Genomic DNA, 288,358 nt, shown 5'->3' with positions numbered 1-288,358 from the left:
CTGTCCGTCGGCTAGTCTGGGTAGGGGTTCGAAGTTTACTGCCTATATTTTCTTTGGCTGGTGCCATAGTTTGAGGAGGACCCCAGGGCCCAGACCTGCCTGTAGTTTTCCAGGACCCTCTGGATCCTTCTATTTCCTCATTCTCCCAGGCTTCTCACACCTAAAGTCTCAATAGGATGTCCTCCCCTCTGACCCACTTTCCTGGTAGGTAAAGTTTTTAATGGGGATGTACTCCTTGGACTAGTGTTTCGATATCAGTTAGTATATACCATTTAACTCTTTTTGTTTCTGGGTGAACTCACTCATTATGATAATTTCTAGTTCAATCCATTTGTCCACAAATTTTGGAAATTCCTTGTTTTTAATAGCTGAGTAGTATTCCATAGTGTAAATGTACCACAGTTTCTTTATCCATTCTTCTACTGAGGGACACGTAGGCTGTTTCCGATGCTCTTGATTCTTGAGTGAGGCTTCTGTGGCAGACCCATGCTAATTACAATTTAATTTGATAATCAAGGTGAGATGTACATATTTTTTATCATCTCAATTTTATAATGAAAAGTTGAAGACTTTGATAAATGGAGTGACTTGATAGGTAGGATTTGAGCTAAGTTCTGTTTGATTATGATCCCTATTCACTTGACCACAAAGTGATTGCCAAGGGAAAACAGCTTCTAAGTAAAGATGCTTCAATGGACGATAGGAAACTAGCCAACCATTTTACCATTACCTTTAAAAAGTCTGCACTAATAGGTTCTACTACACATGACTACAGGAAAGCATTTAAGCTGATATAAGAGGGATTATTTACTTAAATAATTCTGTAGATACTTTTATGTTAAACAATTTTTCTCTTCATATTTAGGATCTAAAGACTTTATAGAAAAATATGAATAATGGCAACAAAAACTACTTATTAAGCAACAAAAAGATGTTCAGTTGAAACAGTAAAATATGACTCTGTCTATGATATTTGGTTCTGTATGCCCCGCTCTACATCCTGGGACCATGAAAATATTTTCCAAAGTTGATGGAGAATATAAGAGAGACCTAGATAAACCACAGCAGAAGGCCATGCCCTCCACTGTACTTCTTCATGGACGGCCACACAGGGAGCGCCTGCTTCCGGTAAGCAGGTGTCAGATCCTGAAGCTGGCATGATTTTTTTTCCTGATGTAGATATTCTCACAGTGGTATCACACTGACTTAGACAGAAAGGAGTAAAGGACAAAGAAGAGAAGACAAGGCCATCTTCTCTGTATGTTCATAGAAATTCAGAGCACGTTCCTAAAAATATGCTTGAGTATGGAATGTGGCTCCTTGATGAGAAAAGTGTAGCATGGATAGCTGCTGATGATTGGATAAAACAATCAGGCCCCTGAACACATGAGTACCAGGGGAAGTAGCATCCTGCCACTTGGGATGCACTCAAGGGAAAGAAAAGCAAACACAGGATTCCCAGATTTTGTGACATCGTCTACAAGTGTCCTGAATGAAGAGAAATTAATGGGCTGTTAGAAATATTTCATGGAGCCAGATTACTCTATTGAAAACACTGATAAATAAAACATCATGACACCCCACTTCTACTACACTGTTTGGTTGAAACAATATGAAACGAAAGGTCAATTAGGTAGCTTTTATTTCTCTCCCTCAGTGACTTTTTTTCATTTTTTTATTTAAGTAATTTATTCAGATTACTTTGAGCAACCCCCACCCCGCCCCGGGTCCAGATCAGCCAGCCTTATTGGTCTTCTTGTAGGTTTCTAGGACGCTCTGGATCCTTCTATTTCCATATTCTCTCTTGCCTCTCTCACCTGGAGTCCCAATAGGAAACCCCAATATCTATCCCAATCTCCTTCTAAATGAAAGCAAAGATTGACACAAGTAGACTTCTGAGTTTTTAAAAGTTTATTGTCTCTAATATGACATACAAGGCGCAGAATTTAAGTAAAAAAAAGAAGAAGAAGAAGAAGAAGAAGAAGAAGAAGAAGAAGAAGAAGAAGAAGAAGAAGAAGAAGAAGAAGAAGAAGAAGAAGAAGAAGAAGAAGAAGGCTGTCTAGAGCAGGGCCTCTCAGGGAGTGAGCAGGGCCTGGGTAGGAGCTGTAGGCTAATGTGTGCTGGGGGGGAGGGGTTGATGCTTCGGGCTCCTGGGGGAGGGCGGATGCTGGAGAAGATGCTCAGCAAGGAGGTGTGCCCAGTTATACTGAAGGTGCTTACATTGCTTATAAAAGTTTTTAAACTTTTATGCACCGACAGAATGGTGTACTCATGACTTTATAGAAGTCAAAGCTAGCAAGGAGACCCAGCTGAACTCCCATAAGGCATCTTTTGACAGTGAAGGATTAAAACTAGCTGGCTTCTTGTAAGGCTCCTCATGTCCTTAGGCCCTCTTCTTATTGCCACAGACAGCTGTTCTCCTGAGCAGAGAGAAGCTGATGATGGCCAAGTAGATCCCACTCTTGAGGACCAGGAGGAGGTAGATGTAGCAGGCGGTGGTGCTAGCGAACTGAAGCTGCAGAGCATCTAAGAGAATTCTTTAGTTAGTTCCATCGGCTTTTTCCCCTCTTTTATGGTATAGCTCATGTTACTGAGGAGGGAGTAACAGGAATTAATTTCTGATGACTTACGTTGAGGAACGGCTCTCCTCACACAAACCTGAAAGGCAGTGCTCACCATTCACAAAAGAGCCACGCATAGGGAGATTGAATTGGGAGGCAGCCTGGCTAAATCCTTCAGTGTCAGTAATTAGTGAGTAGCTAGATGGTTTTTAAAACAGTCTTAATGTGTATCATACTTCTTCGGTGGCTAGAAGTCATAGGCATAGGAGGAAATGAGGACATCACTGTATCCCACCTAACAGGTCACCATGTTGCTGTGATGGCTGTGTAGAGCAATATACTAGTTGTAAATATCACTGTCTATACTGTAACACCCAGACGTTCAGATGTTTTAAAATTAATTCAAGGCAGTTCAAACATTGCTATATTCAAAAGGAAAAGTGCTGTAAAGTGGCACAAAGGCAAGCATGTGCTAAAACCTACCATTTTTATCTTCCCAGCAAGTTGTAGGCTTGGAACCCATGGCAACTACAACAAATGACAACAAGAATTTGTTAATTAATATGTACATTATTTGACTTTGACTTTCCTCTGTGTGTTTGTGAATATACATATGTCTAAAAGTAAATAAATACATAGATGTCCTCACATGGACAGAAGTGTATTAAAACACGAGCTCCATAATTATATATATGCATAATTATAAAACTAGCATCATTACATGTAGCACCGTACATGTCATTCATGTCTTATGTTTCTGCATGCAGAGAAGTACAGAGTAAAAGCAATATTGTTTCCTTTTTTTACCCTAAAAAAATAGTAGACTGTCTAAAACAATCTTCAAAGAAAAGCAGCCACATCTTTCCAAATCAAGTGCCTTTCCAAAGCAACTGTCCAAAGTTCATTGACCATTGTAGAGACTTGAGGTCCCAGAGGAGAAACCCAGACAATGAGCAGCAAATGACTCACAGGTTTTGTATCTACTCATTCCTCATAGTTTCAGGAGGTCCCTGGAGCCTGGAACAATTATTCAATACCACCAGCAGTGACATTTAATGACCTACAAGATCATGAGGACCTCTGCACATTCAGCCCTCTGCCTGGATGCGCAGCCATGCACCTCACTGAATCAAGGGGATCCTTTGAGATCTTGCATCTGAATTGTTCTGAGTAATTTGGAAAGAGTGGGCATTCTTCACTGCATGTCCCCCTCCATGTTGGGACACTGATCCTGGTCTACCCACACACGCTCAGGCCTATATGTGCTAGCACAGAAAGAGCATTCTGAAATGCATTGAGACAACAAAAGGTCCATTAATTATGAAGACAGCAAAACACTTGCAGTCAAGTTCTTCACTCAGTCTTTAACTATGACATTCTATTTGACAGTGGTACATACAACAACAATAAAATCTGAAATTGTCAAGGCTGCTAAGCCTACTCCTTTTTTTGAAACAGGCTTTGTGACTCTTTCATTTGAAGATGTTGTTAACTAAAGCACCAGTTTCTAAGGCACCAGATTTTGGAGACTGAACTTTGTACACAATAAGATTAAATCAAACAACTTTACTTGTTTGGTAGAATATTGCTAATTATATCATCAAATGTGGAACCTTGATTTTAGCATTTATTATGTACTGAGTTGCTTGTTGCTTTAATGTGTCATTTCTTTTAATTCAATTAACAATTCCACATATATACATACATACATACATACATACATACATACATACATACATACATACATACATCTAAATATGATGGATAATGATGCTAAGGCTATAAAGCTTAAGAAAAAAATACAAGGTAAAATAAAAGCAATGGTCCCATTAAAGGTCATCTTAACATTTTATTGTTACACTGTAGAAAAATGTTGGGTATTTTCAAGCACATTATCTAGAAAGCTATATTTCAAAGGATATACACACGTACCTTTCTTTATTGGAGGAAAGAAAATCTCTTGATCAGCTCCTCTTTTGTTGTTCTCATGTTTGACAATACATCTGTGCTCTCTGTGCATTGACTTTTCACTCACGGTAAGCCAGCTAAATTTCATGTATGTGTCATCAACCTTCATTGTTTCTCCTTCCTGGGAGTCTAGAATCTTATCATCATCCTTTTCCTTCCAGTATACCCTTATAACGTCAGGGAAGAATTTCTCAAGGAGACAGAGGTATGTCCCAGCCTTGTGGAGATTCGTCTCAGCAACAGAAGGAAGAAAGATGGTGGGCTTCGGGGAACTGCCTGAATAAGAGCGTTTGTCTGTAGGAGAAAACGAAAACTAATAAAGATGATAATAATGATAGTAATTAGTCTTGCTATGTACCTGTGGATAGCCTGAGCTTCTCATCCTCCTGCTTCTGCCTCCCAAGTGCTAGGATTATGGATGTGCACCAGCAAATCCATTCACTCAAAACAATTATTACAATAACACAAATATTGAATGGTTATGGACAATTTATTTTTTTAACATACCTTTGTTTTCTCATGTTAAAGCATACTGGATGGATGAGGAGACTACATTGCTTTTACTGTCAATGGACAGATGAACTCTTTTTTTAAAAAAAAAAAATCATTTCTAGCATGCTACCCAGCCCAACCCTTTGTTACTTTGTTCTCTGGCTATGCAATTCAGTGCAACCACTGTTCATTTAACTGACTCTACAATGAGCCTTGAGTTTCTTATATCTCAGTAGAGGTCAGGAAGCAGCTTTCAAATTTTCCTTGTAACTATATACAGTCATTTACATAATGATACATCTTTCCATGTGTCTTCTATGATTTGGAGCATGTGCCACATGCTTTATTCACATCATCACCTTAGGTTCTCACCTGAGCTTGTGAGACCTATTCTCAGGCACACATTTGTCTTACCTATTAGGATCTGAACATGAATTAGTCCATGTTCTCCAGGAATAAGTGGAGAAGCCAGAGTTCTGTGTCTGAGTTCAAAGCCCAGACTTGTTAGTAGCACACTTAACTGGGAGAAAAGGGAAGGTGCCAGACTATTGAGTCCCTTACATTCTTGACTGTAATAATAAACCCATGCCAGTGGCAAATGCGTCAATAATAGCCTTCCATACATTACATATGAAAGTTTAAAGGAAGCCCAGTTGCTGCACGCTTTGCTAGGCTGCTTCACTCTGGCCATACTTTGCCTTCCCTCAATTACTTTGAAAATATATTCCCTCAAAATCCACCTATGACATCCCTTTTCATTCCTCTACCAAAGTTGGAGGAACACTACCCCTATTCAAGCCTTATTGAGACTACTATATTAGTTTAGTGTCCTTGATTCTTCAGAGTCCAGGGACAACATGACGGTCTGGACTTAACTGATTTGTAGCAAGTTCTGAGACCAAGCAAACCAAACAACTTCTACGTTTTAGCTGTTTCATTTTCCATAAAGCATATCTGTTATTGGAAATCAATCCAGCCTCAGCACATTAATGAAACAAGATGAGAAAACTGTTTTAAAAGAGTAAAAATGCAAAGCTTATAACAGTTATCAACATGGTGGCTAGGACCAGCAACTTATTTTCCATAACTTGTGCTTGAATGAGACATTATCATTCCATGGGTAAACACTTTGCTATTAACCATAGAAATGGAGGGCTTGGTTTCCAATAAATCTAGGTCAAATATGAAAAGGAATGGTTATTCTCTACCCACCATCTATGGCCTACTTTGCCAAATCCACCACCACAAGAGACTTGCTGCACTAGGATAGCAAAGGGAGATGTGGCTAAGCCTAGAATGTGTGTCAGTGGATGGAACACTTTGTTTCTGCTGTCCAAAACAGTGGCTATGCTCCCAGCCAGCAGCAAAACACATGGGAATTGGATCTTTTACTGAAAGTTCGGTTACAATATGATCTTCATCAGCTCATGCCAAACTCTCCTCTGCTGTTGCTGGCTTGGCTTGTTCATGAAAATTGACTGAAGAAATAGCAGGAGGCTGGTCCTCAAAGACATCTTCGGGCACTGATATCTGCCTGACTTCATAGGCTGTGTGTGTGTGTGTGTGTGTGTGTGTGTGTGTGTGTGTGTGTGTGTGACATCAAATGTTATGATTTAGTACAGTATCAGTGGGTTGTTTAATGGTCACTTTGTGTGTGTGTGGGGGGGGGGAGAATGCGTACATTTCTCAAAATGCATGTTGGAGACAATTTCCAATCAATATCCGCTTTCCTTCTGAAGAAAATGTGCTTTGAAATCTTTTCCCCAATGCTATGTGTGTGTGGAAGCTCAAAGTTCCTGCCTGTAAGTTCAGGCACACACTTGCAACATGCCCACGTGGCACTCAGAGGACAGCCTTACTTCAGTCCTCACCTTCCACGTGGTTTTAGCAAAGATTTTCTTGAGATTTACTATTGCAAAGAACAGTGTAGCAGGCCCGGGACATTCTGGAGTTTTCCCTGTCCCACTGTCCCATTTTACCGTAGGAACACATGAGTGTACTGCTCTGCAGGACTTGAGACTGACTGAGGATTCAAACTCAAGCCCTCACACTTGTGTCTCAAGTACTTTATCCACTAAACCATCTCCCCGGACTACTTCTCCAATTTTACAGTGGAAAAGTTATCACGGTTGGAAATTGGTCTGCTTCGTTATCAATCAATAAAATGTGCTGAACTACATTTTATTTTAACTTCTGGATGTAAATTGTGTGCTTTTCTCTCTGAAGGATCTTTAATTACTCTACACACCTTGCTCATGTGTACCATGCCAGAACAGAAAGAGCACAGCCTCATAGACAAGCAGCCTGAGCTCCCTGGACATCATGGTCAAATCAGGAACAATTTCAAGGATGCTGAGACTGGAGCACCAGCATCCTGGCCATCTCCTTGCTTTATTCTGTACAATATAAAGAAAATGTTCTTGAAGGCATAAGCTTTATGCCTAGGTCAAATACGTGGATGAATTTACATGTAATAGCCAACATCTGAAATTTATCTTGTGAACACATAGAATCCCTGACAATATTTTGTTACTACTTGTGTGAATATATAAAATTTGATCTGTTGGTATTAAGCGGAGATAAAACTAAAACAAAGTAACATCACATCTAACCGTGATAAGGGATCTAAGGATGAGGATCTAAGAATTGAGCCGTGTTTCACATAGGTGAAAATTCTTATTCTTATCTTTTCAGGATTTTCCAGAAGTTTCTGTATTTCTTCCCTTAAAGAGTTGTCATTTGTAGATACGTTTTAATCCTAGAATGCAATTTAGAGTTGAGATTTCCCTAATTTTCAGAGAGATATAAAAACAGTAGTCATGTATTTAGGCATAACTACTAATAATTAGACAATAAAGGTACTCTTACAAAAAGTCAGGTTGCAGAAATTGAGGGTAATAATGATAAAAAGAAGGTGTAATTCCATAAGGAGTCTTTTTCATGGACACTGCACAGAAGTGGTTTGCACAAACTACAAGTTCTAACTGAGAAATCTCCAGGTAATATTTCAAGAGTCAGAATGACATGAGTTGTGATGAGTCACAGCCTGCCCTACAAATAGTCAGACGAGAAGGAAGGGGATTCGTTCATGTTCTACAATAATTTACTACGAATTATAGTCAAAACTATCAATGATTATTTTCCAGTTTGACTGGAGAATGTAGTACTAAGTTGTATTTCAAAATACAGAGAAGAGACACCAATATCCTATTCACACGACCCTCAAAATAACTCCCTCTTATCCTTTGTATATGTGAATATTCTAAACACAGCATTTTAATGTGTTCTCGAGGGAAAGAAGAAACCATTTATAAAGTAGATTTTGTTGTCATATCCAGTCATCTGTCCTGAAAAGATGACTCTGGCTTAGAACATTGTAGTCAGATATAGTAGCTCATAGTAGGTATTTATGTTTTCTACAACCATATATGTGCTTCTCATCAGCGGAATAAAGCAGAAAAAAAGTCACTTACCAGAGGGAATTACTATGAGCTTAGTTCCTTCTGCAAATACCTTGCTCCAGCCAGTGCTATCACAGTGCTCTCAGCTTCTACAAAAATTGGAACCTCCTCCAAACATTCATGACATAATAAACAGGGTAAAAATTTGTTCTGATAAACTGACCTTCTGGGTCCCTTAGAAAGCCATTGAATATAAGTAGTGTGGCATCTGATAACTTGTAAGTTTCTTCACAAACTAGCTTCATACATTGTCACTGAAGGTAGCGATAATTGATATTCACCAACAGAAAATAAAAGGTGTACGATTGGAAAAGAGGAAAGTTGGGCTAACTGGTCCACCAACTATTTTTTTTCAAGTAACTAGAAAAAATGTTCCAAGAATTGTTTTGTTTTTAGTTTCCATGAGTTCAGTTGTGTTGAAACTGTTCAGTGTTTGCATCAAAGGAATGCATCTTCTGTTCCCACGAGCACCAAAGTTTCTTCTTAGGAAGAGGGAAAATATTTCTGAGAAGAGGAAGCTTTTTAGTAATGCGAAACTAAAACATGCCAACATATTTGAAAAATGTAACCCAAATTCTGTTTTAAAAGTTGCCATTATTACTTGGAATCAAGAATAATTATTGTAGCCATGTCCATGAAAAATGTAACCTGCCACACCTTACTGGAATAGAGAAGATTACATAAAAATTATATCTGTAAATTGCTATAACATTTTATGATTGCTTTAGTGGCTGATTGATTGCACTTTTCTCTTACTCAGACCTGTTGCTTCCCCTTTGTACTTTATGCAGGCATGGCATGACTTCAGGCCCTGTTCTCTACTATTGGAACACCTATTCACATACCATTGAAAAATACATGTTTTAAAAGTGATACACAAGGGTCTGGAGAGATGGCTCAGTGGTTAAGAGCGCCACCTGCTCTTCCAGAGGTCCTGAGTTCAATTCCCAGCAACCACATGGTAGCTCACAACCATCTATAATAGAATCTGGTGCCATCTTCTGCAGATAAAGTGGTCAAATAAAATAAATAAATCTAAAAAAAAGTGATACACAAATTTAATTAAATGTCCACCGAAATTCCAGCGACAGTCTTCATAGAAGTAGATAGACTAATCATTAAATGTATATGGAAACACAAGAGGCTTTGAATACCAAAGTAAGCCTAACTAAGCAAGAATGGCAGTGTTGGAAGCATTATAATTCTTAGTTTTATTATTTATTTATTTATTCACTTGACATGCCAATCATAGCCCCTCCTTTCCCCCAGAACCCATTTCCCTTCCATCTTCCTCCTCCCTCCTCCCCCTATCCTCAGAGAAGAGGAGCCTTCACCTACCCACCCACCACAGCTCATCAAGTAGTATCAGGACTGAGTAGTTACTTTTCCCCTGTGGTATATAGCAAGGCAGCCCTGCCGGGGTTAGGTTATTCTGTAGGGGGGGGAGGAGATCAAAAAGCAGGGGACCTACATGAAGCATGAGCTGCCCATCTGTTACATATGTGTAGGGGCCTAGGTCCAGTCTATGCATGGTCCTTGGTTGGTGCTTGAGTCTCTACAAGCCCCTTTGGACTCTGGTTAGTTGGCTCTGTTGGTTTTATTGTGGAGCTCCCATGGATCCCAGGTCCTTTTCTGTGACTTCTATGGTTCTTTTCCAATGTCACAGGAAGCATGTCTGTGACAAGCTGGAGACATAGGACTGGGTAGGCTTCTAGGAGGATATAAGGGTGACTCTAGCTGAGACTCATAGGAGCAGGGGTCATAGATACTGAAGAGGACACCCTTTATCTAGACAGGACTCCTATTGGAAGGAGAAGAACACCAACCCACCCACAAAAATGTTGACCCAAAATTTATTCTGCCTACATAATGTGCAAGGATAAAGATAGAGCAGAGATTAAGGGAATGTTCAACCAATTCCTGGCCCAACCGGAGACCCACTCTATGGGAGAGAGCCAACTTCTGACACCATTAACAATTCTCACTCACAGGACCCTAGCATAACTGTTCTCTGAGAGGGTATACTTAGAAGTACATCCGAAGAACTGCAGAAACTCATAGCCAAGCACTGGGCAAAGCATAGGGAATCTTGTAGAAAAGTGGAGGGATGGATAATACTTAATTTTAAACAGATTCCAGACCAATAGAGGGGGAAACAACCTAGTGTGATTCCAGCACATAGATTAGACATGTGCAGCAGTGGAATAGAATAGAGGATCAGAAATAAGCCGATTCAGCACAACTGCCATTTTCAATGAAGGCGAATAGACAATTTCCTTAATAAGTAGTGCTGGGAAAGTGGGTCCTCCATGTAGGAGCCTGAAACTAGATCCTTACATATCAGTTTCTACAAAATAATCACTCTAAAATGGGTTGAAGAAGACCTTAATGGAAGGTGCTGAAACTTGGAATCAATAAAAGAAAACAGGGGAAACACTGTTAGAAATAACACCTGATGGTTCATTTTCAAAGTACCTGAGACAGCTTAGTTCCAGCTACAATAGCACACAAAACACTAGACCCCTCTTACCATCTGCTAATTTAGTTCTTCCTCTCCCATACCCAAAATAGAAGTTCAGAGAAGTATTGTGCAAGGTCCTATTTATTTAATCTCTTTACAGCCTGACCCCAGTCCTTTTCCTCCTCTCCCCACAGTCCCACCCTCATGCTCCCCTCCCCCACCCCCTCTCACCTCAGAGGATGGGAGGCCCCCCCAAGGGGTACACAAACCACCCTGGCACCTCAGGGTGGAGAGGACTAAGTGTATGCTCTTGCACTAGGGCCTGACAAAGCAGCCCGGCTAGGGGAAAGGGATCTAGAGGCAGGCAACAGAGTCAGAGACAGCTCCTACTCGCATTGTTAGGGGACCCACATGATGACCAATCTGCACACCTTCTACATATGTGTAGAGAATCTAGGTCCAGCCCATGCAAGCTCTTTGGTTGGCGGTCAGTCTCTTTGAGTCCCCATGGGCTCAGGTTAGTTTATTCTGTAGGTCTTTTTGGGTCTTTGACCCCTCCAGCTCACTCAATCCTTCCTCTTACTCTTCCTCAAAATTCCCAAGCTTGCCCTATTTGGCTGTGGGTCTCTGCATCTATTTCCATCAGCTTCTTGATGAAGTCTTTCTGAGACAGTTATGCTAGGCTCTTGTCTGCAAACATAGCAGAGTGTCATTCAGTGTCAGAGGTTGATTCTCTCCAATGGGGTAGGTCTCAAGTTGGGCTAGTCATTGGTTTGCCATTCCCTCAATCTCTGCTCCATCTTTATCCCTGCATTTTTTTGTAGGCAGGACAAATTTTGAGTTGAAGGTTTTATGGGTGGGTTGCTGTCCTCCTTCCTCCACTGGAAGTCATACCTGAAGGTGGCAAATTCAGGCTCTGTATCCCGCCATCCCCATTAGGAATTTCAGCTAGGGTCACCCCCAGAGACTTCCCCCAGGGACTCCCCTGTCCAAGAGATCTTCCTCTTATTTCTGTTCTCTCTCCAGGTCCTCCTACCCCTCCCCCATGCTCTCCCCACACCTGATCTCCATCCCTGTTACCCTCACCCTTTCCCACACAGCTCCTTCCCTTCAACTACTTCAGATGTCTATTTTATTTTCTCTTTTGAGCGAGATTCATGCATTCTCCCTTTGGCTTTTTTGGGGCTGTGGCCTGTAGCATGGTTATCATGTACATTATAGCTAATGTCCACTTATAAGTGAGTACATGCCATGCGTGTCTTTCTGGGTCTGGGTTACCTTACTCTGAATGATCTTTTCTAGTTACTTTTGTCTCCAAATTGCATGATGCCATTGTTTTAAATAGCTAAGCAGTACTCTATTCTGTAAATGTACATTTTTAAAAATCTATTTTTTTGGTTGAGAGACATTTAGATTGTTTCCAGTTTCTGGAGTTTCTGAATAAAGCTGCTATGAAAACAGTTAAACAAGCGTCCTTGCGGTATGATGGAACATCTTTTGAGTATAGTCCCAGGAGTGGTATAGCTGGGTCTTGAGGTAGATCTATTCCCAATTTCCTAAGAAACTTCCAGATTTCCAAAGTGGCTGCAGCAGTTCGCACTCCCACCAGCAATGCTGGAGTGTTCTCCTTGCTCCATATCCTTGCCAGCATGTGCTGTCATTTGATTTTTTTGATCTTAGCTGTTCCATTGGGTGTAAGATGGAATCCCAGAGTCATTTAGATTTGCATTTCTCTGATGACTAAGGACATTATGCATTTCTTTAAGTGCTTCTCAGTCATTTGATATTCCTCTGCTCAGAACTCTTGGTTTAACTCTCTACCCCATTTTTAATTGGGTTATTTGGTTTGTTGGTGTTTAATTTCTTGAGTTCTTTATATATTTTGGATATTATCTCTCTGTGAGATGTAGGGTTGCTGAGGACCTCTTCCTATTCTGTTGTTTTGTCCTATTGAGAGTGTCCTTTGTAATGAAGCTTCTCAGTTTCATGAGGTTCCATTTACTAATTGTCAGTCTTAGTGCCCGAGCTGTTGCTGTTCTGCTTGGGAAGTTGTCTTTTGTGCCAATGAGTTTTATTAATTCTCTGGACTACTGCAGACGGAGCCAATAGACAGCCCATATGTACAGTGCATGTCCACCTAGTCCAATAGACAGCCCACATGTAGAGTGCATGCCCACCTAGTCCAATAGACAGCACACATGGACAGTGCATGCCCACCTAGTCCAATAGACAGCACACATGGACAGTGCATGCCCACCTAGTCCAATAGACAGCCCACATGGACAGTGCATGTCCACCTAGTCCAATAGACAGCCCACATGGACAGTGCATGTCCACCTAGTCCAATAGACAGCCCACATGGACAGTGCATGCCCACCTAGTCCAATAGACAGCCCACATGGACAGTGCATGTCCACCTAGTCCAATAGACAGCCCACATGGACAGTGCATGCCCACCTAGTCCAATAGACAGCACACATGTACAGTATGTGTCCACCTATTCCAGCCAAGAGGTCTTCATGCTCTACCTGTATGCTATCTACCTAGTTTAACTGGTCACTGACTCCTCTTCCTACCTCCAACTTTGCATGCGTTTCAAGACCTGCTAGCTATACTAATCTCCCTTTCTTCCCATAGCTTCCAAGAAGCAGCGGAAGGCAGACATTTTCTTAAATGATGAGGTCTAAATGACCAATAAGTAGTTTAAGATGTGTTCAAAAATCTTCAATCACCAGTGAATCACAGATGAAAATTGCATCCTCTCCTAGTGAGAATCCCTTCTATCAACAGAGTCAAAAATATCACAAATGATTGCCGAGGTGGCTGTAAGGAGTCATTATGGAATAGTCCAGTCACTTTGAAAGTCAAAAAATAAAGAAGATCACCAATATGATCCAACCATTTCATTTATGTATAAATAACCCCCAATAGTCAAAATCAGATTAGTATAGTGATTATCGGCACATTTGCATCCATTGCAAGACTACTCAAAATGGTCAATTTATAAGCTCAAAATAAATGAATGGTAAAGAAAAAAACTGGTGATAAATTATGTTATTTGCAGGAAAGAGATGGGAAAGGAGACAATCACTTTAAGTGAAATAAGACAGTCTCATGAAGACAAATATAGCATGTTTTTATTCTCTTTTTCATTGGTGGATGTGAGAAGGAAAGGAAAATCGGCTTGAATACAAAAGTGAAAATAGTGAAAATGCAGAAAGGAAGAGAAATTGAGGTTAGAGGAGGAGTGGGGAAAAAGAATAATAGAAGCCAGGGTCAATGGCTCAAGCATATGATCCTGGCAGGCAGGAAGTAGAGGCAGGAGCATCAGGAGTTCAAAGTTAACCTCAGCTCCATAGAGAGTTCAAAGCCATCCTGAGCTATGGGAAATCCTGCCCCGGCAAAGAGGAGCTGAATGTAATCAAAGTACATTATATTCCTGTACAGAAGTGTCAAGGTAAAATTCCTTTCTAGAGTTAATATACAATGAAGGGCATTAATACAGCATTTCAAAGTTGATGTGAAATTATTGACTATTTCTACCATCAGCCAAAAATTATCCATTAGAAACACTTAAAAAGAACTAACTTCTATGTAAGATAGGTTCAAAATTAAGTTGAAATCAACAATGCTTAGAGTATATTAGGGAGACTATATTGAAACAACACATTGTATTTCCTAGATTGAAGAATAGAAGAACCACCATGTAATGTGTTATTTAAGAAATGCAGTGTGGGATATTATAATTTACAGTATTTTCAAATGAATGTTTCTAAGAGAATCAGGACTTACTGGTGGCTCTATGAAGAATGTGGCACGGCCACATCAGAATATAAATGCATGAGTACAGAGGATACCCCTTGAAGGTGATGGAGACGAGTCAGTAGAAGACATTGCTTCTGACAGTGACATAGCACGTGGCTGATGTGATTAATGCTGAGAGGCTTAACAGAGTTTCAAGGAGGTCATCGTGTAAGGAGTCAGCTGACTGCCTCAGGACATTGAAATTGACGGGCAAGAAGCTTTAGTTCCAAAGAGGAGCATCAGCTACAATGCTTCTACTCTTGGTGATATGGCCTTGATGTGTTTAGGTCTCAATTCTCGGTGTTTTTCATCCAAGTGGATGAGATGCTCATCACAGGACTTTGTAAGGTTTCACTGAAATGTTTCTAGAATAGACACTCCAACATAGTAGGTGCTCATAAATGGTTTCTCTTACCAGTGATGTGAAACTTCAGGTACAGACCATTTTAATATTTATATATATATTTGTGTGTGTGTGTGTGGTGTGTGTTCACACACATGTGCACACTCATGGTGAGTTCAGAGAACAACTTTTGCTAGTCAGTTTTCTCCTTCCATTATGTGGGTCTTAAAGATTGAACTCAGGTCAAAAGCTTGGTATCAAGCTCCTTTATCTCCTAGACATCTTGTCTGTCTGATTTACATTTTAATAAAGTACAAAATTATCTTAGACTTGCGTGTAAATAGCAGTAATTTTTCCTCCTCATTCTGTTTTATTTCTCCCTCCCTCCCTCCCTCCATCCCTCTCACACACACCCTGCCCCCATCTCCTTTTCTCTCTCTCTCTTGCTCTCCTTTTCTCTCTCTCTCTCTCTTTCTCATGCCTCCACACATGCATTCACTTAAGTCTTAAGCTGGCTAGTGAAGACAATTTAAATTCTAATTCAAGAAAATATTGGATAAATAAATATGTAAATTATGAGTTAATGAAGCATCATAAAGCTCAGTTTATGTGGTTTGTAAAGTTTAATTTCACTTCTTTAAAGTTTGAAATGACAACTTTTATAATTGAGAAAATTCAGACGAATTTGTTTTGTGATTAAAATAATACCATATTTCAAGTTTTGGTTGCCTTCTTAAAACACAACAGTCACTTTTCTTTTGCATTGGTTCATTTTCTTAAAATTATCAGTTTTAATAAAATTTGTGTCTGAGTAATTTACAGAGATTTCCAATAAGAAAACAAATGAGTATAACATTGTCTTTTTAAAAAGTCATAGCAGTTGACATGTTCAAGAGATAAGTACTTTTTCACATTCGTAGTGTCTATCATTGCAACCCCACTTACCATGTCACACATGTAATGGCAAGCATGTTCCTGTGCAGAAGAGCAGGTCATAGGAAGGTTCTGGGTCTGTCTCTTTATACTCAAGGGCACTTTTTGGAAAAGGACAGGCCATAGCACCCTGGCAGGGGCTTCCTCTTAGTGATTTTACTACTGTTTTTCTTTTTGCATTTTTATTATCTAGTCTATGAATGAAGGCTTTGTTCATACCGAACATGTAACGTGCCACTATATGTGATATGGAAACTTCTTGATACATGGAGTGCTCACAAGCAAACACCCTGGATGTAACCCATGGCTTTTGGAAAATATATGTTCGGTCTGTACCAAATAAGGATTTATGACATGAATTTCCATCAGCTGTAAAATTTCCTATATCCATGTCTGAGGATAACAGGTCCAGATTCTAGGCTCTTGGCAGTGAACAAGAAGAAAATTCACAGAGACTCTTCCATGAACCACCATCCATACATTTACCTTTCAGGTGCATTTGTAAATTTTTATGACCAATAGAAACCAGGTGGGCCACTGAAGCAAGGTTTGAGTTCAAGACTAAAGACTGCAGACTCTGTTCACTCAATTCCTTAACACTACACTGCTCACTACACTGGTGCAGTGGGAGGGTTGGTGTGCCTGGAGCCAGCTCCGGTCTCTGCCTGGCCAGTGTCTACCAGAGGATCTGCATCTGAAATGAACCAGTATTGTAATACTGGGTGCTGACTCGTGTGGACCACATGGATTACCACAGTAAATAAGAAATAGAGGGCTGGCTCTTCCATAAGTTATAAAAGTAGTACATGTTAGTGTGACTCAAGCAAAGATTAGGGGGCCATGGGTAATGACAGCGTGTATATATTTTTTATTTATTTAATTAATTTATTCATATTACATCTAAATTGTTATCCCATCCCTTGTATCCTCCTATTCCTCCCTCCCTCCCGCTTTCATCCTATTCTCCTCCCCTATGTCTGAGACCAAGGGGGATCTCCTCCCCAACTATATGGTCATAGGCTATCAAGCCTCATCTTGGTAGCCTGCTAATTCTTCCTCTGAGTGCCACCAGGCCTCCACATCACAGGGAAGTGGTCAAATATGGGGAACCAGAGTTCATGTCCAAGTCAGTCCCTGCTCTCCACTCAACTGCAGAGAATGTGTTGTCCATTGGGTAGATCTAAGAAGGGGTTTGATGTTTACTGCAAGTATTTTCCTTGGTTGGTGCAGTAGTTTGCCAACAATGTATATTTTAAAAAATGAGAAGAGGTTTGAGTGTTTCACCCTGGAGAAATAATGAAGGGTTGAAGAAATGTATATGTTTGTCCTGATTTGAGTCTTATACACTGTATGAATAATTTTAAATAACCACACACTGCTACCTGGATATTTACAGATTTGGGTTGCATATATCAGTTAAAGAATACACTTACGTGAAAAATATTAAGAAAGATTTCTGGAAACTTTAAAATTTGTGAATGTCAGCACTTAATGTGAATGACATTCCATGTGTTTCTTTTAAGAATTACTTTATGATTTCTTTCATTTCTAGTTACATGTCTGCTAGATGTCTGTAGAATTGAAAACTTATATAATGAGCAAAATTATATGGCATATTCTTAGGATGGTGGACAGGGTGCCATGTGATTCTTACTATTCAGGGATTTAAGTCTCCTGGTGCTTACATTATAGGTAGAAATAAAGTGAAGCGTGGATAAACAGGGTAAATATCCAAGGAGAGAATCCATGAGAACTGGATATAGATTAACATGAGTGTCCACACAAATGTTACTTGATTTCTTTTTTTCTTTTTTCAGTTATACAAAGAGACTGCAGCATCTGTGGGTACATTTGCTTTTTACTGATGTGAATCAGCTTTATGTGGTTATTGCTGTCATGGCTGCCTGTTATCAGGTCACGTAGTCATAAAAGGCCAATGTTAGAAAGGACTTGCAGTTGTCTCACTGGACCCACAGAGTTTTGGGTCATGATCCTATCTTAAGTGCCACCACACATTTGGGAGTGTCAGATTTTCGTCTAGCTGTGGTTGTTGACTTTCAAACAGGTGAAGCCACAGATCCCAGGGTGCTGTCACCTTCCACGTCCCACATCATAGAAAGCTCAGAGGAGTGGGTCAGAGCTGGAGAGGTGCCTCAGTGGTTAGGAGCCCTTACTGATCTTGCAGAGAATCTGAGTTTTGTTCCCAGTACCCAGTCAGGTTGCTCACACCTATCTGTAACTCTAGGGACTTTGACAATCCCTCTGGCCCCCAGAGGCCTCACAGGCACACATACATGTACACAACACCCCAAGCATACATACAGACAGACACAAACACATAAATAGAAATGAAAGAAATATTTTAAAAAGCAGAGTTGAATTTCATTTGTCTGTTATTTTCAGTAAGGGAGACAAGGCATGTATAAGCTAAAAAATGAAGAAACAAAACAAAACAAAACAAAACAAAACAAAACAAAAAGCCATACTGTCCTCTTCCCAGTACATCTGCATCTTTGCCATGGAGGGCATTGGGAGCAAGGGTTTGAGAAGAGAAACCAATGTCGGAGTCAGACTGAAATCGGAATCACTTTACTTGGCTGTTACTGAGACATCTGAGGAAAAGCACTTGCCTAAAATACAGTTGCACAGGTTTTGCTGCTGCTGTTCTTGTTCTCTAGGTAAGGCTCACAGATATTGGACACACACAGTCTGTATCTATTTAACATATCAGGCCAGACCACCAAATTTGAGGAAAACCCGTGGCCTCAGTTATAAGAAATCCATGGTTTTACAGAGTAGACTAGGAAACGTAGGCCTTATACCAAGGATCCTTCCAGAACCAGCAAAAACTTATATAAATATACCTGTGAAGAAGTTATTCTCTGTGTCCCTCATGCCCTATTTATGCCACAGAAGCTCTTCCAAGTGTTGGGGCTTCAGAACGAAGAGAAGGCTGTAGGAATGAAGATGCACAGGTAGGCGAGGATGAGGAGTGCGGAATGCATCTGCCGTCTCTGTCCATCTCCTTTCCAGCTGTGTGGCACTGTCATATTTGGATTACATCAGCCACCCAGCCTGGGGGGCATCTAATGGCATAAGGAAGCCAAGCAATCTCCTGCCACAGGGTCCTTTTGAATGATAAAGGTTTATCCTAGTAGTGACCATAAGAAAATCAAAGAAGGACTGGATGGAGATGGAAACAGGGTTGTAGTTACCTCTCTGGGTCACTAGCTTGGGACAATTGCCTTTTCTGGGTTCCAGCTTCCCCATTTGCAGTGACGTCTTTGAACAAAAGGAGTCCCAAGGACCCGCCCAGTCCCACCACCTGCGAACCATGAACGAGCGCACTAAGGGCCCTTGGTGGCTGAGGGACTGTGAGTGCAGCCAAGAGGCTAGGAAGGTTTTCTTACAGGTTCCTTCAGACGCTGAGCCACTGTGAGATCCCAGCAGGCACAGTAGTACGTGGCTTCATCTGATGTGATAACATTGTTGATTATCAGGTAAAAGGTACCGTCATTCTTCTCATCTGTTTCCAGGCGGGAGTGAGGTTTGTCTTGCTTGTAAGTTTTGGATGAGCCATAGAAGATTCGTTTCAGGGGCTCCCCTTCTTTCAGTTGGTACCAGTGCACAATGGTGTTCTGAAGGGGGACTCCAGAGAGCTTGCAACTTATGTGCACCGTCTTGTTTGGCCTCCTGGTAAAGGACAGCTGATCCTGAGAGATCCAGGAGTCTCCATCTGAAAAGCGAGGGAGAGAAATCGGAGATGTTCAAATCATTTTTATTCCCAGTTTACTTGGTACACGGAAATGAGGAAAGAGGAAAAGGAGCGAAGTTAACTTACAAACCCAAGGCAAAGAAAGAAGGAAAACCCAAGGGGCTGCCATTCCCAATGGCAGCTGCACTGCGCACCAGAGCCTGTGGGTAGGACCAAGCTACAGTGGATTAAGCTGCAGCCCCAGCTCTGTGGAGAAGGAACAGGGGAGGAAGGCAAGACTCGTTTCTGAGCGGTTTAAGGTCCTGCCCCCTGAGCTGTGTCTCAGGGTCATTTTATCATGTTCCTGGTGCAAAGGAACTATTAGATATCAGATTTCATCAAAGCACCCAGTACAGCAGCAGTGTTACCTTTCCCGTTGGGAGCTGTGCCCCCATCCCTCTACCCCTGTTTTCCTTAAGTATTATTTCAGTGACACCTCTCCTTGACATCTTTCTCACTCCCTAAGTTTTAAACTATTTTCCTTTGTTTTCCCATAAATACAGTAGGTAAGTATGAATCGTCTCATGGGCACAGAAGAAAAGTAGCTCTACTCTGCATAGTGGATGAGATTCCTCACTGTCCTGTGTGTAGGCACACATGACACACTAGTCTGTTTCAACTTGATAACTTTATGATAACAAGCAGGGTAATGAAAGACACCAAGTTGTGATTTTTCTGAATGAAGTTCTATTGAAGAAAAATGTCCTTTATTTGACCGGCTCACTATACCCTTCAAGAATGAAAGCTCTGCTTTCATTTTATTGGGAGAATGAGGATAACAGAGTTTCCCGAGTTCGGGAATGTTTTTGCTGGCTCTGAGATCTCACTGAAGAATTGTGTTGTAATGTGAAAGACTGAGCTTGATTGATCATGATGCTGAAAACCATCAAATGAGACTTTTCAGGAAGTCCCCAGCATCCTGTGCACTTGCCATCACTATGGCTCTGAGCTGAGAAGTTCTGGAATCCAGCTCTGTCTTTTTCAAAATGTTTTGGACCTTCCACCACTTACTCACTTGCTCATTCCCGAAGTCCACGAGCCTCCTTAGGCACTGTGCTTTGGCTGCTTTCCCAGGAAACTTTCCCTAGGCAGGGAAGCAGGGACACTGGTGGGAGTTGCCCCAGGGATGGAAGGAGAAGAGGCTATGAGCTCCCGGTGAAGGAGACACTCCACTGGGCCCTTGGGATTCTGGTGAGATCAAGCTCAGAGCAAAAACACAGGATACGACTTGTCAGTGATCTTGATCTCTCTCTAGGAAGCGGGAAGAGGGGGTGAGTATGTGCGGATAATCAAGTGGATGAGCCGGGATGGCTTCTGATGAGAGTCAGTGGTCTAGTGCTCATGGGAGGAGTAAAGGGGAAGCATGCGTCTGGGTGCAGGTGAGCCTCCATGGGGTTTTTGTTTGCCAACAGTGCAGCATCTTGATAGAGTGTATCCCAGTATGCACAGTGGTACGTTCCTGTGTCCTCTTCTGTCACATGGTGTATTCTGAGGATTGAGGACAAGCCACTTTGCCATTTCTTTGCCTCATATCTTTCTGCACTAAAACCTTTCTCATAGACAATATTTTCTCTTGAAGAAATACAAAGCATTCTTCTTAGAGGCTGGCCTGGTTTCTGTCGGTACCAGTGTATATATGAATTACGCTTCAAAACACTTGCTTTTATTTGGCATTCAAGAAATGCTGTATTTCCCTTTTTCTTGGTGACATATGGTGCCTGATGTGAAGTGGGAATGCTTCCTCCTGTATCTGAAAGATAAGAAAAGCTAAAACTTTTGAAAACTGCCAAACCTGTGAATTTTTAATTTCATTAAGACACTACACATTTGGCATCCAATTCAAATCCGCGTCCAGGTTTTGTAGCCTTCCCCTCCCCCAACATGTGCATTGAAGGAGGATTTGGAATCGTGGTATGATTTGTTGGCTCAATTTGAACAGCTGTATAATTATCCGCTCAGTGATTGTGCTGTGACCTGACTGTCCCAGTTTTTTGGATTCTCCATTCCCATGAGCGAAGTACATCTACTCACAAATCCTGAGAGAGACCAGCATGAAGATTTGCAGCAGGAGCCACATTCTACAGCCTTTGTCCGGAAGAGGCACTGAACACTAAGTCTACACAGGACCAGAATAAATTGGAGACTGTGCAGGAAGAGGAAATGGCATTCTGCAGACTGAGGGGGAGGGGGCATGGTGTTTCACCAAGGTTTTCTGTGGAAACTGGTTTACCAAACACAATTATTAACAGATGTCACTATTGTCTCTATGAAAGATGTTTGTTTATAAGACTGCCAACTTAAATGAACAATTTCTTGACCTGTGAGCATGCCTCCAATGGAGTGTGGAAATATTACACACGCACAGTGCTCACTCTCCACTCTTCTCAAGCCCTGTGAATCACAATTTCAGTTTCAGGTTGACATTTTTTTTTTTTACCTTGCACTTATGAGAGAGAACGTTTGATTCTTTACTGGCCAGAAATGATTGTCTGATTGAAATATTGACATTCTTTATTAGATTACTCCTAAAATACAGACAGAGTTAATGACGAGTGAGGAGAGAGACAGATGAAGAAAGAGGAAAGGAAGAAAGAAAGTCAGAAACAGAGAGAAGAGGGAGGAGAGGAGAGGGAAGGAGAGGGGAGGGGGGAGGGGAGGGGAGGGGAGAGAACTGAAAAGTCTTCCTCCACGTTGCATCATGGGAGCTTTTCATTCATCATTATCACCCTGAGCCTGACAGTTTTGAGCACAGGTCTCAGGGATCCCTTGAGTAGGTGTGGTTTACTTTGTCCTGTAGGTAATCTAGACAAAGAAATGCCTTTCTAGCTGTGCTTTTGAATGCTGCCATTAAATCGCATGTTCGAGGGGCTCTCTCAGGCCCATCACTCCTTCTTACAAATGAGAACATATCTGATAGTGATCGTTACAAAGCATACAAGGAGAGGATAACACACTCGCTTTTGCGCCATGAGCGGTGGTGCTGGGCATCATGCTAACACGATCGGTCCTCAGGCACAAGCCCAGGAGCCGGAGCTGGATAGAGAGACCTCATCCATGTAAGATTACCTAATCCCAGTACTCCTTGGAAAAAATATGAAACCTGAGCAAGCGATGTGAGCTGGCTGTAGCACAGTCTCTCTCTGGAAATGTTAAGAATCTGCCTCGTCAGGGAGTGCAGCTGTGGGTCCAGAGCCTGCTTGGGATATGTGGAGGTAGACACGTGAAAATGATGTTGTTTCCACAACCCTTTGCCTGATCTCTGTTGCTTTCTCATTAGCACTATGAAGCTGCTGATAAGAGGACAAGCATTTTGTGTGCAAAGCAAAAATTAATCTTCCTGTGGATTAGCTGTAGGTAAAAAAAACTCAAGTTAGTGAAGAAAACCTGTTTCTGGGAAATAAGGTAGTGACTGAAAATTTGCACTGATTTTCGAAATGAATTTTATAAAGAAAGTACAAAATACATATACATGGATAGCAAACCACGTGTGCATGCATTGGTTAGAAAGTGCATTTGTCTACAGAGAAATCAAATAGCAATTCACTATTTCTATCAAGGGATCAAAGAAGACACCAGACCAGCTGCTCCATGCAAATGGAATGAGCTTCTTGTCGCGGGCTGTGGGCTCATCCCTGGGACAGTCTGGCACCTAAACTCTGCGGCTCAGATTGTAAGTATCTCAAAGGGACCTGTGTCCTTGGGAAATGAGATTTAGGCTCAGTAACCCTAGACTGAGATTTGATTTTTTTTTCTTTTTTGCACGTCTAACTGCTGGTGCCGTGGATATAAATCAAAATAATCACAAGTACATTTTCTGATCTGCCATAGACCAACAAGACTAGCTCCAGTTACTGAACATCAGACACACCCATGGTTTACGTCCTTGTTAAGAGGTTGTATATTTTTTGAGATGGTCCTTGCAATAATTCAAGTTGATTTCTTGCTATTATTCATGTGTAAGTTAAGAGAATGGGTCACAGATAGGTGAAGTAATTTAATCAAAGATGAACAACTAATATGGGGAGTTTGGAAGTATAACAAAAGTCCACTAAGAGAATGATGACAAACATAGAAACACAAATTAAAGTAACCATCATAAGTGTCATTCATCAGCTAACACTAGCTGGTAGCAATGGACAAGTCTCCTGTATTTCTTTTTTTATTTTATTTTAATTTTTTGTTACTTTATTCATATTACATCTCAACTGTTATCCCATCCCTTGTATCCCCCCATTCCTCCCTCCCTCCTGCTTCCCCCCTACTCCTCTCCCCTGTGTATGCTCATAGGGCATCAAGTCTCTTCTCGGTGACCTGTTATTCTTCCTCTGAGTGCCACCAGGCCTCCCTATCAAGGGGACGTGGTCAGAAATGGGGCCCCAGAGTTTGTATGAAAGTCCGATATCACTCACCACTCAGTGGTGGAGAATGTCCTGTCCATCGGCTATGTCTGGGTAGGGGTTCGAAGTTTACTGCAAGTATTGTTCCTTCCTGGTGCCATAGTTTGAGCAGGAAGGACCCCAGGACCCAGATCCGCCCATCATAATGTTCTTCTTGTAGGTTTCCCGGACCCTCTGGATCCTTCTATTTCCCCATTCTCCCATGCTTCTCTCACCTAAAGTCCCAATAGGATGTCCTTCCCTCTGTCCCACTTTCCTGGTAAGTAAAGTCTTCTTTACTTATGACAGGCTTGATGCATTCCAAGTGCTGGGACTGTAGGTACAGAAGCCATTATGCCTAATTTATGTGATACTGAGGAGCAGAATCCAAGACCCTGCACTGGGCAAGCTACTAACTGAGCTACAGACTCAGCTGTGACAAATATGTTTTTAAGAGAGCCAAGTAATAACTACCTCACGCCCTGTGAGCATCTCTTACAACTACTCACCTAGGCTGCTCACTGAGACTTCATCTTCAGGTAGCCTACAAGTGATTGGAAGCTATATCTGGACCAACCTTTATTTAAAGGCCAGGGCTATGGGCTCAGACACAGTGTATGGCTCTTCTGCTGTTCTGTGACTGTCATTATAATGACATGTCACTTCATCCTGCCTTGGTTTTGTCCATGGAGTAGTAGCACGGATGAGTGTGAAAACATAAATAATAGGACACCTCCAAGCGTATCATGCATATGATTATGTTAGTAAAAATAATTTCATCATTAAACACATATATAAACATGTTAAATTTACTATACATACCTAACATTTTATGTAACAGAAGCTTCTGTAGGCATGTGTAAAATCTATGACAGCACCAGAAATGTTTTTAAGTCGCCTATTGTTTTCACAATCATTTCCTAAACTTGGAAATTTTTCTTTCTATTTAATCACTTTTTTGCCAATAAATATGTTCCTTATATCAAAACTTAAAAAATAAATAACCTCTGTAGCCAACACAGTTTCAGCAAATATGCTGTAGCGGGCTTTTTAATTCAAGACATAAGACTATAAGGCTGCTTCCCTTAGTAAGCACGTGGAGGCCTTCAGACTAAGGCTACAGAACCCCCAGTGTCCTGAGCTTGAGAGTTTTACGAATTTTTAGCTTCTTTATCTCCTATCTGTGGCAGTATACATTTGGATTCAGTGTTTTGAATTACTAGGTAGTGGTGGTTAGAATGAAAGGGAGGCAGAAAGAAAGGAGCTGCAGGAGAGACAGGATCAGCCTGCACTTTCAGATGAGACCAGCCAGCATGTACATATCCATGGGCATTGACCAATCCAGGCAGTTGTTACCTGGTTTTCCTTGTCTTGGCGCTCGTAAGGCTCCTTTCTTCTACTGCTCCAAGGTAGTGAATGTTTTCTGTTATACCAACACTTCTTCAAAGAGTGTATTTAATGATTACATGTTATTTTGCCACCTCAGAGCTGCAGACAAGGTATCCCTTTCTCTTTTCTGCATCTCTTCAGCATCCATCAAGTTTACATCCCAGGAGTCTATTCGAAAGCTGAGACTCTGGGACTTTCCGCTGCTCTTTTGAGTATCAAGTGAAGTCCTCTGCACCAAGCACTTAGATCAGAGAGTATAAGAAGCTTAACGCCACCCTTTTGTCCACTTCTTTCCGTCCTTTCCATAGTCTTCTTACAATCGTATCTATGCACACAGTAGGCAAGAGGCAGTATGGGGCCTGTGCTTGGTCCCACTGTGGACCGCCATGTTCAGAAGCCATCATGTACAGTATGGGGCACCAGGGTGCTGAGTCTGCCCCTTGGGGAGATGTCTAGAGCATCTACCTGTTCTCATTCCACAGTGACATCTCTGCTTAACAGCCCAACCTGATCCTTAGAGGAAAGAAATGAATCAAGAACATATTGTAGATATTTCAGAGACTGTAGCTAAACTGCACGAATGGCTAGTGCACCGTGAGATACTGTATTATTAAATTAATTTAATTTAGGCATTTAATGTTTGGAATTTTAAAATGTTCCCAGTCTTCCAAAAAGAAGTGGAAAAATAAACATGTAATAGTTGTCCATAATTAATTTTTACTTTTCCAATTCATGAAGGATGATTATTTTCTCTGTTGGTGCAAGGAGCAGGTACTATTATTCTTTTGGAGTCAGTGCAGTTCATATGTTGGGTTTTTATTATTTGTTTCTTATAGACATCTGAAGTACTGAGCTAAAGTGCTTTCTTAGAGCAGATCTTTCTTCATCTCAGCCTTGGTCCTGAGTTGCATTGAGCTGCATCCCACATGCAGGATTCTGTTTTGTTGTCGTATTTGGAAAAAGATGATTGTCTCTTGTTGCCATAAGGATCATCATTTTTTTTCCAGAAAGACCTTAAGATAGTGATAACAGGCACCCAATTATGACATTCGCCAGATTTTTCACCTCTGAAAGCCTCTGATGCTCATGAATAAAATCGGAAGATAACCGTAGCTTTCAGCATCTCTGAAATAGCTACACCCCTCTTTTGACACATAAGTCTATCTTGCCTTCTTTATTAACGTAGTTATGAGAAACTTTGGTACAATTGAAAAGGAGCCAAATCGTGTAGTGAGCCTCCCATCCTGTACTGAACTGTTCTCAGATATTTTTTGCTTAGTAGGAAACAGTCTCCACCCAGCCTTCGATTGCAATATCATCTCTGAGGCTTCACCTGGATAGCAGAACACACGCTGTTGCGTGGAGAAGGCAAAGCTCAGGTGGTGCCCCCATCTGAAGGGCAGGGGGCGCTCATGTTGAGAAGGATGTGGGTTGGAACACAGGCTTGGGGGCGGGGGGGGGGGTTCTTGTGTAGGCTGCTCTGGAAGCTCAAACGCTGTGCTTTAGCCATAGGAGCAGAAGTAAACGGCTTCATCTTCTTTCTCCAAGGAGTATATTGTCAATGTCGACGTGGAAGCACTAGAATTTTTGCTTGCCTCCATTTTCTTGTACTTCTCATCTATGAGAATATGGGTAGGGGTTGCGAGGACATACAACAGAAACTCTAAGCCTTTCTTTGGTTTCTGCCGGTACCAGTGTATGGTTACACTTTTAAAGTTGTTGATGGAAACCTTACAGGATATTTGGGCACTCTCGTCTGTTGCTCTGGAAAGAGACACTTGAGGTTGCTGCAACTTCTCATGTCCACCTGCAAGCAAAGGAGGAAAATCCCCATGAAACACCGGCAGGGGCAGAAACATAAATCTGGACTGACTTCATTCTCTGATGCACAGGGACATGACAGTGGCAACTCACAAGTCACTAGGCACGAGAGAATGACTGCTTTCAGGAGCCAAGTTCCGTCTGCAGGGCCAGCTTCCCAGGGAAGACGTTGAGGAAGGAGGACTTTCCAGACAGGCTTCTTCATGGTCTACCGTAGTTATGGGTGGTTCTGGGTTTCCTGGCCCACACAAGCTGCTCAGATTAGCACGTAAGTTGTGGCTGTTCTTCTAGGGGTGGGGCAGCATGAGTGCAACCTCCTCATCCTTCCCCTCTTCAATTGCTTACCGCAGAAAAGCTGTTCCGGAGCTATGAAGACTTATTTGCTATGCTTGCTCTCTTTCCATGTCTCCCTTTCCATGATTTGGTGTACATTCAGGCCTGGAGACAAAACAAACAAACAAAGAAACAAAAAAACTGACCTTAATAGTCCAACAATGACACACTGGCCTTTGAAATGTTTTGCTGACTTTACTTAACATGCCAAATGCATAAGCTCTGACCGGATACTTTTACGTCCTCTTTAATCAATGGGGAATCACTAAGCAAATTGTGAGCCAGAGAAACCGTTTCATTTGTAACCCTAGTCCCTTTAAGAATGCATCAAACCACGGTTACTGGGCATGTGAGAGAGGCTAGCTGTGAAAATGAGTTTTTCCCCCTCTAAGTAATGGATTCCCCCCCCCCCACCCCCATGAGCAGATTTCAGAGGCAGTGGTATTTGTAAATCAGTGTTAACTTCAATATGTAATGAGAACTTTAAGATTAATTTACTATCTTATAATATTTAGTTGAACTTTTTGATAGCCTTTCAGAATAGGTGTTATGAGCATTTTATTTGACAAATAATATCATTAAAATAGTTTGCATTTTTTTGTACTTACTTTGCATTCATTAGTAGAAAAAGGCTCCTTGGTGTCATTTATATTTGTGTATGTAGCACATAACTCTAAGTGGGATGTGCACAACTGACCTTAAATTTCCTTCCATTTATTTTCCAATTATTTACCTTTATATCTATATGAACATCATTTTTGGGAACCAATGGCAGTTAAGTGCATTCCTATAGTCACAACCTTGTGGAGAACTAGCTGAGGTTATTGTGACTCCTGTGCCTTCATTTCTACTTGAGTACCTTGCCTCTAGGCATTTTTTTTTTTTAGGTTAGGAGATTTATAATGCTGTGTTATGTAAAGTAAGTAAATTAAACGTTCGGGTATGTATGTCTTATGCATCCTAAGTCTTCAATGCTGTCATTAACCATTACCAAACAACAGAGAATAACAGCACTGATCATTTTTACAAAGCCATAATATCATCTCATTTAAGAACAAGTAAAGTTATGAAATGTATGTAGAAGAAATTAAAAAAACATATTTCTTTGCAAGTAATTACTATTTAAAAGTCAGGAAAATGTATTTCCTTTTCTAAAATGTCATGATTTTTGTATTATTCAGAGATTAATTATTACATGAAAATTTCATTATATTCCATTGTATCTTTTAATCTTACTAATAAACACACAGCACATTGATAGCAAAGGCTGTATGATAGTCATTGTATGTAGATCTAGATGGGAATAAAAAAGACATGATCATAAATAGAGACAGGGGAACTGGATGAAGCATATGTCTACATTTATGTCAAATGTGTATGAAACATACCGCTTATGTTTGCCTACCTTGTAAATTCTTCTCTCCCAAATGTGCCTCAAATAAACCAACAAATTGCATCACGGACACAGGGAACAGCAAGAGTGAACATGTTGATACAATTTTGAAGATTAATTAAGTTGAAAAGTAGGTACAGCAAAGAGAGACATGTTATTTCCTGAAGACTACTACTGTTGAAAATAAGAAAGACAAGGAATCTGAATTTTGTTTTTCAAGACAGGGTTTCTCTGTGTAGCCTTAGCTGTCCCAGGCTCGCCTTGTAGACCAGGCTGGCTGAATTGTTTTACATGAAAAAATTAAGTTGGAATTTCTTAGCATACTACTTAGTACACAGACCACAGAATTATTCAGATCCTGGACATCGCTTCAACATCCAGTAATAATTAGCACCGATTAACATTACGCTATGGCACATCTCGTCTGTGGAGTGGAAATAATCAAGTGATTGTTTTATGTCCCCAGAAATGAAACCCTTTATAGTAATGAACCATGTTAGCTGTGTTTCTACCCTGCTCTATCATGAACCTTGCCTGAATAAACGCCTGGACCATTTACTGTTTCGGTTAGTTTCTGAGTCTGATATGTTTGACAAGAAAAGCACAGATATTTTAGGTGGCGCGGATTTAAGGAACTGATACACCAGTGGAGAGCTTACGCACAGGATTAGCTTCTGTCTCAGCAGTTCTCTCTTGCCTTGCTGCAAGCACGCCATGCTGGGGCTCACCTAATGGCTGAAACGGCCCCAGTTGTTTCTCATGGCAGCATCCTGAAAGATTTCCCAACTCCTAGTGCCAATGAAGGGTTCTTCTTCCATCCTAATGTGCTGCAGATATTCTAGTATCCATTTACAGAATTGCAATCTTTACATTTCTTAGTGTGGCCTTGTGGTCTAGTTCAGACAACTGGGCTTCTTATCTTTGCTTGTTCATTAGACTTATTTATACTTGGCCAAGCTTTAGTTTCTTCAGTGCTACAAAAGGTCAAAGGTTGTTATGCTCCTGTGGGTTGTCTGACTATATAGATCTGTTGATTGAGTTAGATTCTAAGCAAATAGAATATGCACTGAATAATGTGAGAGCTGATGAAAGCTGAGAATATATATGCATTGCCCTATGTTTCCTCTCAGCACCTCCACCGGAGCCAACACTATTGAAAAACCATGGGAACTGAAAGAGGGGAATCTTGCTTTCTCACTGAGGTAGTCAGACAATGTTTAATGCACTTCATGTCTAAAGCAAGTCAACAGGAAATTCTGCCGACCCATAAAGTTGGGGCCACAGTTCCTGGCATCTGTGGGGTACAGCTGATAGCCATCAGACTCCCTTTCTGGTTTCCCCTGATAAAAGCACTGCAGGTGGGGCGGGAGGCTAGGAGGCTGAGGAGGCTCAGGGCTGGACTGGGTTGCTCTTTGGTAGGAAGGAAGTGGTTGCAGACATGCAGAGGGTGTATGTGCTCGTTACTGTGATGCTAATCATGGTACCTTTCCAGAGCCAGCATGTTACCACGTCCTGTCTTTCCATGAAATTTGTATTACTTATCAAAGAAGGGAGAGAGAATTTTGTGTGCCTCGCATTTGTTGCTCTTTGCCTGTAAATGACCTTGGAGAGTTTTTTTCTTCTTCCTGAAGTAAATATTAGCTCCTCAAAAGGCTCATTTGGAGATTTTCATACTTAAGTATGTATTAAAAGCTGTATGTGGAGAGCCTGCAGAGAAAATATGGGCGTCATTTTTGCAGTGTAATGTGTTCGCTCAGCTTACTCGTTAATTTCTACTTCAAACCAATGAATAGTGTTATGAGGAATATATAAATTACAGGAGCACCAAACATCGTTTAAAAGTATCCTTCTCGCAGTCTTAGGAATAGAGGAACAAACCCCAAGATTGAAAAGCAAACAAAGCTGGGCGTGGTGGCACATGCCTTTAATCCCAGCACTCAGGAGGCAGAGGCAGGCAGATCGCTGAGTTCGAGGCCAGCCTGGTCTACAAAGTAAGTCCAGGACAGCCAATGCTACACAGAGAAACCCTGTCTCAAAAAACAAAAAACAAACAAACAAAGAAGAAAAGAAAAGCAAACAAATATCTGTAGCTATAACATCCCACTAGCATGGGCTCTGTGTCTAAGGAGAGGATTGCGGAGTTAGCGTAAATGCCGCAGAAAGTGTCAAGCCAAAATGAAGGAATGTATCTTATAGTGTTTAGAAAGAAAACAGACACACCCAGATCCGCCAGTCCCAAGAAAGCTAATGGGTCAGGGTCGCCCAGTTCTGTATAACACCTTGCGTTGATTGAGACAAATGTTACAAAAGTTGTTACCTTCTCAGGTCTTAGAAAGTTTGAGGATGGATCCTTCATCAACATTATTATTTTACTGGTTTCAATGATTACTAAGCCTTTGGGACATATGCATAGTGCAGAGTTTCTTGGGCTGGTTCTGTGAACACCTTTGGTTGTGGTTGTTGGTCCTGTGGTATGAGTAGAGAGCTGTGCTAAGAGCTATGGCATGTTTAGCTGAGTCATGGTAATTACCCAGCGGAAGACAGTTTGACTTCACCCTTCTGTGATAACTTAAAGTGTCTGTAAACGCTGACAGCGTCTCCCGGAGGAGATGATTTACAGGTGACAACCACTCTCTTAGACACATGTTTAGGAAGAGGTACATTTTAGCGTAATTGTCCTGAAGCTGAGATGGGGACAAAGCGAGACTCCGGATGAACAACAAGCATGTAAAATTTCCCTCTTACCATCAGCATCTTTACACCTCATTCTCTGGGAGGAGTATGCACAACAATTCCATCACTTAGTGTGTAGCGCTGACATTTATGGTGCTCACGTTTGTGTATAACACATCTTCACCCCATGTTCCGCTGTATTGGGCCATGCTAGAGACAGGCAAATCCTTCTGTGGTGTCGAGCAGATCGCCTTCTTTCTGCAGAGTTCTTCCCAGTGATTGTGAGTCGTGGATAATTTTTTTTAATAGATCCCATAAAACCACAATTACTTATTTGATTATTTAAGTTTTCCCAAACATTTTCTATATGTTGATTCATTTCATCTGAGTGACAATGTTTTCAAGCAGAAGGATCATGCCAGAAGGAATGAGCCAGGGAATGGGGGAGGGGGGTGCTGAAACTCAGACCTGTTTCCTTAGCACCAAGTCACGTGGTGTACAGAAGGGAGCATGAAGTGCCTGTGTCCTGCTTCTCAGACCCTCCCTGACCCTCAACTATGAAAACTAAATAAAAATGTCTATCTCTCAGCCTCTGTTTGACAAAGGGGACTAGCAGGGCACACAGGGACTCATCGCTCTGTGGCCTCGCATCATTCACTTCCCCCTTTCTCCTATGCTTCCTGTCAGAGAGATGCAGCTCAGAGCTAATGTGATGCTCTTCTGTTGGTAAAAACAAATAAATAAGCAAACAAACACTGCTCTTGCTGTGTCTTTCATTCCTTTGGGAAAGGGCCCTTAAACACCAGTTTTAAGAATGTGAATGCATAATAAATCTTTCAATCGATCATTTTTAAGTAGGCACTGAATTCAAGTTCATTTGTATGGCGTCATTTCACTCTGGAGAGTACAGCCTAAGGTGGCAGGTAATGAAACAAACCATACAACGGGTAAACACATCATTTATTTCACCCTGGCCTGTTTACAGGAGAAAGGCTTGGAGGTTAGTGTATTTATTCTCTTTTGCTCAATACTGCAAACAAAGCAGCAAAATTTTCAGTTTAAACTAAGCTCAACTATCACTTCCCAAGTGGCCTAAAGATCTTAAATTGTTAACTCCAAAACATCTATAAAACTGAAACAATATGAACAACATTTGACATCTTCTATTTTATTTTATTGGGTTTTTTAAAAACAGGGTTTTTCTGTGTATCTCTGGCTGTCGTGGACTCTGTAGACCAGGCTGACCTTAAACCCACAGAAATCTGCCTCCTGTGTGCTGGGATCAGAGCTGTGGGCCACCATGCCTGGCTATATCTTTTATTTTTAATAATATTTTAATTAGAATTAAAAGACAGAGTGCTTACAGTCATGGCTAACACTCAGTATGAGAGACAATAATTATTATCATTACATTCTTAGGCGAATGTTTGTTGCATTCTTTCCTTACTTACAGAACTGATTTTCTTAAAGGAACACTGTTCATTTATTTTTGTGTGCATTAATTAATTTTTGGGTTGCCTTTAAGTCTTTCTATTTTTTATTTTTTTTTTATTTTTTGGTTAAGTAATGTAAATAAGAATAAAGTCAACCTACAAAATTCGAATTTTGATGCATCTCTTTTCAGAGTGTGGGTACAGATTTTCGGCAACTGTAACTTTCATATGTTAAAAAATGAATTCAATGGCACTTCAGTAGTGTAGTGATGATCAGTATGCAAACAGAATAGTGAAAGGCTAAGTCAAAAACATTCAGAAGGTGCATGAAATCTACAGGAGGGATGTCAGCTAAGGCAACAGATGAATGCAGCAAATCCTCTACTCACAGGGAAAAGCTGGGGGAATCACTCTACTAAACACTGCTGTAAGGAACATCAAGGGTTGGGGCACAGCTCTGTGGTAGAGCACCTGTTTGTCATGCATGAGGTCTTGGATTTGTTCCCCCAAAATGTACCCCAAAAAGAAGGAAATCAAGAATGAAGCTTTGAGCTACCATAATATTCTTTCATGAAGCATTATAAATATTTATTTAAACTTACATATCTTTTAAAGCTTATGGAGCTTGAAAATTGTTCAGGAGTAAACGAACTTGCTGCTGAGCCTATAGTGTTTGATCTTCAGAATCTACATAGGGGAAGGAAAGAGCTGACTCCTCCAAGCTGTACTCCAGCCTCCACACACACAATATGCCAGGTACCCCACGCTACCCCACAAAACACATCATCCCTAGGCTGGTGGTCCTGAGTGGTGGAAGAAAGAAGACTGAGCAAACTATGGAGAACAAACCAGTAGGCAGCACCCCTCCATGGCCTTTGCATCATCTGCTGCTCCAGGTTCCTTCTTCCCTCTCTGAGGTCTTTCCCTGACTTCCTTTGATGATGGACTGTGACCCGAGGGATGCATGCTAGAATAAACTCTTTCCTTCCCAAGTTGCTTTTGGCCATAGTGTTTTATCACTGCAACAGAAACCCTAAAATAACCATATGAGGAATACAATTATAATTCCTAAGTGCAACGGGCAAGGGCATTGGGTAGAGTACATATGCACTTATATGGCTGGCAATTTTTTATGCCCATAGTGGATGAAATTTAAGATTATGAAACTAAAAGTCTACAATCCCATTTTCCTTCATAATTCTGAAGTCATATGCAGATTCTCAACAAATCTCATAATGTCGTTAATTACATATTAATCTTAAATTCTTATATATGACCGAGTTTGGCATCTGTTCTTCCTTTCCTGTGTGCTTTCATCTCAAATGTGCACTATGCATTATGTGATCATTCAACGTGTTCCTTAGTTTTATTTATTGGGGGAAAAATCAGCACTGGGATTGCTACTCCAGGCAGTACTGGTTTGGTTTGTCAATATGCAGGTGGCTTTGGAACCTTATATTTATTTATGTAAAGCAAAGCAGATCTGTCTCTGGGATGTATTTCAGTTTGTGTGTCAAAAGAATTTATGGGAGGCCATTGGTAGAGAGCAAGTTCTGGTTCCATGGGACAAACATGCTAAACTGAAATGTAGTTCTCTGTTGAAGGCTCCATGTCTCCAAACCAAACCCACACTGTTTACTTCTCCAGCAACAGAGGAGAGAAAAAGTAGCCAAAGAAATAAGCCAGTGTGCCAACAATTCCTAAAGATAATAACAACATCAAGGAGATTCACCAGAGGACTAATGTACCGGTGGTGGCACCCTAACCGAGCCCCTCTATGTTAGCCTACACATCAACAGTAGCCACATGTTGACATCTTCTCTGTGAACCACGCTGTTTTCTGTTAGGCTCAAGCTGCTAAGCAAATGCCAGCAGAGCTCCTGTCTGTTTTGTAGATTGAAAACCTTTGTTCCTGAGCCCCTAAAGGAATCCAATTATATCTTTGAAACTCAGTGTGTTGAATTTGTATTCTTTAAGTAGACACAATAGTTGGCATATTTGCAAGTATTTTCCTTTATTCCCATTCCAACAAGCAATGTTATGAGTGTTACGATGATGGAAAAATCAGTTTGTTAAAAAAAAAATGAGTGTACGTTAGCATGAAGTCTTCAGGAAGACAATTTCTCACAATCTAAGTAATAAAAAATAATTGGTTGTGCTATTTTCTCTGTGTCACGATTACATACATGGCCCCACTTAACTAATTTTTCCAAAGTTCTCCCTTAAATAAACATCTTGTGACAATATCAATCCTAAGCAAACGTGTACATTCTAGACTGCCAGCTGGTTGGGCCTCCAGCAGACTCTGGGAGAGCTGAAAGGGTTATATATTCAACCAGGCTTCTTGGTCAAGGCTTAGAGGTGGTAGTTTGTTCTGTGGAAATGTCCAGTGGTACTGTTAGGGGTTGGGGTAGAGCTAGAAAGAAAGAAATGGAATAGGTATAAGATAAATATAAGGCATTTTCTTTTCAGAGTACAGGATGTCAGAGGTAAGAAGTGAGGTGGCAGCTGGTCTGTTTTGTGCAGTAGGAACAGCTGCAAGTTAATTATTTTGGTATAGATGAAAGCAGGGCTGAATCATTGTGCCATCCCAGCCTGCACAGTAATACAGAGCAGAATCAGATTCTTGTACATTCCGAAGGGCAAGTTTGTGACTCTTGTCTGTGCCTTCATAAACATGGTATTTCTCTGAATTGAGTCCAGAATCCACCACAGTTGTTGACCTGATGGAGTCATAGTACAGAACACGTTGTGGGGCCCTCCCTTTCTGGAATCGGTACCAGTGGATGTAATTGTTTGCTGTGAGAATGTGGATATCACAAGTGAAGACAGCAGTGGATCCCGTTTGCTTGGTGATTGACTTTATTCTTTCTTCCAAGTTGGAGGATGCTTGTTTGCCTGCAGAGGTAACAGCAACAGAGTGAGAATAGTAGAATCAGAGTTCATCAGCCTGGCTTCCCACTGAAGAATTAAAGCTCACGGGCATCTACGCCATATACTCACCAGCAGGCAAGAAAGCTAGAAGTAGGCCTAGAGTCCCCAGCATGCCTTCTGCTCTGTGGACTTGGTTAAGGCTAAGCTCAGCAAAACCAAACCAAACCAAACCGAACCAAACCAAACCAATCTGAACCGAGCAACCTTCTTAGACAGGAATTCCTAAAATTGCGATTCAATGCTGGTCTTGCTGGCTGAGTGACTTAAGCTAAAGCAGCTCTTAGAGTCAAGCAGCTGTCCAATGGGAAGGGTTGGGGGGAGCAGTCACGCCCCTCTGTTTCTCTGTGTGTATTTGGCACCCTCTTGAGTTGACTGTGAAGAGACTTTACTCAGAGATGTAAGTGGAGGGAACCTGGAGCAGGCTCAGCACAGACACATTTGGAAACAGAGCACTGGATGAAATTGTCTGCCTCACTGTGAAAAATTCCTGCAACTCAGATGATGGCTACATCTGCCCCCCTCCTAAAGGAATGTGTGTGTGTTTGTGTGTGTGTGTGTGTGTGTGTGTGTGTGTGTGAGAGAGAGAGAGAGAGAGAGAGAGAGAGAGAGAGAGAGACAGACAGACAGACAGACAGACAGACAGACAGACAGACAGAGACAGAGAGAGGGAGAGAGGGAGGGAGACAGACACATGCAGACAGCATGTGTGCATAAATCAATTTGTTAAACCCCTTCCTGCCGGGCTTGCTGGGTGTGACTATAATCCTACTTCCAAGAAGGCTGATACAGGTGTCTTGCTAGGGAGAGACCGGCTTGGGCTACATAGCAAATTCAAGGTCAGTCTAGGCAACCTAGCAAGATATTGCCTCAAAATAAAATGTGGTCAGTAGAAATATCCAGTGGTAGAATATGGGGCCAGAATACAGCTGGCCAAAGGAAATGGGATGGGTACAAGGTAAAGAAAAGTCAAGAATTTCCTTTTCAGAGTAGAGGGAATCAGAACTAAAAAGTGAGATGGAGGCTCGTCTGTGTTGTACAGCAGGAACAGCTGCAAGCTGACTTTTCAGAACAGATGAAGGACTGCTAGGGACATATTTCAGTGGTACAGCACATTCCTAATATATACAAAGCCAGTACTGATAAAAAAAAAAATAAAACATCAAAAGTAAAAGACTTGTGGAGCTGGAGAAATGGGTCTGTGGTTAAGAGTACTTCCTACTCTTGCAGAGGAAGCAGCTTTGGTTCTCAGCAGTCACGTGCCAGCTCACAAGTATCGGTTACCCCGGTTACAGAGAATGCAATGCAGGCTCTTGCATACATACATGTTACACATGTATGCACTCGGGGACACACGCCCATGCTACACATGCATGCAGGAGCACACACACATGTGCTCACACACGCATACACAGAGGGGAGAGACAGAGACAGACAGACAGAGAGAGACACACACAAACACACACCACAGAGAGAGGGGGGAAGAAGGGAGGGAGAGAGGGAGAGAGAGAGAGAGAAGAGAGAGAGAGAGAGAGAGAGAGAGAGAGAGAGAGAGAGAGAGAGAGAGAGAGAGAGAGAGAATAAATATTTGTGAAGGCTTGTGATTAAATGCAAGGCAGTGGCTATGTCTATCCCAGGCACTTTCTGGCCTCTATTTGGTAACTAACTTTCTGATAGAACAGAAGCTGGACTATCAGAAAGCTTGTGTCCAGTTGTTTTGTTTCTGTCTCATGGTCCAAAGTGCCGGAATATGAAGCTGCCCTAGAAGCAGTTCTGAAATCAGACGCCTTGGTTGTGGGTGGGAGTGCCACCTAGGATAATGTTTCAGGGTCTCACAAGTTCTACTGTCTTGGAGCCTGGAAGGCTTTTGCTAAGATAGGAGGCTCAGAGTTAAAACTAAGTAAGGGGAAATTCCCATCAACCAGAGTGAAAAGAATATTGTTATAAAAATGTCATGTAGTGTCACGTGGCCCAGGCAGGGAGAGCAAGCCTGGGATGACCTCTGCCCAGCCTCAAGCAGCCTGGGTGGTTAGAGCAAGCCTGAGATAACCCCTGCCCAGTGCCATGCAGGCCCAGGTGGGCAGACTACTGCTGAGACCATCCCTCCCTGGTGCCACAAGGGAGTCATATAGCGCTCTTGAGCTGATCCCAGACACCCAGAAGCCCCGCTGGCCACTAAGATGAGCAGGTAAGTGGTGGAGAAAAGGAAGAGAAAGAGAAGCAGGGGGGTGTGTGCACAGTGAAGAGAGGTGGGGCTGGAGACTCAAGGGTGGTTAGGAGCAGTCTGATCTGAGGAGCCAGTGATGCCACCCAAGGTCCTGGTCCTGGCCTACAATGCTACAGAGGGTCATGTCTGGGTCCATAGCCCTGTAGCAGCAGGCGTCTGCTTTCACTAAAAGCCAGGCAGACATCTGAGCTGCCATCTGGGACCATGTTGATGCCTGAGAGTTGTGCAGAACTGGCCCTACCGCTCCCCTGAGCATCATAGCAGAGCTGGCCCTGAAGGTGTGACATCAGCGGAGCTGGCCCCTTTTTTGTGGGGGTTTAGATGAGCCAGCCCTCAGGCTGTAAGAGCAGGAGGGCTATCCAGTCCCCCTTGAGGTGGTATGGGCACAGGAGAGATACCCCTTCTCCCTTCCCACCTGCTGCTGGTGGGAGAGCTGGCTCAGGCCCTCGTCTGCTGCAGCACAAGAGAGTGGGCCCTGCACCTCCACTGGGCAACACAATAGAGCTTGCCTTGATGGCATGGGCATGAGTGGAGCCTAGTGGGCAGATTAGCTCAGCTACCACCCAGGCTCAGATCCAGGGCCATGGGTTGGTCCATCTGTGAACTTCTGGAGTGCGTGAAGGGGCTGGTCCTGCAGACCCAGAGCTGCAGGATCTTCATGACACAGTGCCTTTTCCTTTCACAAGTTAGAAGCTTATCTGGGTGGGGTCTTGCTGAGAGAGCACTCTTCTCTATTCCAGTACAGATCAGATCTTTCCTTAATGGCCCTGAACTCCTTAGCATTTGCAGTCTCTCTTCTAACGTGAACCTTAGATGTGACACTAACCTTGTCCCTACAAACTGTATTCTTTATATTTTTTCTTGAAATCTCTCTGTCAAGGAATTTGTCTATTGCTTTTAAACTTAGACTACATGAGAGGCAGCTGAGCTGGTCAGCTTGCCAGTTCTTCAGTTCCTTCACCATCAGGTGAGCTCTCCAGCACTTCCCCGGCTAGCCCATTCAGTGCTGCAGCTGGCAAGGGGCAGGGCTAGTTCACCCATGGCCAGGCCATCTAGGCCAGCTCTACTGTGGCCAGGTGTGAGGCCCACTCTCCTGCTCTCATGACCTCAGGGTCAGCTCTCTTGCATGTGCAAGTGGTAAGAGGCAAGGTGGAGGATGACATCTCTCACTGTACCATACCACCACAGATGAAGGGCAGGGCTAGCATTTCTTCGCTCATGCCTTCAGGGCTAGCTCACAGGTGCCCCTTCCACCAGGGTAAGCTCTACTGTGCTGCCCAGGCAACATGCAGGGCCTGTCCTCCTTAGTGCTGCAGGTGACAAGGGTGGACTGGTGGGTGGGGAAAGGACATCTCTCCTTCAGACATGCCAGCTGTCCTGGTAAGGGCCAGATCTAGCTCTCCTGAGTGTGGTGGCCAGTGAGGAGTGGAAACAGCTCTCCTGCTCCAGGTGATGGGTGGAGTTAGCTCAGCATAACGCTTAGACATCAACATGGCTTCAGGTGGCAGTCCAGACCAGAGCCATCTGCATAGACTTCAGTGGTAACATGGACCTCAGATATCAACACAGACCTTGGCTGCAGAAGGACCACAGACCCAGACATGGCCCCCAGCAGCAGCAGGGGCTCATATAGCACCATGCCCTCAGGTGGCAGCATCAGCCACTCAGATCTACAAGTCATCCCATGACAGCCATGACAGAACAGCCCTCAGATATCCACATGGTCTCAGGTGACAGCCCAGACTACCGCCATGCACATGGCTTTTGGTGGTAACTTGGGACATGATCTGCACCTGGGCCATGGACCCAGACATAGCCCTCATCAGCAGCTGGGTCCAGGACATTACCATGGCCTCAGGTGGCAGCACAGGCCACTCAGATCACTTTGGCCCTAGTGTCAACATGACCCCTGACATAATCATTGTCTCAGGAAGTGCCCCAGACTACAGATGTCTAGATGGCCTTTGGTGGCAACATAGGCCACAAATATCAGCATAGACCCAGGTAGTCTGGGCTAGGCACCATGTCCAGGATGCTGGGTGTGTCTTGGAAACTTCATTCAAAGCTCCACCTCCTGGTCACTATGTCCATATATGCATGAGGATATCAGGAGGCCATGAGTTCTGATCCAGCCCTGCCTCAGGCCACATGTCTGTCACACTACACAGTCAGGCTGTGGGGCTCATCTGGGAAGGGCGGCCGTTAGTGTGATCCACACACAATGCACTGGGGACAAGGACTTCCCAGGATGACGCTTCTGGAAGGACACTTGAGAGGGCTTGACTGAGAACTTATGACTCTGTGATCAGTCAAGTCCAAGTGCTGCCACTTAGAGGAGTGTGCTCCTTGGAAACTCAGCATCCCAGGCAAGAATAACTCTTTCCCTGTATGACCCGACCATGAAGTGCTAGGAACTGCATCAATATACTGGTGCTAAAATAGATAGGTTAGTTTTAAGGACAAATTAATATTTGGCAACCTTTGAATCCTTATAATAATTTTTCAAGGGAGATAAAAACTGCATCTGACAGGAGAGAGAAATGGAGTTTAAGAAGCTTCACCTGCTCAAGGCCATTTAAGACACAGGAGGCTTGGACTAAATATAAGCCCAGTGGGTTCCCAAGCGGAAACCACAGTCACTTAACATAGAAAGAACTCGGTGTAGACAGAACTTCTATCCTAACCTAGACAATGTAAGGGAATGATGCGAAGAAGATCTCAGAAACTAAAGAAAAAAAAAAAAGAGCACAGGGTACTCTCAGATCATTTGGTAACTTATGGGGGCTGAAAAAAGTGGTAGACTGTTGTCCCAGCACTTTGATAGTTAATGGCACTTTTTGAAAAATGAATTCTTCATCCATTAAATGATAACAAACAGCCTTTAGGGCATATTTAGCTTTTTCCTAGGAAGAGTAGAGTAGGTGTTATGTGTTCCAGTTTCTCTAGTGGAGTTCCAGCCTAGAGATCAAGAAGTCGTTGGTGTCATGTAACTCTCCAGAGGACACTCAGAGTTTGGAAAGGGGGCTGCAGAGATGAGTCGGTGCTAAGTCACGTGCCACACCTGTGTGGGGATCTGAGCGTGAATCCCTAGCACACCAGGACGCTAGCTGTTGCAGGGATCGTATCCACAACTCCAGTGCCAACACAGGTGAGAGGCAGAGGCAGAGGATCCAGAAGCTCCGAGGCCAGTTAGTCTGACATACATGGAGCGAACAGCAAGGGGACTTTGTGTCAAACAAGGTGGAAGGATCAACACTCAAGGTTGTCCACTGACTTCCCACAGTGTGGCAAGCATGTGTCTATGCTCACACACACAAGCATGTACACACGTACACACTCATAACATACCTCCCTCCCTCCTTCCCTCCCTCTTTCTGTGTGTGTGTCTGTCTGTCTCTGTGTCTGTCTGTCTATCTGTCTGTCTGTCTGTCTGTCTGTCTGTCTGTCTGTCTCTCTCTCTCTCTCTCCCTCTCTCTCTCTCTCTCTCTCTCTCTCTCTCTCTCTCTCTCTCTCTCTCTCTCTCTCTCTCTCTCACACACACACACACACACACACACACACACACCTCAAATCAAATCAAAACATTAAAAATAAATAAAAAGAATTTGAAGGAGCCATGCAGTCTACTGAGCCTGTGCCCTGAGTAAATTACTTGCATGTGTATGATTCAGATTTAACTATCTTTGCTAGAATGCCACATTTCAAACAAGAAAACATGATGGTGATCTACTTTCTCTAAGTTTTCAACTGTGTACTTCTGCTTAAAAGATAGGTTTTTGATTTTTGGTTTTGGATTTTTTTTTTTTTTCCATTGCTTTATTTTGTACACTAATTTTTGGCACCCTCTTCTGGCCATAGTAGGTATAGCAATACATTGTGTTGCCATATTGAGCCTCTAGAATAGCAAGTTTGAAGAGCAGGTATCCTGAGTATGGACTGGAAAAGGCCAAAAATCAAGGCAGGCCCCAATGCTCCCCTAGTGCATACCATGGGCTAAATTAGTGTCTACTTTCCAACCTTCAAACGCGAGAGCAGTGGCTGATGGGTTTGCTTTCTTCCAGATTTAGTCTTCTGTGACCCCAGTTCGAATGGATGGCTCATATACTGAAGTAACAGGTATAAGATAAAAAGGGGAAGCATGGTCATTTTAATTTTGACTCTGAAATAATGTATATTGCTTTTATCCTCTTTACTAGACACTGAGTAGAATTGTTAAGAAAGCCACAAGGGATACGGAATGTCTGAATATATGGTGGTTTAGTTACCTAGCCAAGCCACTGCCTAAGGTGTGTGACTTCAGCGGACTTGGTTTAGACTAATAGGATGGATGGTAATGCTCAAAATCCCCCCAAGAAGTGTGAGCTTTGCAGAGGTAACTCACGTGCCTGTGGACACACACTTGGACCCATGCTTGCACACAAACATACACAACTGAAGCACCCAGGAGAAACTGAGTCATGCTGAATCTTACTGGTCTTAGAAATTGAAAAAGAAGAGCCCTCAATTAAAAAAAAAAAACAGTGGACTGACCTGGAATATTAAGGATGAGTCATCTGCTGGTTTTTTTCTCAGTAGGATTCAGCCTGTTTTATTTAACATTTCAAATGTTTCAATAATCCAGTTGTAAGAACCAGCAAGACCTTCAGCTGAGACTCTGTAACATTCTGTAACTGAAGGACATGACACCTATGATTTGGGTAACATCTTACTAAGAGCAAGCTCTTATCATTTCTCTAATGTTCATATGGCTGAGCTATGAGAACCCTGAATCCAGTGTCCTTTACTGCCCTCATTCCAGGTGTGACTAATCCCCAAGATGAGTGACCAGTGGTCAGAGCCACCTAAATGGCCTTTGGAAGCTACCGGATACAGATTTTCCCTGGGAAAGGAAGAGACCATGGTTTTATTGTTTTGTTGTTGTTGTTGTTTTGTTTTTTGTTTTTTACAACCACCAAAGAAAGAGAACAATTCTTTCTACCCTGGCCTCAGGCTGAAACCACGCTCTGTGGCTGAGGATTATGGGTTGTCTAAGTCTCAAGGCTTAACGACCAGGCATGGTGGGGCACACGTGTAGGTCCCGCTATTTGGAGGCTAAGGCGTGAGGACGTCAGGTCTAACGGCTGCCTCACTTAGACACCGTGTTTAAGTTGATCACGGGCAACTTAAGATACTCTCAAAATAAAAATAATAAAGGGGCTGGGATGTTCCCCAGTGGTAGAGTGCTTGGGTAACATGTCTACATTCAATTCCCACTACTGCAAAAGAATGAAAGCAATTTAAATATGAGGTTTTGGGTGGGCTATGCAGAAATTGGTAATTGATATCTTGTGGAGTTGCCTATGCTGTTTCAGATTATAGGTCTCCTGTATTTCCATTCTATTTCTGAAGGGTGGCATGCTGTCGTTACTAACCCATGCCAGTAATGTGGCATGATTTCACGTGTCCATCAGCTGTCTTTTCCTGTGCACCTGACCTAACACATTTGATGCAGGTCCCTAGAGCCTCTGTGATCTGTGAGAATGGCGTAACACTTCGTGAAGCACGAATTTTACCTATAGAAGCAACACACACTCTCCCCACTGGAGGTGACTGGATCCGCTGAGTTCTATTCATGTAACTTCCCAGGGTTAGGGCCTTTGCTGTCACTACCCATGTGTGATGTAGCCTTCATGGGCCTCCTGACAGAAGGTCAGTTCTTCCTGGGAACTCAGTCTTAGGGTTGCTGGTCAGGGAGAAAACACACACACACACACACACACACACACACACGCACACGCACACGCACACACACGCACACGTTAAGCAGGATCTCCTTCCCCAACTTCTGGGTATTTAATGTCCCTTATATATAGTAAAAAGGAAGTGGCATCACAGAGAGTTAGTGAAGGAGGCAGTCCTCCACGGTGACACACAGCCTGGTACTGCTGTTTGCTACTACCCTATGACATTGCTCAGATTTTTCTGTTTGCGATGAGTGAGATTAATGATCACATCGTAGTTTTGCAAAGATCAAGTTGTTTCAGACACAAAACTTTTAGAGAACCTGGCAAAACCCAAACTTTATGTTCACTATTGATGTCAATTAATCAAAAATATATGCATGAATATAAGGAGCCACTGGAATGAATTTTGTAAGGATAATTTTTTAAATGTCTTCTTGGATGCACGTTTTGTGTGTTACCTGTCAATCCTTTGTGAGTTTTAGACGTAACAGATGCTCTGCAGTCTCTATGACTTCATTAAATGAAGCTTGTTGTTTTTGGCTGTACACTTGGTATGCTTTGGAGTTTTATTTAAAATGACCTTTTCCAGTGTGACAGAATCACTTTGTATTTCTTTTATATATTTAATTTCAGATATCCTGGAATGCTGTTATAGGGCAGTTTCTGTACTATGTCTCTAGCTTACCCACTTAGGACATATATATATTTTGACACCAGAGTGATGGAGAATATGGAGTTGGGGTAGACAGAGTATCTGTTAATCTAGGGAACAAAAGACTGAGGGCCTCATGCCTGCCTTTCATTCAGAAGGCAGTCTGAGTGGGTGAGGCCACAGGCTGGAACTGATGGAGAGCCCTTTACTTCAGAGTGAGACGTAAGCTGCACTCTGGGGTGGCAGGGGAAGAGTGCAGGCAAACAGAAGAGAGGTCACTCTAGAAAGGACTGCAGCAGGGTGAGCAAAGATGTAGCGTGTACAGGGAGGGACAGTAAGGAGACTCAAATGAGAAGAAGTGCCTGTGAAGATGGAGATCCTTGAGTGCCAAGCAGCGGGAGATCCTTGAGTGCCAAGCAGTGACGCTGTAGTTCCAATGACATACAGTATCCATCAACGTCACATGGGTATGAGAAGTAAAGGTAATGAGCAGGTGTTAATCATAGGCTGGCACTAGTGTTTTGCATATAAAATGAATTGAGGAGAGGGGCAAATTGGGAAGGCAGGAAGTGCAAAATCACCTCTGGCTATGGGGACATGCCTACAGGACTTGGTAGTAGAAACTAAAATGCAGGATGGCACGACATTTTGGAGGGTACAGACAACGGTGGGTGTGCATTCTTGAGAAAACAAAGCACAAAGGAAGCTCCAAATACAGATGTGTAGGATTCAGCCATGTGCTGGGTACAAGGCGGAGTCTTGTAGAATAGCTTTATGAAAGTTGTAGCAATTCAGACGGAGAGACTGCTTGACAACTGTTTAATGAACACGCAAATATGTGGATCTGGAAGCAACAGCAGGACCCTCTCAAGGGAACAGTCCCTAGACAGCAGAAATAAGTCTCTGTTTAGCCCCCCACTCCCAGCACCCGCAGAAAGAGAAAAAAATGAGCACAGACAGGAAGAATGGGAAAAAAACCAGAGAGGTAGGACAAGCGGTATTTGTATCCTGGAATCTTAAGGAGAGTGTGGAAATGTTTAATGGTGTCACGGCATGCCATAGAAGTCGCATGGTGGTCACTGGTGGGGGAGATATGGCAATGTGAAAGTTCTATAATATTTATTGAGTGGGGAGAGGACATAAGGGTATCATTCCTGCGGTGAAATGCTTACAGACAAGGTGTTCTCACAGGGGGTTGAGCTTACACAGCATTATGATATACAAGGATGCATTTCTCAAGAGCTAAATACTGTCACACCCGCAGGTGCTGGAGGGAGGCAAAAGTAAGCTTGCAGATCCACTTGACCTTCAAGAATCACACAACCTGAGTGTTTGACCTGAGATCGTAAGGGTCTGGGGACTATTTGTATTGTAGGAAACTAATACAAAGAAAAAGTTTTAGGGCCTTTCTCTCAGTTTGCATAGATTTAAGTAAGAGTTGTGTCACAATTATCTTGTAAACTGTAAAAGTCATTAAGCAATCTTGAAAAAAGTATTACTAACAATTCACAAAATATTTGGGGAGACTGTTCAGTTTTTTCATGCATTTGAATGTTTGGTGCTTTTGAACTTGCTCAGCCACTTGCTGTGTGCTAGGATACAGAGAGTTGGTCTCAGCCTAATGTTGTAGAAAAACTCAATTAAAGACTGAGTCAGGAAAAAGAGTGTCTCCAGGCTGAACAGTTGTCTAACTTTGCCAAGAGACAGTCATTGTCTTCTCAAAGAAGCTACTAAATGTCTATTTGCTGGAGGCCCAAGAAGAGGTAACCCTGTGGGAAGGCAGTAGCTACTACCATGCAGGAACAGTGTGAGGCACCCTGCACCAAGGTCTGGCCCATAGTGTTTATAAGGATTTTCTCTCAGCTCTAGGTATAAATCAGAAGGCAGATATTAAGTTGAGATTTTCAAAAAAGACTAGTAGAGTCCTAGGATGGCCACTCTGTTGACTTGTGTGTTTGTAGAGCTTCAAAGTGCTCAATCCTGCAATTTGCGTGGAACAAAGTCCTGGGCCTTAGTCATCACCAAATTCTCCATTTCTTGTGTGTTTGGAGTTCCCCCACGGTGTTTTCTTTAGCGGGACATCTGAATGGGTTGTGGAGTCTCTATGAGGTTTTCCTAACCACCCAAGCCAAAGCTTCTATATGCTTTAAAAGAGCATCTAAGGAGTCTTCGCACTCCACCCAGCAGATGCCGTCAGCACGGCTTGCTTGTGGACTTCCCGAGCTTTGACTGACATAAAGAGTCTTGTTCATAGTGGCACAGCTGCACAGTGCATGGAGCTTTTCCTTTTCAAGGGAACAGTGTACCCTGAGTCATTGAATTTTTAAAACAGCAAAGGATGTTGTAGCTATCCACACCGCACACGCTGAGGGAGTAAAGTTCTAGCAGGGGCCAGTGGCTGTCCTGTCCACTTCATGGGCACCACAGGCTTTCTCTATCTGAGTCTTAAAGATGTGAAAACCTACATGCCATTGGTTTCCAAAGAGGGGAAAAAAAATCAAGTGGCTCCACAGGTTTTTGGATTCAGGCCACATGGAATGACATACAGTTACAAACTGAGCAGTACGTGATTGAATGACGTGCGCACGGTGGGTTCCCCACAGCCATAGCCATGCTAGTTCCCGAAGCCACTGCCAACTCACTCGAAAGCCCACTAGAAAAAAAAAATGTCCACTGCATGTAGGAGAAGTTTCCGTAGCACAGGACTAGGGCACTGCCTTCCGCTCATTCTTTATCAGGGCGTTGGGAATACTTGGGTCTTTCCAGTTCCTAAAACAATCTGATTACTTGTAGTTATTGTTTCACAAGCAAAAAGTATCTCAAAAGCAGGATTAAGTGATGAAAGCACGTTGGCTTGGATGGACTTAGTAGGTCTACCTAGGTACATTCATCTAGGAAGTTAAGAGCAAAATTTATCTGAACCATATCCTGTCTGTCATGTTCCGCCCTGTGTCAGCCACTGAGGGGAGGGTCCCAGTGGAAATGCAGAGTAACTGCTCCTGGAGATGTGACAATTAGCTTTGCACAGCTTACATATATGTTATTACCAAAACCATTTGGGGTGCTGGGGAAGCAGATATATTGCCTAGCATTTGCAAGGGTCAGAGTTTAATACCAAACACTGCAAACAACAACAGAACCGAAGCTGAGAATTCAACCCCCTGATTTGTTCGGTCACTTTTCAGCAGCCCGTACGCTCTCATGTCAGGAGTGATTTCCTTTATATGATTCACCTTGCTACACTTGGCTTGCATTTTAATTTCTTGCGTTAGACTTCCATGCAAAGCGACCAAGCCTCCCTGTAAAATTAGCTCATGGGAAAATGGTGGGTCAGTAATAGGCATTTCCCTTCTAACACATAAAAAACATAAAACCCAGTAAGCCTTAGGGAAATCTGAAACACAAATAAGAAACACATTCCTGATCAGCATACACTGTATGTATGTAGAGCTGTGTTAGCAGAAATTCCTCAGGATGAAACATGCTTGCACGATACGTTCTCTTCTAGCTGCCATGGCTCCATGAACTGACCTTTCTATCCCATCAGATCTAATCATTTATGCACTTACAAACATAAAAATGCCAGAAAGAGAAGCGACCAAAAATGAAGCTGTTGTGATGCCGACTGATTATGCGTCACACGGTTGGTTGCCAGTGATTCACAGACTTGAGTGTCCACAGCCAGCAATGGAAGGGGGTCTCCCCACAGCTGTTATTTGTGCTCTAGTAATTGCTGGTTCCCAGGAAGCCCCAGTGGCCAGCAATGACTGGAATGGAGGGATGGGTAAGTGAGGCAGGGTCACAGAGCACAACCCGGTGGTGGGGCAAGCATACATCTGCACAAATAACAACTCCGCTGTAAATTGCTCCAAGTGGCATGTCCAAGTGGAACAAGGTTTCAAAAAGAAAAAAAAAAAAAAAAAAAAAAAAAAAGCACTCGTGAAAAGGAATCGATGTGACTTGGAGATTACCAAAGGTTTATTCGGAATGACGCAGCACTGAGAACATTACTGTTACAGATGGTTTGTGGTACAGCATATATCACTTCGCTCATTTTAGAATGATCTGTGAAGATGAGTTGCTTAAATATAACGTGGAGGAATAGAGGAGCTTTTGTAAATAGGTTCTTTCGCCCCCCTCACCTAGTCAATCACATAAAGGCAGAAGTGAGGACTGCATAGCTGCTGGTCCAGATCTTGTGTTTATCTGAACTTAGTAGCTGGGCAGCTGCACAGCCAGGGCTCTCTTCAAAGGGGCAGCAGCATGGACGTGCTATCTGTTGTATCACTCTGAAAACTGCACACAACACACACAGACACTGTCAACTGTTTTGGCAATGGGATGAGTGGTTTTGCACTGAGGCAAAACTGCAGCTGGAATGCCAGACGGAGTAAGAGCAATGCGTGTATCAATGACACTTAGAGGCAAATAGCTACAGTGGAGAGGGGAAGAATCAGCTATGTATATGTAGTCATCTGCATACACATAGGTCCAGCAGGCATGGGAACAGCGTGTGGGACTGTGTGTCCATACATATGTGTATAGAGGTGATGGGAAAAGACTGTTAAAGAATGTTTGCAGCTGTTTAGTTTTAAACACGGTAAACTTGAAAGGGAATGAGAGCACGTGCTCACATCGGGCAAGGGAGTAAGATGATGCCTTACTACAGGGAAATTCATCACATCTGCAGGGCAGCCACTCGACACCACACACTTGATGCAAAGAAGTCAATGTCCGGTCTGGAGGAAGGTACTTTAGACTTGGTGGGAGGGGACTCAAGTACCAGTGTCCACAGTTAGACAAAGCACAAACAAGCCTCTGTTGAACACGGGGAACAAAATAAGGGCTCTCTCCTCAATTTGCCATTTCCCCTCCTCTTACAGTTTTTGCGTATATGCTCTATTGATTGGTCTTGCCAAGTCTTATCCAGCACTAGTCTGTCAATCATTAAAAGTGTAGTAGCAAAAGTGAACTCTTCCGTATTTCGTGGGGGGGTTAAAAGCCCAGTCACGTGACTCTTTTGCACCATCTGCCGCCCTACTCCAGGCGCCGGGTGAAGTTCTCTGGAAAGAGGCCTTTGTAAGTGGCCAGGTCTCGGTACTGAAGCCAGTCTGACTCCTTCACCCCCACCAGCCATCCTGCATCCTGCAACACAAGAACAGTGTTTCAGAGTCGGACCAACTACTGGGCATGTCCAACAGCTCCCAGAACTTACATGAAACCCATTCAGCCAGTGCTGTGGCCTCAGGATGTCATGCTACTAGAAAACACTGTAAAGTTTGTTAGTTGAAAAACATATAAAGGAACAAATAATTTGAGGTATGTATTATGGTACACAATGAATTGAAATTGAGCATTCTAATTTTGTGAAGGCATATTCAGTTAACATTAACCGAATTGTAAGTTGTTAAGAAAAAGGGATCTCACAGAAAAATATGGTAGTCAATGAACACAGCCAACTGTCTTTGTGATTCACAGTAGCCCAAGGATCCAGGAAACAATCCTTAGTGCCAAGGAGGGTCAAACATAAAGCTGTTAAATTAGAATATAGTGCTGCCATGGCCACCAAATGTCTGCTGTGCATCCTGAGCTATGTTCTTACAGGAAAGAAATGCCCCACAACTCACACCACACAGCCCTAAGAAAGAACCTTATACAGGGTTCACCACTACTGAGTGTTGGATGGGTGCCGCCTGCTGCTGCTGCTGCTGCTGCTGCTGCTGCTGCTGCCTGCTGCCTGCTGTTTCGCGTTTGTGTGGATTGCAGAGAAACTTGATGCTGTGGTATTCTTGCTGGAGACATGTTCTCTCTAAATGAGCTTTGTTTCTCTCATAAGTGCCATCAGGCAAATAAAGACATTTAGCCATAGAAAGGTTAAAGGAGTTATGCTGGGATGGCCACCTACAGATTGGGAGACAGCTGCAGCAACTGCGAATTGCAGGTTCTCCTCTGCCCTTGACCTGAGGAACATGGAAGGAGACATACTTTGAGGACAGCAGTGGGAAACGATCGTCTTTGTTATGTTAACCAAAGCAGGAAAGAGAGCCCACTTACAAAGAGGGACAGCTAGGTTTAATCTGAACCGCTCCTCTGAAGCTCAAGTACATCTGATAAAAGAGGTCTCAAAAATTAAATAATGTGCTGGATATATTCCCCTTGATATCATCTAAGACTATAAATTGATGCTTCTACCCAGACAAGAAATATAAGCACATAGACAGGCCAATTTTTGAAGAGAGCGGCAAACAACCACTCCTCAAAAATAACGGAGGAAAAACAATTACCCCAAATGAACTGACTGATAACACTCTGGCTGATGAGGGAAGGTGCCCTCCTTCAAATTATGAGGTCGCACATGTAAAGGACAGAGTGATAGCTAACGTACGAGATGATAAGTAAACATTCCCCAAGCCTCTACTATGCATATGAAAGGTCAGTCTCCCTCCCACATATCTACAGTGGATTTTATTTACAGGGAGTCACAGTCCAATGCGGTCAAATAGAGCGAGGCATTTTTAAACTGTTTCAGTAGAGAACAAAAAGATAAGGGGCGCCGTCCACAAGCCCGTAATGAAGACATATTCTAACACATTCCTCTTAAATACAACCTTAACTGTACAGTGAAGGACATCACGCAATGTAAATCTTTCGTTGAGGAAAATTAAAATTTTAACTGCCTAAAATATGTATGTGGTGGAGGAGAATTTTCAGTTTTGATTATGGAAGAACAGCTTGTATTGGATAAATGCTTATGCACAGAGTAAGGACTCCAGATAACCTTGCATATGTGTCTACATAGATGAATCTGTACATAGCTGATTCTTTTCTTTGAAATATAATTATAAAATATAAGATATTTATGCATAGTAGAAGTGGGTATAAATCATGTGCAGAGCCAGCTAAAGGCAAGAGTGACAAAACAAACAAACAAACAAAAACAAACAAACAAAAAAAAAACAAGCAAAGAATAGAAAATATTTAACCTTTAAACTTAGGGAATCAGTATGGGTGAGAGCAGGTTAGTACAGCTGTTCCCCACGGATGATGCTCATTTCCTGTGCTAACGGGTTACAGAACACGAGGTCACAAGAGCAGCATGCACTGATGGGCACAGAGGTCCTGGGAGGAGGGAAGTCCCCAAGTACTCAGAGACACTTTCATTAAATCCTGGCCTGCATCTATGAAGGAGATTTCAAGAGCTTGGGGAAAATAGTAGCAGAATAGCTGAGAATTGAAAAAAGAGTTTCAGCCTTGCCAGTAACAGGGGAGTTTGGCGTTTAAAGCCTGAGTGGGGTTGGAGTGGGACTCGGTGGTTAACAGTGTGCGCTCTTGCAAGCACTAGAGTGCTATTCCAATTGCCAGAGTTTGGTTCTTAGCACCCACATCAGACAGCTCACAGCACCCACAACTCCAGGCCAGAACATTTGATACCCTGCCTACCTAGGCACCTGCCTCAGGTGCACAAATCCACATATACAGTCACATATGCACACATAACGTTTAAAATAAAATAAATCTTAAAAATAACGCATACTGAATTAGGAGAATTGGTAAAACACTACACTAGAGGCTTTCTATAGACATCTCCCTGAACATACCTTAGGTTTTAGAGGTAGAAATACTGTCCTAGGGCTAAGAATTTGTAAAAAGTCTATAGGATAACATTATAAGAAAATAAAAACCAAACTATCTTCCACAAATTTAGGATAATAAGTAAGTAATCTAAGTTCCTGCTTGGAACAAAAGTAAACGGCCTTCAGATATAGAAAACAGAATCCAGCTCGCTACAGTGTCCAATGTTAATAAAAATATTACCAGACCCAAGGACGAAAATCAGTAAATATGCCTCACAGACAAAGGCAATGGATAGAAATATGCCCTCATGTTGTACAGATTTTGAATTATCATTTGAGAATATTAAATCAATTATTATGAATTTCTTCAAGTATCTAAGTTGGAAGGTAGTGATTATGAGACAATATATGGGAAATTGTAACCAGGAAATGGAAACTGCATAAAAAGACCAGAAAGAAATGGTAGAATGGTACAGTGTGATCCTAGAACTGAGATAGCTACTGCATAAACATAACAACCACAGAGCAGCAAAAGAGAGTCTTATAAATTCCCCAACCTGATTACCATAGTGCAACATATATTGATTAAAAAAGAACAGGCTGGCAGGCATTATCTTTGAATACAATATAAATGGAAATTCTGAAACAGAGAACACACACACACACACACACATGCACACACGCATGCACGTACGCATGCATGCACGCACGCACACACACATGCATGCACGCACGCACACACACGCATGCACACGCGCATGCACACACACACACCACTCTACCATATTATAGTCCAACTTATCAGTTAAATTGTTTATGGGTAATTTATATTAACCAAACAACAGCTGAGTTCTAATTATAAACAATGGGGACCAAAAAACAACATATTGAAGTGTTGAGAGGAAAAAAAAAGTTAGCCTAGAGTCTTTTTCTAAGTGAGAAGTCTTTTGACGTGAATACAAATGAAGAAAGGCTCAGAGGATTAGCTGTTAGCACACCAGCATTCAAGGAAGAAAAATTAATCAGAAAGAAATGCCCTCATATATATTACATATATATATTTATAGAGTATACTGGTAACTATAAAAGACTTGCTCTTTTGTCTTACTTTAAAAAACACATTACAGTTAGTGAAAATACATACATTTACATAATTGGTATGATGGATAATTTCAATTGTCACCTTGATGGGATTTATGCCTAGGGTATCATATGGCACACCATTGGTTGTGCCTAGGAGAACTGTTTTTTTTTTTTTTCCAAAAGAGATTTGACAGAAGAGAGAGTCATGCCCACATAGGATGTGAGTGACACAATCCCATGGGCCGTGATCCTAGAGTAAATAAAAAGGAAAAAGGGCAGCAAACTCGATGAATACTGGGATCCTCTTTATTCTGCTTCCTATTCTTATGAGATACGAGGAAGTCAGAAAGCACATCCCCGTATCCTCACCAAAGCAGAGCAACCTGCTACTGTGCTTCCTGTCACAATGGACTGTATCCCCTCAAACCATGATCCCAAATAAGCCTTTTCTCCCTGAAGTTGCTTGTTGTCTGATACTTGGTCACAGAGATGAGGATGGTAACTAACATGGGATGTTAGTGCCATGGGGCAGGCTTGTGACTGTGACTACCTGCCTATGTGGCTTGTAGGCATTTGGAACTGTTTTGTGGCGAACAGTGGAAGAGGTTGGATCTCTGGGTGAGAAAAGACCTTGGATGTGGTACACACATCCTAACGGGATAGTCTGATGGGATTTTGGACATCAGGATGCTGACAGAGTGCTGGAGGTGAAGACTGGCTGTGCTCATGAAGCTGATGTGAGGGACAAGGACTCTAATGGGCCACTCACGGTTTATTCTGCCAAGGAACCAGACTGAGTTTTGCCTGTGTCCTGAAAGTACAAGTGATATTGAACTAAAAATTAAAAACCAATGGGCTAAGCTGTTTGGCAGAGGACAGCATAATATTCAGACTGGGGTATGTTAGTAACCCAGGGTTAGCGCATTGGCTTATATTTATAGTGTAAAGGAACAGAAAGATTAGAAAATGTGTCGTTTAGGGCAATGAACTTGAGCCAGTTATGGTTATAAACATAACTGATGAGGGCGAAGCAGATATGGCTGTGAAGAAGATCTGCACAATCGACGTAAAGCCCGGAGCTTTGTACTGGGAAGGTTGGGATCATTAGACTCCAGCTTGTAAACATGCAAATGTCTTTTAATTTATTCATTTGAAATGTAATAATTTGATGAAGACTGGTCCTAGGGCATCCAGACTGAGTAATGGCCACTTAGTGAAGTGGTTTCCTAGGCTCAGCGTTGAAACAAAAAGAACTACTGTGATCGTGGTCTAAGGAAGCCAGGCTACATCTTGAACCGACAGTAGGTTTGCCTTTTCCACAGGTTATAAAATTTTTCAAACACGCAATATACAAAGTTTACAGAGTCCTGAAGAATTGCATCAAGGCTCCAAGAAGCCAGAGCCTAGCAATGAGTAGCAAAGTCAGATCTTCTGCATAGAGCTCTAAGAGGGAAATACCCAAAGAAGTGAAGGTGAAGCCAAGTTAAAATATCTCATGAAGTATTGGAAAGGCAAAGGATGTCTGCCCAGAAAAGCTTCATGCAGTTGGTGACGCTCACCCAGGAGAGAGGACACAGTGCTGAAGGTAGCAGTGCTGGAGGAGGTGAGGACAGGGAAGCCCACTGGAGCACAGAACATAACTCCACAAGCTGAGATGCTACACATAGGACTGCAGGATTTGGTGCTGAGTCTGCTGGGATTCTGCCTGGCTTTGGTCCGGTGTTTTTTGTTCTTCTCCTATTCCTTCTTTCTGGGGATGTATACTGGAAGTATGCAATAGGGTTGTCCTTCCTTCCTTCCTTCTTTTCTTTCTTTCTTTCTTTCTTTCTTTCTTTCTTTCTTTCTTTCTTTCTTTCTTCCTGGCCTTATAGTTAAGAGGTTGTCAAGTGTCAGTTGAGACTAACTTAGATTTTTGAGCAATGTTAGAATTGTTAAGATCTTGGGGATGTTGGAGATGGACTGAGTGCATTGGCACTGTGAGGTAAAGGGTTCGAGGGTGAGGCGCATTTGCTTATTAAGCTGACAAGGGATATACTTGCCATGTTTACTTTCCGTTGTCAACCTGATTAGATTGATAAGCACCTAGAGCGTTTCATGAGAGGTGCCTTAGGACTTTCCCATGAGTGCTTTGCCAGTGGGGGCGAACCGAGGGGAGAAAACCTGTTCCAAATATGCACAGCACTGTCCCATGGGTTGTGACCTAAACTGAGCAAAAGGAAATCTGAGGGACCCAGCTAAGTTCTGACATGCCCCTTTCTCTGCTCCCCATCCAGCAAGATTTGAGGAGGCCTGGATGTACATTCCTACTGCCATAGAGCCACCTGCTGTCAGACTGATTGGTGAGCGGCAGTTCTCAGTGATGGATGGACTATATGCCCTACTATGAGCCCAAATAAGCCCCTCCTTGCTTGAGCTGCTTCTCTTCAAGTCAACCACAGCATAAGACGAGTAACTAATTAAATGGGATTTTAATGCTTTAAAATGCACAGAGATGCTTTGCTTCTGCCTATATTGTTAATCTCTGCTTCATCAATTTTCTCCACAAATAGCATAATAATTAAATAATAATCTTACTAATCCTTTCAAAGAATTAACTTAGGGCTTGTTAACTATTATTAATTGTTAAGAATTTGGCTTTTTTGTACTTTTCTGTTTTCTGAGTTAGTGTGTGTGTGTGTGTGCGCGCGCGCGCGTGCATGCGTGTGCGTTGAGAATGCATTTTCAATATGTTGTCTCATAATCATCTCTATCTGTTAAGCCTCCCTGTCAGTATTTGCCTCCTGAGTGCTGGAATACAGACATGGCCATCATTTCTGGATTTTGGGTGCTATTGGTTGCGTTCATTTGTAAATTTATTTTTATCATTTCCTTTTCACTATATTTATTTATTTATTTAACTCAATAAATCATAAATCATTTATTTTAAACAACTCTTTGGTTGTACTTGCTTAATTTTACACACAGAAGTAAACGCTAGCAGATTTTTTAATTGGAGTCTTAGAACATTGACAGTGATTTTCAGAGTTGGTTTTGATTTTATAATTGTCACTTTTCACTATATATAATTATGTATAATTTTATTTATTAATTATGTGTATGGGTGGTTAGCCTGCTTGCATGCCCATGTGTACAATGCCCGCAGGCCAGAAGAGGGTGTTAGAGTCTCTGAGACTGAAGATACAGACAGTTATGAACCACCATAGGTATTCTAGGAATCAAATCTGAGTTCTATGGAAGAGCAGCCATCCCTCCAGGCCCAGTATGAATTATTTTTTTCAGTTAAAATATTATTTATTTGATAAATTTATTATTTATAAATATGGTTTTAATTTTGAAATATTTGGTGATTTAGAGTATATTTTTTATTAAATTCTAACTCTTTCAGAGGCATAGAATCTGGGTGTTTGGATATCACTTGATTTATATTGCTAAATCTATTACCAAAGGAAAGAACAAAATGTTGGTTTATAAATACTAACTTTAAAGGTGTGGCTTTAAACTTTATTTTTAGGGAAAAGACATATAAATACATTTCTATAAAACTAGTATAGGAGTTACAGCTCTTCTCTGTAAAATACTCACTCATAGGCTTGTTTACACATGCATACCATTTCAGGAATTCCTAAATTGTGAATAGGAATTATCTAGAAGTTCTTAGCACCTTATTATTCAATCATTCTGTTAAGAGAGGCATTTCCCAGTTGAGGTATAACTTAAATACTGTGCTCTATAATGGTAGAGTCATTAGCTGTAAAGTTCAATAAGGTTTAACAAAGTCTACCTGTGTGTGGCCTCACCAAGACTCAAAACATTTCAACCTCCTTAAAACATTTTCCCCGGTCCTTTCCATGGGTTACCATAGATTAGAGGCAGCTACTTCTGAAAGGGATGCTTAGTTCGTGCCCAGTGTCAGCATTTGCTGAGTCCTGATGTTACAGATGCAGCATCCCTGGCAAGAAATCTTGAGACAAGAAAAGGCCATCACATCTAATTGTACAGAAAGTTACAGCCAGAGGCATCCGACATGGGTACCCTGGAGCATCCCGCTGATGGAGTGCTGAGCATGCAGGTCCATAGGGCCTTTTCAGAGTTGGCTTGCAGCATCTTAGAAAACAGAAATGCTTCAGGAAGTCCCTTCTCCAACAGATCCCAAAAAACCCATGTGGCCTGATGCACTTTCCAGCCTCATACGTTACCTGGTCAGCTTCTGAGTCTGAGGGGACCACGAGCACCACATCACCCCTTTGCAGGTTAAGTTCATCGGAATTTGCTGCCTCGAAATCGTGCAGGGTTTCCACCTGCAACACATTTAAAAGGAACTGATTAATTTTTAGAAATGAGGCTGAGTGTGGTGGCTCTACCTGTAACCCAGCACCGGGGAGTCGGTCAAAGGAAGGAACAGAGCAGTGACTTCAAAGTCAGCTTGGACTGCCTCTTGTGCTCTACACAAGCAAGGGCTGTGGGCTACACAGTGAGCACCTGCTTCACAATAGGAAGGAAGGAAGGAAGGAAGGAAGGAAGGAAGGAAGGAAGAAAGGAAGGAAGGAAGGAAAGAAGGCATAATGTCATATTTCCTAATAGATTATGCAGACACTGTTAGAAGCTTTCTCCGAGTAAATAAGGGATGCAGATCCATGTTACAATCCTGCTATAGGTGGGATGCGGCCTGCTGCACAGGCTCATTTGTAGGTGTGAGAAGCTTGGTCCACAGAGGGGTGGAGAGAGGCATGGAAAACAGTAAGACAAGGAGTGTAGGAGGAGGCCCGGGGAGTGATGCCCTGAAAGGAACTAGCAGGCTTCTCATAGGACTCTGGCTATTCTGCAAGAGGATTATAAGAGAGTGGGATTTCTCCATGGCCCAGCTTCCTCTGTCATCATGTGACCTTTCCTTCTTAAATGACAGCATCTGCTTATAGCCAGAGCAGGGCCACTGCCACTTGTTCTCTGAACTTCCCATTGTGAGCTAAATAAACTACTTGTCTGTCTAAAGATGTGGAATCCAGCATCCTGATATGGTAATATAAATCACGCTAATTCAAATGCCAAGGGGAGAAGAAAACTTCAAAATACTATTGGGAACACTGCTTTCTAGTTACTTAATACCCTTTGCTTCTTGCTGACTTGTATGAGGCCATTCGTGTCTATATTTATTAATTCAATGCAATACACAATAGCTGAAATATTAGCTTTTAAATTTTTACTAGATAGTTTATTGTCACTGATGACTATTTAAGTTTAGCTAAATATGCCAAAGTAAAAAGCTGTTTTGTAAAATAATGAAAAAAAAAAAAAAAACAGGCAAACTTGCATGTTATATAAGAATTACTATTTAATTAAACAAATGCCTTTTTAAAAATTAACATTCACCCTTTTCTATCATACCACTTTATGCCGTGGCAGCCTGTTTTTTCTTTTCACTTTAAAAAAAAAAATAAAGTTTACATTATGGAAAAGACAGAATACCCATTACTCAGCTTGAGGATAGCCCTGACCCGTATTATTTTTCCCATATTGGTTCCATGAAAACACCTGCACACTCAAGATGAAACAGCCTGTCTGTGAAATATACATCTCATCTGTAGAATAAAAATTATCAGAGCTAAAACTGCCCATTATCGAAACATCAATGTATGCAGTGGGAACAGCGGTCCAGAGAAGGGCAGAGCACTGTGCCTCGTGTCACACCACAGTCATCGGCAGGCTAAGGATGGGTCCCTCATACCCCAGTCTTACCTGGCACAAAACTTTGCTATACTGCTTAAACAAATAACCACGGTTCTAGTCCTAACTTTAACCCATATGTTCCAATTATTTTGGCACACGTTAATCCCTTCATAAATTTATTATGCCGGCACCCACTTCCAATGACAAAGTTTCCTTCCAAAAGAGGGACAGAGAAAATGGGTAGAGCTATTCAATCTCATACTTATGAACATGAGTGTGTGTGTGTGTGTGTGTGTGTGTGTGTGTGTGTGTATGGTGGCTTGTGCCTATCACTCACCTCTCTGGGAGGCTACAGCAGGGGAATCACGAGGCGAAAGCCTGCCTATGAAACTTAGCAGGACCTTGTCTCAAAATGAAAAAGAGCAAAGGCATGTCACGGAGCAGCAGAGGGTTGCCTGGCATGTGCAAAGCTCTTGAGTTTGCTCTCAGTGCCACAAAACAAAGAACCACCCAAACCAAATAAGGACTGCATTTTGAAATACAGTATCAAATTATAAAACGTTTACAATCTCTAATCAGATTCTTCGGGGACCTTATCTGCCGCCAACAGTGGGCTGTAAGTGGTTTTTCTAGGTAATTACTGTTGTTGTTTTGTTGACTGGTAAGGAGGCTTTCGTCCCTGCCCAGAAAAACTTTCATCCCAGGAAGGCTCGTTTCTTTCTTCCTTTTCACAGAAGGCCCATAAAGCCTTTGGATACTTGTTTTTTAGACTATTTGTAGGCCCCTCAATCTGTACCCAGTGGCTCTGTTTGCTGCCTCTTTGACCACTCCTTATGGGACAGACTATGGAGTACAATTCACTAGGCAGGGAAGCCAGACTCAGCTCTGAAGCAGGCGGCCTGGAAGGCACTGTGCCCGCTCACTACCCAAGGGCAGTGCGTATGCACTGTGCCCGCTCACTACCCAGGGCCAGTGAGTATGCAATGTGCCCGCTCACTACCCTGGGGCAGTGCAATGTGCCCGCTCACTGCCCAGGGCCAGTGCGTATGCGATCTAGTTATTCTATTTGGAAATATAAAGGGTATCACTGTAGCTCTTGCTTGCCCAGAGCACGGACCGTGGGGCCATTCACCCAGGGGAGGTCAAGTAAAGGGAAGCCGATTTAAGAATACACAATGGAAAACAAAACCAAACCAAAACAAAAAATGAGCAAACAAAATACCCCAAACCACTTGAAAACCAGAAAATGGAGCAAAAGACACCCGAAGAAACGATAAATGACCCTGAAGTGACGATACAAAGACCTTGTAGAGAAAGCCAGGAGGCAGCTCCTGAGCGGCATCGCCTGCAGACAGCGATGAGTCCACAGCATCTGCTGGCACAGCTGGAGCAGCCTGAGAATCCAGCGGTGTGGGCTCTGTAGGCAGTTCCTGCTTCTCAGCCCCTGGACCCTGAGAAGCTGCGTCCTCGGTGGCCTCCCTCGTTTCAGTACCCATAGCGGCTTCGTGGTGTTCTCCTTCGCCTTCGTGGTTGGAGGCTGGCTCGATGACAACGGAAGGGATGACCTTCTCCTGGTGGGTGGAGAAGTGGAAAGTGTCACGGCCTGGGAAACAGCATGTGTGTTTGCTTCTGGGTCAGTACCAGCCACCCACACTTTATCCCACTAGCCCGCAGTTCCAAGCCCACTGAGTTTGTAGACTGTGCGCCCATGAGCTGCATTTGGCCTGACTTTCTCACCGTCTCTCCTGAGCGCTAAACCATTAGTGGGAACCCTATCCAGACCCTTGAGCTGTCACACTGCTTGGAAAATGGGAGGGGTCTACGAGCAATCCAGGGTGGTCAGAAGCTAAAAAGGGAGAGGGGTCTGCCTGAGGCGGCAGGAGACTATCCTGAAAAGAAAATAGAAAGGACACTTCATGCTGCTGTCACACTTTGCAATGGGTGTTCTTAAGTGCCAAGCCATGGGGGCCTGGGATGTGCTGTCTTCGATAACTGTGGTGTGTGTGTGTGTGTGTGTGTGTGTGTGTGTGTGTGTGTGTGTGTGTGTAAAAAGCCTTGTGAAGAGTCTGAGATACTCTACAAGTGACATACACGAAATAGTGATACAAGTAACTGCACCTCACTACTCATGCTGAGTTCCCCCGAGGGCTGGCACAGAGCTAAGCTTTGGGGGGCATTTCTCACCCCACCAGTTCTATCATTTTATCACGTGCTTTGTTCCTCTCACTACTATGGGCTTTCTCACTGTGGTGGTTTGAATAAAAATGTCTTCCCCCAGACTCATAGGGAGTGGCGTTATGTGGTTTTGTTGGAGGAAGTGTGTCACTTGGGCGTGGGCTTTGAGGTTTCATAAATTCAAACCAAGCCCAGTGGCTCACACTATCTCTTCCTGCTGCCTGTGGATCCAGATGTAGAACTCTCAGCTCCTTCTCCAGCATTGTACCTGTATTCCATCACGTTTCCTTCCATGACAGGGATGAACTAAACCTATGAATTGTAACAGCCCCAATTAAATGTTTTCCTTTGTAAGAGGAGCCATGGTCATGATGTCCCTTCACAGCAACAGAAACCCCAAGACACTCAACATCTGTACTTTATTCCTTCCACCTACTATGGTTGTAGTTTCCTTTGTCCTTTTCCGTGCATCAGCCACAGGCATAGGAAATCTATTCCACACAGATGGCTACCACCCAGGCTAGTGGACAAAGGCCCACGCAACAGCCATCGCCTTAGACATGCCTCAAGACCCCTTTACCTGAGGAGCAGCGCCTTCAGGCTCTGCTGGTTGCAGGCTCTCGCTGCTCGCACCCTCAGTGCATTCAGCATCTGTTTTGGCTCCCTCTGGACTTTCTCCTTCTCCAGCAGGGAGGGCTGCTTTCTCCACCTCTGTTTTCTCCACTGGAACCCCCTCACTTGGCACTGTAGCTCCCACAGCCTCCTCGGCATCAGTTTCTGGAGGGATCTGTAAGGAAGAAGGCAGTCACTATGTCTGTGCATTCAGAGTCTCCACAAGGTCTCAGCCCCACTCCATCGTTTGTCCCCAATTGCTAAAAGCTCAGCACCAAGTGGCTTTCCCATGGACCAAATCCCAGGAGTCAGGGGCAACAGGATCTTCTCTCTGTGATCAGAGTTCACTCTTCCCCAGAGCACCCAATGATATGGATTTTGCATCCCTTGGCTTTCCCTTCAGCCAGGTATTGTGGATGGCATAGACCAGGTGGCATATACCATTCTTTGGGCTCTAAAATTTAGAGGCTATTGGTAAGCAGTGGGTGGATCTCTGTCCACGGGCTATTTTTGTTGTTGTTGTTGCATAAAAGCAGATAACAGTGGCATAAGCCTTCGGGATCAAACAAGTTAAAACACTGAATGGACCTGGGTCCATGTGAGGTGTGCCTCATGGAGGAAGAGCACAGTGGGTCAGCGTCCCACCAGGCAGCCACAATCAGGATGCCTGCACTAGTGATGCTCTCCACATCCGAATCCTTCGGGGAAATTGGAATGATGGTGGGGTTCCCCCAAAAGATCATTAGTGGATGAGGGGAACTAGCTCTAAATTTTAATATGCATCAGCAATATACAAATATGCATGGAGTCAGCTGCTGGCTAGGAAAATGTCACAATCAGACTTGGAGTCTTTACTAAGGGAAGCAAAATCAAAAAAGCTTTCAGTAGTATTTAAAACATGTGATGATGAAATAAGGAAAGCACCGAGTCTAACCCTTTAATAGGGTTCTAATGATCCCAGCATGGCAGGCCTGATTTGAGAAGGTAGAATAAAAGAGACCATTGAGAAAGAATGTTAAGACTGATTTTACATAGTGTACCCAGGATACACATTCCAAAAATTAGCATTGCTTTATGATGGGTGTAGCAAGGGCTAATGCTTTCCTTTATGGAGTCAGCTCTGTGCTGTTCACTGTGCTAAGTCAGGAAAGCTGTACTCTTACAAGCATTGGCTCTCCAACCCTGACTTCTGACATGGGCGATGGAGAGCAGTGCTCACTGGACACCACAAACGGGTCACATGGGAATGTGACCTCACACAGCTCTCAACATGGTTTCCTCCAAGAACTCTCCCCTCTGCCTCAATGTCACAACTGCTATGTTACTTAAAGTAATCTTCTATGAAGCACTTTTTATAACTACCATAAAAGCCATATCCTCTGACACACTATCAAATGTCAGTCGTATTCATAGAAATTTCCGTGTCTCATGTGAGAAGCTCCTATTATGAGAAAAATGGGCAATGGTGCAAATGTAGCCACTTGTTTTTATTTCTTTTATTCTTACTATGTTATTAAAAATACATGGACTCAAAAAAGTGATCTTCTTGTGTGATTTGTAGCTGGTGCTTAATTGAAATGAATTTTACATGCTGGTAAATGCTGAAATTAGTTAAAAGTTACATGGAGATTTGAGTTTTTGTGAATGACTGGACATTTCAACAATAAAAATAAATGAAAAACTTAAGAGAATCACACCCCTCGTTTAAGTAAACAGTGGTCTTTTTTTTTTCAAATGTCCTTGTCACTGTTGTCAAGAGATGCATACTTATCGACAATTTAGGAAGGCACCTTAATCCCTAGAATAATAATGGGTTATTGTTGGTGAAATCAACAGTTTTCAGCTGAGATGCAGCTCAGTGCTACAGTGCTTGTATTGAGGCTCCAATTCTAATGCCAGGTATTAAACAACAGGAAGGGAAGAAGAGAGGGAGGGGAGGGAGAAGGAGGGGAGGGAGAGGGAGGGAAAGAGGCTTTCACCTGGATACTCAAGACCAAGCAAGTTTTCCTCCACACTAGGAACTATTCATACAAATGATATGAAGGAAGGAGTTCACAGGCTCAAGTGCGGAAGACAAACTGTTTGATCATAATTCTGTCATTTTTGCTTTTCATCTGTCTTAAGAAAAGTCACTCCTATGAGCAACACAATGATTTCAATGGCTTTGAACAAGATGGACTCTAAATGCATGCAGATAGAATGGCAAACCAGCCTACACACACACACACACACACACACACACACACACACACACACACACACACTGCTATAGATGAAAGTTTCATAATATGTGCCTCCCATACATAAATTCTTCCATGCATAATGTATGTTTTGGACAGCACATATCACTATCACTGTGTTAAGTGAATTAATGTTACTTTTTTTGAAGGAAACATTAATTTTCTATGGCATATTGATGGCATTACCAAGGGTAATTTTGTGTTGTTGTTGTTTTTTTTTTAAATTAAAAAAATTATTAAGTGTTTGCTTTACATCCTGGTCATAGGCCCCTCCCATTTTTCCCTCCTCTTGCCCCACCCTGCTTCCCTGTTTCCCCATTCCCTCCTCCTTTACTCCCCAGGGAAGGAGAACATACCCTCCCCCCAACCTCCAGCCCTGCCCCCCATATCAAGTCACATCAGGACTGAGGGCATACCCCTTCCCCTGTGGCCCAGCAAGGAAGCCTCATCAGGGGAAAGCAACAAAAAAGCAGGCAGCAGAGTCCTTGCCAGAGCCAGAGCTGACCCCCACTTCCCTCACTAGGGTCATGATGACTGAGCTGACCATAGGCTACATCTGTGCAGGGGGCCCAGGTCCAGTTCATGCAGGGTCTCTGGCTGGAAACCCGGTGTTGTTCTAATTAATTAAATTTTTAAAAGATTTATTTTATTTTACTTATGTATATGTGCGATTGTGTCTTTATGTGCACATGCATGCAGGCTTCTGTGGAGGTGAGAAAAGGACATCAGATCTCCTGCAGCTGCAGTTACAGGTGGATATGAGGTATCCACATGGGTGCTAGAAACTGAACTGGGGTCTGCTGGAAAAACAGCAAGCACTCTTAACCCCCTAGCCATCTCTCCAAAACACCAAAGATAATTTTAAAACTCATTTGATGCAAACAGAATCATTAGCCTATGCATGATTATTTTCTGTCTGTCTGTGTTTGGACTGTATCCAGACATGCATATCATAGCTCTTCTTCGGCTATGTAATCTGAACAGGCTTTGTTGGCTGAATCTGCTTGTTCTGACGCCAGCACTGCTATGACATCAGCTACCAGCAGGTGGAGACCAGGGACTCGGTCCTCACCAGGCAGGTACTTCAGCCTCAGGGTCGCAGCAATTCACAGGATCTCTGTCACATGGAAGGGACCAAAGTGCAGCAAAGGGCTAATAAAAGTGGTGGCAAATAAACCTCGCCCAAACACTGAAATGAACAATGCCAGAAAAAGATGCTAAGAAAAGTAGTGTTTTCACAGCCGAGGAAAACGACATTCAGAATGACCTACTGAGAAAATGAAAGTGAAAAAGACTGCTTCCCACACCTTTGCATCCTCTAGCAATGGATTTCTAATCCGCTGGCCATGTTCAATTAACATTTTTGATTTTACAGCTTAAAATACTACATTCAGCGGCCTATTACACTTCCTCATACATGGTTTCTGTGTCTGACCTGGATTTTAGCATTGCCTCAACCCTCCTCTTACTTCTGCAATGTCTTTCAAATTTCTACTCTTACCAAAATTTTCCTATGAATATTTACTGACTAACAGAATAATACAAAACCACAACAGAACTTAGGAACCTACCAAAGTAGGTGTTAGTACTAGATTAAATCAGAGAAGGACTGGAAAGGTTTTTAGTCCTAATATTTTTCCTCTTTTACTGTTTTTATTCATCCCAATAAGTTAGCTTTCTGTCAATAAGAAAAGACAACCCATTTCTATGCTTTGCTTGCTGCAGTGGGTACCATAGCTCATTGCGCAAACCGTTGCTTTTTAAAAGCATTATTCAGGAAGACGAAACACAGCTGCTGAAGGAGCTGTGTGGTGTTCAGATGAACAACAGCATCACACTTTGCCAGGGCTACACTACCCATTGCCTAAGGTTTATTTCCTGGTGGGCAATGTCCTTCTCCCCTGACGCCAGGCATCTGCTCTTTTCTATAATGACGAGGCCCACAAGCCACAACACACAGGACCACTGCTAGCCAGCAGGGGCATTCCACAGAAACCGTGTGGAAACCTTCCGGAGCTGGAGCGCTGCCCCCACCCCACCACACAGACACACTGCTTTTTCATCTGCTCTGATCTTATGTTCTGTGTTGGAGGGAAAGTTATGACATTTCTGTCAGACTCATTTAAACACCAGTAACTACATTAGCAAAACCTGGGAGTGGAATTACAGGAATGTAATGTAACAATCACAGAGTGATCAAGTCTTGAAAGGGAAAACACAGCGAAGTGGCAGAAGCAGGGTTGCAGTGGCTGAGATCCCCCAGCAGGGATGGCAGCAGGAGAATTTGTAATCAGCGAAGCTGTACTGTTCATTCTTTTGATTAATTACTCCTTTGCTTGATAACATTAACTACAAACAATACATGAAAAGCAGCTTGCCAATTATTTACCAGCTGTAGATGTGGACAGCTGAAGATAATTTGACTCTTCTTCAATTCAGTATAGGTCCCATGTATGTGTGTGCGCACACACACGCGTGCACGTATGTACAAAGAGATAATATGTGCATTTTCTGATTGAATATTTCGATACATACATGCATTTTCTGATTTAAAGAGGATACCATGATCTAAAACATAATGAAAGTATGTCAAAGTATAATTTTGATATGTTTATTTTTCTTAATTTTATAATAATCCAGGGGCTGGCTTTGTTTATTAAGTAAAAGGTGGCTCATCTTCATTTTAAAAATTCTATCAGTGGCATACAATGCTTTTATTGCTTTTGTATTCAGCTATTTATTTAACAGTTCTCATAATATTGGCCACTTGTTGGTTTCTAGTTCTTACTGCTGTACACTGTGAGAAAGAGCCTTTAGGCTTGTGAACACCTACAAACACCATGCATTTAAATATTAAACTGTTCTATTTATTTGTTTCTGCTGATATTGGGGAGAGAGGCTTTATACGCTATTGCATTATGAAAATTTTCAAATAGAAAACTGAACCATATAGTAATCTTCTACTCATCTACCTGGCAACTAACAAGTCACTTGTTCACTTATCCATGTTTATATGATCCACATGAGAGTCAGTGGAAATATATTCCCACAAATTGTTTCATGGTTCTTCTGGAGATATCATTTTGCCATGCTTTGATAGTGTCTTTTGTTCTCTTCAGAACAGTCAATTCCTGGGTTGGAGCAGATTCTACAATGCCCATGGAAGCTCGGTGCTGGTCTAACAACCTCTGGCCTTGTTTTGAGAGGGCTAAGTCTGAAGCAAGCCTCTCTGTTATTTGCTTGAATAAATTTCTAAGTTTTGAGTTCAAAGTTTAACAATATATTTAGATGTTAATTTTCATCAGTTTTGCTGTTGCGTGATTTTTGTTAGCATGTATTCACTTTACGTAGTGATGGGCTTCATAGACGTTTCTGTGGGTATATTGCTGGACCATACTTCTGTGTCTGCCTTCCTGTTCTCCCATCCACCTTACTCCCCCTCCTTTCTCTAAATGGTCTCACTTCCTCATTGTCACAGCTACCGATGACGATGACTATATTTATTGCATAAATGAATTTACGCACATCCACTTGAGAAAAATGTCTCTTGCTGATTGTAATTTCTTATAATCTACCCTCACAGACTCTTTCAATAGAAAACCTCAATTCGTCATGTCATGCCTCGTTTTGAGTCTGTAGAGATCTGCCCAGCCCCTTCTGGAGGATCAGCAGTGGTCCAGCAGTTGAACCCTTCTCTTGCCCTTCCGCTCTGTAACCTTTGCTCTGCTTTCCCCCCTCGGTGCTGGGAGATCCTCTGTCTGCGATGCCAGGAGATCCTCCGTGCTTGCTCCTATGCCTAAATTCTACATAGTTGTCCCTGGTCTTTACCGCTTGGTCCTCTAACATTCCACTTTATTCCCTTAAAGTCCATTGTTAGATCCTTTCCACATGACTCTCAATGACTCTTTTCCTCTCATCAATGTTATCTTGGGTTTCAGGGTGAGGCGATAGTTTCAAGCCTTTCTCCCCAGATTTTGCATAATACTCTTGTAATCTGTTCTCTAAAATGAAACTTTATCTCATAAGCAATTCTTTCCTTATTTTGTGTTGCTTTATTTGCTCTCTGCTGCTTTCCCACTGTTTCCATTTTGTTTAGTTACTTCAAATTTGGTGACAACTCAGCAGTTCCTGTAAATTAGAAACATTTTTGTTTGTTTGTTTCTTTTTGCATCCCACCTGGGGACACTCAGATGCCCCTTTCAGGTCAACAGCTGGACAGCATTATCTCAATTAGATTTTTTTTTCCAATTGTCAGAAGCCAGAATTATCTGGAAAGAGGAAACTTCAATCGAAAAAAACTGTTTCTATCAGATTGGTCTACAGGCAAGCCTGAGAGATATTTTCTTGATTAATGACTGATGTAGAAGTGCCCCGCCTACTCTGGCTGATGGTTCTAGGTTATTTAAGAAGTCAGGCAGAGCAAGTCATAGGAAGCAAGCCAGTAACCAGCCTTGCTCTGCAGCCTTGGCTTTCGTTCCTGCCTCCAGGCTGTCCTGACTGAGTTCCTTCTATGGCTTCCCTCGGTGATGGACTGTGATTGGGATGTGAGGGCCAAATAACCCCTTCTTCCTCAGGTTGCTTTTGGTTATGGTGTTTATCTCAGCCATAGAAAGATACCAAAGCAGGGGTTTATCGGTTGTTACATATACTCACCTACTTTGAATATCTCAAATGTGTGTCAGAGGTGTGTAAGTATGCTCCCATCAGCACACTGCCAAAGTGTGTGTAAGGTGTGTGTGCTGAGACAAGCACCTTCATACTCAGTCCTCATGCGCCTTGTAGGCTTGGCTGTGACTTCATACTCAGTCCTCACGTGCCTTGTAGGCTTGGCTCTGACTTCAGTTGCCTCTATGCTTTCAGTTATGGAACAGTCTCCTGGTCATAGCTGAAATTTTTAGAATATAGCACTGTAGAAACTTTGATGTTCTTTGTCAAAATTCTCTTTTACTGTCAATTCTGAGGATTACAATAGAAAAACTAATAAAAGTTAGCTTTATTTATTTATGGCCTTTTAGTGTTTTCAATTTTTTCATCCCATCTTCACTTATGCAGTTTTTTTATTTACCCTATTTCTGTCATAAATGACACAAATGGTAAGTGAAGACTACAGTAAGTATATAGTTTACAGATTTTAGATAAATAATACACTTTGATAATTGCTGAACAGTTTATATTGGAGTCAGAACATGGCAATATTCCTGATGTTTATTTTATGTAGACAACTGATTGAAAGATCACAAAGCTCTAGGCTTTCTAGTTTATTCAATGCTGAAGAATAATAATTCTGATGCACAAACCATCTACTGATGTCATTTTTTTATATGCCCATGCTGTAGAAACCAGCCTTTACTATAAATGCAACATTCTCCTGGTTCTATCACAGAAGTTTTGCGTTTGTTTCATATTATTCTCTTAACATCTCTATTATAGCTTATTCCCAGTTTCTAGAAGTTAACTAAGACGACAAGAGCTAAAGTAACCTGCTCAACCAGTAAACAGATTTGGAATGGTCTGTTCAAATTCTGTGGTTTTGTCACACCAATCTGTACCCAAGAAGATAAACATCTAAATTAGGGAGGTTTCTAGCAATCCTTAGAACTTGAGTACTACCTACAGACACCCTGGTGCTAACTCTCAAGCCAGCCATGTTTGAAGAGAACTCTAAATATCCCTTTAAACAGCTAACGTGTGTCTTTTTGCTCTTCGAATGCCACTCTTTAAGTAACTTCTATTTTACGTACTATTTGGGAGCTCGCAAAGACATATCACAAGGTCTCATAATCAACAGCAAATTTTGCAACAAATTCAGAAATCAAGAAGAGGTTAGTTGGAGTTCTAGTTTAGTTTTAATTGTCAACTTGACACAGCTTAGAGGGAAGCCATGATTAAAGAATTGCCTAGATCAGATTGGCCTGCTGACATGTCTGTGGAGGCACTGTCTTGACTGTTAACTGATGAAGGAGACATGGTGTGGGTAGCACCTTTCCCTAATCAGGTGGTTCTAGACTGTCCAAGAAAGGTAGCTAAACATAAGGTTAAACAAGTAAGCCAGCAGGCAGTATTTCTCCATAATTTCTGCCTTTAATTCCTGTTCTGACTTTCCTCACAGATAAACTATGATATGGAAATTTAAGTCGAATAAGTCCTTTCCTTCCTCAAGTTGCTTCGGTCATGGTGTTTATCCCAGTAACAGAATGAAACTACAACAGTTGAGTAGAACTTTCCTACATTACTTTTGCAATTATCTCCTAGATTTTGCTGTTTAGAAAGTTAGAGAATGAAGAAGTATAAAAGGCCCGCTGATGTTTGCCTGGATTTATTCATTGCAGTACAAACAAAAACGCTTCCCAGTTATGTTCGCTAGCTAAGGATGAATGTCATCCCAAACGTGCAAGCCCCTGTAGCTCTGTGTTCTCATCGTCCCAGTGAAGAAATGAAGTGGGGTGAAAGGACTGCCGGAGATAGGGCTGGAGGGGGACTGTCAATTCTCTTCGGAGCTGGCTGTATAGCATTACAGAGGAAACTAGTAAAGGGACAGAGGCAGTGAGGGTTCCCACCATCGGCCATTGCTGCCTTTTCCTCACTGTCCTTAAGGCTCCAGTTGGAGCTCTTGATATGCTGAAAATCCTGGCATTTTATAAGCTTTTAAATTTAAATTTAAAAGTATTAAAAATAAGGATGAAATATTTTCTTCAAGGTCTATTTTAAAGACAAAGTCAAGAGGTAGCTCAGGTCTGCAAGAGACCATTATAATCCCATAGAGAGGATTCTGGTACTTTGACTTAGAATGGCAGTTGGTATACCTCTTCCTATTAATGATATTTAAAACACTGCCCACCACAGCCTCCCTCCAGCAAGACCAAAGGGAGAGTGCTGTCCAATGGGCATTGTTTGAAGTGGTACCTGGTATTGCTAATCTGGCTGTCACATTCATGCATTTCCTTCCAAAGAGAATTAATTACAGGAGTTTTCCCTCCCTCATCTGCATCTCACTCAGCTTTCAATTTGCTATCTTCGTCTTTCCTGCAGTCTCATCGGAAACCATAAGCAGCTGGATTCTGGTCCAACTCAACCAATTGCTGCACTGTTGCCGTGGCAACGGCTGTCAAAATTAGCTCCACATCTTCCTTGAAAAAATCATCTTCTGTAGAGATGCCAAAGTTAATCAATTTTTGTTGTTGTTAATTTGGCTTTAAGCACAGAGCACAGTATACATTAATAATATATTGTGGCATTAAAATTTTGATCAGTGATTTATCTGCAAAGTGACTACAAGTAGGTGTAGCTTTTGAAGAAAAGGTATTGTATACTGTGCTTACTCAGAAATGGGGGCACAAGTGAGTAGTAGACTGGAAAGCAATAATAATAGGTGTCTCAAGTTTGTAAGATATTTTTTTACTTAACTCTATTTAACAGTGTTTAGTGTTGAACCCTGAGCTTCAGTCATGAAAAGCAAGCACAGTAATACTGAGTCATAACTCCCACGCTGAGATTGTTTTAAAAAGATGTCTTTGCCTCTGTAGCTCCCATCCCGATCCCTAGGCTCAGTGCTGCTGGTCAGACACAGTGCATGTTTGGATGTCCTCTGAGAGTTTTCATTCAGTGGGGCATCGGGACAGAAGCTGGGTCTTGCTATTGGTCTCCAGGTGAAATTGGTATGGAAGAATGGGGTTATAGAAGGACCCAGAGGGTCCAGGAGCACCACAAAAAGACTACCAAGGCTGGAAGATCTGGACCCAGGGGGCCTTCAGAAACTGCTGTACCAACCAAGGACAATGAATGCAGTAAACCTCGACCCTATATTCAGATCTAGCCAATGGACAGCGCATTCTCCATGGTTGTGGGGAGATCAGGGACTGCCTCCGACATGAACTCTGGTGCCCACTAGTTGACCACTTCCCCTTGGTGGGGAGGCCTGGTAGCACTCAGAAGAAGGGGAAGCAGGCTACCAGGATGAGACCTGATAGGCTGTGAACATATGGTGAGGGAGGAGGTCCCCTTCTGTCACAGGTCTGGGGGGGGGGGATAGGGTGAAAAAGGGAAGGAGGGGAACAGGAAGGTACAAGCAAGGGGATAACAATTGGGATGTAATCTGAATAAGTTATAAGAAAAAAAAGACATCTTTGCAAGTCAGGAATTGTGGCATGTGCCTGAAACCCCAGCATCTAGAGGGTTGAGATAAGAGGACAGCTTGGGCTACATAAGTAAGTGACAAGCCAACCTACACAGTAAGACTCTGACTCTAAACACTGACAACAAAACAAGAGCAGCAGGACACCTCCTAAGTGGGCCTTTGATGAGGATGACAAAACTGAAGGAAATGTGCCAGACACAGCCTGAGACTAGATAAAGGAAGACCGGGTAGAAAATCACTTGAATATTCTCATGTTCATGGGTACATTTTCCAACTCTGACTGTGTCAAGGATCATGTACACGTCACGGAGTAGCCCAGGCCTTGACAGATGGCAGTGCGTGGCCCAAAGCTTGAGGAGAGAGCAGCTGAGCGCCACACTGAGAACGCAGATGGGCAGCCCCTTTCTTCATAGCTTTAAAACAGTTGTGGCATTACTGAGTAAACTGCTCCATGGTGATCTGTCATCCTAGTCTCCTAGCAAATACAGGCTGGAAACAGCCATAAATGAGTGTTTCACCATACCACAGGGATTTGAAAGTCTTTACATTTTAAAGCATTTGGTTGTAGATTTCTTTTTTTAAGAGCAGAGGAAAAGTTTATCAGGTGCAACTCCTTTAAGGGAGAGATGAGAAACAGGCATAGAAGGTAAATATTTCCCCAACACAGCTTCCTACAGCCAAGGAGCTGTCCTCTGGCAGGTTTTCCTCATGCCTGTGTACATCAGGGTAAGCACAAGTATCTGAGTCATAGGGTGGGTCTCGAACCCAGCACAAAAAGCATCCTTAAGGGCCCCCATAGCTTTAAAGCCTGAGAAATATTTGTAAAGAATCAATCTTTTTAGATTCTTGGTTCTAAAATATATATCATTGGTTCAATATTGGACCATCACCAACTTAGGAAAGTAAAACAGCAAGGAATCAATACATATATGGCAGGCAATCATAGGAGACAAGTTAGTGACCATAGACATCATTTCATTTTGACTTATTCAACTCCCCCGCTCCCACTTATAACAATGCACTTGGCAGCCTAGTTCTGTCACCTGCACGTACCGTGTAAGCACTCCTTTCCAGCAATGCACCGAAGACTTCAGAACCTCCTTAAACTCCTATATGTATCAGGCTACATGTGTTTCCATTTCTGAACAACGATACACATTTCCCCACCCTGGTAACAGCTACTATTCAAGTGAACCCCAAACATATCTGGGTGTGAAGAGTAGAAGGGCCAATCCGGCTGGAACTAGTTTCTGTTGCATATGTAGTAAGGCAAAACTGTGTCATCTTTTAGGGATCATCTCATGCCTATGCATAATTGGCCATGCATGTTATGATTAAAATTAGATGCATTATGGGAAAGGACATGTATAGCAGAGAAATGATGACATAACAGACTGAGAAACACTCAAACTACACCCCTTAGTGGCCAGCCCATTCCCCCTTGAGATCTATAGCACTACTTCAAGACACTACTCCTGGGCATATACCCGAAAGATGCTCCACCATCCAACAAGGATATTTGCTCAACTTTGTTCATAGCCATATTATCCATAATAGCCAGAAACTGGAAACCACCCAGATGTTCCTCAAGAGAAGAATGGATAAAGAAACTGTGGTGCATTTATACAATGGTAAACTATTCAGCTATTAAAAACAAATGGGTACTGCATGTATTGTCCTTGGCTGGTTCCATAGTTTGAGCAAAACCCCTGGGCCCAAATCTGCCCATCATAATGTTTTTCTTGTAGTTTTCTAGGAAACTCTAGGTCCATCTATTTCCCCGTTCTCCCATACTTCTCTCACCGAGAGGCTCAATAGGATGTCCTCCCCTCTATCCCACTTTCATGATAAGTGAAGACTTTCACGGGACATGTCCTTTGGGCTAATGTGCAGATATAAGTGAGTATATACCATTTGAGTCTTTCTGCTTCTGGGTTAACTCACTCATTATGATCATTTCTAGTTCAATCCATTTGTCCACAAATTACAGGAATTTCTTGTTTTTAATAGCTGAATAGTATTCCATCGTGTAAATGTACCACAGTTTCTTTATCCATTCTTCTACTGAGGGACACTTAGGCTGTTTCCATGTTCTGGCTATTATGAATAAGGCCGCTAAACTTCGAACCCTAAACCAGATCTAACCAATGGACAGGACAGTCTCCACAGCTGAATGGAGAGTGGAGAGTGGAGAGTGGGGACTGACTTTCATATGAACTGTATTTGACCACGCCCCCTTGATGGGGAGACCTGGTGGCACTCAGAGGAAGAATAGCAGGCTACCAAGAAGAGACTTGATACCCTATGAGCATATACAGGGGGAGGAGTCACAGTCATAGGGGAGGGGGAAGTAGGGGGAAAATGGGAGGGAGGGAGGAATGGGAGGATACAAGGGATAGGATAACAATTGAGATGTAATATGAATGAATTAATAAAAAAAGATATTAAAAAAAACAAATGGATAGATCCAGAAAAGATCATCCTGAGGGAGTAACACAAACCCAGAAGGACATGTATGGTATATACTCACTTATAAGCTGATATTAGCCACATAATACAAGATAGTAAATCCACAGGCATAAAGAAGCTAAGTAACAAGGAAGACCCTAGGGAGAATGCTTAATTCTCATTCAGAAGGACAAATAGGATAGACACCGGAAGCAGCTGAAAGAGGGAACAGGATGGGAGCCTACGATAGATGTACTCTCAAAGACTTCACCCAGTAGGGCATTTAAGCAGATGCTGAGAGTCACAGACAAACTTTAGGTAGAGCCCAGGGAGTCTTTTTGAAGAGGTGGGTGGGTAGAAGGACCAGGAGAGGAAAGGAGCTTCAGAAGGACACCAACAAAGTTAACAAATCTGGGCCCAGGGGGGCTTGCAGAGTGATGCACCAACCAAGGATCATACGTGGAGGAGACTGAACCACCAACCAAAGAACATGCACGGGCTCGGCCTAGACCTTCTACATATATGTAGCAAATGTGCATCATGGGAGTAGAGGCTGTCTCTGACTCTGTTGCCTGCCTTTGGATCCCCTTTCCCTAGGCCCCCAGCTCAGATGTATGCGATAGGTAGCTTAGTCTCCATGTGGGTGGGTTTCCTCATATGGGGAACAGGGCCCATCCCTAACACGGGTTCTGGTGCCCACTTGTTGCTCACTTCCCCCTGGCAGGGTGGCCTTCCTGGGCCCCAGAGGAAGAGGATGCAGGCAGGCCTGATGAGACTTGATAGGTTGAGGTCAGATGGTAGGGGAGGAGGGACACTCCTCTCCAAGGACTAGGGAAGGGGGATGGGGGAAGAGGGAGGGAGGGTGGGGCTGAGAGGACACGAGGGAGGGGGATAGAATCGGGATGTAAAGTGAATGAATTTTTTTGTGTGTGTGGTTTTTCGAGACAGCGTCTCTCTGTGTTAGCCTTGGTTATCCTGGACTTGCTTTGTAGACTAAGCTGGCCTTGAACTCACAGCTATCTACCTGCCTCTGCCTCCCGAGTGCTGGGATTAAAGGCGTGTGCCACCACGCTCAACAAGTGAATGGATTTTTAAATAATTAATTAAAAAAGAAGAAGCATAACTGGGAGCTGTCAGTATATTCCCTCATGTGCTCTGCTGTCGATCTTCTCCATGTGTCTCTCATTCACCCTTTCACTTTGCTCCAAATAAATTTATCTTGGTTCTTTGCACGTCCTTATGAGACCTCATTTTCTATTGTTTTGGATAAGAGGCTAAGAACCTGGAAACACACTGTCCTGACCCAACTGCTAGCAACAGAGATACAACCAACAAAGTTATCCTTACATTTATCTCTGGCGATTTGATCCCTAATTACAGGACGCTTCCAGCTGTCTCAGACCGGACACAGAAATAGGCTAATTTTCTCACATTCTGCAGCTTCTCTACTGACAAAAGGAGTGCATCAGAAAGAATCCAGGCACAGTGTTTGCAGAGCTGCTCCTATGGCTACATGGGCGGGTCCCTAATCCATAAGTTCAGTTCTTTGGTATAGTCTCAAAAAACAAAACAAAACAGCAACTACAAAAACAAAACAAAAAAAACAACCCTAAAAACAAACAAACAAACAAAGAAAACTAACAAAAGCCAAAGCAAAAAACCAAAATGCCCAATAATGTCAGGGAATTGTGTTTTACTATAAAAATATAGAAGGCTTTTTGATTCTGGGAACCATGGGAAATGGAGAGATCCTTTAGGCCAGAGGGGGTCTGGGCAGAAAATGATACAGAGGATCATGGGAAAAGCTTGAAGGAGGAAGCGGGGTGGATGGAAGGGGCAGGGAGTGGTACTCACCACTGCCTCCTCCTTTGGCTCCTCCATCTCTAGTCCGAGGTCCAGCCCGGCAGCAGGCACAGCAGCGGTGGCAGGTGCCTCCTCTGCTTTGGGCTCTCTGGATAGAGCCTGCTCAGCTTCAGCCTTGAGTTATTTGGGGGTAAGAAGAAAGGAAGATTCAAAATGTGAACAGGTGACACTGCGGAATGCTAGACAACCCAGAATCTCATCATCAATCGGAGCAGGTGGCCAGTCTCACTCAATCCAGTCTAGGAAAAATAAGAATCGAGGAGTGGAATTGTGTTAAGCTTCTTCTGAACAGGCTCCAGAACTGTTTCCTTCAGAGTCAGGCAAAGACCTACCATCGTATTCACCTGTAACAGTTTGTCTGCACGTTGCTATGGCCTGTATAAGAGAACTTGAAATGATTCTTCTGTTGTGTGGAGAAAGAGAGAGACAGAGACAGAGACAGACACAGAGACAGACACAGAGACAGAGACAGAGACAGAGACAGACACAGACACAGACACAGAGACAGACACAGAGACAGACACAGACACAGACACAGAGACAGACACAGACACAGAGACAGACACAGAGACAGACACAGACACAGACACAGACACAGACACAGACACAGAGACAGACAGAGACAGAGACAGAGAAGACAGACACAGAGAGATACACACAAAGAGAAAGACAAAGAGAGACACACACACAAAGAGAAAGACAAAGAGAGACAGAGAAACTATCTCTAGAAGGTCCAACATTTGCCAGGTGGAAGGAGTTGGGAAGAATTTATAGGGCACATAGTTCTACGAACTTTCCATGTGTAAATGTAAATTACCCTAAACACGGAGGGACCATCAACTTACCAAGCCACCTACCATATTCTGATCTGTTTGCACTGTGAATAATGAAGTGTCCTGGGGCTGAAAAGAAGAAGAAAATGAGGCATTTAAACGGCTGTCTAAACTAATAACCATCAATAAACACATTTTAAATATTTTTATAAGTCACATTTTAAATCACTAAAAGAATATCGATTAAGTGTTGCCATGAGTTATTCTAAACATAGATCTGTGCTAGCAGGACGCATCCAGGAATCACTGCTCTCTTAGAGCCAGGGTGTGGCTTCTGGTCTTCAGGTGGCTCTTTTCTGGAGACTCCCTGAGAGTCTGGCTATATGCGGTGTAGCTCGCTGTGACATTTTAGAAAGCACTCTTAAAAAACATCATCCCGAAGATCCAGCACCTTAGTCAAAATAACTTTATCTCCTCTTTTCCAGGAGTTGAGTCTAGAGGATTTTTCAGATTGGGATCACTTCTAAGGATTGGTAAAAAGATTGACATAGCGTTATGGAGCATTTAATGTGCTGGGCCGCTGGGCTACGTGCACAGCTCACGTCATCACAACGATGTCACACACAGTGCCATCTCCTCGGGTTGTTACATCGTGAGGTCAAATTTTGTACTGATCCTCTTCATCATTTTGCTGGGTTCATGACACAAAATCCACACAGAAAAAAACGACAACATTCCCAGATGGTGGCTCTGGTAAGAAAACAGATTCTTCTTACCTGGGGGAAGCCATTAAACGAATCTCCAGAAGCCTAAAGGAAATGGAAAATGGGGTAATTTTTTTCCCCGATGCTTTCACAGGATGAGCAAATATCCATTAGACTAGCTGGAATGTAACAACTACCACACACAAATTTAAAAATAATACAACAGGTTGCTTTCCTTGAGAGTGTTTACGAACTAGAAAAGCCATGCTGTATTATTAAAAACAGGCTGACAAAAAAATAAAAGATGAGCTTTACAATTGTCCCTGGCACTGGTTCAGTGTTCGCCAACACTAACCTTCTCAATCATGAGAAGACAAGTCTAGGCATGAACCACAGGGTTAATATCTCTATTCAGTCATTGATAGGTATCCCTTTAATGAGCAAGCAATTGTTTTTTTTTTTTTTTTCTGGTTTAGTGATCCTAGGTAGAAATATTTCACACCTTTTTAATTGGTGTGGAGTCATATTAGAGACAGAAAGTCTCCATTGCTCATGGTTTTGCACATTTCACTATGTGAACAGAAAAAAAGGGCGTGGGTGAAGGAGGGAGGGGAGGAGAGGGAGGGAGGGGGAAGGGAGAGAGAGAAGAACAGAGAGACAATGACTCAGAAAGTAGGATGGTAAGAAAGACTCCACTAATTCTAAGTACAATCGTTATGTCGATTCTTTTTTTGTCAACCTGTTTGTGCTCGGTTTACATAGGTTTCAAGAGGTACATCTGTCAAGGAGATGAATGGTGGAGAGTGGAGCTGGTGAGAGACATAAGGAAAAACAGAACCTAAGGAAGTCTGGCTGGCGTATGCTACACTCTAGGGTAAGTACCTCATCTTTATCAGCCTCTATTTCTTGATACAACAATCCATATCTCTGGTTAGCAAGTTCATCTTCAGACAAATCTGAGTTGTTGGTGTCATTGCCTTGGGGACTATCCGCACAGTCCACGCTAGTGTTCTGGGAGGCTCCCTGAACCAAGGATCTAGCTGTCTCGTGGCTTTGATCCAAGCTGCTAGCACTGGCACGTTCCCTACACACATCTGCTGGTAAGTCCTCCTCCAGTCCTTTCTTACTTCCTACTAAATGTTCCCAGCATTTATGTAAACCTTCCATATCTCTGATAGGCCTGTGGCTATTAGGTTCCTGCCACTTGGCAAATCTGCTTTGCTGGCCATCTGGAATACCAGAGACCCCCACTATGTCCACATCACTTATTCCCGAATTCAAGTCTGGCTGCCAGATTTGAGCTGGATCTGTTCCCCAAGAATCTGTCTTTTTAGATCTTGGCAATTTAATGTCCTGACTAGGGTTTGCAGGCACTGTACTTGCAGAAGGGTTTGATGATGACTCTCCTCTCTTATATGAACACTGCCCTTTTCTGTTTGCAAGCATTTCCAGAGAACAGTTAGGGCCAGTCTGAGACTCCACTACCACTGCACATTTGATGGACAAAGCATCAGTCTGACTCTTACGCCCATAAGCTCCATGAGCATTGACTGCAATGCCACAGCGAATTTCTTCTGTACCTGCACCTCTCTGTGCTGGATGAAGCCCTGTAGAATGGTTGTGAGCGCCTATTGAATGTTTCCCTATCTCTTTTCTGGTTAAATCCCATACCTCAGTGCTTGGATTTTTAATAATAGTCACAGGGTCAGTCTGGATAAGCAGATTACAGCTTTCTGTGTCATTGGCAGGTGTAGCCCCAGAGCCTTCTACATTTCTATGATGACTGATTATTACTTGAATCGCATCAGATAACTCTTGGATTCTGTCACCAAATTTATCTGCCACATAGACTCTTTCCCTGTCTTTTTCTAATAGATCAGCTTCCTCGGAATAATTTTTATAGGTTTTTAATCTTTCCTTACAACTCACCCTTAGATCATTTCTACTTCCCGTGTCATTTCTTTTGAAGGTCTCCTGGCCTTGCTCTGATGGTTTTTTGAGATGATTTAGTGTTCTATTTCCTAAACTGTCACATATGTCCTCCTCAGACCCCTTAGTACACTCTACCTTGATATCAATAGCTGCAATGTCTACCCTTTGACATGTCTCCACATATCCCCACATAGGATCTTCTACCTTCTGTTTCTGTTTACTTTCTTCATCTGATATTTTAGCTTCTTCATGACCTTCTTTGAGCAGGTCAACTTTTCCCATGTCTGGCATCTCTGAGTCAAGTAATGCATATGGCTGGTCCATCTCCATGCATGCAGGAATAGAAACTCCAGCCCGGGGTTCAGGCTCTGTGGACAGCTGCTCACTTCTAGCTGGAGGGGCTGGCCCCAGGGCATCCTCTCCCTGGTCAGCTACAGTAGAATGGTCAGCGGAAGAAGCCAGCATCCCAGTGGATAATCTCATGTCTCGCTCTGCTTCAGAGAGACAGACAATGTCTTCTCGAGACCCACTTGGGGTCATCTCCTGGATGACACTGTCTGTCCTAGCATGGGGGCCCCAGATAAATGCACCTATGTCAGTTTCACATCTTTGAATCTCTTCAGCCAAACCAGTGTCAGGAGTTTCCTCTATGATCAGGTTACACATAGAAAGACTTTTTGAAGAGTCAGTCTTTACCGTATGTAGAAAAGCAAAGGGGGGAAAAAGATAAAATAGACCATGAGATATTTGATGAGAAACATACAGCTCTTCACCATTGTAGTACCAGTTAAATTGGCTTAAGGCCAAGTCTCGGACTAGCCACTCTACAGACAATACCATGTGTATAATGATATTAACTATCTTTTAAATCCAGAATCATATGAAAATCAACCTACCGGTTGTACCAAATCAGTGCTTGTCTGTAAAGTAGGGAGGAGAGAAAAGAATAAAGAATGAGAAGACATTTAACTGCGATGCTGAAGTCTCATGTTGTCCAGGGACAGCATTCTCCTAATGGCTGTGGCTTTTACTGTCCAGGAATTAAACTTTACAACTCATTTTGCTGTAGGAATGGTTTTGTTCTAAAGCTTATTTAAGACAATTGATAAAGAGGCACAAATGAAACACAAAGCACCGGTGTTATTTTCTAGTATCAATGAGGATGTTTCATGGCTAGTTCCCAATTTTTGCCTTAGGAAACCATAAAATGAAAATGCTTATCTAAGTGAACATGTAAGTCTGAGAACATCAAGATGCTAACAAGCATAGAAGTCAAGAAATCGCTCCATGTCATATGCTCTGTAAGAGCATCAGAACAAAATCTTCCCAAACTCATTCTTTATGAGGGTCTATCTTTGAGGTGTGTGCTGGTTGAAGAAGGAATTCATATCAGCCACACTGACTGCCTTGAGTGTTCTCTTATCAGTCTTCCCTCAACCTGGAAGCCATTTTTTTTTTTTGCCACAAGAAAAATATCCTGAAAAGTAGACTGGACCAAGAATCAGGGCAGTATGTCCAGAAAGCCACAATTTCATATATTTTTGTTATGACTACTATTCCTAGCAAGCCTGTCCTCTGAAGTAGTGAAAAGCTCCTTCTAGAAGATATCTTTTTCCTCACCCCTTTTAGAGAGGGAAGAAAAGGTGTTATAGTTTTGATTAAAGCAAACAAAATTCTGGGATTACCAAGATTAGTATTATTTCCACAATCAACAATAAAAGTAATGCAACATTGAGGTTAGAATTCTAGTGCCTTGAGTATCAACTCACTCTCCCCTTCAGTAAGTACACAAGCAAAACTAATTCAGTGTAAAAGGACTGACTTAGTCATGTGTACTTTCAACCCAAACTATTTGTAGGGCTCTTGGTCTCTTCCAAGGAGCCTAAAAAATGGAACATAAACTCTATAGAAGTAGTTAAAGGTTAAGATCCAGCCCTGAGGAATGCTAGGAGTCACATGGGTGTCTCAGTCTCCTAATTTTGCAATGCAGATGAACGCCATAGATCTCTGCTCATCTCTTTTTCTTGAATCTAAACCTGAAAACACTCAACCTTGCACATCAGGTTATCTTTCTAAAATAACACCGTCATCATAGGTACTTTTCATTGATACATACCACATACTGGGATAAATTCCAGGCACATATCTTATTAAATCCCTGAACAAGCCTCTGAAGTAGATGGCATTAACTTTACTGTATAGGCCAGAAAAGCTGAGGCTTAGAGAATTTTAGAAATTGATCAAATTGACACGATTATAAGCATTAGTGTTTGAACTCAAATCCATGGCTGCCCAGCTCAAAATTTCCAAATGTTTCAATGAAACTTAATTGAATATAATGATGAAAAATAACTCCCATTGCCTGCCATCTTCTCATCACACTCTGTTTTGATTCTATTTAAGAGTAGCACATGTGTGCATGCCTTCCCCCATGACAGCTCTTTTAGTCATCAGGCTCCACAGGAAGACACAAAGAACACAATAATTGTCTTTTAATGCTTTTGATCACTACTATTTCATCAATGTGGACCACAGTCACAGCTTTCTCTACTAGGTTTTTCAGATTTGAGAAAGGCTCAAACCTTCTTCTAGGGAAATACATTATCATATAAATGTATGGGTTTTCGTTTTTGTTTTTGTTTTTGTTTTCACAAATGAAAAAGCACATTGAAGTCTCCAAATTTTTATAGGTCAAAATATATAAAGTTAGTTCTTAGATGCCTTACCGTCCATAAGTCCCAAGGCAATGTCTAAAAACAAAGAAAAACATTATGAGTAAAAGTTCAGCCAAGGACAATACAGGCGGTAAACTTCAAACCCCTTCCCAGATCTAGCCAACGGTCAGAACATTCTCCACAGTTGAGTGGAGAGTGGGATATGACTTTCTCACGTACTCTGGTGCCTCACATTTGACCATGTCCCCTGGAGGGGGAGACCTGGTGGCACTCAGAGGAAGAACAGCAGGTTACCAAGAAGAGACTTGATACCCTATGAGCATATACAGGGGGAGGTAATCCCCCTCAGGAACAGTCATAGGGGTGGGGAATAATGGGAAAATGGGAGGGAGGGAAGAATGGGAGGATACAAGGGATGGGATAAACATTGAGATGTAACAAGAATAAAAAAGAAGTTCATATAGTTAGTGATGAATATTAAGAGGCTAGGGATAGTGGTGACATCATAAACACTGACAAGCATTTAGAGCTGCACTCTTCTATAAACCCACTTTTGGTAAAAGAAACATCTCACTCCTGTTACCTGTTTTGGTAGACACTGGTCACATGTGGCTATTGACAACTTTAAATGTGCTAGTCTAACTGAACCAAAATTTAAATTTTATATAATTTTACTTAATTTTAGTTTAACCACATACAGACACTGTGAGAACATCGGGGATCTAACTAATCTGTCGTTTGCTCTTCAGAGGAGCTTGCGCAGTACTGAGTGTGACATACAATGAGCCTGTCACTTCAATATGCACACACCATTAAAGGAAAAATGTTCTCCAACCCTAGGGTTATCATACCTGAGGAAATGCAGATTTTAATCCTTAACTAATTTGCTTGTCTCTCCCTACTACCTCAAGAATACATATTATGATCACTTTGATGGCAAACAGACCCTTAAAAGCCATTCTCCAATAGGCTGGGTTAGGGAACACACAGATTACTTGACAGTCGTGCACATTAGTAGGTACCCATTAGAACATATTAATGACATGCCTGACATGCACTCATGGCTGATATTTTAATCATAAGCTTGCTGACCTATGAAAGAATCCCAGTAGTTAGAGACACTTGCACTGAGGGTGAGGGCAATGGGAAAGACCTATCTTCCTGAGACTGAGAAGCGCTGCTAAAGCTGCATTGTTGTGTACTATACCTCTGTCACTCGGGCTGCATTCACCCACTTGTTTTGATTCACTAAAGGTAAACAGAAAGCTAAGAAGTCATTTATTTTAAATGAGGTTCTACAGGCTGCAGCTGCCTTCTACAGATTCTATACCATAGAAAGCCAGGTCCGCAGGATACAAAGGATGGGATAACAATTGAGATGTAATATGAAAAAATTGATAAAATATATTAAAATAAAGAAAGCCAGGTCCTTGGCACGGACTGATGTCCCTTCCCTACACAGACTGGCCTGCTAACTTCTTGTGTATGCAGCTTGGGTAGCCTTTTGGTTAACAGGAGGATAGGAGACAAAAGCTCCCTTGAAACCACACTTATTTGTATCTTCAGATGCCTCTGTATCTGATACTCATTTTCTGAATTTTTTGTCTATCCTGATGGTTTCTCTATAGCCCCTTGCTAGAAGCAGAAGATAATAAAAGTGATATGATACAAGTCTCGGTAGAGGGCAGACAGCAGCAGTGTTTTCTCCAAAGGAAGAAGCAATGGGAAAGATTGTGTTTATGGCTCCTCAGGAGCAGGAAAGGCTGTGCTAGCTCACGTGAGCACAGCAGAGATCATGAAACAGGCTGTCAGCTCGCAGCTAGACTATCAGCCGACAACAAGGCCTCAGTGGTAGGTAAAGGAGCTGGCTTTGAGTGAGGGGCAAAGGGCAGCTCAGGACTGAATGGACTCGAAGACTCACCCTCAACCTGACTTGCTCCTTTGAGAGGAAAGGCAAATATAGAGACTGCAGGGCCACTCCTTTAGGCCACCAGAAAAGTCAGAATCACTTCCTCCTTGGCAGGAAGGAAGATCACAGGGACACAGAGCCTGTCCTAATTGTGGTAATTTATGCACATTGTGAATCTCCTAGAAGAGTTTACAGACAGCCTCCTAACTAAGAGATCCTCTTTATTTGCAAAGCACCTGGAAGGCTGGTTGTAACTGATTATCAGATTATTATTTCTCCCATTTAAAACAAGTAGGCCTTCAGAAGTCACGTCAGGCTGACAAAGCATAAAATAGCAGGAAGACTGTCCACATGGAGCAGTTTCCATTCTCCTGGAGATAGCTATAATGGCTCAAGTCATCAAGACTAGAAATCAAGTCAGTGCTCAATTCCCAGATGAATTTTGTAATGATTTTAGTTTTTTTTTTTTTTTTTTTTTTTTTTTGTCTAAACACATTTTTATTGAAAAATAAAATAATTCATATTACATCTAATTTGAGTTTAGTTTTAATTTGCAGTATACTCTAAAATCTTGGACATTCTCAGAGACAAATGTGAGTGCCTGACCTGCCCCTAACACACACACTTACTCTCAATAGTGCTGACTTGTGTTTTGTCCTGAGACACTGTAACCCAGGCTGGCTGCTGACTTTCAATTCTCCCATCACGTCCTCTTGAGTAGTGAGTGGGATTACAGGTATGTACCACCACATTTCACTGTTGCATCAAATTTTGTGTAGCCTGCCTTCCATGAAAATGGACAATTATACACTGACTACTCCAAAAGCATCATCCTGACATCCACAGGTGTACACACCGGTGCAGGTATCCCACTCACAGAGACTCTTACCACAGTAACTGCCAGAAGAAGAGAGAGTGAGGGAGTGTGGAGCAGGAATGAGCCTAAGAAGCGAGGTACTCCATATCCATCCGTGCTCAGCAGCCAGGGCATGGTTCTGCAAGATGGCCTCCAGTGCAGCTTCAAGCTCAGAACCATCCAGACTACAAGTACGTTTCTGTGGGGGCATGGCCTGATAGTTACTGAAATACACCCTGACTTGCAAAATTTGAGGAAAGAAGTAGGGAAATGGGAAATGTAGACAGCTTTGTTTGAGGAGGCCATGAGGTGCATTATCAGAACCTATACTCCTTTGAGAGCAAGTGAGGCAGTGATAACTACCCAGTCATCAGTCGAAAGGCACAGCGATGACCAGATAACCAATTACACATAATTATTAAGGTTCATCACCTCTAAACACCCCCCACTCACTGTATACCTGAGACATGGGTGAGTGGGTCGCTGCAGCAGAACCTGCAGGGGTCACGTCAGGCTTGAAAGGGTCAAAGTCCAGATCCAGCAAAGTCTCCTCCTTCTTCACCTCCAAGACTTCATTCTGCTAAGACAGATGGATAGAAGTTTATGGAGCGGGTCAAGATGGAATGTCTCAGTGAGATGCCTGAGCTAGGTCTGCACTTCATCCAATACTGTGGTAAGATCCAGGCACACATAACCCATCTCCCTGGACCACACCCCAGGCTAGATTGCCCACGAAGGGGAGGTATTGGAATGCCACACCGCTAAAAGTAATCTCCCTTTCAGTTATCTCAAAGAGTGCACATCAGAAAATTACCCAGAACAAAAAAATTACACACGGCTGTAAAAAAATACAAAAATACACTGCAATTTGAACCCATTAGTAGACCCTACTGCAGTGGCGTACATCAATGCTGCTAACACTTAGGAAGTGATGCATAGTGCTGCCCATCTCACCTCCCTCATCCTCCCCATCTTCCCATGCTTCCCATGAGAGGAGTGAGCCTGAAATGTGTCCCGGATGCTCAAGAGTGTGAACACTTGGTCCCCACCTGCTGGATGGCAGTTTGGGGTAAGACTATGGGAGCTTCATGTGGACATGTGAGAATAAGGTTTGGACATTTTACAGCCTGCTCCCTTCCTATGCTCTCTCTTCTTCCTAACTGTGGACTCAGCGTGACGAGCCACCTCGTGTTCTTAGCTGCTGCTCCTCAGGAATTAATGCCTCGTTCCTTGATGTAGCTATCATATGATCCACCCTACCGTGTGTGTGTGTGTGTGTGTGTGTGTGTGTGTGTGTGTGTGTGTGTGTGTAAGAATGGTAGTTAAAAAGGCAGAGAGTGCTCTGCCAACTGCCATTTGCTGCAACATCGTGACCCCTCCACTCTGTAATAATTTTTAGCTGGAAAGCAGGTAAGCAACTAAGACACAGATTGAAAGTCTATTTCATACTATAAGACTGTGTTAGACATTGACATCTGTTCCCCTGTAGCAATGGGACACAGGAAAATGGCACGGATCAGAGTTCGTTTAACCTGGGCTCAAGCTACAAAGCAAAGGGCAGAGCCGAGACAAGGTCTCCAGAAGCTATATCACAGGGATGGGAATTGGGGGCAGCTCCACACAGGCAAATAACATGTTCCTGCTATTTGGTATGTTTCAATTTTGAACAGTTTTTGTGTGTGTCTGTAGAAATTGAAAGGGCACGTCAATGGGTAATATACTACATAAAGTTGAAGTGTTTGAAGAAAGGTTTTGAAGAACAGGAATTGTTTTCACTACTGATCAAAGAAACAAACGTCAGAATACAGAAATGGAAGAGCAGCTGCAAGGGTGTAATGGGTAAACCTTTAACACCCCACATTTGTTGAGTAGTAAAGCTGCTGTGCTCCAATCTGTGGGCCCCCTTTCTAATTGAATAATGCATTCCTATTACTACATTAAAACTTTATATATACTAAGTTATTTTTAATATTTAGGGATGGATTTTTGGTCATATTCTTTATAATATTTTTTAAAGTAAGGATATTTAATTAAGTCAAACTTAAAGTATATTTTTCAGTTCAGTGTCTCTTTTGTTATGGTTCTAAATGATGGATGTTCATTGTATGGGTGAAGGCTTCATAAATAGGTTCTAAATCAAGTATATTTTGACCATATTCACCCCAATACACCTTACTCTTTCTTCCATCCCCTTATAGTCCAATTTATTTTTCTAGACAGTTTGCACTGGTTCTTTTTGGGTCATATATATATGCATATATATATGTATATATACATACACATATACACACACATATATGTGTGTGTCATATATATGCTTTAATATTAGTCTTTAGCTTTCAATTTTTTCAGCATTATTCCTCATATGCTTTTAAAATTTCATAGACATTCTTCTCCCCAAATCACTTCTTTTGTTAATAATTTAAATCCTAAAACTGCTTACCATGTCCTCTGTAAAGAGGAGACATGTAGTTGGAAGTGGGGAGTGGTAGGAGGGGTCTGGGAGGAGTTCAAGAAGGAATGATGAAGATTGCTACCATTAAAATATATTATATACACATGTGAAAAAAAATAATATACACTTTATAAATCTGACCATGCCCAATACAGAATTTTGGAGAGTGTTTCCCTACAAAAGTATCATGTTTCTACCATAGCAAACAGGTCATTAGAAAAAAAAAGGTAGCAGAAATCAAGCTATTTCCCTGAACTGAACAGAAACTGGTTAATCAGACCTAGAAGCCTAGAGAATGGAAGAGTCGGGAACCTGTGTGACCACTAAGAACACCGGAAAAAATGTCTGTCCCTGTCTATCAAAGCCAGAGCTCTGTAGGAATGTGCTAAAGCAGCGCATGAAAGAGCAGCACCCCCTCCTTAACTCTTTGATCTCTTCCCTTTTCTCCTCATCCTCGTCATCCTCCACCACTTCATCTTCCTTCACCTTCTTCTTTATTCTCATTACCCTGTCTTTTTTCTCATCATCGATTACAGTGTTTTCCTGAATACATTTGCTATTCAAATCTTTATAGATTACAAAATAAAGGCTACTGGTTCTATTAAAGTTGTCAACAGTCCTAAACTGTTCATCCCTGTGAGCTACAAAAATGACAACAATCATCTGGGAAGAGATGCTTGATGATGTAATGGTAGCACTGTCTTGTGCTAGCCAACAGCTGTTTGGTTGTATTTAAGCCTAAGCACAGTAAACCTAGCTAAGAATTCACAGCCGGGGAGGTCATAAGCTCTACAGGAGGACCTACTGCTGCCAACTTGCTAAACTGATATAGTATCTAATTGCCTTCAAAATGCCAATCCTTATACGCATATAATAGTGCCGCTCTCACCTCTTACCAATGGCTCTCATTCTTTACAATGAAAAGGAGTTATTACAGAGAACCTCAACTGATCAAAGTGCAGAGAGTAAGTGACTGTCATTGCCCAATTCCAAATGTGACATCAGTAACACAACTCCTACAGCAAAAGCTCAGGGAACATTGTGGAAGTGGGGGACAGAGTGCAAGAGCCAAGGAACTGGGGAGAGTACTACAGAATAATGTTCTCTAGACATGGCAAGTATGTTCAACCCACGACCTCTCAATGGCTATGAATACCTACACAAGACCATACCAGGGCAGCATTCCACTGAGGATGAGAAAAGGGCTCACAGTGTTTCATCCCAGGATGTAAAGCTCAATAGTTGCTGAGGAGAATCAGTTTTCTGTGGGCAGGAGCTCCCTGGTGGATTGCCCTGCCAAAGTGCTAAGCCCTGTATCTATACACATAGACAGGACACTAGTTATACATATCACAGAAGAAGAAGAGAACATGAATTTGAGTGGTGAATGGGAGAATCTGGGCAAACTGGTGGGATACATATGATCAGTGTATAAAATTCTCAAAAACAAACAAACAAAACAATGAAGTGTACTAGGCAGATGATAGTCTAAGAAGTGGGCATGTTCCAACATTAAGTCATGTTAATATACTTCAATGCAGTCTGTGACAATGGTACTATTATGTCTTTTAAAATAGCTACTGTTCTCCAAGCTGCATTTTACCTGCATTGTTTAATATAATCCTTATTTTTAAAATGGAGAGACAATGGTGTTGTGTGCTCATTGGGAAGTAAAAGAATTGGTTGAACATTCTCATCCTCAACTAACGTTGACTGGTATGGTCTTGTTGTGGGCCCTGCAGATACACTGGGAAGCAGAGGCAGCACTGTAGACAAGTCCCTTTGACCCTAGGACCTTTCTAGACTACTGTTGTGACTCTGTATCATTCATGCATTTAAGACAGGGACCATAAAGGTTCCTTGGAAAATGGTTTGCCATACAAAAATGGGCCACAAAAACACAAACATTATTTTCCCCTTGAGCCTAATGAGTCATGTTAGGGCTGCGTGGATACAGAGAGATCAAAGATTAATTAATTCAGCTTCTTTGAACTTCATTCTTACTTTTCATAAAATGAATGCAATATGACCTAGTAGAATTCTCATGAATAATAAAGACAATAAGTGTGCTATATAATACATAAAAGTATGAATAACTGAAGCTGATATTATTGCTATTAATGACATATTATCTGTGGCTACATAAAAATCACTCTAACTATGTATTTCTAATAGTCATTTGACTGCCTGCAAGTGTGTGTCCTGTTTCTTTGGGCTCAAATCATATCAGTTTTACTTTTTTAATCCCAAGGGTCATTCCTGAGGGTGCTCACATCATACAAGATTTTGAACGAATTTAAAAACAACAAAACAGATTGCCACCAGAATGTTGCTCATATTTGCATATCAAGTAGTCAAATTTTTAGAGTACTTTTTAAAAAAACTATTACTTTATTGAATTCCTAAGGCCCCTTTGTTGTTTTTATTCAAAATTATAATGAAGATAGAAACCACTGAAATAAAACAAGAAAAAAAAAAGCCATGTTATCTAAGTTAGAAGGAAGGAAGGATGAAACTATGTTTATTCACAGAAAGCTATGGTACATAAAGAAGAGGCGATGGAATTCATAAAACACTGTAGGAATGAATAATTGGGTTTTCAGTTTTGTATGACACAGCATTCATACATAAAAATTAATTGTACTTACATATAATATTAACCACCACAAACTGAAAACTTAAAGTTTGATTTATGATAGCATTACAGTATGAAATATTTCAAAACACATCAAGCAAAGATTGTCTACAACTGTTCACTGCAAACCAATAAGGAAGGCGCAATGAAACCAGAAAATACTTTCACAGAGAAAGACAATGAACTTATAGGCTAGACAAATCAGAACTTAGATATATCGTTAGCCTGTACACTCAATGTCAACCAGCAACTACACTCCGGTTCAACAGCGCCATCCCAACACCTAAAATGTGTGTCTATCCAAAGCTTGAGAGTATCTCCCTCTTTGGCAGTAGTGTTAACAATCATACAATTATACTCGCCTTAAACTGCCTACTGGTGGTTTCTTAGGTGTATACACAGGTCAAACAGTACATTGTAAATGTGTGCACCTTACTGTATGTTAGTGCATAGTATACTGACTAATGAAAAGAACCAGCAGTAGGAAGTGTCACATCTGTCACGACACACCCTTACAGTGAACTCAGCCTGCTGTTTATAAGGGCGAGGTCAAGTCAAACCGAGATTGTCCTCCTCCTATAGTTGCAGCACAATATTCAACAGATTACGAAGACAATAGAAAATTATAAAATTTTCAAAAACCACATTGTTAACTATTTAAATAAAAATATAATATCATAATAGGATTACTAAAAATATTATTTCTGAGAATTTGAATTGTGCTTTCTAATTTTTATCTTGTGTTTTGTTTTATTTTTACAAACGTTTTGTGTTAGTTATATGTCCTTTTTTTAGCATAGAAAGCCTCCAAAATCGTGTGAGGCAATAGATACTGCAACGTACTTCCAAAAACTAGACTCCATAACTTCATGTGCACATATACGCATACATACAGTCACACAGTGTTAAATCGTGACGCAGGATTTTGATGAGCCAGACCAATGAGGGCACTGCTATTTCTTCTAGAGCTTGTTCCCACTTCCGATCTTTCAACACACTTGAAGAACACTTACTATATCCCCAGTATTTGCTTGTTTCGAAAACTTCGTAATGACGCCGGGGAGGTCAAACGGGAAGCTGAAGTCACAGAGGATAAAGCTTGTGGCAACAAGGCTGGTCGGGAGTCATTTTTAGTGACATATCAATAGCTTTCACTTAACAAAGAGTTGATAACTTCCACCAACGAGCAAAGTGGTAGCATTTCATCAATACACATGGGGGAGCATTAGCTGAGGAAACCTCACTGCCAGACTGGCGCTGGATGAGGAGAGTGCTGTAGACACAGCACAGTTAACCTGAACAGCGGCACACTGACAGGATTTAAACATTCACAATCTTAGAAGAAAGCAAACGTTACTCATTAAAAAAATAATACTATCAAGTGCTTTCACACAACCTAGAAAGATTTAAAAGAGTAATGTAACTCAGGTCCTTTTATCTACGAACTGACTCACCGTCATCCTCCTAGTGTCACACTTGCTTCACGTTCTTACACACACACACACACACACACACACACACACGTAGGAACCCGGCTGTGTCCTGGTAAGTTGGCACACAATGAACTCAGTGTCCTAGGGAACCAATTTCCTAGTTACTTTGTTTTTGTTTTCTCAGAAGCCAGCTGAAGGACTGCAAAGTCATCCTGGGCTCAGCACACCATGGCGTTCGTGGAATGCCTTCATCATGCTGTGACTCAGTGTGAAAGCCAACAGTGATGAAGAGGGCAAGAAAGATGGATGGCTGCTTTGATTAGAATGAGCTTCCATGATAACTAGTGGATTGACAGAGAGATAAATTGGCCATGTGAAGAGGTCCCAATATAAGAAAGTGGCTGCTGAGTAAATTGCTCCCTCTGACTAACATGACACTTAATGTTTGTATTCCCATGTGACTTGATAGCAGAATGTTACTGACATGGATATTTCAAGTAATTAAGAATTTTATATAGAAAAAAAATAAAAACAAAAACTTACTCTGAGCCAAGAATCCCTCAGGAAGGCTCTGGTGGCAGACAAGAATGGATTTGAAATCAAGTCCTTAAGGTAAACTAGAAAACATTTAAATCATTTTCTGAAGAAAAATCAGAGAAAGAGAGGGCTAGACTCCTACATAGGTGTGCCTAGATGTTGTGTGTATCTATGTGATTGCTTTATTTTGTTGTGAACTATTAAGCCCTTAATTATACCCATAGATTCATTTCCCAGAGATACATTACTTAAATATTTATTTCTTAAAATATTTTACCAAACCTATTTGTCAAGAACAAGGTCTGGGCCCATTAGTGAATGTAGTTTAAAGAAAAGTAAACTGGGGCTTTTGTTGAAGTGTGTCACAGAACCTTGAGGATTCTAGCATGAGGTATAACGAGGAGACACTGGCTGGAGATGCTCCTAGTCTCATATGACCCCAACCTGAGTCCCCCGTTTTACAGCATGTCATGAGATTGGTGCTCTTTAAGAACATGCATTGCTTTTCTATTTAAAATAGCCACAATACTAGTGCATTAGTGGCATGACACAAATATTATGGAAGTAACCAACCCTTTGTTTTTATTGGACTTAAGGCTCACTCCTAGAGAGAGAAACCATCTTAACACAGCTAAAGTAGCTAAGAACCTAAGACCAGGTAGTTGATAGGTCCTATGGGGAAAAGCTACTACCACTAATTTGCTAAAGGAACACAACAATTAAATGGCTCTTAATGGACCAATGACTCATGCACCCATCCTCATCAGAGATGATATTTCCTGCACTAGATGGTAGTTAACACAGAACCACAACTGGGCAATGAGCAGAGTGAGAGACTTTGGAGCACTTGATCATGAATAGGATATCTTTATTAAAACCCCCCTCAATGCTCAGGCATCTATCTACAAGAAAGAGGAGGTAGAAAGACTTTAAAAGCCAGAGGTGGCTATTCATGACTCCAAGGAAACAGTATCTTCTAGACACAACAGGACTTATAAACATGTGAACTCAGAGAGATGCACAGCATGCACAGGATGACTTAAACAAGATAAAGTCTCAGCACCAAGAAGAGGAAGTAGATGAAAAAAAATCACTACCCAAGAAGCTATTTGTAATAGGTGCCTACTAGAAAAGAGAAAATTAATTTTCAATAATGGAGTGCCACTGGCTATATCAGCAACTCTATTGGAGGACCCAATGCTCATGAGTAGTTGGGAAACACAAAGCAGACTTCATGTTCTGTGTTTGTGTGTAGGGATGAGCAGGGGACATTTCTTGCTTTCTTTCTTTTGTTCATTTGTTCTTTCTTTCTGTCTTTCTTCTTTTTTTTTTTTTTAGGTCTTATTGTTTTTTGTCTGTTTGTTTTTGTTGAGATGGTGCTATATGTTACCAGAGGTGAAACTTAATCACTAACCGACCCAGCTGTGAACCATAAAATCTATAATAACAACCTACATGTTAAGACATGTCCAAAGGTACAATAGTGGAATGAATACCATGGGAATGAACAATCACTTTATGATTGGATGTAAGGCCTATTCGACAAGTTAAAAACCTATTTCTGGTACCACTGTTGGTCCAGGAGCCTGAGGATAGACAGGTCAGAGAGTCTAGAGGGAAAACCTATTACTATTATTGCACTAAATGTACATAGATTAAACCAAATCCTAGTGAGTTACTGCTATATCCATAGACTAAGGCATCTCTCAGCTGTCATCAGAGAAACATGTTTTTGTGGTAGATAGCAATTAATACAGAGACTCGCAACGGGTCAGAACACAGAGAATTAGAAAGTAACTGCATAATACTCAATCCTAAATGGGGCATCTATGCCACACGCACCCCTTTTTCCAATGGGGATCATTGTGGAGGAGCTGAGCAGACAGATTACGAGAGGCAGAGTTGGTGGGTGACCACAAGGAAACTATTTTGTGGACACAACAGGGCAGTTTCACATATGAACTCACAGAGGTTGGGACAGCATGCATAAAACCTGTACAAGCTGAAGCCAGACAGAATTTCAGCACCGAAAGGGAGCTGTTCACAAAGTCCCACCCCTACTTGAGGAGCTACTAATAGCTGATAGCTTCGGCTTTGGGGTGAGGGCGAGCCAGATTTCTTTACTGATGGGTATTTCGTAGGGTGACCACATTTTAGTGGAAGGCCACGTACTTGACAGTATATGGGCAGCATAAGTTAGGCCTGATGAAGAAGGAGAGGGAGGAGGACAAGAGGGAAGACGGGGAGGAGAAGCTGAGTAAGGTGGGTAGGGAAGGGGGGCGGATCTTGGACAAATCAGGGAAAGGGTTAATGCTACCAAAATGTACAGTATGAAATTCTCAAAGTATTAATAAAAAAATTAAAACATAATAAAAGATATGTTCATAGGATTGTATTTCATTGTTTACATTCTTTTGTTTTTGTCATTGTTTTGTTGTTGTTGTTTGGTTTATTTTTTTGTTTTGTTTTGTTTTTGTTTTTTGTTTTTTGTTTTTGGAGACAGGGTTTCTCTGTCCTGCCTGTTCTGGGTTTACTTTGTAGACCATGTTAGTCTCGAACTTACAGAGATCTGTGTGCCTCTGCCTCCCTGAGTACTGAAATTACAGGCGTGGCTCACCACACCCAGCTACTGTTGACCTTCTGCTGAGGGAGTATTGGGAAAGAATGAGCTTGTCCTTTAGCAGTTTATTTTTGTGAACAGAAATTTAGGAAACCAGGCAAAGCATTTTGGTCTGACATTCCATGGTGTCCCTATGAGTAGAGAGAAAAAAAGGATTTGACAGAGAACATTCTGAGCTACAGTTGAGGTTTGGGCCATGAGAGGGCTCTGCAGGCTTGGTGGAAGGCTAGTCTCAGGCCCAAGGACACAGGTGGGAAAGGTGATTTCTCCACCAGACAGGATAGGATTTGCTTCTTACATTTGCAGCATCTGGCCAGGATTAACACAGGCATTTTTCTTTCCCATTAAGTGCATGATAAAAATAGCCATCTGCAGCCATAAACCATCTTCTAAATGTAGGATGACTCACTTAGAAAAAGAAAAAAGAGGCGACACTGAAAAGAATAATTTTGCATTAATGTAGGGAGAAATCTTTTCAGATAATCCTCTGCTTTCCAGTTTTCAATAATTGCAATTACTGTCCCATTTTCATCGTGAATGGCTATCTTCCCTCTACTAACCATTCATCTGTGCGCTGCCCAAAAGATTATTACCCAGATTTTATAATCCATTAGCTTATAGTGAATGCCCTGACACACAGTCTTCTCAATGCAACTAATATTATAAGGATATAGCACATAAGTGTTCAAAATCCTACATGAAACACTTGAAATAAGACTATTTTTATGTGAGACGGCTGTATATGGGCAGTGATTACACAGCCTTGGCTTGGCAGGACAGCTCCAGGAACAGAAGCTGTTAGTTCATGGCAGCAGCCAGCTCACCATCACTGATCTAGACCATGTAGACTCCCAACTGATCAAAACAGCAGCCCTTAGAGGGGTCTGAAGAGTAGGGACACACTGGGTACATGCTGAAGTGACACACATGCTGCTTACAGTCATAGAAGGACAAGCAACTAGAAAGTGTTTAAAACACTACAGAAAAGGAAGTTTCAGTCTATTTGAAATAAAACTAGATTTTCCCCTCACTCAAAAGCCCAAATTGACAAACCAAAATCTAAATCCCATTTCTCTTTTCTGGACACATTGGTGCAAAACCAGGGGCTACTTAGTGAACTGGTAGTGCTGTATTTCATACTCAGTGATCCAGGCCCTGGAGACAAGGTGCTTTTCAGGTAAAACACAAACAAACAAACAAACAAACAAACAAATGAACAAAACCAGAACCCCTCTTCTTTCTCTTAAACTAAAAGAAAACAGGTTAAATGACAAGGAATGCTCCCCACACCCCAATGAACTGCCATATGTCTCTCAGTGGGTAGTAATTTCAAATTCAGTTGACAGACTAACAAATGTGACACATCACCCATCAGTTACGTCTGGTTCCAGTAGAGAGGTTCCATGAGGTCCTAAGAAAGTGGTACAGAGAGCAGGTGAGCATCTCTAGCTGTAAGCTAGGAGGCTTCCATCCTGAAGAACTATTTCCCATCTCTTTCAGCAATACTAGCAAGAGTTAATGCTCCCAGAACACTGAAGGACTCTACTGGTGTCTGTAATTTTCAAAAGCACTTTGGATCTCTCTGTCCCCACCATGAGGGTCCTTGTATAAGGGCCAGAAAAAAAAAACTTCAAATAAAACACTTCCAAAGAAAGAACACTTCTGGACCTTATCTTGCTATCAGCACTACTCTGTGTCACCTGCTTACCAGGTAATAGCCTCATCCCCAAGACAGGGATCTCCTCAGCTAAGCACACAGGTTCCTAGAGGACTAACATTTCTACTTGTGATGGAACTGAGAGGATGCTGCCATGGGTGGACACTGGTTACTGAGCAAGGACAAGCCATCTTAAAATATGTTCAGTGTAAATGTTAATGTGGAAGAAACAGAAAATGACCCTGGCTAGTAGCAAAGATGGGAGCTGGTGCAGTCTGGAAATTAACATTTAGCTGAGAGTCAGGGGTTGGGACAACCAGCTTGTAGAATAGTTACGTTCAGGGCTTTTGTAAAGACAACACTGTGGCAGAAATATGACCAGTGAACTGAAGTTGCTATGTTAGGGCTGCATAACAGCACAACCTGAATTTTAAAGTGTGAATCCTCAAGGGGGACAGAAAGAAAAGAGGCCAGAGTGTGCTCAAGGTTACGCCACACTGGTAGGATGACAGTGAGTCTTCTTCACTTTACACTTTTCAATATACCCTGTAGTAAATATATTCTACTCAATAGGTATTAGAATATTCAAATGCCATACATCTTACATTTAATATTCTTTTGATTATACAAAGCAATGACACAAGCTCAAGTGACAAAGTTCTGTTAATGGCTCAAATATCTGCTACTTTCTCTACAGTCAGCTGGGGAGTCCCTCCCACCGTGGCACTTTCATGGTTATCCAGATGCCCTGAGCACTCACCTGGGAAGGTGTTGTCACATTGATTTCTGGAACAAAGTTGTCCTCAAAGAAATTGATGATGTTCTCCTGCTGCAGCTCCTTTGTTGGGGTGACTTTAGGCAGAGGTGGGACAGGAGGCCCTTTCCTTGTCTAGGAAGCAGGAAACACAAACATGGCAGCCAAAGACGTTGTCTGCAACAGCTTTGAGAAATGTCACAAGAACACAGCTATGTAAGACTGACTTCTGACTGAAAACTGAGCTGCACATAGGTGGAATATTACTTGATTCAAGTCAAGAATGCTGCCCACTTGCGAGGCTCTCTGAACACTGCAACCAGTGGTCCAATTGGAAGAAGTCGGGTCATGAGAAGAGAGTCTATGCATCTCAATTTGAGTACCGCTCAGAGCTGCAGGACCGATGAGGTCACACAGAGGCCATGCATTCTCTCAGCTCAACTACAAATGATTTCTCTCATCAGCAGAAAATTGGAATTTCAAAACAAAAATCAAGATAGTTTTTTCCCAGTTGAATCAACGAGGCCAACCAGAAATAGCTTCCACTTCATTTTCTACGCCAGGATTTTGAAATGGGAGCTTTAGAACCTGCTACACCTATCTTCCTGCCATGTTCCAGCTTCTACCATATTGATGAAAGCTTATAGTGGACCATGGACACTCCACATCCTTACAGAAATACTATCTTCACTCAATGTAGGGAAATCAAAAGTGCTAAATTTTTTTCTCCTTAGTTCCTACCCTCCACCCCCGCTCCCAGTCCTTACAGTTTCTTTTAACATGTTTTAGGCTTTTGTTGAGTGACCATTCATATGTAACACAATATGGGGGGGGGATACCTAAAATCCTTCAGTCCTGGAGTTCCTTGACCTCAATGTAGCACTGAAAAGGAGGTTTCGGAAGAATGCACAATTAATGGAACTCTAAAGATATGATTTTTGTTTTTCAAGGCTAGTAACTGTGCTCCGAGCATGGGGCAAGTCAGGCAAGTGCTCCATCACTGAATAGACCCCACCCCTGCCTCTGAAAGACAGGACTCTAAGAGCAAGAGAGAGTAAAGAGGAGTATAGTCCAGCCCAGGAAGGTAGGGATGGGACAAGAAGACCCAAATGGCTCAAACACTGAGTACAGGAGAAAAACCAAAATCAAGTAGAAGAGCAGACAGTCACAATAATTTGGTGTTTACTGTCTTTTACCTTAGCCTTGCCATAGAAACTTTTTGCAATGCTTGGTCACCACAGGAGGATCTCAGATCAAGTCCCCTCCCCGTGGATTCTCCCATGCCCCTGGCACACAGGTCCTACCTGTGAAGGTGATCTGGGTCGCACTGGGGCAGGAGATGCAGGCGCTAGTGTGTGGTTGGGACTGGCTGTTGGGCTGGGCAGGGGTGAAGGCTCCTCTGGGGGCGATGGTGTCTTTGCAATGCGAAGAGGACCCGAGTCACTGGATGGGCACAGAGGATTGAGCAAGAAGCCTTCTGAGAAACAGGGTTCCTAGCACCCACAATTCTTCATCCCAGAGAAATCCTGAAGCTCGTCTCACTGTTATTTTACTCCCTGCCACCATGTTAATTCTAGTTATTAGGAATAGTAATCAATGCTGATAGCTGGCGCATTTATTGTTCCCTGCGGCCCAGACTGCAGCCATGCGTGACCTCTTTTCTTTACAGCAGCCACACAATATTGTCTCTGCTTTAGATATGAAAATGGTAGAGCATAAGTAGTTTAAAAACAAAGAAAGAAAGACACTCAGTGTTTTACTACCTTTGCGTTTAAGCCTTAGTACAAATGTGTTCCCTCCACATGCCAAACAAGCTTCCAAGAATTCCCAACATAAGGTGTAATAATAAAACTATAACCTATAGAAAATCACCCAGAAAACTGACACTTTTATTTTCAAAGGCATCTTGAGAGAGAGAGAGAGAGAGAGAGAGAGAGAGAGAGAGAGAGAGAGAGAGAGAGAGAGAGAATAAATATTTTGTGGGATTACTTTTTGATTCACCAATTTCTTCTTTCTACACTTTATGAAACAGTGACTAACTCAGACACCTTGCAACGTGCCAGCAGGCCACGTGACAGGTGAGATTCCACAACTTCCTGAGAAGCCACCATGTCCTAGGCACCTTGCCAGATGCTTGGGAACAGCTTGGCAGGATGACTAAGACGTCCTACTCTCTAAGAACTTCTAAAGACAACAGCCAGAAGGAATGGAGTCTGTGATCTAAATAGGAGGACAGACGCAGCAGCACGGTCTACGCACGCAAGAGCCAAGCGAGCTGGGTTCTTTAGAGAAGAGACTCTACATGATGCAGGCTTGGGGCCAGCAATCATAACCTCTGGCTAGAAACATCCCCATCTATGCTCTAGTCTACACATTGCCCACAGAGCAAACTCACCACCTTGATCTGCAGAGGAATGTAAAAAATAAAAAAATAAAAAAGAATAAAAGACATTCATTAAGTGGCTGTGACCCTACTTCTTACTTTAGCTGATTATGACACTGATATTTGCAAATGCATCTGTTGCTTTCATTTCCATGTGCGGGAGCCTCTCTTAATTTCCTTTTACAATGTCCAAAAGGCAGTTTCATATTCTTCTTCTTCTTTTTCTTCTTCTCTTCTTCCTAGCTCAATAATATAAAAAACAATGCTGGAGCCTTGATTCTGTTTCTTTCCTGGATTCTTTTAGGCCACCTCCTTCCCTTGGAGGGAGAAGATGTGCCTGCTGCTACGGCAGCTGTAGCAGGGGCTGCAGTTACAGCCATGCTAAGGAGCAGTAAGTGATGAAAATAGCAATCTTCAGACGCTGACATATGGAGGAGTTGGCGTCTGCATATGTTTATGCGTGATCCTGTAAATTCATCCATGGGAGTGTTTACAACGAGTGGTATAGAAACCTCAGGCGTAGAATCTCAGAGCTGAACGTTGCTTTCTTCAAGAAACCGTTTCATGCCACAGCACCCCACTTTTTCATTAGATGTTTTCAAGTTTCTTTTTTTTTTTTTTTTTTTTAACTAAAAGGGTTATTGGTACTCCATAAGGAAAGCACAGAAAGTTAGCCACAGAGGCACTGAACTGAAACCCAGAACTTCTAACTCCCTGCTCAAGGCTTGCTGAGCCTAGGTGAAATGAAAGAGATTTAAAAATTATAGGAGAAAAAAAAATAAAAAATAAAAATTACAGGAGAAGGTGGGGATGCAGAGGTAGGGAGAGGGTGATAAAGTTTCCACTTCTTTCCTTTCTTCAATAGCTAAGAATCAGCACAAAACTGTGGGATTTTTGAATTTGTTCTATTCCAGAGAAAGTAACAAGTAGAAAGGACCATTCTCCCACACTGTTGCTCGCAGGCCCTATGCAAATCAGAGAGGCAGCTACTTACTTCTACTGTGACCAGTACCACCGTGAGGTAACTGAAGGCCAGAAGTAAATATAAGAGGCAAAAATCTAAGGCTGCGATCACTCTCCACATGGAAAGGAATCTTTTAGGCCTTACAAGGTGATTAAAACATTATAATGTGGGATGCAGACTCCAGAAAATTCAACCCACAGCTCATCACTTGCACACGGAGCAGAACTAGCCTTGAGGACCAGTGGCCTACCTGGGAGCTCCTTGAATGCTGAAGGCCTTGTCTGCGTGCTGATCACCCAGCTTCGTCATCACTTCATAGAGTTTGTGGCAAAGCTAAGGGGACAGAGACCTATTAACCACTGGCCATCCTAGTACCCATCCATGCTATTGTCCCCCTGCCCCCAAAGAAACTGTTTAACAACAAGATACAACTATTCTGAGAATCAGATTAGTCTCCAGGCACTTGAAATTCCATATACCAAATTAAAAATCTATAGCTAAGCTGAAATGAACCAAACACTAAATTAATCAAATATGTATTCACTAGAATATGAAGCAGAAAGGAAAATCTGATTGTTTGTTTTAGTTCTGTTAAAAATTGTCCAATGGCTGTCCTGATAAACTACAAAATCAGCAGATGACAACATGGCTAAATACTTTGGGACCAGTTTTTCACCACTTTAGAACATTACTTGAACTTACAACTCTTCAACCAACAGAGGAGAAAAACAGAACAGTGAGGCTGTGACAAAATCTTCAAAGAACATAGAAAACTACTGACAAAAAGCAGTGCAAATAGTGCAGCGAGAACTGACACGCCACTGCTACAAAAACCACGTAAAAGAGTGGATGAGCAGCCATGCCCTGTGCTTCTTTTCAGTCCCCGTTACTCACCACTGCGATTTCCTTGTGAAACTTGGCCTCAAGGCTGGAGACATTTTTGAAAGTATTGACATAAAAGCCAACTCGTCTACCAAGGAGAAACACAAATAAGGGAGAGACCAGTTAGCAAAAAAAAAAATGGATTTTAATGGCAATAAAACAAATTACGGCTAAGTTTCCTATGTGTAACTTGGGACAGCGTTGGATTAAATAGCATCCTAGAGTAAGGCTGACTTGTCTCAGCTGCTGAGCACACAAGCTGCCCATCGGCAACATCTCAAACACACTTGTAAAGGGAAGTGATGGAAAGGGTGCTGGGACATGAGGCAAATTCCATCCGTCATTATCTGAGTTCCCTTAGAGGAAGCACAAAAGCCAAACAGAGAAGTAGCCTGCTACCCTCAGGACAATTTTTTTCTCCAAATGAGAAAATTACTTTATTCTTTTTCATTCAGCTTTAATTTATTCATCTTATTGTTTCAATGACATTCTCAACAGAACAAAACCCTGTGAAGTGTCCTGATTGTGTAATTAGATTTGAATTCTCAAAACAAAACAAAACAAAACAAAACTGAGTAAGGGCTTGGACAACAGGAAACTTAATGATCTTCTCTTGCTTAAGCTGAGCTGTGCAGAGTGTAGGGTGTGATAAGAGACGGCGAGACTATCAGTGTGGATGGAACCAGGAGCCACCAAAGTCTTTTATTTGTTCCCGCATTTGATGTTCACAACACTCCCCTGGGGGCAGTGACCCTCATTGACTACAAAAAGTAAACGGGGGTCAACTGTCTAGTGTCAGGAGAAAACCATCATTTAAACCTCCAAAGAGGAAAATGTAATAGAAAATCACAGAACACGTCACAAGAAATATTTTTTAACCATGACTTTTGTTAAGTCAGTGTCAGCAAATTCTGCTTAAATTAGGTGTTTTTGAATTTTAACTAAAATAAAAACTCAGAGCCAAATTTAAGAATTCTGAAATGAAGTAAAAATTCAATAGTAAATCTGTCCCATCAATAAGGCATTGTTTTTCTGTGGCTTCTCTTGTACCTTGTGTCCCTGGCACATTACATTTATTTCCTCTGTCCTCAGTCACCATGTGACTCCAAGCTCACGTTTTTATTGTAACTGATTTCAAATCTTCTATTTTTACACACACACATACACACACACACACACACACACACACACACACGTGCACATGCACCCCCCCACACGTGCGCGTGCGCGCGCGCGCACACACACACACACACACACACACACACACACACACACAAGCATTCACATACATGCGCACATATGGTTCTTTGTATCCATGGATCTGTATATTGTGGTTGAACTATCAGTTGATCCAAACCATCCAAATACAAGAGGGCATCTTCACGGAACATAGATGGTATTCTTTCTCCATTTTATTTTCTGAACAATTTACAGCAAAACAACTATTTACATGATGTTGTCATGGTTTTAGGTCTTCTGAGTAATCTAGATGTGGATGAAAGTGCACGGGAGCATGGGATTGTGTAGGCTACACACAGACACTACGTCCTTTTATGTAAAGAGCTTCCATGGCCATTGAGTTTTGCTTCCCCTGGGGTTTCTGGGAACCAACTCTCCACAGATATAGGGACACATATTTGTATTTCCACGTGTCCATAGACTGAGACATACAGGAATGTAGTAGTAAAAACCCCAGAGTAGTGTGTTTGGGAACTCGTAAGGGAACTCAGGTGAGAGGCTGGGAGGAGAGAGGCGGATGGTTCTGAGGGGCAGAGGCTTACAAGGCTGTAAATCACACTGATTTGCAAGAAGGAGGAGCATGCAGATATGCTGGAGATATGGGAAGAAGCACACTTTGCACTTGATCTTGAGGAAACAAGGTCAGACACAGCTAGATGGAAAATAAGAGACAGTGGGGTCCCTGACAATGCTGCAAAGAGAAAAGCACTCACTGCAGCATTTTCAGAAAAATGTTTCTGGAGGGTCAAAGTGGAACATATAACAATTTTTCTTAGGCTTTAATCAATCTTTTCTTTGCCCAATTACTCAACAAAACATATTAAAATCTGACTACACTCATAGTGGTGGGCTCAAATGTACTTAGAAATTATAGTTCAATAGAAAAAAGTATTAGTAGGGGCTTAATTAATGAGCATGTGCTCCAATTATGCTTAAATGAAGTTATAAAAGCAAAGTATAAAACCACATGTGCATGGCAAGATGCCACAGTAGTTCATGCATGGTTAAATAGGAAAAATAAATGGATATGGGCACAAACATCTAAAACAATCCAGCTTGCAAGCATTTGTTTGAGAAGACACAAGTAGTCGGGGCAGGAAGATGGGTCAGATTTCACTTGAAGATTGGTACAGACGCCTCAGTTACTTGTCTTCTGCTTTGATAAAACACCATGACCAGGACAGGAATCAGTTTCCTTTGGCTTTCAATCCCAGAGTTATAGGACTCCATAGTGGTGGAGACAGCATGGCAGCAGTGCAAGGAACCTCAGAGACCGTGCCGTGAACAGCAAGTGTGAGGCAGGGAGACCGCTGTAGGGTGAGGCTTAAGCTCTCACAAGCCATCCTGGTAACGTATTGCCTCCGGGAAGTGCCAGCAGGCATGCAATTATTTCTCTTTTCGCTGTGCTGTGGGTGCAATGTGACTTGCTCCCTCAAGCTTCTGACACTGTGAGTTCATTGTCACAGTGGACTGTATCCTGGACCTGTGAGCCAAATAAAATGCTTTTCCCTTAAGTGCCTTTTGTCATGGTATTTTATTATAGTAACAGGAACCAAGACACAGCATTTTCATGTCTAATTTTCATTTCTCTGTCATATTATCTGTTACATCAGTTTTATAGAAAGAAATAATTGGTACAGTGCCAAAAAGAAAAACTGTATTTTAAATAACTAAACAAGCATGTATATTTTTGGAATAATTTGTTTCATTTTAAAATTTAGAAATTAAGTAGCACGTTTTAATTTAGAAAAAAAATGGCCATAGTGGTGATACAACTTATCATATAGAAGTTTTTTCCAATATAGGGAATCAGGGACTGTTTTCAAAAGGGGCCTTTGAGTTGCTCATAATTGTACCCTTGGCCCCAGATATGGCACCTGGGACACAGAAAGCACATAGTGAATATTATGTGAGTGAATGAGCAACAAAGTAGTAAACGAACAACTGAATAAATAAGTAAAAGAGCCATTGGAAGGGCACATCCTGATGTGCCTGGACTTATGAAATGCTAATGTGCATAGCAGTGAAACACATGTATAGAAAGTCCGAGCCTCTGGGTTCTGATAGTCCTTAGAAGGCTCACGTCACAAGTTCTTCATTAAGAAGGGAATTTTAAGGTGTTACCAATTCTTCCAAACAGGATCCTTATGATTAGCTGTCAAATTCTGTACCTTTTAAAATAAATAATTCAGCCATCTTGATGACATCGCTGTCACCACATTGACATCACTGATACATATTTTGTCCTCAGAAATGATGAAACCATTTGGAAGCTGACCAGATGGTGTATGCAAGCCCATATATTCACTGTACCCTCTGAGGTGCACAGGATGCACCAAAGGAGTTGTGCATGTAAGGCGGAGGGGGCCACACCTCACCTGCCACGGAGGTGGAGAACGAGGAGTGTTCTTCTATGTTTCCCTAGATGATGAATCCAATCACGCTCATGTTGCTAAATATTTAACCTCTTCACATCGGAACTGCCACCCTATTCCATCTACTCTGCATCAGGGCGGGTCTCACGGATTCACTCTCTCTTCCACTCAGTCCTCACAGGAGCACAACAGAGCTCTGCACTCATGCCGCTATCTACCTAGAGCGAGTGCCCGTATCGTAGCCCTAACACATTAGGATGCCTGCTCTTCCATATCTATGCCAGATCCTGCATCTTGGCATCACAGTCACGCCTCCATCCGTGAAGTGGAGCCACCCACTGTCTCACTCTAACCTGCCACAGGCAAGAATCCCTCATTGCTACATTTGCAAACACCTGTGGCCCTGCTTTTAAAACTTGCGTAAGATTACTCTTTTGGGTTTTGTCAGCTTTTTCATCCAATTTTTCATCCAATATATATTTATCACACTCCTCCTCCCCCAGTGCCTCTGAGATCCTCCTCACCACCCGCCTACCCAACTTTATGTTCTTTCTGTCTCTTTTTTTCTCTCTCTCTCTCTTTAAACAAACAAAAAGCAAAAGCAAAACACATGCATTTAAAACCCCCACAAAACAGAACTCAAAATAAATAAGAAAAGGACCAACAAAACAAACAAAATCTTCAAACAAAACAAAATGAGACAAAAAGTCTACAAAAATACCATTGACTTTGCTTTGTATTGCCCAACTACTCCTGGAACTGAGGCTTGCCCTTAAGGGCAATGTATACCCAATGGGAATTCATTGGAGAAAACTTTTTGTTTCTTTGCTTGCAGATATCAGTTGTAGATAGCTTCTTGGCACCATGTTCAGCTCCCCTTCTCAGTGCTGGGACTCCATCTGTCTTGAGCCTGTGCGGGTCCTGTTCATGCCACCGTAGTCTCTGTAGGTTCATATGTGCATCAGTCCTGTTGTTTCTGGAAGACACGTTTTTCTTGGAATCTTCCGTCCCCTTTGCCTTTAGCAATCTCTATGCTTCCTCTTCCACATTAATCCCTGAGCCTTTAGGGGAGGAGGATTTTGATGAAGGCATCCCACTCACGACAGAGTGCACCACGGTCTCTCACCCTGCACATTAGGTCACGAGTTCTTTATTCCAGGCCACAGAGACCGCTGGGGTCCAGTCCTCTTCAAGCCAGAAACAAGAGAATCAGCCCTCAGCCCTGTCTGATGAGTCTTATTCACATCCGCATACTGTTCCTACCCACCACTCACCCTGCACATGCTCAGGCTGAATGTCCACCCTCAGCCACTGGCACTGCCATCTTCTGAAGATGAAGAGTTGATTTTCAAAGGTTTCTCTTGTGCTATCAGCCCTCTGTGTCTGCTGGATGATTCCTCATGCCCGTCCTAAAATCAAGATTTTCAAACCAGAGGCATCCACTGTGCTGCTCCTTCATGTCTTATGAGGTCACCAGTGCTGCCACAGCGCCTCTGGTCCCTCCCCCGACTAAGCCTTCTCTCTTCCCGTAACACATGCATCATCGGTGTGTTCTCCCTTCTCAGCATCCTGAGGGTCTATTGTTTTCAGGGCTCTGACAGAGCTGTCATTTTCCCTCAGGCCTTCCTGACACTGTACAGTGCTTCATATTGCCACTCAGATATCTGGGCATGGACATCGCCCATCCTTAGTGTTTCCTATATATATATATATATATTTTTTTTTTTTTTTTTTTTTTTAGAGCTACAGACTTCATTATCTTTGTAAACTTCTTACTGTTCGTTTAAGCCCCGCACACATATGATGGAACTGAGTGCATTTCCAACCCTCCATTTTCGTTCCACACTAAGCCGTGGAGAGAAGGCTTCTCTCATCTCTGAATTTACACTGGTCACCCAGCCATGGCAGACTCCATTATGTTATTTTGTCTGACATTTTATTGTTTGTTTCTTTTTTGCCCTTCAACGCAGGCTGAAAGAAAATGAAACTTTCAGTATAAGGTCTGTAGCCCATCAAAGAAGCCAGACACACACACAGTGGGCGGCCAAATAATATTGGATAAATAAATTAATCTAACCCCTAGCCTCTGCCCTGCCTTCTGCACACAATCCCCTTCTTTGCATTCTCTTTCCGATCAGTCTCATGCTGCATTACATTAATTAAACTTCCACGAACTGGAGCTGGAGAAATGTCTCCGTGGTTAAGAGCACTAGCTTCTCTTCCAGAAGACCTGGGCTTGGTTCCCAGCACTTGTATGGCAGCTGACAACCATCCTTAACTGGCCCCGTTACAGAGTACCTAACACCCTATTCTAGCTCACATGTGATAGTCAGAAATACACATAGGCAAAATATTCATACACATAACATAAGACAAAAATTCAAAACTCAAAAAAGTTACAACACCCCTGCCTTTACTTGTGTACTCATCAGCTTGAAATATTTGTTCACCAAATACCAACTTCCATGGTTCAGCTTAGGCATTCCATATGGAGTCCTCCTTCTTTATAGTAACACTTTTTCACTGTGAATCACAAGTTTGGTCAAAGTATCGATATAGGTCAAGAGGCAGAGTACCTACCTGCACAAGGTATGTTCAATCTCCAGCAACTCTCCCAAAGGAGAAAACAAAATATATTTACAGTTGTCTGCAACCTATACCTTCTTCTCTGCAGTAGATTACTTCTTTCAGTGTGTGTGTGTGTGTGTGTGTGTGTGTGTGTGTGTGTGTGTGTGTGTGTGTGTGTGTGCGAGTGCCTGTGGAGACCAGAGGTAGACTTCTCACCTGACAAGCCTCTCACTGAACATGCAGCTCGCTGATTGGCTAGACAGGTGGCTGCTGAGCTCTAGCAATCCATCTGTCTCTGGCCCTCACGCTGGTTGCAAATGCATGCCACCATGTCTAGCTCTACTTGGCCCTGGAGATCTGACATCATCTCCTCATGCTTGCATGGCTAGCACTTCACCGTCTAAGTCATCTCCCCAGACCTTACTTCTCTTCTTTATGCATCCAAACTTTTGAAACGATTTTCTTTGCATGGAAGCGAGAAGTCATAGATGATAAAAGAACAAAAGAGGAAAAACAAAAAACAAGCAAGCATCAAGCTTAATACCACCCATCTTTCAGATGCAAAGATGCAAACAGAGTGAATAGAAAAGGATGTGCCATGTGAAGGATAAGCAGCAAAGACCTGGAGCAGGTATCAGACAGACTCTTATTAGGAAAGATGAAAGAGGATACTTTATAGCTCCATGTGGTATGCACATCTGTAATCCCAGAATTTGGGAGGTGAAGTCAAGAGGATCAGGAATTCAGGGTAATCCTTTGCTACAGAGTGAGTTAAAAGCCAGCGTGGGTACATGGGATCCTATCTCAAAGTAGGGAAACAAAAAGGTAGGACATTTTATAAGCATAATATCCTCATATTCACATCCAAAAAAATTCACATCTGAAAAAGGAGCAAAATATATTTTTGAACAGCTGACATAACTGAAGAGGAAAATGGGCCTGGAAATAGTTGAGGTCGATAGCTCAGCATCATTGATAAACAGACTAATTAGGCAGAAGACACAGAGGAGAGGGCTTGAGGAGCACCACAGCACAACAGGACACAATGAATAACTTCTGAATGTCTAATGTGAGTTTGAGGCAGGAATTCAAGCATTCGTCACTGAGTACGTGTTCCCTGCTGCATGTCCAATCCTGTGCACTTCCCCGCAGGAGACACTGAAGATTAAAAGTACCGACTTCAATTTCAGGGTTGAACAATGTAAATGGAAAAAGAACTATGTATTTGTGAAAAGTCACGACCGTGTGCAATTTCAGTTAAAGAGAGCTGTAGACAAAAGCAGCGGGAAATGAAGCCTGCTGATGTATTTAGTTTCTCTGGGACCACCAGCTATGTGGAAGGAAGGGGAGGAGACTGACTAAGAGTGATCCAGCATGACCAGCAAGGCTCTATCTGAGGGGCTGGTGGCATGGGACTGCTGATGAGAACCGAAGACAGATGGCACCACTGCTTCCAGCAACTCCATGGCTCTACCTCTGAGTCGTGAAAACAGGATAAGCCACATAAATCTCGCTGGACACCATGAGAATGAACAACAGCACTGAAATGGGAATACAGCTCAGGCTGAAAGTCCAAAGAGCAAGGTCAGAAGACGAGATGACGTCTTACAATACTTGAAATCCAACCAAGAGCTGAAGAGGTCTTGCTGTAAGACTAGGGGAAATTATCTCGTTACATGTTGTGTCTCCACTTGACCAACAGACCAAGGTCTAAACAGCTGCAAGACACGTATGGCTATCAAATTCAAATGAGATACAAGAAAATAAATATAAAATTCTGTTCCTCAGTCTCTCCAGCCATATCCCAAGTATTCAGCAGGTTTACGTGGTAAGTGGCTTCCACCCTGGAACGCATAGGCATGGCACTTCGGAACAGGCTAGAAGCACCACAGGCAAGGGAAGTGACACAGAAGAAAGCCTCTCCTCCTCAGCTGCTAACTGGGGTGGGCAAACTGGAGCAGAAGCATGTTTACCTTGACCACAATGATGGTAATTCTTCTTGTAAGTCAACATTGAACTCTTCAAACACTTTCTGTGCTTTCTGAAACTCCTCTTCTGCCTAAAAATGACATGCAATGCATTTACACACAAGGGGAGACATCTCTGTACATAAAAGCATCATTTCATATTAAACAGAACTAGCCTTATGGTAACATGAGAAGGTTATGAGGAGAGATATTTGTTAAAATCCACAACATTTTGTAATTAAATAGGAAATAGAAAGGACCTGACAGTTGGTAAGGGTAGACAAGTAAGTTATAACCAAACTGTGAAGATCTTATATGCCATGCTAGGGGCTTTAGATTTTTTTTTTTTTTTTACTAATGGGATCTATTAAGAGGTGAGCAGTAGGGAATCTGATGTAGAGATGCCTTATTGGAAGGGGATTTGGCAAAAAAAGACCAAGCCTGGAGTCCAAGGGAACAGTGAATAGCTGACACCATTTAACTAGCATCTGCAAATTGCTGGCAAACATGATTGTGGTGGACTGAATAAGATGACACATTCCACCCCCCCACCCCCAGTCTTGGGTATTTGACTACTTGCTGTCCAGTTAGTCATGATCTCTAGGGAGGCTTGGAAGGTGTAGCCTTGATGGGTGATGTCATTGGGGGCAAGTTTTGAGAGCTTAAAGTCTTGCACAGTTGTGGGTTTGATCTCTGCTTCCTGCTTGTGGTTTAAAGTATGAGCTCCCAGATTTCTGATCCATTTACCAGCCCTGCCTGCTGCCAGAGTTCCCCATTGTGATGCTCATGGACCAGAGCTACTGGAATGGTCCTTCTTCAAGAAAGGTAATGCTATGCACATGTCGCTGCTATCTTTATTTTTGATTGGGAGTTTCGTTGGAGAATTCCAAGGTTGGCCTCTCACCTGAATCTATATTTTATCAGTGTTCTTAGACCATATAGAAAGAATTGCATAAATGCTTCTTGGTTTCTTGGATCTTGCAACACTGCAAGAGGCTCAAAGTTATTCTGGTCACAATGTGTAACCAGTGTCAGTAAGTCTCACTCATGTGATCTCATTTATAATAACATGAAAAAAACTTATTTTAATTAACGTGGTTTGGAAAACTATAATTTAGTTTGAATTCTGTCCTGATTGCAGCCATCCTTTAGAAGGGAAACATCTCATTTTTAAAAAGAAGGTTGCTACATGCCTTAAGGTTCAGAGAGTGATGTCACTCACTGGATCCATCCGTACCTTAGAGATCCGACTCTCATCCTTCCGTTTGGAACTCTGCAGAGCCTCCAAGTGATGGCGAGCACTGTCATAATCCACGAGCTTCCTGCTGCGCTTAGCGATGCGATTCTGCCAACATGGAAGACACATGAACTGAAGGAGATGTGGTCACAGAGACCTTGACTCCCAAAAGTCAAAGGTCAAAATGCTTTCTGTGTTGAAAGCAGCTGAGGAGTTTAAAAGAATTACTGCATTTACATATGTGTGTATGTGTCTGTGTGAGGATAATTAAGGAACAATCTACATGAATCTGTTCTCTCTTTCTACCAGGAGAGTTTCTGAGGCTGAACTCAGGTGGGTTGTCAGGCTTGGTGACAAGCAACCCTACCTGCTGAGCCAGCTCAGTGGCATGGAAGGTGAGGTTTTTAACAAAAGATAGAGGTGAGCAGGGATATGAGTAAAGACAGTTAGAAATCAGAATAAAGCTTCTAGGCCTTTGCGCTTTAAACAGTGTCCGTTCTGATAAAAACAGCTAAACGCGTGTTTTCATCTAAGACCAGGGGCATCCTGGAGTTGCTTTGAGGGAGCTGGCAAACCTGGACTCTCTGTTAGCATCTACTTTCAATATGCTGCAGTCTGCAGTTAGAAGAAAGTCACACTGGGATTGGGTTTTTTTTTTTTTTTTTAAGATTTATTTATTCATTATTATGTATACAGTGCTCTGCCTGCATGTACACCTGCATGCCAGAAGAGGGCATCAGATCACATTATAGATGTTTGTGAGCCACCATGTGGTTGCTGGGAATTGAACTCAGGACCTCTGGAAGGGTAGGCGGCGCTCTTAACCACTGAGCCATCTGTCCAGCACAGCTGAGCTTGGCTTTATGAATATAGTAGCATACTAACCGCAGTTCCCTAAGAGATGTGCTGCCTGAGAAATCTGTCCTCAGTCCACCATTGTCAGCTATGTGTTAGAATCTCTGCAGGTGACATATCACTTTGGAAATGCTGGTGTCTAGTGCACATGGACACTACTGATGGACTAGCTCATTCCCGTGGCTACTTCATTAAGGAATTTTCACGACCCTGGTCCAGAAATGCCAAACCACTAGCTATGGAGTGATGTATCTTGACATCACAGAACTCCAGCCCCATAAGGAAGTTTTTGATCAGGACTGAGCTTTGATCAACCGGGACCACCTTTACTTGCATGACCCCTACTTGCATAGGGATTATATACCTAGAAATTATGTGCACAGTGACCCACCTTAAAGCTCCCAGAACTGTGTAGCAGCCAATGTGGGCTACTCTCCTTCATATGAACCAGTTACTTTCTAGGAAGCTGCCCCTAAAGAAACTCTCTGGCATGAAGACCTCCACAGGCCCCACAGCGCAGAGTCCTGCCAGCTCTTCCCAAAGTTGGTAAGTCTGAGTATGGCATATTAATGGTGCCTATGCATTAAATTTAAATTAACCTTACATTAGCTGAATGTCCTTTAACTTATCTGTGTCCCACCTAAGGATTCACTCAAGATTGAATGGAGGGAGACAGGCAGTAACCAGGATTCTAGGTTGAAGCTCTGGAAGGCAACTGATAGCCTACGACAGAGTCTTGTGCCCCTGCCCAGGAGAGGCCAAACTATTGAGACAATGGACCCAAAAGAATTAAAATTTGCCTTAAATCCCATGCAAGAGGAAAGACAGCAAAGGCCCTCGCACTCGCCCAAAGAGGAGCTGGCTTCGTGGGAAGAGATTTCACACAGTTCCTGAACTGTACTCTACCATTAAATGCTTATACATGCATCCTGGCTATTGTGTCTTACGTTCTCCAAGGTTGGAACACCACCTCAGGAAAGACTGAAGCCCATCTCCTACATACAGTGATGACCAAACTGTTCCTCAGTCCATTTTATTTTACCAATTCTTGCTCCCTTATTTCTTTTAAAGCACAGGGAAACTGGGCATCAAGTTTGTGAACCTAAGGGCTCAGGCACAAAAGTACAGGTTCAAGAAACTCAGAAACCTAGGAGGGAAAGATCCTGACTTATAGACACCTAGGCCTGTCATAGTCGGGCTATTTAAAATCAATAATAATTTGAGCAGGACCCTTGGGCCCAGATCTGCGCATCATAATGTTATTCTTGTAGGTTTCTAGGACTCTTTGGATCCTTCTATTTCCAAACTATGGCACCAGCCAAGGACAATACGTGCAGTAAACTTCGAACCCATACCTAGATCTAGCCAATGGACAGGACATTCTCCACAGTTGAGTGGAGAGTGGGGACTGACTTTCACACAAACTCTGGTGCCCCATTTTTGACCACATCCCCTGGATGGGGAGGCCTGGTGGCACTCAGAGGAAGGATAGCAGGCTACCAAGAAGAGACTTGATACTTTATGAGCATATACAGGGGGAGGAGGCCCCCTCAGGAACAGTCATAGGGGAGGGGAGTAAGGGGAAAATGGGAGGGAGGGAGGAATGGGAGGATACAAGGGATGGGATAACAATTGAGTTGTAATATGAATAAATTAATAAAATATATTTAAGAAAAATCAATAATAACGAAAAATGAAAGAGGGGAATGAAGTGAAGATGAACAAGAACAAAAATATGTTTGTAAGGAAATGAGAGAGTGAGACTCACTGGTTTGTACGCTAAGATAACAAGTAACCTAGAAACAGTGTCGGTACAGCACAGCCCTGAGAACCATGCAGGCCAGCCTTTAGTAACCCTTTAAGGAACAAAATCACAGGGGGCAAAAAACAATGGGCTATTTGTAAAGCACTTAAAATAAGTTATGTAGCAAAAAAAAAAAAAATCCCCCAAGTCAGCATATACCCAGTAAAAATAACTTCCAGAAATGAAGGAGAAAGAAAATCAATTTCAGTGAAAAAAAAAAAAAATAAGGAATCCATTGCTAGCAGAATGCTTTTAACATCGTAAGTGGAACTGCATGATACAGTAGGTAATCTAAAGGACAAAAGTCAAGGCTGATGTACACGACCGCCTTCCGTTACTTTTAACTGCAGGGAAACATTACTGGTCATTCAGAACAACAACAGCAAAACGAACAAACAAAATCCAGAGGCAACACGAGCAAAGGGAGACGTAGGTAAATCCGCACGAAGGGAAGGGGAGGGGACTAGAGTGTATCACGACATTGTATGCGGTGGGATAAATAGATGGAGTTAAATATGACAGTTGAAAATGTATATTTAAGGTGGAACCAATAAACAAAAAGGGTAAAATATGCTGAATTTTGAGATCCAGGTTTAGATTCTGACTTAATAAGCCTGGGAGAAGATTTGACAGCCATGCATTTTATGTCTCGGCAACTGTCTAGTTGTACCCAGCTGGTCTAATAATAAATACAATTCCATGAGATGACATGTGAAAACCTCTCAAATTGGATATAGTAACAAGAGGGAAAGCAATATTAATAATATATTTATATTTTTACATAGCACAGTAACCACTTAGCCTACAGTATGGATATAGTAAGGGTTATTCTCATTTTACTCATGGAGACTTGTAATTTGCCTACAACTATTCATCATGTCTGAACCTAGTGGGAATCAAATTGGAAATACACTGCACCCACTGGCACCAGGAGCGGAAGAGGCAAGGGAAATGGCACTCAAGAGGCAGCGGACCCTCAGGAGTGTGAGCGCAAGGTGTGTGCCTGCCAGACACTGCTTCCTGCCAATTTACACCTTCCGAGCTCTCTCCTACCTGACTTCCTGTCAAGCCTACCCTGCTCCTGGGACTCTGTTAATGCCCCTTCCAATGCCTCCCCAGACACTGCTAATTATTCCTGCCACACAACATAATCTCTTCACAGCCTCCGACACTGGTGACAGGTAGATTAGGAAGGTTATTCAAACTGAGCAGCTTCAGATCTTAATTACCATCTCAATGATATTTTTCTGTTTCTACCACTTCCACATGGCCAGGAACTGCTTCCAGACACAGCCAGGGTGGCTTTATGATGGCCACTAAGCTAGCCCAGGTGGGGAAGGCTGAATTCCCTCCCTAAGGCCAGCAGACTTCTTGTGACAGAAAGGTGAGATCGCTCGCTATTTTTAACAAGCACCTGACAGTCTTTTTCTAAGGGGCAGAAGCCTGTGCAGCGTTCAGTGCCCTCAGAGCTCTTTGGAACGTAAGTGCTTTGGCCGTAGGCACATCGTTAATATCTTCCAAATAGCAACTCATGAGCTTTTGAATGGTGCTGGTCTTTGAAAAGAGCTGAAACTCAATCACTACCATGCTTCCCAATGAGGTGGCAGAGCGCAGTGGTCAACTGGGTTTTGTTTGAAAAATCAGTGAAGTGAATCTCGTGAGGCATCTTCCTCTGTAACTGGCAAGGCCCTCACAGAAGGTGGCTCACTAAAATGGAAGTGAACATTTTAAGATCTGTCATTCCCTCGACAAGGATAGTTTTGTGCTATAAAAACAAGTCAATCTTATTTCCTTTTTTACTTGACATTTTGGAAGTTTGGAGCAATAAATAAACAAATAAATACTTAAAGATTTATAAAAGCAGCGTTAACTAGGATCAACTGTTTCATACAATACAATTCTAACTGGGTACCAATAGTAAACTTTAAGTCAATTTAAATAATAGTAATAAACTTTAAATGGAATACATTTAATTAAAACTTTTGAAATTTCTTATTGCCTTAAATTTCTGTGGTTTAGAAAACAATTTGTTACACTTTTTATAATTCTCTAGCAACCCCAATTTGGAATTTATTTTGGTACCCTGCAGTAAAAATATGTTTAGCTGCTCATGCATGGCTGCCACCTTAGAATCTGAACTACATTTTATGATAACTGTTCACAGCGATAAGCCTGCCTGGGTTGGAGCCATGTGGGTTCTTGTTCTACTGCTGATTGTTGATGTCAGCACTTCACAATGGGAACCACAGCACGAGTGCCCTGCCAGTCACAGCTCAGATGTCAAACATCATCCTCATGAGCGATCCTTCACAGTCACCTGGGAGAGGCCACAGTAAACGCTTGGGAACTTGTCTGAGGCTTTCTATGCACGTGGCCCGTTGACTTTAATGGGCGTCAAGGATGTCAGGTTTGCCCCATGCCTTGAAACCTCTCCACTCAGGTACACTTACTCACCGAGCTCCTATCAGAAGCCCCTTCACCACATGTTCACTGGCCATCATGCTGTGACCCACGGAGCCTTCTGCTCCTTGTCAACTGCACTCATGTACATGTACAACTGAGGTATAGCTGGTTGTCACTTTCCTGAGCTACCCATGATGTTTCCCTTATCATTTGTCACGCTGCACAGTTTCCCAAGCCTCTGCCTTGGTTGATAATTTTGTCAACGTAGCTTGAGAGTAAAGGACAATAGGAGAGAAGAGACTGACTTGGCCCCTGTACATGATACACATAAAACTTTAGCATGCATTTGCCTTCATAGTAGCATGAACGAGGCCTGTAATCCTGTTAGTCCCAGATGTGCCGTAACTGAATAAGTAATAGGAATCCACCCGTGTACCTCAAGAAAGGAACTCCTTAGGTAACAGTTCTACCGAGTTTATACTGTGTTGTCTTCAAATGAACTGAAATGAGCAACCAGTAAAATTGATTATGATTTTGTTTTAACCCTGTAATTCTGTGCATGCTTGCTCTGTAACTATATACTTTTAGGAAACATAGACAATCAAATAGCTGCCTCTAGGTAACAGTTCACTCCATTTCTTGTTTCTTCTGAAGTGCAGGTGCCTTTCAGTTGTCTGCTTACCCAGTCAATCCCAACCTTACTTAGTCACACTGTGAAACACAACTGAGTTAGAGAAGTTGCAAGCTGATTTGAGTTTTCAGGTAGGAGAATACTGTTTTCTTTATCCTCTTTTGACTGATTTTGAATTTGTGGTGATTAAATTACCATGCAATAGAGGGAATAGATGGAGGAAACAGAAGCCTGGCTTTTCTTTCTTTCATGTATACACTAATTCAAACTACAAATAGATTCTCTTTGGAAAACAGAATTTAGTTGAAAGGTTTCTTCATGAGCAGCAAGTGCAATGGAAAGCCTTGGTTGGAAGACACTCAGCAAGTGTGTGGCCACTTGAAGTAGTTCCATTACCTGGCACAGCCTAGGGTATGTGGCTGCTATGGCCTGACTCCCAGCTTTTATGTGGGTAGAGACTCTCAGATCCACTATCTGACAAGGAACGTTTGCATGGTATTCCTAGGCTGGCTCAGTTGTGAAATAGTATTGGGATGCCACATAACACACTAAGGAGCCAGTAAGGGCCTGAAATTAGTCACCATCACTGTCTCTCTGGGCTTAGTGCAGAGAAAGATTTTTTTTTAAAAGTCCAGACCCCTTTTCCTTCAGAAGTAAAAAGTTCAACAAGTGTGTAGTGGTTCCATTTTCAGAGAGACTGCCTGTGGAAACGGATTTGGACTCAGCACAGATGGGGCTGAGCTCCCTCTAGATAACTAAAAACTGAGAAGAGCAGATGGATTTGGTAGTGGACAAGTGCATGGAATAAACTCACTACTGAAAGTGTGAACTCTAATGGGAAGCTGCACCAATTTTAAATGCCCATAAATTCATTAAGTTATATAGATTTTAGGTCTGGTTAATTTGGGGGATGTAGTACTATATTTGCCAGGTTTATTTTTTTAATAATAAGTCTATTTTTTAAAGAACAGGATGTGAGCTGTACTCTAGAAAGACAGAAGGGGTCTCAAAATATGACAGGGATTATTATGAGGGTTGGACCAAAAGTGGACCATCAAGATGAGCACATCAGAAACCAATGAGTGAGTAAGCATAAGAACTCTGCAGAACCAAGGATGACAGAAATGGAACAGGCACATTGTTTTGCATAGTACAGTTTCCACTCACCTAAAAAGCAGCACCCCTGACTTCTTACCCAGTTCTCTGGTCCTCTCCCTTGCCTGGAGGTGCTTGACTTATCAATTAACCATTTATTACTTTTTTTTTAATCACAATCCATGTTTTCCTCATCTAATCCCTTATTTTAAAAGACAAGAACCTAGTCAATTCTAGCATTTGCCTTCTCCACTCCAGTGTCTGCTGATAAACAGGTGATTATTCTACCTAATGTGAAGACACCATCAGAAAAACTCAAAGAAAATGAAAATACAGAAAACCTCGCTGGTGCTTATGTTAACATTGGGAACCTATTATTCACATTTGTTTCCTTGATATGTGGCCATCAAGTGGAATATGTTTGGAGAGATCCACTCAAGTTATTGCCCAGCTCTCCAGGAAGCCCAGAATGTTCTTTCCATATTGGCCAGTTCTTCTTATTTATTCCTTGTGGGAGCAGAGAAGCTCATTCTTGCTCTGAGTGCTGACACAGTGAAGCCACTTCATTTCACTGTGCAGCCACGGCCAGCGCATTCTCTACAGGACGTTTCCTGGTATCGGTTCATGGCTACAGAGAAGGCCAGGTCACAGTGGATTTGTGAAAGGAAGTGCCCCAGATGCCCACTGGTGCTGGTTCATAGCCTCCTCACCGTGGACCATGCTAGAATGCCAAGGTACCTTGATTCCACCTTGAGCTTAGAAGCAAAAGGGCCTACACTGCATATCTGTTGCTTACAGACCTTCGTTCAAACCTGTCTTACCTCCATTGTCAGTTACAAATCTACAACATTTAGCCATTCACTTCTTTATTTATCCTTGCTGGGGAGTTAAGAGCTAAGCCCATTGTTTTAAACATAATGCTTTTATATCCGGATGCAAAGACACCTGAAAGGCTCATATTTCAACTTTAATCTGAAAATTTCAAGGACAGCAAAAACCATTCAGGTGTACTGTGACCACATGTGAAATTAACACTAAATAGTGAAATATCAGATTTCTCCTCACATTTACAGTTGGGTTTCTCCATTCTCCATGACAATCACTTTTTCTAATGAAAATCATTGCACACACCATGTATAAAAGGTTTCAAATAGAATGAAAACTTCAATGTTTTGGTAGTTTGATTTCTGATTTTGTATCTACAGGCTTGAAAAGACTTTAGTAAAGAAAGAAACATTGAAGTTTTCACTTAGAGAGGCACTTTGATTTCTGTAGCTGGATTTTATTTCATGATAATAGAATAGAATAAAAACCCATGCTTAAAAAATGAAAACTTACAAATGTGGTTCATTTCAGCTTGAGAACTTTTAATTCTCCTTTGTTGCCCGGGTTTCACTAACTACATGAGACCGTTCAATTATTTCCTTCATGCACAGAATGAAATACCTTTATGTCAGGAAATTGGCCCAGGTAGGTGTCCAGTGTCAGCAGGGACCCATCCACTAGTTTTTGATGGAAGTCTTCCCACAGCACATCACACTTCTAAAAGAGAAGTAGACAGTGGCTTGATGATCTCAGACATATTTCACTAAACTTCTAAAATATCTGAAACCATAAAACTTAGTAAAGCAATAATTCCTGAGGAATTAAAAGATACAGTATAAGCTAATTAGAATGCAATCAACCTTTAAGGCAATCTGGCCAGAGTTCTAGTGAACTAGAGATGGAAGAAGCTGTAACAGGTTTCTTAATCCCAGTAGGCGGGCATTGAAGCTAAAAGATTTAGAAGAATTCTATAAGACAGCTAAGTTATCTGCAGCAATTAATGAAATTAGAGCCAATCCAGAGAGAAACAAACAATAACACATGGCTTAAATATCATTTATAGAAAAATCTTTGGTATCTGTCAGTTCTAACCCCCCTCCTCCAATTCCTGGGCTGTCACTTCCAAATGTCTTTGATCTTGTTAAAAAACAAAAACAAAAACCAAGTTTAAAGCTGGATATAGTGACCCACATCTATAATCCCTTTATTTGGTAAAGACAGGCAAGAAAATCAAGGCTAGCCTTAGCTAGACAGTAGGTTAGAGTCCAGTTTTGTCTCCCTGAGATAATTTCAAAAACAAAGAAGTCATATTTGCATTATGTTTCCTTTCTTTGTACTTCAAAAACCAATCCTAGTTATTATAATGCCCAATGTAAGAATCTTATGCAAATACAATACTTTAAATCCACCAAGTGAAAAAGCTCATCATCACTGTGAGCAGACACTATGGACATGTAATGATCAGCTGCTCCATTATCCAAAGGATGATGTTTGGAACTGGAGCTGAGGGTCCTAAGTGTCCTGGGATCCACAGAGGCTAATGTAGGCAGCAGCCATTTTATTAAAGAGTCAGTGTCAATAGCAGCATTGATGTGGACAAATGGGATCATGTAATGTTCTGAGGATAGAAACATACCTTTCCATTATTCTTTAAATTTTCCTTGTTTGTGATGAGCTTTGAAAATACATTATGAGTCAGAAGTGTACAAAGTGAGATCAGCATTTAACAGCATGCTGTTGAAATACGATGTTTACATACTGGAAAATGTAAGATGACAAAAAACACTTGATAATTGCATTAAATAATGGTGCGTGGGGACAGTTTTGCCAAATCTGCATCCTTAAATGATTCTGATCTATGGAATATGTCCAACAAGAGCTCTTCTCAGAGATAAATCCATTTTCGTTTCAGTCGTAAGGAGATTATGAAGATCAACAGGGATGTTAACACCTTCATGCAGCCGCTGGAGACTCACTGCACCCTTGAACCATCCTTCCCCTGGGCCTTGGCTGCATCATCTCATTCAGATCTTCCTGTCCTAGAGGAGCTGTATTGCCTCACCTGAAGTGACGACATCTTCCTTTCAACAGGGAACTTGGAGGGGAGATAATCACTGCCTCGAAGCCCCGCCCCCCATCCCGTCAGGGACCAGACTGAATAGACAAACAGAACACAAAGGCTTCCAACACGTTTTCAGTTAGTGTAATTATCATTCCAACCTTGTGCATGGGAATGAACCTCAAGAAGATGAAAGAACTGCCTGAGGTAGCATGGCCATGCTTGCTGCCTGTCCCACCCTGCCTTCCACAGAGCAGTGACACTCACTGCTTTACTTCCTTCAGGCCAAGCGACCCAGAGCCACAGTGTTCAGTTCCGGTGCGAGGATATTGCTAAGTCCGAGGCTTCCATGAAGTGCAGTGAAGTTTAGTGAATGCACTAGCCGTGCTACGGGGGTGGGGGGTGGGGCGGGGGGGGGGGGGGGGGGGGCGGGTGGTCTTTTAAGCTTTTGAGTTTGCACTCCAACGTGGTTGATTAAAAGGGAGATGGGAATAAAAGGGTGAAATTGCTGCATTAAAAATTAAGCCTATAAAAGGCTGTGGCCCAAACAGCTGTTACAAGCTATGATATATTATGGAAAAGAGCTAGTGCTATTTTGAAAAAAAGCAATCTTTAATCCAAACCTTCCCAAATGGTTTTAGAATCACCTTCCCCTAAGCCTAAGGGTGGCACAGACAGTAGAGCTCTAGGCTGCTTTCTGTAGTGGATGGAAACATGTTTTTGTTTTGATCACAAGTGTGGGATATGAAACAGGCTTCTGTGAGGGCATGCAGTGTTTGCTCGCTGGAAACACATGAGAGGACACGTGGGGTTTGTCCACTAGAAGAGGAAATGCCTCTTGTGGGGGCGTGGCCTTTGTCACACTTCAAGGTTCCCGGTTCTGGGTTCCAGCTGCTGCTCCGGATTCCTGCTCTTGTGGTTGCAGTCGCCTTTGCTACATGGCTGGCTTGCTGTTTAATGGGTCTGCTGAAATCCTGACTGAGCGAAGGGTGGAATCGCTTCAAGGACCTGAGTTTAGGAGGGTCTCCTGTTCCAATCAGCCTCCTTTCTCTCCTATCTAGGGTAGGTGGGTTGGAAGGGAGGTGTAAGTGTTAAAGAACCCCAAATAAAGTAGGTTTGAAAAAGTTCAATGTTTACAGCTTTCTGAGTATCTAGTCTTGCTTTGTGATTAATGAGGTCAAGTGGGAAAGTGGATGGTGGCGTGAACCGTGGAAGCCACCCCAGGACTCCTAGGAGCTGCCACCCAGCTCTTACCTCACCAACCATCTTTACATCTTCCCGTCCATACCAATCTGGCTCGTAGACTTCATGTAGTGACTCGGTGAGCTTCATTGAGGCCTCCTGCATGCCTGGCATTGGAGAAAAACAGTCCCTGTTACATCAAGTGGTGGAGGCATTGCTCTCTTCTGCTCTGCTTTGCTAAGTGACACAAAACCAACTGTGATGGCACAGCTACATCTTTCATTCAGACTCTTAGGTTCACATATTCAGTTACTTACACAACGATAGCAAAACACCAGGTCACAGAAACAGTCAACACTGTCATATTCTAAGAACTGCAGTAACAATATGCTCTAGTCACTCGTGAAAGGGAAGCTAACAGTAAGTATCTAGAACACTGAAACAGGAGACAAAGCTGCAAAATTAATCCTGAATCACTGTAGAAAAACAAAGTACCTTTGAAGCACGTAGAAAAAGTATAAAAAGGATTTTTAGTATATATCAGCTGAAAGTGGTGAAATGATTTAAATAGTAAAATTGTTGAAAGTGGTTACAATTCAAGAGGAGCTTTTATTTTTATAAATGATGAGTGAAAGGAATTTTATCACTGTCTTTCAAAACTATCAACATAGTTTTGAATAAAACCTTTCAGAAAGCTTTGGCTTCATGAGTCTATGGGTGTAAATTTTCTTTCCACATTGGTAGGCTGCAAACACGTGCTTATTAATAATAGTTATGAGGTGAAGTTTCTATGAGCAGCAGGGGTGTAAAGCATCTCCAGGGCTTTGCAGTCACCACCCGGTTCCCTCCTCCTGTTGTGGCCAGACCCAGAAAAACATGGAGGATAAGATGCAAATGCCAGGTCCATGTGGAGGTGGCCCATGATTGACAGCAGAACAATAGGCAAGGAGCAGCTGGCAGAGCCCATCTGGCCACACTGATATCTACGCTTTCATCAGTAAGGGCCTGACAAAGGGAAGGGGAGGAAATTTAATGCAGTGAAGCAAAGTTCAAAATCATTTGTAAATTGACAACAGGCACATGACTGTTGGACAGTAAACAGTTCTGGGCTTAGCAAGAAGTCTGAAAAGACAAAACAAAAGAGGTCTGAGGTGATACACCATATTCAGGAAGAGTATGTGAAGGTCAGCCCATAATTTGACATGCAACCATAAGGTTTCCCTGTCTCCCTGACAACTGTACACAGATAACGGTCCTGGCACACTTGCGGTTGGAGGTGAGAAAGCCTATCGTGTGGAGTACATGGCTAAGTGTGGCTGAATATGGCCTTGACAATGAAGTATGAGGCCCGTGTGGCTGAAGAGATTTGTATGAACATCTGGAGTGAAGGCAGAGAGAGTCCGTGAGAACTGAAGTCTCTGTGGAGATGGATGAACCATAGGCATGCAAGCATAGACCAGAGAAAGGTGCCGCAGAACCCATATCCACCCTATATTCAAGCAAACAAAGACATATTCTCTCACAATTGAGGTGACACCTGCACTGTCCCATATGTCATATTCACCCTTACATGCAAATTGCACTAAGAAACATACTCTTCCATTTTGTGACAAACACTAATTTCACAACAAACACAAGGTGTTGTATTTTTATAATCCAGAAGACAAAGGCTCCTAGCATTTTCTCTGACTGAGAAAAAAAATTATAAATAGCTAAGGAAATAGGTTCTGGACAAGGTGAGGAATGGCACTGTCACTGTGTGGTGAAAAATAAAACTGACCACAACAAAATAAAATTTATAAGACTTTACTCATTGATGGTAAAACAAACAAAACAAAACAAAACAAAACAAAAAACCCACAATGTTTTGATTTTCATAGGCCTGATGCAACTGGATGTGACAGGGTGGGTTAGTATAGGGCAGGTGGTGGGGGTGGCTCCTATTTGGTGAGGAGAAAGAGAGGTGGGAAAGAGGGTAGGAATGGGAGGAGGGGAGGGGCTGCATTTGAGATGTGAAGTGAATAAATAAATAAATTTAGTTAATAAAAAAATACTCCCACAATGTACAGTCATGTTTCTATTAGACAAAAGTGAATGCCCACTACTGGGCATATACACAGAGAATTTGGAAAGAAGCCAATTTAACAAAGAAATGGGTTCCCAGAAGTTGACTCCATAGGAAGCAGGTGGATTGTGATCCAAGCGAGCCCGGGGCAGCTCTCCTTTTAAGGTGTGTGAAGACTTTTTGGGTTTAAAAGCTGGCTATTATTTCCATTGACTGTGTCTCCGGAAGCTTGTGTTTTAGGAACTTAATTCCAGCCCAGTGGGGTTTGGAAGTGAGGTCTTCAAGCAGAGACCACCAGGAGGCTCTGCCCTCAAGAATGGGTTAGTGCTGCCCTGAGCAAGTAGGGTCATTACCAGGAGGGATGGCCTTCTAAAGAATGATCGCGTCACGTCACTTCTCTCTCTCTCTCTCTCTCTCTCTCTCTCTCTCTCTCTCTCTCTCTCTCTCTCTCTCTCTGTCTCTGTCTCTCTCTGTCTCTGTCTGTCTCTCTCTGTCCCTCTCTGTCCCTCTCTGTCTCTCTCTCTCTCTCTCTCTCTCTCTCTCTCTCTCTCTCTCTCTCTCTCTCTCTCTCTCTCACCCGGGGATGCTTCTACCATGATGTGATGCACCAGAGAAGATTTCCAGATGTGGAGTTTTGATCTTGAACGTCTCAGACTCCAGATGAGTCTATTCAGTTCATATTCCTTATAAATTTCCCCAAATCACAAAACCAAACTAAAACAAAGAACTTACTCCGGTGGCAGAATATGGCATAAAAGAGCAGACAGCTAAAATCCAGTTTCCTTGCAAAGTAATTTCTTAACTGTAGAGCAGCATTCATGCTGAAAGCTGCTGCTGGTGGTTAATACCAAATACATGATATTTTATAAGATTAGCAACTTAGAAGCTTGCAAAGCAACTACAGAGTGCCATATATAGGAGGAGCATTTGGTTCCTATTGAATAGGGGTCTCTATTCTAAATGTTGGACTTTCTACAAGGCATTTAGTAAAAAAAAAAAATTTCCATTTGAGGCCAACTTCACGGGCTTGTTTTCATCCTGTGTGACTGGTGGTAGAGACCGCAGTCCAATATGAGTATTCTTTGCTTGTGTGGCCTTGGCATGTATGTTCTAGTAAAAAAAATAACATAGCTTATATAGTACAATACGCGACCACTCCAATAAGCCTGTAGAATGTTGTCATTGGAGTCATACTACATGGGCTGATGGTGTTCCTCACTAGAGACACAGACTACCCAACAGAAAGTCCCAGGCAAAGACACCTCCCTTCCCATTATTAGCTAGCTCTCATAGTATTAGAAATGCCACGGAAGCAGTCCAGGGAGAAACACAATCAAAGTAAAGCCTACAAACCCCAGCAATGAATGATAAGATATTCCCAAAGGGGCAATGGTGGAGCTTTTACCTTCGGAACTATGAACAACTATCTAATTGGATTTAAGGCTGCTCATCAGGGTGGGCAGGGGGGTTGGCAGGAGGAGTAATGAGCCTAGAGGATGGAAAACCTACTACTGCCAATCTTCTAAATCAATATGGTTTCTAACTATAATCTAAAGACTTATCCTCATATCCACAGTGTAGATTTTCTCCCTCATCAAAGATGCTTATTGTTATTCAGTAGACAGTGGCTACTACAGAGATCCACAGATGTCAAGATGCAGAGAATAAGTGGCCACAGAGAAACAAACTCCGATTGGCAGATCTACAACAGAACTTCTAGACCTATGGTTCAATGACCACCACAGGAGAGGGGCCAGGAAGAATATAACTGACAGGGCTAGGGTACTAGTTTTGAGAACGAGTTTATGAATACAGCCAATGGCTTTTCCCAAAATTGCCTCAGCTCCCAGGACCCCTTGCGGCTGAATTCCATCCCTTTGTACTGCTCCTAAAATGCTGATCAGGAGGTATCTGCATAAACATTTGTCCTAACCAGCTTTGTCTGAAGTAACTTCACCAGCAAACACTGTTTGTGGCCTATAACTACTTAATACCATCCAAGCAGCAGAAAACAAGCAGGAGAAAGCTTCCACTGCAGGGATAGTCTCCTTCAGAGAGACATGCCCATCAGCAGCAACAGGCAGGGGCTGCTCTCAGCCTCCACCCAGTTTCTCAGTGGAACTAATGCCTCACTCCCTCTTGAATGTACCACATTCAAGAAAGGAATTGTGACAGTCTTTTTCTGCAGCATTCTCTGTCCTAATGAGGTAGAGGAGACCAAGCCCTACAGAACTACATAGGAGAGCTTATTCATGCAACAAATATATACAAGCAAAAAATATATATCAGCTAACACAAAGAGAAGCTCCAACCTTGAAATAATATGCTTTCGTGTGTTCATAGCTTAAATCAATAATTAATAACAATACATATCTAGAGAAATTTGTATTTTCTGATGTAATTGTTGCAAGTAGTACTTGAAGTTGATTTTAAGTTAGCTAATTATTAAACTCTTGGCATTATTTGTTAGAAAATGTGAAATAGAGTTAATGGCATTAACTCTATCATACATTGGCTTGGAATGGCCCAGCACATGGAAAGTACTCTTTAAAAGTAAGAGTAGCAGGGCCAGAGAGATGGGTCAGCTAGTGAAAACTCTTACCACCAACCTAATAACCTGAGGGTGATCCCTGGAACTCACATGTTTATGTCTGATTTACACACACACACACACACACACACACACACACACATGTTTTGCATAAATGAGCTAAAACTCAGTGAAACTGATGCTCACCATTAGTTATGAAGTTTGAAGGCATGTCAGAAAGCAGATAAAACCGAAGGTTTGGGGAACACCAAAACAGACAGGGTACCATGCATGTGGTCTACTAAGCATGGCTCTTGGGCTAATTAAACATAACTGTTTTATTTATGTCATTGAATATATATATATATATTACTCTTATAGAGGACCCAAGTTTGGATTCCAAGATGCAGCACCCACGTTGGGTGGCTCACAACCATCTACAGGTAACTCTAGCCTCAAAAGGCCATGATGCCTCTGGCCTGCTTGGTCACCATCACTCATGCACACACCCGCACAGAGAAACATAGGGAAACACATAATTAAAAATAAGAAAGGAATAAAACCCTTCTTAAAAATGCAAACAAGAGAGGTATCTGCATCACAGAATTTTCAGGAAGATGAGAAGTGTGTGCCTGGAAAGTAAAAGGCTTACATACCTTTCCGTTTAACAATCAATTTTAGCAATCATCATGATTAATTTTCCAGGATTAACACTGCCAGTGTTTATCAGTGTTGTTGTAGTCAGATTTCCACACTCACCCTGACTCGTGAGAATGCCTACTTAGACGTGAAGTACTGTGTGTAAAGGTCTGTGTAAAAAGCTCAAAGACTACTACTCACCTAGAAGCTTCTGCCAAATTGCTTTCCAGGAGAGCTACCTTTACAGAAAAGTTTCTCTTGTCATTGACCATGCAGACAGGCAGGATTGGAATCCCCTGTCTCATTTTCTTCACCATTCTTTGATGAGTCCTGAGGTTAAGCATTTTTCATGGCCCACCCATCAACAGCTCTTTGCTTCTTTTGGATTTGGTGAGGGCTGGACCTAAGGTTTCACCTCAGCTAAGCAAGTGAGTGTTTTACTACCAAACAGTGTCACCTGCCTTTAGCCTGCTTTCCATTTTTATACAGAGACAGTTTCATCAAGTTGCTCAGGGTAGCTTTGAACTTATGATCTTCCTGCCTCAGTTTCCCCTGTTTAATTTTCTTCTAGATGATTTTTTCTTCATTAAAAAAAGTAAACCATTCTCCATTTAGTTTGCTTACTAGGTCCTTTATATCTTAACTCAATTGCATTGAATAAATTGTCAAAATTATGGTAATTTTAAACACACATTTACATGGTCGAATCTCTTGGTTTATATCTTTTGAAGTATCTTGCAAAGGCTTCATTCACCCCTAAATGGAAACTAAGGATTTCATGCTGACACTTCTTAAAATAACATTTTTATTGCTTTATATGAATACTGTATTGAAAGCCCAAGCATTCAGCTATACCCGAAATTACACAATTATATACCACTTCACAAAGGCAGTGAGATGAGGAGCATGAGGTAAAAAGACTAAGGTTGCTGACACTTTTTACATGTGCATGTTTAAATCTTTATAAGAATTGAGAAGTAGTCAAGTGTGAAGTTGGGCCTTCTAGGTTTTCTCAGTGTTGGGAGAGTTTTCCTTGGGCTTCCTGTAAGAATCTCATCCTCTGTCTGCTCATCTTGGGGTGTGCTCTATGGGGTGGCGCATCTGTTGGCGCTCTTGGCTCTGACTCAGAAGGAGGGCCGTGATGAATGGGGAGCAGCAGGGCTGAGCACACCGCACCATTCAGTCCACTCCCTTCCCTCTTCCGCCAGCCTCTTAGCTTGCACAACAAAGGTCAGAAACCAATGCAGAGGCCTCTCTGCTCCCTAGAATGTACATTGGCAAGAATGTATAAACAATTGGGGTTTTGTTGTGGTGGTGGTGGTGGTGTTTTGTTTTTTGTTTTGTTTTGAAGTCTCAGGCATGTGCTCCCTTCCCAGCCTCCACCTGATTTTGCTGCAACACCTTGCTCCTTGTAGTGAGCACTTAGGTGACTCAAGGAGGGACAACTCCCTCAGAAGGAAAACCACATGCAGCTTGGTTTCAGTAAAGTCTCCAACTCACTCTGTCGAACAAGCCTTCCTAGAAATCTCTGGCGTGTGGGTGGCACTTATTCTTGGTTTGCAGCATAAGGGCAGATGTATATTTGTCCTTGTATATTCTGATTATCATTCCAATGGAAATTGGGAGTGGGTGGAATAAAACACCTGTGTTCGAGCACACTACTTGCCAGAAAGCCAATTGGCTTCTTCATTAACACTCACTCCTGACTCCTGTAAATTGCAAGAATGCCTTGTGCTTGGAAACAGGCAGTAAACAAGGCACATGCACATTACCTTTGATTGCTGCTAAATATCCTCGGAGTTCTCGCTGAAGTCTGGTACCCTCTGCCTGAAAAACACAGAAGCACAGAGATGCTAAACATTTATATTTTGCATGCAAATATATAAGAAGTGATAAGATTCAGTTATCACTGCCAGAGCACTGTTATTGGAAAAAGATATAGTCATGCGAGCACAATCTGAAAAAGGTAATATGCACATCAGCCTTGGCACTTACAGAGGTGCTATTCAGAAGAAAAAAAGACAAATGACATTTTGCTAAGAATAGAATATGGAGTCCAGCAGACAGACTCAGATGCACTTAAGAATCAGTGGCTCTTTTAGTTTTGACACCTGGAAATAACAATACAGGTTTTGTTTCCTTAGCTCAGAATGGCAGTTGACTGTCGTAAGTCAGTTTGGCTGCCTCTCAGAAAGCAAATGCCGAGGCACAATGCTGTACATACATCTTAGGCTTGTGATCAGTTCACAAACCTGCAAAAAGAATCCTTCCACCTTGAGTTAAACGGGAACAATATGGCAGTCATAGTCACTCAACAAATCAATCAAATGATTATGCGTATGATTACAAGTCATCATCCAAATCAAAGCATAAAACATATAAGATATATCTATACATATTGAAAAATACAAAGAAACTCTGAAAAAATTAATTACCTGCAGACCATATTTGCCTCAATGTGCATCTTACAGAGTACCAAAGACTGACATTGTTTCTGTGAAATTTATGTAGCCTGCAGGGAACGTGTATATTTGAGTTAATCTCAGGCCAGTTTTGCAACTCTGTATACTGTTAATATCAGATAAAAGCTGGGGTTATTGCATTTACTGGAACACATGAGCTTCAGCCAGAGTGGTTCCACTTAGGGCTGGAGAAGGACAAGGTAAAGTTCTCAATAAGTGACTCCCCTCTTAGTGTATTGACATGCTATAGGGATCTATTGGCTCGATGAGCCTTCTAGAACCACAGAGTGAAGGAAAAGTGCAAAAAGCCAGAAAAAAGTGGGTGAAATTCTGAAAGAAGAGAGTACGGTAGCAAAGTATTCCACAGAGAAGAAGCTAAAGAGAGGGAATTTTCAGGAAACACTGAAGTAAGGTGGAGAGTGAAGAGGTTCCAGAGAAGCCACAGTCCTCAAGTCTGCTAAGGAAAAAGCTTGGGAAAAGGACTTTTCCCACCAAAATCTAAATCAAAATACAGCAGGCTACACCCTGGCTTAGCACCCCTCCATTTTCTACAGACGGTATAAGGCACAGTCAACCGTAGTCCAAAGGCACCTATTGGAAAATTCCATAAGCAATCACAGATGTTAGCCTGCTTGCCACGGAGAGTCACGCCCTGACTTCTCCCTCACAGGAACGTAAACCCTATGTCTGATGAAGGCACCCATGCTGTGCATGTGTCACCCATGCTGTGCATGTGCCATGCTCTTGCATCATTACCCTTGTCTCCCAAGAATTTTACTTTATCTTACAATGGCCACCAAACAGTGGGAGCTTCATCACGTTGATTTAGATATGCCAAAGAGAATCCGTGAAGTTCTTGCCTATAGTGAAAAGGTGAGAGTTCTGCACATAAGGAAGGAGAAAAATAGTTTGACGGGGTTATATAATCTAAGGAGCTATGAAAGGTTGTTTTTGTTAACCTTCTATGTGGCTCAGCTATACACATGTAGGTTATAGGTATGTATTGTGGGAAAAACAATGTATGCAGGTTTGATAAAATTCATGGCTTCAGAAAATTTGGTCTTTATTCCCCATAGAAAAGAAAGTGTCGTAAATGAAAGATGCAAAATGTATATTTGGGACATTTTATTATTGCCCAACTCTCATAATTCTTTCAAAAAGAATAGTACTTCCAGCTTTAATAGCACCAGACTTGGCTATAGGACTCCTCTTGGGCCATGTAGCACTAAGTGTAAATAGGCCATGTAGCATTAAGTGTAAGTGGGCCATGTAGCACTACGTGTAAGTGGGCCGTGTAGCACTACGTGTAAGTGGGCCGTGTAGCACTACATGTAAGTGGGCTGTGTAGTGAGTAGAAGCACCATCAGTCACTAAGGTGGAAGCCATCCTACAGCCCTGACATGTCTTGCTTGTGCTTTGAGTCCCACGGTGTTCCACCTAGAGAGAGGACTGCTTGTTTGCTCCAGGTGAGAGGAAGACGCAATGCATCTATTACCCCTCCACACAGATCACATGTTAATATGCATTCCTAATTAACCTCTTAGGAAAGTGATGAAACAGTATTTCAGACAATAATGAAAACATCAAGAGCAATTTATCCACATATAAATATAATAACAACATAATGCAGCTAATAGTTGCATTTCCAAAAGTAAGAACTATTTCTGTAGGAAGCCATGGAGATAGTGTGACCTCAGCAGAATGCAGGGCAAACTGCCCAATTGAATGAGTCACAGCGAACACTGAGAATGCTGACCTGTGGGGAAAGCAGAAATACAACAACAAAGGATCCAGCAGAGTTGCTGAGCAGAAAAGCGTTGTTGGAATTTTCAGAAACATTCAGAAAAGAAAACCAACTGGAAGTGGTAAGGATGGTTAGAATGGTTAGAAAATATGGAAGCTGGAACAATGAAAAGAGAGAGAGATGGGACGGTGGTGACAGAGAGACCAAGTTTCTCATCAGAGATTAGGAGACATAGAGGGAGTTGAAGCAGAATCCAGACATTCAATTTTCCTGGAAAGATTTAGACCCAAAGCAATCTGAAGCTCAAAGTTCTAAAGGGTGAAGTATAGGAGGATTTGGGTTCCTGAGTGCCATACTTCTCAAACCAGGAAAGTGAGGAGTCTGGACTGTACTGCACCAGTGCCTTCTCAGGGAACATACAGAAGAGCAAGAGTCGCAGGAAGGAATGCTCACCTCCCAAACATTCATGCAACAAAGTATGTCAGATAAAGCCCCTAATTAAGCCACTGCCTTTTCTTTGAAAACAAGAAAGAAAATTAAATTATTCATGCTCTACTCTTCACATTGGATTCATCTTGCCAACAGGAAACAATAATGTATGTTTTTAATGAATGAGATTCTCAGAAGAGATCATTTTTTAGTGTAACAGTGAGGAAAAGTTCAGGCTGTATGATACTGGCTTAAATAGATGAGTTCAATTTAAGCCAAAACGTTGGGCTAATTTAAATGACCTTCTTCTTTCCTGTTATTGGCATGTTTAATATTCCCCATAAGGTCATGCAAATCTTTCAGTAACAAGCCCATTGAGCTCCATCTAAAATTCTGCCTGATTGCAAAATGTCAAAGGCTTTGCCCAAAAATTCTTCACCTCCAGCATGCCGTGGGGTAGCTTCCTTTGCATGTGGAAAATTTTCTATGTAGTTATTGTGGGTAAACCATGGATGTCTGTAATTTTAAAAATTCTTCCAGGCTGGGGAGATGGCTTAGAGGTTCTTAGAGGCTCCTCCAAAGGTCCTGAGTTCAATTCCCAGCAACCACATGGTGGCTCACAACCATCTAAAAAAATGAGATCTGGTTTCCTCTTCTGGCCTGCAGGTGCACATGCAGGCAGAACACTGTAAACATAAATAAATAAATAAATAAATAAATAAATAAATAAATAAATAAAAATAATTCTTCACCCATATTTATCCATTCTTACTTTATATTCATCTGTAACATATACCAGGATCCCTGTCACTGATTACATGTGTGGTCTAATAGAGTTGCTTGATGTTTCTAAGGCTTGCCTGTTGGTATCTTATAATGGACAAGCATAGAGACATGGCCTTTTTCCTGGATCCATTACTGTCTGTAATAGTCTAGCTGGTGCCTTTTCTACCCACTCCCTTGCTGCACCCACTTTGTCTGTACTGGCCTTGTCTGCGCTCCCCTTGTCTGCATACCTTTTTCTCAGTAACACAGCAACACCTTGAAGCACTGACATGCTGCTCTTCTGGATAATGCTTTCCTTTGGTCTGTTTCCAATGCACTGTGCTTTTCTAGTACTTGCTTTCCACATCTGTTTATAATGAGCTCTTCACTTTCTCCAGCGCTTCCTCTAATGCTCCACAGAATCCAGACCTCAACACAAGTTCTCTTCAATTTAAGTTGAAACATTCTTATCCAACTTGTCAAATCTTGTTGATTCTGAAATCATTCTGAATTCCTCTGAGGACTGTCATTTTGATAACTCAGTCTTGATTTTGTATTGTCTGTGTGCAGTAGATATATTTAAATACCCACACCTGTGCTACGACATGGCTTTACTTTTACCAACATTTTAACGTAATTCTGCCACTGAATGATTTTAAGAATATAATTTCATATCTTGATCACCATCTCTTCAGGGCTCATGGCAACAAGGGAACAAAGAAATAGAAGGATCCAGAGGGGACAAGTACTCCAAAAAAACACCAACAGAGTCAATTAACCTAGGTCCACAGCGCTTACAGAGACTGAAGCATCAGCCAAAGAGCATACATGGACTGGACCTAGGCTTCTGACACATATGTAACTGATAAACAACTCGGTCTTCATGTGGGCCCTCTACTGAGTGGAGCAAGCGCTATCTCTGACATAAACTCTGTTTCCTGATTTTGGATCCCTTTCCCTAACTGGGCTGCCTTATCTGTCCTCAATGGAAGAGGATGAACTTAGTCCTGAAAGGTCAGGGTGCATTGGTACAGGTCGGGGGGAGTCCTCCCTTTTCCTAAGAGAATGGGAGGGGGAAAGGGGGGAGGAGAAAGGGTGCTGTGATCGGGATATAAAGGGAACAGATAAATAAATTTAATAAAAATAAATCTACTGCAATTAAGCCATTTGAATTTCTTAGCAATGTTCTTCTTTGGACAGGATCCAAGCAGAATCTGCCACCTACAAAGTCTCTTGTCCTGCCAAATGCTATACTCTTTCAACACAGCCCCAGTGTTGGTCAGAAATTCTTTTCTTTTCTCAACTGAATCATTTCTCAGTTTGCCAGTAGCTGCATGCTATTTCTCGAGCCCAGCTGGGCCCCCAGCTTGCACTTTCCCACATGCAGCCTAAGGGAGTTATATCCTTTTTTTCTTCCACATTAAAGCTCTCTCACTCACTCTCCCCATGGAGTCTCACATGCTTCCAGCCCAAGAAAGAAGGAAGTGCTCCCTCAAGTTGCCTTCTTCTCAGATCTCCTGGTAAACATGATGAAGGTTTCATCATAGAGGTTTCAAAAACTAGTAGGCACACACAAAGTTCATGTGGATTAAAAGGCCTCTGCACAGATCTGAGAATCTATGCCTCAGTCAAAAAGCCTTGCTGCGTTCTATGACTTCTGATTATTTCTCTCATGTGCAACTTTCATCAACACACCCCCTAATGATCATTTTGAAGTTAAAATCCATCAATGGATATAATCAAATTAACACTCAGGTAAGCACATCAGCAGTGAACATTTCAAAGATCTTTGTTAGTACAAGAAAGTCGCATTTGATGCCCAACTCAATGTGTTTTCAAGATGTTTTTCACCATGCTAGCTCAGAGTAACAAGTGTTTATTAATTATTTGCATGCCTGTCAGACAGTACAACAGAGTCCTTTTCATCTGTAAGAGTCCTCAGAACCTTGGACAGCCGCCACTGTCCATGAAGCACTCTGTGAAGACCCTAAAAAGCATGCCACTGAAGGGAAATGTCATGATGTACCCTGGTAGTGGCAGGTGGGCATTCTCTGAAGAGAGAGGATGAGAGAAGCTGCCAGACTCACTGACAGACTTCTAGGTATTTGACTTCAAAGCCAGGTCTCCATTAAGGCATAGTAAGTAGCATCTGCACCCTCTGTAATCCCAGGGAGGTGGAGGCAGTTAGATCTCTGTGAGGTCAAGGCCAGCCTGGTCTACAAAGCAAGTCCAGAACAGCCAAGCTTTCACAGAGAAATCCTGCCTTGAAAAACCAAAACCAAAACCAACACCAAAAAAACAAAACAAACAACAAAAAAACAAACAAAAAAGAAAAAAAAAAAAAAAAAAAAAAAAAAAAAAAAAAAAAAAAAAGAAAAGAAAAAGAAAGAAAGAAAGAAAAAGAAAAAAGAAAGAAGAGAAAATTAACATTGAAGAATTAAAAATACCTGAGGAATTAACCATAGTAAATACTTACATTCTGGTTTGCAAGAGTCAACAAAGGACAGTTTTATTAGCTTGCTTTTATCCTGGATAGTTCTTCCCAGAAAAAAGAAGCCATGATTTAGTTATTAATTTGATAGGATTATGAACAAAATGCATAGATTTAATGATATCTTAGTGCATTACCTAGTCCTGGATCATTTTGGAACTATTTTTACATACTACCTTGTGCATGACACCCATAGTCAAGGGATGTGAATCACTTGTCACCCACTGACCTCATGAAGCCAGGCCCAATAGATGTTATTAATGAGGTTATGCAGGTCTGAAAATTACCTTAAGGTTTCAGGGGCTTGATATTTGTTTAAAAAGCAGTAAATGTTGAATGAACTTATTAAATATGGTAAAAGTAATAACTGATTTGGCTTTTCAGGTAACTTTTGCAACAAAAGTGAAAACATCTCTTTCTAAGGAGACACTCCATAACAGCAAGGCCATGTTTGGCTCGGGCACCAAGACTGTGAGGTCCAAGACCCAGAAACTAGACCAGTGTGAGTTAAGCATCTCTCAGGCTCTGCTCAGGATGGAGATGAACTCAGACCTCAGGGCACAGCTGTGGGAACTCACCTCAGCTGAGGAAACTGAAATTTTTGGCAGATGGAAAGTAATTTTTTTTTTTTTTTTGGTTTTTCGAAACAGGGTTTCTCTGTGTAGCCTTGGCTGTCCTGGACTCGCTTTGTAGACCAGGCTGGCCTCGAACTCACAGCGATCCACCTGCCTCTGCCTCCTGAGTGCTGGGATTAAAGGCATGCGCCATCACGCCCGGCTAAGTAATTTTTTTATACTAGTTCCTCAACTGGTATAAAAACCAAGTCAGGCTAGGTGTAAACTGGGAAGAAAGCTCAGTGGGAAACATGCAGTCTTCACTATTCAGATGAGGATTCAGCCTAAGGCAACTTAAAATAATCTGTAAAAACAAAACTCAAAGCAGCCTGAAGCCTCACCATGACTGTGGTGCTTGACACCATCTTGTGGACTTGGTCTTCCTAAGCAAAATGATGGGTAAGAGTAAATTGTGAAACTGCAGGGCAGTGGGCTCCAAATGCCCATTTAGACAGAGCGTGTGGAACCACTTGTGCTGTCTATAAGAAGCTCATTAGTAAGGGGGTTAATTTTGATTTCCCTGAATGTCAGTTGTAAATAAATGACTAAATGAAGTGTCACTCATAGTAATATATATACACAAATATGTGTATATATATATATATATATATATATATATATATATATATATATATATATATATGTATATATATAGCACATATAGAAAATAGGTTTCATTAAATCGTCCCTTAATTAAGAAGCTGAAAACTGGAATTTAGAAAGGGGCCTTTGTGTGAAGCCCACAGTAATAACAGATACGTGAAACCTGGGCCTCAAAAGAGGGAACTTCACAATGTGATTTCATAAGATTAAACGCCACCGTCTCACCCATGATGATAAGCCTACATGAACTCTCATCATTAACCTTTTTATTTTTGGCCTTTGCTGGCATTTTCCTTTGGAAAATGATTGAAGTCACACATCAAAATTAGAACTGGCTATGATTTATAAAGGTTCAGGAAAGTTAACTCAATAATAAAAGCAATGTTAATAAAAGTGTCTATTATATTTTAGACTTTAATAAAATTATGTTATCAAAGAATTGGGACTTAATGAGGCCATATTCAGTTAACAAGCAATGATAGCTGAATCTACATGTGATCAAATGGATCAGTAGGCTACTCAACAATACAAGCACCCTCAGTGGGCTATAAATTAAGTCCTCCCTAAGACAAGTTTAGGTGCTACTAAACTGTAAAACAGCATTTCAAAGGTAAATAAGCCTTAACTTAGTATGTGCACATGTGTTTGTTTAGGGAAGGTAAGGGGGAAGGACTTGACTTGTAGGGTTCACTAGGGCATTATTTAAATATCTTTTCATCACTTCTTTAAGACCTAGAGCATAACGGATAAATAAGGAAAACGATGGCTGAAATCAAAGGAAACTCCACACGAGCCTCGGCCCAGCAATAGCTCTCTTTACATCCACTTGTTCAGTGTCCTTTATTGTATATGTGGCTGGAGGCTCTACTTATCATATTATTTCATGACTAAATTGAACAGACTTGAAAGTTCTATAAAATTAACTGCTGGGTCAAGGTAAGTGAATACATTAATGAAGAGAAAGAATGAACCTTGACTGTCATTACTCTAGTCACTACAGAATATCTAATATGTTCCTAAAGCTGCCACATATAAAGTCTGAATTGTAAACTATTTTCCCAGGGTTTCTACTAAAAACTAGCATAGCATGGGGCCCTAACCAACAGAAATTTAGTTCCTCACAGGTCTCTAGATCTGGATGCAGAGAGCTCAAGCTATTACAAGTTTGCTTTCTCTTTGGCTTAGAAAGAGCCTCTCAATGCATCCTCATAGTGTATATACTTCTGCAGTCTTCGTCTCTTCTCATAATAGCACTGGCCATATTGGTTTAGGACTCACCTGAAAGACCTCATTTAATCTAATCTACAACTATAAGGGTTATTCCAAAATACAGGCACATCCCTAGGTCCTGAGGGTCATCACTCAACCTATGGATTTGGGGGAAACAAAGTGCAAGTCATGACTGAACAATGTTCTCAGTGGAAGCCATTAATATGGCAATATAATTACAAAATCTGACACTACTATGTTGTTTATTAGAGAAATTGTGCCAAACACCACAGTGCTGCTATTTCCCAACAACTCCATAAGATGGCCATGGTGCTTTAGAGTTTTAGAAATAGTGTTTCCATTTTAGAAATGAGAAACTTGAAACAAAAGAAGAAAACCTGCCCCAACTAACATCTATCTGTTAACTTTAGGCAGTCTGGGCTGCTTAAGCCCTATGTGTGCACAAGTGCGGAGCTCTGCTTCTCTGTGAGTTCTGTGCTGCAAGGTGTGAAGACATGGGTGAGGACAATGAGAGAGGAGACCATCCAGGAAAGGTCAACTGCTGATCAATGAAGAAAATATAACTGAGGGCACCATTCCCTATGTTCTAATACAGTTCTCAGTTATAACTTAAAATGCCAAATTTTATTACTTTTTTCCCTCAAAATCTCATGATTCCACAGAACTTACTTGATGTAATTTGTATATCCTTGTGACAAGGGGCCTTGACCACATTGCCTAGCTTTACAATGTGAGCTCTGGTCCAAAGGCACCATAGCTGGGTAGAACTGTTGCTTGTCTGCCTCTTTGGGAAGTTTGCACAGTGCCTTTGAGAACCATGATTCATGGAGGAGGTGTTCAGGTCAGCACCAGGTCAATTGTAAACCATCACTCTGCCCAACAACAATCTTAACATTTGTTCTTGTACCCACAGATAAGTGTACCCTTCAGTCCTCAGTAAGGAACCTTCTCTTTTCAACAGCTGTAGAAGACTACAGTAAACCACAACCAATCAAAATGCAGAGTTATGGAGGCCAGTCCCAGCAGGTACATCTACAAAGCAATGCCACACCTAAGGCTCAGGGAACATTGTGGAAGGGGGGTAGGTGATGGTATGAGAGTCAAAAGGTTAGAGAGCTTGCTGTGGGAATTTGCCTACTAGTAATATCAGAAGCTATACCAATAGCATCTAACCAACATAACTGCCAGAATGTGAGCTGAACAAAGACAACACCAATGGAAATGCCAAAGTAGATGGGGGAAAGCCCATGCGGCCTCAACTTTATACAAAGAACTATAGCAGCCAAGGAACAGTGAGAGTGGGAGAAACAGTCTTCTCTAGCATAGAGAACTCCAATTGGTTACCCAATACCAAGTGGTAGGGCCTGAAGACAGACATACAAGTAACATACAGACTGAGCAGTCTTTATTTAAGAATACATATGTATATTGATGCCATAACATTTATAAAAGAGGCCATGAACCTGAAAAAGAGAAAGAATATTTGGGAGAGTATAGAGAAAAGAAAGGGAAGGAAGAAATATAATTATAGTATAGTCTCAAAAATTATTTAAAGTAAAAATAAATAAATATGATCCCTGTCTTAGCCATACCACCATGAGCAACTACTTAGCCTCTCTAATTTTATTCTGGAAAATTACGATAATCACAGGATTTACTAGCTTGAGCAACAATAAAGGCTGAGCAATGAGGTCCATGAAAGTCTCATAGAATGTGCCTCACATGTTTCATGCACTTGGTATATGGTATAGTCACTATCAGTACCCTATTACATGCTTTCCAAATGTTCAACTATGCCAAGAGAGATTGTTTCATAAATGTCTAATGGAACTAAGATGGTTCAGTCTGTAAAACTGCCTATCAGCCAAGCCTGCCAACCCCAGTTTACCACTGGAGTGTTAAGTAGACACAGTGCCACACATCCACAATCCCAAGAGCCTTATAGTGAGATTGGCAGAGAAAACGAGAGAATCACCTGGCAGCTTGCAGACCACATACCTTGGAGCTCAAAGCTTAGCAGCAGATGCAGCCTCAGCAAGGTGGAAGACAAGAACCAGCTTTTAAAAGCTGTCTTCCGACTGCCATACACATATTGTAGCCATGGACCTCCCCTCAATAATTAACAAGTAAATGAACTAAATTCTGCATCGTGCCATGATTCAGGAGAAAACCTTCACAAGGAACAAGCCAAGTCACCAAACAGCCTCCGTGGGAATTTATAATGTGTCCTTCTTGTTCATTTGTACTTCTAAGTATCAAATGCACAGTGAAGCTATTCAGAAAGTTTTTAATGGTTTTAAATATTGCAGCAATAAAGAGTTCCAGAGACACACAGGAGCAATTTACACAGGTGTACAGGAAACATTTAACAATGGATATGGGAGACATTAAGCTCATCTGAAAATTTACTGACTGTGGAAACTAGAAAGCATGAATATTAACTGCAGAAGACTAATTAAGCTAACTCCCAAAAGTTTTATAACATGTCTTTAGTTTCCCCAGATATACAGCAAAGTGACACTTGTCAGTCACTATGTAAATCAAGTAAATACTGTATTTACAGTTTATAATTGGCAAAGCTCTTCTTGAAGAATGTTTCATAAACAAGCACCTTTGTATTTTGTTTGTGGTAGTCCAGTGGGGCTGAGAAACTTAACAATCACAATCTTCCTTAGAAGGCAGATAATCAAGTATGGCCTCATGTTCGAAAATATTAAGGAGTCAATATGTCTCCTGTTGCTATAAAATATCAGACTATGATTCCATCACAGGATGACTCATTAGGGGTATACATCAAATGCACAGTCAAGCTATTCAGAAAGTTTTTTATGGTTTTAAATATTGCAGCAATAAAGAGTCCAGAGTAGGATGTAGGAATCGACCTTTTAAAAGACCCGCAGCTGGTGAATGTTGAAAACTTCTTTAATTCTTCACTGCATCTATCTATCACTTTGTGGAACCTTAATATGTTGACTGGCTTCTGGTGCACAGCCCTGCACATAACCACATGCTTGGCTCCAGGTTTCAGACAATTGCCATAAGAGATCCCTGGTAATGCCTTGGTAATGCCTTTTTTTAGAATGCTATTCAACTGGCAGGGCCAACAATGGGATTACAAGGTGACTTATGATAGACACAGAGCAAGTGAAACAATTTAACGGCTGCAATCATCTATGTAGATTCACAACCATTTCAGGTGGTTGTTTCCTAGGCATCCATGAGAAAGATGCCTGTTTCTCTGTATGCCATATCAGCATGACACAGTCAGGGTGGGGGCCATTTAGAGAGGTTTCCAAATAGCTAGTGAACTTTTCTCACAGGTGGAAGTAGAGATATACGTAATCAATCTCTTAGTAGATATTGAAGAATGAGAAACCAAACCCTCTTCAGTTGTCATGGTTGATACACTTAGGTAAAAGGTAATTAAAGACAGGTAGCAGAATAGGATGCATTAACAGAAGTCTGTAGAGCATACCATGAAGATCCTCTTCCAGGAACCATCTCTTCACCTGGGAATAGGCACCGCAGAAAACTGCAGGATCAGTGATGCTAGAAACACTGTTATTCTCAATGACAGAAATTTCTGTTCATTTTAAAGCATTTGAGTTATGTAAGATAGAATGGGGACGGGGCAGACCATTGTAAATATGGTAGACACACAAAGTAAGGAGGTTAGAGATGTCTGGGTTATCTAACAAATATGACTGGACTCTTTCCTCATCTGGCGGCATAGACAGCAACTGTAGCATGGATATGAAGTAGGTAAACCCACCCATACCCACATGCATCCACTCTCTATTCCCTCTCATAGTATCCAATGTGCCTGACAGCCTTGATGGTTTACATTAAATCAAGGTTATGCAAACAACACACACACACACACACACACACACACACACACACACACACACACTGCAAAATGAACCTCTGGCCAGCTAGGGAACTCACGTCCCACTTGCCTTCCCAGGCCCTTTCGGACCAGAAGCCCAACTCAAGCTGCTAAGCCCATCCACCCCTACATGGACAGCCTTCACTGAATACTTAGTAAGAAACTTGTTTTGCAATGACTACTGTATAACGAATACATCTCAAACAATTAAGCAAAGACTCTCACACCAAGTTACGACGCATTTCAGGACATTTAGTATATTATTTTTTTCAGCTCAGTAATATCTCTTGTATTCTCACTGAGCTTGCAAAGTCCAGTTGGGAATGGTATCATGAGAAAGCACAGAAGTAATTTAGTTTTCTAGGAATACTAACTGTGATTAGGGGATACTCATACACTAAACTGAAAAAAAAAACTACAATAGAAATTTGTATCATCATGGTAGAAACAAGTAACATTGTCCAAAGACTCTGTTCCTTCTGTTTATTTATTTAAATGTGTCAAAAAGAAAAGTTTCTGTAAACTAAAGCAAAGCTTAGCCAAAGCAAGAGTGATGTCAGACAGGCTAATTGCTCTTTCTCCAGGGACCAATGCCCTGAGCTCTGAAGGCTCAATGCTTGTGTGTTGGTACTAGTGCCCTAGGCAGGCATTTACCCAAAGGGAAGTCATTCTCTGCCTATTCTCTTCCAGAGAAGAGCTGTCCAACTCCTGCCCAAGCCAACTGCCCCACTGGTGTATGCCAGCCCACTTTCTCCTCCCATAGGATGCAGACCTGCTGAGCACCCTTATACTGAATCAACACATTGTTCTTTGGGAATAAACAGCTCCCATTAGCATCTACATTTGTCATGTTAAACAATGTTTATTTATTTTTGCCTTACTTTCATTCTCAGCTGTAGTCCTATCTTGCAGACTATAGCTCCACTAAGAAGCAGAGCTTGAGAACTGATCTCCTCAAGGCTGCCAGCATCGCGCTCACTACTTGGTTTGTTTCCCACTTACCTGTATTTCCATATTCTTGAATTTTTAGAGAAGGCAATATGATTTGTCTACTTGTTACATTTTAATTTGGTTGGGGGGGAGGTGTAAGGTCTTTAATAACAATGACTTTTCTGTCTTTTACTTGAAGTTTGCTGATGGCCTGGCTCAGCTCCTGGCGTATGAAGAAAGTCAATAAACAGCAATGGATGCTTAAGCATTTGCCCGCCACTGTTCTAATATGCCTCCCCATAATAGCACCTGTCAAATAGCCTACAAATGACCTTGGAATCAACTTAAACGCTGTAACCTTTTGAGGACAATGCTATAGAGCTCCTGCTAAAAGTGGAATGAAGGATCCTGCAGAACCTTCCAGAGATGCAGACAGATTCAGATCCCCTTACAGGATGATATATGACAACTGAAATTTCACTTTTAAAGACATCAGGTATAAATCCAGGCAACAGGACTCACAATTCTCTCAGAAGTTATTTAGTGATATCAATTTAGTATCCAGAAGCTTTTTAGTAAAGAGTTCTTTCAGGAATGAATGAGCTTTCTCTGAAATACAAAGCATATTTTTATTAACAATGTTATTTACCTTGAGAATTTTATATACATATATGTGAATATATTTAAGGAAATGTGATCATACCTATCTGCCATTTATTTCCTCTTTTAACTTCCCCCATGACCTCCAGAACTTTCCCTCAGAACTTCCTATATTTTTCTTTTCTTTTATTTTTTGAAACTCTACTAAGGCAAAAATGGTGCCAAGATGTTCATGTGACATTGGTGTGTGTGTGTGTGTGTGTGTGTGTGTGTGTGTGTGTGTGTGTCAACCAGAGTATAGGAAACCTACCAGTTGCCACATCCTCAAAAAAAGAATAATTCTCAGTCCTCTTGCCAATTAATAACTGCCAATAGCTTCCCAGTAAGGAGTGGAGCCTAGAGAGCACTTCTTTGATCTATGCCAGAATATGGGCTGGCTTTATCTTGTGCAGGCAACCACAGTTGAGCTCAAGAGCGTGATAGCCATGGCGTGGCCCAATGACAACACCTCCCTGCATCCCATTCCCCCAGCTCTTACCTACTTTCCACCTCCTCTTCCTCACGCCCCCTGAGTAGTGGTGTTGAAGGTGGTTGATAGACACAGCTGATTTAGGGATTAACATTCAATCTCTCATTCTCATCGTTTGGGCAAGTTGTGTATCTCTGCATTGACTACTGCCTATGCAATGCATGTTTTTAATGCTAGAGATTAAAGAACAGAATTAGAACTCAGGAACTAGAGAAATATTCTGCTGCCTAAGTAAAGTGACTTAAGTATATAAAAATATGTAAAACTCTTTGAAGATGAAAAAGAGTATATGCCAGCGATCTTTATGGCACCCATGGTTGTAAAGTAGCTCTGGAACCCAGGCTACAGCTGAGCCCAAACCATGTACATATCCCCAAATAAGTATTTTGATGCCAAAAATTAGGATGAAGGAAGAAAAAAATAGTGACAACAAAGACAGGAACTGATGGCGAATGAGAGAAGAGGCACATAATGTGCAAAGCAAGACACACATGCTCCAAGGAAGCAAGTCAAAACTGGAATGCACCTATTAAGCACATGACATGTGACGTCAACCATTGGGAACTTCTTTAAATGGCTGTGACAGGAAGTCTTTCTCTAGGTATATGGCAACCTAATAGACATTAATACACAGATAAATAGCTGCCATGACAAAGAGTGGAAATATATTGTGTTAGTGAAGGAAACAGATTTACACACTTTGAAAGGACTGGGAAACACCAGGGCAACTGTAGGTTAACAACAGATCCTTTAACAAGTAAGACTTCAGTGTGGAAATGGAGGACCGGACAAGAAGAGGCAGTCATAAGGGATCACGTACACTCGAGGATGCAGAAAGAACTTGGAGACAAGTGGTCTAGTCCTCAAGGGACCCCTCCAAATGCATTGACCACAACCTGACCACTGCCCCCACTTCTTTTCCTCTCTTCATTATAGCAGAGTGACTTGGCTCAAACATGCCTCTCTGTCATGATCCTTAAAGAGAAAAGGCATTTGCTTGGCTGGTAGGCTGCCGAGTTCTGCCAAATACTTGAAGGGGACGTGTGATTAAATCCCTGGCTTTGGCCAAAGAAAGTTTTGATGTTTGGATGTAAGATGAAGCCCAAAGTTAATCCCAATAACAATATGTGCCCAACAGAGCAGGACTCTAAATGAAGACCAGACCAAACAAGTAAGATTTGTTCCAAGAAGAGACTTGATACCCTATGAGAATATATAGGGGGAGGTAATCCCCCTCAGGAACAGTCATAGGGGAGGGGAATAATGGGAAAATGGGGGGGGGGAGGAATGGGAGGATACAAGGGATGGGATAAACATTGAGATGTAACAAGAATAAATTAATAAAAAAAAAAAGAAAAAAAAAAGATTTGTTCCAAATCACATAGACTAGGGGAAAAGGTAAGGAAGCAACATAAGACAAGAAGTTAGCTATTTTCTGTTTTGGAATATATGCAGGAAGTGAGACATATTTATAGACACAGAGAAATTTCTGGTAGAGAGGTTCCTGGAAAAGTGCAGCGTGAGCAGAATACTTCTTTCCATGTATTCCTTTATCACGTCTTCCTTTACTACCCATTCTTAGATAAAAGGAAATGCCATCACCCCCATAGAGTTTCCTGCTCTATGTGAGAGATGCCGCATGGTCGCAGCCTTCTGGAGAAGCTTTTCTTCAGCATTCTTTGCTGCAGTGTCACCAGAAGTTAGTGGTACTGTAAGCGACACTGTTGGGTCTCCATCCTGCCATCAACCTTCCCTCCCCTCCACTTAAAACATCCTTCCCCACTGCACAGTGCGCACAAAGATCAGCCCAATCCAGTGTAAACCTGTAAGTCACTGAAGGGTGTCAACCTATGGGCTGAAACCTGAACATCAGCCACTTTGTCACACGCTCGTGGTGTCCTGCTAAGTAAAGATCGCGAACTTGGTGGCATGCCTTTCCACATCGGCTGACAGCTGTGATTTGATAGAGCCCTGCTATGCAATATTTACACAACTTGGATAGTTTATATCCTACATCCCGTGGCTATGAGCGAATGATTTCTTTTTCTCAACATGGCTTGGAATAATGCTTGCTGAGATAATGTACTCCAAGTAGAAAACAGAGAAAAAAATGTTCTATAAATAACAAACCTGTAATTTGTACCAGAGAAAACGCCTGGCTTGAGTGAGAGCTCATCCCGTCACTGGGGATCCTACTCTGGTTTCTCTTACTGGTCTTGATGGAACAGGGTTATTAGAGTCAACTCCAGCAAGCTATGGAATTTACTGCTCCACTTCTCTTAAGAATGTTCTTTTTAAAAATGGGTATGGCTGGCTACAAATGGGATCTTTAGGGTCAGTGTTTAAGGCAGACACAAAAGGCATCTCAAGCAGGGATCTCATTCCTAAGAACCAAGGACAATATTTCATTCTGTAAGGCAGTTGTTCTCAACCTATGAGCTGTGCCCTTTTTAGCAAACCTTTCTCTCCAAAAATATTTACATTACAATTCATAAGAGTAACAAATTTACAGTTGTGGAGTAGCAATGAAAATAACTTCATGGTTGGATTTTACCACAACATGAAGAACTGTATTAAAGGGTCTCAGCATTAGTAAGGCTGATAACCACTGCTAAAGATAAACACAAACAAACCATGTATTTTAACTAACTCATCTACTCTTAAAGTCTAAAAGCAGACTACTCCAATCACAGTGGTTAGCATATTTAAAGGTCATGTCAACTAATAGTATACCACAAGTGTGAAAGAAGCAACTAATGGCCTTCATGCTCAGTTCATACTAAATTAACTCATAACTTTTAATGAAATTGATACTAATTATTATAATTCAGTATAATTAGATATATAAAAACTGTTTAAATTCAATATAGTGTAGCAATGGGCCAACTTTGTACCATGGGCAGCTTTTAATAATCACTATTATAAAATTGAATTAATTGATATTTAGTAACCAAGATATTTCCTGCTTCAAAGCCAACATTAGCAGAAATAAATAGAACAAGCTCTCTGAAGACACTGTACCAGGCCAGTGAGGCCTCTCAGCAGGTGAGCTGAGGAGCTGAGGGTTCATGGCCAGCAGTCCTTGAGGGTGGAGGGAAGGAGAGGGGACAGTGGTGTGAATCAGACCACAGCTAGTGCATGGGGCATGACTATCCAATAGTGCAACACAGGGCAAGGGGAGGTGGCATATGTGTTAGAAGAACTGCTACACAAGAAAGTTGTACAAATAAATATTTGTACAGAGATTAGTGGGCAACAAGTGTCTCACTCTCAAAGGAGGTACAAATATGGATGGAAAGAAGGCTCAAAACTATCAAGAGATATCGGATTGGAACCAGAGGACTGAGCTGAAGTGTTTCCTCTTGTTTTCTACAAGACTTTATAAAAATTAATGCTAATTCCTATTTAAGCATCTTTTGTCTCCAGCAGAACAACATGGAAATAGAAGTATCTTTATCAAACTTTCAGCCACAAATTCACTTTCTCTAATGTTTATGTTCAGATTGCCCATCCTGTTGAGTAGTTGTGGCTGTAAAGGAAGGACAGCAAGTAGCCAAGAAGAGACTTGATACCCTATGAGAATATACAGGGGGACGTAATCCCCCTCAGGAACAGTCATAGGGGAGGGGAATAATGGGAAAATGGGGGTGGGGGGAGGAGGAATGGGAGGATACAAGGGATGGGATAAACATTGAGATGTAACAAGAATAAATTAATAAAAAAAAAAAAAGAAATTGGTTCACTGTGGTTGTTAAATGTTTAAATACGGAGTTGACTGCAGTACTCTCTTGCTGTATTTTAACTGGCTACAGGGCCTAAAATGAGAATCTTTCATTTCTAAGACTGGTGGTTTGTGTCTTTTTGTTGTTACTCTTGCCTAGAGATTTATCAGTTTTATTGATTTATGTTTCAAAGAACCAGCTTTTTTGTTTCATATATCTTCTTGCTGTTTTATGATTTTCAGGATTATTGATATCTGTTCTTATCTTTTTTATGATCTTGGTCTTGCTTGCTTCAGGTTTATTTTGCACTTGTTCTAATTTCTTGCAGTAAGAACTAGATTAACGATTTGTGATTGCTTCTTAGTTCTAGTGTACGCATTAAATCTTCTAAGTTTCCCTTCCACTGAGGCTCCAGCTGCTTGTAGAGAAAAGACCTCCATCTTTCCCCAGAAAAACCCTCTTCTGTTCATCCCAGTAGCCTAAATCTAGAGTGCTATTGCTAACTCCAACTTCCCTTTCTCAACCTTAGGACCTAGAAAGACCCCCATTTAACTCATTCTCACTAAGACAGAAGCACAAGGACATCTGTACTTTAGCCAGATGTCCAGCATCTGCTGCCATGACAACCTCGAGGCCTCAGGAGCTCCACCGATGCATCCAGCATCGCATGCATTACAGACAAATCCTTTCTACTGTTTGGTTCTATGAAGGTGAAAGATGAACCAAAGCACGATCAACAACCTCTTTCCATATGTTAAGGTACTAAAAGTAGGCCCTGTCCATAGTGATGAAGGTGACGGGACTAGCCAGAGAAGGCACCAGAAAACATGGCATGAGGGATGTACCAGTTGTGTCACTGTACATGTTCTCCATGGACTGTCTCTGGACCAGTATCATTGACTTTACTTAGGGGCATGTCAGAAATGCAGGATTTTAAGGCTGTGCCCAGAACTATGAAAAAACTTAGGCCATGCTTAGGCCTTCTGGATGGCTACACAGAAGCTAAACGCTGACTGATGCTGCTCTGGTAAACATAGAACTCAACAAATGAGGTTCTTCCTCCAAAGCTAGAAGGTCTCATGACCTGAAAGGAGGATTTGGTGGCTGAGACTCACTAGGCTGTGAACAGAGCCGGATCATCAAGCAAAGCCGACCTGAAGGGCTCACATATGCTCTGGTAGTGACTAGCTCAGAAAGAAGAGGCCATGGCTCATATTTAATGAGAAGTGAATGCACAAACACACTCACATCATGGCTGTTTATTGTTAGAAAGGGGGACTGAAGGTAGGTGCTAGGCTTCACTGCTCAGCCAAACCGCCAGCATTTCAGGACACAAGTGCAACTTAGCATGATAAAATCATAAGTTTCAATTCAAATGTCAGCACACAAGGAAATAAACTTTTTTACTCAAGTGCCCTTAAAATGTATTTTTAAATTTTTCTTTTTAATCATTGATATCCACCCTCCATGTCCTTTGAATATGTTGCACAAGTGTCACAATTAAAGCATGTAATAAGCATCGCTTTCATCTCAGAACTGAAAGTCTACTCTAGGAATCAAGATGGGGACCCTTAACCATGTGTACAAATTCAGAACATGACTCTGGGTCCCATAGAGGAAAGTGGTGAAGCAGGATCTGGGGCTCAGGAAAGCCAGGAGCTGCCAGGGCAGCCTAATAACCGTAGGCCCCAGGTCTGCACTCTCAGCCGAAAAGCATGTCAAGAGCCCAGGATTGCTTCTGTTCTCAGTGTGCACACGTTGAATATCTCTAACCAGAACATTGAAAGTCTGAAAGACTCCGAAATGGAAACCTTTTTAAAGACGAGTTCAGAAGTAGTTTGGATTTTTTGGATTTTCTGATAAATGATGTCCAACAAGTAAAAATTATACAAATATGTCCAAGTTTAAAAGTATTGAGGAGGTGGGCACGGTGGCACACACCTATAATCCCAGCACTTGAAGAGGTGGATCTTTGAGAGTTCAAGGCCAGCCTAGTCAAAAAGGGAGTCCAGGACAGCCAAGGCTACCCAGAGAAACCCTGTCTCGGGGGGGAAAAAAGGAAAAGAAAAGTCTTGAGTACCCAAAACACAACTAGTCCTGAGCATTTTACCAAAACAAGGTATTCTGAAGAGTGGCTGAGATAGAAGCAAGAAAAACCCGTGCCATGGCCCTTCTCAGAGGAAGTGAAGACATTCAAATCACAGATCTGTGTTAGAATCAATGCTGTCGCATCTGACCTGGATGCATGTGCTCACGTCAGCTTTCACCAAGATGTGCAGCTTTCACCAAGATGTGCAGCTTTCACCAAGATGTGCTCTGACAGTTGCTGACCCAGGTCCAGCCAGCCCACCCTCTCCTTCATTATAGCTAGCCAAATTGCTAAGGTGAGCTTCTTAGCAGAGAGGGTGAGCTTATTAGGCAGGAAGGAGAAACATCAAGCTCCCTCCTTCCACCAAGGGCTTCTCTCCCCTTATTAAGGGACCTGGCAGCAAGCAGCAGAGTGAATGGAAAACAATTAGTGCCCACACCATCCAATTTTGCTACTTATTAGAAGCTCTAATAAATGAGGAAAATCAGAAAGAGGGTAAACATCTGGGGAGTAAGGATTAGCATCAGATTTTGTCACTTCCTGCTGGATTAGCTTTCATCATGGAAAATTCCAAGTTCTTCATAGGAGATTTCGCTGATTCCATTCGCTGTTCTGTCCTTGTTTCTCCTTTCCTCTTCATCACAATTAAGCAGTTTGAAATCTAGGTCTCAAAAACTACACTTGGAAGTCCAATAGACTAATAGGACAATGTATGCAGGCCCTTCATATACATCCTGTCTCAAACTAACTGTCTTTTAGGAAAAGAAACAAGATTTTTAACAATGAGTTTGTAATAAATTAAATGTAAGCTCCAAACCAGAGTCCAAGGCAGACCACATGCCATCCTTTTCCACTATAGACTAATGAGGATCATACCAGCAATGGTGCATATTTTACAAAAGAATGTAATTTTAGAATATTTAAAAATTTAAATGTCACATGACTATAATATACTAATAAAAATTCAATTCGTGGTATACTGCCAATCACACCACTGGGGATTGGAAAGCACATATTTGTTGGGAAAACATGAACTCCACGTTGTCTAGACTAGATAATGCCTTTGGGATTCTGTCTTCAGGCAAGGTTGTGTCTCCCATGAGAAGAAACAATAGAAGCTCTAGTGCGACTGGAAATAGAGTCTCTAATACCAGGGGTATTTATATAGGGCAAAGCTGACCAAATAACCTGCAGTGTTCTTTCATTAGCGATTGTCGTTCCCTGGGTCAAGATTTCCTTGTGAACCCAGGTCGTGCTAATGACAGACAGCCTTCATCTTAACATTGACCTCATGGACGAGCCCATTTTTCCTAGTCTCTTGGCCCTATCTTCTTCTCACCTCCTCTCTACTATGAAAGTGATATTTGAATCAATTACTTAAGCCTTACTAATTAGAACAGGCCATTTTAAAAAGTACTTTATTTATTCGTGTGTCTGTTAAACTACAAGTGTCCACAAAGGAGCAAATACCACACACGGCTCCTGAACCTCCATTTTTATTATCATCTCCTATGAGGATTCTTACTAGGCATCACTTGTCTAGTTATATACTCTATGAAAATTGAGTAGCATAGATATGTCACATATTTATAAATGTAATGTGTGTTTATCTGTGCTTTAGGCATCAAGAGTTCAGTTCTACTTTACCCACTGGGAATATATTTTAACCTCTTGGGAAGATGTGATCTCTGTCATAAACGCATTGTTTTTTATTGTGGGGAAAAGGTTGGGTCCACCTGTGGGGAGGCACTTGAATGTGTGTATGTGTGGAGGCAGGCGGACAACCTAAGGTGTCACCCTCAGACCATACACATCCTCTCAGACAGATCTCTCTTTGGCCTGGAGCTCACCTACTAGGGTAGACTGTGAATACATCAAACCCTAGGGCTTCTTCAGTCTCTGTCTCCCTAGCCCTGGGATTCCAAGTGTGCACCAGCATGTCCTGCATTTTTTTTTTTTTTTTGAGTGATAAGAATCAGATGCTCATCCTCTTGCTTGCAAGATAATCACTTTCCTAATTGAGCCATCTCCCCAGCTCAGGCACTAACAGAAATCATTTGATAGACATGCTTAATACCTCTCCGGGATTCTGTGGAATGCAAAGTACCAAATCAGCATCTCTTCTTTTGCTGAGTTATTTGTACTGCAGAGGTCCAGAACAGCGATGTGTAATGTCCACACTCACCATCTGCAGCCTTGCATCTCTTCTTGTTGTCCACAAAGTATAGAAAAATCAAGCATCATCCTAACATTTGAGCTAGTACACTTACTCTCTTTTGCCAGTAACACAGGATCATAGACTAAGCCCAGTATAAGACTTGAAGTTTACTGTAGCTTGTCGTTCTTGGGTACATCCGGTAATGACAGGATTACTTGCGTAGAATGAGGCAGCTCAGAGTCACACAACAAGAGTCAGAAAGCATGTATCTCTGGCCTCTGTCCCTCTTCTTATAAAGCCACCTGAATGGCTTTTTCTAATCCTAACCACTTCTGAAAGGCCTGGCCTCTAAACACCACAGCCGATTAAATTGGGACCTCCTTAAGGCTTCACGGTGGGGATTAACTTCCAACAGACGAGCTTTGGGAGTCATCCAAACCATACCATCTACGAAAACACAAATAGTTCTTCCTGCTGCAGAACCGTAAGAACTGGACTCACCTCTTGCCGCTTGAAGTTCTGGACATACTCTTCAAACTGTTCGTCTTTTGTTTCATCAGCTTTCCCCAGCTTCTGGAGGACCTGGGTTGTGAATGAAACAACATGCTTTGGTTTAATAGTGTTTATAGAGCAGGACCGCATGCTTGTTCCATGGAGACTGACACTTTTCTCCAAGGGGTCCGAGCAGAATCCACCCCCAGCACTGCTAGGTTTTCTGCTCTGGAAGTGTTGTGCTTGGTGGCTCTGGAACTGAATAGACTTGAATTTTAATCACACATCCATTGCCCACAGGCAGTGTGATTTTGAGTAAAGGTCATGCACCATTGCATTTGTTTGCTTACACATGAATTCCTCTAGTATACTGGGCATAACTTTAAGAAGGAAGCTAATCTCTATTTGTTATTTTGTCCCCCCAGAAGCTAGCAAAATGCATAATGTATAAAGGGTACCCAGCTCTGTGTTAATCAGAGAAACCAGGCTTTATGACTAAAGTGTACATGCTAGGGATGGCATTCAATTCTCCGGACCATGCTCTGCTCTTTCCCTCAACTTGGTAAACATTCAAAGTGATCATGGGTATACAGCCATTGTACAACCCAATGCTGACCATTGGCTACCCAGAAATATAAGACGCACAACTCAGTATGCAGCATTTATCCTAAAAACATCTGACAGTGCAGTAGAACCCACAAGGAAGCTCTATAAGAACAAAATGGAGGGGATGCCGTACAAGCAACACAAATGTGTTACAGACTGTTGTAACCATCTCTCATGGAGCTCAAGGATTCAGAAACTGCCCCAGGGGTGGCGTTTAATGTGTTGTTAGCAATTCAGCTGACAGGAATGTATCAGAGTTCATTTCAGGCAATGACAGGCATAAGTAAATTCACAGGAAGAACTATTACATCTGGAACGCAGGACATGATGCCAAGGGAAGCAAGCATTTCTTAAAGACAAATAAGAGGTCGTGTCAGGATGAGGCCGCTAGAGCCCGAGTGCTGTGGTAGAGTTTGCTATTTGATGATCAGAGTCCTTAGATCTCATTTTTTTAAACTCTGGCTTGCTCAAGGATGTGGAAACTCCATAAACATTGCCTTCTATAAATTCACATTACAACATCCTGTGGCATTATCCAACATCATTTAAAAAGCACTATTACAGAGATCCGCATTCATCAAAACACGCAGAATGAACAACAGTGTGGAGCTCAGCTATGCTTCCAAGTCTTACTACCATTTTTGTCATTATTATTGTTTCAGAGATAAAGAAAAGCAGCAGGGGCCACACCTGCAACAGAGACAAACTCAAAATAGCCAAGGAAGGCTCTTACCTTCCCCTGTGTTTTCTTTCTAAATCTCATGATTTTCAGAAAGACAATTTGGCTTTACTGCTGCTTTACTCATTTTTGCCTTTTCATAAAAAAAAAAAAAAAACCATTTTAAAGAAAATTATTCCAAATTACTTTTGACTACCCAAACACACACACACACACACACACACACACACACACACACACACACACACACATATGTAGAGTCAAGCACAAGCCTAAAGATGATGAGGGAAGGGAGCTGGCATGGACCACACGATGTTCCTGTAGATCTCAAAGTCCACAAACTCAACTCTTTTTAGGTACTCTATATCACAGGACTTCCTGAGACCCATTTAAACTACTCATCTATTGACAACAGCCTGCAGGCAAGGGATGCTACAGTGCCGCTGAGAATAACAGAGTGCACAGAACTCTGAGCTGTGGGAGTCCTGCATCTGTGTGCATGCTGCCGTTGGTAGCAGTGTCCACAGAGGAGAGCTAGGAACAGAGGAGGGACAGGGAGGCTAACCTTTCCCAGGAACATTTATCACTCCAGTGGCCACATTGAGAACTTGGTGCATTCTCCTTCAATTGACCGTTAAAACAGCCTTCTCATCCTTGAGCTAGAGACAAGTAAACTGAGACTTACAGAAAATGGATGCTCACGCAAAATCACTTCCTTTGTAAGTCGTATATCCCATTCTTTATGGTGACTCTCCTACAAAGACAGTGTCACCCCAGAGCTTTGACATTGTAAAACAGGGACTTAGGATGCCTCGCCTGAAACGTCTATGCCACACTTGTCTAGCTGTCAGACTTAATGTGCTCCTAAGAAGAGGTTTCCATGGTAGGTGTTGAATTACTTTCTTTTTCTTCAGTGTCTCTCAGTAGAGCCCCACAATGGATCCTCAATTGATCATGAACCAAATATGAGTTACTTGTGATGGGGGCGGGAAAATCTGTAATACCTTCTGACATTATGGACAGAAGAAGAAATATTTGCTCACTCTACAGGCTGCCATGTTGCAATGCCCCAGAAATCCTGACTTATCACAACATTGGAATCTGCTCAATCTACATATGACCTTAGAACAGTCATTAAAGTTTACAGTTTAGGCATGAGCAAAAATACATGCGCCACCTACATTTTTTCTTTTTATTGAAAATAGATTTTTTTCTCATATAATAAATCTTGATTACAGCTTCTCATACTACTACTTCCAGCTCCTCCTCTCCTCGTCTCCCATCCAGATTCATCCCATTTCTTCTAATGGATAACAACAACATAAAATAATAAATAAAAAAAAATAGCTAACACATCAGAAGGACAATATAGACATCCAGAAGGAAAAGAGCCCGAGAATAGGCACAAGAAATGGATATAGATGCAGAGACCCCCTCATTTACACACTCAAAAATTTCATAAAAACACGAAGCTGTAAGTTCTGATATACACAAATTGCATATACATAATACATATTCATTAGTATAATAACATATTTATATATTATGAAACTGTGATTTATATATAATAATATTAAAAATTTTAAAAGATCTTTTTAAAAGCCCTGACACAACATTGCTGCTGAATTCCTTTCTGTTAGCCATCTGCTGCTGGGCATGCAACCTACCCTTAAGAGTAGGTTTTTTCCCCCCCCCAACAAGATTCCCTTGGAGAAAACTAAATTTTTATTAGTAGGTGGCTATCATTTGAAGATAGCTCCTGGATTAAGGATGGGAGGATTGTGCCCTCTATAATTTAAGATCTAGCTGTATTTTTATATCTCCAAAGTTTCTTTAATCAACATTTCATTCCCACATTGATGTTTTCTACCGCCCTCAACCTACAAAAGCCTCTCATGAAGCTTTCTCAATCCCCCATGAAGCTTTCCCAGTTCATGTGAGATTATCATCATTAGCTTCTTCCCATTTGCCATAGTAACAAAGGCGCAGTCATGGGCTTCTGGTTATTTCCATATCAACTAATTATTTGATTGAGCTATATTGTATTTCAGCTTCTTTTCCAAAGACTTAAAATGTGTTAATTCATTGAACTCTTATGACAACCTTATGGCATATGCTACCAAGTTCGGAGCTGCGGAGACCTGAACTAGGAGACAGCACAAAGCTGGTCACTGCAGGAGAACATTCCTATGTAAGAGAGAACTCCAGTCCTATTGATGATGCACATCCTCGCTCTGAAAGCATCTGGGCATTGGACTTCACTTTCATGTTACACTTGGCCGTGTTTTCTTAAAATCCTATGTTCTCTCCACCCTTCTCAATGGTAGAGTCCCTAAGGCAATCAAGAGAAATACAGATATTAATAAACAATGTACGTTCTATTGTTTGAGTTACAGGTTAGATCTATGTCTGTCCTGGTTGGTTTTTTTGTCAACTTGACAAAAACCCAGACATATTTGGGACAAGAGAATTTTAATTGAGAAAATGTGCCCATACTATTGGGGTAGAGCAGCTGTTAGGAATTGCCTTAATTAGTGATTCATGTGGCTGGGTCCAGCTCATGGTGGATGATATTATCCTTGAGCTGATACCCTGGCTATAGGGGAGTGTTTGGATCAAGGACTTTAATTTCATCCACATGGACACTCTGCTATTTGAAAACAATGTAATTTTAATCGTTAACTTCTGTTTTTCAAAGGGCAAATCATAAATGCAAATCTCACCATGTACCTCCTTGCAGTGAGATTCTACCTCCTTCCCCTAAGGCTGAGCTCTTCCCCCCAGGCTCGCTGAGTCTGTTCCAGTTCTAATAGAATCAAGTAAAGGGCCAAATGGAGAGGCAAAGCACGAATATGACAAGTCAGAGTGGTTCCTGCTGAGCCCTCCTTCCCTGTCCTCTCCAGCACTGATCTCCTGATCCCTCTTCCCTGTCCTCTCCAGCACTGATCTCCTGATCCCTCTTCCCTGTCCTCTCCAGCACTGATCTCCTGATCCCTCTTCCCTGTCCTCTCCAGCACTGATCTCCTGATCCCTCCCTTCCCTGTCCTCTCCAGCACTGACCTCCTGAGCCCTCCTTCCCTGTCCTCTCCAGCACTGATCTCCTGATCCCTCTTCCCTGTCCTCTCCAGCACTGATCTCTGATCCCTCTCCCTGTCCTCTCCAGCACTGATCTCCTGATCCCTCTTCCCTGTCCTCTCCAGCACTGATCTCCTGAGCCCTCCTTCCCTGTCCTCTCCAGCACTGATCTCCTGAGCCCTCCTTCCCTGTCCTCTCCAGCACTGATCTCCTGATCCCTCTTCCCTGTCCTCTCCAGCACTGATCTCCTGATCCCTCCTTCCCTGTCCTCTCCAGCACTGATCTCCTGATCCCTCCTTCCCTGTCCTCTACAGCACTGATCTCCTGATCCCTCCTTCCCTGTCCTCTCCAGCACTGATCTCCTGAGCCCTCCTTCTCTGTCCTCTCCAGCACTGATCTCCTGAGCCCTCCTTCCCTATCTTCTCCAGTGGTGATCTCCTGAGACTGAGTTGCAATCATTTCCCCAATGGTTCTTTTGTGTTTCCTAAGGAAATTATTCCTGAACAAAGTGGCCAAGCAGATTACCCAAGGACTTAGAACTCTGCTTTTCATACTTTCTCTATAATGTAAAGATAAAATTCTAATCAAGTTTTATGTTCCTAAAGTGGAAGGCAAATCCACTACTGACTGCAGCTGTAGCTGGGGAAAAGCAGTTCTGTTAATATTTTAAATTAGAAATGGAACAGTAAGTTTGCAGCTTAAAAAAAAAACTTGGCATTTGAAGTACGAGATAAAAAACTTAAACCTTCCATTTACTATGGAAATGGCTTCTGTTCATTAAAGGAAAAGATCAAAGCAAGGTTCAGCCATGCTGATGTCTGACCTCCCAAGCAGCAACACCAGCCTTGGGTGCAGAATTGGACAAGTTGATAAGGACAAATAATGCACACTGCAAAGAAGTTCAAACAGAAGGTCATATGGGGATGTCAAGGATGTGTTCGCATCTGGCTTAATACTATGACCAGAGCTATGTATTCTGAAATGAACTTGGAAGAATTGACTCCTGGCCCACCTTAGAGAAATGCATATGGTGGATGAGAGTAGAGACAAACTTCCCATCCTGGTGATTCATGCTTCCTTCTCGTCAGATTCTAAATGTCAATGGGAGAACGATACTATTACAATATTTTTCTTTGAATACTGTAGCACCTTCCCTTCACATTTTCTTTTTTTTAATGTATTTTATTAATTTATTCATATTACATCTCAATTGTTATCCTATCCCTTGTATCCTCCCATTCTTCCTTCTCTCCCATTTTTCCTTACTCCCCTCCCCTATGATTGTTCCTGAGGGGGACCTCCTCCCCCTGTATATGCTCATAGGGTATCAAGTCTCTTCTTGGTAGCCTGCTATCCTTCCTCTGAGTGCCACCAGACCTCCCCATCCAGGAGACGTGGTCAAATATGGGGCACCAGAGTTTGTGTGAAAGTCAGACCCCACTCTCCACTCAACTGTGAAGAACGTTCTGTCCATTGGCTAGATCTGGGTAGGGGTTTGAGGTTTACTGCACGTATTGTCCTTGGCTGGTGCCATAGTTTGAGCAGGACCCCTGGGCCCAGATCCGCCCATCATAACGTTCTTCTATCTTCACAAAAAAGCACATAATGTTATATAAACAGTATCTATTCATGAGATGGCCAAGGCATGTTCAGGGCCTGTCCATACCCTGTCCAAAGCTTCATCAGCCATTCCCTTACTTATAAACCGTGTACGTGCACACTCAAATACCTCAACGTCATGTAAGGTAAGTGCACCCTTGCTGCTTTCCTACATCTTCCTGCTAGACATGTGCTGTGACGTTTTTTCAAAGTCTGGCATATCATTCCTTTCACAATGGTCTAGATGTGTTTCAGGACCTAGACAGCAGCTTTAGTACGATGGTCTTCCAACTTCTCTCAATTATTTTAGTCAATGCGTGTTATCTTTACCCAGAGAAGAATAAGAAAAATTACCAAAAACACATCTTTAGTGTGGTTCATGTGCTATGATGGCCTCATGTCCCCAGACTCATCTTCTTGGTGACAATAGTTTTGTACAATTAAGCATCCATTCTGCGCTCTGGAAGACTCTAATGGTGTATTAGTCACTGTTTCATCAAAACTCCTCAGCCTGGCATGACCCTTCCTGATAATTCGAGGACACACTTTTGGGGACAGCTAAGACAAGAAATGTTCTCAGCTTCCTGCCTCACTTTAGTAGCCTTCATATTGAAAAGTCTGAGAATAATCTTTAATAGAGCTTGCATGTCTCACGTGAGTAGGCTAATCCTAAACAGAGCAAAGCGAAGTAAGATGGGAGATACAAAAGAAAGAAAACCAGAGGCTTAGCAAGGATCAGAGGTAAATCATTAAAAGTCATGGGAATCAGACGTAGCGAGAGTAAGCACCAGCCAGGGTAACCATGGCTCTCTCATCAGCTATCAAGTTCAGAATTTTGCTCTCTTCTATCTCAAATCCTTTAACATTGAGAACATCTAGTCCCCTACATAAAAGAAGAAAGAGAAAAAAAACCTTCATGGAAAAAGATATCTTGAGGTTGATCTTGACCTGATGACTGGATTTTGAGCCCACCATCTCCCTGTGTCTCTGATACTTTCCTGTTTCTGTAGTCAAACAGCATGATCAAAAACAACTTAGAAAGAAGACTTGATTTTGGCTCACAGTGCCAGAGGGATAAAAGTCCATCATGGTGGAGAGGTATGGCAGCAGGCGGGGACAGTGGCTAGAGCAGGACCCGGAGAGGTCACACCATCACCCATAAACGTAAATCACAGAAAGCAAACCAGAGGGGAATGAGACGTTATGCCCTGAAAGCAACCCCAATGCCTGGCACATCTTAAGCCTCCCCCAAAGAACCATGGGGGCATTTTGTATTCAAACTGCCGTGCCCTGGCCTGAGTCTTTTCTCAGAATCACCTTTTTTATGAAACTTGATACTTGCAAGTCTCAATGCCAGGGCATGCCAGCCTATAGTGAAGGTTTCCTAGTCATCGCCTGAGACTAAAAGATGAACCAAATTTTCCTTCACCAGCAGCCCTCTTCAAAATCACAGCACTGCCACGCGCTAAGCCTACACAAGATAACACAATGTCCCTGAATAAATAATCAGATTCTTTAGGCAAGAGGAGAGATGCTTCCATGTACCATTAGCCTGAAGTTCCAGAGACTTCTCATACTCACTGAGCCTGTAGCAGTGGACCCCGTAGCAAAGCTGTTGGTGTTTTAAGAACATATCCAAACATGGAATCCAGGATATATCTACACTCAGCAATGCAGCACAAAGGTGGAGCTCTGCCCCTGGCTGCCTCTTACAGACTTATTTGGTCAGTTCTATGGTGTCAGTTACCTTCCTTACCCAGACAAACCATCTATTTGAAACTTCAGACTGCTTCTCATGTTTTAAGGAAGGTAGAACACAAAGTCCAAAAAAAAGCCTTTGTAAGGCATCAACTGGGAGCAGCAGCAAGTTATCTGGGATGAGAGAGGGCCGCCCATCCTGCAAGTAGAAACAAATGGACGGAGCCTCTGGAGACAGGAGAGCATGTTTTTACTATTCTTCCTCTTGTGACAATGCTCCACATCGACACCATTATTCTAATGGTTTAGTTATCATTGCTGGAAACCTTAACTGGATCAAACACAGTTTCCAATGCCTTAGTTTTAAAATTCTCTTAATCCTCCCCACAATCTAGTGAGTTAGGTTACTGTGGTTGATAAGGCCATGTGAACACAGTGCAGCTATGTGGAGATTGGAAAGCCTGAGTAATTGACAGCCATGAAGCTAATGTGTAACAGCTAGATTCAAAGCAGACAGTCTAATGACAGAGTCAGCTCTGACCTACTACGCACTAATACTCTGAAGGCTGCAGTCGAGATGGAAACACAGGCGGCTGGTAGTCATACCTTCCCCCTCACAATTCAATATTTTTCCTCCACTTTATATTCCACCCACATTAGGAATGCTCGCTCATACAGCAGTGTCTGATCCATAGGCTTCTTAAATAGAAGCCATCTGACATTCAACTTCATCCAAATAGATTATTATTTCAACTCATATATACCCTGAGAATGGAAGCCAGTTAAACACAATAGTCTTACTTGGAGACAACTTCCAATTATCCTCTGTTAGCAACAGGATGTGCTGGCTGGTTTTATGTCAACTCAACACAGGCTAGAGTCATTTTGGAAGAGAAAAATGACAACTGAGAAAATGCCTCCACTGGATTGGCCTATAGGCAAGCACTTTCCTGATTGATGTTTGATGTGGGAGGTCCCAGTTCATTGTGGGTGGGACCACCCCTGGGCTTGTGGACCTGGGTGCTATAAGAAAGCAGGCTGAACAAGCCACAATGGGCAAGCCAGTTAATAGCACCTTCCCATGGCCTCTGCATCGGCTCCTGCTCCTAGGTTCATGCCCTGTTTGAGTTCTGACTCTAACTCCCCTCTGTGACAGAGTGTGATGTGAAACTGTGCTCTTAGAATAAGCCCTTTCTTCCCCAAGTTGCTTTTTCTCATGAGGTGTTATAGCATCAACAAAAACCCTAAGTAAGATACAGGCCCAGTGGACGTCACTTCTTTGTGCCAACATTATCGATCAGGGCACAAAGGAAGACTCACAAATTCAGGAAAAAGTGGTCCACGAAAAACAATAAAAACAGCTTAACTTAATACGTACTATCAAGTCTATCAAAACCCACCCCAGCAGGGCAAGCTGGAAGCTCCCCAGAAGCATGAAGCAAGGCTTGGGCTCACCAAGCCTCTTATTCTTGGGACACCTGGGTGCCACAGGCAGAGCCCTCTCATTATATCTGTCCCATCTGTTCTGGCAGACAGAACCCAAGAACCCTGCTTCCTATGGCGCTTCTTAAGCTCCTCACACACTAAAATCTTCACCTCACTGAATGTCTTTCAGTAGAGGTGCCCTCCTTTCTCTCATCCTGCCAGGAGGTTTGTGGAGCCGAAGGTTTTCACTATTCAGAAACCACAGCGGAGATTTCTCGACTTTTTTTTTAAGCTGTGGGTGAGGCTATCTGGTTTTGTTTGTTTGTTTGGTTGGTTGGTTGGTTTTTGTTCTTGTTTATGGTGTTTGTGTGGGGGGGTGTTTCGGGGAGTCTCACTCTGTAGCTAAGGATGGCCTACAACTCATTAAATAACCCAGGTTGGCCTTGAATTTCTGCAATCTCCCTGGCTCAGTGACCCCAGTTCTGGGCTCCCGGGCTGGAGCTAACATGCCTATCTTCACAGTTGACAAGACTCATGGCACTAAAATCTTCTTGTTTTTCAAGAGACACTGAAAGACTAAGGTGTACAAAAGTGAGGGAAGACTGAAAATCATCAGTTATTTTAAAGTTGTATATTGAAGTTTGGGCTAAAATTTGCTAGTAGGCAACATTGAATATGATCTCTTTGAATCTGAGGTGATTTCTTATCTGCTTCTGCCCACGCCAGCTGGGATCACATGAGAACAGGAATATTTGCCCTCTCTGCATCTCAAGGGTGTGGTTGGTTGGTTGGTTGGTTGTGATTTGTGTAAGTCTGGGATTTGGTCTGCAGCATTGTTCCTATATTATTTTTATTTCTAGAACAAGATTTCCAACATGTTTCATGCAAAAGAAAGGATTCAGCATTAAAACATTTTCCAGGAAAAGTATTAAGAAGCATGAAATATTATATGTTATTCTGTGGAAACTCAGAAAACCACAAAATGTTTTCAGAAGGGAGACTCAAAGTGCTTGTAAAAATTTTAAATGAACATGGGTTGGTATTTTTTCTTCACTGATTAATGAAGGAAATAAAGAGTTTGCAGTAAATTCCCAAGAGAAGTGACAGAAGCCACACTTGCAGGGCATAGGGCATGATAAAGTGGGGCATACATGTGGACATAGTTAATTGCCTCTTCTGTGACATAATGCATTATTCTTTCATAATGCTCCATTCCACACAAGCATGGAGGCTGCATGAAATCCTACCATAAAGCAGCTGGCCTAGCATGACAGACATCTTGCAAGGTCTCTACCCTACAGTGCACAAGTTGAGCACAATTTCTTCTATCTCTATAGCTCATAAACTCTCAGCTCCCTAAAAGATCAAGTGCAGAACTTTACTAAGCCCAGGACATCCAGCTAGCTTATAAAGTTATTTTCCAATTCGTATGAGCATCCTTCAAAAAATAATCTAGATTTTTAAAGTACAAGAATTAAAACTGGGTCAGAGAAGCAATTTGGGGGTGAATAGCTTAGGTCTATACTATGTCAGCATGTGAGCTCTAGTTGTCAAGTTGTTGTTGTTGTTTTGTTTAAGAAAATAGACAGTATTTTTTTCCAGAAAACTGAAACAGCCAGTGTCTCCCACGGGAAGAGATATGCCATACATAACAGCATGTTAGACTGGCACAGAGTGCATTGGTTCCAGGTGTACAATTCACTTCCCAGACCTGATGACAGGCTGAGCTGGACTAGGCTTTTAATTTTCCTAACATTTTTTCCTACCTGTAATTAGGCATAATAATACTGAGAGTGGACCTCAGTATGCCTCAAGTGTGGAAACACATGGAAAAGTTTTATTTCAGTGCCTGGCAATCAGTGCTCAGAATCAGGGTTATTAGAATTGTTGACACCCTAACAAACAGAATCATAAACAGACGTGATTGATGAAGACAGACCCCCAAGAAGCACACCCAGACAGCAGCCCTTGACCACACACCTTCACACGAGGGTAAGGCAGCTACCTTTCCTCAAGGCACACATGTTGACCAGGACCTCTCTCTCCAGAAGGGATTTTACATCTGACACTTATGTGTAGAGTGCTAGAATCTGAGAAGGCCTTGAACTGTTGGAAGGATGGCTAATATTTTATGTTTTTATGCTGGGAAAAGTTCATGGTCTCCATTGCAAGGGAGACCACTGATTTGAATGCTAAGAGACTTCCTGGGCATGATGAAAAGAAATTAAGCAAAAACTCCCATAAAACGAGACTCCACTTTTGAGGGATGGATTGCCTGTGCAAAGATTGTTAACCTTTCGATGTCTGTTTCCTCATTTATAGAAATTGAGTAAACAGCATCTCTGGAAAGGATGGTTTTAGCCAGCATGCAATGTGTCAAGCGCCACCATGCTAGTTGTGAACAAAGTATATTTGTGGTTCTTCCAGGCCTGCTGCCCACTGCCCATGCTCCCCTCTTATGCCCTCCTCCCCAGATACCTTTCCTCACTCCTCACCCCCCATCCTTCCTCTTCAACAAATACTCCTCTCTGTTTTGTCAACTCCGTTCTAGATTTTAAGACTCTTTACATACTAACACCTGTTTACATATGAACACATATACACTGTAGGCTACATAGGAGCCACATATGAGTAAGAACAGGCTTGTTTGTTTATTTTTGTCTTTCTGTAGTTACAGAGAAATTAAAGACAAACATAAGCAAAAGTACTAGTAGAATCTGAAAATATTTAATGAGAGTAGAGTCTCTTCTTGATTTAATACCTTTAATTTGCAATATGAAGGAGTTACCAGCAAGTTCGCTGACTCATTAAAAAAAACATGTTAAGCATGTTTTCAAGGTTCTACTTACAAACTCCTATTGTGTGGACAAATATTACAGTGGTTATGAGATACTGTAGAAACTGAAGCAGTTTGGATTTTTGAGAATTAATTGGCCAGCTCTTCATGAAGGTCAAATAAACATCTGGAGAATTTTTCTAACTCAAAGCACCACACTCTTTTCAGTTCATTTTGGTCACATGGCTGTTTAAAGAGTTATGTTCAACTGAAAGAAATATATCCTCCCCAGGCCACTTGGTCAGAGACGTGTTACAGGCCCTGGTACCTGACAGACATTGCCCCCATGGCGGCTGAGGCCATTTGTATCAAAGCAATACACTTCTAAATGATAGAGTGTAGAAGAGTAATCATATTGACGAGGAAGGGATGGAGAGGGTAAGATATCCAAAAATACACTATCTAGGAAGAATCAGTTCTAGTGTCTGTAGCAATGTGAGGTAATGAACAATATTTCTAAATAATTAGAAATGTACAAACATTCCCAGCATATGAATGATGTTGGCATAATATTCTTGTGGACTGTGTACAGTTTATCCTTGTTCATTCAAATGCTGATTTCTCTACCCGACTCTCTGTTGGCAATCTGGACATTGCATTGTGATGTTTGTTCTAAGTATCTCCTGTTTCAAGTTTGTGTAAACATGTCACCATTTCTTCTCTGTATTGTCAATAAAAGTCAACTAGCCAATGCTGAACATAACAGGGAATAGAGTGGGGCATCCTGGTCCAGGAAGAACAGGAGAAAGAGCAGGAAGGAAAAGGAGGGATGCACATGGAGAGGACCACAAAACTCCAGGACAAATGAACCTGCCCTAGGAGATGAGAGTGAAAAGCAAGTATGATGTGCGATATCTGAATGGGAGGAAGCTATACTAGCTTTAAAGTTTAGGATGGAGAACTTATTGCATACTATTGTGCTATAGCCTAATTAAATATACCGTAGTCTCTCTATGTGCTTATTTGAGTGTAAAGTTGGTATAGGAGTAACCACTGATTTATTAAATATTAATAATCATTCAACTGAATGACAAAGGTTTGAAGAGATAGAAATGCTAATTACCCCAATTTGATCATTATATGATATAAAAATATATGGATTTACAAGCATCATACTTCAGTTATGAGTAAAAGCACCATTTTTATGTCACATCATAGAAATGATTTTAAAAGAAGGTAGCACAATTCACCAAGCCAGAAAACATTAGAAAGTTTGAGCATTGTAATCCCATGATGAGCTCTGCCAGCCAAGACATTTTCAGGACTATAGACCCCAAAGCTGATGATAGGTGCTTATCATCAAAGAGTGTCTGATAGGATGTACTTAACCTTCCGTTGGAGACCTTTCCAATTTGGGGCAGATGATGCTCCTTCTTGTAATGCCTTCAAAACTTCCATCACAGGACTTTGCACGACAGTCTTATCAACATTGTTCAGATGTTGATTTTCCTTCTTGGGGAATTGAGGGAAGTCAAAACAAAAATCCCACCAGGTGACTGTAAAGAAACTAATAAGTTAACTCTATAATATGTGTGGAAAGGTAAAAGAAAAATACAGAAAAACCAATGCTAGTTTTGAAAAGGAGACTAAAGAAAGATGCTACATCCTATTCCCAAGCCATTGGAAGTCAAGTTTACAGACTAGAAATCATAAAAGGTGATTGATGAATTACTTCTGTCCCATTAGAAAAGTGATCTCATTCAGAACCTATGACTTTAACACCTTCTAAGTCCCAAGCAGAGCAAATCACACCAAAGAGCAAATTTCAGACTGTCATATTCCATGTCCATGGGGAAATCAATGTGCATACAGGGGTTGCTGCTAAGAACAGAGGATAGAAACTTAAGGGCTTAATCATATTTCTGGAACAAAACCACTCAGATGGTATTCTTCAGAGATGGTGGCTCAGAGACACCAGACACACCCACTCCACACTTCATCAGATGAAATAAAAGAGAATACTTCTTTGTCATCTATGTAGAACTTAGATAATGTTGCTTTTAAAGTATTGGTTCTTTTTCTTCCAGTTCTTGCATTTCTGTTAAAACTATAACTTATAAAACTAACATCTAATTAGTCAGAAAATTGAGACTATTGATGTCTCATTCCTGTAACATCTGCATGAACTCAAGGAATCAAATACTTAAAAAAAAATTGTATCACCTTGTGGGATGCCTCACTGGCAATCTGACAAAATCCAGAATCACTTGGGAAGTAGCTCTGCGTGTGCCTGCATGGGTGGTCTCGATTGACTTCATCGATATGGGAGGGCCCATCATAGTTGGAGTGGAACCATTGTCTGGCTGGCATCCTAGACTGAGTGCAGAAAGGGAGCTGAGCGGCAGTGTGCGTTCATTCCTGATTGCGGCTGGGGTGTGTGCTCGGCTGCTCCAGGCTCCTGCAACCTTGGCTTCTCCACCTTGATTGACAGTACCCTTGAGCTGTGAGCCAGAACAAACGTTTCCCCTGAGATTGCTTTTGGCAGGGCATTTTTATCATATCAGTAGGAAAATGAACTAAGACACAGCTTCTCCATGAATGAGTAAGTTGCCTTCATGAACATGTTACTGCATTCTTTATTTGACGAGTCCATTCATCCCTTTTATCTTTCTACATCTCATGCCACTCACAAAAAACAGCAGCATCTGGTACACTGTAAATGAAGAATTTAGTTCTCTCTGCCATAAGCAGAATTTACAGTTTAACTAAAAGTCTGTAGGCAAATTGCCTGTGCAAGGAATTTCAGCATGTCTGCTCTTGATTACAAACTTTATGTCCTATGGAGCTTTAAGTAAATTTTAAAAATGTAGTCATTGTTCTGGAAACATTATGCAGATGCAGAAAGAGATCAGGAGTTGGTGGTCTTGAGGCTGTAGTGCTGGAGAGTACACCCTGAATATTGGCTACTTAAATGAACACATAATCTCTGCTCAGTGTTTCCCCATCCTCTTAAAGCAGAAGGCTGACAACTCCCAAATGCTTAAGTGTCCTGGATGGTTGACTCAGCTCCATTTTGTTGTAGTTTAATTTGCATCTTAATGAGAGAATTACATTTAGATTTTTAGAAAATGATGTTTCTGCAGACTTCTCTAGCAGAAGGGGAATCATTCTGTCAGTTACATTTTGGTCCAGAATATATGAATTAACCTCAAATTTCAGGTTTAGTGGCACTCACATAAATGAACCAGCAACATCCATGAAGGCCTTCCTGGTCATGACCCAAAGTGATAAATCATTTCTGGCTTGCTCAAATCCCTTGATGGCTGACTCTGCTCCTTCATGTGGAAATAAAAGCTGAGGCCAGATGAGCTGCATCTGCTTTTAGATTGCAGAAAGAACTCAGTGTGCAAGCAGGCGATTTCAGTATTGCGTGGTCATAGCTGTAAACTAGAGAATCTGCATGTCAAATGAAGACGTTGTTTACACAAAATAAGACACGGGCTTTCTTCCAGTAGCTCACAGGAGGGACATAGCAGCAGTAACACGGCACCAATCATTGCTTCTTCATCAGAATCTCAAGGAATAGTCAACAACCAAATGCCCACTCAAATGTGAGCTGTGAACAAGGTACTGTGTTTGCTCTGTTTGGGGAGACTGAAAATATTGAGTGCTCATTGTTCCTTTTGACCTACAATTGTAGAATACGTAGGATTTCCATCACATAATTGGCTTCTTTTTTCTCTCCCTCCTTCAGTTTTTATTAGGACTCTAATAAGAGATGCAGTTTCCATAAAATAGGCAACAATGATGCTGTATTACGTGTTGGAAGATGACCAGAATTAGCATAGGAAATCTCTCTTCATAGAAATGAAGGGCAGAAGCATCGTTCAGAGATTCCCAGAATCTAGAATCTCTCCACATTCTGCCCATGGATATAAAGCCCAAGTGGTCCAGTGGGTGGGAGATTAGAGAACAAAGGAGAAGTTGGAAGGTACATGACTACACATGATGAGTAGGCAGCTTAGGAAATGTCAAATATTCTCACTGGAAAGAGAAGATATCCGATGAAATCAACATAGGGAAGAAATGGTTTAGTCTGGCTCATGGTTCAAGAGTACAGTCCATCATAGCAGGGAGGTGAGGGCGGCAAGGTGAAGTAGCTGACCCATTGCATCTACAGTCAGGAAGCAGAGAGAGATGGACAGATGCTGTTGCTCCTCATGGTTGTGGAGGATCCCCCAGCTCATGCAAAACTGTTGTCCACATTTAGACACGTGTCCTCCTACCTCAGTTAACCTCATCTAGAAAATCCCTCACAGACACGCCCAGAGATTTTCTCCCATGGTAATCCTAAATCACGTCAGGTTGGAAAGCAAGATCAACCATCGGAGAAACCGATAGGAGAAAAAAGTAAAATGTACCTGTGTGCATACCTGCAAATGCAATATGTGTTGTTTTTAAGTATGTACCGGATGAACATTTTCATAGTATTAAAAGCCAAACCATAGGATTATATAACTACTTTGAGAGACAAAATATAAAGTTCAGCATGAACCTAAATTATGCCACTGGATAACTTCACGCTGCCTTAAGATGTAAACACACTCTAAAGCTTCCAGAGTGAGAGGCAGAATATATTGTTTTGGTTTATTTCAGAGCATCTTGGAAGATTGATAACTAGCAAGTGCCCCTGGGGGACTTACTGCATCACAGACTCAACCTGGACTCAGAAAATTCTGGTAATTTTGAAGGAGAACTTCGAGGAAGGCTGCCACCAAGATCAACAGGCAGCATTTGGGCACAGATCATTCTAATGAACCTGTGGATTGCTCCCATTTGTCAGATAAGGGCATAAACGCATTCCCACGCAGACACTGTCTGAATTAAAATGACCAGCTTGAACAACATCCAGAGATCAAATGTGTTACCTCCCAGAAAGATGAGCTAATAACTGGATGCCTTGCGTAAACCATGGAGGCACAGGAAGCCTGTTATCCTCATCTGCTTGCCAACCCATGCCTCACACAGGATGCTGATACTCACTTGCTGCCAAGGCCTGTGTTATAACCCCTATATTATAGTTCCTTCCACTTCTTCAAGTCAAATAACTGTGGTACATACATCACATCACTAACTCTGTATGTGAATAATTCAGAATAAACCAGATTCAGATAAGGCGGAGATAACTTTGCAGATGCTTAACTGAGGTTTCTCACCTCTCCCACTGTTCTTTTGCCATGAAGGTGACAACCAAACAAATCAATAAGACCAACTGTGTAGAGTGGGCACATTGAAACCTTGGAAAGTAAACAATCTAACCTTCTACCAGGCTCCAATCTCCTCCCTCCTGTCATTTTGTCGTGAAGACTAATCCTGCAGCTATTCCTCCTGAGACGTGGCTGTAGCTTCTAGTGGGATAGTGGAGAGAGGCAGGAACCAAATGACCCAAACATCTCCAGCCCTTCACAACTGCCTGGAGACCCCTTCTTTATTCTGATGAAGTATTTGACCATCTCTGTCCCTATTTCTCTGCCCCACTGTGACCCAATCTTAGTGTAGAACATTTATTTACAGGTTTAAAGCATTCAGGCCAACACATTTTTATATATGTGGTTTTTCAGAGACGGTTGAAGGGGTTCAAGCAAGCCATTCGAATACACATTGGATGTTGGACAGGTCTTCTCTGCTTTCAGCCTTTGATTTCTATACGATTCCCAAACTTGAGCTGATTTAAATATGAGCCTGGTGATGTTTAAAGAAAGACACTCTGGGAAGAGCCCAAGCCACATGCTCGGAGACTCTTGTTCCAACTCCACAGACTGGAACAGTATTTAAAAGCCGCACCACAGCTGTTGAGAGTATTGGGCATCATAACACGATTATAATCAGAGAGTTTGCATTCTTCAGGTACCACTAAACTCTGCTTCCAAAAGGACGGATTCTATAATGTTCTGGAAACATCAGTAACCTCCAGACCTAGCTTAGGCCCCTTTTTGGCACATGGCAAACCTTTATCTGTCCCTTTAATTCACCCACCTGGCTGGATTGCTTTCCTAAGAGAAAGATGTGCTCAAGCTACATGCCAAGCATTTTCACCCTCCACACTTAGGCCTTAGCCTTGTGTCAACAGGGACTTCTGATGGCCTCTGTGTTCAGTAAAGAGCAGAGTAAGCCCGCGACTGCAGTAGCTCCAGGGTTGTCTCAGGCTTTCCTGCCTGCACATACAAGTCTCAGGAGAATTCAGTCATTATATATAGGAACTTAAAAATCAATGAATGGACACAGATGTGAGCACAGAATTTGAGTCAGCCACGCGGGGTTAAAAATTGGAAGCTTTTCTGAAGATATTTTAAAATATCTATATTCATTGTTACAGCAGTTTTCTTGCTATAAATATGCTCAGAAATTAATCAAAGACATCTTTATGAAATGCTTGTTTTAATTTATCTGTGATAACAAAACCCTAGAGACAAATTAAATATTCTCAAGTGGGAATTTCTGGCATTTCTATTTAACTCATGATAAAAGAGAAATAAAAAAATCACCTCCAACTGAAACTTTCAAGAAAAATATAATTAGCATTATTTTCAATGTATCACTGAAAAAACAAGAAAGCTGGTAATTACAGGCCAATGAGAATGCTCTAGAAAGCTCTGCCTACAGGACAGCTTTCACAGTTTGGAAATCTGCCTGGATAGACCTGGACAGAGATGAATCTGGCTAACCCAGGCTGGAGAGCACCCCAGAACCCTGCACCCTCCTCTCTTCACCCTAACCTAAGGCTGACACTCTAGAAAATTACACCTTCACAGTCATGATGAATGAAAACCATACCCATACCCGCTCCCAGAAGGCAAGCACAAGAAAAATTGCCTCCTTTGACCTTGCTGCTGGGGAAGCAGAATGAAAGCCGTTCCTGGAAGTGGAAAACACAGCCTGGCCTCGCTGTACGTAAAGCGACTGCACAGCCCTACCATCTGTGTGGGCAACAGGCGGGCCTCGAGCAAAGCAGTTCATTTTATGCAACACTGAGTGATGGTGCCTGAGGGCTTGGACGTAGCAAACACACACAAGTAATCTTCTAAAGCGGGGGGAGAGGTTCACTTGCGTTTATAAAGAATTTTTAAAAATAGGTGAAAGATAATATGATGATAGGGAGATGATGACATAGATAGATAGATAGACAGACAGACAGATAGATAGATGATAAATAGCTGGATGATTGACAGCTAGCTATCTAGATGATAGGTTCATGATATAGATAGATGATAGATATATAGAGAGAAATAGATGATAGATAGATAGATAGATAGATAGATAGATAGATAGATAGACAGACAGATAGACAGACAGACAGATAGATAGATAGATAGATGATAAATAGATCAATTTTTGGATCTGAAGCCAGTGAAGGAAATATATTGCCAGTGGTTATAAACTTTATAAATGGCAGGTATCTAATTACAAAATTTCCCATTGTTCTCATAATTTTAGTGCTTTCCAAATCCTCTAAAATGTACATGTGATTTGGAAATTACACAAAACATTATTAGACAAAACTTAGACTTTAAAAAAAATATACCCGAGCTATAATAAAACATTTGCCATAATTGCTGGCATGACTTGGCTCCCCTGAGGTAAATGTTAACAGAAGCACAGGTGTGAGCTGTGCATAGCTTTTCCTTCCTTTCAGACAATATTGTTCTTAGAGACCCGCTGGGTACCGGAACCCATAAGGCAGAAGCACAATTACAGATGAATACGAACCAGTCCTGGGCCCAGGAGTGCACAGCATGGATGAGGATCCCTAGATGCAGCAAGTGTACAGCCCACCTCTGACTGACACCAGGCATAGGGCATCACCCTGTGGACTACCTCACTCTGCCTTGGCAAGCAGTAGAGGGAGAATTTCTACAGCCAATGAGTCTGAGCCTTTGTGTGGAAACATAGGAGTGATTCCGAGGCAGAGGGGATGAAAAGGAGTGCTTTAGGTGACAGATGGGGAGACTGGGGTAGCTGTGGGGTCACAGCAAACAAGTGAGAGAACGGCGGGCTGAACCAAGATGCACAAACAAACACACGTGGCATGTCCATTTATGCCACAACTGCTTAAGTCACCTGCGATTCTACAAAGGGACACAGCTGTGGTAGGCATTAGCGCAGTTGTACTTGTGTGCTAGGCTCCCCTTTAAGATACTGAGACATCGCCTTGAACATTTTAGAGGTCTTTTCCTTGCGGGGATTTATATATCATGAGATACGATAAAAATATCTGTACTGTTTAGTGCAAAGGAGAAAATTTAACGAAGAGATGTAATAAAAATAACTTCAGTCATAGGGGAGGGGAATAATGGGAAAATGGGGGGGGAGGAATGGGAGGATACAAGGGATGGGATAAACATTGAGATGTAACAAGAATAAATTAATAATAAAAAAAATAAAATAAAATAAAACCTAGGATCTGTATATGAAAAAAAAAATAACTTCAAGCAGTGTTTAGTGCTACGAAGATGAATTAATGACAAGAGAAAATAGAAAGAACTCCATGATGTTTGAGAGGGGAAAGTGCAGGAGAACACAGGGTTCCTTGGGAAATCCCAGCGCCCTCACTGTTAACCGCACCGATGGGGTTAACAGCGCATCTGTGAGATGCACAGAGAAAGGGTATCCAATAGGAGACCAGACAGATGGCCCCCACCTGGAGAGGCGTCCATAGTGCCCAGCTCAGGCTGGGAATGACGACACCTGTGCATGATCCAGACGTGAAAATACCAGTGCAATACACCTGGCAGAAATGGTTGGCCTGTACTCTGATGAGGCTGATCTCTGGCAACTTAGTTCTGCATGGAGGTGTCTGCTTTGAAGTTTGTGTCTTGGCTTGCTCAGAGGCCTGGAATTTCCTGTATCAAATGAATTCTCTCTAAAACCAAACTCTACTCAGATGGAATCGGAAAACACTTAGATTACTATTGCTATTAACTTGCTGGGCAACAGACAGAACAGAGCAGGGGGGTGGGGGGGAAGGGCAGTTAATAGGTGAGAGAGTGACTGAGGAAAGCATGAAGAATTCTTCTTAAATGGGGGTTTAGAGGTTAAGACACAGAAAGCCATCAGTTATATAACCATTTTCACATCTTGAAAGAAACGGTGTGTTTTCAAAGGTGCTTGCGCCTGCTTGGTGGTAACCCTGTGACATTCCATAGGTGCGGAGAACTCGGTGACTAAAGTTGTCAGCCTCAGCCACGGAGCTTCTGAAATGGAGAAAGCTGCAACTGCTCCTGCTTCTGCACTCAATAGCGGCTCTGTGGTTTTCCCCTTCCTTTATCCTGGGGAATTGGGCAGAAATACAAAAATTTTGAATTTAAGAAAAGCTTATTTTAATGAAGAACTAAAGTCACAGAGGACGTGCCCTTTCTGGGTCTGTGTCGTTAAATACATAATCTATGTGTTTTCCTTCTTGGCTCTCTGTAGGCACAATAATTAAACCTGGCAAGCTGTCAGCATTCTGTCAGCCTGTGGGCAGATCCAGTAGGCATCCATCCTACTGAAATCAAAGTTAGGTACAGCACCACAGTTCTCCAACTCCTGCCTCGCTTGTGATGAGCACACAATAGCACCTGCCTTACTTTGCACTCTCTTACATGAGGTAAATATTGATGAAGGACAATATGTAAATCTAACTTTTAGATTAGAGAACAGGATACCAGCCTCTACAGGATGTTCTGAAAGCAAGCCAGCTTTCTGCTTCCAGCTGCACTCTATCCGCAGTGAAATGGTGATCCAGGGATACAGGCAGAGTGCTCAGTCATCCTTCACTGACAATAGACTCGTATACCCAGGGAAATCCAGCCTTGTGTCATATAGAAACCTGCAGGAAGTTCTCTAGGTCTCATTAATAAATTAGGGTCTTCTGTTGTAACAACCGTACCTTCTAAACTTTAAAATATGCTTGGTTTTACTTGACACATAGACAACCAGGAACCTGGGTACCATCCCATCCAGGTCAGAGGTGAGAAAGCAAAGGGTTATGGGTGTTGGTAAATAGGAATCAGAGCTATATCTAGAAACCCACGCCCATACTCTTAGAACATTCCTGCTTTGTAATGTTGAGCTTATGGATTGTTCAGGTCAAGGACTCTCGTGACCACTGGGATGGCTGTGGTACCTGGAACACAGAATGCTGGCTAGGAGTGCATAACATAGTCCTGCCTAAGTTAAGTAAAAGGAGAATACAACAAAGGGATGTAATTAAAAACAACTTTGTTTCACCTAGAATTCTGTTAGCCAGAATCTTGTGATTACAAAATAAAAATGGCTACAAGACTCTTTCTTGTTCCAGTATTTATACTGCTTTGCTGTGTGACCATGAAACTGTGACATTCCTTTCATGGAAAATTCTAGACTGTTTCTTCATCCCTCAGTTTGGATTTTGGCCCTGTAATTTGCTGCATTCGGAGCATGTAGGAAATGACAGGAAAAATAAGATTTTGTTTTCTTTAACTGAAGAACCCAAACCCTCTCATCCCCAGTCTGGATAAACCTAAGACAGTTTGTTGGGTGATGAGGCAGTTGCAGCGAAGCCACTCCACTGCCCCAGCTGATGACAAATCAGTCACTGGTCAAGTCAGTGTGGCCATCCTACGGCAGCCATCTCCAGCAGAAATGCCTCAGACTCCCAGAATCCTTCGCCTGACAGGTGGAATTGCAAAGTGAAAAATGTTTGCTGTTTTCAGCCCCTAGGGTTTGGGTTCTTCATACCACAAGCTAACTGGCACAGAGCTTAAGAGAGCATGCTCTGACAGGCCTGCAGCAGTAGTGAGGTGGTTGCGCATCCACCTTAATCCAAGCCTCACCTCTCTGTTGTATATGTTCTTTATGAGAACCTGCCATGCATCAAGGCAAAGGCCTGAAACGGCAGCTTTTCCTGTGGCTAGGACAGGAGGATTACCATGGCTGGGTGCACAGTGAGTACCAATCTAACCGAGACAACTTACAACTTACTGAGCTCCTGTTTCAGACTAAAACAGTAAAGAGAACTAAGAATATAGTTCAGAGGTGGAAAACCTGCACAGAATACATCATGCTGTAGGTTGAATCCCCAGCATCGGGGACAGGCATGGCTGGTGGGAGGGGGATTAGAAAGAGAGTTTGGATTTTTTTTAACTAATTATGCTTAAAGAAATAGAAAGAGAAACCTACAAACTGCCTGACTGGCATGTGGGTCACAGAAAGGAAGAGTAGAACTCCTTTGACTCAGATGAGCTGAGGCATCAATCACCCGATGTTTATGTCCCTCCAAAATTCCAAATTGAAACCTAATCCTCAGTCTTGCAGCATTAGGAGGCAGGGAGAGAAAATTAGATTCTGTCCTGCTGGTGAAGAGTCTACAACAGGATTAGCTCCCTATAGGAAAGAGACAGCTGAGCTTCTGCCCTGAGCCATGTAAGGACACAGCATGGAGACGGCCACCTGCAAACCAGGAAAAGGCTCCACAGCAGACCTCAATCTCCCAGGGCCTTAACCTGGATGTATGAGAAATAAACATTTGTTGTTTAATACACACATTCTATGGAACCTTCTTTCACCTGTTCCAAAGAGGAAAGCCTTATGCCGAGAAGCCAGTAGAACATTAGAGAGCCAAAGGAGGTGGACGGATGCTGAGGTGGGGCCAGTCATCTCATGGGCAGGAAGGCAGATGTAGAATAGATAAGCGAAACAAGTCATCAAGACAAGCATGGAGCAGTCTCTCTAGGCAGAAGAGAACAACTTTCCTGTGTGATCCTCTTAAGGAGACTGTGCACATGTGTTAATTCTTTCCAAGACCTCCTGTTCAAAAAGAAGGTCATTATGGATTGTCAGGCTGTGCCAGCCAACTGCTGAATGAGTGAGGTTGTGCTAATTGCTCTGTGGTTTCCTTTCCTGATTAAAGCAATTAATTTTTAAAGCAGACCTTAGATTGGGATGATGTCATTTATTATAATGTAATAGCACCGAGATGGAACCCGAAGTTCATGAATACACTTTATCATTTACCAGCAGAGACAGGGAGAAAGGCCTACCGTTCTGCAACACTGTGAAGCTGGCTGATTCAAGGCAGCAGGTAAGCACTCCTAAAGAGCAGGTGACATTAAGACTCAGTCTGAACTGCTGAGACAATATTGGGGTGACTATAAGAGAGGAAGAAGAGGAAAGGGGCTTGGAGAAAAGAGGGGTCACTTCTGTCGTGTATGGTGCCCCATTACAAGAATGCTACAGCCAGAGGACCAAGCTAAGACACCAACTGTGCCACGGAGCACGCCTCATAACCACTAAGGGAGAAAGGTTGGATGGAAACAGAACTTCCAAGCACTAGTCTCAGTTCCATCTTACTTGGCCCTTCTTAACTAAGCATAACCATTAATCTGATTTCAGTAGATGTACATTAACCCCTACACTCATGTGGGGAAACAATGTTGAATGCATTGTATTTATCTATCTAATTTAAATATGTTTATCTACATTAATTTAAATATGTTTTCTGAAGGAGGAAATTTTTAAAAAGGTATTTCGTACCTACCACTATGTAGCTGCTCATTGAAAATAAAATGATGAATGAATGAATGAATGAATGGTGAACGAATGATTAGGACTCATGATTTACCAGGAGTACACATGAATATTCTTGGAAAAAACAACCAATCTTTTCTTAAGGGGTAGTATCTCTCTAAATCATTACTTTCTCTTCAATTATTTCATTTATTCTCAAATAGTATTTGAATGACACATATTTTTAATTAGGCCATTATTTGAAAATGTCAAACTCTTAGGTGTGGTTGCCAATACTTTACAATCATAAAACAATACTCCAGGGATATTCTTCTTTGTTATTGTTTTTGCTTTTTGAGGCAGGTTTCTCTGTGTAGCCATGGCTGTCCTGGACTGACTTTGTAGACCCGGGTGGCCTTGAACTCACAGAGATCTGTCTGCATCTGCCTCCCGAGTGCTGAGATAACAGGTGTGTGCTACTGTGCCCGGCTCAGGAATATTCTTTATAACAATTTTGTGGTAGCTTTTGTAACAAATTGTAGTAAATTCCAAGTTCAGGCAGCAAACTGTCATTTTTTTTTTTTTTTTCATTTTGGAAGCTGTTAATCTGCACTTCTAGTTCACGCAGAAGACCAGATAGTTTAGCCTTACAATTAAGCTTAGTTGTTTAGGAGTTAAGATGTTTTTAGGTCTAGATAGATGCTTTAAGTTGATAGAGATGAGATATGATAAATACTGATTTTCGTTCAGAATTTTAGATTCACCAATATAGGAAAGCTATTTCCTTCAAGTTTGCCAAATACAAATAGCCAAATCACTATGAATGTAACATTTATATAATACCTGATTGTTTCATGGCTCTTCTTGCTGTATGTAGTTTATTTTATTTATGTGTAGCAATATAAATGTACATGTAAAAAAAAGAAAGATAATTTAAAAAGTCAGTATGCAATGGGGGCAAAATATCTCAAGTTATTAAGCAAGTGTGGAATCAGGAGCATTAAGCAGAGTTTGAAGGTTTTCTATCCCTTGACTTTGATCTCTTTGATCTCCTCTACTATCTACATCTGTGGAGCTTCACTGATGAGTAAGAGAGAGAATTTCTATAATTCCTCAAGGGGACCATACAGGATGTGGCATAGCACTTGGATGGCTAGCCTCCTTATCCCTTACCTAATACCCTTGACAGCAGAAATGCTTTGATCTCAATTGCTTCGTCCATTGTGAAATATTTGCATAGACACAAACTGGCACCTTGAGGATAAAAATCCAAATCTGATAATAAAGTCTACTTATATTTCATACATAACTGATGCACATAACACAAAGGTGATTTCTACACTTTTTAAAGTAATTTTGTGTACCAAAAAAAAAAAAAAAAACATATTGCAGCATTTTCAACTGGTGTCATATTTGTCCAAAATGTTGAATTAGTAATATTTCATATTTAAGAGTTTTGGAGTAAGGGAGGTCCAATCTATAGCACAGGAGAAGCAAGGCTATGACAGAAAAGCAACCACAAAGCCCTAGGGTGTCTAAAGTAAAGTCACACGGACTCGAGAGCTGCCGGTAACAGAGCCCAGGTGAGAAGGAAATGGAGTGGCATAGACCCAGACTGTGGGACCTCAGGGCTGAAAGGGAGAAAGGATTGTCCATACCTCAGTGCCGCATCAAGAAGCAAGAACAGTCAAAGCTGGCAGCCCCTTTTAGACGCTAGGGGATGGAAACTCGGACACCTGCTCACTGGGGACACTGAGCCCCCCTCTCCATGAGAGCTGTCTCTTTTCCAACACTCTACTATATTGCCTGCATGCCAAGTTGTTCCCTTTGAATTAAGAATGCTTATTTGAGAGTTGGGACGGTAAAGAAACCCTAACAACCGAAAACCCTGTGTCTTACATATTAGAGTTTATTATGGGAGAAGTCTTTCTCCCTGTGATAAATTTGTCCTGGTAAATGATTGTCTGACAATACGGTTTAGTTGATTTACCATGACTTTATTTAGGGCTTCAATCCATGCTAGCCTTGTGTTCATGGGTTCTGCTCTGGGAAATGGGAGCATTACATTGTTAGGCTGCTCACATTCAAGTACAACCTGCCTTAAAAGGCTGAGAGTTTCCTATCAGCTTTGCTGGTAAAGCCAGGCTGAGGCACTGATGGATTTTTCTCCTCAAGGTCCTCTCTCATTGGCTTGCAGACAGCCCCTTCTTGTTGCCTGTTCACATGACCTTTGTCTATGTATGCCCTTTTCTGTGTCCTAATGTCTTCTGGTAATGGCATCAGTCAAAATGAATCAGGACCCTCCCTAGTGGCCATATTTGTTTTCTCATTTAAAAGCTATCATTTCTTTTCTTCTTCTCATTTTTAACTTTTGCATATACATATATTAGTACACATATATATGATAAACTACCTATAGCAATAAGAACGGTGACACAATAAGGAATTATATAAATATTATATTCTTAGTGTTTTGGCTATTTGTCTTCAACAGCCTTGAAGAAAACATCTTTCCTATCTTGGTGAGTCTAAAATTCTGAATGTAAATCAATATCTATCCTATCTCATCATTATCAACTTAAAACATCTATCTAGACCTAAAAACATCGTAACTCCTAGACAACTCACCTCAATTGTAAGACTAAACTATCTGGTCTTCAATCCCATCAGGGACTTGAAAAGGAATAAAATTGATTACCTAAGTATACAGGGAGTGCAGGTTAGCAGCTTCCCAAATGAGAAGACGACAGAGACAGTTTGCTACCTGAACAGTCACCCCAAACTCTCTATAATGTTGGAGCATCATCTTCAGCCTTCTGGCCCAATATGTCTGTCAGACATAATTGTGAGGCAGGAACTACTGAGAACTGGCTTACCCTGTCTTGGCAGAGCTTGGCTGTCAACTCTGCCTGCATCCAAACTTGCCCCTTTTTAGGCAGAATTCTGACTGTGGTAGAAATGAGGACATTTTGCCCAGTGGCTTATTTGCCACATTTGAAGCTTTTTTTATGGCTTGAGAATTCCATACACATGTTGAATGCATTTTGATCAAATCCACTCCTCTTTCCTTCCCTTGCAATGCTTCCCTTCCCCTCCCACGACTTTTCCTTCCCAACTTCATGAACCCTTTTATGTTATATAAATCCACTAAATATACTTAATGCTGCCTTAATGGGCATGGACCCTGGAGCTACCGATGGGTAGCCTATCGGTGGCTGCACCCCTGAGCGAAATTGATTCTCCTCACCATTAGTATTCCTCTGGTACCATAGCTCTTCAGCCAGGGAATAGAACTTAGTGAGGTCCTCTGCCAGTGATGCTGCAATTTTGACCAGCTTGATCTTGGTCAAGCCTTGCATACGTAGTCATAACCACTGAGATCTCATGTGTGCAAGTGGTGCTATCATGTCCAGAGAGCACTGTCTCACTGTAGAACTTCACTACTTGTGGCTCTTAGAATCTTCTGCCTCTTCGGATATGGTTCCCGAGCCTTAGAGGATAGGGAACGTGATAGAGATGTTCTGTTTAGGGCTGAACTCCTCATAGTCTTACTATCTGTATCTTGATCAGTTGAGCTTCTCTGCATTCATTGCCATCTACTATAAAGAGAAGTTTCTCTTAGGAGGGTTAAGAGATACAGTAATGTATGCATATCAAGATAAGAACATGGGGGGCGGCTTGGTACCACGCCCATTTAGAAGAATACAAGTAGATGTTTATCCTGTAGGGCCTATGACTTCATTTAAGAGGCTCTGATTTTTGTTTTTGTTTTTTTCGAGACAGAGTTTCTCTGTGTATCCTTGGCTGTTCTGGACTGGCTTTGTAGACCAGGCTGGCCTCGAACTCACATCAGTCTGCCTCCCAGCACTCAAAGGAAGAATAAGCAGGCTACAACGATGAGACTTGATAGTCTACGGGAGGGGAATAGGGTGAAAGAGGGAGGGAGGGAGGAATGGGAGGATACAAGTGATGGGATAAAAAGGGAGTTGAAATCTGAATAAATTAAAAGTATAAAATAAAATAAAATAAAACAAAATAAAATAAAATAAAATAAAGACATGCACCACCATGCCTGGCTCAAGGCTCTGATTTTTGATACAGTAACAGAACCAAGTATTGGTTACGTCTTGTGGAGCTGGAATTTGCTCAAATTATAAAGTGGTTAGTTATATAATAACATTTATGCAACTATTATATGACTGGGCAAATCTTACCAAGCCAGTTTTACTGTAGCTAATGGGATTTGTCTGTGAATAATACTGTTATTTTTTTCTGCAGTGGTATCATGCAGGTATGAAGCTTCTAGGTCAGTACCAGCTTGATTTCTTCATGTTTTATGATTCAAATGTGTGATATCATCACTAATAGGACTTTCCTATTAAGTTCTAGAGTGTAACCAACTACTATGGCTATAGTCTGTAATGCCTAGGGACACAGGATCCCATTAGCTCTGGGTACTGTAATTAAAAGGCATATGTCTAAAAAAATGGATCACATGGCCATGCTTGTTTTCTCTTTAAATACTTTTTTACTGGCATACATAATATTAAGTTTTATTGCAGTGTTTTCAAATAAAGTTTGGTTTTGTTGACTATCTTCCTCACCTTTTCCTTGGATGCTCCTGACCCCTCCCCCTTTGTATCTTTCCACCCTCTCCCCATACCTTCCTGTCTCTTTGCCCTCTTCACCTTTCTCAGCATGTTTTCCCCTCCACTGTTCTGCTTTCTCATTTTATAGTTTATACCCACATCTAAGTAGACATATTTCAACTCCCCACCTCTATAACAAATTCTGAGGCACTGGGGACTACGGTTTCAGAATATGAAGCTTAGAGAGACAATTTAGCCTGTAGTGGGGGTTGAGATTGCCCCAATGGAGGCTGAGAGTCAAGAGTTTGGAGTCCTTTCTTTCCTACAACACAGCTTTCCTTCCCAACAATCTACTATCTGTGTTCCTTTCTCTACCTCTATTGGTTTATTTAAAAAGGAGAGAGGGGGGAGAGGGAGAGGGAGAGAGACAGAGACAGAGACAGAGACAGAGACAGAGACAGAGACAGAGAGGCAGGGGGGATTTGTTTACAAGACAAAATGCTAGTAGGCCTAAAACACTGAAACAAAAACTCAAAGCAACATTTATGAAATCACCACTTTCCCTTTTAAAGTCATACATTGAGGCATTGTGTCACTGGCTTCACATGAGCACATCACTATGAATAGAGACCCAGCACATGAGCCCATCAGTATGAACAGAGACCCAGCTCCCTCCACAGAAATGTGTCTGTGTAAGCTTTCTTCCTACATTTTCACACTTGCTCTGCCTGTTTGTGAGTATTGCTGTTGCTGCAGTTCAGCTAAGCTCTGAAGCCTGCTTGCACGCTTGCTTATATGTCTGATTCTGGGTCTTGTTGGCTTTTGTAGTAGAAGATAAAAATCTGCATTTGCTACAAGAGAAGCATGGGAGAATAGCAAAGTACAAGGATCCAGAAGGATCCAGAGGGTCCTAGAAACCTACAAGTAGAACATCATGATAGGCAGATTTGGGCCCAGGGATCCCGCTCAAACTAAGGCACCAGCCAAGGACAATATAGGCGGTAAACTTTAAACCCCTACCCAGATCTAGCCAATGGACAGAACATTCTCCACAGTTGAGTGGAGAGTGGGGTATGACTTTCTCACGTACTCTGGTGCCCCATATTTGACCATGTCCCCTGGAGGAGGAGACCTGGTGGCACTCAGAGGAAGGATAGCAGGTTACCAAGAAGAGACTTGATACCCTATGAGCATATACAGGGGGAGGTAATCCCCCTCAGGAACAGTCATAGGGGAGGGGAATAAGGGGAAAATGGGAAGGAGGGAAGAATGGGAGGATACAAGGGATGGGATAACCATTGAGATGTAACAAGAATAAATTAATAAAAAATTAAAAATAAATAAAGAAAAATTAAGACAGAACAAAAATACTCTGATGTTGTTGGGAAGAGCACAGTGAAACAAACTGAAACGCGGGCTCAGACCTTCTTAAGCTCATTAGCTGTCAAAAATATACAAAAAATAAATTATTATAGCGATGTGTTTTTATTCGTAAGCCTTCATACCCTCCCGGGGCCCCTGCTCACACAGAGACAGTGGTTTTCAGATAAGTGACACTAGCCGAGCTGCCAACTGCCGGAATTCTGTATATATTATGTGATTGTACTATACTGTTATCTCAAACTGACAGTAGTTGGGGTGTTTTATTTAAAAAAAAAAAAAACAGCAATGGATTCTTGTGTTCTCACCATTTCCTTAGCCTGGATGTCAGTGGACCAATGCTAGAGGCTGCCTACACTGTCTTCTGTAAACAATATGCCTTCTTGACCCTTCACATTCCTGCGTGTCCTTCTGCGTATCCTAGAGGCCATTCCCTTCCTCCTAAATCCCTCCTGTACTTGGTCTTCATCTGACTTCTGAGGTTACCATCACAGTAGCAGCTGTACCCTCCTACCAACAGTAATGCTGCAAACAGTGCGGAAGTGAAGTGTCTTGTGCCTACCTGGGAGTGTGCTCTGTGCTTTGCGGTATTACGCATATTACTATCTAAACTATAACTGTTCGATGAAAATGTGAGCAAGATATGTGATTTTAAGTTTTCTTGCAGTATATTAAATTGTATTAAAAGCGGTAATACTGTATTTCTAAAATGCTGTGATTAAATGTATAATGACATTTAGGAATGGTTGATGAAACATTTAAATTCTTTTAGAGACTCGGTTTTTCAAGCCCAATGTATATTTATATTTATAGCACAGCTCAGTTCATAACCATACACCATGTGCTCCATAGACACACAAAGCTAGTGGCTGCCATGCTGAACACATGGCTCTGCACAACAGATGCTAAGGATGTCTTCATGAAGTTATGAAAAACTCCTATGTAGGAGATCTCTGCACAGCAGAGGGCAAAATGAGCCTCAAATCCAGACCTAAAGATGGAAGCTTTTAGCTATTAGATATATTGTCATTTCTGTTTGATAAATTAATTAGTTAACTTTTTAAGACTTTCTTTTTTAAAAGTATTTTATTTCATTTTAATTTATGTTCATTGGTGTGAGGGTGTCACATCTTGGAGTTACAGACAGTTGTGAGCTGACATGTGGGTGCTGGGAAATGAACCCAGGTCCTTTGGAAGAGCAGGCAGTGCTCTTAACCACTGAGTCATCTCTCCAGCCCTAAATAGTTAATTTTTATGTGTATGTGTGTGAAGCACTTATCTGAAAGAGGCCAGATGATATCAAATCCCTGCAACAGATGTTTGTGAAACATTATGTGGGTACTGGGAGCTGAATTTATACTTAACCACTGGGCCACCTCTCCAGCCTACTTAGAGGTACGTCTTTCAACATTTAATGTCATTGAAAAACCCAAGCTTTAGCTATTTTGCCTCCAAGTATATCTGCATAATATTAACATTAGAAGACAATTTTACTACCTAGTAACCTAAATACCAAGTGGCTGTGATGAGTGTTCTCACCATCATGGTTTCAGAGGCAGGTACCTAAAACCAGTGAGCCAGAAAATAAAGCATGCAGCCGCATCTTGTCCTTTATACACAGGTACTGTACTTATCTAAAGATGCATGCTCTTTGTGAATGAGCGGCGTTAGCTCGTATTTCAGTGCAGGTGCTTTACATGCACTGGGGTCTGTCTGTTCCATGGACACTGTGTCCATGTACTTATGTAAATGCCATCGTACATTATATACAGCACAAAGCCACCTGGTACAAGATCTTGCCATTATCACAGGAAAAAAGAATCTGCTTCCATTTGCTAATAAATATGTACAACTTTTAAAAAAACATGGAAAACTTTAAGTGCTATACTTGTAAAGGATTTAGAGTCGGAAAGTGAAAACAAAACACAACCTGAGTTCAAGGCTCGGCAGAGGGGGAAAGGCAGAATAATCACGGTGGGCGATTCTGAGCAGCGCTGTGAGGGCGGCTGGTCAGGCGCAGATGGGGAAGTGGCATGGCTGGACTGTTTGAAGTATTATTTATATGTTCTTTGTCTACTAATTCAGAGATGGAAGCAATTTTCATGAACAAGGCGACCCAAATGTTCCAATTATGTCAAATTTGTCAGGTCACAAGTTTCTCGGAAATAAATTACTGAAACAAATGAATTAGATTTTTTCAATCTAAATGGTAATTCTCCATGACAGCACAGATTTACATCCCCTGCTCAACATGAGAGGACAGTCGAGCAGCCTGCCTTGAAATTACCCTCGTGGATGTTGAGAATCAGAGGCCGGAGACTCTAAGCCCAAAGCCATGCTCAGTTTCAATCCCAAAGCAATCTTTTGGTGAAGAAAGAATGCCCCTAAATGCAATAAAAGCTGCAACTGTAACGTCCTGAACCCTGCATTACCATCTGCAGGCATGCCAGCCTTCACACTGTACCGTGATTTCATCTTAAGATATAAGGTGATACGCTGCCATCCAGAATCCAGATGGATATAGGGTGGGAAGCAGAACCATTTTGGCTGTTTACAGAATAGCTTAACTAAATTTGGAGAGATCTAGGAGCTATGGGAAATAGTGAGGTTTGCCAAAGATTTAGAAACGTGGAAAATGAGCTGCTCCTGTGAGTGACTAGAGTGGGATCTAGGACTGCGGTCACTTGGCAGAAGCTGGTACCCAAAGAAAGATGTCCATGAGAAATTGCTCCACAAACAACCACTCAAGGTGAAACAGGTGGAGAAGCACCTGGTTTCTCCCTTCCACCCACTCTCCAGGCTCCCATGGCTTCCTCTTGTTAGCCAATCTCAGATGGAAGACAACCAAGACAGACTGGGATAGGAAGCTTCAGAGCGTAGAGCACCATCCTACACATAGGGCAGAGAAGGACAGAGATGGTGGCCGAGGGTAAGTAGGCGCAGGGTGACCACCACAGCACCTGTCTTCAATTCCTGGCAGCAGGCTTTGGTGTGCTGCTAATAGCCCAGACCAAGGGAAGGAAATGCACCATGTTTATCTTTATTGGGAAAGTGGCATCTGCGTGGTCCTCCTTACACAGATGCCTCCCTCATTGGGTGGGGGATGGTGCTGGGGGCTGACCCTCGGGCCTTGCATGTACTGGGGAACTCCTCTCTTGTGGAGCCTGCGGCACCGCGGTACCAAGTTGAGGGCGAAGGACTGCGGATTTAACTCACACACACACACGCGCGCGCGCGCGCGCGCGCACACACACACACACACACACACACACACACACACACACACACACACACACACACACACACACACACACACACACACACACACACACACACACACACACACACACACACACACACACACACAAAATAACACAGCAGCCGCCGCCGCCGCCGCAGCGGTTTATTATTCTCGTCCAGAGTTCCAAAGAGCCTTCTTATAGGCAGCAAAACAGGATCCTCCTCCCAGGTGAAATCCCTCAAGAGGTGATTACACACAGGAGAAAAAGTCTTGAGGAAGGGAGGGGCGCATTCTCAGAGCAGTAAATATGACTAGCTAACCAAGATAAGCACAGACATGGATGCTGCTAGAAACAGGACATAAAACAGCAAGACAGGCAGGCAGCCCAGTCAGGCCTGGTTCCTACACTCTCTCACGAAGCTGTACATTTTCAGATCTCTTCATTTTCACCTTTTATTTTTCAGACAAGGTCTCAGTAAGTTACCCAAACTGGGCTTGAACTTGCTCTGTAACCCAGGCTGGTCTTGTATTTACAATCTTCCTGCTTTGGTTGCCTGATCAGCTCGGGTTGCAGGACATGACACTAGGTTTAGCACATTATACCCTCCTCTGAAGACTTTGAAGAGGTTTTTTCTTGTTTTCCAAGTACTGAAACTATTTGTCACCAGCTTACATAGATACTGGTGCTTTGGCCTCTGGATTGTGCAATCACTCTGGCATGCCACATTCTAGGCTCAATCACAGCTAGACCATAGCTCAGCCAAGGCCCTCCATTTCTTTTGCTTTTCATATTTGCTGGTTTGTACTTTGCATCACTGCAACCTGATTTAAATAGTCCATGGAATATTCAGGGAAGAAATACATGCATATATATATATACACCTATCCACTACCATAAGTAGTGTGTATGTCACTTTGAGCTGAGGTTAATAGCAAGTATAAAATACTATAACATAAATCCAATACATGAACTGTGCTATAATGCAAAGTTAATTTAGTGCCTAATAACTCTATGCATGTCAGATAGGTTGCAGCTATTTATTGTTTTTAATTTATTTTACAATACTATAAATATTTTTACTTTGCTTCATTAACTTATGCAAAGTTATTGCAATGTTTATGTAATCAAATTAGTAATTCCTTTATGTTTTTCTGTACTCATTACACATACAAGGCAAGACATTCTCACTCTGAATATAAAAAAAAAATTTATATTTTTCATAATATTTAATGGTTTCATTAAATTAAAAAAAAACAAACACTTCATGGCACAATAGTACTAACAGCCGTAGGGAGCTTGCTTTGTACCAGCCATGCTCTTAAATTACAGTGCTAAGTAGTAACCTACAGAACAGCTCATTCGCTTGTCAAAAGTATCCTAAGGATGCATCCCCATTTTATACAAAAGAAAATAAAGCCTTGCTGAGATGGATAAACTCAACCAGAACCGCACAGCCGGTAAGTGGCAGAACAGACATTCAAATCTAATATTTAGATTCTTTGTGCTCAGCCTCAACCTCAACCCTTACCTTGATTGCACGCTGCTGGTGAATTAAGGCAAAAGGCTGAAGTGTTGTTTCCTGAGTCACACACAAGCTGCCTAAGCCTTCCTGAGTCATCTTTCCTTCGCGCAGTCAATGATTTGACCTTTATTACTTACACATTGTATTTTTCCTGGCATCTCATAGGTGCCAGATGACAGAGATAAAACAGAGCTGTGATATCCCGTCACACCCACTGGTACAAAGATGGTGACTCAAAATCCCAAACAGCAGGCGTTGGGCCTGTGCCATATGGATGGCCCAAGGATTAGCCTCTCCTGTGCCCCACTGAGGTGCAGGCCCCTCAACCGCAAATAAACACTCGCATGAACGCTGAAAATGTCAGTGGCACTATTCCTCTCTCATTAAGATTTTCCCAAATTACAAGATGAAGGAAGCCGAGCTGGGATCCACAGCTGCAGCTGATGCTCACATCATCTTTACCACTTAGGATTTTAAAAGAGGCTGGACTGTCAGCAATGGCGTGACCCTGCTACAACACAGAACTAGATGCCAATGCTACTTTCCTGCTATAGGACTCTAGGTGAACACCTTTATTTTTTTCTATATTTTCCAAATGTGTCATTTGTTCTTACACAAGTAATAATCATTAAAAATACTAAAATAATTAACAGTACAGAGCAGTGTAAATGATCTTAGACTTCAGTTTCCTATTCGCATCCTTTATCTGTGAATATGCATCCAGGCTCCTGTAGAATTTATAGTGGCCACTGGGGATGAAGGAGTGAGAGATGATTTGTCTTAGCTGTAAAGCCTTACTTGTTTTATTTAAACAGAAAATATACAGCCATTGGGTATCTGTGTAGCTAATGTTGAGGTTTAGTATGGTTTGTTAATAATATGTTAATAATGGAGAGTGGACACATAATGCCAACACTAAGGTTTTAAGGGATGTTTCCAAAGGCCACCCAGATACTGTCCATCGCGCCTGCTCTATATCTGGTCCACTTTCCACCTGGACTCTGTTCTTACAGGGAACTTGCACTGCATGAAAGCCAAACAGAGGAGGTGGTTGATCTGCCAGTTCCCACAGAGCACATGGGGATACAGTATTGACAGCCTCGCGTGGTCCCTTCCCACCCAACACTGTAGCTTCAGTAACCTTCTCTCATTAGCTCTCTTGGAATTCAGCTACCGGGATGAGACGTAATAGGCTGTGATCTTACAGTGGGGGAGGAAGTTCCCTTCAGTCACAGACCTAGAGGAGGGGAATGGAGTGAAAGAGGGAGGGAGGGGGAATGGAAAAAAATACAAGTGAGGGATAACAACTGAGATATAATCTGAATAAATTACTTAAGTCAAAAATAATGAAATAAAAAAGAGAGAAAGGAAAAAGAAAAAGAGAAAGTCATTTTCCCAATTAACACCCACTGTAAGTGTGTGGGCTAGACTGCTACTGAAGTTTCAGAACCTGTAGGGTGGTAGTGTTGTTAAGACAAGGAGTGTTAAGGGACAAAATTAAGAATTAAAACAACCTTCATAACAAGTTTTTCAAATGGCCAGTGAATATGCCAGAGAACTCAAGCATTCTGACGAAATACTTCTAAAATTAATAAACAAATAACCATCAAACAAGAGAACTCCCTAACCGTGAGCTCTGTAATATCTTTTTATTGGCTCCTTTAATTCATCTCCCCAGAGAAGAACTAATATTTCCTTCTTCGCATGACAGCACTTCCAATGTTCAATTTAATATCCTCAGATACTGAATTATGGCAATTTCCCTGGTAGTGTTTTGCTATTCTGCCTTTGTCACTTTTTCCTGCTTTTGTGCTTATGCACGTGAGAATACCTAGAACAAATCAGCTGAGGCCTTCCAGGAAATCATTCAGGGTGCAGATCGGATGCCCAGGCAGCCATTGTCCCTGTCAATTTGTCAAGTTGATAAAGTCAGAGTACTAAAGACAAAAGGAGAGTGTGTGTGGGGTTGTGAATTGTTCTTTCCCATTTTTAATTCTTTAAAGTAAAGCCTAAGAAAACAGGACACTGGGGCTCAGCCCCAAGACTCTTTACCTTATCAAGCATAAGGAATATGTGCAGACCATATGTTTCCCACCCTAGATAACTGTTGTATGCTTTGGGGCTCAATATTTCTTAGCATTTCCTCATGTCTGAATGACGTAATTATAGTTGATTTATAATGTCTACCTGGCAGGTTTGCTTAAGAAGTAGGATGCATCAACACATCTGAGGCCTTGGAAGTGTCCAGGAAGTCCAGGAAGTGTCAGCGGTTACTTCTATCCTTAAAGAACGCTTGTGTGCAGTGCAGCCATTTCCCTTATCCTCACGCCACAACTACAGGTCAGTTCTACAGAATGGGGGGAGGGGGAGGGGGGCGGGGTCTGTAAGGTCATATGTAGCAGCATGAGCAGGTGAGGACTTCTGACTTCATCGAACGATGCGACAAAATGATACTGGTTTAAAATGTTGTGAATGAATTCGCATCCAAAACTAATTTTATAGATGTAAAATGAATAATGAGAATAAGCCACACGTGTGTGTCATAACTCTTGGCCTATAGGTTTCCAAACTTCATATGTAGTAAGTGAACCATCTGTTTCTGTCACTGGGGCTCCCCTCTCCTGCCCAGCGGTGACCCTGCCAGGGCCAGGATTTCATAGCACTCTACCCTCCACATGGAGGTGCTAAGAAAGTGAATACATGGGAAATAGTAATCCCCTAAATGTAAAGTAACATACTTCCCTTCTCATTTACATGCTTCGTTCTACTGTGAACTTAGAACAGGTCAACCAGAAAGAATTCTGGGTGTAGCGATTGAAAGCAGGCAACGGAGTCCATGTCACAGATAGCACCACAAGGGGACCCACATGAAGATCAAATAGCCTTTTGCTACATATATGTAGAGAGCTTAGGTCCAGTCCATGCATGCTCTTTGGTTGGTGCTTCCATCTCTGTAAGGCTGCCATGGGTCTTTGTTAGTTGACTCTGTTGGTCTTCTTGCAGTAGTTTGTCCCCTCTGGGTCCTTCTATCCTTCCCTCCCACTCTTCCACAGGACTCGCCTAATGCTTGGCTGTGATTCGATCAGCTGCTGGGCGGGGCCTCTCAGAGACCTGTATAGTTAGGCTCTGGTCTGTAAACATAGCTGAGTATATGACATGAATTCTGTTGTCTGCTTGCGATCACTTCATCCTAACTGTGCTGCCTTGCCTGGCCTCAGCGGGTGAGGAGCTCAGTCCTGATGCAACTTGATGTGCTGGAGTGGGTTAGTGGGGCGCCCTTCTTTTCTGATGACAATGGAGGGGGTATAGGAGGAAGAGGGTAGGAGGGAGGGACCAAGAGGAGAAGAGGGAGGGGCCTACAATCAGGGTGTAAAGTGAACATATACATTAAAAATAAATTATAAAAAAAGAAAGCAGGAAGATATCTGGCTAAGCAATGAATGCCTAAAAACCATGACTTTCTTTGTTTTTGTTTTTTGTTTTTTTTAAATCTTGGATATTAAGTTTTCTTATGGCAAGAATACCACTTTTTACATTGTCTTCTGGGAACCAGTATTTAACATACCAGCTCACATACTGCATGAGCTAATAAATACTCATGGAACAAAAGGGAGAATGGGGATGAGAAGAGGAAAAGAGGTGGGAAGGGAAACTGAGGGAAGGGAAAATGAATGAATGAGTGATGACACCAGTGCAGCCTCTCGAGAACCAGCTTTTTGGCCCTTGATTGCAAATGCCAAGTTCTTAACATTGAAGAAAAGCACAGCTATGCTACTAGTGGTGACAGACACAACTGCGCTGTGTTTGGTAATTAATGGGATGGATGGACGAAGTTCAATCGCACATCTACTGCTTTAAAGTATAGAGGCCTGGCACCCTTCCGGTGATGCCTTTCAAGGGGTCTTCAACTTCCTCAAGAAGAGGAACATATGTAACAGCCACAGGGACAGAAGTGGCTGACAATAAAAAGCAAGAAGAGTTTAGTCTCCATCTTCCTCCTAAAAGGCAGGCACGCAGGCATATATGAGGACGAACGAGCAGAAACACCAGGCTTAGCAAGTAATAATTCATGCAATAAGTGAGGCACTTACGTGCAAATAAATTCCCAAAGAGTTTTAGTTCATGTTAAATTCAATATTTACGTGATTGGATTCTAAGTGAGAATGCACTTAAATGCGTATTAAGTCATTTAACATTTTAAAAATCTACATGTCAACATGAATAACACCTTATGATATTTTGTGGCTTTCGGCTTTTACGATTAAAATCTTCTTACTGCCTGGCTTCTCAGAAGACAGATGGGATGTCTGCTTTCTGTGTTCACTCTTCTGAGACATCACGTGTGCACAGCGTGGAGAACCGCACTGTACACTTGTAGGAGGAGGATGGGGGTAGAGAAGCAAATAACACCCTACTGTCATTATGCTGTCTTGCCAAAGCCTCAGAAAGGCTCTTGGGCTCACCTATGGGTTCCTGGACCACATTTTGAGAACAGTAACTGTAAATCAAGTACAGACCAGTGAAATGACCTGGAAAAATCTAACAATGTAAAAGATATATTCTCATTCTCAGTTTCCACCATCGATCCAGCCTCACTCACCATGTGATGTTTCACAGAGTACAGCACACACAGTAGTGGGAATACAGAAGCACCAGCACCGAGACACAGCTTTGGGCTGCATCAAGATATCTTTCTATTAGAAAACTGACCCAACAAGCATGGCTAGACCCTTTACAGTTGTCCCCTCTGATTTACTTGCACCACCATTCCTAAAGAATAGTATTTTTCAACTGCAAATTCAGTATGAAAGACTCCCCCCCGCCCCCGAACAAGTGGATAACAATTAGTTTCACAATTCCTATGTCGCATCATAATATGAAATCCACAACACAGTTTATTTCCTCCTGAGTGAGGGCTACAATTGTTGGGCTCTATACTCTGTTGGTTACCATGGAGTAATCTGTTGGTATTTCTGAATTTTTAAAGGAAAAATTTTCTTGAGATATAAGAAACTAAAGGATAAATGTTTTGGAATAGAAGAATGGCCTGGTTAAGAATTCTGCTTACCAACTGTAAGTTGTGATAGTTGTCTGGGGGAGAAAGGGTAAATCAAAACTGGCAAGAATTCTATCCCCTGCCCACCCAGTGGCCAATGAACCAATGAGTCAGTTCCTAGGCCTGCTGCCTTTCTCACCAAGTCTTCTTTGCAACTGCCATCTAGGGAAAGAGAAGATGCAATGTGAGAGCAGTCCCTCACTTACAAAGAAACAGTTTTGTGAAACTCTCCACTCCTGGGAATCTCCACACTGCCAAGTCGGCCTCTGTTGGTCTCCTCATTTACAGCTGGACTGGAGCATTGGTCTAACTCTAAGTGCAAGACGCCCTTTCTTCCCAGTTTGGAAACAATGATTAATATAAGACTTCTCTACTTTGCTATATACTTCTCTCTCTTTTTTTTTTTCTAGAGTAAGTGGCCCAGGAAAAAAAAAAGATTAAAAAATGTGGCACAGGCTGGAGGCTTGGACCATGGACAGTGTGGCTTCTTCTGTCAGGTAGGGGATTGGCTAGATTCCTGGAGAATTACACCAAGGGATTCGCCCTGTGGAACTGATACCCAGAAGGTTTCATTCTTGTTCTCTTTAATCTCCTTTCCCTCCTGTTTAGGATAGTTGGGTTGTAAGGAAGATACCTTTGTTTAATGAATTCAAAATAAAAAATATAGCACATATGAATAGTAAGGACTTATATTCTCATAGTGAGATGCTACAAGACAAAAAAAGGGCTCTGTATTTCTATACGTGTATGAAATCCTACATTCGGTAGCTCCTCCTTAGAGGATCCCAGTGTAGCAACAACAACAACAACAGGCCATGGGAAAGCAGTGACTTGATTACTTCCTGGATAATTTTCTCTTAACTTCATCCATGATTCCATAACATTCACTAATACTGTAAAATTCTACCACTCACAGTGTGTATCTTTTAATGTCAATTCTGAACCACCAAACACAGTAAATACTGGACATGATTTCCCAGATTGTTGGGCCAGGTCTGTAACAGGGTCTATTGCCTCCTCCACCAGTGGTCTAAAGATTCAAGAATATGTCTGATAGTTCATCTGGTTACATTTCTTTGATATGCCTGATATATTCTCAATCTAAAGACCTAAAATAACTCACTTGCATTTATTTAGTTATTTAATGACTATTTACTAAAACTTTAGGCTATGCCAGGCACACCTGAAAATCTGAAGAACAGTGGAAAATGAGTGACAAAGGAGGAAAAAGCTGTTGCCTTGAGTTGTCCATTTGTTGCTAGACAACAGACAGAAACAACATTTTTTGTAATAAGTAAAATATACTTTTAGATGGTTTAAAAGGCTCTGTAAAAAAATATAAAGCAAGTAATGTGGGAAGTGGTATTGAGCAAGCTATGATCTTAAAGAGAGGATTGAGAGATTGTTTCATTTGCAAAGATAATGATATAAGGCTTGTAACTTTGAACACCACAGAAATAGAACTGATCACTGCAGGGGAATGGTAACTGCAAATGCCAGAGGATCCACAGGGTGGCAGGGTGGCAAGATGAGAATTTGTCAGAAGGAGTGTTGTAAGAAGGGGTCTGGAGAGAGGACTTGGGGATGAGGAGCTAAGAGCACATAGTGTGGAGGAGTGAGTTTGGCTTAGGCAGCCATGTCACACGTCACATGACTCACAACTACCTGAAATACTTGTTCCAGGTTCTCCATTGACACATCTGACCTCTGAGGACACTTGCATTCACAAACAAAAAACACATATACACCCAAATAAAGATAATTTTTTCATCTCTTACAAAAAGATAAATAAGGGAAGGAAGGAAGGAGCAATCCAGGTAGACTCTGTAGGGCCATTTGAAGGCTCTGGTTTGGGGAAGGTATGCATGAGATGAAAATTTGATGAAGGATTTGGAGATGGACTCCCCTTTCCAAGAGTAACTATCTGATCAATGTTTGAAGAAGACATTTACACTGGTACTGTTGGAGGGATGAAGAAATGAGCTCTGCACACCCTGAGCTGATGGACACCCATGGGAAGATGTAGCAGTTAATCATAGAGACCCAGGGTTCAGGGGGAAGGTGAAGGCTGAATGTCTGCATGTAAATGGTATTTTAAAAGTTGAGACTGGGTTATGGTCATCCCAAGTTAATTATGAAGAAAGAAAAATAATATGTTTAAGGACTGCTAAATAGCATGGCCATGTAGAAAACAAAGTAGGCAATGTCAAGAGACAATAAGGGAAACTCTCTCTCTCTCTCTCTCTCTCTCTCTCTCTCTCTCTCTCTCTCTCTCTCTCTCTCTCTCTCTCTCTCTGTGTGTGTGTGTGTGTGTGTGTGTGTGTGTGTATGTGTGTGTGTGTACCTACATGTGAGCATGTGTACTTATCAAAGCATGGTCAAGGCACCCTTGGAGAACAGACAAAACACTTGTATAATTGCACTGCTTCAACCCTGTCTGTACTTTCTTTGGTGAGGCATGTGCAGCACACTTTCTCAGTCATTCCACAGTGTGTGATGACAGCCTGTACTTGCAGTTACTGGCACATGTGTCTGCATAGTCTTGTATGTGAACTGTTTCTATTTTGATATCTAACTTGGCAGGTAATAATGAATACTAGACAACAAAATTCTCTGAGACATTCATTGTTTTTGAGAATATAATGGTACCCTAAGAGAAAAATATTTGAAAACTTTGTACTATTTACTTTTCTATCTACTTGACACAAGCTAGAGTCATTTGAGAAGGGGAACTTCTATTAAGAAAATACCTCTGTCACAACAGAGGAATATCGAATGGCTGAGAAACACTTAAAGAAACACTCAACATCTTTAGTCATCAGAGAAATGCAAATCAAAATGACTCTGAGATTCCATTTTACACCTATCAGAATGACTAAGATCAAAAATCAAGTGACAGCTCATGCTGGTGAGGATGTGGAGAAAGGGGAACACTCCTTCATTGCTGGTGGGAGTGCAAACTTGTACAACCACTTTGGGAATCACCCAGGTGCTTTCTCAAAACATTGGGAATAGGGCTTCCTCAAGATCCAGCTATTCCACTCCTTGGAATATACCCAAAAGATGCTCCACGACACAACAAGGACATATGCTCATCCATGTTCATAGCGGCCTTATTCATAATAGCCAGAACCTGGAAACAGCCTAAATGTCCCTCAGTTGAAGAATGAATAAAGAAACTGTGGTACATTTACACTATGGCATACTACTCAGCTATTAAAAAACAAGGAAAACCTGAAATTTGTGGGCAAATGGATGGAACTAAAAATAATCATCCTAAGTGAGTTAATCCAGACCCAGAAAGACTCACATGGTATATACTCACTTATAATTGGACCCTAGCCCAAGAGAGATGTCCCATGAAAGTCTTCACTTACCAAGATATTGGGACAGATGTGGGGACTTTTTATTGGGACTTGATGTGAGAGAAGTATGGGAGAATGGGGAAATAGAAGGATGCAGAGGGTCCTAGAAACCTACAAGAAGAACATCATGACAGGCAGATCTGGACCAGGTGGTTCTGCTCAAACTACTGCACCAACCAAGGACAATACATACAGTAAACACTGAACCTCTATTCAGATCTAGCCAACAGACAGGACATTCTCCACAGCTGAGTGGACAGCAGGGACTGGCTCTGACATGTGCCCCATATTTGACCACTTCCCCTGAGTGGGGTGTCCTGGTGGCATTCAGAGAAAGGATAAGCAGGATACCAGGATGAGACTTGATAGGCTGTGACAATATGGTAGGGGAGGAGGTCCCCATCTATCACAGACCTAGGAGAGAGGAATAGGGTGAAGGAAGGAGGGAGGGAGGAATGGGAAGATACAAGTGAGAGGATAAGAATTGAGATGTAATCTGAATAAATTAATTAAATTTAAAAAAAAGAAAAAATACCTCTGTCAGACTACCTGTGGGCAAATAAGCACAGGTACCTCCTTCCTCTTTTCTTGATTTTTTTCATTTAAAAATTTTTCTCATATAATATTTTTATGATGTTTCCCCTACTCCATTTCTTCCCACATCACCCCTACCTCCCTATCCATCGAAATCGATGTTTTTCTCACTTTCTCTTGACTTGTAGTTGGAGTTTGGGTTGCAACTCACAATGGATTGTGCCATCTCTGAGCAGGTGGTCCTGGCTTGTATGAGAAAGCATGCTGAGTATGCCATACAAAAAGGCAATAAGCAGCACTCCTCCATGGTCTCTGCCTCAGTTTCTGTCTCAAATTCCTGCCGTGGTGTTCCTGACATTGGACCAAATAACTCTTTCCCCTGCAAGTTTTTTTCGTCATGGTTGTTATACATAGCACAGCAATAGAAACCTATTTAAGTCAAAACTTATAGAAATACAGAAAGATAGATGGAGAGATAGATGAAAAATGGATATATAGATGGATGAAAGATAGGTAGGTATGTAGATAGATAGTCAGAGACAGATAAATATAGATATAGGTAGATCAATAGATCGATCAATAGATAGATAGATAGATAGATAGATAGATAGATAGATAGATAGATAGACCAGATAGACAGATAGATAATAGACGGTAGGTAGATAGTGTTAAATTGACAAGGCACTGACTGTGAGAACTGATGTAGTGCTCCCTGTGACACTGATTCTTTTCCTAGGTCCACCGCATGCAGTATTAAGTCAGTCACATGAATTTCTCCTACTATTATTCACTTAGGAACTTAGACACCACAGTAGACCCAAGAGTTGGCATGTTCTCCCAGGGATGTATAGACAGCATGAAAGGCCTGAGTCAAAAGCAGGCTCCCCGCAGTGACTTTGTGAATTTACCCAAGACTGTATTTTAAAATGCACTGACCACCCAATGTTCAAGCATGATTAGATCTACAGATTCAAATTCTTATTATTTTCCCAAGTATTTTGTCTAAGGGGAAATATAGGCTAGGATTATTCTCTGTACACAGAAGCAAACAATGTATTGAAAATTACATGCTTTATTGCTGGTGGGAATAGAGAATTCTTGTAATAAAAAATGTCCCAGCTAAAAGAATCACCAGTGTCTTATTTATTCATTCTCAGGAACAATACTCCTTCAAGCTCTCTTTTACCCAAAACATTTAGTGATCCCAAGATTGCATTTCTATATCCCAAAGAAGGGAAGAGAGCATCAACCATGGAGTTTGCCAGACCCGGACCCGACCATTTTCTAGCTGAATGGATTTCACAAGGCTTTGATATCTCTGAGAATTAATTCTCCAAACAGCCAAATGTGGGATTGATAGGTTTGTGAGTTAAATCAATTCAGTTATTGCCACCTGGGCCTGCTTTTCCTGCTGAGGTCTCCAAGGCACATTGTGCAGCAGTTTTGATTAGAAAGAGTGAAGCTTAGCTGGGGCAGGCGGGCAGTCAGGATCCTGCATTCTCTGGAGACAGTTTTCAGTGAACCAGCTCTCTTAATTAGCACAGGTGGGGCGATGGGGGAAAGAAGGACTGTATTAACCTTGGAGAGTGGGTAGGGGTTTTCATTGGCTGGGAGTGCTGGAAATGCTTCGTTTACAAGAAGAATTTCTAGTGATAGCTAGACATGTCCTTATGAGAAAGGAAGTTTAACCTGTCACCTGGCCACCAGGCTGTTGGACTACGTCCAGGTGGCAGTGGTGAGGTCACAAGGCTACATGTGTCAGGACATCCAGGCCAAGAGCAGGGAGGGACATGTCTTGACCTCACTCTTGCTCCAGGCTGGCTCACCGGATGGCATGACTCATTGGCTCCTCTAAAAAACTATATCCTCTAAAAAACTAACATAAAACTTAGAAAAAATGGTATATATTGTACAAATGGTAGACCTTACCTTTTTTTTTTTTTTTTTTTCTATCATTTTAGCCATGGAGAATAAGCCACTCCATATTAAACAGTTAAAGGTAAACACTAATGTTTACAGCTGTACAGAGTAGCATGAAACTAATTCTAGCATCTGGGAGATTGAAGATTGAAGCAGGAGGATTGCTACAAGTTCAAGGTCAGTCTGGACTAGGGCTGCCAGATTCATAAAGCAAAACCCTGTATAAAGTGAACAACAGCAACAAAGTCACTCTCAGTAAGCAAGAGACACACTCAGGAATTTGTGGGGTGCTATGTAGATAGTGACTTTCCACGTTCATTTCACAGGGACCTCATATCAGGCACTTCTCCAGTTTTCACTACTGAGTGCTACGTTGTGCCAGGTTCCTTAGCCGACAGTAGGAATACCAAGAGAACAAAACACAGCCTTCTGCCCTGGAATGTCAGAAGCTTAAATTAAGCTGCAGAGCAGAGGGAGCAAATCACTGAGGGTCATTACTGAGCATCCCCGGAGACAAAGCAGGTGGGCAAACTGCCCGCTACCCAGCAAACTGGGGCTGCTGCCTTCCTTAAGGTGAGAAAGAACCCACTGGGAGCTGCTCTTAAGAAACCCAGTCCAGCCATGCCTGCTATCCTTTCCTCAAGCTGAGCACTGCTCTGTAATGGCAGGGAGAGATGAGACTGCTTACGTGTTCAGGCACTTAGGATTTCACCCCCATCGGCCCTAGCCTGTGAAAAACACTTGATGGCAACAAGTTTATTTTATATGTACATTGCATTTTTAAAATATAAGGTCACTGAGAGGATATTAGTTTGTATATATTTGATGTGTTTGGATCCATTTTAGTCACTGTCTTTCTGATGCCAGTATTGTGGCATCTCAGAGGACTGTAGTCCCTTCAAGTTGACAACTGTGTAGTCTTTGATAGCTACCTTGGCTACAGCATAACATGACATTCAATCTTATCTTACACAATTCCTTCTACACATGAGGTAAGCTATTTCCCTGAGGAGCCCTGACATTAAGACATCCTGAGCAGGAAACTGTTCCTTTTCATGGGGAATGGACACTGTTGTACCGTTAACACTGCCTATGGGCTCTCTAATAGACTGGAGTCATTCTATATGTAGCCACAGTTGTGGGGTTTCTCTGTACATCCCTCAATGATTCACTTCTATTTAGCATCTTCCCTGGAATCTTCCATTTAACATCCCCAAGAGAATGTCAGGAAAAGTTACAGCTCCCATCAGGACACACTCTTCCTTCTGGGGTGGCTAATTCTTGCATGACCCTTGAGTCAGGGAATGTGGGAGAAAAGGAAAAGGGTCTGCTACAGTCTGGAAGGATGGTTTCTGACGAGGGAAATGGGAAATCAACACCCTGTCTTTCTGGAAACTTGCCCTGTGTGCTACTCCCTTGGGCACACATCCTGGCTCTGGCACTGCTGCCGCAGAAACCTGAGCAGACGGAGCTGCCTCCTCATGACGCTTACCTAAATAAAATAGCCATTATGCAAAGATATGGCCTTGACTCCAATGGGCAAGGGCATCTGTCCATTCTGGGCAAACAGCCATCAGATCTCCAAGCCTTTCGAGTTTTAGACTGAGTTTTCTAGTCCCTTACAAGTGTGAATTACAAAAGTGCCCTTTTCTGAATTCTTCACCACAACAAAGAAAAAATAGCTGTTTTGAATTTGAAGAGGTAGCAAGCTACATCCAAACCCTCAGGCTTTAAGGTCGATGGTACCCAACCACAAGAATAATAATCCGCAGTAGCTATTATTATATTGGTGTCAGTTCAATGGATAGTCATGTTTCGCCTTTTCTTACAGCAACTCTATGGGCAGACAGCAATCTTACTCTTAAATTATGATGAGGAGTCTGAGAGTTTATGAGTCTGTGCTCTGTACAGCATTCATAGGCAATTTGTACCTAGGGCCACCTAAATGCAAGGTGTGAAACATTTACTTCAAGGAAACAGCAAGCACAAACCCTTGGTTCAAGTCGCATAAGGCAGAGTAGGACTTCTGACTTGGCCACTAGCTTTCAGTGTCAGTGGACGGGGCTATCCATCAGTTTTGTTAACTCTAGCAGGACCCTCATAGGAACTCTTGCAAAGTGAGAGGGTTCAATGAAGTGACAGAAAATGTCAAGGTCCCCTGTGAAGAAGACCCTGACGGCACATCTCCGGCTTCTATATATCACATGCATTTTTGAGAAAACAAGGCAGCAAAGGCTCTTTATGCTGGGTTCTGCAATTATTTTATGCATCGCAACCCCAAAGTTAGCCTAAGCTTTTAATGCATGGGTCTATTAAACAGCTTCACAGCCTGCTGCGTCCGTGGAAGATTCTTGTCGAATAGGCTATTTAAATGCAGCAAGGCCTATTTTTGAAACCTCTTTCATCATTCAAGTGCGGTATATTGTGGGGTTTGTAACCCTCAGTAATGTTTCAGCCCTGATTACTTCTCCTGGTGGGAACATTAAATATAAATGTATTCATAGCTTTGGTGACAAGATGATTCAACTTACATAATCCTTGAGGACAGTGAGTTGCAGATCTACTGAGATTTTTTTCCCCCCAAGCATAATGTCCTTGCAATGAGACAGTTTCCTTGTATAGCTCATGAATTAACTTTCATCTCTCTTACTATTTTGTATGATCTATAAATTATAGATTACAGAAAATATTTTATTGCCTATAATAGTGACATGATGTATTAAATGACACCCAAACAGTGACTTGGTGAAGTTATGCAGGGTGTAGAACCTGTTTAGTATTTATAAATATTTTAAAAGGTTGTTGGCATCCCCAAGTTGTTTAAATGAGGAGGTTTTCCAGCATTCATATATGTAGAAGCAGCCATAGTGCATCCGCACACACTTACTACTGACTTCAAGACTCCCAACTTTCCACCATCATACATTCATCTTATTCTCACTGATATTGTGATTTTTTTTCTATTTATATTCCTTTTGGAGGTGGCATAGGCTAGGCTGACTTCGCAAACTCAACTTCCAAGAGGCCCGGATGACAGGAATGCAACTCCACATTTGGCCACATCAGACTTTGAAGGACATTCTCTGAGTTGAGTCACACAAAATTTAGTATTTCAATGGCAGACTGTGAGATGACAATGATTTCTCGGGTGCTGCCACCACAGAGAATCTCAAATCATAAGCATCTGCTCCTATTTAAAAAATTACTCTAGATAGTAACTCTTGCTTGCCACAAACTAGGATATGGACATGCCGGTAGTTACTGTGAGTCAGCTCTAAGCCGCAGGAACTAATCTTCACTCTCCCATGTACCACATTTTGTGTAAATACAAGGTAAAGGTGAGAGGAGCTAAGGGAAACTAAAGCAGTTCACAGAAAGAAAGCAGGAGGCTGCACAGTCCGCATTCCACTGCCCCAACGACAGAGGTGACAGGCCCCTGTCTTGTTTTTTATAACTATTTTCTGCTGATCCATGCCATAGATTCTGTATTAATCATTTCACACATTGTCTCTTTCATCTTCAATGAGATAATTCTTTTTTTTTTTTTTTCTGTTGTTGTTGTTCTCAAATGTCTACTGAAGAGAGAGTGACTTTCTCAGCAAAACCTAAGGTAGAAGCCGAGTCCTCACAGCCCGAAAGCCCAAATTCTTCCCTTGACAAGCTTTGGTCCCAAGCGGTGGGGGGGGGGGGGGGGGGGGCGGAGGGTGGTGTTTGCAGAGACTGATGCACCAGCCAAGGACCATACATAGTGAGGACCTAGACCACTTGCTCAGATGTAGTTGATAGGCAGCACTGTCTCCTGCAGATGTCATAATATGGGGAGTAGGGACTACTTCTGATATGGACTCTGGTGCCCACTCGTTGATACTTCCCCCTGGTAGGGCAGCCTTGCCAGCCCACAGAGGAAGAGGATACAAGCAGTCTAGATGAGACTTGATAGGCTGGGGCCAGATGAGAGGGAAAGAGGGCTCTCCTTTCTGAGGACTAGGAGTTGGGGAAGGGGGAATGAGGGAAAGAGAGTGAGACTGGGAGGAGCCTAGGGAGGGTAAAGCGAATAAATTAAAAATAAAAATAAAATATAAGTGAAACAAAGAATGAACACACACGCACACATGCCCCCCCCCACACACACACATACACACACAAAAAAAATATAGTTATTCTGACTCCCTTGAGTAATGGTTATCAGTGGATGTGTAATATTTGGTTAGCTCTGGCTTTATGCACAGATTAAATAGCTAAAGTCATGCCAGCCTGTATACCTAACTCCATACCCTCCACTACAGGCTCAGGCAACTGGTGTTTCCTAAGGCGAGTGAGACAGGAGGTCCAGACACTGTGACTGTTAAATGGCAACACAGGCCATTCTTGATCTCTCACTAGAAGAATTTCAGAGACTGTCAGCCCAAACTTCCTGAATTATCAGTGGTGTTTAAGTCTGGGTAAGAAAAGACCTTCTGATATTTAAATAACACTCTGTGCTAAAATCAACTGACAGGGGATTTGGAGAGATTTTGACAGTTAACTAATGAGAGCCTGCAAATGAGAAAGAACTGCACTATAGCCTTAACAAATGCTGCCGGTGAGAGAGGCAGCACGGGCTCCTCTGAACTTCATTCTTAGATGAAAATATTTAATTAGCAGATGCCTGAAATGATGAAACAGACCTCTGCACAGTGCAAAAAAATAGTGCTCCATGGATAGCCCAGCTTTGGAGAACCAAAAATCATGCCATGTATGTGAAGATCTTTCTTAAAGAAAACCTTTGCAGTTACCATGACAGCCAACTGGGCCCATCCTCTGAAGCAGACAACACTCACTATAATATTAAAGTCTCTGTAGTTGGAGAAACACCTACGATTTTCAGATTTAAAACTATGAACCACAAAATAAACCCTAACTTTAAGTTTTCTCAGCATGTTGAATTTCTTTTACGCATACATTCCAGGTGTAGAAGTTAAAGATGCCCAGGTGCATGTAGGCACACTCACTCATTAGTTGGTGTTTTCCCTCTTACTGAGCTCATTTATGTTAATGAAGGGACAGTGCTTTTTTTAATGAAAACTCTGAGAGACATGTTAACAGCAACACATCAAAGCAACCTTGTGAAGAAACAAGCTTTTTTCCTTATACTGTGTCCTACTCACATTCTTTTATATTCTTTTTCGTGACTTAATTTTATTTTATTATTTTTTCTTTTTTTCCCACACTCACATTCTTGACTGTGTTGTGTGCCCCAGAGTATCCCATACATGGAGGATGAGATGGATGATTTGTGTTATATACATAGCTTCAAGGAAAGCTCTCAAACAATTATGGAAAAAGATTTTCCAGAAAGCCTGTTTTCCACCATAACTGTAAGATCCTGGTGATACTAACATGTAACAGTTAACACATTAGGAGATTGGGATAGATGTGAGGACAACCTACTGAGACTCTAGGTAAGAGAAATATAGGAGATGGTGAAATAGAACAACCCAGAGCGTCCTAGAAACCTACAAGAAAAACATCATGATGAGTGTATTGGGGCCCAGAGGATTCTGCTCAAACTACTGCACTAACCAAGGACAATACAATAGCAAACATCGAACCCCTACTTTGATCTGCCCAATGGACAGGACATTCTCCACAGTTATGTGGACAGCAGGGACTGACATTGACATGCACTCTGGTGCTCCATATCTGACCACCTCCCCTTGGTAGGAAGGCCTGGTGGCACTCAAAGAAAGAATAAGCAGGCTACTGAGATGAGACTTGATAGCCTATAATCACATAGTGGAGGAGGAGGTCCCCCTTGGTCATAGACCTAGAGGAGGGGAATAGGGGGAAAGTGGGAGGGAGGGAGGAATGGGAGGATACAAGTGATGGGATGGCAATTGAGTTGTAATCTGAAAAAAATAATAAAAAAATTTTTAAAACTTTAAAAAAAGATAAGATGCAAATCAGAGAGAGAGAGAGAGAGAGAGAGAGAGAGAGAGAGAGAGAGAGAGAGAGAGAGAGAGAGCCTCCTTGGGGCTCCTTGGAGATACTGCATTAAGCAATGAAGGCAGAAACTTGGTCTTGAATTAGTTTGATTAAGAGCAAGCACAACTTTGAATTCTTTACCTCTCTCCCTATGTCTCCTATTGGTTGGTAGTCTGTGGCTACTAGCCTGTTGGATGTCTACTGTGTGTTCCTTTACTGACCAAGAATAGCACTCAGAACTTCAAAAAAAATATTATCAACCTATATCCATCCAGATGCTGCTTCCAATATTGATGATAGGTATTTGTTTTACTTAAGGTTGCTTTCGACTAGCTGGAGGTGTTCAGCACATGATTACTACAACATACATATGTATACACACATATCATTCTCTGTGGGTGACATAGAAGAGTATATAACATCACACTGCACACTAGTTACACACTAGTTTAGATTGTAAATTCTGATTACACAGAAAAACCAAAGGTGAGTAAGGTTGGTTACATCATTCTCTTACAGGGAAACGAACCTTAAATAGGCTAAGTATGCAGTAGAACAGCAGGCTAAGTACACAGACCCAAATGGTATCAAGGCATATTATCAACTTGGTAGCAGTGTCTGCGTGAAATCAACCTCTTTGAAGGCAAGTGATAATTTCATTAAATGTTGACCACATTAACAGATATTTTGCAAAGAATATGGCTAGAATAGTTAAAAATTGGTTGCTGAGTTTTATCAATGGGAGTCCAAATCCCTTTTCTAAAACCCTTCCTATTCCCCAAACCACCACTGCTTAATAATTAATTAAATGAGACTAACAAGAAATAAGCTAGAACCCAATTATGAGAATATTCATGTGCTGAGATGGCTTCAAATGTGGCAAACTTGAAACGACTGCTACACAGCTACACATAGTGCAGTGGTTTGTCTTTAGATTATTACCATATCAGCATCTTACATCATCACCATTGCTGCATTCAAATGAGAGTGGGCGTGTCAAACGACATATATTTTCATCATCTCTGAAACTCTTACTTGAAATAATCTTGGTTTTGCTCAACTTGGAGATGAACTTTGCTTAAATAAAAATATTCCTTTTAGGCTATAGATCTGGTATTTGACTATTTACAAAATATTTCATATCGTATGGTAAATAACTTTTAATTATTAACTAAAAATAAGAGAGTCACTTTCAGGTAGACAAAAACAAAAACAAACAAACAAAGCCAGACATATTCTTAACCAATGTTAGTGTTGATGTTGAAAGAAGCCCCAAAACACAAGATCACAAAGGTGGAATTTTCCATGGCAGAGATTATGGAGAAAACTTTAAACTATTCTGCTGTGGGAGTCATACATAAGTACATTCAGAAGAAGAGAAAAGTGACAAATTGTACTGAAAGCTTCATGTTGCTTATGATCTGAACCCAACCTCTGAAGAAGAACTTATGAACAATGTGAAAGTGTTAAGATACCCTGAGAAACAAGCTAGGCAATTTAAAGGAGAACTCTACTAACAACAACACCACCAAGATCAAAGATGCATATAAAGGTTTTTTTTTAATGTTTCGTATAGTGAAAGGTTAGATAAGTTATATCTCTAAGCATGATATAATTTATAGACAAAAATTTTAAGTATATATTAATAAACTAACACATTAACATTGCAAATTGACACTCATATTTCAACAATTTTTAAAAAGTCAAGATGCTTCCAAAGGTAAGACATATTTAGTGTATGACTAAGCCCAGGACTTCTTAGCTTTGGGCTATGTCATTAGACGTCCTCTGGTTCCCACCCGAAACCCGTCAGTTCCTAAAGTTAAGACAATGTTCAAGTAAAACATTATCTCAACTGAGAGAGAAACTCACAAAGTTGAGAAGCTCAGGACCTCCTAAAACCTGCTCAAGAACCCAGTGTCTTCATCCTACTGCCATGCTCAGCAAGCCATGGTGCTGAGCTGGAGCCTGGCTCACCTAAATTGAAAAAGTTTCCCAAAGTGGGCAGATTCTAGAAAGTTCCAAAATCTCACCATCCCCTCACCATGAGTAAAAACAAATTCACAAATTAGGGACCCGCCTACAGCTGTACTCAGCACCTCCATTGTTCTGCTTGGGACCTGACATTTGTCCCTAAGAACCAGCCATGTGCCCTTGATAATGACTTTCCCTGAAGTCTCTCACCACAGGTAGCATCTAGCCCTCCCGGTGATGGTTCCCACAGCACTGCTTTTGCCATGTTGAAGTGTCATGAGGAATGACTTTGAAATGACTGTAGAATCAAATTATCTTGGGGCATAACGACCTTGGCTGCCTAATGACTGCAATTAAAATTAATTTTCCTTGCTATGTGATCTTGAACTGAGTCTTTTTTCTTTTTTTCTTTTTTTTCTTTTTTTTTTTTTTTTTTTTTTTTTTTTTTTTGGTTCTCTGATCAATAAAGAAATGACAGGAGCACCTACCTCGCAGTTCACTAAATGAGGGCACTTGCTTGGACAAGTTGACGACAGCGGCTGTCACATTCTAAGACCCTGGTGGTTGTTAAATCTTGTGTTTTGTTTGTTTTGTTGTTTTTAATTGTGCAATAAAAAAAAAAACCCTCACTATGGAATACTACTCAGCTATTAAAAACAAGGAATTCCCGAAATTTGTGGATAAATGGATTGAGCTAGAAATGATCATAATGAGTGAGTTAACCCAGAAGCAAAAAGAATCAAATGGTATATACTCACTTATATCTGCATACTAGCCCAAGGGGCATGTCCCACGAAAGCCTTCACTTACCAGGAAACTGGGACAGAGGGGAAGGCATCCTATTGGGACTATAAATGAGAGATGCATGGGAGAATAGCAAAATAAAAGGATACAGAGGGTCCTAGAAACCTACAAGTAGAACAATATGATAGGCAGATTTGGGCCCAGGGGTCCCGCTCAAACTAAGGCACCAGCCAAGGACAATACAGGAGGTAAACTTTAAATCCCTTTCCAGATCTAGCCAATGGTCAGAATATTCTCCACAGTTGAGTGGAGAGTGTGATATGACTTTCTCACGTACTATGGTGCCTCACATTTGACCATGTCCCCTGGAGGGGAAGACCTGGTGGCACACAGAGGAAGGACAGCAGGTAGCCAAGAAGAGACTTGATACCCTATGAGAATATATAGGGGGAGGTAAACCCCCTCAGGAACAGTCATAGGGGAGGGGAATAACGGGAAAAAGGGGGGGGGAGGAATGGGAGGATACAAGGGATGGGATAAACATTGAGATGTAACAAGAATAAATTAATAAAAAAAAAGAAAAAGAAAAAAAAAACCTCTTGTAGTTCTTATGAACTTTATCAAATACAGACTTCTTTTTAGAGTAACAATGTGTGTCTTAGAAATTATTTGGCAGATAGTGGGGACAAAACAAATAAGTAGAGTAAATGACACAAATGAAGGGCATCTCAAGGAATGAAATCATAAAGTATCTTTACAGCAGTCAAAATATTAGTAATTATATGCCTATTAAAAATCTAGCTAGGCGTGGGGGCAACACTTACAATTCCAGTAGTTAGGAGTCTGTGGGAGGAGGGATTACGCAGAGAGACCTACTTTCAAAAGACAAAGCAAGGAAGCAGACTAACAAATCTTCTTCATTTTAGAAAAACAGAAATTATTGTTTTAATATAAAACCATTTCCACTTCTTGCTTTAACATTCTTTGAAATAAGTAAAGAGGGCACAAAGGAAAGCAGGGAGAGGAGGAGGAGCAAAATACGGAGGCTCTCACAGTACACCCTAACAAATGTGTGTTTTGAAGGAAATAGACACTATTTAATTAAACAAAGTTCCACCCAGAGAACCAAAGGATAGCAAGCCATGCCTCTGAGTGGCTCTTACGTTTAATCAAAGAAAAATATGAAAGAACCTATAATTCCTGGTGACTGCTTTCAGCTCTAGCACAGAAGGTAACTGCCTCTTCTAAATATAGCAAGTGTTAATTTGCTGCCTTACTCCACAGCTCTGATTTGGAAAGAAGAATGCTACCTGAAGTCCCGCTTGGTGGCATGCTTTAATTAGCTTTCATTCCTGCACCAACAAATACTTATTGGCCACCCACAGAAGGACTTCATGCTGCTCTGATCACTGAGGCTACAGTATAGAACATGAAGCCAAAAATCCTTGTCCAGTGGCTAAAGTATATGGTGTCTTCAGCAACAGGGTCCTGTTATCAAGTTCTGAACAATGGCAACTTCCTGCATTGTCTTCAGGGTCTTTCAGGACAACCTTGACCAACAGTTTGAGGGAGATGTTCCACATCTGGGACTGAGTTTTTTAATTGGTAGCTTCTGGCTTCTGGAAGGAGCATTATCTCTTGTATAGGATAAATCTAACACACACACACACACACACACACACACACACACACACACACACACACACACACACACTTTGTTCATAGGGCATAATGAAACCAAGCAAAGACTGACCCTTTCGTAGTCCTGAAAGGCTCTATACAGGCTGCTGGGGGAGAAAGGTCACCAGTGTCTCACCTAGCTGTAAACTCTGAAAATAACAATAATGATCAGCCTGGCAAGATATGTCCTTAGGTGCAATAGTGGTATGAATGCTATAGGTTAACCAATTACTTTCAATTGGATTTAAGTCCTGCTCCACACAGGAAATGCACGGCTAGAATTGTAAATCTGACCAAGAACTCACTGGGGATATCAAAGGTCCCAGAGGTGAACATATTACTATATCTTCCTGGATGGGCACAGTATCAAACTGACCTTTGATGTGCCTCTCTGTAAATACATTAGTGTAGCTCTTAGTCCTACCCAAAGAAGCTTCTGTATGTAGTGGGTAGTGGGTACTGAAAAGTCAGAACTCGTCAAATGTACATAACAAATGTCTGTGGAATGCTCACCCACATACGACCATCTATGCTATACCTCCTCCCTGAATGCTCAGGGGGCACCACAGAAGAGGAGACAGGAAGACAGTGAAACCAGAAGTCAAGGAGGACTGGGAATAAAATAGGATCTTCTGGATATGACAGGATAAAGTTTCTGATAAACTCAGAGCAGCTGTGGTTGCCTCCACAGGACCCACACAAGACCAAGACAAATAACATCTCAACATAGATTTTAAAAAAGGCGTTCTTAAGGCCCCAACCCAATCTAAGGTGTTACTGACAATTGACTGGGGACAACTATTAGATTTTCTTTACAGATGTGCTCTCTACCAGGTCAACCTTACTCCAATAGATGGTCTCATTCCCATGTTTATTTAGGTAGCACACACTGGACTCATCAGATTTGTGAAGGTAAAAAAAAGAAGGAAAAAGACACAAAGTTGGGAGGGGTAGTAGGGGTAGAATCTGGAACTAGTTACGAGGAGGATCGGGGAGGTGAACATGATCGAAATGCATTGCTCTTATTTATTAAATTTTCAAATAATTAAAAATATTATGTTATAAAAAGAACCCTTTCCAAAAGCACGCATTCAACTGAGGATGAATATAACAAGACAAGTAAATGTGTACTGTTTAGTTAGCAAACCCGCAAATACTATGGGGAAGTCAGAGGGAGAGAGACAGTAGAGGGAACATGAGACGGGAGTAGGAAATGAGGCCAGAGAGGGCAGGAAGGTCATGGTGATAAGGACACGGAGCTTGGTAAGAGCAGTGGCCTTGCACCAGAACTATGAAGAGCCACTTAAGAGGTCTAAGGAGAGGCCTGACGGCCTAGAATCTTTTATGCTGTTAGTCATGTGGCAACGGCAGAAGCAGGAAGCCACACTGGGGGACCATTTCCACAAACAAGCGAGAGGAATTAACGGTCTTAAGCAGCCATGTGAGGACCGGTCAAATTCCAGGCAGCCTGTGGAAAGCAGACTTCGATGGTTTATTGATGACTAGAAGTAGGACAGGAGAGAGGAATCTAAGGTGTCCGGGTTTCTGCCAGGATAAAGTAAAACATCCATGATCCCAGTGAACCCCAATATCCTGATGCAGTTCTGAGAGCCCCAAATCACTTTCTTCATACACACACTCCTTTCTTCCTGTACAGTGGCCATTTGAGGACAGCATCCTGCCCTTACTGTCTGTCCGTATTGTATCAGACAGTGTATTTGGTACTTTGAAGGCTCATGGCACACATTAGAAGCCTTTGGGTTGCTGAGTACTATCCTTTTTTGTATAAAAAAGCAGCTTGGGACCCAGCAGAGGTTGATGGTGCACTGAGGGAAAACCGGGCCACTATAGTCACATAATGCATTGATGCAGTGAAATTAGAAATCTTGATTATTCATTAAAATTTTATGATATTTAAACATATGAATAGAAAAAAGCAAATATAGTATGAGCCAAACAATCAAATCTGCATTCACACAGGTCCCTTAAAGGCAGCCCATTCCAGCAAGGCACAGGTATTAGTTTTTGATTCTTCCTTAACTAATTTTTCTTAAAAGCAACTGTTTTTTTCAAATGACATCTTAGGTGATGGAGAGGCAAAACTCTTCAAAGAACGAGAAGAGAGAAAATACATTTTTAAAAATGTGAAAGCTCAACTTTGATCTATACATTGCAGGCTATCAGCACCAGAGCCTGAAAAAAATTACCCAATGCCCTCTGCTCTACAGTAGAAAAGTCTCCTGTGAGGATGTGGGAAAGAGGCCTGCCGGCAGGCAGAAACTCAAAGACCCCTGACTACAGAGTGGCCAAGGCAGCTGACCTCCCATCACACCGTAGACACCCTGACACACAGTGTGCTTGGGGCTCGTCTTCTCTTCCTGCCTTTCTATCTTCAGCCATCACCTTTGGCTTCCCACTTTGCTTTCTACAGTAGGCAGAGCAATAGGTACAGGCAGAGGGTCTGAGGGCAGTGACTGGAGAGAAGGTTCTAGGGAAAACAAAAGGTGTCTGAAGTCTGGGCTGTGGACACCACGGCCAATACAACAGTGTCTCTCATGCCTGGTCCTGGTAGACACAAAGTCCCATGTAGACAGAAGGCAATTCCAGAGTGTCCTGTGAAGTTCAAACACAAAATGAATGTTGTAAGCAACAACAAAAAATACCCCAAGAATTTCCACAAAGGAATGTAGGTCAGATATAAATCAGAGTGCCCAGAATACATGAGTACTTGCTAGAGAGTGGCTGCATCAGTGTAAGTAAGACTTGACCACAGCTGAGAAAGAGAAGGGATTTGTTGCCCAATTGGAGAGAACAGATGAGTCCACAGATGGACAGAGCTTGGTCACACTCAGCTTCCGGGAGGCATCAGCAGGGAGCCTTCCAGCCTCCCTGGTCAGTTCCAGCCCCAAATGGGCCACAGAGCACCCAGCCTTTAGCCAGGACGAAGAACCCGGAGAAGCCTTAGACCATTTGAGAAAAGAGACCACAGATGAGATGCATGGGCAGTAGAAGGTTAAATTCTCCACATTACATGGAGATGGTAGAACACGGTGAGAGAGGACACTGTCCATGCCACTGTTAGTGGCTTTTTTGATGTTATAAAAATAACTGAGAAATAATTTAAAGTGGGGAAGGAAAGTGGTGAGCAGTTTTATATGCCAAGCGGCCCCATCCATTTTAGGTTATGGGCCAGACAGAAGCATTGTGGTGGCGGAAAGTTTTAACTTCATGGTAACCAGGAAACATGGAGAGCTGGATCCAAAAACATCGGACAGTAGGTACTACCTTCAAAGATACACCTTAAATGAAGCACTGCTCCTCAGCATCCCTTCTGTTTAGTTCTGTATTTGAGACAAAGCCTTACTATGTAGCCCACACTGGCCACAAACTAGAGACTCTGCCTCACCAGTGCCAGGAACACAAGTGTACATCACAATTTCCAGATACTGTGCCCCACCTCCTAATAACTCATTCAACTACAGACTCATCAGTGGGTTTGTCCATTGCTGAAAGTAACACCTTCATGATCCATCACCTCTCAACAGCAGCTCCAAGCTGGGACCGATCTTCCAGCACATGAGACTGTTTACAGGATCTGTATAGCCAAACTATAGCAAACTTCAACTCTTACATTTGGATCCCACGTCAGACACTTGCTCTGAATTGTGTGTCCCTGATGCAGCTTTAGAATTTCGGTTCTGTATGATGCAATCAAGCAAGAACAAATAAAACTGAACCCGCTTGCTGAGGTGAAAATCAGAATAAATCCATCCTCCTCTCTTCAAAGCAGAAATTCAACATTGTCTTCCACCAGGATTCTCCCCACCCCCATGCCACCTCCTGACAACTCTACTTCCCAAAGACTGCTGAATTCTGGGAACCTGCCTCCAGTCAGCTCACCCACACATTTATCTCTAACTGGGCCTCACTTCCCTGTCATCCTAACTTCCTATATGAGAGGCAAAGCGGTTCCCAGACACTCAGCTCGCCCAACCCTGTTCCTTTGGCGGCTTCCACTGACTGCAGGACAAAGCTTAGTGCTTCCCTGCCCACAAAAAAATCAGCATATGGTTTAGGTCATTTCTGTGTATCCTACTCCAGTTGGGCACTGAGCTGTGCCCAAACAGAATGCTTGTAAACATTGGGAGAAAAAGTAGAAAGAGGAGAAAAATGCATCATGACCTTTAAGCAGACTGGACGAGGTGGATTACAGAGCTATAGAAATTAGCAGGGGAAGCTCTTGGGGCCAACCACTTGTCCACGAGACCATGATTAGTGATGTTTGACCCCACAGCCATGAGGGATGGCTACCCTTCTCAGATACAATGCCTTCAGACTCCTGGGCATTAAACTTGATCGTGTTCTTCTTTGTGCTATGGATCTGCTGCTGATGCCTACTCTTTGATATAGCTGCAGCCATTTCTGTATTCATCTTCCATTTTTTTAATAAGGTGAAATTAACTTCAAAAACATTAAACTTTTCAGCTCTGATTTCCAGAAGCAGTTATTCATAGCTACAGTAACATTCCCTGCCAGTTCAAGTTTACACTAAGCTACACTTTGGTTACACCCTTGTTATCTGTGATTTTTCTGATGTCTTAATTCGTACTTTGCTATCTACATACTTGGATACACTTTTGATGTACCCTAAGTACTGCCTTGATTATCTCACTTAGGTTAGCTAGCACTGACTGTTAGCAAAATAACTTGAGTCAGAACTGACCACCTTGTTTCACCCTACACCCCCTTGTATGAGTTAACTGTAGTTTTTGCCTTTGTAAACTAACTCTAGAAAACAGTTCGATGTCACAGTTAGGGTCCTGAGTCCTTTTAGTGGCCCTGATTGTAATCAGCCTTGTCTTAAGGTGCACATTCAATAAACCATCAACATCTCACTGCTATTCATGCTAGAGTGGTTTAGGTGGCAATTCTTGTACTACAACGCTGCTAATCGGCTCCTAACAGGCCTTCAGTCCCGTTTTCCTTATTATTATCCACACAGCTTTCTGTGGATGGACATGACAACTTGGCCATGTGAACTCTGGTTAGAGTGCCCTGGAGATTCCCAAAATCACCCTGCACACTGGTCTGAAGCCTATCAGCCCAGCACAGGATAACATCTCGTTAGCAAGCACAACCTGGAAAGAGCAGCCTTCACTGGGACATGAAGGCTATCTTTACCACAACTCTTCACCATATATTTGCTGGCACAAACACTGATAGCAGCCAGCACATCCTAGGAGAGTTGTTCATACTTAACTGACACTGTGGGGCCACATAGAGGAAATTCATCAGCTTTCCTTCTCTCCCAAATCATGTGGAGCTTTGTGTCAGGGGCACCTGGGCAGATGTGGAGACTTACAATATCAAAAGATATTGTCCTCTTAATATCAGTACCACAAGGTTGCATGACAGATACTGAAAATAAGACCATCAGTGGTGCACCAGAGGGAAAGAGGTTACTCTCCAGTACAATAAACCCTATGAGCTTCAGATGCCAGAGTTAGGCAAATAGCTCAGTCAGTGAAATGTCTACACACAAGCATGAAGACCTGAGTTTGATCTTTCATGTTTATAAAAATGTCAGGATAAATGGATTGAGCTAGAAATGATCATAATGAGTGAGTTAACCCAGAAGCAGAAAGACTCAAATGGTATATACTCACTTATATCTGCATACTAGCCCAAGGGGCATGTCCCACGAAAGCCTTCACTTACCAGGAAACTGGGACAGAGGGGAGGACATCCTATTGGGACTCTAGATGAGAGAAGCATGGGAGAATAGCAAGTAGAAGGATCCAGAGGGTCCTAGAAACCTACAAGTAGAACATTATGATAGGCAGATTTGGGCCCAGGGGTCCCGCTCAAACTAAGGCACCAGCCAACGACAATACAGGCGGTAAACTTTAAACCCCTACCCAGATCTTGCCAATGGTCAGAACATTCTCCACAGTTGAGTGGAGAGTGGGATATGACTTTCTCACGTACTCTGGTGCCTCACATTTGACCATGTCCCCTAGACGGGGAGACCTGGTGGCACTCAGAGGAAGGACAGCAGGTTACCAAGAAGACAATTGATACCCTATGAGCATATACAGGGGGAGGTAATCCCCCTCAGGAACAGTCATAGGGGAGGTGAATAAGGGGAAAATGGGACGGAGGGAAAAATGGGAGGGTACAAGGGATGGGATAACCATTGAGATGTAACAAGAATAAATTAATAAAAAATTTTTTAAAAAATGTCAGGATAGGTGGCGTGGGCTTTTAGTCCCAGTGCCAGGGAGGCAGACCATGGGCTTCACTTGCTTGATAGTACTTAGACTAAGGAGTGAGTGATCCTGTCTCCAAAAGCAAAGTGCATAGGTCCTGAGAGATGACCTTTGTCCCACACACACATGTGAACACACACACACACACACACACACACACACACACACCTTCATTTCTGTCATCCAAGTGCTTTCTTGTGGAATTGTAAGTAATCATGGTACACACCCTGTACGGGAATCTATGCGGATGTGTCATCACATTTCCACTTAACAGTTCATAGCATGAAAATTAACTAAATAATTAACATCTATCAAATATTTCTCCCAGAAGACAGAGGGAAATAAAGCTCTTACAAATCCTCAGCTTCAGGAGGCTGTGCACTTAAGAAGGCTCTGACTCAGCTCTACACCTAGAAGTTCAAGGTAAAACACATGTGCTTTTGTGTGATCAGTTACAAAATATTTTGATTTAAAAAATATGTTTTGATGTAATTCATTATCTGAGATTTCTTAAACAGAACTAGATATGTTTGTCATGTGTAGGTGAAGTCTCTTTTTAATTATTTTCCACAATGAAAGTCAATTTTTATCGCAAAACCAGAAGAGGTAGAAACTGTTCCTACCAAATACTGAGACTATGCATAGAAAGCAACATTATTTCCAGTGAGCTGAAACTGCCTATAAAAAGCCCAGGGCTGCCATAGGCTGAGTCACTCCACAATGCAAAACCATCCATGTACTTTAGCCTTGTCTACAGCAAGTTTATTCTTCTTTGGGATCTGTGGAGAGAAACTTTTAAATCTTTTGAGATAAAGCATCTTCTTTGGCACCTGGCTCCAAAGACTCCCAGACCTTCAGTTCCCACCGATATCTATGCATTAATCTCAATGCTAGCTGCTGGTGATACATAAGGTAAAGCTGCCATTTTATCCAAATGATAGTTTGCTAAACAAACACACCTTTGGCTTTATGTTTCAATCTTCCATAATTTTTCAGTGCTCTGAGTCTTTAAGTCTGTAATACTTGACATCTGGCCAGGCGAGAGCAGCATCCCCTCACTGGCCTCTATTTGCTGTCATGCGTTGTGCAATGTTTTAACATCATTAATCAGAATTCTCCAGTTAAATTAAGTTTGTGTTTTAATTTACATTTTGGTCAGCCTCAATTTTTTTTTTTTTTTTTGATATGTGGTCCAGGGCTTGCTCTCTCTTTGTTCCAAACTGACATTTATCCAGTGAGTCTTTTGAAAGAAATCTTTCAATTTATTGTGCTATTTGGTCTTACTCTTTGCTTGTTGCTTCTATCTTGGTTACTTCCTTCCTCCTTTGCCATTTTGTTTTCTTTTCCTAGCTTCTTGTGGAGCCTCCTCATACTCCAGAAACATGTCAGCATTGGAGGTGGTGGCTGCTCCTCCACAACAGCATTTAAGGTGGTCTCATATACAGCGTGTTTGTATTCCAGACTGTTCAGTGTGTGGTGTGGCTGGGATTCACGTCCACGTCATGTCTACAACCATTCTGGGTTTCTTTTCTTTGAAATAACGTTCTTAACAGAATTCCTTGTAACTTGTCAAGGAGTTGAATTCTGGTAAACCTTGTGACTTGTTTCTGATTCTGTGAACTGTGAAGAGAATACGAGCTGTGTGATTTCTGCTTTTACAGATGTAGTGAGATAATCCTTACAGTACTATATTATAGTACTATTTATGTGACTATTCCTGACACACTGGGGAAAGCATATATTCTGCATTTACAGGATAAAATAAATCACTTGTGGTTTATAATTATCAAATAAGCCAGTCATATCCTCCAGTTAATATATGACTATGTCTATGATTATATCAGATGGTTGATATGTTCGTATGCATAAAACTACATAGCAAGAACTTGTATAATGCTGAGCCAATGAGTTTGAAATATTTTAAATGTTCATTTAACTTAAATTTTGGAGATACTACTTGATAATAGCATCATTAATAGAGTAATAGATATAACATAAATAAATTAAGAGTTCCTACTTTAGACACCATTTATTCCAACATTCTACTAATATAAACTTCTTTTGTAAAAAAAAAAAAAAATAAGCATTATGAATGTAATCCCAGCTACTCTGGGTGCTGAGGCAGGAGAAGCACTGCTGTAAGGCATGCCTGCCTACAGAGTCAAGACTAGACTCGGTAAATTAGTGAGATCCTGTCTCAAAGTAAAAGCAAAGAGACTGGACACAGAGCACATTGGTAGACCACGTGTCTGATATTTTAAGAGCCTTGATGCAAACTTCATCTATCCCGGGAGAAACAAAAGTGTTGTGATCTAAAAATGTCCTTATCTCCTTGTACTATCTTGTTGAGGATGAAATTATTGAGCTAAAGTTACAAGTATTTTGAAAGGCAATATTTTTCCCATGAGGAAACTAACTGCTTTATGCTCCGTTTTTTAATAGTTTAATGAAGCAAAACAACAACAACAACAACAACATCAAAACAGCAACAACAACACAACAACAACAAAACAACAACAAAACCCTTGCAAGTTAGATTAACTTCTTCCAATAAAAATCAATCTGAACCTTTTCATGCCTTGTAAATAATTTTTATTCTTTTCAGAGACATGTAAGCCATTTAGAAGCTGTCATTGATCCACTTCTCTGCTAAAACACAGATACTTGATTGACATTTTAGTCAGTTAAGGGCTTTTTGATGTAACAGGGTAATAAGTCAACTAATCTGGCAAAATATATATAGTGCTTATTTTTCAATAGATCTCTACACACTTGATAAGAAACTTCTTATGTGATAAAAGCTAGAACATATGTTGTTGTTTTATCCTATTCTTATTGTAGTCATTATTAAAAGCTTAACACTACATTAGCTTTTTGTTTTTATTTCTGACCTGATCTGATTTTGTTTATCTGTAATACTGGGGATTGAACCTAGAGCTCTGTACGAATTATGTGAGGAGGCAAGTGCTATGTACCCCTCAGGCCCCCTGATATCGTTTGCACATCTGATCCATATGGAAGGTATTCTTGCTTATGGAATAAAAACTTAATTCATTATTTCTCCCATCTAAATGTTTTTTATTGTGATTGATTGCTTATAGACATTTTCACATGTTTCCCTTTGTCATAGAAATATTTTTGCAACAAGTCTGTCATTTTCCTGGATTTAGTATTCAAATATAAACTGACAGTGGATTCCTGGACAGCCCAACCATTGCTTTAATTACATACCTTGTATTTCTTTCAATAAAAGGAAAAATACTATCTGATAGCACAAAAGTATCCAAGATGCATGTCTTTTTTATTTTTAACATTCTTCTGTTACTGTTAAAATTGAGATTGAGCTGGGAAGTGGCTTAAATTTTCAGTCCGTTTTCACTGAAAACACAGGACATCTCTCTACATATCCCAATATTTTTATAGTATCACTTGCTTAAAGCTATGATTCCTCGTATGTAATATTTTATGAAGCCCAGGACTGACTGAAGTCTATATGTTCTGTTATTAAAGGTGGCATATTTTCATCATCTTCTTAGCATTAGCTATATAGGAATCTATAACTTTGTGACCTCAGGTAGACAACTCACTCAATGCAGTACTTGACTTACAAACTGAGAATCCTAGTTTAATCCACAATTCCCATTTTAGAACCAAACTCAATGATGTGCCTCTATAAAGTCAGTGCTACAGTCACAGCCATGCCTCACCCCAAATCTGGCTCCTGGCACCACAAGTCTCTTTTTGACTCCTGTCTTCCACCTGCCATCAAAAGAATCCCTGTGATACAAGAGGTCACCAAAATACCCAGATCATCATCATGCCTCAAGAAAATTAGTCACACTGCCAAGTTACTCTAGACAGGTAAGGTATATTGACTGGTCCCAGAAGCTAGTATGCAGCAGTGCTTATTCTTTCCCTCAGTCTCCAAGTCCTTGACAGGATACATTGAGGATATGGTCCTGCCCATGTCATCTTCTGAAGCACAGAACCACAAGGAAACAGGCATGCAAATTGAGGGATGCTTAGTAAAGTCACTGCTTTTAAGGAGTGTTGCTACCCTAAGCTAAAAGTCTGAAGATTGCCGGATATAAAAAGTAGCTAAAAGGCTATATTGAGTCCTGAACTAGCTCTACAGATACATAATGATATTGTGTCAAGTTCTTGATGCTTGAAAGACTGTGTACTTTCCTATAATCCCCAAAATAGCACAAACAAAAAACAATACAACATAAGACAGAAAATATGTCATAAAAGTTATACTAAAAGAATTTTGAAGCAAAGAAGTAAGGTGTTAATGACAGTTTTGAAATTCTTTTCTATGCTTCCAACCTTATTTGGAATAGTATCTTTCTTCTGCCTAAATATTCATGGTTAGCTAGGCTTGAGTTACAGCTGTATAAGGGCCAGTACTGGCTTAAAATCAAGACACCGCACATGTGTGACCCACAATCACCAGAAAAACAAGACTTCCAGAGAGGTCCTGAAAGCCACTATGCCACAGGTTTGCCAAATCTCTGCTGGTGTCAGATATTACATTAGCACCAACTCTCCCCACCCATGCACCGGGCACTTATGTGACACTTCCCCAATTCTGAGATTGTTATTCACCCCTAGAGAATAGAACATCACCAAACACCACTGATTTGTATCCAGGCCCTCCTCTCACTCTGGAAGCCCATGTAAGAAGGGAGATACAGATTTTGTCAAACCTAAGAAAATTCGGGATACCAGTAGTATCTTTCTTCAGTAGAACAGAGCAAAGCAGACAAGACTTGGGTCATCTGGCAGGAAAAAGCAGCCCAGTGGGAGAATTAGTTCTATATTGACAAAGATGTTGAAGGAACTTTCAGAGTGATGAGGGTTGGACTGATCAACTGAGGCTATCCCCAAGCACCTCATGTGTAGAAGAGAAACACAGTTCCTTCTACACAACCAGGAATGTGCTTGGAAGAGATGGTAAAGGCCTGGGGCCAAGGCCTTGCAGGAGCTGTGGCTTCAGATCATGAGAACCCAACTTTTCTCACCCAAAGCTGTTGTATTTATCAGTCTTGGGCCACAGTATGCTCAGTCTATAATGCTCCTGAGATACCCCGTGTTCCCCTTGAGCAACATTGTTTGATTATCTTCCCACTGGCTTGGTCCCATTGTATGATAGCTTCTGATGACTCTGTCCCATTTCTTCCCTAGAAATTGTACGTAAGACACTGTATTTCTTAATAAGCTTGCTTTGTATAATATAGAGCTTATGAAAGACCTCCTAGTGCCAAGCTTTCTTATCTTCTCTGTCTTCTATCCTTTTTATCTTCCAATTCCCCTCTCTAAGGATTCTGTCACCGAAGAACAACCTACTGGTCCAGGTCACCAGAAAGCTTTAAAAAATGGTCTAATAAGGATTGCTATTCTTCAGAGATGGCCCAATGTGGCTGTGATCAGGGACCACTACTGGAGAATACAATCGGACCAATTAAATTGTACACAAAATCTTGCTGAATAAAAATGATGTTTTACATTGCCCCCTAAAAACTAAATAAATAAATGTATATAACAAAAAAAAAACCTACAAAACTAAGAATAGTCACAAATCTAGAGGCAACCAAATTCTAGCTACCAAATGCCGATGACACAGAGGTTATAACAGGGCTGGAGAGCTGGTTTGTTGATTAAGACCACTTCCACACTTGCATCAGGGCCAGGTTCAGTTTCCAGCACTCACATACAGAGTCACAACCATCTAAATTCAAGAGTCTCCAAGTGCCTCTTCTGTCTCCCTGAGGCAGTAGACACACATGTGGTACACACACATACATGTAAGCAAACACACATACACACACACACAGAGAAATAAAACAGATCTTATGACAAGAATAAGAATCCAGGACGGGGGAGTGTGGCTTCCAACCCCACAGTCAGGAGCCTCTTGTAGCTATTTGACTCTCACTGAGTCAGTGGGCTGAGTTGGCTTGTGACCTCACTTACACAGTGAAGGAAGGAGGCATGCAGGATGCAGAGGAGCCAGTGCTTACACTTTCCTGTCACCTGGTGCAGAGCTATGGAGCATGGGCTCCCTAGAATCCTGCCTCATTTGAGCTGAGCAGATGATCTTACCTCAGGGACAGTTGCTTCCTGCAGGAAATCCCTCCTAAGGGTCATTCCTAGGAATCCCACCTGTGGTGTGTGACCTTTCAACCCAGAGAATCGGACCTGCCGTGAGTGACCCTTGAATACCAATCCTCACCCTGCCCTCAGTCTCCTCTGGAGAAAGATTCTATTAACTCAAGCAACCGGCATCCCTTCAACGTTCTCTCTCCCCCCTTTCTTCTCACACTACCAAGAGAAATAGCACTGCCTCCGTCTTTGCTAGTGCTTCTCCTATGTGAAAGTCAAAGCAGCTTGGCAACACAGTTCCCATTCTTCTGAAAACTGACAAAAGAGCAGCAGAACTCACTTGAAGCTGTTGAAGAATATTTACCACAAACACACAAATTTCCTGCAACCGAGACAAAGCTGTTATCTTGTCATCCCTGACATCTGATGGGGTGAGAGTGCCTTTCTGGCTAATGAGTACCATTTCAGATAGAACTAAGCCAAAGGTCACTCGGTCACTCTGAGGTTCAGGACAAAAAGGGATGTACTCAGTGCAGAAAGGCTGAGGAACACAGACTAAGTCTGGGTAGGAAAGAAGGCTCCTGGGGGGTCAAGTTGCCATGATGGATAAAGAATGAGATACAGAACAGCATCTGTAGAGCAGCCTTTTCTGTAGCATCCAAGATTCTTTCCCTTTGGTTTCATTATAGACAGCTTTACACGTTTGCTATAGCAGATCTCATGGCGTTCCCTGAAGAGCTTGAAGACAGTCTGCTTAACACGTCTTCTCATGTTGGAATCTTAACTCAAGAATCAAAAAGTGCTCACAATGATATTCCAACTACCTGCAGCCCAAATTGAGAGAAAGTCAACCTCAGCACACAAGTCGAGCACCGTTATTTACAGGCACAGGCCTCACAAGCATACAGCATACAAAAACAAACAAATAAGCCAAAAGAATCCATGGATATCAAGTAACTTGTGTGACCTTGCACAGCAATAAATGAGGAACCAGGACTATAGTCTGGGCCACTTTGCTTTAGCTTCTGTGTCTTTTTGATTACCTCTTTTATTTTTGAGATCATTATATAATTATGTAATTTCGCCATTCTCTTTACTCCCTCTAAACACTCTCATACCACTCCTTGTTTCTGCTGTATCTTGTGGAAGACTATTTCTCAGCATTCCTTAAGGGGTCTATAATTCTTCCTGTAGAGCCTCCATATTGAGAGTCTGGAAGAGATCAGTTTGCTTGTTTTGGGTGGTGGTTTTCTGTTTTTGTCTTGGCAGCAGGATCTTACGTAGTCTAGGTTAGCCTGGCCTCTGTCTATGGACAAGGATGACACTGAGCTCTGATTGTCCTCTTTCTGACTTCCAAGCGCTGGCACTACAGGGCTACACCACCATGTCAAGCTTATGCAGTGCTGGGCATGAAACGCAGGACCCCAGAAATGCCAGGCAAGCACTTTATCACCTAAGCTACACCCTCAGACCTTTGGAGATTTGGTTGCTTTTTCTTAGAACTGTAGTGAAATTCAATATAAAAACCACCCTTCTGAGGGACAATCTGATGACATTCAGTGCATTCCCCCTGTGTAGCCTTCATCACTGTCTACATCAAAGCGTTTCATCACCTAAAAGGAGCCCTTATTCTCCAGAATATTCTCTTTACTCTTCCCTCCCACAGCTGCATGGTAACCCTTAATCTGGCCCTTCTCTTCGTGAATTTTCCACTTAGGATATTTCCTAGCAGTAGAATTGTACGATACATGGTCTCTGTGTCTGAGGCCTTTCATTTAGCATAATCTGCCCAGCTTCACTCAGCACAGTTCTCTCTGTTTACCCATGCAACTGTGTAACAGTACCATTTATTTTTAAGGTTAAATCATATTTCATTGTACGATAACCGTATTAATTACCCATTCCTCCATGTCTAGACTTCGAGCTACTTTCCACTTTGAGGATTATAAATGATACTCTTGTGAACACACAAGTACAGTTGTCATTTGACAACATGGAAAACACTTATAAAATCCCACAATATCAATATGAAAGCCTGTGGGTGTACAGCCTTCTCTGTAAATGACACAGTCTACATATAACCTACACACATATCCCTCCTGTGTTCTTCAGGCTATGTCTATATTAGTGATGATAATTCAGTGTAAGCGACATGCAAGTTTCCATTTAAGGAGCAATGGCACAGCAGCATATGTCTTAGTTAGACAAAATCTACAGTTGGCTGAATGCAAGGATGTGGAGCCTGCAGACAGCAAGGGAAGACAGCACAACGTTTTGTTACACACCTAACTTCAATTACTTTGAAATTATGCACAGTAGTAATCACTACACCGCCCCCCAGTTCCTCCAAAGAACCGATTTCTGTGACAACTACCAATCTTCCAGGAATCACAAAAGGCACAGAATGTATACATTTCTGGAGATAGTAACCGAGACGTGATCTCAATTACACAAACTGGAGCTTTTTTTTTTAACTTCATTATCCATTTCTGAGGATCCCTGTGGTTGTTTGAATGAGAAATTCCCCACCCCACACCCACTTACACACACACACACACACACACACACACACACACACACACACACACACGCTCAAATATTTAGTCAGTAGGTCTTCAGTTGGTGGCACTGTTGTTAGGGAAGGCTGTGGAACCCTTAGGATGTGGGGCTTTGCTGGAGAGAGTAGGTCACTGGAGTGGGGGAGGGAGGCTTTGAGCTTTGGAGCTTGGCCCCATTTCTTGTTCTCTCTCCTTGTTTCCCACGTATGGATACAAATGTGATCAGCAGCTTTCTGCTCCTACTGCCATGCCCTCCCTACCTGTTGCCATGCCTTCCACCCATGAGGGGCTCAGGCCACTCTGAAACTATGAGCCAAAATAAGCCCTCTCTTCCTTCAGTTGCTTTTTTGTCATATATTTGATCACAGCAACAGAAAGATAGCTTATACAATCCCCAAAGCCTATATTGCACCAAATCTCAAACCACTGAACCAGCTCCTAAGGTTGCCTCAATTTCTTAGTCATAAACTACCTTTTAAACTAAATCCCAAGACAGAATATGCCAATTCTAAAAACATGGCTAAGTGTGTGTTTAAGTATTAATGACATCATAATTCGAGAGTACAAAGGTTTTTAAATGTGAGGTGTCTAGCGACCGGGAAAAAGGCTGGCATGACTAAGGAAAAATAGAGGCCACCTAGAAGTGTATTAGAACCACAGAGAGGTGGAGTGTGTGGGTGGTGGAAAAAAATGTGAGAGTTTGTTTCTGTTATCGGGGAGGAGTGTACAATCTGCTGAGTCATCTGTTTTGTGGCCCAGAAGGGTGACATGAAGGTGAAGAGCATCTAGGCAGTACAGAGGAGCTCTGTACAACTTTCCTGGTGAAGGGTTTTCTTAGATTTGCATAGATCCCTGAAGTAGCTTTTAAAAAAACAAAAACAAAAACAAAAACCCTAGAATCTAAGATTTCTAATACCCAGACTTCTCCAGGTAAATTTTGGTGTCATAAATATTAAATTCTGTTTATCAAACCTTAGCAAAGTACTTATAAGATAGAACATTTTCCCCTCTTCTCCCTTGGTGGACCTAAGGGACCACTTAAGTGACGTAAGTTTGTGACTGACTCGGTTTTTTTTTTTGTTTTGTTTTGTTTTGTTTTTACAGTTTTCCTAAAGTGCTTCATAGGAGCTGCTGAGGATGCCTGTATATACAGCATGAGCCTAAGAGTTCTGCTCTATGGACAGCTGTCCCAGGTACTGTCCCACCTTCACTCCCAGCTGTCCCTACTGCCCACTATTCTACTGCCCTGTGCCTGGTGTCCTCTTGAAGGAAAAGCAGCAAGAACAATGCCACCCGTCTCTTGTTTAAAGAAAATAACTGCCTGCCTGGCAAAGGCTCCCCTCTTGTCTTCTTCAGCTAAGTCTCCACAGTAAGTAGTTCCTTGTTTTCTGATACATAACGCTGGCCTTATAGGTGAGTTCCGTAGCACACTTATTATCCTGACCATCCCCCTACCACATCTCCCAGACTTGAAGGAAGAAAGGATCATCATTTTGCATGTCCATATGCGTTAGTTTTCTATTGATGTAATAAAACACCATAACCAAGGCAACTTATAAAAGAAAGCACTTAACTGGGGTTGGGTTAGCGTTTTTGATGGCAGAGTGAGGGCATGGCAGCAGGCAACTGGAGCAAGAGCTGAGAAATTACATCATGGTCCATAAGCAGGGAGCAGAGAGCACACTGGGAATGAAACAAGTGGTTTGAATTCTCAACATCTACCTCCTCATCACTCCCAGACAGTCTTATCAACTGGAGAGCAAGTCTTCAAACCATCACATCACGTTTGTTCTCATCCTCCAATATGCTGATATCACTGCCACTGGCATTACTGATACCGCTAATCAACCCTGATATCCTACAGAAGAAACAGCAGTGAGGGCTCAGACAAAAAAGGAGTATGGGATGGAAGGGCCCGGTCACCACTGTGTGTGACATGAAGTATCCCACGCACAATACAAATGCCTCTGGCAGCTCATCCTTTCAAATCACATGACAAGACTGCATCAGCAGCTGGATATAGGCCATGACAGTAACTTTCAACCTGTCCTTTTCCCGCTGTTAAACCAACACTTGAAATGAAATGTTCTGTAAGAAGAGGTGACAAAGGAGATAGGTGTTTTCTAAGCAAAAGCAGCAATTTTAACTATGGGCATTCTGTTACTATATTAACTGCTTTACTCGGGCAATAGTAGTAAAGTGTGGGGCTGGAGAGATGGCACAGAGGTTAAGAGCACTGGCTGTTGCTCTTCCGAAGGTCCTGAGTTTAATCTCCAGCAACCACACGGTGGCTCATAACCATCTATGATGAGATCTGGTGTCTGCTTCTGGCCTGCAGACACATTTGAAGGCAGAATACTGTATAGAGTCTATATATAATGTATAAATAAACCTTTAAAAATGACAAAGGATGGACTTAAAGCTTAAAAACAAATGAACTCTTGGACCCTTCCTGGCTAGAAAAATAAGACATTGATGAGAAGGCAGAACATTCTATTGCAAGGCGGGGAGAGAGGGACAGGTGCAGACATCAACTCTGCTCTAATTTCAGGGTTGTCTCAAGTGAGAACTCTTCTCCGCAGCAGTCAGTACTGTCAAAGGCAGGAGAGACTATACAGCACATACAAAGGCTCACCTACAGCTGATTTGGGGGCGGGAGGCCCTCATCAGCCATGGAGAATACCATGGCTGCATTCTTTTACTTCTGTTTTACTAGACTTCCAGAAAAGGCACCTGAGGCAACTTGAGGGGCATGTGTTGGACCTCCTCTAGAAATCCTCCTGCCTAACTCAGCCGCAGTGGCCACTAGCTCAGGAAGCTTCTGGATAGTTGGCAGTACAGCACTGAGAAGCACTTGAGGCCATCACCAGCACTCTATGAGAGCAGTGAGTGAGGGATCTTCTTCCAACTACGATCTACCCTAAATCCATGCTCTCCAGCCATGCTGAACCCTTCCCCCAAAAACAGATGCCAAGAAAAAAAGCTATAAGTCTAAAGCTAATCTCAGCTTTAAAAGTCAAAATCAAGTTGCACAGTGGTGGCCTTTAATCTCTCTCAGCACTCAAGAGTCAGAGGCAGGTGGATCTTTCTGAGTTTGAGGCTGGCCTGGTCTACAGAGCGAGTTCCAGAACAGCCAAAGCTGTTGTACATAAAAACCATGTCTTGAAAACCAAACAAAAAAATGAGAAACCTAATTTAAGAATTTTAAATTAAAAAAGAATTAAGAATCTATTTTTTTAAAAATTAGGATAACGTAATATAAAGTATACACACATGCACACACACATTGAAGGGTTATGTTGTAGATGCTCCTTATCATGATTGTAGATTACATTCACATTCTTAAAAACCCATTTCAAAAATAAGAATTTAGCTTATTAGTGCACAGCAAAAATAGCTGAACAATCATCAGTTCTTTCATCCCATGAGCATTTCTTAAAATTTACTCTATTCAAATGTAGTAAAAAGAATAATGACCATCATATAAAAGAAACCTAGAGGCTCACAGAAAAAGACAAATGCATAGAAGGGCAATTCTGTTGACATACTATTCTAAGAAAAATGTAAAATGCCAGAATTACGTTAGGCTTGAAAATCAGCCTTCCCCATGCACTGTGAACTTGTTATAACTTACAGGCATGGCACCAGACATTTGACTTTCATTGTATCCTAACATTTCCAATATTCTCTGAAGCTATGTGCTCTCTAGAACTTACTAGTGAGCACTCATTCCAGGAACCTAAGTGACTTCACACTAGACAAACAATTAATTCAAACATCTGAATTCAGTGATCTTCTAGTAGGGTTGTTTTCTGTCTTATTTAACACTGTCACTGTGGAAAGACAACTAGAATTGCAAAGACATCCTTGGAGCAGAGTGACACGTTATGAGCTGCATCCAGAGGCCAGAATCCTTCCCTGCAGTCTCAAGCCTTTTCTCAGAAGTTCTGGCACATACATGCTTCTGAAGAAAAGAGGACATGGTGGTGTCCTTTCATCTCAATCTTCCCTTCATCTGGATCTTTCCAAGAGAAAGAATCAATGATTCTCAGAAGGCTCTGTGGGGGTTGCTCCCCATGGCTGAGGCAGAGGCCCACACTCCTGACTGCTAGGTTGCAGAATGCTGCCCATGGGAATAAATGGTCATCCTTTACCAGGAGGACTGGGGCAGCTCATTAGCATACCTGAGTGCTACTGAAATGAAGTATGTATTGGGTACAAAGAACTCTTGGTCCAAACAACGTGCCCATTTGAGCACCTTGGCTCAAATAGACGTATAAAGAATATGCTTACAGCTTCCTTTTGTGATTTAGTCTAAAGGCAGGTATATGACATATAAATATAGCATAAATTTATCACCTTGAGAAAGACAATGATATCTAAATGAATTAAGATAGCTAGCACTTAATTCTGTAGAAATACTAAAAACTGTGCCAGTTTTTGAAACATTGGCTCTGATTCTAACTGCAGGATCAACCCATTAGCGTGCTGTTCTGTGCTTTACAGGAGAGTCATGGGTTTAGAAAGCTCTGGCCATCACTACACAGCTGGGAAGTGAGAACGTTGAGATTCATATTCTAAAGACTTTTCCTAAAGTCTTAAAATGCTTTCAAATAGTCACAGTTTTCTCTCAGCCCATCACCACAGCTTATAGCTTATCTTTTACCAAAGCTGCCCTTCTGATACAATTGTAGTTACTCTACACCTGACAACATTTTCAGCTCCTCCCATTGGCATCAGACCCAATACAGGTGGGTCAGTTACATCACAATTCAAGTAGAAATATGGCCCAAAGATTGAGTCTCAATGCCATCCATTGACAGACCGAACCCATAAAATAAAACTACCTTCTTTGTAAAGGGATGTATTACCTTTTTAAAAATCTGGACTAGTTACTTGTCTTTTGCTGTGATAAAGTACCGCCACCAAGACAACTCATAGAAGGAAGGATTTATTTGGGCTTATGTTTCCAGGAGGGTAAGTGTCCATCACCATGATGGAGAAGAAGCATGCAACAGGCAGGCATGGTGACTAGAGCAGCAAGCTGAATCCTGCTTTAGCTCACAGGGAAGAAGCAAAGGGCACACTGAGTACCTGGAAAACTTTTGAATCCTCAAAGCCTGCCTTCAATGACATTCTTCCTCCAGCAAGGCCACACCTCCTAAGCCCATCCAAACATCAAGGCCACACCCCCTAAGCCCACCTGAACAGCTCTGCCAACTGGGGACTAAGGTTTCAAACATCTGAGTCTATGGAGGGACATTCTCATTCAAACTATTGCAGAGCAACATATAACATAGGCAAATTTTAAGGATTTTTGTCATCTGCTTCTTGTCTTCTATTCTGAACTGAGGATTTCTCTATTATCCCTCAGTCATTTTTGCACAATTTTTAGAACACTCCACTTCCAAAGTATGTTCTCAGGCAATACATTGTAAAACCCAATTAAAAAATAAATAAATGTGCATATTTAACTTCAAGTGTATGAAACTGATGATATTTTAACACATGTTGACACCAAGTGTATCGATTTTGAATGCTTCAAACTAAATCTTTAGACAGAGCCTCAGAAGGAAAATCTTAAAAAGAACTCAATAGCTTCTGTAGAGAGAGTGTTTTCCCTCTCACATCACTGTGACAGTTATGCAGCCCAGGTTGCCAGGAGATCAGACTCCTCTGATCTCATCGTTCTGCGAGAGATGGCGCGAATCCATCATACAGCATAAGGGTAACATTTTCACCTCCAGCCAGGGCATGCACATGTTCATAGCCAGAGACGGTCAAGATGTAGGAGTTATTAACCTTCTGTGTCTGTCTACTATTGGTCAGAGCTTAATCACACGGCACAGCTAACTACAAATGAAACTTGAGCGTGTTCTCTATAGCTGGATAGCCATATTCCAGGGCAAAGGGAAGAGTTAATATTAGGGGCAACCTGCAGTCTCTGCTACATAACAAATTGAAAATTAAAACAGGCATACAATGCTAGAGTTTCGTGTCAAGTTGAAAGTTCTGGAATATCTGGAAAGATGAAATAGGTGTCTTGAAGAGAGCTTACACTAAACGAAAATCCAAATACGTAGCATATATAAGCTGCTACTAAGCATATATAGAACTCTCACAAGTGTTCTGATGGCTTTGAAAGTATCTGGCCACTGCCTTTTTGTCAAGGCACACATATCTATGCTTAACTCTATTTTTCCCAGTTTGTAAGGCCAGTTTGTTGGTGGCACATATTTCTCTTATTATTTTCTGGTATTCAATTTGAAATAATTTTATATGATCTTGTCTTATAACAAATTAAATGACTTCAGTTAGTCTCTATGTTAGCTCCAAACCATCCTTTGAAACCCCAAGAATCCAAACTGCAATGACTCCTCAAATACCATTAGACCACCATACATCAAAAACCAGAAGATTGTCATAACAGTTTTCCTTGCTTTAGAAAAGTCAAGGATATTGTAGAAAACAGCTTCCATAAAGTAAAAGGAATGTAACAGTGAGGCCCTAGGTATTTGTGAGGACACAGACCAATGACTGACATATAAATAAACTAAGCTGAGAGTGACTTTTTCACAATATACAGTGGAAGCAAAAGAGTTTATCTACACACACACACACACACTCCTACCCCCAGAACCAAATACAACCATCTAGTGACAAATTATCAGCTTAGAAGGTTGTGAGTTTAGTTTATCACCAGCCTGGCATGTAGAATGTTCTAAGTGCAACCCCCAGCACTCAAGAAAAAAATCACTACTTGGAATATTCTGAAACAACTGAAAATTTTCAGCACTTGGAATTTTTCAGTGAGTCTGTTGTTATTGCTGTTGCCATTGTTTTGTTTTCAAATTGACACAAGCTAGAGTTTTCTAGAAAGAAGAATCTCAGTTGAGAAAATGGTTCTTCTAGATGGGCCTATAGGGATGTCTGTCGTGTGTTTTCTTAATTAATGATTTGTGGTAGAGGGACCAACACACAGGGGTTGATGCCATCCTTGGGCTTGTTTTCTTAAGTTGTATAAGAAAGCAGGCTGAGGAAGCCATGGAGAATGAGTCAGTAAGCAGCACTTTTCCTCCATGGCTTCTACTTCAGGTCCTGTCTCTGGCTTACTGCCTAACATTCCTGTCCTGACACCCCTCAGTGGTAGAGTTACAGCAGGGTTGAAAGGTGAAATAAAACCTTTCCTCCCCAAGCTGCTTTTGGTCTTAGTGTTTTATCACAATAAAAACCCTAACTAAGACACTCACTGAAATTATGTCAGATACTGTTGATGTCACCTTCAAATTATCAATTGAGAGCCTAAGAATCCAAGGTATAATACCTTGAATTGCTGCAAGAAAACATTGTGAAGAAACAATGAAGTCAACACTGTATTTCAATCTATAGTATTTCAGAAAACCCAATTTCTCTGGAACAAGACCTCAAGGCTGAATCCCAACTGCATACTTAACTAGTAAAATAATCTCAAGTTAATTGCCCTTTTCCTTCCTGTGTGCCAATCATCTCATATATACAATGGTTGCTATGAGCAATTAAAGGAGTAATATATGTAAATCACTAACAATATTGCCTAGAAGATAGGAGCAAGAGTCACAGACATGAGAAGTAGTCGTAGAGGCTTTGCTTGACAAAGTTCCAAAGACCTCTGACTGCCCAGTATGGTCTTTAAACATCCAGAACTGTTGAGGGTTTTCTTGACAAAGTTTCAAAGATCTCCAGATGATCACCACTGCCCTTAAATATTGTCTATGGGCCAGGTGTAATTTTGCCTAAAAGCTACTTTCAAATCTACCTTTTCTCTCCTAAAACTGTCTTTCTCTCTATTTCTCAGTAATCACTATGAGCCCTAATGAAAATACACTGAAAACATTTTCCCACAGAGAATGTTGAAAGAAGGTGTCTGGCCAAAGCCGTGAGACAATGAGAGAGTCTTGTCTCTGATTATTGTGTTCAGCCAAGCAGAAACTGCTTGAAAAGAAAGTTAGGACATTGACATAAAAGTATCTGGCTAGATATTGTTAGTTGTAGAAAAGTAAAACTTCTTTCTTTAGAATTTGCTTTAAAAATATTAGAAGGTGAACTTGTTTTTTTTTTCAATGTAGAACAATTTTTAATAAATAAAGCATTGAGACTTAAACCAAAGAGATTTCTCTTGGAGTACATTACTTCATTAAAAAAGATCAGATTCAACAGAAAAAAAAAATCATTTCAACACAGAGTTTAGTCCATGGCCAACCTTTTAGGATTCTATTAAGACAACTGAGTAATATGTCAACACTTTTTTCTCTAATTGATTCACCTACTTTTTTTTTTTCCTTTTTTTAAAATTAATTTATTCTTGTTACATCTCAATGGTTATCCCACCCCTTGTATCCTCCCATTCTTCCCTCCCTCCCATTTTCCCCTTATTCCCCTCCCCTATGACTGTTCCTGAGGGGGATTACCTCCCCCTGTATATGCTCATAGGGTATCAAGTCTCTTCTTGGTAACCTGCTGTCCTTCCTCTGAGTGCCACCAGGTCTCCCCCTCCAGGGGACATGGTCAAATGTGAGGCACCAGAGTACGTGAGAAAGTCATATTCCACTCTCCACTCAACTGTGGAGAATGTTCTGACTGTTGGCTAGATCTGGGTAGGAGTTTAAAGTTTACCGCCTGTATTGTCCTTGGCTGGTGCCTTAGTTTGAGCGGGACCCCTGGGCCCAAATCTGCCTATCATAATGTTCTACTTGTAGGTTTCTAGGACCCTCTGGATCCTTCTACTTTGCTATTCTCCCATGCTTCTCTCATCTAGAGTCCCAATAGGATGTCCTCCCCTCTGTCCCAGTTTCTTGATAAGTGAAGGCTTTCGTGGGACATGCCCCTTGGGCTAGGATGCAGATATAAGTGAGTATATACCATTTGAGTCTTTCTGCTTCTGGGTTAACTCACTCATTATGATCATTTCTAGCTCAATCCATTTATCCACAAATTTCAGGAATTCCTTGTTTTTAATAGGTGAATAGTACTGTGGTACATATACACTATGGAATACTATTTATAAGGTGAACTTGTAATGTCATGCTTTACAGTTATCTTACAAGAGAGGACCCCTTGGCAGTTAGCCTAGGCTTGGATAGCATACCTTTTGGTTTGGGACTAGAAGTAAGTCAAGTTTTTTCTGTGCTAAGGGCATTTAGTTTCAAGCTGTGTTGCTATGGCAATCATGTAAACACAATGGCTTTACCCTGGGGAAATTTATGATTAAACTTTCCCAAATATTCTTTAAGAAATAAATAATCAGTCCATGCTGATCATTGCTTGGATATTGCATGATTTTTGCTGTATGCTTCATTGTAGGTTATACAGAACTGTTTGTATTTTTTGCTGGATTGTTTTCTTGTTCTGTTGATTTTTAAAGGCTCTACTGATTGTAAAATATGAGAAAATCATGATGTAATCTGTAATGAAGGAAAAACGGAATTTCACTAAATAAAGTACTGGGGTTGGCTCAAGGAGACAGAGAAAGCAGAAGAAAAACTAAGTTCTCCTGGCCTAGACCTTTCAGTTTGCACCACATTTTATACCTGGGTCTCAGCATTTTTTTCTCCTCCATTCTTCAAACTCACCTCAACAATTAGTCCCTCTAGCTAGTTGTTCACCAACAGTTGGTTTCCCTTAACTAAGTGTTCCCCTCATGCTCAATTCTCCCTATTATGGAACCACCAACACTTTCTCTTCTCTCTTCTTGGAGTTGGTCTGCAGGAAGTAAGAAGCAATTCTTTGTGAAAACACAGCAGGGAACAAAAATTAAGATGTTTCACTGACAAATATCTGTAATTTTTCATTTCTTTATTGAGTATACAAAAAATCCACAAAAGACAATAAGACCTGGAGGGTCTAGCTTCTAGAGTCCTTTTGGTGTTAATGCAGTTTCCCTCCTATCCATGTGTGAGAGGAGTATGAGGGTAATGAAGGAGAGAGCCTTTCTTTCCAAGAAAGAAAGGAAAATGGGGTGGGGGAAGTCCTAATTATCCATGGACTAGGGAAGAGATATGCCTTTATGTCCCACTGAACACCACAGAACATCACTTCTTGGACCTCATCACTAACAACCTAGGGCACAACTGTGTAACAAGGGTTGCATAGTATAACCAGATAGAAGACCTTAAGTTCACCTTCCACAAGCTGTCTATGATACAAATGTCATGAGCATGCAAATACTGAAAATCAGGCTGGGAAATGTGACACATTAGAAGATCCTTGCAGTTCCCATGGTAGTGGCCATGTGACTGGAGAACACAGAGTGAGGGTATAAGATCATGTCATAACATTGGACCTTGGTTAACTCCAGAGATGCAGATCGTGAGTTAGGAAGCCATGTATAAATGAAGGAAAACTACCACTCATGTGGAAACCTAGTAGACAGGAAACAAAAATACAGCAAAACAAATGATTCTGCTTCCATGGACTGTTTGTACCACAGTCTTCCTGATCCCTATACACATTGACAATATCTACACAACTCTACATAAAGGAGTATGCATCTTAAGTTAAAAAGTGACCACTCTTCTGCCACCTTATTAAAATTCAAAATGGTGACAGTTCTATAGAGAGACATATTCCTATGAACATACATAAGATACAGATTTGGAAGCTGCTAACCCATACTACTGGTTCACTCAGGAATTTAAGTTTTATTCCTTCTCAAGTCTCTGAGGGCATTGAAGACAAGATAGTATAGTTTTACAACCAAGTTTAGTTGGTTAGGGGACAAGATCATTTTACATCAAGATAATGAAGTTAAGCTATTAGAGTTGAGATAGGATAAATATTGAATCTCATTCAGAAATTCAGACCCAACAAGACAGGAAAGACACTTACTTCAAACAAGACGAATGCAGATTGCAGATGGCCAAGTCACTATGAATGTAACATGTATAGAACTCATTATTCTCATGATTGTCACATGGTTCTCCCTGCTGTATGTAGCTTGTTTTATACATGTGTAATAAAATAAAAGTATTTAAAAGATACATAGAAATTTACATATTCAACATAGTAGGGAGACCTTTGGGCACAGAAGAGTGGGCAAATAAACAGTTCAAAACATCTAATTTGTAACTAAAGTGCTTATACAATATATTGTGGGACTGACTGCTCCTACAACAAATGATGCCAAGGAAATTGGACTGTGAACTAAAACCACAAAATAAAACATAAAAATAATCAGACCTTCACTCAAGGATCCAAACTTAATCCACAGTGCATCATCCACACTACAAACCATACTGAAGAAGAGCTTTGTGATCTTGTACCAGGCAAGGACGTTTTAAACAAGACACTAATGATACAAGTTACAAATGAAAGGGAAAATGACAATATTAATATACAAGACTTAGTAATTCAAAAGACAGTAAGAAAATAAAAAGACAAGATTTGTAAGTTGAATATCTCCTAAAGGAATTGTATGGAGAATGTATAAATAATTTTGATACTAGGAGCCCAGGCTGTCTTCTAAGAAGCTCTGAAGATGAGAGTGAGTCTGATATCTCAGTCTTTTGCCTCCTTTTCCCATTCTGGCATTATCAGTAGGCATTTCCAGGCCTGACTTGTGCATGATTCTTATATTGAGACATGTTAGTTATTAGTCAGACCAGCAGTACTATATGATTCCATCTATTTAAAATAACTAGACTAGGCAAAATTCAGAGACAAAGTAAAGTGGACACAAGCAGTCTAAGTAGGCCTTATCCATATAGAGAAATTTTAATGTTAATCAAAGCATCCCATAAATAATAATTTTTAAAACCCTGAACTTCAATTGCCTCACTGGTGAATTCTCCCAACATCTGTAAATTAAATTAACACTAGTCTTTTGAACTCTTGCAAAAATATGAAAGAGGAGAGAATGCATTCCTAGTCTCTCAAGCCTTTACTACCCAGATCCAAAGTCAAACAAAGACATCATGAGAAATGTGGCACATAAGCCTTCAAAAAAAACAATAAAAAGGTTTCCAGGAAAATGGAGCTTCTTTCTTAGTAGACCAAAATATTCCTGTGAGTGTTTATTGCTTCCTATAATCACTTTAAAATTTCTGGTTTTTCCCACACCACAATAAAACAGACAGGATCAGAGTGATTATAAATATTCCTCAATCTCTCTCATCTCTTGCTACCTACAAAACAGAAAGCAACGGCTTGTTAGCTGGTATTTCATTTTCCTGTGTCCGCATAGACTGTTGCATCAACCACTGCTGCTATAAATAAATACTGCTCTCTGTAGAATTAGATTACCCAGAATGCATCATGCTATGCAAGCATCCAGGCCATGTAATCTAGTCCCAGTAAGGAAGCCATTTGGTCTTTGACATACTTCCAGAAGCAACTAGAAGCCAATTTGGCTTCCAGAAAACCAAATGATGTTGTAGACATTTAGGTAGGCTTCTGGAAGAATAGGGGTAGTCTAAAGCAGCCTGCCGGGCACTCTGTACCCCACTCCTCACTCCTACATTGGAGGCAATCTTATTATTCATATTAAAACACTAAGAGCTCATAAATAAGAAGTCATTAGCTAACGCTCAACCCCAGAGCACTGTGCCTTGTAGGATTCATTACTCCTTAAAGCCACCAGAGGAACTTGTTTAAATATGGATGCTCAAGTCTTATTTAGGAGATTCTAATTTGGGAAACTGGTATCTGGGTCTGAGAGTCTGAGCACTCCTGGCCAGACTATCTGCAAGTAGTTGATTTCCGGGTTCTTCATCTATGTTTAAGGAATGACAATGAACCAATGTGGATTGCCAAGAAGGCCCTGAGATGTAGGTCATATGTCTCATCTCACAGTTCAGGAACACTAACTATTCCAATTTTGTGAAGAATGAAAGGTAAGTCTATCATCTTTCCCCAGGAGATACTTAGGCGAGAGCTCATTGAACTGAGAAGTGAGGCCAGAAGTAGACCCTGTACAATATAATCTTTACGTTAGGGAATCAGCACATTCCACAGCAATGAGTTAAATACTGAGGAACTTTGGATCACAGGGATTGCCCTGTTGTTCGGTCTTCCAAGCCACACTTCCATGAGTTAGGACAGCTTCCAAGACCCGGTCTATCTGAGCTGTCGGAGTTTGCAAGCATGACTCAGTGAAGTTGAGAAGACTACGTGCAACTAAAGATTCTCCTCCCAGCCTATAAATAATTTCATACTGATCATTCATAGACCCAGGACCACTGCCTATAAAACAAGCAAGGCGATGAACACCAGAAACAAGCTGGCAGTGGCCTTGACCATGTTGTCTCCCCTTCTTCCTACTTTTTATCTTATACATGAATGTGCCAAAATATCTGCATGCACACACATACAAAAACATCTAATTAAATGTGAGAATTTCAAATGTGACCAAACCTTTTAGAGGCAAAATAATCTTTCTACATATGTAACGTTTGAGAAGGCTATGATTCACTTTTATTTTGAGCTTCTGATAGATTAAGACAGGAACCCCTACTCGGAAAACATCCAAGAAAGCTATCTGATCTGGAGTTTACTACTTGTTACAAAGGAGTTTTGTATGGCTGCTAATTCAGAGGGTGAGTCATCTCTGACCCAGTGTCTTGACTGTGTGCCAAAGGGGCAAGTATGCCCACGAAGAGCCCTTCAATGTATGAGCTGAAATCAGATTGCACTAAAGAAGAACTGCTACTAAGTAAGGTTGGAACATGTTAACTGGGGTCTTTTTTTTGCACAGTTAAAAACATAAATGGTGGAATATGTCAATAGAATGCCAATACTTACAGTTGATTCTATATCACAGTTCTTATTTATGCTCAGTGAATACAGGAAAAGTGCAGGAGTCATGTAGTATTTCCAGAGTCCTGTTTCCCTCCCTCCTACATACACTCTGAATGCCCAAAGCCTTCAATCCACCTAAAGGTCTTAGCTTAACATCAGCCTTCTTCATACAAGGGTTTTCAACCCTCTACCTCTAGGTTAGTTCCATACATACAAAATGTATTTTTCCTTACAAAAAAAAATTTTATTAAGATTTTTCATAAATAATGAATGCAGTTTCTTATATGTGCAAAGATAAAAGTTTCTTTGACGTTCTCTGTGTAGGAGGACGGTTTTGTTAGCTGCTTTCTTTCAAGTGTAAGTGTAACTTGGAGAAAGCCCAGGTCCACATCAAACCACACAGCCAAGTGAATGACACAAAAGGACAAAGTTATGTCCACATAATGAAGTATTATTATGTCTACAATATTAATATCTACACCATAACCTAAAAATTCTTTATTGCTTAAAGTAAAAAAATTATCTGAAGTCATAAAAAATAAATGGCCTGATAAAACTTGCTTTACGCAGTTTCCATGAACATTTAATTTAATAATTATTATTATATTGATTATTATCAAGTATTAAATAATATTAACAATGCCATTCATATTGAATAAATATATTGTTGTTGAAAAATAAAAATTATTATTGTTATAAGATATGTGTGTTGCTAGCAAGTGCCTCTCACATATTAGACTCTTAACAAGTGTCTCCAACGGAAGTAAAAACTTCAGCTGGATTGACTTGACAATAGAATGACTATGGACTATATAAACTTAGTATTCTACACTGGATACGGGTTAGATGCCATGACAAGGTGCACTTATTTGAGGTCCGTGAGATTTCATTATATTAAAGACACTTTAAGATAGGAAAAACACATACATGTTTATTAATATGTGCCATTATCTTATATTCATGTTTTCCCACTCATTGATTAAGCTTTCAACTAAATACCTGAATCAGAATAAGATTGAAATTATTGAAACAGTGGTTTTCTGATTTTTTTTATACACTTGTTCTAAGAAGTGTCAAGGTTATCAAAACTGCTAGATGCTTATGGAGTAAAAATTATTTAAAAACCAAGAGCTTCTCTGTGGTTTCATACAGCTTTCCAAATCAGAGATGCTTTTCAAATGTGTTCAGGAAGTATAATACCAGCTAAGCAAAAGTACTTAAATTTAGATTGTGAATCGATAAGAATGCAAGTTTAGCATTTTCATGTTGAAAGGCAGCCCACTAATGTATTCTCAGAAGTTGCTATCATTACCACTTTAATTCTGCATGATGCCATAGATATGTATACACACACACATATATATATGCTTATATGTACAGCCATTATAATCTTTTACAAGTAGATTCTTGGACACTGGGATGACTGAAATGTCCACCATTATTAATATTGGTGAGAACACGGTACTTATGACATAGGAAGTTTTGTATATTCATTCTCTGTATAGAAACCTTCCAGCCTACCTACTTTCTTAGGAGGTCTACTCAAAGTCTTCCTATTATAAATGTCTAGACATTTGTAATTGCATTTTAATAATTACATAAATCTTTCTTTTTTAAAACATATGTTCTGATACCTAGTTTTTCCTTTCAATGTACCTCAAAATATTATTTTATGTAAAACTTAATAAATAAACATATATGCATAGATATGTATATATGTATGCATAGGTATACAAACAACATATGATTATATATTACATAATTGAATTATATATACTGTGCATATATATGAGTTGCATAAAAACATGCACAGCTCCCACAAATAAGTCATGTTACAAAGCATAATGGTAATATGCACTACTGTTTAAATACCGCTTCCTGTAATCTTAATCCTCAAGTCTACTCATTGTGGAAACAAAATGGAAGGAAATCTCACTTGAACAAGAATGTCATGTTATTTTTTTATTTTCCCAATTTTTAATTCAACCAGAGGGGTATGGTTGTCTTAGTAGACAGTGGCCTGGTCTGGTTTATGATTCAATAATGAAATGTCTGAGAGTATATGGTTTATAAAAAACAGGGAATTATCTCTCACAGATCCAGAGATTGGAAAGTCTAAGGCAGAGAAGTGAGCATATGACCCGCACCTTCGTCCCCTATTATTCCATGGCAGAAGGTTGATGTGAAAGAGACAAAGAGGTCACACAGCAGCTGCAAGCCTTAGTAATTAGTGTCCATCCATCCATCCCAAAGGCTGTATCTCTCATGACCTTAGCTCCTCCTCTCACAATTTTGTTGTCTGAGAATTAAGGTTTTTTGTAGATGCTTTTGTTGTGGACAGTTCATCCTTGAAATGAGGCACTAGTTTGTAAAACATGAAGTAGGCAACAACAAATCTTTGTGTAAATTTTAAAAGGGAACTCGTGATGTGTCCAAGAAATTGAGTGTTCTTGATGCCTCAGACATAACCACAATCATATGAGCTTGTCTTCTGTAGACAAGACTCCTAGAGTCACATAAAAGAATATTCTAGACAAACAAACACAGACATACATGTACACACACACATAAAACCCATCCTTATGTCTAATCATAAGCCTAAATGTTACCATCAACAAATCAAGAATTCCCAGGAAACCCACATGCCACATTACTAGGCATGTGCTAGGAGACAACTGCTCTTCTTCTCATTCCATTCAATTGACAGCAGGAAGACCCACATGAGTCTGCCAATATCTGGTTGGCTTGTAAAAATGGAAATCCCACACAGTTCAACCTAATAATTATAAAGTTTCCATTGTGAACAACACACATAAGAATTATTGTAGAAGGTCTTCAAAAAATGTTTTTTTTTTTTTAATTTTAAAGATTCACTGACAATGAGACACATTAACTCCTGGCAACACCCAGCCTATCTCAAAGAAGATGATGAGCATCAAAGAACCTCCTTATGGAGATGGCTTCAAATGCAGCAAACAAGCCACTGGACAAAAGTCCTTGTTTCTACCACAGACAGAATTGGGCAAGCTTGGATGTAGGCAGAGTCGATGGCCAAACTCTATCAAGACAGGGTAAGCAAGTCCTCAACAGTTTCTCTTCTGCCTCATGAATATGTCTGTTAGATATATTGGGCCAGAAGGCTGAAGAAGATGCTCCAACATAATAGAGAGTTTTGGGTGACTACTCAGGTAGCAAACGGTCTCTGTCATCTTCTCATTTGGAAAGCTACTAACCTGCACTCCCAGCGTACTCAGGTAATCAAGTTAATTCCTTCTGAAGTCTCTAATGAGGTTGAAGACCAGATAGTCTAGTTTTACATTTAAGCTGAGTTGTTTAGGGGTTAAGATGTTTTTAGGTCTAGATAGATGTTTTAAGTTGACAATGATGAGATACGATAGGTAATGATGTACATTAAGAATTTTAGATGCACCAAGATAGGAAAGATGTTTTCTTCAAAGCTGCCAAATAAAAATAGCCAAAACACTAAGAATGTAACATTTATATAATTCCTGATTGTGTCATGGTTCTTCTTGATATAGGTAGTTTATTGTATATATGTGTCATAATATAAATATATATTAAAATTAATTAAAAACAAAAAAAGAATTATTATAAATCATATGATACCTTCATAGAAGAGCAAAGAGAACAACCAGCCAAATCCTTACAACAGTTTCACAACAGTCAGAGGAAGAATGATATTTAATGCTCCTTTAAGGTGATGTTTTCCCATTTGGCATGGCGTCACATGTAGAGGAGAAAATAATGACAAAATATGACAAGAGATAATATCTTTATGTACAAAGAGCTTCTATAAAACAAGAAAAATACAAGCCGTGCTGAGGAAAGACAAGCAACAGACTTCAAGAGACAAGTCCCTAAAGGAAATAGACAAAATTACCAATAAGTAATTGGCAACTGAGGAATAGGCTTCCTTAACAGAATCAACACCAGGGAATTGAAAGGATTGAGCACAAAAAGACAAAGAACTAAAAAAACAAGAGGGCAGATCAGTGTCTAGAATGACATGAGCCATTCAGTAACTTGATCTGGAAGCACACACAGATGTCCATTCAGACACTAGCCAGCTGGTTTTACAACAGTTTTTGTTGTAGCACGTGATCGGGAAGGGGATGGAAAGTGGTGAGTGCAAACGACCTGAGTCCATATCTACCACCCTCAAATATGTATGGATAGTTAATAAATAGCTGCAGAACCATAATTTTAAGAAATCTTGTGGTTAGTAAAAAGTTGTCTCTGCAAAGCAAAGCTAGAGGCTGAGGAGGGCACTGCTAGTACATTAATTTGATGAGAACATTTAAATAATAAATGGTTAATGATTAAATATATGGTTATTTACATGACCCTGAGGAGAAGGTATCTTAGAGATCCCTCAGTGCCAATTTTTACTCTGCTACCTCGGTACCTACTTTTTTCTGCATTGTGAACTTCCTTTCTTCTTCCACTGTGAGTCCACGCAGTTAAAGGGGGCCTCTCAATCCTCAGTTATTCTAGCAATGGCTTATGACTCCGGCCCAATGCAATGACAGACTTGGTCCCTAGTCATAGGAAGGTCTCTCCTTTAGAGATGAATACAAGGTCCACTGCTGCCAGTGAATGCCGCCCAAAACAATTCTATGGAAATTCTGAAGGAAAGACATGTACTTTTCCGGAGCCACCAAGAAAAGGAAGTAGAACAACACCTGAGCTCTGACACTAGGGAAGCTTCAAGTTTGGTTCTAACTAAAATAGGTGGAGCCATGGGAGCACAATGGGCAAGCACGGGACTGCTCAAGTGCAAATCGGATTTGCTATGAATTAATTGCGTCATCAACCTTTTTCTCATCTACAAAGCTGGAGTATTAAAGGTATCCACGTTAATTATATGATTTAATATATACACACATATTCATACACTTATGTATGCATAAAATGCAAGGCAAATAATTTAATACATGCATATTAATATTGTAAAAATTTTAATGCCTATGTGCAAGGTCCAAATATAATTTATTATCTAGTTTTATTATGAGTCATTAAATTTTTTTTTCTAAAAGTCAGTTTGAGTTTTCTGATAATTGGCAGGATCCTGACTTACTCGCCCACCTCAAAGAAAAGCCATGCAACCCAATGGATAGATTTATACATATTAACATAAATATAAACCTTGCCATTATAAAAATAGCTTTGTAAAAGTAAACATAAAAAGCAAAACAATGTTTTAACCCATAAAATTAGTAGCACTGTTGCCCTTGCATATAACAATATGGAGATACTGTGAAAAAAAGAGTACTAACATGGAGTTTTATGAATTGAAAACAAAGGGGCATGTAACAGTTCTATTCTCAAAAAGTAAACAAATGGCATTAATAATAAACTACTTTTCCCAGTGATACAGCTAAATGTTATTACTCAGTCTTGGCTGGTGTCCCACAGACTGCTGGAAAGGTATAAATAGGAAGCAATGCAGCCATAATAAAAATATGCATAATTATTTTTAGAAATTAACCTAAGGTCATAATTAAGGTTGTAAATATTCTTCCTAGCCGTACTGGTTTGCATTTATATAAAGAAACACTGCGAAATAAATATCTAAAAGTGGACTTCATTAAAGTCTGTGTGCTCCAATATTATATTCAGTCATGTAAAATATGTACATGGATAGAAGGCAGTTCACAATTATTAAATGAAATAACTGAGTGTAGAGTCTCAGCCTAGCCAGGTGTATAAGTGTGTGCATCTGTGTGTGGAATGTCTTGCAGGCACCATCTTAGCCAAAAGGCTGAGGAGTGAAGATATTAAAATCTCTAGAGAGCAGAACTATGAGATTCCTTTTTTTAATTTAATTTTATTTTTTGTTTTTTTTTATTTTGTTTATTTATTTATTTATTTATTTTTATTTTTTAGAACTATGAGATTCCTAATGTGCTTGACTTAGTTCCTGCTTACATGTATATTTACTTCTCCTACTCATGAACTTTAACTGACTTTTGATAAGAAAAAACCCTTGCTTTCTAGAGGTATAGAATGCTGTCAGTCCCTGTAAGGGTAATTGCAGTCAGGCATTGGCAGCCAAACTGTGCTCGAATCCTTAAGTGGAGCAGAGTTGAGAGGAAAGTCAGCCTTCTTCAACAAAATCTGCTTTATCCAAGCAGTGAGCAAAGGCGCTGAAGACATGTGTGGCTTTCAGCTAGCGAAATGGGGCATCTGCATTGGGAGGAAGAGACCAAAGAGGCAGAAAGAGAGAACCAACTGGGAAACTTCAACAAGCACAGCTGCCAGCTGGGCTTTGCTGGGCAGCTGCATCCTTGTGCCAACCATACCCCAGTGCTGCCCGGGTTCAAAGAGGAGACAGAACACCTCCCTCCCTTAAGCATGAAGAAATAAGTTTTCAATGGTTCATACAGGTTGGGATGCTCTGTCAGGAAGACTCCAGTTTCCTTCATTTATTTGGAGCATATTAACAGCTGGTGACCTAGATTAATATGTGAAAAAGCAAGCCATATCGCAAAATCACTTCACAGATGGGAAGCGGACTCAGTGAAAAGCCTCAGACGAAAAATCCAAGTGATCATTTTAGGGGGAGGGGTAAGCACAAGTGGGCGAAATGAAATGTAGAAAATGGCAACAATCTTGTCCCAATCTTGAGGTTGGCAGGCATCCAATATCTGGCTCTTTTCTGGTCAAGCATCCAGTGGTTGGAAGGGGACAAGTAGCTTGGCTAATTCAGCTTCTGAGGGAGTGGCAGGAGGAGGATCCTGGAATTCAGGATGAGCTTGAGTAGATATTAAAAGCAATACAATCCTCTTAGAGCACTGGGCAGGTGCCTGTGTGCAAGGAGGGAGGGACTCCAGGCAGCCACCGAGCCTGAGAGTGGCGGAGTTTGTATGCTCTCTGGCTCAGCTCTTGGCACAGCTCGGACTGCGGGGGGGGGGGGGGGGGCAGCTTGAACTGGATCTAAAGAGGATATGTGCTATCAGAGTGAGGGACAAGGAAAATCTGATTTCCAGAAAGACAGGAAAACACCAGACACCCCTCATCCCAGGGACAGAAATCAATGTCATTTGGAGAAACGCAGTTCAATTTACCAACTAGCCCAGGTTCACTTTCAAATGCAACGTTCAAGTTCCAAGTCCGTTGCTCAGGACATACCAAGACCTTAGAGCGGTCAGGGAAGGTAGGGAACCCAGCGCCTGCAAAATGCACGCGCGCGCGCGCACACACACACACACACACACACACACACACACACACACACACACACACACACACACACACACACACACACACAAACCACTGCCCCGAGCTGGACTTGCTATGGATCTGGGTTGAATTTGTTCATATCCCTCCAGAAGAAACATAAATTACAATGACTAATTTACTCCCGGGCTTGCAAAAGAGAACCCTGAACCCCAGACCCTCTGATAAGAGTGGGGTTTGTTTTTGTTTCTTCTTAAGCAGAGAAACAAGCGTCTTTTGCAGAGTTGTGCCAAGAAGAACTCTGAGGTCGAGATTATTTATTTTTGACCTTCCAAGAGGGCACTGGCTTCAAAATGACATGGATACATTGGGGGAAAGTGCATTCTCTGGAACTCCAGTTCTGCGCTGTTCTAAGGTGTCGGTTGTTTATTATCTGTCCCATTGGTCCATGCACACCTGGGGGTGTTTTCTCTGCTTAAGTAGTTCCGTTTCGACAGACCTCATTCAAATATCCCCAACACCCCCACCCATGAAAAAGAGATGCGACAATATCCCTTCCGGATCTGTGGCAGAGGACGCCTGAGCTGCTTGAGGGAGAGCCTGAGCTCAGCTCCGGGGATGTGCAGGCGCGGGGGGGAGGGGGGGAGATGGAGGCACGCAGGGACTTGGTCTGCTCAGGGTGCAGCTGGAGAGCAGCTGCACCTGCCACCCTGATCTTGGGAGGCGTGCCCAGGAGAGTGCCCATCACCATGCCTTGCCCATACTGCCTGTATGGATCCTGTCTAGCTGCAAACGCTGGAAGCAAAGACAGGGGACACCTCCACCCTAAGCTTGCTCGGGCTCCGCAGAGCGCTGCACCTGCACCCGCGGCCCTGCAGCGCGCATCCTGCGCCAGGCCAGCACCTCCATCCATCGGCGCTAGCACCGCCTCGCGCCACCAGCCCCGCAGCCAGCCGCCCTCTGCTGACCTTTTCCTGCGCGCGGTTGAGTCGCTTCTGCACGTTCTTGGCGAAGATACCCGTCTTGATGTCGGCCATGGCTGCTGCGGTCCGCAGAGCTGGAAGAGCAGAGCGCGCAGCGGGCTGTTGCCGGTGAGGAGGAGCCCAGGAAGAGGAGGAGGAGCGGGAGGAGGAGCAGCAGAGGCGTGAGGAGCAGAGGAGGCAACGGGTAAGGGAGGGGCACGGGGCTGGCTTAAAGAGATAGAGCAGAGGTGCGGCCTCTAGGGGTGACACCGCCAGAATCAGGTACATGGAAAAAGAGTCAAATGCCAAGCATCCACCTTGATGGAGGAGAAGGTCAGGGTGATGAAGATGGAAGAGTTCCCTCAATCCTAGGGTCTGGAGGCTCCTAGGAGGGCGGCTAAAAGAAGGTTTGCAGCAAGGAGAGTCAGAAGGCCCTGATTCTGTGCCCTAATTAAAGAAACGTGAGGAGGTGAGGAAAAGTCTGCAAGGCTCTAAAACACCAAAGGACTGCCCCCTCAAAACACCGTGAGTGGAGAAGAATTGTGTCCGACCACCCTCCAGAGTTGGGGGGGTGCTGACTGGAAAGACCTGGCAGGACAGTTTGCAAGAGAGAAGAGGGGGAGGGACCCCTTATTTAATTTTGAATGTGAAGCTCCTATGCACAGGTCCTGAACCTTGCCAGCACTCAAATTCCTACATGGCAAACATCCTAGCACAGCAGTTTTCCCAGCAATAATGCAGTGAGAAGACCCGTGGGGACGTTTGGATCTCTGGACCGTTTGAGGCTTCCTTAGCAGTCTTTTGTTAGTTATGTTTGTTTGGTTTTTTGTTTTTTGTTTTTGAGACAAGGCCTCTCTATATATTCCTGCCTGACTGCACCAACTGTCTCCAGCAAGAAACTAGAGATGCATAATTAGTATAACAAAGGTTATTATTTCATCGTCCTTTAAGTCATTACATCAAGATCACACTCTAAATTCCTAACTATGGCCCTGAGCTTATATCCCCAAGGCTGCTCATCTGTGCCATATACCTTAGCTGTATGGCAGGTCCAGTCTCTAGCAGTTGTCTCTGACTCGAGGATCAAGATCCTGGGCTGACTCTAGGGTACAGGGCAGATCAAGGTCTCTCCAGATGTACAAAGCAGAGCATTGCTCTCCATCCCTGCTTATATAATGTTCAGTGGGCATCATGGGGTTCCAGGCCTGTGTTTGGTTATCTTGAGTGGTTGAGTGGTTATCTTCAGGGTGTTCTAGTTATCAGGTGCAGCCTTGGGTGTGGTGGGGTTTATGACTAAACTATTTTTACATGGCTTAAAAGGCTTTTTTTAAAAAAACCTATACTCATTACACTGGATGTCCTGGAACTTGCTATTATAGACCAGAGATCTCTTTCCTCTGTTTCCCTGAGTGGTGGGATTAAAGATAGTTCCCTTTTGACAGTCTTAACAGGAAGATGTGGTCCTCTGTGCACCTGGCAAAGGCAAGGCAGTAAAGGAACTCCAGAAGGCTTTTAACAATGGGCAAACTACTCATTTTCAGGTTTCATTAGGATAAGAGTAGAGAAAGGTGGTGTCATCCAACAATCACCAGTCCGAGGTTGGGCAGGCACCGAGCAGGTGAGTACCCTGCTCCTCTTCTAGAGCGACTTAGGCTTCCCCTCTCTCACAGAAGTCCCTCGTATTATTCTTCTGTGGGCTATAGTTCCATTGCCTAGGTTTTTGGAACCGTGCTGTTGCCATCTGAATGCGTAAGATGTGGCGTGAGGCCAGTGCACCAGCTGAAGGACTCAGCCTTGAGACGCTCCAAGGGCTTCCACTCTGTGGAACCCTCTGCAGATAAATAAGAAACTCAGCTGCCCTGATGTTGGCATTGAATAAAGACAAGCAATAGCTATGGAGAGGCCACATAGGAAGGGGAAGGGGGTTGAGTGTTTCGGAGAAGGAAAGCACAAGTATCCCAATTATCCAACCAACTGCCTGGGTGAATGTGGCCACACAGACACATCGCCAAGCCCCGCAGAAGAGTGGTCCAGTGCATCTCAGTCCGAAACACACAACTTAAATAAACACCATCACTTCATACATGAATAGCTAAGCTGTTCCTGCGGTTCCTCCCTGGGATTATCCATCCATGTTTACTTTACAGAGAAATGAGGAGAAAGCTGATTCTTGCCCTTGGTCAACATTCAGTGAAGAAGACAAACTCGGTAGTTAGACATTTCAATCAGTTCTCTCTAGTGCAGGAAGATGGATTCAGAACCCCAGCTCTGTCCTGAGCTTTTGACTGAGAGAAGACAACCTTAAGAATGACAGAAGACCTCTATGGCAGCCTCTCTTCCTGTTCCTTCTCTTCATCAGCTTCCGGTGTCTGTTCTACTTGCCCTTCTGAATGATAATTAAGCATTTTTCCCTAGGGTCCTCCTTATTATTTAGTTTCTGTAGGTCTGTGTATTGTAGTGTGGAAGCAGTTGAAGAGAAGAAACAGGAAGGGAGCCTACCATGGAGGTCCTCTGAAAGACTCCACCCAGCAGGCGATCCAAGCAGATGCTGAGAGACACAGCCAAACTCCAGGGTGGGGCACAGGGAGTCTTATGGAAGAGTTGTGGAATAGAGGGACATGGAGGGGTCAGGAACTCCACAAGGTGATCGATAGAGCTGACAATTCTGGGCGGAGGAAGGGATGCTGCCGAGACTGATGCACCAATCAAGGACCATGCACGGTGAGGACCTAGACCCCCTGCTCAGATGTAGCAGATAGGCAGCACAGTGTCCTTGTAGGTCCCATAATATGGGGATTAAGGGATACATGGACTCTGGTGCCCACTCATGAATCACTTCCCCTTGGGGTGGTGGCCTTGCCAGGCAACAGAGGAGAAGGATACAGGCAGTCCAGATGAGACTTGATAGGCTGAGGTCAGATGTTAGGGGAGGAGGGCTCCCCTTTCTGAGGACCAGAGGAGGGAGAGAGAGGGTATGAGGGAGGATGGGCCTGGGACGTGATGAGGGAGGGGCCTACAATCAGGATGTAAAGTGGAAATTAAAAAAAAAAAAAAAAAAGAATGACAGAAGAGGTCAGAGTATCCTGGAGTTTATCCATTCGTGGTTGTATCAGTGTTAGGACCCTCTCTGCTCTGGCAAGGAGTAGATAGCAATGTTCTCTCCTTATAAACCTGGGAGAGGCATTCTAAATGGGAAGCCTACTTTCCCCCAAGGTGTCAATCCACAACAGAACCTCTCATGTCTCTTGCAGTCATCTCCCAACCATAGTGTTGGAACTCAGCACTGAACTCTCCTGAAATACAACTACAGATGATTAACCATTTCTTATTATTCCGGTGCCCAATTCTAGGTCTGTAGCAAGAGTCATATCATTTGGGAGGGGAGTATGTTAAACAATTGTTAGGCACAAACTTATCACAATTTACCAGTTGAGGGTAAATGGGTATCTGTTTGCAAGCTGCCACTGAGCTCCTTCTAGGCACTCTGAAATGCCAACCAATCACTTTAGCTGATACTTAGTAGGCGTTTTGAAAATAGTTGCTGAAACCCCAATGGACTGGATCAAGTGCATCTGTGATGTGTGTCAGGGCATGGCATCAGGGATAAGATTGCTGCATTGTTTCCCAGTTTCTCATTTAAAAAACTTTACCTCTAATCCTGCCTCCTCTGTTACTCCCTGCCTTAGTTAGGGTGTTGTTGCTGTGAAAAGACACCGTGACCAAGGCAACTCTTAGAAAGGAAAACATTTAGTTGGGGCTGGTTGACAGCTCCAGTCCGTTATCATCATGGTGGGAAGCACAGCAAGAGACTTGACACTAGAGAAGCAGAGAGTTCCACATCTTCATCCGAAGGCAGCCAGAAGGAGGTCCAGAGTCCACACTGGGCGAAGCTCAAGCGTAGAAGACCTCAAAGCCCACCCCTACAGTGATGTGCTTCCTCCAACAAGGTGACAGTGCCTACTAGTGCTGTTCCCTCTGGTCCAAGCCTTCAAACACATGAGTCTATGGGCACCAACCCTTTTCAACCCAACATACTGATGGTTTAATGCTCCTGTCTGTGGCAGAACAGTTCTGAAGTGTCACTAGGGCATTCCTTACTAGAGGAGGTTCCTGTAAGTGGGACCAGGGTTTTGATAGATTTCTTGCTCTTCAGTGGTCCCTCTCCTGAAGAATATCACAGATGCGGGTACTCAGGACCAATGCCTTGGCCAGGCTAGTTTGTAACAGCAATTCTTGCCTCCAAGATAAGAAGACAGATGGCTTTGATGCTGTTGATGATTCGCCTCTGGGAATTTCTCCTGCCTCTCTGGCCTTTCTCTTCCACAGCTGAATTTATATTTAAGCATCACATCTGGTCCATTGTGGCTTTGTGGTTCCTCTGAAAGATGAGTGAGTCCTCAGAAGCAGGGTGTAAACAAGGGATATGGGCATGTCAGTGGTTCCCCTGCCTCCTGACTCCTGACAGCTTTGGTCTGTGCCATTGTTACAAATAATCCTTACACCTAGGGTGAGGTGAGTGCACCAGCTGTTTTTTATGTGAAACCATTTTTGTCAAAGACTTTGAAATGAGAGTTTGTAGGGAAGATATAGTAGTTAGACCCCTCTATTGAAGATCTGAGAGGTAAGCCAGGGAGTTGTTTCATCTTGGTTACAGCACGCACACCATGAGCCTGACTCCATGAGGATGCCCTGCATTTTTTTTTTTTTGTTGTTGGGTTTCTAGGTTGTCGCTGCTGTTTTCCTTAAGCATCTATTTTTTCCCCTCCTTTCCTCTTATAACCACCTCCCCCTTTTTTCTCCTCTGCACTTCTGACACCAGATCCATCCGGCCGAAGAGCTGATGTAGTCTCTCTTTCTGTTGTGTGTCCTGGTAATAGATATCGTACGGGGTTCAACACATCATTGGGGTAGGTCCTATATTTTAATGCTTCTCCTGTTTCATTTTATACCCTTGACTTTATATTATTCCTTGTAATTTTAGATGCTAGATTGTAGTTTAGCAATAACTGACATTTTTTTTTTGAAAAGGGATATATTTTCTTACACAGGTTATTTTTTAAGAATGAGGATAGTTTCAGCCTTTGTGGCCTTTCTTTGTTTTATAGGTACCAGTTTCCCAGCTCAGACAACTGAGAAAAAATGTAGATCATACTGGAGGCCTTACCTGCACAGTTGCAGAGCAGGGGCTGTTTCCTAGGTAATATGCTCAGTTGGGCTCTGACAGGCAATGGTCTTTGAAGGCACAGATCTGAGAGATCATACATTGTGTATTAAAATGTTATTTGGTGTCAAAGTGTACAAGACTTTAGTACAACAAATAAAGGTAATTTTCTGTAAAATAAACAACAACAACACAAACTTTGAATCTGGCATACTAGAGGTGTGTTGTGGTTAACAGAGTAGATGAATCTGTTTTACCAAATATTATAGTGCAGGCAAAACCAGGCTTCAAATTATATGCAAAGGTGCAGCATGGAAGATTTCCTATAATGCTGCTGGAGCAAAGAGAAGTATGTAGGTCAACTTTCATGTCTTTATGCATTTTGTGATGCACAGTGGTATCTTTTTTCATAATCTTAAGACCTAAATATTCTAAGGATATGGGCATTTTGTTGTAGAAGGTATTGGATGCCCAGAACCAGCCATGAGCCCCCTTTACTCCCACAGATGCCCCAGTGCCCATCTCAGACACACAGATCTCCCTGAAGCAGACAGAGGGCAATGGCACAAGAGGGTCTCAGTGGTTCTATCTACTATTCACATGGTAAGGTCATGCTTTTATGTACACCCTCTTCGTTCTGGCAGTACTGGGCGTGCCAACCATTTCCTAACTACTTATTTCTCTCACTCTCTCTCCTATTGGGTAACCATTTTCCTTCTCGACCACTCAAGGAAAGCTATGACCACCCCAATCTATTATATTGTATTATTTATGAAAAGTTAATTGCAACTCTTTCCGATTTCTGAAGTAAATCTGCATATGTAATTATTTTACTATCAAATTATCATGTAATTTGAGAATATAAAATAGTTTTTAATGTTTACACAAAGTTTGCAAAAAGACATCACAACTTTGACTCCAGACCTCCATCCCTAGAAGACAGAATCCCATAACCATTCTTTATTTCTGATTCATGTTTCTCCCTTCGAAATTGGTTGGTGACTCAAAATGTGGATTATGATAGGTTTAAATAATGGTTGAAATCAGCCCAGAATTACAGTTATCACAATTCAATTCACATATGTTTCCTCAGTTTAACCAAGACCCTCAGAGAAAGAAGTGCTGAGATCAGATTTACACACATCTAGCTGTTTGTCACTCTGCATGTGTTATCATGCTGCATTCGCTGAAAGTTGATCCATTGCTTCTTCCTAATTACTGCACTCCTGATGTCCTTTTATAGGCAGTTACAATGATATTATGTCCAGTCCTTCAGACTAGCACAACAAGAATTTTGATCTCACTCAAGTTATGCTAATCTCTTGTACTTGCTTCCTTGTTTGAAGAATGAAATCTAATTTTGTCACAAATATTAAATGAAAATGGAAGCAAATTTAGGATGTCCTGAAAAGATATTTTGGTTGATTATCCTTCACATTCTAGGTATAAGTGATCAAGCACAGAGTCACAGTAGTCTTCAAATTAGGCCCACTACCTATGAGCTAGTCCCATGAATATAACTCAATTTTGCCTGCATTATTACACTTTTCCTTTTCTAATTTTATTGAGTTTCAAAATCACTTCTTAGCTACATTGATAATGAACCTTTTATGAATGGCAAATGGTAAGAGCCAAGATTTTTGTTTTACAGAGAGCCATTGGCCACTAAAGGCAATACCCCAGTAAACTGCCTAATAATTTTAAAGTGCTTTGATACTGCTTGATGCATTTATGCAAAGCAGATGCAAAAAACCCTCCTCTACTTGAATATCACTTAATATATTACAAGCCAAATGAGATATCATGGAGTAAAATGAAATAAAAATTCTAATTAGTCATAACTCTTTCTGGGAAAAGATGAGTTCTTTTGAGTATTTGGTGCTACTTTTTAATCTACAAATAAGCTTTTTAAAATCCCATGTACAATGTGGGAACTGGCACATTTGTATTACTGAGAGTCCCTTTTTATTTGTTTCATCAGTTGACTATTTTATCAGGAATCATTTTCCAGCTTGAGCAAGTCTCAGCTTTTTATAGCACTATATCCATTTACACATCTTTAAGATAATTACTTTCCATACACAGATGCTCATCAACTTGGGCTGGAGTTACATATTAATAAACTCACCTTAAGGAAGTATACCAGAAGTCAAAGTGCGTTCCATAGCCCTAATGTAGCGAGCATCACAGCTTAGCATCACGGTAACTGTAGACAGTTGGCTCTTCCCTCTCAGAGGCACTGAATGGGTGCCAACTCACTGCCAATACCCACATCTCCAGAGAGACTCATGCCATGCATCATTAGTCTGGGGAAAGATCCAAATTCCAAATCTGAACTACAGTTCTTAGTGAGTGTATATTTTGCATCATCTTTAAGTCAAAACCCACTCATTAAGCCAAAACGTTGTAACTCAGGCACTGTCTGTGTTGCCAAGGACTTAGGCTTGGGAAACTATTTTGTATTAGTTTTACCCATGTCTGTCAGGTAATGGTTCTCCAATCCTTTAATCTCAGCACTCTGGAGGCAGAGGCAGGCATATTTCTGAGTTCAAAGCCAGCCCAGACTACAGACCAAGTTCTAGGACAGCCAGAATTACACAAAGAAAATAGATGATAGGTAGATGAAAATATAAGATAGGTAGATAGATTATAGATAGATAGATAGATAGATAGATAGATAGATAGATAGATAAAAAGTTTACTGTATTTCTGGAGGAATATAGTCACATAAGAATAGCAGTCCCGGCAGCAGTGTGGGGCCAGGGCCATGCTGCAGCATGGGGCTGCGGGATTCGAAAGATGAGGTCCTCAATGCATTCTGAGAAATGATTGTGTTCCAGAGCTACACACAAATGTTCACCCACAAAAGCAGCCTGATTGGGAGGAAACACTTAGCGCAATGTATTAGAGATGCCCAAGCCAAGATCATCTAAGATGGTGTCGATCACACATTGTGTCTGGTACACGGAACAGCAGTGGCTGCACAGCCACTAAAGAACCATACCAAAAGCTCCAAAACACAGTACTGGTGCTTCCCAGAAAGTTGGCAACCCTGTCATGTGGATTGTCCATGCCCTCCCACCACAGGTCCATGGCACCACACTCTGGTGAGCTCCCAGGGACCACCGGCTGCTGCTGCTGCTGCTGCCACTGCCATTGCTTCTGCTTTTCGGGTTGTGGCCCAGCACGATGCAGGCCAAGGAGATGGCATTTGAAGAGGGGGTGCTGATCAAGTCTAGCCTGAGCGAGGACTACACTGCCCACACCACAGGCCTCACAGACCTCCTCTCACGGGCCAGGGCCATGCTCAGTGCTGAGAGCTGGATCATGCAGAGGTGGATACTAAGGCAGCACTGAGGCAGGGGCCCATGGCAGATGGAGCATGCAATGGAACCAGAGACTCAGGAGGCACGAATCAACAGAGCCACAAGTCCCCTGGGACAAAAAGCTGACCTAGGCCAACATCAATGGTTTCTGTGAGCAACTCAATGAAGACTTTGAGGGGCCTCCATTTGTCACCTGCTTGATGGCTCACAAGATCTAGTACCCACAGGAGTAGGAGGCCTTCCAGGCCTTGACGGCCATCAACAATCTGGCAAATTGAATGGGAGCAGGAGAGCTGGCCCTATCATGATGACATGGAGCAGGCCCTGATCCAGGCTCTGAGTCGACCTCACCCCAACATCTACCCCATGTATGACCTGCTGGAACACATGAAGGAGCTGGACTTGCAGATTCAAAGATTAAGAATCTCCTTGACACACAGCAACAATAGGATATCCAACAGCAGTCCCAGTGAGGATCCAGTAATGATAGTGTAGGCCTCCAACCAGACCCATGACTCCTAACAACGAACATTTGAAAGTAAACATATGTAGACAAAAGGCTATACTGCGTGATACAGTACAGCTTCTGGGACAAGATTTTTTGTTTGACTCTGTTTTATTTTACTGGGGGGAGGAGAGGGATTTTGGTGCATGATGTGTAAATCATAGACATTCAAGAACAGTAGAAGAAGAAGAAGAAGAAGAAGAAGAAGAAGAAGAAGAAGAAGAAGAAGAAGAAGAAGAAGAAGAAGAAGAAGAAGAAGAAGAAGAAGAAGAAGAAGAAGAAGAAGAATAGCAGCCCCCTAACCTGCTTGCTTCTGTCTACCGCTCCCTTTTCCAACACCACAATCCTTCAGAAGACATCTGTGGAGCTCTTGGAGCTGTGGCCACTGGCACAGCAGAGGCCTTTCCTTTCATCATGAGATTCTTCTACACTGTGTCCCTTGTTCTGAGCTCTCAGTTCAGCCAAAGCTAATGATGCCATTTTACTGTCTACCCAGCTCACAGGTATGGTACTATTCTAGATTCAGGAGGTCTGGGCTAATTATTGTTTTCTTGGGGTGTTTTTTGTTTTTGTTGTTGCTGTTGTTGTTTTGGTTTTGGTTTGTTTGTTTTTTCTATCACAAAGACGTGCTTCCCTTCCTTCAGCAATGTCTCTTCCTACTCCAGAGGCCACACTATGTCCCAGATCTTTTGAAGACCCGGGACATGTTTGTGGCATAATGTTTGCACCACAACAGTCAATGGAGTTGGGTGGGGAAGAGAGGAATCCATCTTGTTGATGCTCCTCGCTTTTGTTGATGGCCCAGCCTTGAAGCGCAGACTTGCAGGGCCTTCAGGGGATTATCTAGGACAGGATCTGTTGAAGATAGATACATGATTCCTAAACAGGATGGTTGAAGTCTTTACAAATGGGATGAAGTTGGTTACTTTCCTGAAGAACTCTGTAGTTTTTCAGCCACTACAGACACTGAATGTCCCTAGCCTTGCTAGTAAGTCTGTGTTGCATGTCTAACCCATAGAACTGTGAGAGAACCAACTTTTATTTTTAAACCCATATAGTCGGTGACATTTTGATACGACAACCTCATAAAACATACACACTATCCAAGTATTTTCCTCAAAGTATCAGACTTGAAATTTACCGTCAGTTCAAAACCAGGTGCAAGGAAGGTTCTCTGAAAAAGAGTCTGAGATGGACCTTCAAGACAAGTTGATGAGGAAGCAGTGAGTCAGTGAACGAAAAAGAGAAAGAATTGGGCCACGGAAGGGGTAGGCTGGTGTGCTATAGAAAGCCATACCTAGCACTGTCCACAATGTAACTTAACTATAGATCAAGAAGCATCTGGACCTCAGGGAGCATTCACATATTTAAGGTAACTGTGTGCTGTGGAGCCCATGCTGGGGTGCTGGTGGAATCTGGTGAGTGTACAACCATCTCGTCAGGGGTCTGTCCCCTTCTATATGTAGCTAAGATGTAGTGTTCATAGCATGTAGGAGCCATGTGCATTAGAGTTCTCTGTAAAATGTCTCTTCTCCATTCTGTATGTTGATGCCTTCCTTCTACCCACACTGAGATGTGTCTGAAGGTACCTTACTACTGACTTGGCTGCACTCAGAAAGTACAGGCGTTTTTTCATTTGACCATTAACCATTTATATGCTCCGGCCCTGCCAGGGTTATTAAGGAACTTTCCCCAAGGTTTCTCTACTATGCAGGATTTTCCATTTATAAGAAATTGATAGAAATATACTTTGAGAATATAAAAATATGCTGTCTCTTATCTAACACTCCCTCCTCCAATCAAGCAAGAACCCGTTTTGGCAAAACCTGTTTTCATGGGAAGAGGATTTTCCAAGCTCCTCAGTGCTGCAGTGTTGATAGTCAGAGACCTATCGTAGGAAACAGATTTCCCCTCTCATTTATTTAATATATCATCTCCCTATTATCAGCACAGAGTCCTGGATTCTTTTGTTAGTCTATTTTTTTTCATACTTTGATGCTCAAATTATGCCAGATCTGGCCAATGACAGTGTCTTTTAGATAAATGTGCAGTCTCATTTTTATTTTTTATTTTTGAATTGCTTCTCTTTTTTTCTAGAAAAAAAGGTTAAGTTTCATTTATATTGCCCCCACCTATGCCCTAGAATAGGTCTCTGACTTATTCTGACATAGAATAATGTTAGTATCAAAGATTTGGCCTTTATGCTTCTTTATTGGTATTGAATGCCATCACCTACACGTCATCAAGTAGGTGGAGTATATGTGTAAGTGTGTGAAATAAACTTGTACTGAGATTTCTAATTCAAATTTCTACAGTTTTCTTGCTTGCCTTCCTATTTGATGTTTAAATCTCCTGTCTACTGTTACACATGCGTGGAACGGTATCATTAACTTCTTTCATTTTCTCACTTCTATTCTACCCACAAAATGTTTTCAGAATATTTATATCACTACAACCCAAAATCCTACCAAGAAGAGCTCCTGATTTGGTTGTTCTTTTATTTTAGTCAAAAATAAAAGAAATGCTTTGAAACTTTACTTGGAGTTCTGGAGTAAAGATACATATACAGGAACGGAACAGAATAAAGAGCCCAAAATAAACACTCCACAATGTGGCCAATTGATCTTCCACAAAAAAGCCAAGGCCATTCAACATGAAAAGGACAAGCTTTTTTAGACAAGCAGTGCTGGAAAACCTAGATATACCCACATGGAAGTAAAATAGGTTGGCTTCTTACCCTACACAACAAATAAAATTAAATGTAAATGCATCAGAGATTAAGACATAGACCTGAAAGTGTTAAGCACATAGAAGAGGCATAATGGAGAGCTTCATGGTGCTCAGCTTAGGAAAGAAAGATAACTAGGGTTTCATTAATTTGAATTGTGTGGTGCAGCAAAGAATTTTATCATGCATAGCTGGCGGAGTCCTCTTAATCTCCCTGGGTCTGTTTCTCATTTGAAAAATGGAAGTCAGAAAAATGCCTCAAAAGACTGACAGTGGAGCTTAAATCAATGTATCTGCAGGCCTGTGTGTGCGCCTTACAAATGCCATACGGGGAGATAGCTGTTACCCCTGAGCTGTTTGCTTTTCTTAAGAGAAGAAGGCTGCTAGAAGTCCTGGAGATACTTGTGCAGAGTAGAAGGTCCTTTAAAAAGCAAAGGCGCCAGTGTTTAGTCAACAGTACGTGGTACTTTTAAAACTCTTTTTGTCATTCTTGAAGGCGCTCAAGACCAGAGTTTAGACCTCATTTTCTTTCGTTTTAGTAATGAAGTAATATAATGTAATTAGACAAAATAGCTAAGAATTGGAGATCAACCTATAGAGGCCTCAAGTATTTTTATGCTTGTTCCAAATTTTAACTATTATTTTAACAGGCAACTGATTTATAGGAGTGAGAATAAGTTGTAGATTTAAAGGCAATCTGAGAAGTGTGGTGTCCCAATAGGATGTCCTCCCCTCTGTCCCAGTTTCCTGGTAAGTGAAGACTTTCATGGGTCATGCCCCTTGGGCTAGGATGCAGATATAAGTGAGTATATACCATTTGATTCTTTCTGCTTCTGGGTTAACTCACTCATTATGATCATTTCTAGTTCAGTCCATTTGTCCACAAATTTCGGGAATTCCTTGGTTTTAATAGCTGAGTAGTATTCCATAGTGTAAATGTACCACAGTTTCTTTATCCATTCTTCTACTGAGGGACACTTAGGCTGTTTCCATGTTCTGACTACTATGAATAAGGCTGCTACGAACATGGTTGAGCAAATTTTCTTGTGTTCTGGAGCATCTTCTGGGTATATTCCAAGGAGTAGAATAGCTGGGTCTTGAGGAAGCCCTATTCCCAGTTTTCTGAGATAGCACCAGATAGATTTCCAAAGTTGCTGTACTAGCTTGCATGGTGCCTCATATTTGACCATGTCCCCTGGAGGGGGAGATCTGGTGGCACTCAGAGGAAGGATAGCAGGCTACCAAGGAGAGACTTGATACCCTATGAGCATATAAAGGGGGAGGAAGTTCCCCTCAGGCACAGTCATAGGGGAGGGGAGTAAGAGGGAAATGGGAGGATACAAGGGATGGGATAACCATTGAGATGTAACAAGAATAAATTAATAAAAAATAAAAAAATACACATCTACATCACAGCCCCTCCTCCCAAGACATGGCAGATCATCACAGAAGAGGAAACAGAAAGAGTATAATAGTTTGTGGTCAATTGCATGGAATATAGTGTCTTCTGGAAACTACAGTGCAGCTCTACCTATGAACTCACAGCGGTTATGGCATCATGTACAAGCCCTGTGCTAGCTCAACCAGACCAAATCCCAGCATGCATATGGGAGTTAGGAATGAAGCAGCAAGCCTGGTTGAGATGCTTCTGGCAATCAATGGCTACTAGGAGAGGGGCAGAGGCTTAACAAACCAACCCTACTTCAGAGGAAAACTGTACATTTAAGAATAATTGGGCACCACAAATTAGATTTTATGGATTACAAAGACACAAAATTGGGTTGGTAAGGAAGAGGAGTGGATCTCAGAGAAGTTGGGGAGGAGGGTGAAAATGATTAAAACATGTACAAAATTCTCAGAGAAGTAAAGAAAAATGAAAGTATTTTGAAGTTAAATTTCATACCAGTCAGAATGATTATCATCAAGAAAAAATAACAGCTAATACTGATAACACTGTGAAAAAGGAAATTCTTACTCACTGCTGTAGGGGAGGTAAACCAGGGTAGCCAATATGAAGATCACTGGGTATTAAGTTTTAGGGTTTTGAGAACCCTAAAAACTACCACTTCTGGGTCTATAATGGAAAGACTCTATGACCTAGCGCAGTCATACTTGCACATGTATGCTTGTGCTGCTCTGTTTAGCTCAATTTGCAACACGTAAAACAAAACAAAACAAAAACAAACAAAAAGCCGTAGAATCTACCTAGATCAGCATTAACTAGCAAATGGATAGTGAAAATGTTCATACAACAATAGAATTTTATTCAGCTAAAGAAAAAAATGAAATCTGTAGGAATGTGGGTGAAACTGGAAAATCTTATACTGGTTGAGGTGACCCAAACTCAGAAAGAAAAACACTGTTCTTTGTCACATTTGGATCCAGCTTTGAATTTTTATATTCATTTGTTTAAGTTGGAGTGAGTGAGTATAAAGCCTGGGCCCCTAGAAAGGGGCGGGGGATGTAAGAACAATAACACATGTGACGTGAAAACAGAGGAAGGAAGTTCTGAGGATGGGAAGATTTGGTTGGAGGTGGGGCTGATTATGTGATGGAGAGTGTCACGTGGGAGCAGGGATAACCAGAAACAAGAATATAGGAAAAGACATACAGAAACCTGCTACGTTGTAAGCTACTCAGAAAAAAAATCCCCATAAATTAAAATTTTTAATTTATTTTCATTTTTCTCATTTTTCTATTGAGCCCTATGCTTTGGACTATGGTTTGTTATATAGAGAAGCTAGAATGGAGGCTCTGGAGATGGCTCAGCCCTAAAAAGCACTGCTGCTCTTCTAAAAGACCTAGGTTCAATTTCCCAGCACCTACATGGTGGCCCACAACCATCTAAAACTCTACATAGGATTCAATACTCTCTTCTGGCTGCCTTGGGCACCTGGCACACATGTGGTACACAGACATACATGGAGGCAAAACATCTATACTCATAAAACCATGTTGCCCTTTCAAAGGAGTTTGAATGGAAGCCACCTACATAGGTGAATAACGCTGCACACGGAAGCCATAGCTGGTTAAATAAAAAGTCAGTGTTGGATGGGGTCTGCCTCCCAGCTGATCAAGGAGGACCACGGGCTCTCAGAGCATCACAGGCTGTCGCCATTGCTCTCAGGTGCCCGTCAGAGCTAGATGGCACAATCCTGTTGCTGAAGACGTCATACACGCTGAATGCAGCTCAAAGAGAATCATGCTGGAAACAAACTGGGAGCTCCCTCCTTCTTAGGTAGTTTTTATGCTGCTGGAAGGTGCTAGGAAGTCTGTAGAAGGGTGGGGACAGCCAGCAACACTCTTGCCAAGAGTTGGCACCATATGGTGTAAAACTAACTTGCCAGGCAAGACGTGCCTATTTGTGTAACAGATGCATGGCTGTTACAGAAGTAACCAACTGCTTTCTGGTGGATATGGGGTCTGGTACACAGGCAGGGAAACATGCTTTGCATCCTACGCCCGGTCTAAAGCCTGTATCTGAAGAGATTGACTGTGTCCCCACTTGTTTTTAAAACAAATGTCTGCAGGTCATTTTCACACAGATGTAAGGAGTCACTGGATAATCAGTCTCCAGAGCAGTAGGCAACACCCACTTTAACTTCTGTCCCGATAGGTGGCACACACACAGTGATGACTCACTGATGCTTTGGTCTGTCCCTATATGTGGCACACACACAGTGATGACTCACTGATGCTTTGGTCTGTTTTCTCTGGCTGCCAAAAGCCTGAAGGATTTTTTTCCCTAAGACCTTTTGGTTTTATATGTGTATCACTGCCTGTTTACAGCTCTGTCCATTTTCCTACCGAGCCTCATGCTTTTTGGGTTGTATTTGCTATATAGTTCCTTACACCTAATACACTCTTCAACTATTATATCCATTGCAGATGTTTGTCATTCCACATTTTGCACGTATTTATTTGCTGTATTTTACATTATAAGATGTTTTAATATTTATAAAATCAGTTGTGACCAATTTCTGTAGTGGTTTACAGATTTCCTGCCTCATTGGTCTCTAACATACAGTATGGTTTACCACATTTTAAGAAGGATTGTTAATTATTTTCTCATAACTTTATGGTTAATACATCAGAAGCATCTTTGAATATATAGACAGAATCATTTTCTCCCACTGCAGAACAACATTTTTCCAGTACCATAATTAGTTAAAATATATTTTGCACATGTCAAGTTCCCACAGACAGAGAGTATATGTTGGTCACCCTATGCTACAGGGTCCTACTTTCTTTTTTTGTTGTTGTTTTTTGTTTTTGTTTTTGTTTTTGTTTTTTTCAGCTCTTATGAGAACACTGTGTCTCTCTTATTAACCTTTTTAAATATCTTACAAAGTTATCATGCTCACAATTCACTCTGAATCATGTATTCTTCTATATAAACTTAAACTCATTTACTCCAATTTAAACACACGCACCAGGCTTCTAATTTGAATTACCTTCAATGTCTGTACTGACAGGGGAAACCATGTTTGCGCCGGTGTTGGTTCCCTCACTCAGCAATGAGGTTCACCCTCTTGTTCATACTGCATTCTCTGTGGTGACTCACTCTTCTAGGCCGGCCTAACGGAACTCAGTCACTCGGTGAGAAGAGAAATCAGGAACGGCCCTTCCCATCTGTCATGCCTTGTCCGCAGTCATGCTGTTATTGAGCCTTGAGTCTAATGTCTCTTCTTCAAAGACATATACTCATTTGCATTTTTCGGCGTTTCCTTAGACATGCTGCACATGCTCTTAGAACCCCAAACTCTCTGACATCCCTTCTGCTTTTTACCGTAAAAAATCTTCTCTAGCGCCATCTATTGTAGACTGTCAGAACTGCAGTTGCTTTCACTGGCAGTGCTCTCTGAGAGATAGGAACCAGCAATGCCACTGAGCTCCTACCAAGGATCCCAGCAGAAGCTTGCAAGCAAAGCGGCTCTGGCTGCAGAGATCTGGAGGAACCTGCCTGTTTCCCACTTCAAGGTTCTCTAGTGTTCTCATGTGAGGTACTTTAATATCTAAAATGCTGCTCACTGGCCACAGGAGCTCTGCTACTGTACAGTTCCAGGGATTTGAACTCATCTCCAATCTTTCTGGCAATAATTTATATTTTGAGTGTATGTCTGCTATCATTACTACTCATAATTTTGTCTCTTGTTATACTGCTTCAGTTTAGATCTCTCTGCAACTTGTGACATTACTCTAGCCAAGCAAGAACACATGCACTCTCCTCTATGCTCACTCCCTCTACACAGAGAAGAGTCTTCCATCGCACTGCATGCACTGACACACTCTTAGATGATGACCCCAATGGTCCTTGCATTCAAACAAAATGGTAAGGATTCATGCCTGAAGGATCTGAGGACCTGTGCTCACAAACTCTCCTGCACCCACATTCTACTAACTGTAAAGTATGGATATTAAAGTTTCTCAGTTGCACAATGATCCATCTACTACACCTAATTTTAGAAGTTTTTCTTTACATATTTAACAAGAAAGTATCTCTTGAAAAGATTCTGAAAAATGCTAAGGCATAGACAGGTAGGTGTGTGGATAAATAGGAGAAAATACTCATACGAGGCTCAAGCAAACCTTCAGAGAAGGCAGATTTGTAATAGTGATCTGTGACCCCACCAGTTTTAAGTAAGAAACCTTCCCAGTAAAAGCCTGTCTTAATTTTCATGTCACTGTCAGGTCCCCACCCACAAGCTATCACTAGTTCATCTTGTGGAATGCGGAGTTATTTGTTTCATATCCAAATTAGTTCCTGGTTGGAACTGTCCAAGGTACACAATATGCATTATGATCTTGGAGCTGTTATTTGGCTCTTTTTTTTTTTTTTTGTCATTAGGAGTCATTTTATTGCTACATTTAAAAAAAAGAATATAGTATTTGTTTACCCTGGGCTATCTAGTCGCAGGTTCTTAGTCACCTAGCACCTAGTGTTGGGTATAGAGTCCATCTCCTGGAGTGGACCTTAAGTCAAATCAGCTATTGGTTGGTTACACCCGTAAGCTTTGTGCCACCATTGCCTTAGCATGTCTTGCAGATAGGAGATCATTGTTGATGTTCAAGGTTATATGGTTGGCTGGATATGAATCCACACACATATGGTCACTTGATTTTTGACAAAGAAGCCAAATCCATTCAATGGAAAAAGGATAGCATCTTCAACAAATGGTGCTGGTCTAACTGGAGGTCTATGTGTAAAAAAATGAAACTGGACCTATATTTGGCTCTTTTTTATTGGTGTTTTCTCATCTTTAAAGACAAGACGACTTTGCTTATGTTGAGCCCTTAGATTAGAACCTGGGTCTAGCACTGTACAGATACTTACTACAGGGCTGCTTGTCATTCAGTTTGGCAATTCTTTATTTTCAGAGTAGAAATTTTCACTTTGTCAGTATCTTAACCCTGGTTTCTATTGTGAGGGTCCTTGATTTGTAGTCTCTCTGTATTCTCTAGGAATTTATTGAAAAGAAAGATGAGTGTTTACCCTTTGAAACTTAGAACACTCTACTCGTCCCTAGGTGGCCCTTTATATTACAACAGTCAGCGCTGCAGCATGGGGGGAATGTGGGAGGAACACTGCAGTCTCATGTTCACACAGACTGGTGTCTTCACAAATACCCTCCTTGCCTTCATATTCTGGAATTATTCACACATCCTAATAAGCTCTCAGCTTTTTGGCTATCTGATCTTCAAGAATGTCGAGAATGAAAGGCAACAGAGGTCTCTAGATCTTCTTTTAAGGACTAGTTTTCTTAATCTTCTTGATACAGTCTCCTAGAATTTTGTCCTTTGGCACCTGCTCTCAAGGGCTTTGACAATCACAGGTGTGGTTTTATATACTGAAATCGATGACACACCTGGCATTAGCCACACAACAAAATAAACCAATTCACACTCCCAAATAGAAAGGTATACAAAATACAGTCATCCCTTTCTATTCAAAGAATATGGCGATTCAAACAAGCAAATATTGAGGAAATTTAGGGAAAAAATGGGACTGTACTAAACATTTTTCTTCTTATTCTCTATATAATACTCTATACCAACTTAACATTGATTAATGTGTTATGAATAACGTAGAAATGATTTGAAGTATAAAGGAGTATTCTTGCTCACTCTCTATTGCTGTGACCAAACACCATGATCTAAAGCAATTTGCAGAGGAAAGTGCTTGTTGACCTTAAGAATTGTATTTCATCAGAACAACTCAGGCCAGGAACCCAAGGCAGGAATCTAGATGCAAAGATCATGGAAGAACATTATTTACTGGCTTGATCTCCATGCTTCATTGGCCTGCTTTTTTATATAAGTCAAGATCACCTGTCCAGTGGCGTCATTGCCCCTGTGGGATGGTCCTCCTACATTAATAATTAATCAAGAAAATGTTCCACCCAGACTTCCTTACAGATCTACCTGATAGACTTCCTTCTCAGGTGTCTTCCTTCTCAGGTGACCTCAGTCTGTTGGGGAAACACTATCACAGTATCACAGACAGGAGAGAGAGGAGAGGAGAGGAGAGGAGAGAGAGAGAGAGAGAGAGAGAGAGAGAGAGAGAGAGAGAGAGAGAGGGAGAGAGAGAGAGAGAGGGAGAGAGAGAGGGAGAAATATGGTGTGCAAAATACTATGTCATTTTGTATAAGGGACTTCAGCATCCACAAAGAGTCTATAATTACTTAAATTTTACACAGAGAGTAAGTAGTATCTCACTCCATGTTAATGCTAAATAATGTATTACCGTTTACTGTATTAGCAAGTATTATTGGTAATCTGTTCTATCTGAGCACCAGAGAATTACAAGATCAATAACAGATGAGGTACTTTTTTGTGGGGAGACATATAAGACATAAGAGACAATATAAGTCCTAAAGGTCTGCTAAATAATTGCACTAGCTAATGAATGCAGCCTTCATACGTAGGTGAGCACATCAACAAAGAGTAATGGAATATAGAACACTGACATAGGTTTTCAGGCCATGGGTAACCTCGCTGAGTAAAATAATGTATAAAAATGTCTGGGGTTTATTCATCTAAGGGGAGAGATGAAAGAACACTCGATGAAGCTAGGTCAGAACATGAAAAGCCCTATGGTGGTGGAGATGAAGGCCAGGAAGGTGGGTGAATCACCTAGGTGTAGACGCAGATTTGTAGAGAGGCATTGTGCTTTGATCTGGGGCACGAATTGTCTGGAATGCTTCTGGAATAAATAGGCAGCTAGCTATATGCACCTGGAGGTCAAAGTCGACGTCTGAGCCAACTCTGCAACTGTGGCTATATATAGTCCTCGGTAGCAGCTGAAAATAATCATCTTGGATGCTGTTGCATAAAAGGAAAGTGTGTGTTGGAAAACAAGACCTGGGCTTTGATGAACTTCGAGTGCAATAGCTTAGTAAGAGATAATTAAGAAAAGGCAGCAGAGAGATAGAAGGGATGTAAAGGCACAGTGTGTACTAAAAATTATGAGAGCATACAGATTTGGATTCAACTGCACTGGGACCACTGAGCAATCCAGTCTGGAGTTCAGCCACAATACCTGAGCTTTGGTGTCAACAGTTAGTGACCTAGGCTGTACCCCACAGGCTGAGGACAGTTAAGTGGCTTTTTCATGCCTTCTTTCTGTCTGAATTCATCTGAGCAATCTACAGAGCCTGCCGTGGCCCAGGGAATGCGCTATTCTCAAATTGGCTTTTCTCTGCTCTAATAAACTCTGCTAACTGTAGTTGACCTAAGGAATTTTTTTTAACTGTTCTGGATGAGTCATTAGGACCTGAGGCAGAGCTCAGCCATGTTCCCAGGAGCAGGAAGAAAACAGCCTATGGTAGCCTCAAAAACACAGGTTCAGCTGCCATCTTCCCCAGGGAAGAGCACATCAATTGGTTATTTGATGCGTATTCATCTACACGTTATACAGATGCAGAAGGTTGTGTTTATGTGTTTAAGAACACACATGCATGCACGTGCACTCGTGCACACAACAAAAATTAATGAAAAAGAGGTCATGACTTTGAAGCAAAACAAGGAAGTACATATGGAAGGGATTGGAGGGAGGAAAAGAAAGAAAGAAGTGATATGATCATATTATTGTCTTAAAAAACGTTAAATTCAAAAAGAGAAAACCTTCCCAGTCAGTGCTTTTTAGGTGTTGGGTCCTTTACACTAAACTTGGATCTTTATGTAACTTAGAGCATCATTGGTCCACGGTGACTAACGTTAGCAGCAGCCTTAGCACAATGAGGTGCTGCTGGCTTCCGTTGTGAAAGTGAATTCGTAAAACTTGTTTAGACACTGTCCCCACTCCTGGTTTCATTTGCTTCTTTTGGAGTGCTAGATTGCTTACTGGGTGATGGACAAGCTGACTATGGGTTTGCTAACACTTCTTCTTTCCATAAAGGCAATACATTGGTTATTGTAGACCTAGCTGCAAAGAATTAATAAGCAAGCTGACAGAATCTCAAGTGGTCCAGCCTCATTATTCACTCCTAATTGGTGTATTATAGAGAGCCTGGTTGAGCAGTTTGCTCCAAATACTTGGTATCCTTCTTCCAGTCGTCATAAAGCAGTGTCCTTGGTATGCAGCCATCTGCTGAAGGCTAAATGGTCTTTCTCCAAATTCAGTAACATGAGGATTCTATTCCATGCCTAACGTGCTAATGCCAAATCAGGATTACGGGGACTACAAGTGCTGCTAATCACTCAAGTGTTTCCTACATTCATTCAGGTGATGCTCTGATCAAAAAGAGCAAAAGTTAAAAAGCTCTTAGAGGCCACTTACTTACATTAGACCAATGGACTAAACTTATGTAGAGTTTAGTTACAATGGCTGAACTGTGTAGCCAATTAACAAATTTCAAATGCCTTGATGACTAAATGGTAGCCAATTAGATTGTTGTCTGTGCCTCACTTCCACTTATTTGTGAATGCTGTGTGATCCAACTGTTGCCCGGAGTTTGGAGAAGTTGCTCCAGTTCTAAGAATCACCATATCGGTTTTTTTGATTTTGCTTTGTTCAAGTGAGCTCTACCGAATCTAATAGGTCTAAGAAATACTCATTACCAGTAAGAGGGGATAAAGTTGGAAGCACACGCTTAATTCAGTATCACTGGTGGATTCAGTGGCAAAATAAACTGTGAATGGCATCAAGTGAATTTGAGGACAGGGAGGTGACTGTGGACCTGATGTGGTTCAGAGGAGTGATGGGAAAGTGTCAAGCCAGGGTAGCCAACCAGAAATGGAGAAATAGATGAAGACAGATCAGAAAATATTGGTTAGAGGATTATATGTTTTTTTCAAAAATAGTCACTTACTGACAACTCTGTAGAAAACTGAATTTATTCTATAGATCACTTTGAGTATCATGGTTGTATTAGCAATATTAATTCTTTTAGTTCATAAACTCAGAATTTCATGCCAGGATTTCTATCTTTATAGAAATTATAATATTAATTGTAGTATTAATTGTAGATCCCATCCAATTTCTTCATTAAATTTATTCCTAGATAATTTATTTTTATAACTGTTGGAGATTAAGTTGCTTTCTTTTTATAGATATATTCTTTATTGTTGTTTGTTTTTTATTTTCGCTTAAACTAGCATACAAAATACAAGTTAGCATGGCATTATTGAGTGAAGTTTTAGCTGCGTCTCATCTCCCTCACTGCCTCCACTTTTTTCTACTTTCACATCAAATGTTGTCCCTTGGTTTCAGCTTCTCCTTTTTATCCTCTCTTGGCCTCTTTTCTTGTTGCTTAGGCTCTGACCACATTTTATGGGATTATATAAATACATTACAAACTTGGATACAATGATGAGAGGTGTCTTAGTTTGGTTTTTACTGCTGTGAAGAGACACCACGACCAAGGTAACTCTTATAAAGGAAAACATTTAGTTGGGCCTGGCCTACAGTTTCAGAGGCTCAGTCCATTATTTCACGGCAGCAGGCAGGCAGACATGGTGCTGGAGGAGCCAAGAGTTCTATATCTTGATCTGCAGGCAGCCAGAGGAGAATGTCATTCCACAGAGAGTGAGCATAGGAAAGCTCAGAGTCCACCCTCATAGTGACACACTTCCTCAAACAAGACCACACCTACTTCAACAAGGCCACACCTACTCCAACAAGGCCACACCTACTCCAACAAGGCCACACCTACTCCAACAAGGCCACACCTCCTAATAGTGCCACTCCTTACGAGCCAAGCATTCAAACACATGGATCTATGGGGGCCAAACCTATAAAAACCACCACAGGAGGGAAAAAAGAAAACATGTGGGTTTTGTCTTTCTGAGTTTGGTTCATCTCACAATATTTTTCTATCCAGATCCATTCATTTCCTGCTAATTTCTGGGTTTTTTTTTCTTTATGGCTTAATACAATTCCATTATATCTATGTACATTTTCATCATCTTTTTGTCTATTGATAGACATATAAGCTGTTTCCAAGACCTTGATGCCATAACAGATACGAGCATGCAACGATGATGGATGCACAGGTATCTTTACGGGAGAAAATAGAGTTCTTTCAGCTTATGCACAGGAGTGCTCTGGCTGAGTCACGTGGTAACTCTATTTTTAATTATATTAGAAACATCTGCACTGATTTCCACAATAGCTGTAATAGTTGACACTACCGCCAGCAGTGAATGAGAGTTCCACTTTCCCCACATCTTCACCAGCATCTATTATCAGATTTCTAAAGGATAGCCATTTTGACTAGGGGAGGGTATCTCAAAGTAGTTTAAATTTAGATCTCCCCAATAAATAAGGATGTTAAAAACTTGTTAAAACTATGTATTGGATATTTGCACATCTTATTTTGAGAACTGTCTATTCATTTTGTTGTTAATTGGTAGTTTAATGAAGCACATCTGTGTGTTTGTGTGCCACATGTATTTGTTCAATGAAGGCAGATGTTTCTAGATGTGGTATCACTTGGAGCTGGAGGTCTAAGTGATTGTGAGCCCTCAATGTTTTGGTTTTGAGAACTGAACTCTCAAATAATATCATGTACTCTTAGCCATTGAAATCTCTATGGCCCCCATTTTAGGTTATAAATTAAGATCTTTAATCCACTTTAGAATGTTTTTGTGAGGGTGAAAGATATATCTTAGCTCCTGCCTTCTTCAGGCTAATGTGCAGGTTAGCCAGGACAGTTAGATGAATAGGCTTTCTTCTATTTCATGTTTTTTGACACCTTTGTTGACAGTCAGGTAGCTATAGGTGCGCTTGATTTCTGGATCCTCTTCCTTACTCCACTGGTGTTTCTGTCTGTTTTTATGCCAGTAACAGGCTGTCTGTGTTGCTGTATTAGGGACAAGTACTTCTCAAGTCAGATAGTGTGCTACCTTGAGCTAGGTCACTTCTCTTGGAATTTCTTTGGTTATTTATGCTCTTTTGTGCTTGCATGTGAATTTTCAGTTTTCTTTTAGTTTTGTGAAGAGTAACATTTCAGTTTTAATGGGAATTGCATTGATCCTGTAAATTACTTTTGTCAATAGAGTAATTTTCATATTAATTCTGTTAAGAGAATATCTTTCCCATAGTTCAGTATCTTCTTTGATTTCCCTCTTTATTGTATTGAAGTTTTTTATTGTAGAGATCTTTCACTTCCTTTTTAAGTTTATGTATAGGTATATACATATGCATATGTATAGATATTCACTGTGGAAAGACAAAATGTATAAAGCAAATATTACTAAATTTAAAGGGAATATAGACTAGACTAATATAATGATAATTGGGAACTTTGACATTACACTTTTCTAAAGGAACAGAATATAAAGACAAATATGTGAGTTGTACCAGATAATAGAGCAAATGAATCTGACAAATATTCACATATTTTATCCAACAGCATCAAAATACATGTTTTTTATCAACACATAGAATACTCTCCATCATTCTTTCACATGATAAGTCATGAGTCAAGCATCAATATTTTTTAAATTTAGGTATATAATCTCAAAAACAGAAGAAATAATTTTAAATATTTAAATCATGTAATGAATCCTTGTACCACAATGAGATAAAGCTAGGAATCAACCAAAAGCTCATAAAGTACACAGGAGACAGAATGACCTTCTCCAAAAGAACCAATTAGTCAAGTTAAAAGGGAAATTTAAAATATCCAGAAACAAAGGAAAATTATAGCACAATGTGCCAAAATCTGTGGTATATATACTCAGTGCTTTAAATATCAAAGAGAGGGACATTTATAGCAGTAAATGCATGCATAAAAGGAGAGAGCTAAAATAAACAGCCTAAATAGATGCCTGAGATTTTGAAAACCTAAACTAAACTGAAAATTATTTTTAAAAAATCAAAGCATAAATTTTAAAAACTACTAAAATAATACAAGAGATAATATGAATAAAACATTGGTTTCCTGAAGAACTAAAGAAATGATAAGCTTTTAAACATCATATTTTATTGATTATTTGGAAATTACACATAATGTATCCAGATCACATTCATTTCCCAGTCCTCCTAGGTCCATTCCTACCTTTGTGACCTCTGCCAAAGCAAAAGGAAGAGCAAGAAGAGGAGGAGGAGGAGGAGGAGGAAATCAAAACCAACTTGTGCTGCCCATATACTCACTGGATCATGTTCAAACTCCTAATAATCAGCCAGCCCCTTAAAAAACACTGAGTCCTATCTTATTCCCACCCCTTCCAGAAGCCATCAACATGAAGAGCTAGCTACATGTCAGCATCCCTATCACAATTCTAAAGAGTCCTCTTCAATGGCTTCCTGTCTAGAGTGTTTCTCTGGTGAGGGGAGGTGGGCAGAGGTTGTCATAGAAGCCTCTATGTCTCTCATTCTCAGCTGTGAGTCTGCAGTCACCAATACCACTGCAAAAGAAGCTTCCTTGCCCTTTACAGTTGGTAGCAACATGGATCGTGGACTTCCACATGGTTTCTGGCTGTAGCATGGACTCAGGCGACAGCCTAGTCCACACAGAGCAATATCTCATTCGGTGGTAACTCAAGCCACAGATATCCACATGGCCTCCTGCCAGAACCAAGGACAGCAACATGGTACTTGGAAGCAGCACAGACCATGGATGGATGGATGGATGGATGGTCAACACTACCTCAGGTGGCAGCACCAGCCACACATATCATCAACATGGCTTTCAGAGGTAACATGGACCAGGAACATCAACATGGCATCGAGTGGGAGCACAGACCACAGACATCCACATAGCCCATGGACATCAACATGGTTTCAGGTGGCAGGACAGGCCACAGACATTCCGTGGCCTTTGGTAGTGACATGGACCACCAATATCATCAATCATAAGCTTTTAGTTAGCCTAACCAAGAAAAAAATGAATAAGTATACAAAGGAATAAAATTCAAGAGGAAAGGGGAGACATTCATATTGATACCATAGAAACATACAAGATTACAAGGAAGCACTGTGAATAATGACATGTGAAAAACAAACTTTGCTTCCCACTGCTGCTCAATATGTCAGCTCTCAGCCACTTTCTCCTCCTGTCATGCCTGCCACTTGATGTCATGTCATGCCTGTCATTATTGACTCTGATTCACTGGAACTGTAAGCCAAAATAAATTCTTTACTGTATAAGTTGCCTTGGAAAAGATGTTTTATCACAACAACAAAAAGGAAACTAATATAGAAGTTTGTAACACGTCTGTATTATTGTTATTGGAAGTGGGTATTGCTGCAAAGAACCTGGTCATATTGCTTCTTAGATGAATGTGAAAGACTTTGGCCCTTTGGATTAGAAAATGGCTAAATGCTGCAAGCGGAGCTAAATGGGGCAGGAACCTAGAAGACATTAGGTCTGAGAGAGAAGTGGGATATGGAGGCTCCGATCAAGAGGTTTCAGAGGTGAAAAAAAATATTTCCAACTAGGAAGCCATTCCTGGGGTATTTTAGCAAACCAAACCAATCAAAACAAAACAAAACAAAAAACCAACCTAGCTCATTTCTGCCCTTGTCCTGAGAACTTTCCTCAGACTAAACTTAAAAACAATAGACTGATTTCCTTGCTAGAGGTGATTTCAAGCAATCATAATATTGATTCTGTACCATGGTTATTGATAATTGCTGCTGTGCTGGTTAACAATAAAAAGGGGGCAAGGACAGAAATAATTTAAAAATGGGCATTTTGAAGAGAAAAGGAGTCCACTCTACTTAATGTTGTAACCAAGGCCTGTGCTGAGGGAGGCAAGGAAGTGGTGCAATTAAGATGATGCCTCCTGCTCTGCACTGGGATGAAAGGAAAGGCTCCACCCAGCTAAGCTTCCAACCCATGAAAGGAAAAGACCTAAAGATGTCTCTACTCTTGGGAAGCAACAGCAAACAAGAGCTGATGCTGATGTTCAAGCAGAGAAGGGCCCATCCCAAGGTGACAGCAGAACTTGGCAACCTTCTCTATGTAGTGTTAGTTTAGAGGAATGACGGTGTAATAATTAAAGGGATATGGATTCTTTCTCCATGGTTTCAAAGAACTACTAAGACCAGGGGGTATATAGCGAAGGACTACCTGTGTGAAGGCTGTGAGAAGCCAGAGGGCTGAGAAAGCCATTTCCTTCACTATGAACATGAATATTAGATGGAGTTGGATACCTCTCCATGTTAGAGATAACAGCCTTGAGAGGTATTTGTCGAGGAGAACTGCATATGGTAGTAGAAGCAGGTCAAGGGAAAGACATGTGTTGCATGCAACAGAGCTGGTGGAGTAGAGCCACCTAAGCTTTTTGACAACAGATATGGAGCTATAAGCCTAGATGCTTTATCTGCTGAGTTACCGCCTTGGGTTGGTTCAGTATTTCCTCATTATACCCCATTTCTGCCTTGTAGAATGCTAATGTAAATCCTGTGCTGCTATGTGTTGGAGGCATGCACTTTACTTTTGGGTTTTTACAAGGGCTTAAAATTAAGAGAATTCATTGAGTCGTTGTGAGGGACTTCGAATTTTTAAAAACTATGGGCTTTTGAAGTTGGACCAAATACATTTTGTATTATTCCATGGGCACAAGCCTAGATGGACCAAGTAGTGGAATGTGCTGGTTTGGATAAAAATGTGCTCATAGTCTTGGGCTTTTGAAAATTCAGTCCTTAGTTGGTGGTATTATCTGGGGGAGGTTAGGCTAGTGGAGTCCTGATGCAGACAGGGTATCAGGCTTTGCGATGAATTTCTCACTTTCAGTTTGATCTCTCTGCTTCCTGTCTGCTGTTCAAGGAATGAGCTCACAGCACTTTGCTTCTGTTGCCATGCCTTCCACACCGCCACACTTTCTCAGACATAATGGGCTCTAACCCTCTGGAGCGAGAAGTCAAAATAAATTCTTTATTCTATTAATGTGTGTTTTAATACAAGGACCGAAATGTAAGTAATACAGGCAGGCTGCAGGTGAGTGGAGAGAGGCTGAGTTAAAACACTTGAATTTTTTTTTAGGTAGTGATAGCTCGACTCTTTAAATGAAAATAGGTGCCGTTAGTGTCTACTTCCTAGCAGCCTTTCTAACTAAACTGCATGCTTTATGGGCTGTGTTTGATGTTGTCTATAAATATTTGTAAATAGCTGAGTCTTATCTATTTAGTTGCTTTCTTAACTTTAATGTGTACGGGACAAAAGCCAGTATCTTAAGCCTAGCTGCTACATACAAAGAGGAAGAATGGCTGCTAACCATTTTCTGGCTACTTTAAAATAAAATGACCTTATGGAGTGTTACATAGCTAGATTGAGAGCAAGCAGATGAGAAGCACGTGGTCTCCATCTTCAGTTTTTCCCAAGGAAGAATGTTCTCAGGGACCATCTGAAAGCTATCATTCTGGATAGGCTAGTGGAGGAGAACTCAACTCCCTGGCCTTAAGTCTTCTTCCTCAAGCTGTACAAGAGTTTGGGCTCAGCAAAGGCAGAGAGAGGCTTTGCTTTCTGTTTTTCTTTGTTTGGGTTTGGTTTTTTTTGTTTTTTGTTTGTTTGTTTGTTTGTTTGTTCATTTGCTTTGGTTTTTTGAGGCAGGGTTTCTCTGTGTAGCCTTGGCTGTCCTGGACTCACTTTGTAGACCAGGCTGGCCTCTAACTCACCAAGATCTGTCTGCCTCTGCCTCTGCCTCTGCCTCTGCCTCCCCAATGCTGGGGTTACAGGCCACAGTGCCTGGCAATGAGAGGGGCATTTGGCATTTGAAAATGAAATGAAAAGATGGCACTGAAACCAAGGACCTGTGTCTTGAAATATGGACAGGTCACTCTCTCCTTAGAGTGGTGGTATCTTCATCTGAGAAAGGCAATTAACAACATTGCCTTGTTGGAGCTGGTTGTGCTAATAGGGATAGATACTGCATCCTGGCAAGCAGAAACCAATCACTGGTAACTCCACATCAGGCTAATATGACATAGCCCTCATGAATCAGCAACCATGATTCCCTCTCAGCTCTTGCTTTTCTGAGCAGTTTTGTTCAGGAACTTCAGAGACATCCGCCATGTGTTCTACGGTTGATTTTTTTTTTTTCACTTGTGAACATGTAAACACACATTTGGGCCCATCATGTGGTACCATCGCTCTACTGTTTACCTTTTTTACTTGAATACAAGCTGTGAGTCTCAATGCTCATCTGGTCTAGTTGGCTAAGAAGATGACATTTATGCCACTTAGGAATGGCTGACATTTAAATCTTAACAGTAACTGTTAGAATGCCTCTGTGCATTGAGATTGATTCAAATATAGTTCTTTTTTTTTTTTTTTTTTTTTTTTTTTTTTACTCTCTGAGAAGAATGATAAGTAATAACAGTGGTAACTTTGGATGACATGGACACAGCAGCTAAGGAGGTGGGATATGCAGTCTCTATAGGCACGGCCGTACATCCTGGTCCTCAAACCTTATGTAACACCCTGCATCAGCTGGACTCACTGACTACTTTCATAAAAGTGATGGATGCCACTTCCAAGATTCAGTCCTGGAGGACTGTTGCTTCCTTCTTGGATGTTTTCTCCTCCATCTGCTCACACAGAAGGAAGTTATTTGCCAAGTTGTATGTTGCCTTTTGTAGAGGCCCAAGTGGCAAGGATCCAGGGAGTGTGTAAGAAACTAAATGGTGTTAACAAGTGACTGGAGGAGAGAGACCCTCCTCCCACAGACGGGTGTTTAGGAGAGGCTAAAGTCAGAGACCAGCTTTCTTGAAGGAGACAGAGTCAGAGACAACCAGCTTGGCACCACCTGCTCTCCTGCTCCACAGAGACTGGGACTGCATAAATGCTTATGTGCTAAACCACTGTTTGGGGCGGGGGGGGGGGGGGGGAGATTTGTTACACAGCAGTAGGCAACTGAGACTAGAAGAGATAATGAAAGATATTGTTTGCCAGACTTTAGTCTTTTACATCTTCTGTACCATATGGATTTAAACATTCTTATGCATGTGTTGTAATTACTCTTTACAGTATTGTCAACAGGTGCTATTTAGACAGATACATTGCAGCCAGTACTGCAGACTGGCCCACTAAACACAAATTCTAACAGTTTGAAGTCTCTTTTTGTTCAATAGAAGCTAGGAATCTACAAAACAAACAACAAAAAATAAAAATAAAAAACAAACAAATAAAACAACAACAAAAACCACCCTGCCTTACACAGACTCTTGCAGTTGAGAGCCTGCACATGAACAAGTTTCCCCATATACTTGGGGCAAACCTCAAAGCGAGAAAATTAGCACATGGAGACTGCAGCACACTCTGGCAGCCTTTCATGTGGAGATGTTTGCTATTCGGCAGTGGCTTTGGCAGAGGTTCCATGGCCTAAGTATAGATTAAAGTCCAATTCTCACCTTCAGAATTGCCCAGCGTTTGGTTAAAGTAGCTGAAGGGTTTCCACAGAAACTATTCGCAGGATAGCTTGACTGGGATTTCTTCCAGTGTCTGAGGATTACCATTATGCCCAGGTCTTGCAAACAGCTTCCCTTTAAGGTAGAGACCGTTTCACCTCCTAGCACTCTGTCATCAGCTTGGATAGGCTGTGTCTTAAATTCTCAGATCTTGGGACTGAGATCCAATGCTCGGCCTGTCCCTGACCTTTGTGTGCTTTTCTGCTCACCTAGACCTTCTCCACTGTTGCCTGGACTTTCTCAGCCACCTCTAGGACCTGGTACCATTTGCCATTGTGAATAAATGTTCAAAGCAAAGGCTTGAAATGAGCGTCAAGTGTCCCTGTTAACACATGGTAGTGTAAGGCAATGAATTGGAGCCTAAGAAAGAGCACCCATCACCAGCTCAGAATTCAGTTCTAGAAGGACAGGAAGTTCAGTTCTGAATGTGTGCCTTTTGCTTGCTCCTCTCTCAGCAGCAGCAGAAAAGTAGAAGTTCAGGAGCAGCCATGTCTCATGTGGCTTGGTCCTGGAAAGTTTGAGTGGGGCGGGGAGAAGAAAGGAATGACACCTACTGGGTTTTTCCATAAGTAGTGTTCTCAAACAAAGGATGCACGAACATTATTTGATTCAGAGAATCTATGCACATTCGTTCATACTTTAGGGATGGGCACATTCGTGAGCATGCTCAGTTTAAGATACAAATTACTTAGTGTTCAGTTCAAAAAGGAAAGATGATGCATACATTTAGGGTCTCAAATAATTGAGTACATTTTCAGAAAGTTACGACTCTCACACCTTCAAGATACACAGTGCATGGGGATTTTGTGTGTGTGTATGTGATTCTGATATAGTTTGCTACATTTTATTCAAAATATACCTGCTTTTATTGACAAAGGAGGTTTTTCAAATTTTTATAATAAAGTAAAAAGAAAGCATTAACTGAGAAAAAGAGATAAAGGTTATAGTTATAAAATTTATTTTGAGTTAAAATGCTAAAGAACGAAAGAAAGAAGAGGTGGGAGAGAGGAGAGAGAGAGAGAGAGAGAGAGAGAGAGAGAGAGAGAGAGAGAGAGAGAGAGAGAGAGAGAGAGATTTAAATAAGAAAGGTGTTGTGTGGAGATTTTGGCCAGGGTAAATTATTCTTGCAAGATGGAAAAAGCCAAACAATACTAGAAAGTTAAAGTACGTTGTAAAAAGGTTCCTGACAATTAAAATGTGAGTAAAGATAACACAAGTTATCTAAACTAAGTTTAACTGTAACTATTATTAAAATTATTAAGGCCAAAGCTCAATTCCCTGAGACAAAACAATGCCTGACTCTTTTTTAATATTGTTTCATAAATAATAAGCAGTAAAATTTATTTTAAAAACTGGATTAGAAAGTGAGGGGTCTTTTTCTTTAGCCATTTAGTAAATGAACCAGATAGCTATCCAATTTGTCTAGCATCATTTGTTGAAGATGCTGTGTTTTCTCTCAGTGTGTAATTAGCTTTTTGTCAAAACGTCAGGGAGCTATGGGAGTGTGGACTTACATTTGGGTCCTCAATTCTATTCCATTGATCAAGGAGTCCATTTTATTGGCTACCAGGCTGGTTTTATTACTATAGTTCTGTAGTATAAAGTGAGATCTGTGATGGCGACACTTCCCGCAGGCTTCTTGTTCTTTAGGATTGGTTACTCTATCAGGGTCTTCTCGGTTTCCATATCAAAATAAAGATTGGGATTAAAAAAAATCTTCTTGGTATTATACTAGAAATTTGACAGTGTTGGCATTAAATCTGTAATGACTTCGGGTGGGGTGAACATTTTTATAATCTTAATCCTTCCAAGGCAGGAGCGTGCAAGTGTTTTCATCTTTTAGTATCTTCTTTAATTTCTTTTTTCATGGCCCTAAAGGTTTCATTCTCTCTTTTGATTAGATTTATTCCACGATTTTTTGAGGTGGCTTTAAATGTAATTGTTTTCCTTTCTCTTCTAAAATTGTGTTCTCCAGTGTTTGATTCATATGCATTCAGGTTTGTAATATTCTGTTGTTGGATATTTCCTTTAATGTGTGTGACTTTTTTGATTTGTGGTCATTTTGTCAGATAGCAGACCAATAATATTTGTTGTTTCCTAGTTTCATTTGCTTGGAATACCTTTCCTCTCCCTTTCACAGTACAGTGCTGTCCATCTCTGGTCATACGTATATTTTGTGGAGACAGCAAAACGATAAATCCAATTTTCTGATCTAATCTGTTAATTTTTCTCTCTTTATTGGAGAGTTGAGACAAAGATATTGAGTTATTGAACAATGTGTCCTCATTCCTGTCACGTGGTCAATCTTGTGGTATTGTGTTATTCCTCCTCTGATTCAGTGTTCTGTAATTGCTCATTCGTTCCTCTATCTTCCTGGGTATGTTTTCATCACTTCAGACCTAAGTTTACCTTCCAGTATCGTCTATGAAACTTGCTCGGTAGTTAAATTCCTTACATTTGCTTTTATCATAGAAAGTTTTCCTTTCTCCTTTTATTATGATGGACAGGCTTGCTGGTTATAGTAGTTTGGGTTAGCATTTGTAGTCTTTCACAGTTTGGTCTCTATTCTATCATTTATTCACATCCATGAAAACACAAACAGTTGAGTGAAACAATCAAAATCATCCAGAATATGATGTTTACAATGGTAGGAGAATTAGGACCTGATTTGCACATCATGAAGGCCAGAAAATAACAGCATCCTACAACTCACCATCAAACCCAAGCAAAACTGTTTGGAGGCAGCAGAGAGCAATAGAAGGAGTTAGGACTGGTGTGGACAACAGAGTGTATCAGGACTGGAGAGTGACCCAGTTTCACTAAACTACTGCAGGCTACAAAAGATGCTGAAGTGTTTGGAGACAAGAGCCTGAAGAAAAGAAATGGAAAAGAAAGGAATGCAGGAAGATGACCCACAGAGATGAGGTACATGACTAACTCCCACCTCTGCAACCAAGAGTCACAGAGGACAGGGACCATCACAGCCATCTAAATTATAAAACTAGAAGAATTGTAAAAATAGAACAATGAAATGGAGCATCTAATCTCCTAAGATGCATGAATAATTGGCAGAATAGAGAAGCATCACTGGTTTCTAGACAGAACTTCATCCATGAATCTGTATACATAATTTCATTTGAAATTACAAAGGACTACCAATGAAACTGGATAAAAATGAGTTTAAAATTAATATAAGTATCTATTCATTATAAAAGGAAAAATACTTATAAGAAAAATAATATATAAGAATAAACTTGTGAGAGAAAAATGAGTAAAACTGTAAGATTAAGGCATTGTTGAAAAATAATTGTGTGAACTTTCCCCCAGCACTATAAAGCTATAATAATAGGAATAAACAAGTATATTACTGGAGTAGATTAAATTCTAGATGAAGATGTAAATGTAGAAGAAAACCATAAAATAGCCACAGAATGAGAAATCATGGTAAGATAAGCTAATGTACATGCAACATATATAATGTATAATGTGTACTTATATATAATGTTTATAAATTATTTATGGACTACATTTTCTGTAATTCGACTTTTTGTTCTGTTCTGAATTTGGTTGGCCTTAAGAACTGGGGTAGAGAAGAGACTTGATACCCTATGAGCATATACAGGGGGAGGAAATCCCCCTCAGGAACAGTCATAGGGGAGGGGAATAAGGGGAAAATGGGAGGGAGAGAAGAATGGGTGGATACAAGGGATGGGATAACCATTGAGATGTAACAAGAATAAATTAATAAAAAAATTAAAAAATAAAAGAACTGGGGTAGAAAATGAACTATTTCCCCCCCAAATGGTCTGCCAAGCATCAGATTCTCATGATAACTAGAAATGGTGCTTTATAATTGGGGTAGGGTTTCTGCCTCAAAGCTGACAGGTTCTAGAATCACTGAAAAGTCAAGACTCCGGGCCTGTCTGTGAGGAATTATCTAGCTGAGGTAAACCGTGACAGGAAGACAATGGTAAGTGAGGGCAATGCCATCCTGTTTTCTCCAATTAAAACGGAGAAATCAATCTGAATGCTCACTGTCCTCTGCCTCCTGACTGTAGGAGCAGATTCAACAGCTGTCTCCAGCTCCCGCCCTGTGACTCTCCACTGATGGGCTGTATTCTGGGACTACGAGACAAACAGTCCTTCCTTGCTCGCTTTTATTCCAGTATTTTGCATGTCAACAAACCATGTAACAAACACAATCATACGAATTTATTTTAATCCATTCATTGTCTAGCCTGTGCAAGCCTACTTCACTATGTCTAGTTTTTAACACAATGTTTCAAGGCACTGGTTTTACCACAGGCTTCCTCCACGGCCCCCAGCAGCATTGGCAAATAGCCAAAGTGATATCATTTCCTGAATTCTCACACGTCCCTTCAAAGCCTTCCGGCTCAGCTACTCAGCCAAAATTACACTGTACGCTCCGTCCTTTTCTAGAATTCCCACCTTAGAAAAGTGCAACCCTTTAGTTTGTTTGGAGGTTCTAGCAGGGGGTACACGCTTGACCGAAGACCGGCCCTCCTCTATTCGGGGAAGGTTGTCCTCCTCTACCAAGCACGCAGCTTCTGGAGGGACGCACATGGAGCAGTGAGGGAGGAAGGAGACACCTGCCTAGCCAGCCAGATCAGCGAAATCAACCATGGCGATCAATGGGGTGACAGATGTCGCAGCCAGACCACCCTTACAGGAGATGGGGATAGATGTGAGAACATCCTATTGGGACTCTAGGTGAGAAAAGTATGGGAGAATGGGGAAATAGAAGGATCCAGAGGGTCCTAGAAACCTATAAGAAGAACATTATGATGGGTGGATCTGGGCCCAGGGGTCCTGCTCAAACTATGGCACCAGCCAAGGATAGTATATGCAGTAATGGACAGGACATTTTCCACAGTTGAGTGAAGAGTGGGGACTGACTTTCACAAGAACTCTGGTGCCCCATATTTGACCACATCCCCTTGATGGGGAGGCCCGGTGGCACTCAGAGGAAGGATAACAGGCTATCAACAAGAGACTTGATACCCTATGAGCATATACAGGGGGAGGAGGTCCCCTCAGTCACAGACATAGGGAAAGGGAATAGGGTGAAAGCGGGAGGGAGGGAGGAATGGGAGGATACAAGGATAACAATTTAGATATAATAGGAATAAACTAGTTTTAAAAAAAAGAAAAAAGAAAAGTGCACCCACCTTTCCAGTGTTCCTCCTTTGCTTTGCCCCTTTTCTTTAGCTCCAATAAAGCTCCTATGCCTTTGGGCTTTCCACTGGTCAGACAAGCGGCAGTCAATGACATCTACCTGTTAACGCTGGAACCAACAACCCCTCACCTCTCAGCTTAACAGTCCCAAGGCCAATGAGGCCAGTAGAGACTAACACACTGACTCACATAGGAAGGAAAGATCGTTTTTTTGTTCTATGACCTCAGCAGGACCCCACACAACCTGGTGTGCTGGTTCATCTTCCATTCCTAGGCAGCAATTTCCAATAGAAAAGAGCTCTGTCTCTTGTTTCCTTCCTTTTTTTTTTTTTAGCAAACTTTTTTAAGCAAACAACATACTCTTTCTGAGAAAAGCTGGCAGTCACTTAGGCAGAACACCCTCACCCTAATGTATCTTCATTGATCTCTCTCCCTCATGAGGAGCAGGACAGAAGGGATTTCTCAGTCCCCTCTGCCCATTCTCTGGTCTGCCCTCATTCTCACCTCAGTGCTAGTGCTCCTGGCACCCTATATGGCCTTCCTCAGCGCTATTCTGGCCTCTCCCATCTAAAGCCCACCTTTGAGTCCACACCTCTTGCAGTTACCACCAACTTCTGTTCTTGTCCTATTTTTAAATGTTTTCAGTGCTGTGCCAGGGAAGATCAATGCGGATGCACTTAAGGGGACCTTGGACTATGTGAGTCTGCGGAGGTAATCAGGAATAAAGGTACAGACATGGGATGCAAAGAAACTGGCAGGGGTGGGGTGGTGGATGGAAGGCATTGCCTGAGGCTGAGGTGCAGAGAAGCATGAGCCCAGAGTGGAGGAATATCTAAGATGCCACAACTCTTGTAGGCTTGGGGACACCCATGCCACTATAACTTTGAGAGCATGCCCCAGTTAGCCCAAGAACTTCCTATGGGTTTCTGCCTCTGAATGAATTCCTGATTTACCAAAGAAAAGAGTACAACTTCTCTTTGGGGGTGTGTGCTTAATTTTTTTTTTTTTTTTTTTTTTTCTGAGACAGGGTTTTTCTGAGTAGTCCTAGCTGTTCTGGACTTGCTTTGTAGACCAATATGGCTTCAAATCACAGTGATACGCATGCCTCTGCCTCCCAGAGTGTTGAGATTAAAGGTGTACGCCACCACACAGGTCTTAGAACTTCTGTATTTTGAAATTTCATTCTTAAATATGCTTACATTTGAATGCCTTAAGATTAATACACTGTTTTTTTTCCATAGTACATTTATGTAAGCTATAGATAAAAATACATATGTGGTAGATTATCAAATTTGTACACAGGTAGCATTCCAGTTTGGGATCAAAACGTTGTAGGAAGCCACAAGAGTATTTTCACATGGAAAGTAAAATGTTCAGATTTATTTTGCATATGATTCTCTCTGACTATAAGGTACAGCAAAGACAAAATGTGGGAAGAAATGAAGGCAGATCTACAGAAGAGGATCTGCAATGGAGAAGGGGCTCTGCAGTGGAGGAGGGGCTCTGCAGTGGAGGAGAGGCTCTGCAATGGAGGGGCTCTGCAATGGAGGAGGGGCTCTGTAGTGGGGAGGGGCTCTGCAGTGGAGGAGGGGCTCTGCAGTGGGAGGGGCTCTGCAATGGAGGGGCTCTGCAATGGAGGAGGGGCTCTGTAGTGGGGAGGGGCTCTGCAATGGAGGAGGGGCTCTGCAGTAGAGGAGGGGCTCTGCAATGGAGGAGGGGCTCTGCAGTGGAGGGGAACCCTGCCATGCAGGAGGGATTTCATAAGGCAAGTGTTTTCTCAAGTTCTCAATAGAATACCATTGAAATTTCTCTATAGTAGGATTTCCTGGAAATTTTTATGAAATTCTCAAATCATAGACTCTTCTCTTTGTTTTGTTAAGGCAGAGGCTGCTGCAAAGCTCAGTCTAGCCTGGAATTAACTTGTGACTCAGGATGCCCTTGAACTCTCAGTACTCCTGATTAAGACCCGCAAAAACTGTGTATTATTTTTAGTACATATTCACTGTGTGCTTTTAAATAATGAGTAAACATAACAATACATTTAAATTTATTTTTCTGTGATGGATTATATACTTAAAGTTTTAATTCCTGCTAAATGTATAATAAATGTATGGTTTAAAATTTTTCAACCATTATGTTGTGACAAGATTATATATCTGAGTGATCAAAATCTGGTAATAAAAATACGTAAGATACCAATGTGAAATAAATGTCAGCTGAAATCATTTAAAAACAAAACATTGTATTTGATATGTAAATGTTAATTGTTAAAACATTAAATTGGTCTATCACCAACTGCTACATGACAAATTATCCATGTGTAGCAATCTCTCATATCACATTAATTGAACACACCTTGAAGTATCTGAAGCTTAGGCATTGGCTTTCAAATTTTCATCCTATCCTTCCACTACGGAACATAAGCATCTAATTCCAGTCAGCAAGTCCAGCAAGTTACCCTTAGCCCACTAAGTCATCTTACCAGCCCCTCTAGGTCCTGTAGAAATACTTTGTTAGAAGAAACACAAGAAACAGACAATATATATATCGAGAAAAGTTCTCAAAAAAGCAATGCAAATTATTTCAGCATCAATATTAAAATAAGTACAGGGTGAAAGATGTCAGAAGATGGAAAGATCTTTTATGCTCATGGATCAGTAGGATTAACGTAGTAAAAAATAGCCATCCTACCAAAACCAATCTAAAAATTCAATATAATCTTCATCAGATTACAACAGAATTGTTTATAGACTTTAAAGGGACAACTTTCAACATCCTAAAAACCAACAAAACAAAACAAACAAACAAAGCAGGATAGTGAAAACAATTCTGAACAATAGGGAAAAAAAAACCTGCTGGAGGCCTTACTATTCCCGATTTCCTGAGTGAGGTAACCAAGATTCAGAAAGATAAATATGGTATATATTTGCTTGTATGTGGATATTAACCATGAAATAAATGAGAACCAGGCTACTGTCTGTAGCCCGAGAGAGTTTAGGTACAAAGGAAGGGGCTAAGGGGACATATGGATTTCATTAGAGAGGGATATTGTGAGACCATAATATTGCTCAGGATTAGGGAAGAAGGGCCGAAGAGCTTCAACCCTGGATGAGCTTCAAGTGAGGATGTCAGAAGTTTGCTCCCTCCCCACTTTTCCTACCAGTAAACAAAACCAGTTCTCTGAAGCTCTGAAGCTCTGAAGTGCTCTTCTCCCCCACCCCTCTGTGTGTGTGTGTGTGTGTGTGTGTGTGTGTGTGTGTGTGATCTTTACCCCAGTATTGCATATTGCATCCACTAGCCCTTCCTCCAGCCCAGCCACAAGGGGCTGCCTACCCCAAGGGGCAGAAGCAGACTTGGAGCAGCAGGAAATAGAATAGACTTTAAAGGTGGGCTGGGGGTTGGGGTGGATGGAAAAAGTGGGATTATGTGGGGAGGGGAAGGTAAAGGTAAGGGAGGTAATGTGGGCAGAGACAGCTGGAACTGAGGTGCATTGAGGGGTGGATGACATGGAAACTAGTACAGTGGAAACTTCCTAACATATATGAAGGCAATCCAAATGAGGTCTCCTAATAATGGAGGAAATGGAGACTCGACTGGCCATCTCTTGTCACCAAACTTCCTGTAGTGGGACTGTGTTGCATTCAATTGAGTTCTTGGTCAATGGGGTCCAGTGAAAATCCCACCAAGCCCAGATCATTGCTAAGACAATGGAGAGATCTCAGCAAAGTGATTGTGAGGTGCCATTGCTGAGGACCACACCCACACGACTCATTGAACATGAGCTTGTTCTTACATGGAGCTTTCACCCCTGTGTTCTAATGTGTTTGGTAGAGGACAATACTCTACAGGCCACCAAAAGATAAATGCAAACACTAACCCAGTGACAAAACATTTGACTTACAATTTGTCCTCTCTGCAAGATATGGCACAGAACTTCTGGGAGTAACCAACCAACATATGATTTGACTTGAGGCCCACTCCACAAGACAGAACCTACACCCAACACTGCTTGGGGGACCAAGAACCAGAGACTAGATGGCTCAGAATCCCAGGATAAAACCAGACACCACTGGATCAGTAAAATGACTTCCAAGGATATTCTGCTATACTCATAGATTACTGTTTTATTTAGTCATCATCATAGAATCTTCATTGTGCAGAGAGAGAGAGAGAGAGAGAGAGAGAGAGAGAGAGAGAGAGAGAGAGAGAGAATTCTTAGAACACAAAACTCTAAATGGGATGTTTCTATGAATCTATTAATCCCTCCCCCCATTGCTCAGGGAACCCTGTGGAAGGTGAGACAGAGAGTATGAGAACCAGAGGCAGTGGAAAGCATCAAGAAAACAAGATGATCTGAATCAACTAAGCAAAGCACATATGAACTCACAGAGACTGAAGCATCAGGCACAGGGCCTACACCAATCTGCAGCAGGTCCTCTGTTTATATATTATGGCCTTTAGTTTAGTATCTTTATGGGTCACCTAAGTATGTCAGTGAGTGGTTCTCTGATTCTTGTGCCTGCTCTTCAGGCTTTTTTCCCCTCTCAGGTTGCTTTGTCCACCCTTGATGTGATGTTTTTTGGTTTATCTTATTATAGATTTAAAAAATAGAGAAGAGAAGAAATACTAAACACTAGAAAACACCAGTGAACACAAACAAGTAGTATTTAAGTAACTCAACATTTTCAAGATAGATTAATTCCAACTGAAACGATAAAACTACACATGGCCAGCTTAAAGACTTAGCCTGCTTCTAAAACGTATTTCCTGGACACCCTTTCATAGGATTTTCAGAAAGTGTAGAGTATGGCACTTTCCCATCATGATGACAAGATACTTGAGGTAGTTCAGGGTTTTAGGCCTCTTTAGTCACATGTGTCTGTGGCTTTGTGCCTGTGGCAGCACAGTACATCATGGTGGATGTACACAGAGGACAAGGCCTGTTCACTGTGTTCAAAAAGTAAAGAGAAAGAGGGCCTGGCTTCTCAAAACCCCCTTTAAAGACATATTATCAAGGACCTGTCTCCTTTCAGTAAGCCCTACTTCCATTCAAAAGCACACAGGACTTGACTACATTTAACTCATGAGCCTTTAGGGACTACTTACAGTTGGAACAATAGCCCAGGTATGTAAGTTTCTTTCTTTTCATTTCTTGTCTTTTCTTTTTGTTTGTTTGTTTGTTTGTTTGAAGATTTGTTTACTTTATGTATATGAATGTTTTGTCTGCATGTATATCTATCTGTATACCAGAAGAGGTCATCTGATCTCATGAGACTACAGTAATAGATGGTTGTGAGCTACCATGTGGGTACTGGGACTTGAACTCAGGACCTCTGAAAGAGCAGTCAGTGCTCCTAACTGCTGAGCTATCTCTCCATCCATGTAAGTTTCTTGGTATTTATCTTATATGCAATAATTTTATTTGGCACTTTTGGCAGCAGACAAGAGCATATGAACACATAGTCACTATCCACACTAAGTCTGTGGCTAGATGGTGATTTCCTTCTTGATGCTCTAATCTCCATTCCTGATGATACCAACCTCCACCTTCAACTCCATGCCAGCATCTCCTGTACTTTATGCCAAGGGGTTCCCTTTAAAAGGTAATATCTCTATATTTATTTTAAATATCCATCCAGCATTGCAGGATTATGGTACTTTTCTCCATTTTCACTAATGGGAATGATTCATAAACATGATTTCACTATAAAATCTGCAAAGAATTTCTGCATGTAAATAAGAATTTAAAATTCACAAAGAAACTGAAATGGGACAGGAATTTAGGGTTGGACAAGAAGTGGGTTTGAGAATTCCCTTGGAGGTAGAGTCAGAGGACACAGAATCTTTCCAGTGATGTGAAAAATTAGGAGGGGGCTGGAGAGATGGCTCAGTGGTTAAGAGTGCCACCTGCTTTTCCAGAGGTCCTGAATTCAATTCCCAGCAACCAGATAGTGGCTCAAAACCATCTATAATGTGATCTGATGCCCTCTTCTGCAAATAAAGCACTCATATAGAATAAATAAATAAATAAATAAATAAATAAATATTTTTTTAAAAAGAAAAATTAAGAGAGATGATTTTGCTGCAGACTTAACTAGGAAGAAAGAGCATGTTTATTTAGATATAGCTGTCTATTCTTGGCTGCAATAAGGAGAAATATGATTGATTAATGTTCAGGTTATCTACTGCTGTGCCACTAATCACCCCAAACTAGACTGCTTTCTTATGAAAGTGAAAATCAACGCCATAGAGAGACAATACATCATACTCATTAGATGGCTACTGTAAAACACAATAAAGAATAAAAACCAGAAATAATAAGTGTTGGTAGGCATATGAAAAAAGGATATATTGACATGGAACTGTAAAATGATACTGTTAACATGTCACTTTGTGGGAAAGAGCCTGGAACATATTAGCACAGGAGACAACTTCCTGAACAGAACACCAACAGCCCAGGCTCTAACGCCAACAATTAATAAATGGGACCTCATGAGGCTGAGAAGCTTCTGTAAGGCAGGAGACACTGTCAACAGAACAAAGCGATAGCCTACAGACTGGGAAAAGATCTTCACCAACCCCACATCTGACAAAGGTCTAATATCCAAAATATATAAAGAACTCAAGAAATTAAACACCACCAAACCAAATAACCCAATTGAGAAATGGGGCTAAGAACTAAACAGAGAATTCTCAACAGAGGAACATCGAATGGCTGAGAAACACTTAAAGAAATGCTCAACCTCCTTAGTCATCAGGGAAATGCAAATCAAAACAACTCTGAGATTCCATCTTACACCCATCAGAATGGCTAAGATCAAAAATTTAAGTGACACCACATGCTGGCAAGGATGTGGAGAGAGAAGAACACTCCTTCATTGCTGGTGGGAATGCAAACTAGTACAGCCACTTTGGAAATCTATCTGGTGCTACCTCAGAAAACTGGGAATAGGGCTTCCTCAAGACCCAGCTATTCCTGGGAATATACCCAGAAAATGCTCCAGCACACAATAAGAAAATTTGCTCAACCATGTTCATAGCAGCCTTATTCATAATAGCCAGAACATGGAAACAGCCTAAGTGTCCCTCAGTAGAAGAATGGATAAAGAAACTGTGGTACATTTACACTATGGAATACTACTCAGCTATTAAAAACAAGGAATTTCTGAAATTTGTGGACAAATGGACTAAACTAGAAATGATCATAATGAGTGAATTAACCCAGAAGCAGAAAGACTCAAATGGTATATTCTCACTTATATCAGGACACTAGGCCAAGGGGCATGTCCCATGAAAGTCTTCACTTACCAGTCAAGTGGGACAGAGGAGAGGACATCCTATTGGGACTCTAGATGAGAGAAGCATGGGAGAATGGAGAAATAGAAGGATCCAGAGAGCCCTAGAAACCTACAAGAAGAGCATTATAATGAGCAGATCTGGTCCCAGGGGTCCTGTTCAA

General features: G+C 41.6%; 1 protein-coding gene and 1 gene segment (V, D, J or C); both read right to left on the bottom strand.

Moving 5' to 3' along the window:
• Positions 1–19,415: 19,415 nt before the first annotated feature.
• Positions 19,416–19,976, bottom strand: LOC127186902 (T cell receptor gamma variable 9-like). The segment is given in 2 exon segments: positions 19,416–19,759; positions 19,865–19,976. Coding segments are annotated over 2 exon segments (387 nt in total).
• Positions 19,977–48,666: 28,690 nt separating this feature from the next.
• On the bottom strand, positions 48,667–245,291 carry Amph (amphiphysin). Of its 9 annotated transcripts, none has more exons than XM_051168136.1 (22): positions 245,135–245,291; positions 151,921–152,001; positions 128,937–128,991; positions 122,003–122,097; positions 119,311–119,406; positions 111,077–111,184; positions 109,846–109,931; positions 101,703–101,778; positions 101,059–101,141; positions 98,766–98,904; positions 97,468–97,596; positions 85,831–85,950; positions 82,657–82,680; positions 80,827–80,850; positions 80,135–80,620; positions 78,071–78,103; positions 77,367–77,423; positions 76,513–76,635; positions 61,805–62,011; positions 60,354–60,620; positions 57,582–57,683; positions 48,667–49,873 (listed from the first exon to the last, which is right to left on the bottom strand). In XM_051168136.1, exons 1-22 carry the CDS (start codon positions 245,201–245,203, stop codon positions 49,766–49,768), a joined length of 2,568 nt encoding a protein of 855 aa, XP_051024093.1. In that variant the 5' UTR covers positions 245,204–245,291; the 3' UTR covers positions 48,667–49,765. The 9 variants fall into 9 exon arrangements, with proteins under 9 accessions (XP_051024093.1, XP_051024115.1, XP_051024103.1 ...); XM_051168158.1 differs by having other exon boundaries at positions 77,379–77,423; XM_051168146.1 differs by having other exon boundaries at positions 85,831–85,947.
• Between the last annotated feature and the right edge of the window lie 43,067 nt (positions 245,292–288,358).

The sequence above is a fragment of the Acomys russatus genome, chromosome 3 (genome assembly GCF_903995435.1).
Source record: "Acomys russatus chromosome 3, mAcoRus1.1, whole genome shotgun sequence".
NCBI classification, from domain to species: domain Eukaryota; kingdom Metazoa; phylum Chordata; class Mammalia; order Rodentia; family Muridae; genus Acomys; species Acomys russatus.
This window is presented reverse-complemented; position numbering and strand designations above follow the sequence as displayed.

Bases quoted from the DNA above. Each gene is read 5' to 3' on its own strand.
- Amph (XM_051168136.1), bottom strand. From the start codon at position 245,203: ATGGCCGACATCAAGACGGGTATCTTCGCCAAGAACGTGCAGAAGCGA. The intron at 109,932-111,076 runs GTACGGATGGAT...TGTCATTTTTAG, and splicing joins ATGAGAGTCGGATCTCTAAG to GCAGAAGAGGAGTTTCAGAA. The intron at 60,621-61,804 runs GTAAAGGGGTCT...TCCACCCACCAG, and splicing joins CTGAAGGCGCTGCTCCTCAG to GAGAAGGTCATCCCTTCCGT.